At 38.3% G+C, this 288,358-nt stretch overlaps 1 protein-coding gene across 2 annotated transcripts; it reads left to right on the top strand.

The window, feature by feature from the left end:
* Positions 1–100,896: 100,896 nt before the first annotated feature.
* On the top strand, positions 100,897–264,537 carry ANKRD44 (ankyrin repeat domain 44; the record flags this gene model as incomplete). Of its 2 annotated transcripts, none has more annotated exons than XM_084251977.1 (27): positions 100,897–100,947; positions 136,632–136,710; positions 145,267–145,337; positions 155,831–156,031; positions 156,628–156,715; positions 158,189–158,331; positions 159,412–159,624; positions 167,594–167,672; positions 174,202–174,316; positions 182,421–182,503; positions 183,684–183,747; positions 185,635–185,703; positions 188,243–188,383; positions 190,007–190,087; positions 195,394–195,505; positions 233,372–233,443; positions 241,501–241,702; positions 246,095–246,182; positions 247,463–247,580; positions 248,873–249,089; positions 253,135–253,222; positions 254,863–254,946; positions 256,250–256,395; positions 256,881–256,963; positions 259,737–259,819; positions 260,810–260,901; positions 264,479–264,537. In XM_084251977.1, the coding sequence occupies exons 1-27, from the start codon at positions 100,912–100,914 to the stop codon at positions 264,535–264,537; spliced, it is 2,907 nt and encodes a 968-aa protein (XP_084108103.1). In that variant the 5' UTR covers positions 100,897–100,911. The 2 variants fall into 2 exon arrangements, with proteins under 2 accessions (XP_084108103.1, XP_084108102.1); XM_084251976.1 differs by lacking the exon at positions 264,479–264,537 and adding an exon at positions 263,191–263,438.
* Between the last annotated feature and the right edge of the window lie 23,821 nt (positions 264,538–288,358).

Here is a 288,358-nt window from a genome sequence, read left to right as displayed (position 1 = left end):
CCTGCTGCGCCACCGGGGAGGCCCCTTCTGACATCTTTTAAGCTCTAATATTCTAAGAGAGTACCTTAGTACCTTAGTACCAATGTTAACCTCTTCTCAAATCTGCTTTTAAAAAATATCTGCCTTCCATGACTTTCTGATTTTCTCTCAGTGTGGTGGTAGCTGCTTTAGGACTGACTGGGTCTGAGTCTTTACGCTGAATTCTGTGTAAGGGTCAGTCTTTCCCCAAGAATGTCATCTTCTTCATCTCCAGGAACACAGAGCCCTTGGAGCTGTTCTCAATGTGGCCCTTTGAGACTCTCCTAGAGCCTTTTGCAGGGCAAGGGGAGCAAACCTTGCTGACCGTGCGGATGTCTGTTGTAAGCTGTGGTGAGCTTAGCCTTCCTCACTGGTGCTGCTTTAGCAAATGCTCTGTCTTCTCGCAGGCAGAGTCCTGTGTTATTGAACTCCATGATAATGTCAAGGTTGAACAAATCTATTTCCCAACTATTGCCCACAGAGTGTGGATGCAGTTGGTACAGTGACCACAAACTTTCTCAAGGTGAGATTTAATTCCTACATGTATTCACCAGCCTCTGTATACGCAGCTATGCTTAGTTTGTGGAGGAAACATGTCCTGGTCTTTCATACTAGCAAGATGAAAGATAGGAAGTGATACAGGAGAAGTGTCAAGACAGAAAGCTGGGCAGAAATTCAGGTCAGCAGGACAAATTAACCAATCAATTATTGTAAAACATTGACCACCGAAAGTGGAACAGGGTGTGTGTCTCTACTCCAGTGGGGAGCAATGGACTTCTTAAGTTTGGGAAAGTAAATATTTCTTTTTACAAACTTAAAAAAAAACTTTTAAGAACTTTTTTTTTATAACTTAATAGGTAGTATATACTTGTGTATCTATCTATCTATCTATCTATCTGTCTATCTATCTATCTCTGTCATCTTTCTATCTAGTCCTCTTAGCTCCACTTTGCTACTTTTTTACCAACTAACCAGATGCCTTGGATTAGGGCAGCAGGCTTCTGATCTTCATGCAGCTGAGGCCCCAACACACCACTCTTAGCAGAGAAACCAGAGTGCTGGTGCTCAGCTCACAGGGCACCCTCTCCTCTCACACAGAGGAACAGCTACAGCTAAAGAGTAGCCCACCATGCGCGCTCACCTGTCTAACCAGGTGTCCCTCCATCTCTCCCTGCTCCTCGGCTCAGGGTGCGGCCCCCTCACCATTGCGCGAACACGCCAGGTGCCCACCCACCTCAGGTCCCTTGTTCCTGCTACTTGTGATGCTCTTCCTCAGATATTCACATGGTCCATCCTCAGATCTCACAATATATATTTTTTAACAATTTATTTTATTTATTTATGCATATAAGAGCTGGGGCACTGGCCAGAGGTGTGGGGGTGAGAGGATTCTCCAGAGACAGAGTGGGGAACAGAACAGGCAGACTGACTGAAACACACTGGTGAGAAGCGGGTGAGACAGGAGAGGTCTGCTGTGCCATGTGGGTAGCTCCCTGGCTGGGGATCAACTCATGCTGCAGAGGCTGTGGATAGTTTCGTAGTGCGGTGCTTAACCCCTTGCGCCACCAGGGAGGCCTCTCTCACAGATCGTTACACAGATCTTTACAGATCACTGAGTCCTCTTCTGACTACTCGATTTTAAATGCCCTCTCCATATTTCCTGTGGTCTTTTCTTCACTCTATCTCCACAATATATATCCCTTATAACATATTTTATCTTAAAAAAAAAACACAAAACTTATGTGTAGAAGAGATGCAAAGATTTTTGTTGTTATTAACTTGGTTTCTTCAGCACTTAAACAGTATAAGTCACATAATATATACTCTATATAAGTATTTGCTAATTGAATAAAATCAATATGGATGCATCTTTGTGTACATGTACACATTCAAATGACTCATGAGGCACCCAGACAAAAAATTGGAACTATTTCTGTAAACAGAATTTCCACCTATACATTGGGAATTGGATTTTCCTTCAAACAAAATTCAGAGTTTTTGTGAATTGGGAATCAGGACACAAGACAATATTCATGCTTTATATGATTTAATCCAAACAATGTCCCTGTGAGAAAGTGACTCTCATCAATTCACTTTACAGCCAAGGAAAGTGAGAACATGAGAGATTAGATGGTTTAGTCAGGGTCACTTGGCTCTGGGATTCACATCTGGGCACAGCTTGACAGAAAGGTGTGCATTCGTAGCTATTGTGCTTCTGTCTCCCAAGATAGGTGTAGTATCACAAGAGGCCCTTTCCCCATGGAGCCTCTGGTTCTGTTAGAGATGATATTAAATGCCTTGTGCGTGGAAGGCCCTCCTTAAATGTTTATTGAATACACATGGCATAACAAACCAGTTATAGCACAGCTGGAGATTGTATTTTGGGGTACAGACTAGGAGCTAAAGAGTCCAGAGATGGGACAAGTTATTAAGAAAGGCTGCAGGGAGCTGGAGGGATTCCAACTGATACTTGAGGAAGGGAATGATTTAGACAGCAGGGGTAACAAGGCATCCCAAATAGTGACCTGCCATGTACTTGTCAGGTAACCTGAGAATTGTGAATTTCCTAAAGCACATGGATCACGTTAGGAAGTCAGGAGAGGACAAGAAATACTCAACATGCAAACTTGGTAAGAGAGATAATATTTAACAAGTCTTTCTCACTTGAGTTCTCCTGACAGATACTGCTTGTCCTCTTTGGGAGACATGCATTAATGAGTTGGTGTCTCATTGTTTCCGTTTGTTGCAAATGATCTTTTACAAATTTATTGGCACCCCACCTTGTTTTAAAGATGTATGGAAGCATAACATAAGGTATTACCGTATGGGTTTTTCTGTTTCCCGATACCTTCTACCTGAATAGAACATTGTATAATTACTTGTCATGGCAACATTTTGTAGACAAACAAGTATCCTGTATATTTAGCATGGGATTCTTTGAAAGAGGCTAAGTGCCTTCATGGTACAGGATATTGATGGAATAATGTAATAGGCTTGGAAATGACCTATTTTTAGACTTCTAAATGTTCTTAAAACAAAAAAAATTACTTAAAAATGCAGACTGTGGAAGTTCTACAGAGAAACATGATCCAATTTCTTTTTTTTTTAATTCATATTTTATTTTTTTTTAAGTTTTGCGTAGAGACTGGGGTGCAGGCCAGAGGTGTGGGGTGGGGGTGAGAGGATTCACCAGAGATAGAGTGGGGAGCAGAACAGGAGGATTTACTGAAATACACTGCTAAGGGGAATAGTGAGAGAGACAAGAGAGGTCTGCTGCGCCATATGTGGGTTTGTTCCTTGGCCAGGGATTGACCTCAGGCCGTAGTGGTGATAGCTCTGAGACTTAACTTCTAGGCCACCAAGATGGCCCCTGATCCAATTTCTTTAAATGAATCACTTGCAAGAAAAAAAAAAAAAAAAAACTTGGAGGGAAAAATATGTAGGTTGAAAATTAAAAGACATATAAGCTCAATGCAGTGATTGGATTTAGATTCTAATTCAAACACACTTAAAAAAAACCTTCCACACGATGCTTTGGGAGAATTTGAATACTGACTGGATAGTTGACAGAAGTCTGAACACAGTTTGTGGTTATGTTTAATAAGGCAGCCCTTATCTGTAAAAGGCAAGAAAACAAAACCACAAAACTAGCATATACCCAGAGCATCTAAATATTTTAGTGACTCAGTCTTTTTGGAAACCATTTCTCTTTCTTTTTAGTTCTTCCTGTCTGCTTTGTGTCCCACCTAAGTCCTCGACTGTCACTTGATAGAATGTCTTCAGTAGAGTTAAAGTTCTTTGTGATTGTTTGGCAGAAAAAGCACATGATTCTGCTAGTTTTGTTGCTTAAAGAAGCACATTCTTGAGTTAGTTGTGAGGTTCACCCATGTATTGATATAGTTTAAGTGGCCCTCATAAGTCAGTTATTAGAGCAACTGCCTTAAAATCACCCTTTGTGTGTCTTTAAGAAGATCTAGATTTGGCTTCTTCATTTAAAACATTTCAATGTAGGACCTCCCTGGTGGCACAAGGGAGGCTGATGAGTTCGATCCCCGGCCAGGGAGCAAACCCACATGGCACAGCAGACCTCTCCTGTCTCGCCCGCTGATCCCCTCAGCAGTGTATTTCAGTAAGTCTACCTGTTCTGCTCCCCACTCTTCTTGAGTGAATCCCCACACCCCTTACCTCTGGCCTACACCCTAGTTCTTATATGCATAAATAAATAAAGATAAATCTTTAAAAATAAAAAATAAATTATTTCTGTTTAACATATCTGCAGGGGAATTTCGGTATTAGAGTTACCCCAAATAATTTTCTTAATTTTACTTTTTAATTATGTTTCTATTTAAACAGTGCAGTTTTAAAGATAACCAGGAGTTCCAAGGACTCAGTTTTAATAATCCTTGCCACCAAGTCTTTCCTTACCTCAATAGGAAGTGGGTGTTGGTTGTTGCCTCAAGGATATCAGTGTTGATTTAGGCATGCTGAAATATCTTCTTAATACCCACAAGTGTGAAAATCCCTCTATATTCTTCTGAATGTAGTCCAGATCTAAGAATAGAGTATAAACTTGAGAAATGGCCATCTGCAACTTGAGTAAATGATATTGTCACAAGCAATTTAGAAGCCAAGTGACCAGGGTTTTAGGTACTTTCAAACCTCAGTGTAATTATGTCTGGGACCCATGAGGAAAGTCGAACATTTAGTTGCTAATACTCCTTTTCTTAGCAGCCAAGAAGAAACAATCTTCTTTTGTGTAGCTCTGCTCTCTAGCAAAGAGTCTTATATCAAGGTTGCAAGGTACTGTAGTTACAATATTTTAAAATGTTGTGGCATCACATTGAACATTTTCCAAAAATATTACATGGAGGTGGCATAGTTAAGAGAATGTTGAAGTTGATGCCTGGAAATCTGGGCTGTAGGCACATCTGTGCTGCTAGATAACTGTCAGTTTCCCTATGACACTTTTCCTGGATTATAAAATGGGTATGATGATACTTGGCTTATGGGAAACTTGTGGCAATTGAGTGGGACTGATCTTTGTACAGCAAGTGGCCCATAGTATTCTATAAATAGTCCTCGAATCTCAAGTTGTTACTCATTTGTCAAATTAAAGAGACCATTTCTCTAGGGTCGCTTTCAGTTCTATGAGTATATGCTCTTAATTATTTTTTGTTTAGAATTTATGACCATTTATCTGATCATCTCTTTCTAACTGGAAAACATTGGTAGAAAGTGTTTAATGTATTTTTGTGTGACCTCTCCACACTGAGGTTTGAATTGTAGCATTTTTGGTTCCTACAACTTTAGGAGGTGCATTTTTCATTTTGGTTTCAACATATCAATTGATGTAGTTTATTTGACTGAAGAATCTTAATGTTTACATTGATGTAGAATGATAAGTGTATGTTGAAACATTTTAAGAAGCTCCTAGTCATTCTTGATTTAAGTTGTCAAAAAGAACTGAACAGTACTTAATAAGAATGCCACTTCCTCTCCACAGAAGTGTAAAATAAAACCATGTCTTTTTGAGGAAGTGTGTAAAAACAAAATAGTTGATAGAGCAATCTTCACAATAAATCACCATGGAAGAATTTCTGAAAAACACTGGTATAAAGTTTCAATTGTTGAATGAATATATAACAGCATAGGAAACTGTACATTTTTGTGAAAAAATGTGATAACAAACTTAGATGAAACTATGTAAAATAATCATGTTAATTTGGAGGTTTTATTTTTAAAATACAGGATGCTGTTTTTTTTAAAGATTTATTTATTGTTTATACAAGAACTGGGGCACAGGCCAGAAGCACTGGAGGGTGAGAGAATTCACTAGAGACAGAGCAGAGAGCAGAACAGGCAGACTGACCAGAAACACTGCTGAGGGGAGCAGCAGGCAAGATAGGAGAGGTCTGCCGCGCCATGTGGGTATCTCCCTGGCTGGCCGGGAATAGAACCCATGCTATAGGGTTCACAGCACTGCGCTGCCCGCTGCACCACCAGGGAGGCCCAGGATACTATTTAAAGAGGAGATAAGTTATTCAACTTTGGATACATGTATATTTGGTTAAGAGGCAGGGCAAAAAAAAAGTGTCACAGGAAAACAAAAGTAAAAACTACCAAAAAAGTAGAATAAAGTAAGAAAAGTAGGACAAAAACATTTTTTATTTGCATTATTTTTATTTTATATATTTTTTACATCATCTTTCATTTTTGCACAATGTATACATTTTCATCCTGGTTATAATCCCCGTACAATTCCCACCACTCTTGTTTTGATCCTGCTTCCTTCTCCCCCCCGTAGTATGTCTCTGGTTTATAGTTGCTTGTTGCTTGTTGATTTTTACTTTATTATAATTAGTCTTTTTCCTGATCTCTTATTTAGGTTTTCTAAATTACTGCTATGAGTGAGACCATCCGGTATTTTTCTTTTTCTTTCTGGCTTATATCACTGAGCATGATCTCTTCTAGCTCCATGCATGTTGTTGCAAATGGCATGAGTTTATCTTTTTTGATAGCTGAGTAGTATTCCATTGCATATATACCACATCTTTTTGATCCAGTCATCTATTTTTGGGCATTTACATTGTTTCCATAGCTTACCTATTATGAATAGTGCTGCTATAAACATAGGGATGCAGGTGCCTTTTTGAATTAATGTTTCTGTGTCCTTTGGGTAAATACCTAGGAGTGGAATTGCTGGATCATATGGAAGCTCCATCTTTAGCAGATCAAGCAATTTCCACACAGCTCTCCATTGTGGTTGGACCAGTTAGCACTCCCACCAGCAGTGCAGGAGAGTTCCTTTTTCTCCACATCCTCGCCAACAGTTGTTGTTGCTAGTTTTTTTTTTTTTTAAAGATTTATTTATTTATTGTATTTATTTATACAAGCACTGGGCACAGTCAGAAGCGCGGGAGGGTGAGAGAATTCACCAGAGCCAGAGTGGGGAGCAGAGCAGGCGGAAGGACCGAAGTGGAGCAGAGGGCAGCAGGAGAGGTCTGCGCGCCATGTGGGACCCTCCTCTGGTGGCCGGGGAGCGGCCGGGGATCGAACCGGTGCTACGGAGGCTGCGGGCAGCTTCGCAACCCAGAGCTCAACCGCTGCGCCACCGGGGAGGCCCGCTAGTTTTTTTTTTAATATGTGCCATTCTCACTGGTGTAAGATGGTATCTCATTGAAGTTTTTGATTTGCATTTCCCTGATTACAAGTGATGTTGAACATTTTTTCATATGCCTGTTGGCCATTTACATTTCCTCTTTGGAGAAGTTTCTTTTTAGCTCTTCTGCCCATTTTTTGACTGGGTAATTTGTTTTTGTTGAGTCTTGTCAGCTCTTTGTAGATTTTTGTGATCAGTAGGACAAAAACATTTAAAAAGGAGGGAAAGAACTAGAAATGGGAAAGAGACTGTCTCCCTTTTAAGGAGAATGTTGGAGAAGCCCTGAAATTTCTAGTTGAATGGGTCATCACTTGCTTTCTCTATTGTTTAAAATAAATTTTAGGTACTCCTTGGTGGTGCAGGAGTTAAAGATAGCACTATCAAGCTATTGCCAGTCACTGTAGCATGAGTTCGATTCCCCAGACGGCGAGGGAGGTAACCCACATCGCACAGCAGACTTCTCTTGTCTCACTTGCTGCTCCCCTCAGCAGTGTATTTCAGTAGATCTCCCTGTTCTGCTTCCCATTGTGTTTCTGGTGAATCTTCTCATCCCCCGCACCTCTGGCCTACATCTCAACTCTTGTATGCATACATCAATAAAACTTTAAAAAATAAATTGTAATAATGATTACGGTCTTGGAGTTCTAGGATTGAAGGATTGAAATAACCAAAGTGATGTTGTTCCTTAAACTGCAAAAAACCCACCAAAGCTATGTACCCAGAGGCTGGAAAGAATCAGGCTGATGGATTATTTGACCTACTCTGAGGGTGATCTAGAACCTTCAGGGTCAGTGTAATGATCAGGAGATAGTAAATGATTTTCCCAGTGGGAGGACAGGCTCCTATGATTAGTAAGTATGTTCTTGTCATATTTCTTGCTTTAAAGCACCTGTTAACTATGTAAAATGTAATATTCCTGGCTCACAGAAATAAATATCAATAGTATCTTCTTATCTAATGTTTCTCATTATTCTAGAAAGTTCTCTCTGAAACTAAGATTTAAACTCAAAAAGAGTATTTCTTCATCATTTTAGCCAGGAACTGGCTGTGAGACCTTGATGAGACTCTGCCTCTCTGGGCCTCAGCTTCCTCTGAGAAATGAGGACTTTGGTTTAGCATATGTTGGTCAACCACTCATCATGCAGGGACCAAATCTCATGTGCCACCTGTTTTAAGAATAGTTTTTACATATTTAAATAGTTGAAAAGATCAAAAGAATAATATTTTGAGACAAATGAAAATTTTATAAAATTCAAATTTGTGTCATAAATAAAATTATTTTGGAACACAATCTCCCTCATTTGTTTATGTATAGTCTGTGGCTGCTTTCAGCCCTGAGGGCACACCTGAGGTGCTGCAACTGAGCCATATGGCCAGCAAAGCCAAAAATATTTACTGTCTGGCTCTTTCCAGAAAAAGTTGGCCAACCTTTACTCCAATCTGAACATAGACTTGGGGCCACACTCTTCAGAAATTGAGTGCTACACTCTCATAGCCTGAGTATTTGCAAAGATGCACTTTGATCTAGCTTTAATCAGGTTAAGAGGGGATTTTTTTTTTTTTTATTATTTTCTCAGGAGAAAGTAGAAGCTTAGTTAGCTTTCTTGGTATGCTTTTAATTAAAAAAAAATCCTTTAAAACAATAGTTAGTTTGTACTCAAATTTTTTTTTTCTTCCACTAGGAATCATTGTAGAGAGGAAGCCATATGTTTATATTTTATTTTATTTAATTTATTTTTTTATAATTTTTTAAAAGATTTATTTATTTATTTATACAAGCACTGGGTACAGTCAGAAGCACGGGAGGGTGAGAGAATTCAGCAGAGCCAGAGCGGGGAGCAGAGCAGGCAGAAGGACCAAGGTACACTGCTGAGGGGAGCAGCGGGCGGCAGGAGAGGTCTGCGCGCCATGTGGGACCCTCCTCCGGTGGCCAGGGAGCAGCCGGGGATCGAACCGGCGCTGCAGAGGCTGCAGAGGCTGTAACAGAAGCTTCACAACCCAGCGCTCAACCGCTGCGCCACAGGGAGGCCCTATATTTTAAATAATTTGCCTTTTGAAGTGGATTTTAACTCCAGATGTGGACACAGTTAAAATGTACTTTTTTTTTTTTTTTAAAGATTTATTTATTTATTTATACAGGCACTGGGTACAATCAGAAGTGTGGGAGGGTGAGAGGATTCACCAGAGCCAGAGTGGGGAGCAGAGCAGGCAGAAGGACCGAAGTACACTGCTGAGGGGAGCAGTGGGCGGCAGGAGAGGTCCGCTGCGCCATGTGGGACCCTTGCTGGCGGCCTATCAAACCTGTGCTGCAGAGGCTGCGGGCAGCTTCGCAGCCCAGCGCTCAACCGCTGCGCCACCAAGGAGGCCCTGTAGTTTTTAAGCTTGCTAGAATTTTATAAATAAATTCATATTCTTGGAATTCTGGTTCATGAGGCCTAGAGTGGATTCCAGGGGTCTTTACCTGTTTTATTTTTTTAAGGTCCCTTACATGATTCTGATGCAGTTGGTCTGTGGGGAGGCCCTAAAAGGTACTTTTGATGCTCTCAAAGAGCGAAGATGGGGGAGAGCTTTACCTTTTATATTTGAAAGTGAAATAGAAAATCATAGTATTTTCTGTTTTCCATTGTGTGCTAAAATACTATTTTTAGTTCTTTCTTTAATTAGAGTTTCTAGATTAATATGGGCTTGGAAATGGCTTTAATTTTATGGAAAGCCAATTTAAACCATTAAACATATTTTAAAGGCATTCCTAATTATTACAAATGGAAGTTATAAAGTTAAAAATAAATATAAATTGTGTCTACTATCTAATGTTTCTCATTATTTCTAGAAAATTCTCTCAAACTAAATCTGGCAAGTTCTGTGTGAGTTATTAGTTTGGGTGAGTATGTGTGTGTGTGCTTTCCAGTGTTCATGTCATTATAATTAAAAAGAGAATCTACCACCCACCCTTGTACTTCCAAACTGATTGGAGTTATTTTAAAACTCCTTCTAGGCCTGGAGTTCCTTTTCATGTTGGAAGAAAGTAGGCACCTTGAACTGGTCAGTGAGGGGCAGAAGGGAGGTCAGTCAACACATGTCATCCTTCATCTAAAAGTGATCTTCCTTTTTTTTTTTTTTCTTCTGATCTTCCAGAGGGAAAGAATTAAGACAAAATTCTTAAAGATAAAGAAATTTGTAAGGAAGTTCATGAAGTACATAACTTTAGAAGGCATTGACAGTGATTCAGTACCTAAGCTTTCTGAAGACCTCCACATTTTCTGAAAAATATTATAAATTATCTGGGGGAGATAGGAGACCCACTCTAGAATCCCCATTTTTTGGATAGAAAAACTAGTTGCTGCCTCTTAGGGGGGGTAGAGCTCTTGATTTTTCTCAGCTCAACTTGAGGTACATTTCATTCACCTGTTCTGTTCTTAAACAGCACTGATAAAATCACATGCCATTCCTATAGCTATATTTAGGATACAGACTGAAACACCATACAGACATCCTGGTTAGAATCCTGAAATGTGTGCCTGCGTAATTACTGTGGAGTTCTTGTATCATATCATCTGCTTGATCCATATTAGAATGTGTCACCCACTTCTAAGCTGGTTTAGAAGAGGGACCCCGTTGTATACAGGCCCAAAAGGATATTACTCATCATTCCCCTTTGGGTAAAGAGCTGTGATGTACAGAAGCCGTGGAACTTGTTTTTATTCGAAAACAGTTGTAACTGGTGATAGTGCTGAGATACTGAGGCTTTCCCAAGACCTCACCCCAGAGTAACTTCACACTGTTGTCTTTCTTTTTTTTTTTTAAAGATGTATTTATTTATGCATGTAAGAACTGGGTGCAGGCCAGAGAGGGGTGAGAGGATTCACCACAAACAGAACAGCAGACTGACTGAAATATAGTGCTGAGGGGCTCAGCGGGAGAGACAGGAGAGGTCTGCTGCGCCATGTGAGTAGCTCCCTGGCTGGGGATCAAACTCAGGTTGCAGTGGCTGGTGACAGCATTATCTTTACCCCTTACACCACCTGGGAGGCCCCTACTTTGTTTTCTTTTTTAGAATTTCCTGGGAAGTATCTGGAATTGCCATCTGAAGAGAGTGTTTGTCACAGAACTGCTTAGTCTTCCGATGTTCTAAATGCAGATGTATTTAATGAGCACTTTCATTTTCCTTCTTATGTGGAAGGGAGTGAGCTTCTTTGTTGAGCCTCTCACTTCTGGGTTTAATCCATTTTTAGCCCCTTGATTAGTGTGTGGATTGGGAAGGCTGGAGCTGAACTACTTATTTGCTCTTCACTTCTGGGGAAAACGTTTGTATCCCCACATTAATCTCAGCTCTGGTTAACCTGATAGTAGGTCAGCAGTAACTATTGAGTGAATGATCTAGTGCCAATTTCTGCTGTTGTGTTTTCTTCTTCCCCATCATCCTTCCCAATTCCTTACTGTTTACCTCTCTTCTTCCTCCTTGGAAGATTCCATTGTAATCTCTAAGATGAAGGGATTAATTTTCTGTTATATTAATAGCCCTGGTAAAAGGATCGATGGTAGACAATATTGCTAAGCTTTTTTTGTTTTTTGTTTGTTTTGGTTCCTTCTTAAATATGTATAATCAGGGTGTCATGAACAGTTCTGAAACAGCCCACCCTCCTTAGTCAAGGAAACAGTACAGAAGGAAATGTTTGTTTATCCTTTTTTTGGTTGTTGATGGTATTCTCAAGATTTCAGACAGGCTTTAACTGGGACAGTTCTTTTAAAGACTTACACAGGAACAGGAAGTCACTGTGAATGTGGCTTCTTGGTTTAGTCTCTAGCTCGATCAAGATTTTTGCAACTAATCTTGGGTGAATCTAAGGGAGGATCAAGCAGGACATCTAGTGATGCTCATGGGCAGCTCTGCGACATTTTCATCCCCAATTTCCACCTCTAAAAGATTTTCACAAAATGTCCCTTGTACATTTTTTAGATTACCACCTAGAGTTTCTTATCATAAAGTGAGCAAGGCACAGAGGATGTAATTCCGGGTATAATGTAAATGTTGACTTTAAAAATGGAAAAGTTCTATCACTGTTTAAAATATATTGAATGGAAGTTAAACACTATTGTGACTTGATGTTCACCACATCATTTAAGAAATACATTGGTAAGCACTTCTTTCAATCTTGGAAAGTTTACATTGTCCCTTTTTCTCTTTGAACTCATACGTGAATTTTACTTCCTTAGGCAGAATCTTATCCAAGTGTAATACATTAAAAAAACTTGTTTTTATCCTATGATACTTTGCAATAAAAATATGATTCCAAGGTGCTGAGAGTTAAGATTTAATATGAGTTAATATAAGAGTTTCTGTCATTATAATACTTAACAATTTATTAAAATACATCAATATATTAAATGTTGATAAATTATTAATAAAATATGCAAAGTAAACATTTTCTCATGAAATGAATTTCTTGTCCTTTTGATGAGGTGTTCTTTTTTTAGTCTTTTTTTCTTTATTTTTAATTTTTTAAAATTTTATGTATTTTTTCATCTTTTTCATTTTTGCACAATGTATGCATTTTCATCTTGGTTATAGTCCCCATAAAATTCTCATCCCCACTTGTTTTGATCCTACTCCCTCCTCCCTGATGAGGTGTTCTTTTAATTAGTTCATGTATTTGTGGATAGAACTTATTCCTGGGATGCTACAAGGGGTGTATTAATTAAAGGAAATCCTTCTGACCCAATTATATTTTGATGCCCTTTCTTGGCACCCAGATGTTTTCACACCTTGGGAGAAATTCTCTAGGTCAAAATGACCATTTTGTTGAATGGAAGAAGGACTCAGGGGCCTTGGTTTCATATATTGCTTTTAAATCAGACATCACTTCATAAGGTGTTGGCTCTTTATTGCTAAATGGCTTGATTAGAATGAACTTTTTGTTGTCAATTCCATGACAGGTTCAATTTTTAATGACTTTAACAAATATTTAAGATTTATTTATTTATTTACTTAATTACTTATTTTGGTTTGCTCTCCAGTTATACACCTTCCATTTTTAAGCCCAGTCTCAGGCACATCATTCCCTTCATGTGAAATTCCAGTTGACTGTGTCCTGCACAGGAATCAAGCCCAACTCTTTTCTTTACCTCATCCCCACATCCAAATACTGTTGATTCTGCTTTCAAAGTGTAATATATTCTGCATAAATAAATAAATCTTAAAAAATATTTTAATTAACTAAAATAACATTGTTATCTCTGTTTCTTTTAGACAAGTCTAGTAAGTAGATACTTGATAAAAAGTTGGTTTTGTGCATGAAAATTTGGGCAATTTGCCTCGCTAACATTTGTAACTATATTTGATGTCCTTTATCTGATATACTCCCAAATATGTTAAATTGGGTTTCTCTTTCCCCTTTTTGTTATACATGCCCACTCTGTGCAATTGATTGAAAAATAGGGTGTAAATATAAAATTGAATGTTTCTCATTCAATTTTAGAACTTAACTAAAATTTGATGTATTTGAAAGCTTATTTCTTATATTTAAAGATGGAGATTCTGCCTTTATTACTGATTTTTGAAAATGACTTGCTTGTGGGAGTTCCTCTGACAGCTACTTTGGTTTGTCTATCAGTTCCTGAATTAACAAACAATTTTCCTGTTTCATAAATTGAAAATAGGTATTATATCTGGGCAGTTATGTTACATTAAATGAGGTAAAATATGTGGATATGAAATTAAAAATGATACATGGTCATATGTGTATATTGAATGGAATAAAAATAAGCATCAAAGATGATTCTTCATGGGCCTCCCCGGTGGCGCAGTGGTTGAGCGCTGGGTTGCGAAGCTGCCCTCAGCCTCTGCAGTGCCGGTTCGATCCCCGGCTGCTCCCTGGCCACCGGAGGAGGGTCCCACATGGTGTGCAGACCTCTCCTGCCGCCCGCTGCTCCCCTCAGCAGTGTACTTCGGTCCTTCTGCCTGTTCTGCTCCCCGCTCTGGCTCTGGTGAATTCTCTCACCCTCCCGCGCATCTGACTGTACCCAGTGCTTGTATAAATAAATAAATAAATAAATAAATCTTTAAAAAAAAAGAAAAAGATGATTCTTCAAGGGAATGCTGATAATTGGAGACTAGTGTTGTTGGTTCCTTTTTCACTCCTCTCCAGACCAAACAGAAACAGATGTCCTCTCTGCCAGAGATTTTGTGATGTCACCAGGCAAGCCTGAAGCACAGGGACTTTTTCTTATACTTTTCCTTTCCTGGTTACAGGAGATTTAACCTCTTCCTCAATTACTTTACCTGTTTTCTTTGTTGTTGTAGTTGGAGGATATACACTACTATATTACCCAGGGCATCTAAATAGAATACATTTTATTTAAAAAAAATAAACTTTTTAAAAAAGAAATTTTTATTTATGCATATAAGAGCTAGGGTGTAGGCCACAGGTGTGGGGGCTGAGAAGATTCACCAGAGACAGAGTGGGGAGCAAAATAGGTGAGTCTACCGAAATACACTGCTGGGGGAGCAGCGGACAAGACAGGAGAGGTCTGCTGCCATGTGTATTAGCTCCCCGGCCTGAATCTAACTCAGGCCACAGTGGCTGGCAATAGCTTAATAGTGCTGAGACTTTAACCCCTGACTTTTATTTATTTATTTTAAAAAAGATTTATTTATTTATTTATTTTTTGGTGGGACCCTCGCTGGTAGCTGGGGATCGAACTGGCGCTGCAGAGGCTGTGGGCAGCCTCGCAACCCAGCGCTCAACCGCTGCGGCACCAGGGGAGGCCCTATTTATTTTTATACAAAAACTGTGGTACAGGCCAGTGGCACAGGAGGGTGAGAGGATTCACCGGAGGCAGAGTGGGGAGCAGAACCAGGCAGATGGACTGAAAGCATATCTGAGGGGAGCAGCGGGTGAGACAGGAGAGGTCTGCTGCACCATGTGGGTATCTCCTTGGCTGACCAGGAATCGAAACTGCGCTGCAGAAGCTGTGGACAGCGCCACAGCGAAGCGTTCAATCTGCTGCCCCACCGGGGAAGCCCCGTGACTTTTATTTTTCAAGAGTCATTTTAGATTCACAGCAAAGTTGAGTTTTTTCACATTCTCTACCTTCAGGGAGGTACAATCGCCATCCAGAACCACAGGTGCATTTGTTACAATCCATGACCCTGCACTGACATGTCATTATAATCCAAAGTCCATAGTTCACATTAGGGCTCACTGTTGGTGTGCTGTACTTTCTCTGGTTTTGACAAATATTTAATAATATGAATTCACCATTACAGTATCAAATAGTTGTTTTTCTGCCCTAAAAATTCTCTGTGACCTGCCTATTCATTCCTCCCTTCCCTAATTCCTGGAAACCACTGCTCTTTCCATTGTCTCCACAGTTTTAGTTTCCAGAATGTCGTGTAGTTAGATTATTTTTAAAAAGGGGTGTAATAAGATAAAAGAATTTTGGAAGTATAAGGGATTTTAGAGATTTTCCATTCTGTGGCTTTTTCAAGCTCACCAAAGTTACTTAGTTTTCAACAGTTTGAATAGAAACTAACTTGTTCAGCTTCACAAGCAAAAGAATACTATGTTTAAAATCAAGTTAAATATTTCTGGGAGGAAAAAAGAGCAGCATTTAAACAGGTGGAGGGGATAGAAAGAAATTATTTCTGCCCTTAGAACTCCTTAAAGAATTCTTTTTTTTCTTTTCCTTTTTTTCTTAAGATTTATTTATTTATGCATACAAGAACTGGGGTACAGGCCAGTGGTGTGGGGGGTGAGAAGATTCACCAGAGACAGAGTGGGGAACAGAACAGGCGGATTGAATGAAATATACTGCTGAGGGGAGCAGCGGGTGAGTCAGGAGAGGTTTGCTGTGCCATGTGGGTCACGTCCCTGGGATCAAACTCCTGCTGCAGTAGCTGCAGATTGCTTCATAGTGCTGACACTTAACTCCTTGAGCCACCAGGGAGGCCCTCCTTAAAGAATTCTTAAGCCAACTTTGGTTGCCATTTTGATAGAATTTAGGGAGATGTTTGGATTACATGAAAAAATATTGCTTTGAAATTGAAAGAACTAATATTAAATAGAAATATGCTCATTTTTATTATAAGATGGAGCTGGAATCTACTGAAGTGAAAAGACATTTGGAAGGGATTACATATTGTAATGCTGTCATGCAGAGCTCTTATAGAGCCACAAATTACTACATTGGCCAACCAGCTGCAACAGCCAAATGGAAGCGCTCTGTCTTCCTGGTGCCCAACTGGTCAGCTTGCCCCTTAGCTTAAAAAAAAAAATGAGATGGTAGTGTGATCAGACTCACCAGTGTTAGCTCAGAGGCTTAGGCATTTTGTGTGGGAGACAGAATGGTTGAATTACATTCAATGGTGATCAGTGATGAAACTGGAAGGCTTGCTTTTATGTGAGGGTTTCCCAAGGTAACCATATTAAAAATCCTTTTTTTCAGAATCTGACACTATGTATCATTTGATTGATTTCTTTAAATTCTGTACAGCTTCCATGTATGCCATGATGGAGTTTTGTGTTTTCTTTCCTCTTGGTTTTCCTGTAATCTGTTCAACCAGGGTTTATTTTGTAAGAATTTGTGATGGGGGGTCATGCCTGAGATGAATAAACAGGCCAAGTCTTTAGGGCTGTGACACGTGGCTGTTAATAGCTTAAGAGGACCTTGGTTATGGAAGTAAGTCATAAAACCACAGAGGATTTAGCTTTTTGAAAAAGTAAAAATCTATGTAGCATGTTTATGAGAAAGGAGTGAGAGTCATTACTCCATTAGAGCCAAGCATTAAGGCTCCAGCACTCAGCTGAAATATTTTCCATGCTCTGGCAAGTGACTTTAACCCACAACTTCCCACACTTCAAACCTGTTTCTTCTGGTTGCTCCATCACAGGCAGGCTGCTCTGTAATGGATTGGAACTGGGAAGAGGAGTAGGTGAGAGCTTGATGCCACTGGTAGCATTTTGGGGAATCTGATATGCTCCATTGACTAAAGCTTGGCAGTCATGGTCCAGACTCATCCTTACAGCAGGAGGTTTGTGCAACTTGATATTTTTCAAGGTGACTGACCAGGGGGCCACAGGCCTTGTGTAACTCACACTCTCTGAATTTTCATCACTTTCTACAGAACGTATTGTAGGTGGGTTGAGAGATGTGACTAGAGACTAGTGTCCGGTACTCAGACCTGCTTGGGAAGCAGAATTCCTGGTGGGCTTTGAGGTGCACACTGCCCAGAGTGCACACAACTGGAAAATCACTACTTCCATTATGTGAAAAGGTTCTGCTTAAGTAGCTGAAAATATATTTCTATTGTAAGTAGTGCAGGTCTTTAGAGCTTAAAATTATTTAGGGAATTATATTTCTAGAATTTTGCTTAAATACACACCCATGTTGGGTTTTTTGTGTGTGTGTGTGTGTGTGTGTGTGTGTGGCCCTTGCCGGTGGCCGGGGATCGAGCTGGCGCTGCAGAGGCTACGGGCAGCCCAGCAACCCAGTGCTCAACCGCTCCACCACCAGGGAAGGCCCCCTGTTGTTTTTGATTACATGTTTGCTTACTTTCCTGTTGGAGCAAGTGGTGGCAGGTGCTAAGAGTTTAGAAAAATTAATGATAAAGCTTACAAAAGAGTATGTATATCTTTTTAGGAAAAGTCTTTCATTATTTGATTTCCATGAAAAGGGTAAACTTGGGCTTGGTCATAATATGTGGATATCCAAGGCCAGATAGGTAGAAACCTCTGGACCAAAATGAAGGGAAAACTTAGAGAAATACTGGTAGCCTACCAGAGGCCTGAATAACGCTTACTCATTCTCCTTGTGCATTTCTTCACTGCTATTTGCAAATGGATTTCATAAAAGTGAGTTCCATCTCAAGTAATTAGCAGTACATACCAAGTGAGCGTATTATATACTTCTTATGCGACCCGATGCTTTATTTTCTCCAGGAAAAAAAATAGATATTTCAATATTATACATTCTATTAAATCATTTTAGCTATAGTTTCTCCATACTCCACAATCCAGCCAAGAAACAATGTCCTGGATTTTTTTTTTTTTTTGGAGATAATTGTCTAACTTTCTATCATCTTCCTCTTGATGAAATAGTAGTTACTTTGCTAAACTAAAACTGGAAAACCTCTTTCAGCCCTTGTATAAGGCAGCACCCCCTAAGTAATTTACAGCTAATTTCTTTTGGGGCTGGTAATTCCTAAAGCCAGCAATAGGGAGTGAGGTACTTCTTTTGATGACTGTAGCAGCAGATGTGTTTCGAAAAGGAGGAAATGACGATGCTGACTTGCTAACCGTATTTTAAGGGGTAAGGTAATGGGGTGTAGTTTGACTGGTATTTCCTCTAGTAAAGGAACGCAGGCAAACTTTTTCCCTTGGAATTTAAAATGTATATATTACCCTAAAAGCCTCCTGGGAATTGGAAACTGTTTGCTTATAACTTTCCTTCATTTTCTTGCTAACAGTGGCAAGAAACTTTAAATTTTGCTTAAATCCACAGTAAACTATATTATGAGACTTGTTGGTAGGTGCTAATTCTAAATCAATATTTGGTATAAAACCATGTGATAGACTCTGGTACAAATACAGAAACTACTGTGTCTACTCTGTTTCAGTGAAGTTTTGTGCTTGAAGATTGGAGACAGGACCTAAAGAGACTTGGGGAGAACGGTTGCTGTTGGGGCATGTGCACCTTGAAAGGCCAGCGTGGCGGCTTGGAGTGCTTGGCAGGGTGGGGTGCAGCACCCTGTGTTTAAGTCTTGGAGGATGAGTCTGGCATTGGGCAGAGGTAATTTAGTGCAGAGAGTTCCAGCTATAGAGTGATTTTGTTGTGGCAGGAAGGGAGTGGATGGCAGATCTAGGGTCACCTTGGGATGCTGATAGGTAAATCAGAAAGGAAGTATGATGTTTGGAATTTTAGAAGGTTGGGAGGAAAGGGGCCAGGTATATAGCTTTTTACCTTTTTAACATTTAGGGAGGGTGAAGATGAAATATTTGAAAGGGAATAAACACTAACTGGTATAGGTGATGGTTAAAATATGGAAGTAGGTTCTCCAAGTGAAAGGTTCTCCAGGTGGGTGATTAATGAATTTTAAAAATTGTATTATTTTAAAATAATACAAATTTTAGAAAGTTTTTTTTAAATAAAAGAATTCTTTTTTGTATCAGGTTTATTGAGTGCCTTAAAAATTGTATTATTTAATACATTTTATTAAATAATTTTTTATTAATAATTTTTATTAACAATTATTTATTAAATAATACAATTGTATTATTTAATACATTTAAAAAATGTATTATTTTCAAAAATTGTCTTGCTTTTTTTGTTAGAAAGTACTATTTATTGGAATGGCTGTAATTTTTTTTCTGTTTCTAGTTTTTTATGATCATTATTTTTTAATTTTATATATTTTTTATATCATTTTTCATTTTTTGCACAATATATGCATCTTCATCCTGGTCATAGTCCCCACACAATTCCCACCCCCCTTTGTTTTGATCCTACTCCCTCCTCCCTCATCCTGTAGTGTGTCTCTGGCCCATAGTTGCTTGTTCATTTTGATTTTTACATTATTGAGGTACTTTAAAAATTGTATTATTTTTTGAGGTTACAGTTTATTTTTTATTTTTTTTTAATTGAGGTAATGGTTTGCAGTGCTGCATATGATTTAGAGGTATGGGTTCACACCTCTTCAGATTTATGTTACCACACACATCCACCACCAAGGCACTACTCCCCAGTAGTGCATTAGGCACCCTGCTTTGCTTCTCACTCCCTCAACTTCTCCCTCAGGTAATATCAATTCTTTGGGTAGTTTTCAAGGGCTTGTTTTGGTTTAGTTTTGTCTGTTCTTTTGTTTCTTTATATTCCACATATGAGTAAAATCATCTGGGACTTGCCTTCCTTCTTCTGAATTATTTCTACTTAGCACAAACCCCTCTATTTCCATCCATGTTGAAGGACTACTTTTGTAGGTAGGGAATAACTATGAGACTGCTTTTGTAAGTTAAAAACATAGCAGTTTTTCGATTATTGGCAAATTAGTTGTGTTCTCTAAGTGTTCAGAAACTTTTATTAATTCTTTTAGAACAGACACTTGTAAATTTATTTTTGGAGAAGGAAACATCATAAGGAAGCTTTTATAGCAGTGTGTTTTTGTGTAAACTTTCAAACATCACTTAGATCCTCTCCTTCCCACCAGAGATGTTAATTTCTCTTACCAGTCGGTACATGGAGGCTGAGATAAATCGTTGACCTCTGAACTTGGTTGTCTTTCTCTGACAGCCTGAGTGACACCAAACTGTACTAGTTAAATTTTCTTACAGTGAGGTCCTTTAAATTAAAATGCCATTGTGGGGCCTCCCCGGTGGCGCAGCGGTTGAGCGCTGGGTTGCGAAGCTGCCTGCAGCCTCTGCAGCGCCGGTTCGAACCCCCGGCTGCTCCCCGGCCACCGGAGGAGGGTCCCACATGGTGCGCAGACCTCTCCTGCCGCCCGCTGCTCTCCTCAGCAGTGTACTTCGGTCCTTCTGCCTGTTCTGCTCCCCGCTCTGGCTCTGGTGAATTCTCTCACCCTCCCGCGCTTCTGACTGTACCCAGTGCTTGTATAAATAAATAAATAAATCTTTAAAAAAAAAAATGCCATTGTGATGAATTCCTCTAGGAACACACAAAATGAATACTAATTCATTTTTCACCAATAAATATTGAATCCTATAAAATTTCATGCCTGTCTCTGGTCAGGACCCCTGGATACATTTTTCAATGTCTGTTCTACTGAAATTTCAGAATTAATCTTCATGGTTCCATATGAAGCAATTCAAGTAAAAATTTATAGTGAAACAGTTGCTAGCTTGGTGTGTCTTTTTAATTATAGTAAATATTTAACACTTCCCTGCAAAATAATGGTATTCTTAATAGAAACCTACTTGTTGAAATTGCAACAGATTAAGTAACTGGATGACAATATTGATCTAATACACATATATTTTAATAATTGATGACAAAGGTTTCTCACCAAAGTTTAATGTGAGAACAAAGTCGCTGGAATCTCTCTTACTGAAGCAGATTCTTAAAATTATATTTCCCTCTTGTAGCCATGTTTACAGCAATAATGGAGCAGTAAAAGGGGAAAGGGAAAGCTTTGAGTGGGTAAGGGTAATGTCTGATAAGGAAGAGGTTCAGATTTTGGTATGGAGAGGTACCCAATATTGCACTATTTTAAATAATAGCTCACAGTAGCAGTAATCTATTACTTAACTCAGCACCAGATGTGGATGGGTTTTAAAGAAGGAGGAACATTGTTAATTACTGTCTCCTTTTTTGCAGTTTCTATTTATGGACAGTATGCTGTATCCAAAACTCACTGAAAGGAAGGGAATATTATTCTGGGAAGTATTTTTATAAACCTAGACAGACAATGTTGTTAACAGAACCAGGGCCCAAGAGTTTAATGTAAGGAACATTCTAGTAATCAGAGACTTTTTTTTTTTTAACTAAGAAAAGATCTTGGAGCAATTTAGGAAGATAGTAGCAAGATAGAGTAGTGATGAAAAAACCCTAAACATTTTGGGCCTTGATTGGTGAAATGTGAAACTATCCTGTTAATTAGTGATTGACTAACATGGGAGCTGTGTTTCTCAAATGATAATACCACTTAGCAGCTTTTTCTTTCTCAGCTATTGCGGCAATATTCCTAGCCCACCCAATGTTACCAGCAAGGCCTATCAAAACCATGAACTTGAGGGCCTCCCTGGTGGCACAAGGGGTTAAGCACAGCCCTGTGAAGCTATCCGCAAACCTCTGCAGCATGAGTTTGATCCCCGCCAGCCAGGGAGGTGACCCACAAGGCACAGCAGACCTCTCCTGTCTCGCCTGCTGCTCCCCTCAGTCAGTCTGCCTGCTCTGCTCCCCACTCTGTCTCTGGTGAATCCTCTCACCTCCCACACCTCTGGCCTGTACCCCAGTTCTTGTGTGCATAAATAAATAAATCTTTAAAAAAACCCACCAGACCCATGAACTTGAAGAGCAGTTGCTCTCAGCTTCCACACACCGCAGTCCCTCTCCACATAATCTGCCCTGACAGACTTTAAACTGTGGAGTCAGCTTGAAATCCCTCCATCTCTCTGCTAAGTTTGTGGTTCAGGCACAGGTAACTGAAAACAGATGTGCCGCATGAAAACAGCTAGTTTTCTTGTTGAGCTTTTGGTGATTTGGGGGTGGGGAGCGAAAGCTCCTTTTTACAAACCCTTTGTGCTTTTGTTACAAGCGGTTTTCCGACCTCAGCACAATTTGCCCACGTTCTGTCCAGATGCTTTCTTTTTTGTTTCTCAGTGGCACTGCTGAGTGTGGTGGAGAGGAGCCCTCGTCCCCTTTCCTTTATGCTAATCTTTCTCCCCTTCCCCTTCCCTGTTTCCTGTCTGAGGACTGCACAGAGCCCCATGGGAGCCAGGGTGATTTTCCAACCTAGCAATCACCTCTTATGATTCTTCTGTTAAACACTCATTAAGCTGTTCGACAGCCCTAGGGACAGAGTGAATTGGCAGTCCTGTCACATGCTTGGGCTGAAAGACAGGGTGATGATTGGACAGCCAGAGAGAGAAATAAGATGGATTAGAGACAGAAGGGCCTCATAAACCATAAGTACTGGGGAGGACCAAATTCTTAGAGCTGTGATGGCCTGAGAATGATCGCAAAACCTTTCAGGGGTATCCACTGTTTGAGGGAAACGGAGACGGTGGGGAAGCCAGTCTGAGGTGCTGTGTGCAGGGTCTTCACGTCCAGCTGGGGCATGGTGGGGGCACATGAAAGCCATCAGGTGGGGCAGTCCAGGGTGCCACTCACCTGGCTATCCTGGGACAAGACATCAGGGCAGGAAGTTTCCTGCAAAGCAGTTTTATGGAAGATAGGCCATTTGAGCTGGTTTTTAAATGCCTACTGGTGGAACTTCAACAAATGGGGAAGAAGAAGTAAGGGAGCGTTGGGGTGGAGATCAGCAAAGCCAGAGAGAAAAAGGAAGCTCTGTGGAGGGTTTCCAGGAGCAAAGACGCCAGCAGTCCACTGCGCTGACATTGGTGGGATCTGGATTTGGAGTGAATGGGGGTGACAGTGTGTGGTGGCCCCTGAAATACCACTCAGGTGTTGGGGAGCCATGGAGGATTTTTGGTCAGGGTAGTGATAAGTGAGAAAAAATGTTTTAGGACAAATAATCTAACCATGATGTAGAGGACCAATGACTTGTTTACTGCCTGGATTATGTGATACTGTTCCTTAAACCATCTTCCAGTTAGAAATGCATTTTATTATGTACCTACATGCCCTTGACTTGGCATTTTATTAGGAACTGAATCTCACAGTCTTGTTAGCTAGAAGAGGGAAAATTCTGTCTCCAGCTTCTTGTAAATCCACAGGGGCAATATTTTATCAGTCTTTGAAATGTGGGCTGAATGATGGATATGCAATCAACTCTTAAATACAGCACCGCTAAGCTTAGTCCTGCAATCATGCGGTTATGAAATATCACCCAGCCTAAAATCATTAGGAAAAAAACCCCTCTTAGTCTGACCTACTCACAACGCACAATATGAAAAACCTAACCTTTGAGGGGGCATGGAAAAACTGGAAATCTGCTGACTGCAGGAAATGCAAATGAGAATTCCATGTGGAGGGATTCTTCTCTTGGAGTTTTTGGTATTTTCTTCTCCAAATGTTTCCAAGACTAAAGGTCTCTGCCTTGGAGATTTGAGGCACTTGTTTGCTGCTGACCTCCATGTTGTGCCCAAGGGAAGGGAAAAGAGGGGATGGGCAGAGTGCCTTTTATTATTTTTTTTTTCAGTTAATAAAATGTGAGACTAGAAGGCAGTACTTTAATTGGAAATCTTCCTCCAGAATCATCTGGTCTCCTGCCAGTGCACCCTGGAAGCTGGGGGAGCCATAGGAATGGGGTGTAATAGGGCCTTCCTGGTGGCCTAAGGGTTGAGTCTCAGCACTATCATCGCATCAGCTTGAGTTCGCTCCCCGGCCAGGGAGATAACCCACATGGCACAGCAAGACCTCACCAGTCTCACCTGCTGCTCCCCTCAGCAATGCATCTCGTTACATCTGCCTGTTCTGCTCCCCAATCTGTCATTGGTGAATTCTCTCATCTCCCTCCCTGCACCTGCACCCCTGGTCTACACCCCAGTTCTTCTATGCAAAATAAAAAAAAAGAAGAATGTATTTAAAAAAAAAAAGAAATGGAGTGTAATGTATTGGTCCTCATCTTGCCCAGTTTAGTAGAAAAAAATTTTTGTTACCCACCAGGCATGAAAAGGCCTTACCTGAATTACTTTTGTCAGGTCAGTGTGAGGCTGGTTCAAAGGAAACCAAAAGTCTGGTGTTGACTAGCTACTAATGGGCGCTGAATGTCAGCGATCAAATCATGATGTCATTCGTTGCAGAAGTCTGGTGCTGTGGCAAGGCTGTGGGCCTGGGTTACCAGGCATAATGAGAAGTGAGGAAACAAGCAATGTATAACCAGTGCGTTTTCCTTCAGGTCCTGTGGATAGAGAAGTGAGCCACTCAGACATTTCTGATCTGGGACCTTTTGTCCCTTGTGACATAGTCTGACTTCCCCTTTGTTTAGCCAGTGTCATTTCACACCCATGAAAAGTGCAGGCCTCTTCTGTTTTCCTTGTCATTTGTTCTCATTCTCCCTGGACATGTGGTAACCACGACACAATTGCTTATGGTTATCAACTTTTTCTTCTGAAATGATATAACAAATCACTGGTATAAAAAGAAATGAAGGCATTTCAGTGACTCTTGAGACAGTCTGAACACTAGTTCTCAAAGTATGGTGCTCAAGTCAGCAGAATCAGCAAACTGTTAGAAATACAGCAGCAACATGTATGGAGATTCCTCAACCTACTAAAGATAGAGCTTCCATATGATCCAGCAATTCCACTCCTAGGTATTTACCCAAAGGACACAGAAACATGAATTCCAAAGAGCACCTGCACCCCTAAGTTTATAGCAGCACAATTTACAATAGCTAAGCTTTGGAAACAATCCAAATGCCCAAAAATAGATGACTGGATCAGAAGATGTGGAACATATACACCATGGAATATTACTCAGCATTCAAAAAAGATAAACACATGCAATTTGCAGCAACATGGATGGAGCTGGAAGGGATCATGCTCAGAGAAATAAGCCAGAAAGAAAAAGAAAAATACCGGATGGTCTCACTCATAACAGGAATCTAGAAAACCTAAATATGGACCAGGAAAAAGAATAACTGTAAGAAAGAAAAAAATCAAAATCAACAAACAACTATGAACCAGAGACACTCTTTGGGGGTGGGGGAAGAAGGGATTGAGGTCAAAATCAGGGTTGCAATTGTATGGGGAATATAAAAAAAAAGAAAGAAATACAGCAGCAACAGAAATGTCAATTTTAGGTCCCCATCCCAGACCTAGAGAGTTGGTAACTCTGGGGGTCAACTCAACTGTCAGTATTTTAACCAGCCTCCCAGGTGATTCTTAGATGCTAAATTCTGAGTGCGTTTCAGGAACACTTGTCACAGGATGGGTGAATTGTGGAGAACCTTGATTTTTCCTTGTTACAGTGGCAAGAATAAATTTTGTATTTACCTGGATGCATATACAGGGTGCAGAATAAAAACAGAATTTGATGTATTTCATCTTCATTTCTATTTGTTGTTGACAATTTCTGTATAAGGATGGAGAAACTTAGCACTTTGCAGTTTGATAGTTAAATACCACTTAACCCCTTAGCACTAGCCAATTGCTTTCCCTCCAAGCATGTTTATGTCTCCATCTTACCACCAATACCCTCTTGATTGCTGCAGTCACTTTCTATTAGGCTAATTTGCTGCTCTGGAAGACAGTGTTGGGAAGACTCTCTGCTTAGGTGGGAATTGATTAAGCAGAAGCTGGTTTATGCTATTGGTAGATCAGTGGAAGCAAGGGGAGAGCCCCTAAATCTGAGCCTTCTTCCATTTTGTTGTTGCCTCAATTAAGTATATTTCTGTGATTATGTCACCAGTATTAGTGGGTCCAGAATGCCTGTTCTCATCCTTAGAGTCTTTCTAGTTGTTTGTGAATAATATATGCTCAAAATGCTTCATAAAGGTGGTTTCCTGTTGTTACACTGCTGTTGAAAGGTGAATTGCAAGATGGAAATGCAGATTTAGGGTAGAAATCGTACTTGTTCAAACTCCCTGGTCCCTGACCCAGATCCACTGAATCCGAGTGGCCAGGCCCTGAGTAGTAATGGATAGTTAAATCCTGTCATCAGGGACTGCAAGGCCTAAGTTTGAAATCTTGAATTGTTACTTACTTCTCTGGGGCCTCAATATCTTCTTCTGAAAAACCTGGACGGGAATGATATTTCACCCTAGAGGGTTTGATGGAAATAATGTGTTTCATAAAGGGCTTCTCAAGTAATGGTCCTCCAGAGATGAGATTCCTACTCTGTTTTTCAGATCCCTACTTCAAAACACCTTCTGCAAGAAAAAGGAACCCGTGTAGACTGGTCCAGACGCTGTGGAAAACAGTTTGGATATGTCTCAAAATGTTAAAAAATTGATGTACCATATGATGCAGCAATTCCACTCCTAGGTATTAAATAAAAAAACACAAAAACACGAATTCAAAGGGATATATACACTCCTGTGTTCATCGCAGCACTATTTACAAAGGCCAAGCTATGAGTTGCAAGAGCCTGTTCCACTCATACCATTTCTTGTGTGGCTGGTGGAGTAACTTAGAGGTAGATTAGCACCTTGCTGTAGAAATCTCGGAGTTGTTTTAAATTCCTAGTCTTTATCACTTGATCAGCTTAAGGAATTAATTGAAAGAATCCTTGACATGTCTGAGAGATGCTTGTTTTGTGATAAGATTTTCCTTATAGGTATTTCTGGCATACACAAGGACATTTGATTTAAGGGCCTCTTGAAAAAAAGTGCCTTGGGCCTTCAAAATATCACTTCCCAGTGTCCAGCCAACTGGAGTTCTGGGAAAATGGGTGGTGGCAGGTGCATGGAGGATCTGACATGCACCCCAGGAAGCACATGCTTACTGGGCACTGGCCTGGCTCCCACCCTTGTGCCTTCTGCTTTTCTCTTCGCTGGGCAGCTTCAATTTGGGCTCTCAGTGGCTCGTTGAAAAGGTTTTCAGATCATTTCCAGGTTCCTCCAGGGGAACTACTGTCTTTAATCAAAGGCAAGACGGTTCTGCTACTTTGTGGTGAAATAGTTTGTCTTTTTTAGTAAATTGAATGGGAAATGACTATGAAACTGGCCATAGGTGAGTCCAGAGGAAATAAAAACAACATAAACACAGTACTTATATGATGGTCTAATACTTTTGAGGCTAGAATTCTTTAATTTAAAAAATTATGAAAGGCAGTCTCACCATAGCAATGAAATCAGTCCCTGCAATGCTGTCATACTCTGAAGGACATCAGTGTTAACTGTTGCTTGTTTCCTTCTCTTCCTAATTCTGTGCTTATTCAAACATGTATAAATGTATTCACCCACATAGTGTTTTTCCCTCCTTTTAAATAAAAATATGATTTAAAAATATTTTATAAATTGCTTCATTCATCAAACAATACCTTATGGACATTTCCCCCTCCCTCCAGGTCAGAATATTCTTCCTAATATATATATATATATATATATATATATATATTTATATTTATTTATATATATTTAGATTTAGATTTATTTATTTATGCATACAAGAACTGGGATGTAAACCAGAGGTGTGGGGGTGAGAGGATTCACCAGAGACAGAGTGGGGAGCAGAACAGGCAGATCTACTGAAATACACTGTTGAGGGGAGCAGCAGGGGAGGCAGGAGAGTCTGCTGCACCATGTAAGTCAGCTCCCTGGCTGGCTGGGCATGGAACTTGTGCTGCAGTGGCTGGCGATAGAATGATAGTGCTGTGTCTTTAAACCCTGTGCCATTAGGGAGGCCCTCTTCCTAATATTTTATAATGTGGATGCATCATGATTTATTCACCCATTTTCCCTATTGATGGACATTCAGCCTGTTGCCAGTTTTATTAAAATACTGCTGCAGTGAACATTGTTAGTCTTTTTAAAAAGATTTTTATTATTTTCATTTTTATTTATTCATATAAGAACTGGGATGTAGGCCACAGGTGCGGGGGTGAGAGGATTCACCAGAGAGATTGGGGAACAGAACAGGCAGATCTACTGAGATACACTGTTGAAAGGAGCAGCGTGGAGATAAGAGAGGTCTGCTGGGCCAGGTGGGTCACCTCCCTGGCCAGGGAGTGAACTCATGGCACAGTGGCTGGTAATAGCTGATAGTGCTGAGATTTTGACCCCTGTGCCACCAGGGAGGCCCAACATTGTTAGTCTTAACAGTGGTTCAGCAGGCTCCAAGGAGCTAGGAAGAGCTTGGTGAACAAGACCGACACGCTCCCTGCTTTCTAGAAGTTTCATTGTAGTGGGGGAAGCTGTGTATAAACAGGTAAGGCAAGGGCCTCCTGGTGGCGCAGCGGTTGAGTGCTGGGTTGCGAAGCTGCCTGCGGCCTCTGCGACGCTGGTTAGATCCCAGGCTGTTCCCCAGCCACTGGAGGAGGGTCCCACATGGTGCGCAGACCTCTCCTGCCGCCCACTGCTCCCCTCACCAGTGTACTTCGGTCCTTCTGCCTGCTCTGCTCCCCGCTCTGGCTCTGGTGAATTCTCTCACCTTCCCGCGCTTCTGACTGTACCCAGTGCTTGTATAAACAAAAAACAAACAAACAAATAAATAAATAAAACATGCCTCTATATTAAAAAAAAAAAAACAAAAAAACAGGTAAGGCAATACAGAAAATAGGAAGTAGCAATTAGAGATAAGGGGTCTGAGTAAAATAAGGCAAGATGCTGTATTAGAAGAAAGGCTTCTTTCTGGAGGCAAATTTAATCTGAGACCACAGGCCCAGGGTGAGAGTGATTTGATGAGGGAGGTTAGACACTTGTCCAGGGTCATTCATTAATGGAGTTTGCCAGATAACCTTCTGCAAAAGATTGAAAATCAGAAAAAAAAAGTTTTTATTGGTTTCTTGAATACTGAAAGAAAACTGCAAAATTGAAGGTAACGTCTATTTAATCAAACACCTATAAAACATAAGAAATATAATAAAAGTAATGTATATTCAGTGTGGAAGTTGGGCATGTTTTTAAATGTTTAATGTGGGGTAAGACTCCTAAATGAAAGAATAGTCGGTGGCCTGGGAAGATTCTTAAGCCGCTCCCAGATACCTCAGAATTAAAAATAAAATTTTATTGAAGTAACATTGGTTGATAATATTATACAGATTTCAGATGCCCAGGATTATAGTTGCACACCTATACATACTATATTAAGTCCACCACCAAAAGGCTAATTTCTGTGTTCCACCATACGCTTGATCCCTCCAGCTTGATTTACCCGGTATCTTTTCCCCCTCTGTTCTGGTTACAACTATTTTGTTCTTTTTCTTCAATTTAAAAAAGGTATTTATTTTTAACATTGAGGTAACACTCATTTACGTTGTTGTTTATATTTTGGAAGTATAGGGTCCCCCCAATCCCCTTCCAGTGATGTTACCACAGTGTTCTCACCATCAAAGCATGGTCCCCCACCATAGTCAATTTCGCTACCTCCCCACTTTGTGCTTGCCTCTCCCCTCTTCCCTTCTTCCCCGAATGTCTCAGTTCTATCGTCTGCTTTCAAGAGCTAGTTTTTGAGTTTGGCTTTATCTGATGACCTTTTGTCTGGTTTCTCTATATTCCACTCTCAGTATTTGTCTTCTTCCTTCTGACTTATTTCACTTAATACAATACCTTCTAGCTCCATTCATGTTGTCGCATAATAGCATGAATTTATGTTTTGATAGCTGAGTAGTAATCCATTGTGTATATAGATCACATTTTGATCTACTCATCTGTTTGGGGGCACTTAGGTTGTTTCAATAGTTTGGCTATTGTAAATAATGCTGCAATGAACATAGGAGCGCATATATTCCTTCAAATTTGTGTTCCTTGAGTAGATACCTGAGAGTGGAATCGCTGGTATGGTCGATCCATTTTTAATGTTTTGAGAGACCTCCGTAGTTCTTTCCATAGAGGCTGGACAGGTCTACATTCCCACCAACAGTGTGAAAGTGTTCCTTTTTCTCCATGTTCTCGCCAGCACTTTTTTTTTTTTTAGGTCTTTTGATATGGGCCATTCTGACAGGAGTGAGTTGGTTTCTGTGGTTTTGATTTGCATAATTCCTGATGACAAGTGATGATAAGCATTGCTTCAGCCTATTGGCCATCTGTATGTTTTCTTTTGATAACTGCCTACTTAGCACTTCTGCTCTTTTTTTGATTGGGTACATTTCTTTTTGTCAAATTGTATGAATTCTTGGTAGATCTTTGATATCAGCCCCTGGTCAGATGTCTGGTGTGTGAATATTTTCTCCCATTCAGTTGGGAGAAAATTTTTGTCTTCGTCATGGTGTCTTTCCCTGTGCAGAAGCTTCTTAGTTTGATGTAGTCCTAATTGCTTATATCCTTCTGTTTCCTTTGCTGTTGGAGATGTGTCTGTGCAGACCTCACTGAAGTGTGCAAGGCAGAAGCCAACCCCGGGCAGGATACCCTTCCATCACAGGGCACACCTACACTCAGATGGGAGCAATTTAGACACACCAGTGACCCTAAGTGTGACACCTTGGGGTGTCAGAAGAAGTCCAAGCAGAAATTATACTTGGATGTCCTTTAGGTGTTTCAGGTTCACTTTCCACCTCACCTTTCCATCCCCCCAGCCCCCGCGCCCCCACCTGCTCTTACTCCTATTTACCACTTTTTTTTTTTTTTTCCTATTTACCACTTTGTTTCATGCCACTACTGTTTACTCAGTTGTCCAAGCTTAAAACTGTGGGGGTTATTCTTTATTTTTCCACTCTTCCTTCTTCTCCACCTCCTCATATTCCATGCCAAGTCTTGTCAGACTGGCCTCCTACATAACTGCTTTGAGTCTGCAGTCTCTTCTCTGAGTCTAGAAGAGTGGCCGGCCCCTTGGCATGGTGTGCGAGATCCTTCACTCTGGTCCCATCTACGTTCTCTTACTCAACTCCACCCTGCCCCCCGCCCCTACTTCAGCTACACACACACACATGTTCCCCTAACTTCTTGGGCTTTCAACTTCAAGTAATAGCATTCTGACCCATCCCCCACACTTAGAAATGTAGGGGATATTACTCTAGTTGTTGTAATGATTGGGAGTTGCTGCCGGTGATTAGCAGGTGTGGTCAGAGGTGGCAACTATTGTGCAGTGTGTGGGACAGTGTCTCAAACACAGAATTGTCTCACCTACAATTGCAGGTAGTCACACTGTTGAGAAACAGGTGCTATTTCATGCCTCTGTCCTTTGTACCTGCCAATCCCTTGGCCTACAATGCCCCTCCTCACCTCTGCCTGGGTAACTCCTACATGTTCTTTGGGTACCAGTTTAAAATGCCACCATCTCTCTGCAGCCTCCTGCATCCCTTTCACATCAGGATTAATCAGTTCCCCCACTTTGTTCTGGGTGCTTACACCTCCGGTGGATTGCATTGAGTGTGTCTATTCCTGTAAAAGGACCATCTTATTCAGCTTTGTACTCTGTGCACCTAGCATAGTGCTGGCAGCCAGTGGGTGCCCAATAAAGAGGGTACAATGGATGAAATAAATAAAATTCCTAGTCTTTCAGCCATGCAGTTCTTAGATTGGACTTCTCTTGTTATGCTTGCGTTTTGTCTTTTTCTTTCTCCCTCTCACCGCTTCCCTCCAATCTCTTTTTATTTTCCTTCTCAGTAGCAGCCTTTCTAACTCTGGCATGTGCTTCTTCATTACTACAGATTGGCTATCTTCCATAGTTACAGTCATCTGCGGTTCCTCGAGGCATCTAAGAATTGAAATAGATCTTGGCCATCTTTGCTCCCGAGGTGTGATTGCAGTAGTTACAGCTCCTGTTTCCAAGGCAACAGCCTTCTGGTTCTCAGTAAAGTGCTTCTCTTAGTGATATCCATTAGGAGAGAGGAGTCTTAGAGCTTGTATCTCCATATTCAAACTTTTTTTGCTTTATTGCTTATAAAAGATCAGTTTACATTAGAATAGGGCAAGAATAAAATATTACTCTGCTTTGGCAATTTAACAGCTTTTTATTGAACCATATTATACATATAGAAGTGAATACATATAATAAGTATATATCTGCATTTGTATATCTACATAAGAAGTACCCAGATCAAGAAACAACACCCCAAAAGTTTAATGGCTTTTCATGGAAATGTTGGATTTTTTTCCTAATTTGAATTTTTTATTTTACCCAAGAATCACATTTCTTTCCCAAACTGACCTTTGTCTAAGAGCCCATGAAATGGGGCCTGATTCAAGAACCTTGAGCAAGCAGCACATAAGTTAGATACACAGGTTAGATAGGAGCCTTTAGAGCAGTTTTATGTAGAATATTATTTAAAAATGCTATTCCCCCAGGGCTAGGGAGGCTCCCTGTGGATCACCACTTCCAGTCTGATGTACTCACTGTTCTTTGAAAGCCACACACACCAGGAAGACCTCTCTGTTCAGGCTGATTCTTCAAGTCCCATGAAAAGATGCTTGCAGCTTTGTAGATCCCTTTTCTTTACCCAGCCCCCTTCTTTCTTTCTTTTTTAGTGATGGCTCCTTGTGTGTCAGTTGGTGCATGTAGGATTTTAGAATCAGATCACTCTGGAGTAAATTCCATCTGTCATCCACACTGTGTGACTATATATACAATTCTTTTCATCTCTTTGAAATAAATTTGCTCTCCTGTAAGACAGGAATGATATACTTACCTTTTGCAGGTTTAAAGTGAGGAATAAGAGTGAAATAACACATGTGAACAGTGCTAGCGTTGTACTTGGTTCACAGAAAGTCATAATAAATGATAGTTTCTTCTCTGTTTGTTACCCAAGTTGAAAATTGTCAGAGTCTTCATCAAGCTATTCCTGGATATCTTTTGTCACCTATGTCAGCTCTTTGCCTCCTGTTTCTCTGCTCCAATTCAGCTACAATGCTTGTCCTTCCAGATAGATCTTCCTGACCTACTACTTTCATCTTCGCTATCCCCCCTCAATAAGACCCATAGATTTCATGGTCCGTCTGCTGAAGTCTGGCTGCATGCTGAAGAAGTTCTGCCTTAGCTGGCTCCAGAGCTGGCTTATCACTTATATCTGCCACTTTGGAACTGTTATTTCAGGGAATAATATAATGTGTTGACCAGTGTAATGTATGTAAAGAAGTGTTTGAGATGTATATATAAAATGAGTGAAACAAATATGTTTTTTTTTATTTATTTTTTTAGAGGCATGTTTTATTTATTTGTTTGTTTATTTGTTTGTTTTGTTTTTATACATGCACTGGGTACAGTCAGAAGCGCGGGAGGGTGAGAGAACTCACCAGAGCCAGAGCGGGGAGCAGAGCAGGCAGAAGGACCGAAGTACACTGCTGAGGGGAGCAGCGGGCGGCAGGAGAGGTCTGCGCGCCATGTGGGACCCTCCTCTGGTGGCCGGGGAGCAGCCGGGGATCGAACCGGCGCTGCAGAGGCTGCGGGCAGCTTCGTAACCCAGCGCTCAACCGCTGCGCCACCAGGGAGGCCCGAAACAAATATGTTTTTGAGAGACATATGTTGCCTCTTCTAGGCTAGCCAGTTGTCTCCTTGGGTTTCCTTAAGGGTTTCCTACCTTTGCACTCACCAACGGCAATGCTTCTTAGTAGTCAACTGTTTAGGCATTTTATTCCCTTTGGCTGTGGTGATGCTCTAGTGCCTTGGAGAAGGGGTACTTGTAAGCCAAGTGACCTCTTTGTCCTGTTGTGATTTGCTGAATACCTTAGCTTTGCCACTATTTAAGACATTTCACCCCTACCTGGAGGATCTATTCTGACCTGCCTTGAGAATTTAAGGCCCTTCAACTTGAACTCTGGGACTCTGTTGAGTCAAGTCTAACACTGCCATTGTTTTCCATGGTGGAAAGTTGGGTTTTGATTTTGTCTGTAAGTTGTCATTTCTACTGTACCTCTTATTTTGATGACTTTCTCAGTTCCTTCCTTGGCTCTAGCTTCTCTGCAATGGCTTCAGTCCTGGTAACCTGAATACTGAGAATGGCATTTCCACTTGCTGCCGACCGACCTCCCTGTACTTCTGGTGTTTTGTTTTGGACATCCCTATACCAGCTGCTTACTCAGCTAACCACCCATTAGTCAGATCAATGCAACAATTGTCTCTTAGCCCCTGTAAGTGTCACACTGAAGTGTTTCCATGAATTCATTAAGTATATTCTATTTGGAACTTGGCTGTCTTACCCATCCAGAACAAGGTGAAGAATCAGAAAGTAGTCTGAAAAACAGAATTTGTGATGAATCATACTTAAGAAGTATAAAGATCACGTTCTTTACTCCTTGGAGAAGACCTCATGTCTTCACTTAGAGCCTTGTCCTCATACTTACACACTGCTAATTTGTAGCTGATTGATTTTTAAGCATACAATAATTTACTAAAGCCTATTTTTACAATAGGGAGAAATGACAACCTAACAGAAAGGGTAGGGAATAATAGGAGCATAAAAGAGCTGAAACATTAGATGAAAAATTCTGGGGAGATTTACTAGTTTAAGACATGCTGAAGCATCGCTAAAATTCAGGATATACACAGTAGTCACCTTTCACCATTGGTAAATATATGATTATGGCCCTTATAATCTTCCTAAGAAGTTAAGGAAGGGTGCTACTACACTTTTAAAGAAAATTTACACCTGAGGTGGCCAAGATCAAAAAGCATTCCTATATTTGTAAAGACTAACCTCTTATTCACTTATTCATCTAATATTTAATGAACACTTACTGTATACCAGGTACTGTTGTAAGTGAAGTTACATTGAAAAGCAAACACAAAATCCCTGCCCTCTTGGAGGTTAATTTAGACTAAACTGCCCAGAGCAGGTAACAGTCCATGAGCCGGTAGGGTCAAGCTTCTTTATTATTTTCAATATTATAGAGGAAGTCGTTCTATGTGGTAAATAAGTTATATAGAAGAAATTATTTCTAAGATGTTCAAAATCGACTCTATGATTATCATACACCATGTTAAAAGTCTCTTCAAATTTCACTTGCCATAGTTCTTTCTCTTTTCTTCACAACAGGAAGTAGAAGTGTGATTTGCTTCTTACAGGTGGGGAAATGGCAGAAGGGAGAGATGTGATGGCTTCCCTGAGGTTATACAGGGCTTAGTGACGTTCTTCAATGTTCACACTGGGAGATTTCCCACTTCTACGTTCAAGCCCCTAGATTTCAGATCATCATTCAGTTTATGTAAAGAAAAAGGGAGGAGAAAAATGTCTAAATATGAAAGATAAAAATTGGGTGATTTAATGTTTAATTTGTTTTAATGACAGTCCTAAAACAAATTCCTCACCCATGACTTTGTGTGTCAGCAGACTGGAAGCCTGTTTGTGTGTAAGTGACTTAACTGGCTCTCTTAAAGATATAATTTCAATTGTAATTTTTCTTTTTTTCCCTCTTTCCCTCTGGCATGCATATGGAAAACCCTTAGCTGTCATTTGAGGCTTTCTGAAAATTATCAGGATGAAATACTAACTGCAGTTTTTGTTTTGATCCTTAACCAAAAGGGACTGAAAATAGTGGTGTGTGTTCAGTGGAGAATTCTTTTGAAGGTCACCTCTGGTTGGTTCCTTGAAAGATAGTGGGTTCAGTCTGGCCAAGTGGCTACCACCCGTCATGTGGGATCCATTTGCTGAGCAGTCATTGTGTTACTAAAACACAAAGCCTTCAAGTATTGCTTTCGCTTGTCTGCTATCTGGTGTGTGACCTTTTGTTTGATTTATACTTTTTTTTTTTAACGGAAGACCTTTTTTTATATAGGCATTTTTCATATGCTCGCATTCTAGACTGATTTTTAATTACCTCCAACTAAATATGCTTTATATTTTAGCCCTTGGACGATGTGATAAAATATTTTTACTACTGAAGTCCACTTTCTATAAGCATGGGTAGTTCAGATTAGAGCTCTTGTGTTGTACTGCTAATAATGCCAAAGGTTTGAAATGTTAACAAAAATCTTTCTTTTTGTCTTTCTTTTTAATATCATGGCATTATGTGCTCTTTCAAGTGTTAAAGGAAAGTGATACCCATTGGCTTGTGGTATTCTTGTGGCGACATTTAATATGCTCTCTTCATAAATGTTCTCAATTATAATGCATTCTGCATATGAGGAATCCTACACTTAGGAGTTAAAAAATCACAAAGGAAAACACTCAGTCATTTTTATTAGACAAGGCAGAGGCAGTAAAAAGGGGAAAAAAAGAGTCAGCTGAAGCTTTCATTTTTAAAAGACTTTTACTTAAGGAAGTGCATTAGCGTTTCCATGACTAAAATAAGAAAAAATGACCTGGCATGTGTGGAGTGGGTTAATGATGTGTTTACTCTTATTTGGATTTTTGTCTAGAATGAGATTAGGGGTTGCTTTTGTACAGAATTCTGTGAGGACTCAGTTCTTCAGGAGGCTTATTGGGCTTTCTCAGTGTTTTTGGCTGCTGACTCTCTTCCCATTCTTGTCATAGAACCAACTGTCATTTTCATTCTCTAAGTGGTAATGATTATTAGAAAGCTGAGAAAGTTCACTGTCTTTTAAAGTTGATCATGTAATTCTTTTTTAAAAAAGATTTTTTTCAAGGAGTTTTAAGTGCATGGCAAAATTGGGTGGAAGGTATAGAAATTTCCCATATCACCCCGCCCTCCACCATCCCTCTATGCTCATAGCCTCCCCCCATGAGGGGTACATTTTCACAACTGATGAATCAACATTGACACATTACAAAAAATCTGGCCTGGTAACTTACAGCCTAAGTTTCTCCCCTAGTTTTCTGGAGTCATGGATTTTGATTTTCTGAACTATTAACTTGTGACTTTCTCTTTACTCTCAGGTTTCTGGAAGAGGTTAAGATAAGGTCCCTGTTTTATAAATGAGGTGAAGGATTCCAGTACCCAGGCATGTCCTACCTTTCTTGATGGAGGGATGACAAGGACAAGATGAGATCTTTGTTAAATGGATGAGATGAATACTGGAGAGATAATAGTCTTTCTCCTTCTGTAAGGATGCTGTGAGTGAAGAGCAGAACTTGTATAGATTATTTATTGTAGACCTTGATTTCAGAGTTGTGAAGACTGATGTTAGCATCAAACTAATACCAAGCACTGACAAAGGAAGCTGAAAACATGGTAGAAAATTCACTTTCAAAACCCAGGGTACTTTCTGTTTTAAGGGGAAAAAATCAAAATAAAAGCTAGTTGAGTTCTAAGCACTTTAAAAAAGATGTATTGATTAGGATATTGGTTTGGTCAAAATAACAACGCAGAAGTTTATTTTATCCTCACCTATAAGGGTCTGAGCGTAAGTAGACCAACACTGAGAAGAGGGCTCAGTGATTTTGGGGGTAAATCTTCCTCTATTGTTACTATGCAGTCTGTATTATGCACCTTCCTTCTTCCAGCCAACATGGTTGCGCCAGTTTCTATTACTATGGCAAAAGGGAGGAGAGTTTCTTTTCCCTTTTATTAACATGACATAAAACTGCAGACATCATATAGCTCATATCTATTTCCCAGAACCCGGCACATGGCTTCTTATCTGTAAGGGAGGATAGGAAATGTGATCTTTGTGCTGGTAGCCATGTGCTCAGTTAACACTTCAATTTCTTTTTTTTTTTTTTTATTATTTTTTTTTTTTTTATAGAGGCATGCTTTATTTATTTGTTTGCTGGTTTGTTTGTTTGTTTTGTTTATACATGCACTGGGTACAGTCAGAAGCGCGGGAGGGTGAGAGAATTCACCAGAGCCAGAGCGGGGAGCAGAGCAGGCAGAAGGACCGAAGTACACTGCTGAGGGGAGCAGCGGGCGGCAGGAGAGGTCTGCACGCCATGTGGGACCCTCCTCTGGTGGCCGGGGAGCAGCCGGGGATCGAACCGGCGCCGCAGAGGCCGCGCGCAGTTTCGCAACCCAGCGCTCAACCGCTGCGCCACCGGGGAGGCCCAACACTTCAATTTCTATAGAGGAAAGGGAGAATGAGTACTGGGGAGAGGATTACAATCCTTTGGCACCCTAGAATTACCTCATTTGCTATACTACTGTCACTTCTAGGCAAGTTCAAATTTAACACTATTTTTAAGAAGAGGCATACTTATTCATAAACACCACCAGAACATATCATGCAACTTTTATATCTTAATAGCATTGCTCAGATGAACATGTTATGAAAGTACATTTTGGAAATATTGTCATTATTAAGTTCAAAATGGGATTGTACTTTCTTTCGTGGGAGGATTCTTTTGTGGGAGGATTGGACTTCTTTTGGCAAGTTAGCATTTTCACACAGAATTTCTATTAGCACAAATCTATATGCATCAAAATGAGAAAAGGCTTCAGAAGGGTCTCTTTCCGGGGAATAGGTCAAAATATTTCATTCTGGATGGAAATTTGATTCTGGAGTTGTCAGTGGTTGGTAATTAGGGTTGACTTTATGATGTTGATTCTAGGAAGGGAGCCAAAACATTATAAAGTCATTTATAACTCATCCTACCCCCTGTGTGTCAGTAGCCATATTAATAGGTAACTTTAGGGTCTGGGTTCTAAAATAATTTCATTAAAGTAGGACAATGTCTCTTGTTTCTCTATGAGGAGATTGTGCCAGAAGGCGCTGCCATTTATTCTTTCTGGCTACTTCCTGTCTGGATGTTGTTTACTGCTCTCTGCCTAGAGTACTCTGTCAGAGGGAACTACTGTAAGGCCAGGAAGATTTGTTTGTATTAAAGTATGCGAATATTTTGTTCTGGTTGGTAGGAAGTGAGCTGTCTCTGACTCTCAGATTCTTGTAAAATCCTGGCCATGCTGCACACTATAGATTTTTAGTTGAGATTTCTGGTTGTGTTTGCACTTGGTTTTTCTCTTATCCCATAAAAAACAACAATGATGATTTTGACATCTGAGCCCTATTTTTGATCCTATTTTGCTGTTAAGGGAGAACTGGCTTGCAGGCTCTTTCTTCTGGCCATATCTGAAGAGTTAGCTGTCCTGCTCTTTTGTTTAATATGAGGCAAATATTCTTGTTGGCTCAGTAGTATGCATTGTGTTTCCAGCATTGCTTTGGTCTTTTGTTTAGCAGTAAAAAGTCTCAGATTCTCTAGGGTCTCTCCACCTTAAATGTTCTTCAGGGGACTTGGAAATAATGAGAGCTAATACCATAGGGACAGGGTGTCAACTGTCACCAAAACTTCATCTTTGACATAAAGACTTAGGGTGAAAGTCTTTAGAAAATATTGTCTATTTATTGGGTAGGAGGGTTAACGAGAAAGTTTTTGATGAATTTCCCTTTAAGAGATCAGGTCTCTGCTTCCAGGAAAGGTGTTATCACCATTTTTAGGTGGGTCCATGAGTTGACTGATTTCTCTCAAGGTCACATAAGGCTGTATGGCCTCTTCTATTTATTGCACTACATTGTTGTCAAGGAGTTATAACTAGTGACCCCCTGATTGTAGATGAGCAAAGGGTAGTTATCAGCCCCAGGGGATATGTCAGGATTTTAGATGAAGTCAGAACCGAGAGAAAGTGGATTCCATCCATGGTGACTTCTTCCTGCTGGCACTGTGGTCTCCAGTGCCACACTTCGGCCCTGGCACATGGGTCTACAGCTTATGCTTGTTGCCTATTGAATTGATGACTGTGAATTGAAGGACAGTTTAACAACAACAATGGAAGAGAAAAGATTTTCAGGAGTTTTCTCAGAAGCTCTCAGGAAGGTTGAATAGCTTAGACAGAAAAGGGAAACTATTTGCAGGAGTTTGGAAAATCATGGTGGGCTAGACAAGAGAAACTTAGAACTATCTCAAAACTGATTGTTGCCCAATTGAAGTGCTTATGCTTGTCTTTGCTTGTTTGTGTTTACAATGTTATTTTTATCATGAGGAGACTGAATGTGTTTCTGTGTTGTGTTCTCCGTGCTTAACTCAGGGAGAGTACCGGGAAGGCAATTGTGTACGCATGAGCAGGAGCTGAGCAAATAAGACCTCAGGTAGGGACACTGATGTCTGACTCAATGGGCCAGTCTCATGTTCCTGGAGCCCTGGGGCCATCCTGCTTTCTACTCAGCTAGTTAATTTCCTTGGGCAACAAAAGCTCGTTATTGACTTTATAGGTGGACTGAGTTTGTGGCTACTTCACCTGGTCTTTAAAGACCTAGAGGTCTCCCGTCTCGCCTGCTGCTCCCCTCAGCAGTGTATTTCAGTAGATCTACCTGTTCTGCTCCTCACTCTGTCTCTGGTGAATCCTCTCACTCCCTGTACCTCTGGCCTGTACCACAGTTCTTGTATGCATAAATAAATAAAAATATATAAAGAGGCATGCTTTATTTATTTATTTTATTTGTTTGTTTGTTTTGTTTATACAAGCACTGGGTACAGTCAGAAGCGCGGGAGGGTGAGAGAATTCACCAGAGCCAGAGCGGGGAGCAGAGCAGGCAGAGGGACCGAAGTGCACTGCTGAGGGGAGCAGCCGGCGACAGGAGAGGTCTGTGCGCCATGTGGGACCTTCCTCCGGTGGCCAGGGAGCAGCCGGGTATCGAACCGGCGCTGCAGAGGCCGCGGGCAGCTTCGCAACCCAGCGCTCAACCTCTGCGCCACCGGGGAGGCCCAAATAAATAAAAATAAATCTTAAAAAAAGGGAATTATTTTATGTGCTACAACCTGGATGAATCTTGATGAGATTATGAAATAATGTGGATGCTAAGAGAAGTAAACCAGACACAAAAGGACAAATATTATGTTTCCATGTAGATGAGGTAGGTACCTGGAGTAGCCAAATTCATAGCAAACAGAAAGCAGAACAGTGGTTATCAGGGATGAGGTCTTATTTGCTCAGCTCCTGCTCACGTGTACACAAGGGGCAAGGAGTAGTTGTTATTTAATTTCCATCCAGGGTAATGAAAAAGTTCCAGACACAGTGGCATGCAGTGAACAATGTGAATGCACTTAATGCCACTGAATTATGTATTTGAGAATGGTTAAAATGGTAAGTTATTGTGCATATTTTACCACAATAAAAAAGATTGGTGCAAAAACTTTGTTCTAAGATACTAAAGAAACAAAAATATAGAAATGAAGAGTGTCATGACCAGTTAGTAAAATGCTGAGTAGTACTGCCCTGATTTTCAGCTTTATCAATTAAAAAGACACCTCGATATGCTTGTTTTTAATTTAATTAATTATTTTTCTTACATCTTTGTTAATTTTTGGATAGTATTTGATTTTTCCCCTCACATGTAGTCCCCCATAGTTCTCCCATCACCAGAGCACCCGTGATCCTTCATCATAGTCCCTGGTGCTGTTCCCTTCCCACTTTTCACCCCTCTCACATGCCCTCCTTTGCTAGATGCCTCAGATCTCTGGTCAACTTGCAAGTTTTCTCTTCTTTTTTTTTTTTCTTGACACTTTGTTTGGGTTCTCCATATTCCACATGTAAGTGAAACCATCTGATAATTTTTCTTTTTTTCTTCTGACTTGTTTTGCTTAGCATAAAAGAATACTTCTTAAAACCATTGTCAAATCATATTGCTCTGGCAAATAACCAGCTTTGGGTGAGTGTACCTGGTACTACATTTGGCCAACTGACTTCCATTACAAAGTGAACTAGAAAAGAGCTTGACTATAAAGATACCCATACAATAATGGAGGCTGCCTCTAAGAGTGTGCTGGCAGTGGCTCAGGCATCTGCATTTCTAACCCCAATGGGTGCCTCCATTTTAGGGCCTGAATTCGTGTTTTCACCCATTCCTCTGATTTCATGAAGATGGGCTGCTTTTAGAGGTTTGGAGAGTGACTGACTTCTTTCTTTTCTGTACCTCCCAACATAATCCAGCCTCCCCCCCACCCCCTTGCTCCCTTTGTAAAGACTTTGTCTTTAATCTGTGATTTATGAAGCCCCTCACAGCATAGTTTACTATTTATTGGGAGTACATGGAAGATTTAGGCTGGGGACATGAGACTGACTCAGATTTCTTAGGAAGTAATTGGCTTTGAATATGAGCTTCTTGACTTACATTTAAGCACAGAGTCTTCCTTCCCCCACCCATACTTTGTTTATCCTATACTATTCTCTGAAATACCTAGACCTTTGTTTCAAGTCTATGAGATGAATGTATTTACATATACATGATGTCTTTTACATTTCTTAAAGTGTATTTATAAAGAAACAAATGAAACAATGTGAATCTGAAAGTAGACACATAGATGTTTAACTTCAGGGTCATATATATATATATATAATTCCCCTTCATCCTCCTCAGATACAGTTATTTCCCAAGGTAATAACTATAATACAGATAACATACTTGGTGGTATTACTTTAATCTAGATACTGATGGTCTAATTGTCTTATCTTTTGACTCTGCTGTGCCTACATATACCTTTCGTAAAGTTGTCAATATATAGAGGGTATCTAAATTTTGGAGGTTTAAAATTAAAAGATCTTTCAAAGATACATAATGGAAAGGCAGGGATATTTTCTACTGATGCTCTTGGCAGGGATCTAGTCCAACTGTTTTCAAGGCCACACACCTAGTGATGTAGAAACCAGCCTGGCCTGGTCTGGACATTGTTCTTTTCCTCACCTTAACCTATCCCTAGTCACCTTTGGCTCTCCTTTTAAAAATTCTTCCCCCATCCCCTGTCATCTAGAGCAGTTAGTAATGGTATGAATTCAATGGCACTCTATCTTTGCTTTGAAACTGGGTTCAAATAATAGATCATCCATCTATTGTCTTTCAAATCACATATACAGGGCCTCCCTGGTGGCACAAGGGGTTAAACACTGCACTATGAAGCAATCCACAGCCTCTACAGCGGGAGTCCAATCCCTGGCCAGCCAGGGAGCCACCCACATGGTGCAGCAGACCTTTCCTGACTTGCCTGCTGTTCCCCTTCGCAGTGTACTTCGGTCAGTCTGACTGTTCTGTTCCCCATTCTGTCTCTGGTGAATCCTGTTCCCCACCCCGCATCTCTGGCCTGTACCCCAGCTCTTGTATGCATAAATAAATCTTAAAAAAAAATCACATATACAAAAGATAGCCCTGATTAAAATAAATAAGTTCAGAATATTTTTTTTTTTTTTAGATTGATTTATTTATTTACTTATACAAGCACTGGGTACAGTCAGAAGCGCGGGAGGGTGAGAGAATTCACCAGAGCCAGAGTGGGGAGCAGAGCAGGCAGAAGGACCGAAGTACACTGCTGAGGGGAGCAGCGGGCTGCAGGAGAGTTCTGCGCACCATATGGGACCCTCCTCCGGTGGCCCGGGAGCAGCCGGGGATCGAACTGGCACCGCAGAGGCCTTGGCAGCTTCGCAACCCAGCGCTCAACCGCTGCGCCACCGGGGAGGCCCAAGTTCAGAATATTTTAAGAATTATTTCCAATAATTTTTGTTGAGTTAGAGCAGATAGATCAAGATTTATTATTTTTAAAGCTGACTTACCAATCACCCTTTGAAAAAATGCCCTGGAAGGTACAGCACAGATGCTTGATTAAACATTTCTTTATTTGCTGCCAAGTCATTATATTAAGCAGTGCCCTGCACTGGGCTTCACTGTCTGTTACTACATTTTGTCAGCTACTTTAGCTACTTTTTCTGGCTTTCTTGTCCTGGTCAATATGAGGCCATTGGTGGAGCAGCTTCATTCCACATTGTCAGCAGTGACAAAAGCAAAGATGTAACAACCTGGGGAAAGGGAAGTTCACAGTCTATGAAAGACAGGCCTTCAGATGGACCTTGATGGAGCGTTAGCTAATCTATAGTATTTTATTAAAATACCATTTGTTTATAAAAAAGATGTTTGAAAAAAATAAAATAAAGTATTGATAACTGTCAAAAAAAATTATCTCAGTTATTGGGGCAAGGTTGTAACCATAGTCTAAGTGATTGACCTTATGGTGAACAGGGCGCTGGGTTTCTGTATTGTGTCTTTTTTGTCTCTTAGCTCACATTCCTCAAAATGGAGTCCTTTCTGTTATGCTGGAGCTGAGCTTGCAAACTGATAGTACTTGTTTGTGGAGATGTTTTGCAGTTGGAAAGGGAGCATTTGAATAGAGTAGATGATCAATAACTGTACCTCCTGCTGGGTACATACAGCGCTATAATATACCTAGTACATCTTTGAGTATCCACTTTTTGTATAGTTTTAGAAGAAACTATTTTGATAACAAAACAAAGAGGGAATAATATATAGTTAACAACAACTAAGTTGAAACATATACACAAGAATTTTAAAGGAACGTAACTTAATTTTGTGTGGGGACATATTCCCCTGCCATTAGGATACTTTGATAGGGTAGTTCAGGAAGTTATGAAGTTTCTGGCCAGTTACAGGCTGGATAGGCTTGGAAGGTTAACATGAAACCATGTAGTAAATAACAGGCTTTTGCCCATTTTAGTTTAATGAGACCAGAAGAATTGCTGCCTATGTGTTATAGAATTGTGTACAAAATACTCATAGGGAGGTGCTGAGCTATGAAACTTTAATGTACTCTTTCAAGGAACTCTGGACTGATTATATTAATGTTATTTTTAGAATGAGCCTGAATCATAAGACTCGATCAGTCCCGGAGGCCCTAGAATTCTTGTGGACAGTTACCTTTTCCGCTTGCTGACTACAGGACCTAAGAGTGGCCCACATCGCCTCACAGTCTACTTCACATAGCACGACTTTCTTTTTCTGGATTATGGAAAGAAGTTAAAACTCTAACCACAAGGCTCTTGAGGTCACGGCTAAAGTGCTTTTCCATGATTTAAATACCTACATGAACACCTTGGAGACTTAGTAAAGAATTGACGTATGGAGGCTTCTAACTTAATATGCTTATGTAGAAAAAGGATAACTTTAAGAGATGAATGTAGATATCAACACAATTGAAAACTATTGTTTAACTACCCACTCTATTTACTGACATATTGGATATGTGTTTGTGTGTGCAGATAATATGTGGTCATAGACTAATGTGTATACTGACATTATTGGATGCATTAACAAATTATCCACTGTGCTTATTGATCTCTTAGAATATAATTCTATTAATGCCTGATGGTGATGAGAATTCAAACATAACTGGACACACTGGGAATGCCAAAATGTTTTTTTTTTTAATTTTTTTTTATGAATCTCCTTTCAATTTTTCCTGAAGCATGGAAATTACTTTCCTTGAAACATTAAGAAAAAGTTTGGAAAAATAAAATTACTAGTGGTTGCACCACCCTCATACAAGAAATTTTGGCTATTTTTAAGCAAATAACAGTGACAAAAAAAAAAAAACCTTTGTAACAGGATGAAGGAATCCTGAGGATTTCCCTTTGGGGAGAACTATGATTACGTATCTGAACTATGATTACGTATTATTCCTAGATGCAGCATGGTCTGTATTTTACTATTGGAAACAGCTAAAAGCCAAAATATCTTTACCTTTTTTAGGTAAAAGTTTAAGAGTGCAAATTGTCTTGAGAGTTCTTTTCAAAGTGCTTTGGAAGTAAATATAGGTCTTGGCAGAATTAAAAAAAAGTATCAGCCTTATGGTTCTTGTTAAGGTTTCACTTAAAATGAGAACTTTGCAGCTAAAATATTTGAAAATGGAATATTTTAAATGTGTAGATTATCAGACTGCAATCCCAAAGATTTCGATTTGTTAGACGTAGGGCTGGGGGCAGGAAGCAATATTTTAAAAAGACTCTCAGAGATTTTAGTTTGGGAATAAATATTTAGGTAATGCGGGAGATAAGATGCAGAGTGGTGGAGTCTAAAGAGTGCGTACATCAGTGTGCTTATGCTTTTTCATTTCTTTTTCCTTTTTAAAGATTTATTTACTTATGCATACAAGAGCTGGGGTACAGGCCAGAGGTGAGGGATGGTGAGAGGATTCACCAAGACAGAGTGGGGAACAGAATAGGCAGACTGACTGAAATATACTACTGAGGGGTGCAGCAGGTGAGACAGGAGAGGTCTGCTGTGCCATGTGGGTAGCTTCCTGCCTGGGGATTGAACTCGTGCTGCAGTGGCTGGGGATAGCTTCATAGGTTGCGTCTTAACCCCTTGTGCCACCAGGGAGGCCCCTGCTTTTTCTTTTTTTCTCGAAAGATTTGAAGAGTTTTATTGCTTATGTTTTATATATGTTGTTTTGAGGATTTTTTTTTCTGTAAGGAAGACAAAATCTGGAGATAATGTTTTCTGCTCTGATTTTACACCTACCTAGCAATTTCAGGATAAAAACACAAAAGCAATCTTATAATGGCTATTATTCCATAGTGAAAGAATAATCCTTTGTGGGCAAAGTATCACTGACTATGAAAACAAGGACTGATACATCTATGCAAGAGTATTTTTAGAATTATGCACATCATAATCTTAATATGTATTTTGGGGAAAGCACTAAGTAATGGAAGCATTCTTATTCATATTTCTATTGCTAAGTTTGGCATTTATGCCTCAGTTGTTGAAATCTACCAGGTTTGGGAAACGGGTTGGAATTTGGGTCCGCCCATGTGTAAGTCTAGACAACCCAGCATTAGACTGCATGCAGTTTGCAGAAATGAAATTAAGCCAACTTTGTTTTGAAAGATGTTGAATCACAACAGCACTAGGACCTAGAAAGATTAATGGGCAAAGAATAGGAGGACATTTTTCAAGGAGGAAAAATACTTGCAAACATGCCTGTGCTGCATGTTTGGAATGCTGCATTCCAAATAAAAGAAATGTCTGTAAAAAAAGAGAGAGAAACCCTTTCATGGCTACTTAATTAATACAAATATAAGTGATGTGTCATTAGAATTCATGTATATTCTTACATTTCTGGCAGTAAGGTTAATAGCTCAGTTCTTTTGGAAACCACTTTGGCAGTGGATATAAAAGTCATTCAGAAAAAAAAAAAAGTCATTCAGATGGTCAAACTCTTTGACCCAGTTATCCCACTCCTTTGAATTTATTCTAAAGATACACTTCTAAAAAACAAAAATGCTGAGGGAAAAAAAGATACTTATTATATTGTTATTTCTGGTGGTAAAAAATTAGGAAGAATGTAGATAGCCATCAATGGATAAATAAAACTGTAATATTTTTTAGCTATCCAAATGATATACAGGAAGACTAAGGAGGAAACAAGAAATAAGTTTGGAAGAAAGAATAGTAGAATGCATATACATATATTACAGGATATTATACACATGTTAAAAGGATCATCAAGAAAGAACAATTTTCTTATGGAGTAGCAATATAATATAACTTTTAAAGCATTTTTAAAAAATGTTTTTTCAATTAATAAAAGATGTTTTAAAAGGTGGATTATGACATTCGTTATACCTGAAATAATTGTCTTCCCTTTTTAACATTATGTAGTGAAGATGTGTGAAATAAAATGTTTTTCATTTAAAATTTGAAGGACCTTACAACTTTTTTCCTTTTACTGGCTTACCTCCAAAATGAATTTTCTAGTTACTTCAGTTGTCTTTTCTGCTTTTAAATTTTGTAATCATCCAAGCCAATGCTTTGCTGTCTCTGGGGTCATTTCTATCACATGCCAGGTATTGACACTGGAGAATCTATAATCATTATCTGCCTCGGTTTCCTTATCTGAAAAGTAAGAGATAATAATGGTCTCTAACTGATAAGAATTAAATGATACAATGCTTACGAAGTGCATCATAAGGTACTTACTGCTAAAAATGTTCAACAGTATAAACTATTACTCCTTTCATACTTGGGGGGGTGCTTTTGATTTCCCACCCCATTTTTTGCTTACAGAATCCCAATTTTATCGAGGCTTTTTGCTATAACATACCTAGTCCAGGATTGAATAAAGATTTTTCAGCAAATCATGGCAATCCTATTGCCATTTGGCACAAATTGGGCAAAATTAGATGTGAGCATGTGACTTTTTTTCTGAGAATTACTAAGAAGTTAACTCTTGGTGGGTTATAAGAAAAACCATCCTCCCTTATTAAAAAAAAGAGAGAGGAATAGGAAGATATTCCTCACTCCTTTCTGCTCCTACCTTTACTGCTTTGGACAATCTTCTGTGGTGAAACGTTGTTCGGAGCTGTGGCAGCCATTTTGTACCCACAAGGAGGTGGTCACTAGTAACCAAAGATGGCAGAGCAAAAGGAGGGAAGGAGCCTAGTTCTGTGATGACATAACGAATCACTGACTACTCAGCCTAGAACAACCTGCCTCAAGAGACTTTAAGGTAGATAAATATCCAGATTACTCAAGCAAATTTTAGTTGTCTATTCTGATATTGAGCTGAAAACATCCTCAGACATATTGTCTAGCAGTAATTTTAAAATTATGCTACCAAAAGAAATTGTTTTTTATGACTAAGTAAAAATTTCTGGAATAAGTTTGTACTCTGACTTAATAGTTGACCTTATTCTTTTACCTGACATGTAAGATTTTCCTTCTTGAATTAATACTTAAATTTGAACTTAATGTTTGTCTTGTACATTCTGGAGCTAGAAATTTTTGAAAACTATTTTGATAACGTAAGTGAAGTGTAAATGGAATTGTATGCTTTTAATTATCAACATGAAAATATTCTCAAAAATAAACACTAGTGACAAAGACATTTGGTGAGAGTAAAAGTAAATCTGTAACTGTAACTAAAAGTAACTGTAACTACAGTTTTGATAGGATTATGGCTTAAGTATTTTATCTGTTTATAGTGCAGCTGATGAAGAGATCATATGTTTAAATGAATGTGTTTGCTGAAATTACATATCTAAAACAAATAGGAAGTTGTATTTTTCCTTCGTGTTCTCACAAAAAACATTTTGCTCCCCACACTATTTGAATAAAAGTACACTGGTGGGTGCCAGATTGCCCTACACAGAAAGCAAAACTGGGAAGTTCTTCCTCTTCCAGAATGTGAGTCTTACCTTATTTTAAGAAGGTTAAATTCATAAAGACTACCTGTCAAATGTGTATTCTATTGGAATTTTCATAACCAAAGTGAGTTTTAATTTTTACATTTAAAAATACAGGTTTATTAGGAAAATGAGAAAGTAGAGAGGCACCTGCATAGACATAGGTGGGCAGAGAGCAGCCCAAGTGAGTTTTATACCACATTTTTCTTGTATACTATATATTACAGAATTTTCAATAATAAACTTTTTCTCTTCATAGCTAAAAATGTTAGTTCTCCTTAAGCAAAATTTTTACTCAGCTCCAGTCATCCCATCATTATCCCCATCATCCACCATCATTCCCCAGAGTCCCTCCACATGGACACCACATGGTGTGGTCCTGTTCCCAAGGTATTCTTTTTTTTTTTTTGAAGATTTATTTTTATTTATTTATGCATATAAGAACTGGGATATAGGCCAGAGGTGCAGGGGGTGAAAGGATTCACCAGAGACATAGTAGGGAGCAGAACAGGCGGATCTACTGAAGTACACTGCTGAGGGGAGCAGTGGGTGAGACAGGAGAGGTCTGCTGTGCCACATGGGTTAACGACCTGGCCGGGTTTCAAAGTCACGTCGCAGTGGCTGTCCATAGCTTGATTGCACTGGGACTTAACTCCTTGTGCCACCAGCGAGGCCCTCCCACAGGATTCTGATGCTGCATGTTGGTCCTGTGTTAGGGTTCTCCTGAGAAACAGAACCTCAGAATATATATATTATATTATTCTTTTATATAATATATATTATAATTAAAGTATGTAGTCTCAGGTTTACATAGTTATGGAAACTGGGAAGTAAAGAATCTGCAGTGTAGGCCTCAGACAGGAGACCCAGGGGACTGATGCAGCTCTCACTTACTGGTGGGAGGCTGGCTGTTTTGCTTTATTCAGGCCTTCAAATGACTTGCCCATTCACATTATGGAGGACAATTTGTTTTACCAAAATTTCCTCCATTTAGGTGTTAATCTTATTGAAAACCACCTTCCAAATTGTCACATAAAATTAACCATCACAGCCCACTTCAGGTTTAAGGCATTAGGACTCTCCCTTCTGTCCCTGCAGCAGCCTGGGGCAGGAGGACAGGAAGGACAAGTGTGAATAGAGCTACTTTTTTCTTTGCTTCTGGGTTGTTCAGGTATTTTGGAAAGAGGCAGAGAGAGAAGGGGAATGATGAGGAGGGAGAGGCCCTGTCTAGAACCTTTACCTCAGCTTGGACTCTTGCTCTGAGTTGGACAGAACCATTTTCTACTATATAAGTGGTTGTATGTATGGGGAAAAGCGTGTGAAAAGGAACTGCTCTTCACAGTTGCAATCTTTGGACCTGGAGAGAGGAGACCCAGGATCTTGTCTTCACTCTGACTTGTGGTTTGGGTACATTACCTGCCATTTTGCATATCAATTTCTTCATTGACCAAATGAGGCTAATAATAAGGCCTCAGGATATTGCTGAGGGGATTGTATCAGAAGTTATGTGTGATTTGTAGCATGTGAAACACTATATGAATTAAGCTTGGGCTTTTACTTATCCTACTTATTGCTACCGGATAAAAGCTAATTGATGTAAAACAATTAATTTTACTCTAGGTACCCAGGACTTCTGCCAATATGATTGTCTTGTGATAGTCTTGCCAAATTTTCTTTCAAAGAATAAAAGTGGCTATATTGTGAGGAATTTGTTTACTGGATTGGGGAGCTGTATTTCAAAAATTTATGCCCATTTTGTACCCTTCCCTCCCCCCAGCTCCCAAACTGTGTGACTTGTGACTTGAGGCAGAGATGTTGGAGCTGCCTTGCTTGAAGCCCTTGCTGACAGTGAGGAGATGAATAATTAACCTAACAAGTTCTGGTGTGATTTCTTTGTTGCCTGGTGTCATGTTCAGAGATTAGACTTTCTGGGCAGAAAATGAAACAATTTCCCCCCCTATGGCACTGAAAATAAGGGCAATGCTTGAATGAAATAAAAACTGACTGTTCATTCATTAGCTTGGACACTCATTCAATCAGCACAAATTCATCTGCATTGTAAATGGTGTTGTGCCAGCTTAAGCAAGGAACGAAAAGAATAGAAGACTCGAAAGATACAGACACTTGATTGGCAGGCTGTAAGGTTTGAATTTTATTCATTTGATGTTAAAATACGGAATTTCGAGCATTGGACATAGACCACTTGGCTTCCAGTTCTGGCTCTGTTACTTCCTAGCTGTGTAATCTTGGGTAAATTACTAAATTTCTCTGCGTCTCAGTTTCTTCAAATGTGAAATGGAAAGAATGACAATATTGTATATACAGATCGCACAGCACTGTAGTGAAGATGGAATGAGAAAATGTATGGAAGTCACTTAGAATAGTGCCTGACCCTGGGAACTGCTACAGGTATTCGAACTTTAGTAAATGTGCCGATGCATAAATCCAGCAACAATGTGAGGGTAAATTAACTGCAAAGGACAAAGTCTGAGAAAGGTGATTATTTTTGGATAAACAGGGGCCTGGGAATTTGACGCCCCTTTATAGGGATGCTTGGGCAGAGTGACTGAAGAATGTAAACATCACATGTGGCAGGACAAGGTTATTTATAGCTGGACTCTGACCTTTCTCTCCTCTCTTCCTTCTTTTTTCTTCACCAAAACCTTGCTGTCATCAATCAGTCAATCAATATGTGGCTTTTTTGCTGTGTTCCTGATGCCATTTTCTGGTTTGGGGATACAGCAGAACATAAAGAGTAGAGCATTGGGGGACAATGTAAAATACTCAGTCCTCCATTTTCCCATTTTTCTTCCTGTTTTCTACTTTCAATCAGATAAAGGAAATTTCATGGTACCTGAGCACTATATTAGGGAATATGTTTTATTTCTCTTGCCTTCTTAGTTTTTAAAATGTTTCTGGAAGAATTTAGGTACAACTTTGATTTGATTAGCTTCCATTCCCTTACCTGTCCTTTGAGTTGTCCCCGAATGTGAAGACTTTCCAGTGCTGTTAGGGTTCACAGTCAGTTGTGATGACTCCAGCTGCCTCCTGACAGGTAAGGAGTTGTAGTCCCCTCGTGATTCTCAGGTGATTGTCTGGCAGTTTCTACCACTGTTAGGAAAAATAACCTCACAGTTTTGCTCTCAAATCTCCCTGTTCCCCTTTGAGAAAACTATTGAAAATTGCCTTTTTGTTTTCTAAGGTAAATGAGCATCTTAGCGTTAATCTGCTTTGTAAATTGAAAGTTTCATCTATTTTCTTAAAACAAGCAGCGTATGTGTACTTTCGAGATTGCCTACCCACAGAGCCACCTACTTACCTATGTGTTTTTACTATAGAAAATGATAGATCATCTTGATAGAGCAAGGGGCTAACTAAAGTGAAAACAGGTAGAGTTGGTTTTCTTTCCTCTGTTTAAGATTTATTTATTTATGCTTACAAGAACTGGGGTACAGTCTGGATATGTAGGGGGTAAGAGGATTCACCAGAGACAGTGTGGGGAACAGAACAGGCAGATTGACTGAAATACACTGATAAGGGGAGCAGTGGGCGAGTCAGGAGAGGTTGCTCCATGTGGGTTGCTCCATGGCTGGGGGGTGGCGAGGGGGGGGGATCAAACTCATGCTGCAGTGGCTGCGGAGAGCTTCATAGGTTGCGTCTTAACCCTTTGCGCCACCAGGGATGCCTGAGTTGGTTTTCTTTTTAAAAATTGCCATACCAAAGGTTGGTTTTAGTTAGCTCTGTTGATGGTAGAAAGTGAATTGCTTTTGTAAAAGTAGTTTTCTGTGTCTTTCATTTTGCTTTCACCCCAGACTTTTGACTGACATCTGAGACACACATGGTACTCTCTCCCAGCTCTGCCCAATACTTCCTTGGTGACAATGAACAGAAGTGGTTATTAGCAAGTAATATTAGAAGTAAGTGGATGGTCCTAAAGAAAGACAGGGGAGTAAATAAAAATTACTGCCTGCATATATACTCAACAATCCAGAGGCTGCTACGTTTTTCTTGCCAACTATTAAGAGAGTGGTAAGTGGTTTTCCTCTAATGTCGTTGTATTCTGGGATGTAAAAATTTATCTCAATTTTTCCATTACACCATGAGTAGTTGCTTAAGAGAGTTTTGTCCACACGTTTAAAAATTTACTCAACTTTTTGCATTGCTGGTGACATGCAAAATTAAGGAACTTGAAATTCAACAACAGCTGTTCCCTCTGTCATTTGTGGCCACCTCAGTTGCTTTGAATTTCTTTGAGTTTTTGGGTATTCTCATGGTCAAGGAGTATTTGGTTATTTTGATATTTTTTTGAAACAAGATGGCAATGACAGTTTGTTAACTTTTATACATAGATCATCTCATGTCTGTGCACATGAGAACATAGCAATAGTCCTCTATTTGTAATGCAATTTGATTTCTTAAATCCCTTATTTTGGGTCTACAAATTTTTCCTATGACCTTTTGTATCTTTTCTTGGCATTCACTTATGTTTTAATATGTTAATTTTAGGAAGGTCCAATTATTAGAACTTATTAACACTAATTCAATTGACACAAAATTTAGAGTTCAGGTCCAAGTTGCTCTTACTTATAAAACAATTTTTTTTTTTGTCTTCAAATAAAGCTTTACTTCTGTGGCACTGGGATCCATGTTTCTTAGGCTCTCTAAGAGTTCTTTTGAGTTACTCTAAAGTCTTCCTTGCTGCTCTTGGCTGGAATACTGACATCTTGAGACAAATTCAGCAGTATGAACTAGAAACATATTGCATATTTGGTGAACATATGTCTATAGTAAATACTAAAACCAGTAGATTTAGTTTATTTTTGTTTTGGTTTTGTTTGATTTGTGGAAATTTATTCCTCTAAATGTAGACCTTTTCTAATATAGTTTTTTGGGTCCTCTTTTAGTTATTAGAACTTTTGCTCAGAGAGACTGAAGGAAATCTTGACATGTTCTAGAAGCTCAGTTCCAGCAAAGCCTTAATATGCAGGGCAAGATAGTTTCCCTAAGTAATTAAGTTTGCTACTTATTTGGCAAGTCACAACATTTAGGCCTCTTTACTCTGGCCTGGAAGTAAAGGAACTTGTACCTATTTGTGGCCTTGTATCTTGTTGTGGCTATATCTCTTAGCCTATTGGCTTGAGAGTCCAATTCTGGAACTTTCAACTGAAGCAATTACCCTGCTTTCCTCCCCTTTAAATTGTAAATTGTAGAGTGACTGCTCTGAGATTTTCTGTTCTGATCTGGGTATTTGGGTAATAGAAAAAAAAGATGTCTTCTACTTCTCTTGACAGGTGAATCAAGTTCTAAACTCTGCCTAAATTGGAGTGTCTTGTTGACTACTCTTGTTTTTCCCCCCACATGAAAGGAAAGAGGCATTCCCAGAACTGTCTGAAAATATTCTGTGGGGAGCACAGTCTGTCAGGGGTAGAAGAAGAGTTCTTTTGTTTACGGTGAACCTGGAGTGGTGGCCTTGCTGGTTTGGTCTGGTTGCTGTAGTTGGGGGTTGAAATGCCTTAGCAAGAAAGTGGTTTGTGGACTTGTTAAAGATGGATTTTAGTATAACTGGACATGCAGGAAGCTTTAGAATCAGGTATATTGAAATTTTTTTTTTCTTTTGGCCAGAATTAAAATTTGATTTTACTTTTCTGCATGGTCAAAGTTATTATGATTATAAACTGAAATTAAGACAAAGCAGCACATACCATAAAATATTTGCTACAAAGATCTGTCATGACTTAAGTTTTTCTATGCTAATTATTTTATCATTTTATAAACAGTATTACATTTATTTAGATATATTAGCTACTAAAATAACCAGTCATGAAGAAAGATTTGTTTTATGGAATGCTCCAAGAATAGTCAGAACATTTGCTGGTATTAATCAGCATTAAACAAATTTATAAGAGGAGGAATGATAGTTTAAATAATGGTCTATTGATAAAGTTTTATTTGCAATATGCCCTAGCAAGTTTTTATATATAGGGTACTATTGAAAGATCAGTCAAGAAGTTAAATAAACCTTTAAATGCTTGGAGGAAAAAAAGCATAATAGTATAAATACATATTTTTGAGTTTAATATTGTACTAGTATTTTTATTATGTTTGTAGGCTTTATTTATTAGTACTGGGGAAAATCTTTAACGAGTTTCTTTCACTCTTTCAGGTCACTGGAACTATGTAGTAAATCATCAGAATGAATTCTTTCTTTTTATTACTCATATTAATACCATAACTAGGCATACTGGAGACATATAATAAATTTTAAAGAACAATAAGCACCTCTATTTCTTGTGAGAAAAAAATCTCATATTCAGTTACTTCTGATTTTTAAAAACATTAAAATAATATAGATTAAAATATAATTTTTCCTTTTATCATCTTTAACTTTCTTCAGATTATTAAAGCAATATACATTTATTATAAGGAATATGGAAATACACAGAATTAAAATTACTCATAAATTTCAGATTTCAGATGTAGCTCTGTTTTATTTTGATATATTTTCTTTTAGTTCAGCATTTTGTCATGTATATACTACAGAACATTTGCCATATAAGATCACTAGAGAACAAGAGTTCAAGTAGAAAATTTGTCCATTGTGACTCTCTTATAGACCCATAATGCACATCGGTAATATTAAAGGTTCTGAGAAGGTCTATAAACAAGAAATCCTTTTCATTTTTAAATCAGCTCACTTGACTACTAAGCCTTGTATGTGTGTGTTATTAGCATCCTCATACTTTGACACATTTAATTTCTTTTTTGCTTTTCTCATTTTAAGATGTTAGACCTTATTTCTTAAGAGTCTGCTCTAATTTGGGGATATTCCCCTTTTATTTTTCAGACTTGATGGCTTGGTAGACCTCAGAAAAAGGGCCACTGTTAAGAAAGGAAATTTGCCCCAGAAAGGAGGAATAATCTCGAAATGCACCATCATTGTGGGCTAATAATAAGATTTTCTATACTTTCAGCCCCCAAATCAAATTCACCCATGGTCAAATAGGATGCTTCTGAGTTTTTGTCAGCTGTGGATTATATATCTGGGGAAAGCTGATGGAGAGGCTTTTGATCGTAGACTGGCTTGTGGGAGAATTCCTGGCTGTAGAGAGTGGACTTAAGAGACGATGGATGGGGGCCTCCCCGGTGGCGCAGCGGTTGAGCGCTGGGTTGCGAAGCTGCCGGCGACCTCTGCGGTGCCGGTTCGATCCCCGGCTGCTCCCCGGCCACCGGAGGAGGGTCCCACATGGCGCGCAGACCTCTCCTGCCGCCCGCTGCTCCCCTCAGCAGTGTACTTCGGTCCTTCTGCCTGCTCTGCTCCCCACTCTGGCTCTGGTGAATTCTCTCACCCTCCCGTGCTTCTGACTGTACCCAGTGCATGTATAAACAAAGAAACAAACAAATAAATAAATAAAACATGCCTCTATAAAAAAAAAAATACTTTAAAAAAAAAGAGACGATGGATGTGTGTTGGGGGTCTGTGGTGGACAACAGGCCATAGGGTTGAGATTTGGTTATGAGGTAGCATATCATGTTTTTTTTTTTTTTTTTATAGAGGCATGCTTTATTTATTTGTTTGCTGGTTTGTTTTGTTTATACATGCACTCGGTACAGTCAGAAGTGCGGGAGGGTGAGAGAATTCACCAGAGCCAGAGCGGGGAGCAGAGCAGGCAGAAGGACTGAAGTACACTGCTGTGGGGAGCAGCGGGCGGCAGGAGAGGTCTGCGCGCCATGTGGGACCCTCCTCCCGTGGCCGGGGAGCAGCGGGGGATCGAACTGGCGCCGCAGAGGCCGCGGGCAGCTTCGCAACCCAGCGCTCAACCGCTGCGCCACCGGGGAGGCCCAGCATATCATGTTTTTGATATATCTTTTTGGGATGACTTATATCTACAGTAAAACATTACCACATGCTGCTATGGTTACATTAAAAAAAAAGTGCTTCAAGACTGCTGAATCTACACTAGATCTAAAGTGGGCACACAGCATCGTTACCCTCAGGGGAAGACTTGCTAGAAACAAGTGAGGTAGCATTTCTGGCAATTTGCTGGAGATTTCCTTCAGCTTCTAGCAACTGTCACTAGTGTCATTGGATTGCTGTTTTTAGAACAGTTTTAGGGATTCCCATCTTGCTTCTTACCCAGTTCTTTCTTTTAATTTCTGAAATGCCAGTGAAGTCTGAACAGCTCCTTTTCCTTCTATATCCAATAATTCAACTATTGGTATTTTAGGAAAGGTGGAGATTGTTTGACCCAAAATGCATATATTATGAGAGAGTGTGTTTCAGAGATTCACACAAAAAATGAAAAATCCTTCATCTGACTGAAGAACCCACATAGAAGCTGTTTGAGAAGAATTAGATTGATTGCATTTGCTTTTTACGTATGTGTTTACCTGGTCACATTTTCTTCACCTCTTGTTCAAGGTCTGAAATCCACCAAGATATTGGAACTCAAAGACTGGTGACTAAAACAAGGAAAGAATGCAATAGAGCTGGCAGCTGTATAAAATTTAAAATGAATCTGCTTCTAGGACAATTAAATGGTACAAAATTTTTATGATGATAGAATAAAATCAAAGCAAAACAAAGGTAAAAACACAGTCCAGAACTCATGTTGTTTGCCCCCATCAAATTACTTGTTATTTTTGAGGCTCCTCCCCTTTGGTCCACCTTGCTGACTTAGATGATGCCCATTTGAGGAGAGACCTGCTGTGACCAGGAACAGCAAACTAGATCCTCCCAAACAGTTTTGCACTTTGTGGCAGAAATTGCTAATTGTCTCTAATATCTAGGTTTCCTTTCTTTAAAAGAAAGCATTTCAGGGCCTCCCTGGTGGCACAAGGGGTTAAACACCGCACTATGAAGCAATCTGCAGCCTCTGTAATATGAGTTCGATCCCTGGCCGTCCAGGGAGCAACCCACATGGTGCAGCAGACCTCTCCTGTCTCGCCCACTGCTCCCCTCGGCAGTGTATTTCAGTCATTCTGCCTATTCTGTTCCCCACTCTGTCTCTGGTGAATCTGCTCACCCCCCACATCGCTGGCCTGTACACCCGCTCTTGTATGCATAAATAAATTTTTTTAAAAAATAAAAGAAAGCATTTCTTGGGATAAAGACTTTATTTTCTAGCTTTTCTTGCCATCAGGAATGGCTGTATGAACACATTCTGGCTAAGGGACTTGTGAAGTTTTCAGAAAGGGGAACATCACCCATTTTAACCCCCTCCTTTCTTCCCACCATTTCCTGGAATTGAGTAGGATGGCTGAACCCTAGCAGCCTTTGTGAATCATGACGTTGATGCTAGGAGTTTTGTAGCAAGATATATAGAAGCTGTATTCTTGTCACTGTGGACCACCATACCAGTCCTGGGTAATGTTTGATAGACCTTGCTTACTGGGGAGAAATATGCATCTATCGTGTATATGATTTCTATTTAGGGTTTTCTATACTTTGCTGATAAACATAATCCTTTTATCATATCATGCCATCATATAGGCTAAACCAGTAGTACTTTGTCAGGGTCATGAACATAGCACAGACTATAAATCAAATTCAATGAGAAAAATCTACTTACCCACTACATTGTGCCAGTTAACCAGGCAGATTTCAGAAGAGACTATCTTTTTCACTGTGTCCTTAACTGATCCAGCCATTTACTATGGCAGGCTATCAGGACATACAGAGTTTATTTGTGAATTCATTCACAAAATAATTGAATGCCTCCTATATGCCTGTCATTGTGTTAGTCTCTGGAAAACCAGTGAAAGCAAAATAGCCATTGTCTCTGTCCTGAAAGGGCTCACAGTTAATGTTGATGATGTATATTAATCAAAGAAGTACAATGTTAAATAATTAGTCTACAAACTGTGATAAATTCTCTGAGGGAAAAGCATGGGGAGTTTAAGAATCTACTTAACAGGATCTCATCTAAACTTGAGGGTGGGAAGGCTGTTCTGGACAATAAACTTTTTTTTTATTAAAGATTTACTTTATTTATTCATGCATACAAGAGCTGGGGTTTAGGCCAGAGGTGCGGGGTGGGGGGGATGGGGAAAGAGGAGTCACCAGAGACAGTGGGGAGCAGAACAAGTGGACTGACTGAAATTCACTGCTGAAGGGAGCAGTGGGCGAGACAGGAGAGGTCTCCTGAGACATGTGGGTCAGCTCCCTGGCCAGGGATCTAATTCATGCCACAGTGACTGGCAATAGCTTGATAGTGCTGAGACTTGACCCCTGTACCACCAGGGAGGCTCATGTCCTGGACAATAAACTTTTGAATTAAGGTCTGAAAGATACATTGCATTTATCTAGATGAAGAAAATGTAGGATGTTCTAGACAGGGAATTGGCAGCACCCAAGCTCTGAGGAGGGAGGGAGCTGGTTCATTTCAGGAGTGGAAAGGCAGCCATTGTGTCTAGTACACAGTCGACAAGGGAAAATAGTGGGAAAGCGCTGAGTTTGTTTGCGAAGGATGGCCCTTTTGTAGGGAATTAAACATTGTCTTTTATTGTAATTTTTTTAAGTAATCTGATTTTTTGACTAAATCTATCACAAAATAGATAAATCAGACATTTTGTACCTTTGGGAGTGATATTCTGGGGTGTGTGATTAAACTCCAGGTTTTTCTGTGTGCTTCTTTCAGAGTGATTTGCATATTGTGTATCAGGCAGACAGAGGGAACAAATGGAACCAGCATTAAAGACATCCCACAAATCGAAGCTTCTAGTGAGAACATAAATGCTACGAAATGTTTTTAATGAACACATTTTCCCTTAAGTAGAGGTCCACTGTTTCAAAAAGGAGGTTAGCAGAGTAGCATTGAATGCACATTGAGTTAGTCTCATTTTTTGAGAGAAGTATTACTGAACTGGTACCTTTTAAATTAATGCTTCCAAAAGTAAAAACATTTGCTTTCCAAAAATGTTTTATTTATAGATTGGTAGTTCTTAGAAAAGATGATTTAATAATTGATTTCTTCTTTGTTTTGAACAAATATAGTATTTGTGCCCTTTTTGCAAGTATAGTAACTCGTTCTGAAACATTCAAGGGTACACTACTATAGAACAAAGGTCTATTATTGGGTAAAAAAATAAAACTGTCAGCTATTATACAAGACCCACAATTGATGGCAAATGACTTAAAGAAGTTGAGTTTGCGCTAAAAATGAGTCTCTGCAGAATCTCATCAGCTCCTTTCTACCCAGTTGCCATCCTTGCCATGGCCAGGGCATCAAAGAACACTTTGTTTCATCTATTTCTTGACTTGTGCTAAGAGACAGACGGCAGTGTCTTACTTCTTCCACTCGCCCCCAATACTTCTGAATGCAGACATGCCTTTGCTACATTTGCAGAGTCAGAAGACAGGATAGTGTGAGACATCCCCCCTCACTATGTGCTCTACCCAAACTTTAAACTTAACATGATACAGTGATTTTCTTTCTCAGTAGCTACTATAAAATTTCCTTCCATTCTTTTTTCTTTCCTATTTCCTCCCTGTCTTCTTCTTCTTCTTTTTTTTTTTAAGTACGTTGTTGGGGTTAACGGGCAGTTTGGGGCTTGGATTGAGATTATCCTAGGGATTAATAGAGAAAGAAAATGGAAATTTACTTAAAAGCTCTATGAAATGTATATATAGACAGTACTTTTAGTCACTGAGTTAAAAGAAACTTATTAGGTCCATAGGCCAAACCAAACTATAACATTATAGGAATAAGTTAAAATAAGAAATCTTTATAATACCCTTTTTTATATTGATTTGATCTTTTTTCTTTTATATATTTTTTACATCATTTTTCATTTTTGCACAGTGTATGCATTTTCATCTTGGTTATAGTCCCCATACAATTCCCGCCCCCCTTGTTTTGATCCTACTCCCTCCTCTCTCCCCCACTCAGTGTGTCTCTGGTTCATAGTTGCTTGTTGATTTTGATTTTGACTTTATTATAATTAGTCTTTTTCTTGGTCCCTTATTTCAGTTTTCTAGATTCCTCCTATGAGTGAGACCATCCGGTATTTTTCTTTTTCTTTCTGGCTTATTTTGCTGAGCATGATCCCTTCCAGCTCCATCCTTGTTGCTGCAAATTGCATGGGTTTATCTTCTTTGATTGCTGTGTAATATTCCATTGTGTATATGTGCCACATCTACTTGATCCAGTCATCTGTTTTTGGGCATATAATACCCTTTTCTTTATTGACACACAGAACTGTACTTTCATATTCCTTCTGTTGCTCCTTTTTTTTTTTTTTTCCTTAATGGCTCCAGTATCTACCCATTGACTAGATTGGGATGTAAGTTCAGGATCCCCTTGCCTTGGAGTGGGAGTTCAGACATTTGTAAACATTTTTAAGGTAAGCTGATGTGCCTTCTTAACCTGGTCTTAGCCAACTGACACATAAAGAATGCTTAGTGATAGTTTGTAATGTATATAGATCCAGTCGGGAGAGCAAAAAGTACTTAAACTTAAATTCTGATTCCACCGAGAAAATTTTGCAGAGAAGTGCTTTGAAGCCTGCTTGGTTTGTAGAAGGTGTGGGAGTTGGGGGTATTCTGGATGTATTTTTGGTTAAGCTTCTGTGTGGTATCTATGAGGTTTTTATCACTTGGAGAATTGTTTCCTTTGGTCCTATTCCCACCAAATGTGCATTTGAACTTAGATTGATTTGTCCAGGTGTGGCTTGCAATCAGAACTTACTCTTCTATGGCCATTTAACAAATAGCTCTCATTAATTGACTCCTTGTGTTAAGACCTCACTGGAGTGCTGAGGATTGTATTCAGATTTACTTCTTGATAGACTTGTTGCTTCCCTTAATTTACTACACTTGAGAACTCCTTCTAGACCACTTATTGCCTGTGCTGTTTATTTGCTTGCCTAATTATGTATTACTTTGCATTGTTAGTTAATTGTTTTATTCATACAAACCTCATCTCTCCAACAATTTCAGAAATTCTGGGAGGCAGAAGTTCTATCTTATATTACTTTTTTAAAAAAGATTTATTTATTTATGCATACAAGAGCTGGGGTACAGGCCAGAGATGTGGGGGGTGAGAGGATTCACCAGAGACAGAGTGGGGAGCAGAACAGGCAGATTGTCCTAAGTACACTGCTGAGGGGAGTAGCGGGCGGGTCAGGAGAGGTCTGCTGCGCCTATCTTATACCACTTATGAGACCCTCTCAGTACTAGTAGGAAATCAATAATTATTTAAAATTCGAAATTCCAAGTGAACATAGTTTTTTTTTTAATAAATTTTATTTTTATACTCCCCATACAATTGCAACCCCCTTATTTTGACCCCAATCCCTCCCCCCACCCCCCATAGAGTGTCTCTGGTTCATAGTTTTTTGTTGACTTTGATTTTCACCAAGTGAACATAGTTTTACTCTTGCAGAAGCTTCTAGTAATATCATTTTATTTAGGTCTTTTACGAAATCCAACACCTAGCTTTACTGGATGGACAGTTCCTTGTGGCATACTAAGATTTTTACATGTATCCCTCTTTCTTTGGACTTAGCCTTGTCTGAGTGTGTGTGTGTGTGAAAGAGAGGCTGAAGTTTGTAATGCTTAATAAGAAACCCCAGAAGTAGTGGCTCATTCTCTCTGCAGACATAATATAGAACGTGAACAAGTGCTATTAAGTGTGAATGGGAATGTAGTTGAAAGATTTAACACTGTGTCTAGACTAATCCACTCTTTAGCCTCTTCTTTAAAAAGCTATGCAGAATTTACACTGTTTTTAAAAAAGAGCCCTCTTATCACTGAGAGAAGGAGATATTAGAAAGAATTTGCAGGAAGTGGGTTTTAGGTGAAATTTGGAGAGAGATAATCAAATGGAGTCCATTAGCAATTTAATTTTAAAAGTTTAGCAAGGCTTTGTAATTTTCAAAATTGGGAACCAACATATTTCCATCCACAGGGCTAAGTCAAGTTCGTGGTATTTACCTAACAGCCAGATGTTATTAAAAAGAAAGAGGTGGATAGGTATGCATGACATGGGAAGATCTACAGAAAGTCAAGAAAGTCTGCAGAAAAAAGCAAGCTGTGGAACAATTCAAAAAGTATGGTTCCAGCTATATAACAAAACCAGAAAGTTCTGTATGTATCCACATACAGTCAATTTGCAGAAAGAAGTCTGGCAGGATACACACCAGACAGAGTGATGGTTTGTTACCTGTGGGAAGCAAGGTGGAGTTTTCTGCTTTACTCTATATATTTTTGTATTGTTTGAAACTTCTATTTTATTTATTTTTTAATTTTTTTTAAAGATTTATTTATTTATTTATACAAACGCAGGTACAGTCAGAAGCTCGGGAGGGTGAGAGGATTCACCAGAGACAGAGCAGGGAACAGAACAGGCAGAATGATCGAAATATACTGCTGAGGGAGCAGCAGGCGAGACAGGAGAGGTCTGCCCAGCCATGTTGGTTGCTCCACGGCTGGCGGGGATCGAACCGGCACCGCAGAGGCTGCGGACAGCTTCACAGTGCTGCTGCGCTCAACCGCATGTGCCACTAGGGAGGCCCTATTGTTTGAAACTTTTAAATTGTTTGTATATTATTTGATTATGGAAAAAACTAAAAATACAGTCAGTGGTCTATAAACAGTTCCCTGTCATTCCAGCTTTGTGGTGTCTTGTGAGAGAAAACTGAAAGAACAATTGGATAGTGTGTATTGTTTGATTGCATTATTTTTCTTGGCCGAAGGTAATTGTGGTTAAACTTGACTTATTGCTAAAGAAAGAGAAACCACAGTATGAGATGGAACATAAGCAGTTTCTGCTTATTCCTTAACAGTTATTTTAATAGTCACCAGATATTGGTTGAAGAAAAAAAGGCAGTACTTAATTTATTTAATAATATCATTTATATAATCAAATTTATATTTCTCAGCAGTTCCACCTTGGCTAGAGACATTTAGTGTCTGAGAGGCATATTGATCATTTCTAGGAGGATGGTTACAGGATGGTTGGTGTAACAGTCAGCTTTTGTGATTAATATATTATCTCCTGCTCCCTCTCCTTTATTGGGTACTATATATCACATATCATAAAAATACTCCTTAATATTACCTCCCTTTGGTCACTGTGATGACCTGCTTATGGCATACCCTAGGATATACTCTTGTTTTAGCAGATAGAATTCTCATGATAGAATTAATTATGTACCTTTGAGCTCAAGTGATTTTCCTTTTCAAATCTTCCTTGAAGGAAAAAGTGTTTAGAGTTAGCTGTCCTTTGAGATTCCTAGGACCCAGTTACGGAATAAGGAGCTTTAGTTGCAATCCAAGCAGAAAATTCTTCCTGAATGCTGAGTTCATAGTAGCTTTACTCCCTATACGGTTAAAACGGTGACTTTCCTAAGGCAGAGGAAGAAAGAGGACAGTCAATCCTTTTATTTAATTTTGGCAAGACTGTGGGTTATGGTGCTGTGGGGAAATGCAGCCACAGATGTATCAACCTTTTAAAAAATTCTTGGCAGTCTAACCTTTAAGTCATAAACCTAAACACAGCGCATCCTTGAAGAAAGCTTGTGTTGGCTGCAATTGACACCACTATGCACCTTCCAAGATCATCCTTTTGTTTTTGCATGTGAAATGCAAATTCTGTTCAGTTTATTTTAATCAGTATTTGTTTCCTAGGTTACTTGGGTGTGTTGTGATTTTCAGCGTGTTAGACAGTTTTATGATTAGCAGCCAAGTTATGATAAGCACAAGGGAGTATCTCTTTTATTCTACAGTGATAATGTTAAACCTTTATTTGAGGGACAGTCTAACAATTTGGTTGAAAATATAGAAATTCTAGACCTTACTACTGTTTGGGTTCTAGGCTACCCAATATAGCATTTTACTACCATGTGGACTTGGGGCAAGTTACTTAAACTCTCTGTGTCTTGCTTTAAGCAATAATAATAAAACATAATAATAATATCCACTTCATAGAGCTGTTGTGAGAACCAAAGGGATTGTCTGTGGACTTCAGGTACATGCCTGGCACAATATAAGTACTTTATAAATAATATCTATCAGTATTGATACATGCCACATTCTATGTTTTTTGTATTATTTTTAATATTTATTTCCTTACATCATTGTTAATTTTTGAATATATTTTATTTAATTGCATGGTAATCAAAAGGAAATACTAGTTTTCATTATTTCATTCATTAGGTTTTTAAACCTTCTCTGCACTCTTTAAGGACTTAATTAGCTAGAATTATTATGACTCATTTTGGGGAATTTTTCTATTTTTATATATACAAAGACAGAACAAATATGAAAGAATATATACCAAAATGTTAATAGCATCTTTGCCGGGAGGTATGATTATGGAGATCTTAATTCATTTTAATTTTTCTTAATTTGCATTTTAAAGGTCTGTATGCATGAGCCTATATTACTGGTAGAATTTTGTCTTAACAAAACAGGGAATTTAGCTAATGATTTTGACATTTCCTGAGAGAATTTTATTGGTATGGAATTTATATGTGATTTGTATGAAATTTTACATTAAGTGAATATTTTGTGCCTTAAGTTTTTGTGGGTTTCCCCCATGTCTTCTCCACTTGAAAGAAGGCAAGTTGTCATGTGTGGAGATTTCTAGAACATAGCTGCACATTTTGTGTAATTTATCTTCAAGTATCTTTTGTTCCTTTGTTTATTTGCTTTGCCCATTATGTCTAATAGTTCTGGTGATTGGCTGGATTCCTGCTAGCCACCCTGATTAGCTATAAAATCAAATAGCTATAGGGCATGAAGCTAATACCAAGGGGACTGCTTCCTGCTTTTACCTTGAAAAACACTTAATATCCAAGGTCCCTGGAGATGGATGATTCACCTGTGACTAAAGTGTTAGCATGGTTAACTAGAATCCTCACAGTCTACCCGATACTACTCAAAGCCTACAAAGTATTAGACCAGATCATAAGGAAATCTTTTGAAAATTGGCCTTCAGCAGTATTTCTGGTTCTGTCAAGAGGAAGAGCTGGTGATTCAAGTAGAGTAATGAGTGCTGTCTATGAAATGTTTCCTCTGTGTCACCACTTTGTACATCCAATCCCTAATATTTACCACAACATTGTGAAGTAGAGGAGATAATGACAGGGATTACTTTTAAGATAGTGACCAACAAATAACATTTATTGAACACTTACCATATGCCATCATGGGGCTAAACTCTGTATATGGTTTTCACATGTCAGCCTCACCAGATCTCCAAGAGGTACTTTCTATCCAAATCCCCACTGTATACATGAGAACACTGACACTCAGAGAGGTACCAGACAGAACTAAGATTTGACTTCAAGTCTATCTTACTCCATGGTCAGGAGGCCTGCTGATACTATTCTTAATCAACTCTGCTTTTGTTCTGATTCTTCTTCCTCACAAGTGAGCCATCTTTTTCTTTTACTCCCAAAGGATTACCTTTTATAAAACAAAAAACAGTATTTGGTTAGCAGGATTTTAGTTTAGCAGGTTTTTAGCAGGATTGGGACATAAACATGGCATCGATTAGGCAGGACAAGCAATGGATATGGCCTTCCAAGTGTTTCACTAAGCCTCCGATGGGTTAATTGTGCTTATCCCTTTACAGAATCTGGAAGGGGGCCAGCTGTGCAACGTGACACCCAGTACTGGAGGAGCCTGGCCCATTTCCAGCTCCCTACACTGTTTCTGCAGTCCCACGTTCAGCTCTCCCTGAAAGCAAAGCTTCAGACCACCCGTCAGTAAATTATTTCTTTTTCAAGATGTTGCCCTGAAGCTATTTCTTTCTATGAAAGCTTTTAGTTCATCCCTACGCTAGAAATTCAATTTACCACTGAATGAAGTTTTTTAGAAGAGGTGGTTATTATTTCTTTTAAAGAGAAGTATCAGAGAACAGGGGTTGGTGGAAGCAATAAAGAAAACCATTAATATAGATTGAGAATTAGGCTGCTGTTTTCTGGTAAGGATGGCAGGAGGAGGTGTTTTCCATCTCACAGGGTGATGTAGTTGTCATAACAGCAGCAAACTACTGGGCATAAAGGCAGCAGTTAGATGGACAATTGTATAGCCAGTCTCTGATACCTCTCAGGGAATTGGGTCCAAATTGGGGTCCCTGTTTGAAATCAGATCCTGATATCTAATTTCATAAGGATAACTAGAGTTAAGAAAGAATGTAATGGAATGGAGAAGAAAGAATCTGAAGGCAGGTTCTCACCCCAGTTATGTGATAAATTACCTGTGTGACTTTTGGAATGTCACTTAATAGCTCTGGGCCTCAGCTTCTTAGCTGCAGAATGAGGTGGTTAGACCAGATCTGTGGTTTCTGACCCTCAGTATGCACCAGAATCACCAGGGGACCTTCTAAAATATATAGGTGCCTGGACTCCAGCCATAGAGATTTGGATTTAATTGGTATATGCCCAGTATCAGTATTTTTAAAGGGCCTCTAGGGGATTCAATACACAGCCTTGTTAGATAGACTCAAATTCACTCTAGCTCTAACAGTCTGTTTTACGATACATACAGTGATCTCCTACCAAGGGATTTATAAACTACACAACAGTTTATAAATGGGTTTACTGTAATGAAGAACACTGATCATTTTTGTTTTGGAAAACAGAAAAGTTATTGAAGCTTTGTCATTGATATTTAAGACAATCTCCAGGGGAAGTTGTGCAAGTTTTCCTTTATGAGACATTGACGATGGGAGAAAGAGTTTTGCATATAGCTAGAAAGGAGAAATTGTTTTTAGGTAACAGAAAGTATTTATCCTCAAAAGTTTATGCTAAGAAAAATTGTTACAGGCCTAGAGGAGAATGCAGATTATTTTTATTTTTTTTTATTTATTTTTTTTTTTAGAGGCATGTTTTATTTATTTATTTGTTTGTTTGTTCTGTTTATACATGCACTGGGTACAGTCAGAAGTGCAGGAGGGTGAGAGAATTCACCAGAGCCAGATCAGGGAGCAGAGCAGGCAGAAGGACTGAAGTACACTGCTGAGGGGAGCAGCGGGCGGCAGGAGAGGTCTGCGCGCCATGTGGGACCCTCCTCCGGTGGCCGGGGAGCAGCCAGGGATCGAACCGGCGCTGCAGAGGCCGCGGTCAGCATCGCAACCCAGCGCTCAACCGCTGCGCCACCGGGGAGGCCCTGCAGATTATTTTTAATGTAAACACAGTAGTTTCTAACCCATACCACCTGTTAAGTCCAAAGGGAGAAATTATATTTTTTAAAATGCCAAATTACTAAGTCTGATTTTGGATAAAAATTCCAATCCTGGTTAAAGCAAATTACCATTTCTTGGCAATCAAATTCCCCAAACCATATTTATTTTTACGTGGAATGTACTGAAAAACATAGTACTAATTAAATATTCTTTTTTTATTATATATTTTCAAATTATTAACCATATAGGAATTGAGCTGAATTATTTTATAGTCTGTACTTGGGTAACAAAAAAAAAAATTAATGTGTGTGGCATAAAATTTGACCCCAAATGTTTCCTCACAAGTACTTTCTGTTCAAATCTTGGGTCCCTCAGATCCCCAAAGGCATTATCACCCACCATATAAGCAGGTCATAGGAAATCCAAAGGCAAGGTCAACTCCTTCCCTCCCTCCCCTCCACACACAAAAAGCTTTGGCTCTATAATCCTCTTTTGTGTCAGAAGGATCTCATCAAGATTCTGAACTGTTTCTTCAAAACAGGAAGCCACCATCTCTTGTCACGAAAAACTTCACATTGGTTTTGAATTTAGAACCTATGATCTATTATAATTCTCTGTGAGGAAAGTGGGGAGTAAATGACGTCATTTCGATTCAGGTAGGAGCAGATAAAATTAGATAAGAGGGGTTTTTAAAACAGTCAATGTTTCTGCTCATTATTAGCCTTTGACTCTTTTTCCTGAAAAGGGAAAGAAAATTGAGCTTGTATTTAACAATTATGTGAGACTTTATAAAAGGTATTGGGTGTTTTTTATTTTTATTTTTATTTTTATTTTTATTTTTATTTTTTTTTTATAGAGGCATGCTTTATTTATTTGTTTGCTGGTTTGTTTGTTTTGTTTATACATGCACTGGGTACAGTCAGAAGTGCGGGAGGGAGGGTGAGAGAATTCACCAGAGCCAGAGCGGGGAGCAGAGCAGGCAGAAGGACCGAAGTACACTGCTGAGGGGAGCAGCGGGCGGCAGGAGAGGTCTGCGCGCCAGGTGTTTTTTATTTTTAAATACAGAAAAGCATAATGGGGAGAACAGAAATGTTCCCAAAGTCATCACCCAGGTCATCCTGTAAGCATTAGAAACTCAAATGTCCCAAGAGAGCACAAAAGACTGCTCCTTAGATGTCTACCTTTATTATTAAAGTAAAATTTTATTGATTTGCAATTCAGAAATATAACTATGTAAACCTTTATACTTGTGCACACACTTCACTCCCCACCCCCCAAAGCTATCGAGCTCATACACTATGACCTTACATCTCGATCCCTTCCTTCTTCTTCACCTCCCCTCTGGTAATCACTATATTTTCATGTCCCAGAGCTTTTACTTCCTGAATTATTTCACTTAACATTGTCACCTCACCATCCATCCTTTTTGTTCTAAAAGTCACTATTTCATCTTTTTTAAACACCTGAGTAATGTCCATTGAGTATAAATACCATATGAACAGCAATAGCACTTCTAGTTATTTCATTAAATATTAAGAAACACTAACACAAAAAGATTTAAGTACCATGTTCATAGCAGCATTATTCACAACACCCAAGAGAAAGAATCAACTGAAATGTCCATCAATTGATATCAACTTTGAATAGAAATATTTATTTAAAAAATGAGACCAGAATAAAATAACTAATACTTATGATTACCTATTATGTGTCAGTTGCTGTTCTAATTGTCTAAAAAATATTATAAGATAGCTGTCATTTTTCTACTCATTTTATAGATGAGAAATTGATCTGAGCTTTTAACCCAGGGAGTCCAGCTTCTGAGGTTCAGTTATTAAGCCATTTCTCTATGCTTCCTATCACTTTCTAAGTAACTAGACTGCTTTAAAATAAGAAACTGTCGGGCCTCCCCAGTGGTGCAGAGAGTTGAGTACAGTGCTGTGAAGCTGTCCACAGCCTCTGCAGCATGATTCCTGGCCTGCCAGGGAGATTCCCACATGGCGCAGCAGACTTCTCCTGCGGCACCTGCTGCTCCCCTGAGCAGTGGTTTCGGTCAGTCTGCCTGTTCTGCTCCCTGCTTTGTCTCTGGTGAATCTTCTCGCCCTCCCACACCTCTGGCCTGTACCCCAGCTATTGTATAAATAAAGACAAACAAACAAACAAAAAAACCTCTACAAATAAAATAAAATAAGAAACTGTCATCTTAGTTTATTGAAGAGCACGTTTTAAGACTGTCTCCTTCTACACCTTTAGAATCAGCTCCAAAAGGCAGAATTTGGTTTTACCAATGATACTGAAAGGTGACACAATTTTATAAGCTATATCAGCATACACTAAAATTATTATGTCTACAAAGAGGAAAATGCAGTTGTGTATATAGTTTATTAAAACTGGTTTCCCTGTTTGCTCTCCTGTGTTTTTCATTTGTTAATTTTTTTCTTTCTAACTATATTCAAACTGTGGTCAAGATTTAAGCCATGGAGAGTTATTTTCAACAGAGCAGTGATAATGGTAGTGGTATTTCTGTTACCTGATGAGCCTATGGCTTGGTTTGCTTTCTAGAGTGTAGAAAGTTCTTAGGGAACAGTTTAAAGGACTATGGTTATTTCTTTAGTTGTAGTCAACACCTCAGAAATCAACATTTGTAAATACAGATAGGTAAATATTTCTCTAAAATACGCTCTATTACACATATGGATGTGCATCTAATACTTTTTGGGGGACTTGCTCAGACATTGTGAAATCATGTGTTCATTCATAAATCATTTTTCTTTAGTTGTCATTAAATAATTTATTGTATAAATAGTATGCAAAAGCAAATTTCCAAAGGATATATATATATACTATGATTCCAACTGCACATTTAAAATGCTACATTGTTTATGATTATGTATTATGGTATATAGTATTATGGCCAATATATATTGTAACTGAAATTGGTAACTATTACTATCAGGATAGTGGTTTACTATGGAGCGGAAGGATGGGTAGTGGGTCTGAGGTTTTACATATGTATGCAATATGTCATTTCTTAAATTGGGTAGTAGGAACATAGGTGTATATAATGTTACCAAAACTGCTTTGCATACAAAGCAGTGGTTTACATCTGGCAAAAGTGAGTTTCTGATATATAAGTGATTGGATCCTGAGGTGTTGGAGTGAGACTAGAACCCAGCACTTCCCCTTTCACACTGAGTGCTTTTCTGCAATCCCAGACTGACTCTCAGGCCCATTTACTTTGTAATCCTTACCTTTGGCTAAACTAACATAACTTTTCCCCTTGTTCCACCTCTAACTCTAGGACCTTTTCGAGTTATCGCTGGTGAAAAGAGTCATATTATAACATACTATGTTATCCTGTTGCTCTTGACTTTCAAAATGAGTGAAAGGTGACACTGAGGTGGTGAAGCTCAGTCCATTTCCCGAGCCCCTAGTTGGCTGCTTCATGTCCTCAGGGAATTTTTCCCTGAAAGAGCTGATGTGTTGAAGCAATCTGAGTTATGCTTTCCCCATTAGGAAAGACTTTCCTCTGCGTTAGAGGCTAATGCAGGAGTTTGAGGTCAGGCCTGCTAGTCAAAGAATAACGAGCCTATTATGTTAAGAAAGGTTTCCTTGTCTAGCAGTTATGATTTGCAATAATTCAAATTATGTAAATTCAGGAGAATGTGGTCTCCTCATTGTTTCTGTAAAAATAACTTTCAATCACATAATCTATCTCAAAAGCAATGATCACTTCTAAGCCTACCTGTGAGTCAAAATAAAGTGGACTCCTAATGTCCATTTTCGCAAGGTTGTTAAATGTCTCAGAGGTTTTAATGCTGCTTGTGTTAAAAGACACATTTCTAAGGCAAAATTCTTCTGAGACTGAATGCTGTGAGCATAGTAAATGCTTTAACTGGGAGTTGTGCTTACAATCCTCCTTTTCCTCTCCCAAACATAAACGGCCCAACAGAACACCCTTCTGGCTATGGAGCCTTCCAGGTGAAAGTATTGGTGATTGACTCCCGCCGCTGGTGGACACCAGTGTCCACCTATGATAATTTTATATCAGTTTCATTCTTTCTTAGGATATATTCACAATACACAGACAATATTTTGGTAAGTGGGCAAAATGGCAGAAAAATAAGAAAATGCATTGTATAGGGAACCTATTTTGAGGTTAACAATAATGTAACCCTGGTTAATCAAATTCTTTGCTAAACCATAACACTGCAGGATTTATGATAAAATGTTAAGCTCTATTAATGGTAGAAACTTTTGCTCCTGGAGAAATGGTTATGTAGTGTTATTCAAGTTTATATAGTAAGGGAGAAGAAATAAGAGTTGGGAGGAAATTAAGGTCTACTATGAAAATAGATTATGTTGTGACTCCTTTTTTGTACATTAACATTTTCTATATTGATTTCAAAGTAATTTGTATTACACAGATTTTTCTGCTGACACGAGAAAAAGTGAGCCTAGACTATTCATGTTATACTTTTATACCTTATTTGTATTTGTAAGGATAATACAGAACAGTTTTCTAAAAACTGTTAAAATAAAGGACATTTTTTTCAGCTTTCACTGTTTCGTTACTTCCTTCCATATTCTCTAAGTCTTATTGCCTTGGGAGATTTGTCTGTTTGGCCTGATTCTAATTTCCTCTGTAGAATATCTCCTTCCCTTGGGAGATGAGATGTGAGCTTCCTCTTAGTCTTAGTGCGTTCTCCTATTACAAATAAAAAAATAAAGAATCCTTTTTCAGTCATTTCCACTACATGAACCATTTGGTTAATTATCTTGAGGTCTTCCTTGACTCTGATTATTCTCAAGAATCTTAAATCAGGGTTCCACTGGCTTTCACAGCACCAGAAAATTTTGTTTTAGTCACTGTTTTTAGGTGTCCTTTGAATGAATTTCTTATATGCATCAATCTATACATTTAAAAATTTATTATAAACACATTTATATTGTTAGTCAAGATTTCATTGGATGTGACCGAAACACCATTCAAAATCATTTGAGCCAAAGTGATGCTGCGTTTTGGAGATGGATGAGAATGATAGTTATACAACAGTGTGTGCACTTAATGCCACAAAACTGGACACTTCAAAATGGTTTTTAAACAGTGAGTGTATGCTCCTCCCCTGCCCCCAGAAGTCTAAAAGGGCTTTGGGAAACTGCTTTTTTTCTATCCCCTGGGACAGCTAGTGTTTAACTTCTCAGTGTTCATTTCTTAAGCTCCAGATGTGCAAGTTTCCTTCAGTATGTGACAGACTGTCAGCGGAGAGTGAACTGTGGGGTGGGGCACAGGTGTCTTATTGGAGAAGCTGGTTTTTGAACTGTGGTCATTGGCTTGGGGGCAATAAGCGATGGGCTTGAATGAAGATGTGAAGATGGGAAAATGTGTGAAAGTAGTTCAGATGGACTCTAGAATGCTTGTATCGAGTGAGCAAAGTGAAGGGAGTGATACAGTCAAGTTCAAGAAAGGTGGCTGGGGATAGTAGCAAGTCCCCCTGGAGAATGGAGGGGCGACCCTGAGGGTCAGGGGGCCATCTGGCCATAGAAAGGCAGAGAGTCCTGCTCTGCAGAATGTGTAATGGGGGGAGGATGTTGAAGAAGGATCATCTCAGTAAACACTTTTCATTCCTGTTATTTGAATGTCTTTTTTCCTCTTTTCATTTGCATGTTTGTCTTACCAATGCTGCCATTTTTATAGGAACTCTCCTGAAGGGGCCCAAGCAAATTAGAAACCATCCTCTTCTCATGTCTAGTGTCAGGGATTATTCCTTCATTCTTTCTCATTCTATTTTTTAAAAAAGATTTATTTATTTATGCGTACAAGAGCTGGGTACAGGAGAGGTGCAGGGAATGGGGGAGAAGGGTGAGAGGATTCACCAGAGACAGAGTGGGGAGCTGAACAGGCAGATCCACTGAAATACACTGCTGAGGGGAGCAGTGGGCAAGACAGAAGAGGTCTGCGGTGCCATGTGGGTTGTCCCAGGCCAGCCTGGGATCTAACTCATGCTGCAGAGGCTGTGGATTTCTTCATAGTGCCCTGCTTAACCCCTTGTGCCACCAGGGAGGCCCTCTTTCTCATTCTAATGTTTTGACTCTGCCTCTAAACTTTCTTACTTATAACCAGAACCTTCATGCTATTACCACTCTCATTCTATCCACCAATAGGAAGCCAAGCAAAAGTTTCAATCCGAGAGTGAAAGGCTTGTTGCTAAATATCCTTTCCTCTGGGGCCAATTACGCAAATGTTTTTCTGGAAACTCTGTGGGAGTTGTGTATTGTGAGCTGAACTGTCAACTTTCAAGATCAGGAAAGGACCTAAAAAAAAAACCCCAAACAAACCAAAAACATGACATCCAGCCCACTCATTTAACAGATGAGAAAACTGAATCTGCACTTATAACCTATCATACAGGATAGACTACAGATCTCAAGGATGTACCTCAAGGGAGAGCAGATAATTCAGAACATTCCTGCTCTGCACAAAGGTAGAAAATAACCTCTTTTGGACTTTTGCTGAATTTCTCAACTCTTTTCATACAGCGATTTCAAGGGTCTTTCAGGTGCTGAGTAGAGTCTGCTATTTTTGCTGCTCCCCCACTCTCCCCACCCCCCACAGGAGAGTATCATGTCATCCCAGCAAACATTAGTCTTTTTCTAGCTAAACCATTTCAGTGCTGGTGGCCTATGAGAGCACCAACATTTTCTCTATTAAAGAATGCCAATATGTTCCTCCATTGAAATCCATGTTGGGAGCCATCCAACCTAAGTGAGTGTAGGTGTTAGAGCCTTTGAATGAAGACCTGGTGATGTTTACATCATCTCTGACATCCTGGGTCTTTCTTTGCATCTTTCTGGGGGTATTGACTGACTGAAAATTAGTCAGAAAATGAGAGGTAATTGTGATTGTTTAGATAACCCAGTAATGGGGAAGATAATTGGGTCATAAAAAAAGTGGGAAATAAGTGAGATGATCTCTATTCATCAGTGAATCCAGGTTGACTTGACACAGTGATGAGAAAATAGTCAAAATCTTTCATCTTCACATTCCTTTTATGGAGATTTTAACACATCAGCCAGCTCTGCTTTTTTATTGGTAATGGTGATGGAGTCTTTTTTTTTTTTTTTTGGTAAACTGATGTTATTGAGATAGAATCACAGCTCCTAGATGAATGTTGCCACATCATAGTCCTTTACTCTAGACCATGAGGCCCCCTCCCCACTTTGTTTCTACCTCTACCCTCTCTCCCCATCTAGTAGCCTTAGGTCTGCAGTCTTATTTTGGGGTTTGTTTGGTTCAGTTTTGTCAGTTAATATTCTTCCTTATAAGCCAACCACTGGCTGCCTTAGGTCCCATGCTATTTCAGGGAAGTGAGGTAGTGTTTCCTAGAAGTTGAGGCTTGTGAAGGTAGCAACATTTTTCTGTTTGGAAAAGGTCACAAGAGGTAGCTATGAGTGGGATGATGCCATGGCAGAATGGAAAGTCTACTCTCTCCCTTCCTCAGTATCTTGGAGATACTGGTCACCCTTGTTTCCCTTCCAAGATCCAAGTCAAATCCTGAAAAGAACTCTGATGGGTCAGCTGGGGTCCTCTGTCTGCCTTGGTGGTGAAGATGCTGAAGGGAGTGTTTTAAGGAACAGTTTCATTCAAATCATAAGCGTTTAGGAGGGACATTTCCAAACATGAAGGAAGGTATGATGGACTAAAATGTCAAAATTTCCCTGCAGAACATTGATCCTATGCAGTGCATCGATTAATTTATGTGATTTCTCCAAAGATCACTGCTAGGATGAACCATGGAGGAAATACTGAGCTTCTCTTAAAGTGAGGGACTTTTGAAGGTGAGATAGCTATCATTTCCTCTGCTGACTAGTGGTATCATTTTTGTATATTCCTTCCAGGTTAGAACAATAATTTTTGAAAATCATATCAGACACACTATCTTTTGAATGATGATTTTGTATTCTGTTCCTCCACATGAAAGGCTGTCTTGATCTTTCCAGCAAGTAGATGAGGGTTTTAAGGACCTCCAATATGTCATGGCTCTTAAGATATCTCTTGCCATATAACTAGGTCCAATGTTTTAATTGTAGGTTGATTTCTAAAAGTGCATGTCTCTGTTGCCTCATAATTTACATTGAGACGTTTATTTTCATTAAATGACTTCTCAGTGACAGGGCTTAATATATACATTCTAAAATAACATATTTTAAATACTTGATCCACCAATAATGTATGTTTTCCTCATTTATCATACATGAAAATATTTATATCAGTCAACTGAATCATTGGAGGGCGTAAACAATTGGGGAGACTTTCTCCAATCCATGGTTTTAGGAATGAGTTAAGTTGGAAACTATGGATTCCCTGACTCACACTAAATAGAGGTGATGGTGCTACCATTATCCCCCTCCCCTACCCCACCCTCCAAATCATGGGGCCCAAACCTTGGATTTCTGAAGTCCAGCTAATGCCACACAAAATAGCTTTTTCTCTACCCAAAGTAAGAAAAAGCTTCATTTGAAAAGGAAAGCTGACAATTTACTTCTTAATATTTTTCAGTAAACAAACTAAAAATAAATGAACACATTTTTGCTTAGATTTAATATATCATCCGAACAGAGAAAATCTTGATGCAAAACTAAAGATGTAGCATAAACTTGTGTTTTTAAATATAGCTGCTGGTTCTTCTAGTCCCTGAATTCCATTTTGGATATCCTGGAAGAAGCACCAGTGACCTTCTGGTCCAAGGCTTTGCTTCTATTGTAGCTATTAATATAATCGGGCTCCTGTTTTCTAGTTATTCTTTTAAAATTCCATTTAAAATGCAATTTCATTTGGGGTCTATTTTTGCATTTATATTTTATAATGTTTCTTTTCCTTCCAACTGCATCAGTGACAGATTTTAGCTGTAAAATATGGATTGTGCACATGAGAAAAAGAAAAAAAAAAAACCTCAACTGTCATGGCATCACTAAGAAATAAATACTATTGACTTAGGGATATTTTTCCCTCTTACTCCATTTGTATTTATTTATGTATGTGTGTATGTACTTAAAATATAGACTTGCTATCTCCTTGTACATTTTACTTAACGCAGCAAAATTCTGTTTGAATGTCTGCTGTGTGCCATGCCTTTTATAGGGCTGTATTTACTTTTCCCCGCTCATTCAATATTATATAGCAAATATTTTTCCAAATCTTTAAAAATTCTTTAAAATGTCATTTTTTTTTTTTTTACTAGCCTGGTGGTCTACCATTTGGATGTGCCATGTTGTACTTAATTATATCCCTAAGGTTAGATAATTAAGAAGTTTCCAATGGTTATTTTATAATAAACAATACCCAATAAACACCTTGAACATAAATCTTTGTGTTCATCTCCACTTGTTTCCTTATGATAATTTCCCACAAGAATCATGGGGATGAAGAAAGTAAAGATAGGTACAGTCAATTTGAGTGCATACTTATGCTGTAACTACCACCTTATTCTTTGCTTGTTTCCCCTCTAAAGTGACTTGATTTCTTTAAAGTGATCCTAAAACTCACATAGTATTATAGAAACCTAAAGTACATTATAGAGATGATTCTATATCTCCAAGATACAAACATATAAATCTTTGAAGTGGCTGTGGTTGAGATATGTATCTTTTTAATAAGGAACAAAAGAATTCTAAGATTAATTACTCTGAAATTCTAATAAACCAGATCATTAACAGTGTTAGAATTTTCTGTTTATGAAAGTGTGCAGTTGGCTTAAATTGGTCATTTAAAGGTTGCATGAACCAGTTGTCAAGACCTTAGCAAGTATAGGTCCAGTTACATTATTTGCTCAGCAACAGTCTTTACTCTAAGGCTTAGCAGAAAGGCTGATAATTGTGTCATGATAAGGCTGCACAGTGCTCAACTGTATAAAAGGTCTTGCTTAACTGGAATAGAGAAATATTTACCAGCGCTCTACTAATGAGCTGTTCTTTATATCACTTAATTAGCTGGATTTATTTTAGCTAAGGTTAAATGTGTTTAATATACTTAATAGAGGTCTTAAAATAACATGTGCTGAAATCAATTAAAAGAAATGCAGAAAAATTCCAAGTAGGCTTTCTGTGGTATAATCATCCTACAGATATTATTTTGGTTCATTTTAGAAAAACCAGAAAGCTGATTGGAAGAAGATATACTGAATACTAATCTATGCCAAAAAATACTATAGTCTATGTTATAGACCACTAGGGTAAGCAGATGCACAATTCTTGTCTTTGAAAGGTACTCCTGTTCAACCTAATTTTATGTTTGGGGGTGATGTACCACACTGTGTTGGAGAGAGGAGTGCAGTTTGCTGAGTGACTAGATTTTTAAAGCTGTATATGAGGCGGAAGCCATCTAGAGTCACAATCGCCCTGAAAAGACCCTTTGGAAAGCTCCACCTTGGAGGCTTACACTCTGTCTCTCAGTGAGGCCCACACAGCCAGGTTTGCCTGCAGAGTTGGAACAGATTGCTCTTTCACTGAGCACTAGATAAGCAGTTGGTTTGTGTTTAGGGACCAACTTGTATGAAAAATATGTTTCTTTAAACACTGGAATCCCACTCAGCTCTGAGAGGTTCACACACTGTGAGACGCTTGCTAGAATGGGAATGACAGGGGAGGGTGGGCGGGCGGTGGGGAGGGGGAACTGTGGCATCGTGTTTCCCTTTCTTCTCACTCTCCCTCTGGGTTATGAGGTCATTGAGTGGGCTGGGTGGTGTGCTCGTGCAAGCTTGTCCCTGCCTTCCTCCCTCGCTGTGTCTGTTACTGAATTCTTTTCAGTGAAAGCATGTGTGACATGACACCATGGCAATTGCTGTGATGCAGAATTTTTTACCCCTGTAGAAGTTCTTCTGTGAGACCCTACAGTGACTTAATTGGTTAATACACACCGTAAAAGCTGAGTGGAAGAGGCAAGCAAATGGATATATTACTTTGAAACTATCTAATAGTAATACTATAACTTTCCTTTCCCTACATTTGATGAACAGATTTATTGAGGACTGCTATGTGCTAGGAGTTAGGGACATAATAGTGACTGTAGTAGACCCAATCCCTGCTCTGTCCTTCTGGAACTTAGGGTCTTAGGGTCTCAGTAGGTCCTTGAGAATTTGCCTTTCCCTATGCAACAATGTACTGTTTAGATAGTCATTAAACCTTCAGGAATATATAAATCTATAGTTATTCAATCTATAGGAATCTATTAAATCTATAGATGTGCAAGAAGTATTTGGTCCAGGAAATACTTATTTTGGGTTCTTGATTTGGGTCTGTATGATACAGATGGTTTCTTTGAGAACTATCCATTATCTCAGCTCATACATTCTCAGGCTTATAATAACCAGCCTTGGAGGTCAGTTGATCTTCCTACCTGATGATAGTGTGCTCTCACCAGGTCACAGTCTACCTGCTTTCATACTCTTGACTCTAGTATTGCCTGATCAGTGGCATCTCTGTGTCCACCAGCATGAGTATTTCTTTGCTCCAGTCTTCATTCTCAGCATATGTTTGCCTGTAATATCTACTCCTGCAGTGGTGGTGTATGTGTGTGTAAGTGGGGGGCGAGGAGAGACTCAATAAAACAAAGTAAATCCCTGTGCATGAGACTCTACTTTTGATTACTAACCCTTCATCACTAGAGTGTTGGCCACACACCTGCAGAAGAGGGCCAAGTGCCTGTGTCTTCTGTTGTGTCTTCCTTTGGCTCTCTTGGTCTTGACCTATTGACCTATCATGAGGCTTCTTGTGCTGTCATCACCTACTTGCTATAACTCACTCCGCCTTTTATCTTAGCTATAGCTTATAACCTATTGCCTTTCTTTTCTTTTCTTTTTTTTTCTTTTCTTTTCTTTTCTTTTTTTTAAAGATTTATTTATTTACACAAGAGCTGGGGTACAGGCCAGAGGTGCAGAAGTGTGAGAGGATTCACTGCAGATTGGGGAGCAGAACAGGTGGACGACCAAAAGCACTGCTGAGGGTAGCAGTGGGTGAGGCTGGAGAGGTCTGCCACACCATATGGGTCTCTCCCTGGCCAGCCGGGAATCAAACCCACACTGCAGAGGCTGCGGACAACTTCACAGTGCTGTGCGCAACCAGCTGCACCACCTGGGAGGCCCAACCTGTTGCCTTTCTTAACGAACACATGGAAGCTCCTGGTGTCCCAGCACCGTGGAAAGGGCACAACTTTGGGACTAGATCTGATTTGGACCCAGCCTGGGTCCCTCACTAACTTCATAGCCTTGGTTGGGTTACTTAAAAATGAGCCTCATTTTTCTCATCTGTAAAAGAATGATGTTAATAGTAACTCACTGTTAGTGGAAGCAAGTACTGGGCATGTCAGAGTAACTCAACAGATGCTATTCACGACTGTCCCATATCCCCATGTCCAGGGCTGGATCCAGGGCTAAAAATCACATTTATTTTCTTTCCACTGAAAATACCTATCCTCTTGCTGCTCATCTTTATTTAGTAGTGGAAAAAAAAAAAAACAAAACCTAAATAAATATTCTCTGTAAGGTCAGACTGACTGGTACCCTCACTCAGAGGTAATTTTAGTTAAAATGGAAACTAATTCAAAGGGATTTCTGTTACGAAGAACGGAGTCTTTTAGGTAGTAGGTGTGGTTCCCATGGGGTCTGAGCAGTTTTGTGCTTTGCCTCTGTTCCCCCAAGTGACTGTCACCTTCTAGCTTTGGTCATGTTTTCATTCCCTGTTAGTCTAAACTCGCCAATTCTTTGTTCCCCTGATTTATAAGGAAACCTTGTGCTGTGTGCTGAGGTGACATGCTTATCTGTCCATTTTACAGAAATCAGAAGCAGCTGTTTAGTGCTTACCCCTTTCTAGCTTGTCATGGTGATTTCCATAAATGATTTCAGTTTTTAGAAGAAGAAAATAAAATAGTTATAGAAAATATTTTTTTAAAGATTTATTTATTTATTTATACAAGCACTGGGTACAGTCAGAAGCATGGGAGGGTGAGAGAATTCGCCAGAGCCAGAACAGGGAGCAGAACAGGCAGACTGACGAAAATACACTGCTGAAGGGAGCAGCGGGCGACAGGGGAGGTCTGTGCATCGTGTGGGACCCTCACCCAGTGGCTGGGGATCGAACCAGTGCTGCAGAGGCTGTGGGCAGCTTCGCCACCCAGCGCTCAACCGCTGCACCACTGGGAAGGCCTGTTAAAGAAAAGATTTAACTCTGTATAGATAGATAAAATCTTCCATCTCTGATGGATCATCCAGGTTTCTCTTGACCTAGAATTGCAAATAGGCCATCTGTTATTGAGGGGTGACTATTGCCTGAAGTACTTGAGTGTTGAGAAAGCTTTTGAGGTTACATCTATGTGAAATGGGACAGAGCCCCATGCTTGATTAGTGATGTCTGCTAGAGACACAGGAAAGGAAGCGATGGCTTTGACTATGTATTTGTCATGCCTTTGTCCAACTCTCAGGCTGCTGGTGATTCCATCACTTCTCTCTTCATTTGCTCTCCCACTTGAGAGCAGTCATAATCAAAGAAAGTGTTTTTTTTTTTTTTAAAGATTTATTTATTTATGCACACAAGAGCTGGGGTACAGGCCAGAGGTATGGTGGGCAGGGGGTGGGGGCAGGTGAGACGATTCACCAGAGACAGAGCAGGGAGTAGAACAGGCAGACTGAGTGAAATACACTGCTGAGGGGAGCAGTGGGTGAGTCAGGAGAGGTCTGCTGCGCCATATGGGTAGTTCCCTGGCTGGCCGGGGATTGAACTCGTGCTGCAGAGGCTTTGGATTGCTTCATAGTGTGATGCTTAACCCCATGCACCACCAGGGAGGCCCTCAAAGAAAGTGTTTTAAACCCAGGTTTAATCTTGTAAATGATTTAGCAGGGCAGAAGTGTGATGCCAACTAATACTTGTTTTCTTTGGTTATCTATAGATTTTATTTTTAACCCATTCTTAATGTCTATCCACATGAGTAATTAAGAGGTGATGAAGTCATGGTTTTTGTTCCCAGGGTCCATAGACAGCATCAGGATTTGGTCCATTTGAAGAAACTACTCAGAACATCTTGCCTTTTCATCTCTAAAGAACTGTGAGCAGGTGAACCTAGATGAGGAAACAAATCGCATTCATGAATCTGCACAAAGCAAAGAGCTGCTTCTAATAGTATTGGTTGTTGTGTGCACTTTGTCTTTATTTTAGATGCCTGTTTTTTGGAGAGCCTAAAGTATGAGTCACACTATGTTCCGAGAAAGGAAGACATGCAGTTTAGAGAAAACAGGTCATTTACATGGAGTTTCAGGTTCTCCTTCTTGGGGGTTACCTCTGAACCCATGTGAAGGTATTAAAATGAAAGCTATTCTTGAAAAATAGACAACCTGTGTGTAGCGTGAATTAGCTTTGCCCATTCACCTCATCCATGGGGAATTTGAACTAGCCTTTGGATCCTGAAAGTTGAAGGGCCAACAGCTCTTTCCTTAAGTTTTATTTATCCCATATTCTTCTTTGGTGGAGGGAGAGGTAATTGATGATCATTTCTGAGCACTGAGGAGGAACCAACCAGCACTCTCTATGCCCTCTTGTTTGGTTCTAGCACACCAGGATATGTGTGGGGTATGGCACTTTCTTCACTAGGGTAGCATTGGGCAGGTTGAAACAAAACCTTGGTTCTGAGGGTCTTTTGTGGAATTACTTAGAGGGAAATATCTAAAATACTTCATACATCTTGAGCTTCTCTGAGTATCCAGAGTGAAATATGTATATTTAGAAAATCTCAGGAAAGCAATGTTTTCAAGTTTGTCAATGCTGTCCAGGACTACTATAAAACCAAAAGCCAACAGTTGCAGCAAAGGACTTCATCATCCCTGGCATCTCCTCTTCTTTTCCTGATTTTCAATTTATAGAGGGGGGACACTTTGAAATTTTGCTTTTAGGATCTAATAAAAATTTTAAAGTTGATTATGTTTGGAGGCTTGTTCATAAGTACCAAGGGAATATATGCCTTATCCTCATTTTTGTTTTTCTCTGATTTGCCAAATGTAAAGGTTAGGATTATTCAACCATATAGGACATGATTTCTTTTTTCTATCACATTTTTGGAAAAGCAGATTTGGGCTCAGTACTTCTCCTCTTTGCTGGAGGACCAGAGAGAGGTATATAGCTCACTCTTGAAAGATCACTGTGGGGAAGGAAGAAACTAGAAGAGGGTCTTTCTCTGTGGCTTGAGATCAGCGGTGATTACCTGAGCTTCTGTTGTAAGAGTCGAGTTTCAGGTGAAAAACAGAAAGGGGAGGGATCATTTTTCAATGTCTCTTTTCCTGTTCTCCATTGAGGTCCTGGAATGATAGAAGACCAGAGGATCATCCGAGGGGGTTACAAAATAAAAATCACCTCTAAAAAAAAAGCAGCCCAATGTGTTATCCATAGGCACGGCTATTTAATCAAGGGTGATTCTTATGTTGGGATCAAGTAAAGGTATGAAAATGTTGTGGCCCTGAGTTAAACAACACTGGCTTCTGGCTTCTCAGGTGATCTGGGACAGAGATGTAAACATAGTTCTTTGGGAAACAGAGTAATGCAGACTTCTGGAGACAGAGTATCATCAGAGTGCAGGGAACCCAGATTTCCTGCAAGGCCCTGAGCAAGTGGTCCCTTCAGACACTTGCTTTCTGCCTTTGATGCCTGATTCTCTGCTTGCTTATTCTATAGTCAGTGTGAGAGAGAATCGAAACTTGGTCCCAGAGCACCTAGCAACTGATCTGAATTCTGCAGGAAGCATTTTCATTTAATTTAGTGAAAGGCCACATTTAGTAAGTTTCTTCTAACTTATTAATTTAATAACCTGTCCCCATTTTATAAGTCAATCATTTTGTTAAGAGAATGATGAATTAAAATGTAGGTAAATTCTTATTTCTCATGAATGAAATACCTGGAGAGCACACAGTCTGATTTACCTTCTCATATATGAATATTAGGAATATAATTCTCATATGTGAATATTAGGAATATAATTCTGAAGAGCACTTGGCTTTATTAGGATATAATTTTTCAGATTTTTCATGTGGGACTCTTATGTTTAATAACTTTTTCAGAATTGATGATGTAAGAGCCAGCCTCTCACATTCTTTAACTGCAACATCATTATTGATAAAATAACCAACTATATATATTATTTAATATATTTTTTAAAAGATTTATTTTATTTATGCATACAAGAATGGGGGCGGGGTAGGCCGGAAGTGCTGGGGTTGGGGAGAGGATTCACCAGAGACAGAGTAGGGAGCAGAGCAGGCAGATCTACTGAAATACACTGCTGAGGGGAGCAATGGCTGAGACTGGAGAGGTCTGCTGTGCCATGTGAGTTAGCTTCCTGGCCAGGATAGAAATCAGGCCTCAGTGGCTGGTGATAGCTTGATAGCGCTGAGACTTTAACCCTGGTGCCACCAGGGAGGCCCCCTATTTAATATTTTTGAAAGAACTTTCATAAATATTTATTGTGTAGCCGAGGGCAGACTCCATGATAGCCAGAACTGTCTACATTCTGCTCATCCACTATGTCTGGCCCCAACAGGGTGGCTTGCACATGGCCAGGGCTCTGTGATATTTACTGAATCAAGGAATGAAGGCACATATATCATCTCTGTGCTTCACCGCCCCTTTTGTATGGATGACAATTGCCGCTTAGCTAAAATTGCTGTCATGGTCCTCCATGTGGTCTCCTTATCTCAGTCACTCCAACCCTGCCAGGCCATCTCCACACCACAGCCGGTCTGATCTTCTTAACATGTGATCCTGAATATATCATTCCCTTGTGTTAAGTCTCAACTGCTGCCTGTTTCTCTGAGGATAAACCACACATTCTTAGTGTGGCACTTTTCCTTCCGTGCCATGTTCCAGCCACCCTGGAATGCTTACATGTCCGCACACAGACCAGGCTCCCTCTGGTCTCTGAGCCTCTGTAAACATTTCTCCCTCGACCTGGATCCCTTTTCTCTTGTCAGCTTAGGGCCCAGCATTGATGTTCTCACCTCCCATAAGCTTTTCTCCATTACACAGGGCTGGGTTGAGTGCCCCTTCTTGAAACCCTAGTTTTCACTGTGATGTAAGTGCTTACTTTCTCCACTCCGTCCATAGCTTCTGAGGCTGGGCACCATGTCTTCATCATGGCTGAATCACCTCCATCTCGAGCTTTGTTGGATTTGTCAGGGGCACTTGAGAAATGTTTTTAGACCAGGTGAGAAGAGGTCAACATGGTGTGATATAACTGATTTGGAGTCAGAAAAATCTACAGTGACTGACAGTAACCTTGGCCTATAACTCAAACTCCACAAACCTGTTTCTTGGAAATGGGGTAGAGGACGTGACTTCTGCCATTGTGAAAACTCATTGAGATGAGATGATAAGGAAAACATTTATCACAGAGTCTAATTCATAATGAGCTCCAGCAAATTGTCCTTCCTCTCCTTCATCTCTCCTCCCTTACTTACGGCCTAGGTAAAGACATGCATTAGAATGATAGAATTTCTACATTCAGAGTGAAAGATTCAGTGCAGTGATTCTCAACTACCTGCCAGGCAACTGAGACACTTTTAAAAAGTGTCTCACTCCTGGGCCTTACTGTGTGGTTCTGGGATGGGGCTCAGGAATCTGTATGTTTTTTCCTCCCTAGTTTCTGATATTCAGCCATGATTGGGAGTCCTTGACTTCTTCTAACTTCTGACCCAAAGCAGGAACCCTGCCTATGTGAAACCCTGCCTTTGCTGAAACACACCTTGGGGATGGGCAGCTTGCTACATTTTGAAGTTCCTGTTTGTTGTTGGCCAGCTGCTCTCATAGATACAGTTCTATCTCTTGGGCCCGAATCTGCTTCCTGCCCACATCAAGCCTTTGGGTCACGCAGCCTTCCAGGGACACATGGACTAAGTCCACGTCATCTTTCACATAGCCATTCTTCGGATACTTGAAGTTACTACTGTGTCCCTTCAAAAGCTTTTCTTTTCCAGGCCAGTCACCCCTGTTCCCATAATTGGAGTTTGCTAACTGGCGCCTGTGGGGTACATCCAGTCCACAGATGTGTTTTGTTTGGCCTGTGGTATTTGAAAATATTGAATAAATTGTCAACTTATCAGGGCATTTCATTGAGAAGTTTGGAGTTCTTGAAAACTCAAAAGGTCTGGAGCCACAATTCCAGCTTTGGATAGGACATAAATTCTCCTCATATCTTCTGTCTCCACCACCCCATAACATCATCAGGCTCCATCCATTTAAATCATCACATCTTGCTTAGAGGCCTTTCATTATTCATTTTATCTTTTCCTATCTGTGCTCCAAAGTGTCAAGTGGGCTTATTTTTAAAAAAAGTCATTTATTTTTATGACTATAAAATAATATTTTATGATAATTTAATAATATTTAGTAATAAAAACTATCTAATAGAACATTTGGAAAATCACAGAAAAATGTAAGATAGAAAATCTTATCGGCCAAATGTTATCTGTCATAATTCTTCTTTAAATTTCCTTCCAGTTCTGTTTTCCTCTGCATAATTATATACTATATTTTATGAAACTGAGATAATGATAGTTACATAGACTGCTTTTTTACATTTTCTACATCGTGTAAACTCTCTCAAAAGATCAATTTTAATAACCAAATTATTGTTTTATATATTGTAAAATTTTATTGTAGTCAAATATGCATAATATTTTACCATTTTAACCATTTTAAAGTATACAGTTCAGTGGTATTTAGTACATTTACAATGTTGTACAGCCATCACCACAGTCTTAGTTCCAGAACATTTTCATCACCCCAAAGGAAATCCCATTTCCATTCAGCAGTCACTTCCTACTCCCCCCTCCTCCCAATCCCTGGCAATCATTCATCTACTTATTGTCTTTATAAAATTGCTTAATCTGGGTATTTCACATAAACTGAATCATACAATGTATAGTCTGTGACTTTTGTCACTTCTTTCACTTAGCATAATCTTTGCAACTCATATCCTTATGATAGCATTTAGTATTATACCTCATCCCTTTTTATGGATAAATACTATTCCATTGTATGGTTATATCACATTTTGTTTATCTGTTCATCAGTTGATGGTACTTGGGTTGTTCCCACTTTTTGGCTGTTGGTATAGTGCTGCTATGTACATTTATGTACAAGTTTTGTTTTAACACCCATTTTCAACTCTTTTGATATATACCTGGGGATGAAACTTCTGGAGGAAGTTTGGAGGAACCACCAAACTCTTCTCCACAGAGGCTGTACTGTTTTATACATCCACCAGCAATGTCTCAGTTTCTCCATGTTCTCACCATCCCTTACTTTTTCATTTTGTTTTGCTGTAGTCATTCTAGTGTGTCTGCCATGGTAGCTCATTGTTTTGATGATTTGTTCTTCTCTGATGGCTAATGATGTTGAACCCCTTTTTATGCACCTGTTGGTTATTATTTCTTTATCTTTAATAATTTCCCTTCCTTTTGCATTGGTTTCTTTTCAAGAGTAAATATTGTTGCTATGAATATCTTTAAACAAAAATTGCCTGCTCATTTAGTTACTTCCCTAGGATAGGTTCTTTTAAGTGGGGTCATGGGGTCGAAGATGTAATACTTCTTAGGCATTGCTGTGAGGGTTCAAATTCAGCACTGCATGTTTGAAGAACACATACAAGTTGCCTAGAAAGACTTTTTAAGTGGCTGTGCAAGGATTTCCTTCTCTGCTGCATCTGGCTTAGTAGGGCGGGGCTCAGTTTCCCTGGAGACTGTTTTGCACCCACTGTGAACACTTCACCAAGCTGCTCCTGCGCCTGCGTAGGTGAGGCGCATTGGAGCTGCACACCCTCGGTTGCCCCAGTGCTCTGACCAGTTCTGAGCAGGTTGGCTCTGCGCCTTCCCTGCTGTGGGCAACCTGCTGGGTAGCCTGTTGTTCTCACAGAGAGAGCTTCTATCTCCTAGGCCCCTTTTTGCCTTGTTTACTCATAAAATTGAGTCTTGCTTTCTTGTTCTTGGGGAGTTGATTACTTTTCTGGTCTTTTCTGGACAGGAAATAGAGGTTTCTGTTAGCTTTGTGACTTGCCCTATTTCTTTTACACCTACTTACCAAGGCTAGAGCAACCCAGGTCTCCTGCTCCTCAGATTGTTTCTTTCCATTTTGCTCAATGGCCTTGTCAACATTTTTGGTTAGTTATAATCCAAGAGGTAAAATATAGTTGCATATGCCGAATGTACTCAGAGAGCCTATTAGAGGGGACAGAATTGGACATGTCTGGGCAGGCCATTTCCATCATGTGATACTGGTTGGCAAGCCCAGTTCTTTCCCTGGGGTTGAGGACAGGCAGTCAAAAGCCCGTTTGGCCAGGACAATGGGACTATGATCTTAAAAGAACCATGATCATATTGTGCATTTTAAACCACAGGAATGTTGTGTGTTGTCTGGGTAACAATTGCTAGTGGTTCTGATGTTAGGTATGAGGTGTGGCTGCCCAAAGCTAGGTTTAACTTGTAAAGACCCAACAGGATATTGACACCATTTTGAGCCATTAGGAGGCCCGTAGGTGAGGAGATGGGAGTGTGGTGTCACCAAGAAAGGAGCCACCTCTGTTACGGTTAGTGGGATCACAGTGTGGGACTCTAGCTGACTCCCTGAGAAACCAGCCTCCGACTTCAGTCTCCTGCTGGCTGGTCTGGTGCAGTGGAGGTCAAAGGCTTTTTTTCCTGCTGCTAAACAGAAATTGCAGCAAATTAGATCTTATTTAAAGTCAATAGCTTGCTCCTTATTAAAAGCCCTTGTTTTCCACAATATGATTCTCCAGATTATGTCTTTGAACTTGGCATTCAAGTTAACATCCTGGGAGTAAATCTTGTTTTCCTAATGTTTAAATGATATGTTGAAAGCCAATTTTAGACTGGGAAGGGTTATAAAAAAAAAAAGAGAATCATGGATGTGCCTTTGGTGTCACCATTGTTAAAAATGACATACAACTTACAAATCTCAAGTTTTTGAGATAAAAGACATGTTAATTTGCTTATGCCTAATTTATTTTCAGAACTGTCTTATAGAGATAGTTATATTCAGTACCCAGGCATAATATATATTTGCTATCTACATCAAACTCTCAAATATTATATACCAATATGATAAAGTTTAAAACATATCATCAAAATATATTTTTTAAAAATGGACTTGGTAAATTACAAACACAGCTTTGTAAGGGAGAGAAAGACCAGCACTGTAGAGGCATGTTTATCAATACTACCATTTTAACAAAGGTTTTAATTCTCAAAAGAACTTAGATGTTTAATCATTTAAATTTCATTTTGATTTTGTATCATCTTATTTCCCAGATGAACAGCAGCAGTTGGATGACTGCTATTGTTTAAAGGGCACAGAACAAGGTGTGTGTGTGTATGCGCGCGCATGTGTGTGTGCATGTGTGTGTGCATGTGTGTGTGTGTGTTGGCAGGGGTGAGGTGGGACATGGGAAGTATAGGGAGGGAAGAGACTTGGGAGTATGTCCAGCTTATGCTGGTGAAAGCAGTGCATCTTAAATCATTGTTAGTGTAATGTTCTGTGGCAGCTAAGCTTGGGGTTCTTTTTATGTCTTTAGGCAGAATCTGGATTGCAGAGAAAAGTATGAGAGGGGCTGTTTGGAAATGCAGTGACTTGGAGAAGGAACTGCTTATCGTCACTTTCCTGAGCATATACATGTCCAAAGTCAGTTCTGTGCCCTGGCTCATTTGTCACTCCAGAATATAGTGTTTTCCTCTATTGATCTAAATCATTTCCAGATCTTGTTCAAGTTGTACCTCTTCCACAGACACCGCTTTGGCTTCTTAGCACTTCCTGTTTCCCTCTTTTCTGAATTAGAGAAGGCTCCTAGATCATTAGGGCTAAAGGAACCTCAAGCCACCTCTCTGGTCTGTTATTGTGCAGAAGGACAAGCTGGCATTCATTTGCATGAAGTCTGTAGAAGGCATTTCAGTGCTTTCTCTCACAATTTGTTTTGTGTGCATTAGGCTAATTTGCCCAACTGTACTTGGCACTGTATGAAGAAGGGACTGTACCACATCTTCCTTTTGTATATTTCATAAAAATAGCTTATAGTAGGTACTCAGAAAATGCCTTCAACTCTGGTAATACTGTTCTATAAAAGTGCTGACTAAGATAGATTCTGATAGAGGCTTCTTTGTTGAGGCACAAACTAGAAACAATGTGAATAACCATCGAAGGGAGAATACTTAAATATTTTGCAATCTATCAATATTATGAAATATCATATAGCTGTTAAAAGAAATGAGTTAATCCTATAGCTAATGGGTTGGGGGATGTCTTCAATATGTTATTTTCTTGCAAATGGCAAGAAAGGAAAATAGGGCCTCCCCGGTGGCACAGCGGTTGAGCGCTGAGTTGCGAAGCTGCCCGCAGCCTCTGTAGCGCCGGTTCGATCCCCGGCTGCTCCCCAGCCACCGGAGGAGGGTCCCTCATGGCGTGGCACAGACCTCTCCTGCCGCCCGCTGCTCCCCTCAGCAGTGTACTTCGGTCCTTCTGCCTGCTCTGCTCCCCGCTCTGGCTCTGGTGAATCCTCTCACCCTCCCGCACTTCTGACTATACCCAGTGCTTGTATAAATGAATAACTGAATAGAGAAATAGATAGATAAATAAATGAATGAATAAAAAAAGATAACATTCCTTTAAAAAAAAAGAAAGGAAAATAGTAAATTTCCACTTTAATGATCTGAGAGAGTATCACCTTCTATATCTATTTTGCTATACCTCAGCAGGAATAGGGAATGTATGTGGAAGGATACACATTAGATAGATCCTTAACATGGGCGGTGGGGGAGGTTGCTAAATTTCTTCTTTACCTATCTTTGCATTGTTGCAACAGGAAAACTGCTAAGATTAAAACCTAGTAAATACAAGAGAAAGAGAAAATGCGTAGAGATTTTCATTCACTAGAAAGTCCTTTTCTATAATAGTTCTGTTTTTCAAACTTTGTGATGTAAAACATGAATTTTAGCTTTTGACTAAATTGTAGAACTAGGAAACAAAGATAGCATGATACCTAGGTTAGGGTATTTTTTTTTTTCAGCTCATGACATGAAGTTTTTTGACATGATATGAAGATAAGTTTTGACATGATATGAAGATAAGTTTTCTTCTACCAACACCTAAGCAATGAACATAGTGCCAAAACTGAAAGCTCTGGTTTCTGTGGCAGAGACAGGACAGAAAGTCAGGTTATACAGATACAGGATGCTAAGTGACTTCACAGCCTTAGGAACTTCCTGTCCCAGGGCCAAACAGAACAGAATAAGCAACTGGAGAAACTTGCATAAGTTGGAAAAGTAAAGAAAGCTAATGCTGCAGAACTTCCGGTGCTCCTTCACTGATGCTTGGGGTGACCCAGCTCCAGAGAGCCCTGCATACTGCAGAGGAAGTTGATGAGAATCTTTCTGAATGTAGGTAGCCATTCCAAAGTAGGCTAGCTCCTGCTCACTAATCTTCCCACAATCTCTCATCCAGACTATTGCAGTCTCCTGACTTGTACCACTTCTGTTCCTCAAACAGCCCATTTTCAGAGTGATTACACTAAAGCACAACTCATAGGTCACTTCCCTACTCAAAAACAGTGTTTGGCTTCTTGTTCTATAAAAGCAAATCTAAATTTCTTAGTCTAGCACCCAAACCCTTCAATAATATTATCTTTGTTTATTTCTCAGCTTACCTCTTTTCTTATGTTCCAGCCAAGGGAAACAGTCCACTGTGCCTGTTCAGTCTTCTCAGCATCTGTTCACATTTGTCATCTTTACCTGTTTTAATTCTCTCCAGTCTTCAATATTCATTTCAAAGGATGCATCGTCTAGGAAGCCAACTATGACTTTTCTTCCTGATTTGTGTATTTAGATAGTATTTACATTACACTCAAGGTGTGTATACTTATGGGTTACATCTTGCTAACTCTGTCAAGGGAGCAAATGACTGACATCTCAGTGTCTGAATTCCTTCAGCTGAGTAAATTCCTGTTTAATCAGTCTTTGTTGGATTGAAATGAAATACGGTTGTTTTCTGTAATATACCAGATTAATTTAAAAAAAATTTCTCTCATCTCTTGTTGAGGAGGTGCTTTGCAGAGAAAAAGAAATATGACCCAAGCTGGTGTTTCTACAAGCACATACGACGTGACTGTCCTTTGCAGATTTTCCCATTTCATGTTATCTACTGTTTTTCAGTCTCTTAGACTCCTCTTTTCCTGCCACTTTATCATTTCCTTTTGACATCTGTCACTGAATGCCCTTACTCTGACTTTGGGTGGGGAAATTGAGAAGTTGCTTCCTGGAAGACTAAACTGAAGGATCCCTAATAGATTTGCATTCCTTGTAACTTTCCTTGATTTGTGGACATCAGGGGACTTTCCAGTCATTTCAGGCAGAAACTAATTGAGGTCCTGGTGATCCACTGCCTTAGATTTGACAGTGTTTGAACAGCCAGAGCCAGTTTTGTATAGCTTTTAATCCCCCAACCTTGCTCAGTGGAGAAGCAATGGGCACTTAATTGCTTTATCCCTTTCCAAGGAATGCATATGAAACTATAGAAAAGAAGAAGGGTAGGTGCAAAACTTCTTTGGGTTTTGGAAAGACTTGATTGGTCCAAAATTGGCTTGTTGATACTTCAAAAGAATCCAGTTCTAATAAATTTCAGACAAATGTAGTTTACATGAATGACTTCATGCAGTTGAATTAGTCATATATCTCATCTGTGGTCATGCCACCCCTTCAAATCTAGCAAGAAACTACTACCTTCCTGATGAATAGCTTGTATTTCTACACATTGATTTTGTTGCTGTTGATTTTAAAGGAGAATTGCTTTATTTAGTTTCTAATTTCTGAGATTCTAAAAAATTATAATACTCTAGATTATAATAAAATAGTACTACATCTATAGATCATTTTCAATCACATTTTTTCTTTAGAAATACTATTTTTTGCTGTCCTTATGATAAGGGATGCACATACCAGATATTAAAAAAAAGACTGTGCCAGCACAATGCATCCTAAAACTGAGAACTACTTTTTGAATCTGAACAAGGAAATTACATTGAAGACACTATTATTCTGAACATCATCTTCTGATTGTATAACTTTCCCCCCACAAAGATCACTAAAGAGGTTAACTTTATTAAAATCTCCCCTTATACTTGAGGCCACATAAATTCCATGTACTGTAAGATATAGTTTTACAAGAATGTTACCAAAACTTAGTATATTGTTCTTTTTGTTTCACTAAACTTACACTGATTTAAATATTGTGTATGGACTAATCTCTTGCATCATCTACTATGATCTTGCTTAACTTAACTTTCTTTAAGAGTTAACCCCCAAACACTATTTTACATGGCTAATGTTTGGATTTGATCTCAAATCATTTGAAACTAGATGGAGTGAAAAAAGGATGTGGGTAGTTGGCAGCAGATTCCAGTAAAAATATGGCATTTGGCAAAGTATGTCTGCCTTGTTTTGCTTTGCTCTTCTCTTAATGGACATGGCCTATTTTTGAAATGCTGTGATTTAAATTCAGTTATCAAGTGACAAGTCTGATAAAACAGAACTTATTTCCATGAAGGTTCTCTGTGTGTAGGGTGTGTGTGTGTGTGTGTGTGTGTGTGTGTGTGTGTGTGTAGGAGGGAGATGGATGTATTCCAGGAACTAAAGGAAGTAGCCTGGATTTCACCTGGAAACATTAGTGTCTCTGGGGCAGGAGATTTGTGCTATATATAAAGAGTGAAGGAAAGTAGCCAAGATGCTGAGCCAAACTTGCATCCAGGAATAGAGCTACATCAAAGAACTGAAAACACTCGCTGTTGTTTTCACTATATCCCTGTAAGCAGCACTTGGAGAGCCTGAGATAAAGGCAGTTGGGAAAGTTCTTTCCTGTGATGCCTTGGATTGCGGCTGATACTTCTAAATGAGGTCTTGAACTCTACTCTCTTCCCTCCTCTGCTCAGCACATACTGTGGCCAGATTAAATGCCTGCAAAACTCTCCGCTGTTCTCTTTCTCAAGACCCAGTTCCTGTTTGTCCACAAAATTAGGTTAAAACTCCTTCTGCTGGCATGGTGCCCCCACCCTGTTATTTTCTCTTCTAGTCTCATTTTCTACTGTTCTCCAACATGAAAGATTCAGTCTACAGCCCCATTCTTCAAAATTCAGTTTGGCACCTACCTTCTCCTTTTTAACTTAAGCCCATATTAAGTGTCTCTTCTTGGAAAGATTGTAACTGTTTACTTTATATCTTTTACTAAGTTTGCTTTATTATTTATTTTGTTGAGAGTAACCTTGTCTAGAAATATCTATACATAGAGTGTAATATTTATACACATGTGGTATAAATATATACACATATGTATGTAGAGTGATTATACATGGTAATATATTTTTACTCAGTTATAAGGTATATAATAGTTCTCTATAGGAAGTGCATTGATATTGAGGCTGAATTTCTAATTATGAATATACATATGTATTTTGGTCTATTCAACTCTGTTCAATTCTATTTGATTCTATCCTACCCTATCCTATCTTGTCTAAGCATGACATGTGAGAGAAAGTACTAAGCTTGGAAAATCAGGAAAACTAAGTTCGAATTTTAACTTTCCCACTGATAGGCAAATCATTTGATGCTTCACAGTTACAAACAGAATTATGGTCATTGGGAAATATACAGGAAAAGTATAAATGTACACATTTATGATTCCCTTAAATAGTAAAATTACGATCTCAAGGCTATCCAGTGGGCATGAATATGGCTTTGATTAGTCAGAGGTGAGGTATTATTTAGACGAGTGGCTATTATTCTGGTTTTATAGATTAGATCCCTGAGTAAAAGAAGTTGTGACATTTTTGAGGTTGCCCAGTATAACAGAGGCTTAGTCCTGCTCAGCTTGATTTTTGCTCCTCTGCTTGTATGTTGGGTCCCTCTGCTTTAGAGGTGGAGTTGATTGGGTTATAATCTTAACTTGATTTACTTGCTCTATAATTTTTAAGGGATTCTCTCCTAGGCCCTTAGTTTTCCTTTGGTAGGATAGACATAAATATACTTTTCTATGAAAGTTTTTGAGCTTGTTAACTCAAAGTCAATGCTCATCAATATTTTTATCTTGAATGCAACTAGGTGTTTGGACTAGTATGGGGTACTATATATATTGGGCCATTTCTTAAGCACATCATATAAAATGGCTATCAAACCTCATTTTATAGATGAGGAAATGTTGGCTGGAATTTAGCCCAGGTTGGTGTGATATCCTGCATTAATCTCCCTACTATGAAAGAAAAAGAAAGATTGTACTCTATAGATGTCAATATTACCTCTGAATTTCAGTGTAAACAATGCAGTTGCTTCAGCATTTCCTTTCATCTATTTTTTTTTGTGTGTGTGTGTTTATGTGTGAATGATGTAGCAAAGTGATGTGTTATGTTTCATTTTTCCTGGGGTTGTTGAAGATACTAGTGAGTAGTATTAAAGAGCAGAGAAATAGCCAAGGAGGATGCAAGGAAAAAACGGGATGTGACTGTTCCCCAAACTGGATAATTGGTCCTTAAATAAGTAACTCACAGTCAATGCTTTTGTATTATTTTCATTTTGGAAAAGGTGAGATAATAAATTAATTTTTCCATTTTCTGATTACATGTAGTTCTTTTTAAATAATGTTTAAGAATAGTGTTAATAAATAGTTACCTATTGAGGGTATTACTAACACCTGAATTCTGTGCTTTCTCTGTTTTTTATTAATAATTGGCAATATTATAAACATGGAATCTACAACATATTATATAAGAAACATTTTAAGATTTGTGGTCTTTATGTTAAAAATGTTTATGAGGACTCAGTCAATTTTATACAGTTAAGGGAAGTAGATTTTGATTTTATTATTGCCGTTATCTTTCTGAAATGGAGTGAACTTCTCTCCAAGTAAAGAATGATCTCTATTCAGGAAACACTTAATGACATCTTTCAGCAGATCACACAGCAGGACCCACATGAGTAGAGCTAACAACTTTTGTCCATTAAATCTAGTGACTCGAATAAATTTTTATTATCCTTTTGTAAAAATGCAAGCACTGCCTCATAGAAAAAAACAATTGTTACCTAATGAAGTGTTTCAGCTTGTTCATATAAGTTGATGGTTTCTGATGGCCAGATTATTGCTGCATCAGCTATTAGCTACTAATAACATGCCCCCATCTTGCTTTAATGACATACTGTACTCAGAATATGCAAGTATGGACAGATGTTTAAGAATATCATCTTTTCCCCTCTTGACTTTTGATTGATTCCCAACACCCACTTCTGATTAGAATGCAAGATGTTTTCTTTTAAGTATGTAGTCTTTAATTACCCTGTCTGACCATAAAAAGACAAGCAACACACCAGGAATTTTAAATGAAATGGTGGAGCATCTTTTTGGACTTCTCACCACTGACTGCAGTCACAGATGCTCCATGACTGCCTCTCTGAGTCTGCATATCTTCCAAAGACAAATTATTAGCAAAGAATGTGAAGCTCTGACAAAGGAAAAGTGGAGTACTAGATACTAGTTTTAGCAAAAAATCAACTTGGTGAATTCATTAGGGGATTTTTGAGGTGGGAGGCAGCCTCATTGTAGGATAGAAAGGATATTAAAAAACTAGCTGCACTCTCTGTAGAAGCCATGGTAGCTTTATTCTTAAAATGAATGGCATCTCTGTTGCCACTAGTGCCATTTTTAAAAAATGGAATTGAGGGAATGCTTGGATTGGGTTTTTCAACTGATGAAAATGATACTTTAGCATCTAGGTTTTTTAGATAGTTTGATAGTTTCCACCAACTTGGACCCTCAGGGATCAGTTGGATTTTTTTCTGGTATGTACATAGTATGAGTGTGTTTTCTTATTACTAAGAATTCTCTCAGAAGCTTGAGTAGTTTTATGTCTTGAATAATGTGGATCCTCCAGCTACCTTGCTTCCTTTAATTACACAATCTGAACATTTACTCTTATCTCCCAGGTAACAAATTACCATCTTGCTCCCCCTAGTGGAATTGTAACTCTACTTCAAAGTTTGAGACTACCCTATCAGTACATACTGATTTATGTCTTAATTTTGGAAATTAGGTATTTTCCCAAGTCATTTACAAAGACAGAATAAAATTAAAATATATTGTACTGGATGGGATGATAGTGGTTTACATAGAGAAAGAGGCTTCTTGATGAAAATGTTTCAGTTTCCAGTATTAGCTAGTTTAGGCTACAAAATTGACAATGACTGCCAAGTTCAAGGGGCCCCTGGGCTCTGTACTTCTGTCTTAGAAGGATTAAATGTCATTAATCTGGCAGACCAATATTTCTGGCAACAATGGTGAGGTTCTGGTAGTGGGTAATGTTGAAAGACAAAGACAGTTACTATCTAAATATTGAATCCTGCTTATGCCATTGGTAAAGCAGGTCCAGGAAGTATCCTTCTGTATCTACATGAGGGACTAAACCAATATCCAGAGCACATGACAATCATTTCCAGTTTATAGCTGTTATGCATGCTAAGAAAATTCTAGTACTTAAAGCTGACATTACTGTATTCTTCTCTAAAGAATTTACATTTCTTTAGGAAATAATAATCAATGGCTTCATGGTATTGGAATCTCTTTTGTTTTAGCCACTATTTGTTTTCACAACTTTGACCCTTATTATGAATTTGTCAATTCAACTCTGTATCTTATTGCCCACAAATCACCCCTATTTTGCATATATTCATGTTTAAATATGTGAAACTTCCAAAAGAAATACCTATACATACCAGGAATACCTGTACATACTCAGGACTCTGCTCTTTTGCAGGTAAGCTTTTGCTTCTAAGCCTTAGTAAGGTCAAAGCAAAAGTTGCAAAAGTTATTGTGGTTGTCAAATCAATGGAAAACAGAGTATATGTACTTGAATCTTATGAGCAAGAATGTTATAGAGTATTTCCCCTTCCCTTAAAATCAAGTAATATAGACAGTATTAAGATACATTTGTTTTCCAAATATTTGTCCTCAGGGTAAGTGCTTACCTATTGAAAAATAAAACAGCAGGACTGGATTAAAATTCCAACAAAAGGGAATGCCAGAGTGCTCTCTGGGCATGTTTTTTTTTGGAAGTGTGAAGCAAAAAAAAAAAAAAAATACCCGTGAAGTTTGTTTTATTCTTAATATGCTACATGTTCAAGAGTCACAATAATTTAGCTTAAGAATTATATCCATGCAAACACACAGTTTCCATTCAAGGAGGGCATGTATCTGTGAAGTCAGGTGTGGGATCTTATGATGCTTGCATTCACAACTGTGAAGACAATGATGCTGCAGTGGCCACATGGCATAGCTGGGACTAAAGATATCCATTAAACAAGACTTTGGACTTGGGGGAACAGGCACTTTTCTATGCTGCTGGGAGTATAAGGGAATTGCATATGAATTGATCTGTCTCTCTTTGCATATACACAGGAGTGTAGATGCGTAAGTGTATGTATATGTGCAAATGTAGGCATGTGCATGTGAATGTGCATGTGATACATACATATATGCAACTGCAGCACTGGAAGAGTTGAAATAGTTCACCTTGCTCTCAATGTATGCTGGGAATTCTGTGCAATGACAATATTTTCTGAAGCTGCTATTAGCAGAGCAAGATGCCAAGGTGACTGGGCAAGGGTTGACTCTTTGCTGGGAATTCTGTGCATTAGTGATGCCCTTCAAACCAGTCTCAGGGGGTTGGGTTCAGAGGTTTTGGGAAGCTTTACAAACCCCTCCCTGCTGAAAGATTGTGCTGGCCTCCTTGTCTGGCAGCTTTATTTGGGTGTCTCTCTTTGGGAACATTCCAGCCATAACTTGGAATGCTTGTCTTTCTTGAGAAGTGTGAGGACTGAATGTAACAGAATGTCTGTGTGCATTCCTGACACTCATGAGTGATGAGAGTCTTTGCTTACGTACCTGTGAACCCTTCAAGTGACTAACTTGTGGTGCATGAAATACTGGGATGGGTTTGTTCCTCAGAATCTTAACTTTTCAACTGTTGATTGATCACTGTTGATATAACAATAAAATCTTGTCAGACTCTGCCTCTGCTTGTCATCCTATGGTTACTGGGTTTGTTATTTGTTTTTCTAAGTTTCAAAAAGGCAGAAAAACACACATAAGCCTTTGACCACGAGCATAGCAAGTAGAGAATTATGAAACACCAACAAGATTGAAGATTTTTGTTGAAATCCTGCGTTTGTGTCTCTGTGTTTTGTATGAAATATGATCCTTGCATCGGGGCTTATAACTTGAGGTTTGGTTAGTAGATAGTCAGCAAGCATGTGAAGAATCTCCTCTAACATATCAGTTTCTTGGAATGCCATGCCTTTGCACACCCTATTCCCTTTGCTTGAAATGTCTTTCCTTGTCTGCAAACTCATACTCATTAAAGTGCCTTCCATGAAGCTTCTCTGGATACACTTCCTCATACTTCCTACCATCCACACAGTTAGCTTCTCTCCCCATGTTGTTTCTACCACACTTCCTAAATCATTCTACTTTCTGTTGGGTTCTTGTTTAATGTAGATGGGTTCAATAGTAAGAGCTCAGTAATGCACCCCCTGCTTCTTGCTCCCCACTCTGCTATTATGCTACTTACTTTGATAAGCAATGGGATGTAATCTCATCTAAAAACAGCCAGTGTTTTTTGGCCAAAGCTTTGGGAGCATTTGGAAATGATTTCAAGGGTTTTCTAAACATTGACAAAGAAATGTTCAGGAATCCAGAAACATGGCAACATCCTGTAGGAATAGAATTGTTTGAGGCATTCATGGACATTGTCTGATGAGAGGTGAGATAGCAGTAAGGCATGATATGCGCAAAACCACAGATCTGGTAGTTTCCTTTTTTTAAAAAAAGATTTTTTAAAGATTTATTTATTTATGCATACAAGAACTGGGGTACAGGCCAGAGATGTGTGGGGGGCGGGGTGAGAGGATTCACCAGAGACAGAGTGGGGAGCAGAACAGGCAGATTGACTGAAATACACTGCTGAGGGGAGCAGCGGGCAAGTCAGGAGAGGTCTGCTGCGCCATGTGGGTATCTCCCTGCCCGGGGATTGAACTCATGCTGCAGTGGCTTCAGATATCTTCACCAGTTGCATCTTTAGCCCTTGCGCCACCAGGGAGGCTCTTGGTAGTTTCCTTGATGGGAAATTTAAGAGCTTTTCAAGGACAATTTCAATTATGGATGGTTTTCATGTTAGCCTCTTAGCTTCAGGTTAGATATAACTGTCAAGGCTTTGAAATCATATTATAGTTATTTCTTTCTGCAAATATCTCCTATACTAGATTTCTTCTTAGTGTGGGCCTGAGCCATATTCATCTTTGTTGGCCAATGGATAATGGTTGAATCAACTTTGGGGAACAAATCTTCTTACAGTCATCTGCATCTGAATGCAATCAAAGTACTTAATTCTAATTGAAATTCTCCTGTATTTACAGCCACCACTGGTCCAAGCAATCTTCAGTGGTGATCCAGAGGAGATACGGATGCTCATCCACAAAACTGAAGATGTGAATGCTCTGGTAAGAGATGCTGTTGTTTTGCCAGCTAAAGTCCCTAAATCTGGATTGTTAACCTTTTCTGTACCATGGACCTCTTTAGCATTTGGTGAAAGCTCTGGATTACTTCTCAAAACTATTTTTAAATCCATGAAATATAATAGTGTTATAAGGGAAATAAATTATACTGAAATATAGCTTCAAAATATAAAAAATCAAATTGTGTGATATAATAATATATGCTTCTTTATCAACAAATATAAATAGCCAGATTCAGAAGAATTCATAGTGACCATATTTTTTTTTTTTAAAAGATTTATTTTATTTATTTATACAAGCACTGGGTACAGTCAGAAGCGCGGGAGGGTGAGAGAATTCACCAGAGCCAGAGCGGGGAGCAGAGCAGGCAGAAGGACCGAAGTACACTGCTGAGGGGAGCAGCGGGCGGCAGGAGAGGTCTGCGCGCCATGTGGGACCCTCCTCTGGTGGCCGGGGAGCAGCCGGGGATGGAACCAGCGCTGCAGAGGCAGCGGGCAGCTTCGCAACCCAGCGTTCAACCGCTGCGCCACCGGGGAGGCCCATAGTGACCATATTTTTAAAACAGTGAACATAATCAATGTTTTTTATTACCTGTGGCCATTTTAACATGATATGAACGTATCTGTGATTTCTCTTGGTAACCAAGTTACTGCTGACGCTAGTGAGAATTGCGCCCTACATTCATCATAGAAGGGAATGTGAAATTTCCAGTAAAAATTAGTGAAAATAGAGATGTAATATTTTGATTTTCCAAGGTGATGAACCCATAGAACCAATGCACTCAGCAGGGGTTAGCAAATTATGGCATTTCACCTGTTTTTTACATAGGCTACCAGCTAAAAGTAATTTTTATTTTTTAAGTAACTGGAAAAAAATGAAAAGAAGAATAATATTTTGTGCTATAGAAAATATATGAAAAACAGACTTTGATGTCTATATTAAAGTTTTGTTGGGACAGGGCTATGGATCTTTCACATTGTGACAACAGAGCTGGGTAGTTATGACAGAGATTGCACGTGGACTTGAAAACCAAAAATATTGACTATCTAGCTCCTTAGAAGAAAAGTTTGCTCTTCTGTAGAAGCTCCATGTACTTTGGATCAGTGAGTGAACTAGGCAACCTGCGTGTCTTCTGTTATCATATGTAATATATGTATGCACTTGTAGAAATATTTATTTTCTGTGACAAGGTCACGGCATTTCATCAAAATCTTAAAAAGGGTCTATGACCCCCAAAGATTAAGCACCACCTGATCTGGAAGATCTTCAAGCCAACAAACTTGTAATGAAGAAAGGTGAAAAGAGTTAGGCAATTATTTACTCTTTTAATAGTTTCCTAGCCCTAGATTGAATAAGTAATTATATGCAGTACATGCTACTAATTCTCTTAATGTAATTCAATTACCTAAATGCTCCAGTCCATCAAGGAGAGGCATTCTCTTTGAAGTCTCTAGTGTTAAGTAGAAACAACAGAAAGAGTCAAATACACGTGCAGTGTATGAGGAGCTTTGTCAGGGGAAATGGATTCTGTCTAAGTTTATGTCTCTGTAAGAGCAGCTGGCATTTTATTGGAAAGGCAGGACATTTGATGCTCTGTGGCAGTGCCTGTTGTGGCTTCTTGAAAAAACTTTTGGTAGCATCTTTGTGATTGGCACTGGAAACAATAGTGTGATGTTTTGTGACATTTTTGCTGGTAAGCACACATGATACCAGGGATAGACTACTGAAGAAGGGAGTTGTGCATTTGTCTCGAGCCTGTGGGGCAAAACAAGTAAGCTGATGGCCCAGTGTCCTAACACCTTCAGAATTTGCCCAGGCTATTCTGTGGCTGTTGCTAAGCCCACACAAGCCCAAGGCAAGGTTGCTGTCTTTTCATGATGATCCTGAGCAAATAGAACTTTTATTCAGTCATATATACCAAAAAAAAAAAAAAAGTCTCTGAATGCCTTTATTTCTTCTTAGGCAAGTGACAAGAAGGTGCTGGCTGGTAAGGATTAGGATACTTTAACTTGAGTTGTAGCCTTAGTGTATTACTAGAGTAATTAATTACCGTAACGCACAGTCCTCCTAAATGTCTGATGGCTCAAATATAAGTTTAGTCTTCTTGCAAACAGATTAGAGGAATGGCTCTTTTTCATACAGGGAGTATTAATGTGTAGCCTTTGAAGTCACCTGAAGGGGGCATCTCCAGTCTAGCCAGAAGGAAAAAAGAGCATGGAAGGAAAAGCATAGGAGAATTTTTGTGTCAGCTTAGAAGTGGTATAATCACTTCTACTCACATACCACTGACCAGGTCTCATCAGATGCCCCACATAGCTGCAAGGGAGGCTGGGAAATTACAGTAGCTGTGCCCAAAGAATGACAGAACATGGGCTTTGGTGAATAGTTATCAATCTTGGCTTTGCCAATGTTTTTTTTTTTTTTGGTACAGAATTCTAGGGAATTCAAGAAAAATCACTTGTTTATGAAATCTTATTCATTCAGCAGTTATTCACTGAGGTCAGAACTTGTACTAGGTACTAGGGAGTCATCTCTTCCCTGCCTGGAGTTCACAGCATGGCAGAGAAGACAATGAATGAGAAATCACATGGCTATGCATTTTGAAAGGAAAAACCCAAGAAGCTATGTACAGACCTATGTCAACCATGTAGGACCAATCGAGTGATACATAAACTGAGGTGTAATGGTCTATCATGGAATTCCTTTATATTTGCGAGCTGTTGGCTATATGGAGGCAGAGAAAAGTGGGGTGAAGGGAAAGAGAGAAATAAGTGAATGAATGAATGAATGAACAAAGACTGGGAAGGTCTGAGAACCTTCAGTTGATAGAGTGGCTCTTCAGGGTCCAGAGTCTCTTTGTTCCACTCACACCTATTTAGATTGTCTCATCACCTCACTGTTTGCTTCCTTCGGGAGTATATCATGAAGAGCACTTGACCCCCCTCTCTATGGTCAGGTATACCTGAACAATGAATTGTCCTCTTAATGTCATGCTTTTCTTTTGCCAACACTCTTTGGGGATCAGTCATATTGACTATTTTGCTGGGGTAGATTAGATAGTTTAGGGGAAGTGGTGGTTAACAAAGAACAGAGGGAAATGAAGATAAATTATTAGAAATCTAAGCCTGGAGATTCATTTCAGGAGGGAAGAGAGTCTCCAAAGCAATACATTTAAATGCCAAGGAAAGGAAATAAAACTTGCAGAGTAATCACCTCTCACTTGGAAGACAATATTTGACTTTTTTCCTTCTCATCCTTTGCTTTTCTCTTTTCACACCTCCATTTATTCATTTAAATTTCCCTTTTTGAGCTAAGTGCTGATTTCTTGGCCTTTTTCTTCCCACTTTTCTGTGTCTTTTGATGGATTACCTGTTCTTTGGTGTAAATTTGCTTTGATTAGCTGGTCCTGATGGAAGATGCAATCTCATACAGATTTGCCTTTCTTTGTTTTCTCAAACCTTATTTCCCACTATTATGAGCCCTATTCTTCAGCCAAACCAGGTTGCTCAACCCATTGGTATTTATTATTTCCTCACATCCCCACTGTTTCAATCCCACCTGTCCTTCCAGACTGACTTCTTCCTCCATTTAGTCGTTCTAATCTGTATTTCCCGTCTCCTGACCAGACCAAAGAATATACTCCTTCTCTCAACTTTCCACAGTTCTTTCTACCTTACCAGGCATATTTCTTGACATAGAAATAACTATGTTCTACTTTTGAGAGACTATGTGCTTGGTGATGTGGTCACTATATCCTTCATTTTCATTCACACAATTGCCCAGACCAGTTCTTGCAACATATATTGTATGGATGATTAAACCCTATTTTATTATTTATGTTGAGCCAATTTGTAGTGGCCTATTTTTCATTTCTTTCTAGATGAGGACAAGTTGTCAAACAATGTCTGGCTGAATTAGTGTCCCCAGGTCTCAGTTGTAAGATTGAAAGTACTCATTGTAAGATTGAAAAGCTGTGGATGGATATGAGGTGGTACTGAAAGATCAGGAAAGATACTCTGAGTGTCTTTGTGGTTTCTCTGACTAGTGGCATACCAGAGCTGGAAATGTGAAAAGACAGTTGTACGATCTGAGAAATACATTTAAATTGATCCAGATGTGACTGATATCTAAAAAGATTTTAGAAGCCTTCATCAGACTATTGAAATTGAGCTGAAGTTTCATACAAAATGAGTTCAAAATGAATGCAGAGATTCTGAAAACCAAAACTTGAACTCTAGAAAGGCACTTTGGGTATTATACTATGACAACATGGTATGAGCAGTTAGTTTTGCGATACTACACTGGAACAGGGTCAGAGACAAATTGGTGCCTGGTGACAGCAATAGTGAAAACAGAGAGGAGGAAGTCAGCATGGGAGAAGTGGTTGGAGAAATGGTGATGTGTAGACTTTGGAAAGACAGAAGTCTCCCAAGTAGCTTGAATACTATCAAATTAAAATGGAACTAGGATTAACTTGGTGCCATGTGGGTTGTAAGCTACATAAAATAAGATTTCAGCTTAAAATATAAGAAATAACAGAGCTGTCTAAAGAAGTTATGAATTAACTTGACAAGTAATAAGCTTCCTGGAAGACCACTAGCCAGAAGGTTCTAAAGGGTGGCCAATAATAGCACATGTGACCCTTCCCCCAACCCCCATCTTGTGCCCTTAGCTAATGCTGCTTATTATACTTGACACTTTTTTCTTTCCGTCTTGGAGATCAAAACTTCTTCTCAGGACAGCTCAGAAATTCTCTTGGCTGGAGTAGGTGCTGTTTAGTCTCTTACAACTATGACAGACAACAATTGTAAGATTTATAAACACACCATGATAGCAAGCCCATGTATTTTATTTTCTTATTTTTAAATAATACTAACAGATATGAACACACACACAATCATTATTACACCAAATAAAATTAACATTAATTCTTCAGTATCATTAACTCTGCATTTTCAATTTCATTTGTTCCAGTAGTCTCAAAAGTATCTTATACAGTTGGGTTGTTCCCAAATTTATGGTTTTCATTCATCTATTTTATTTTATTTTATTTTATTTTTTAATTTAAATTTTATTTTTATATTCCCCATACAATTACAACCCCCCTATTTTGACCCCAAGCCCTCCTTTCCCCACCCCCCACCCCCCATAGAGTGTCTCTGGTTCATAGTTGTTTGTTGATTTTGATATTTTCTTTCTTATAGTTATTCTTTTTCCTGGTCCCTTTTTTAAGTTTTCTAGATTCCTGCTATGAGTTGAGACCATCCAGTATTTTTCTTTTTCTTTCCGGCTTATTTCTCTGAGCATGATCCCTTTCAGCGCCATCCATGTTGCTGCAAATTACATGTGTTTATCCTTTTTGAATGCTGAGTAATATTCCATGGTGTATATGTACCACATCTTCTTGATCCAGTCATCTATTTTTGGGCATTTGGGCTGTTTCCAAAGCTTAGCTATTGTAAATAGTGCTGCTATAAAAATAGGGGTACAGGTGCTCTTTGGAATTGATGTTTCTGTGTCCTTTGGGTAAATACTTAGGAGTGGAATTGCTGGATCATATGGAAGCTCTATGTTTAGTAGGTCAAGAAATCTCCACACAGCTCTCCATAGATTTATGGTCAACTAATCTTTGACAAAGGAGCAAAGAATATACATTGGAGAAAAGAAAGTTTGTTCAATAAATGGTGCTGGGAAAACTGGGTCGCTACATGCAAAAGAATGAAGTTTGACTACTACCTAACACCATGCACAAAAACCAACTCAAAATGGATTAAAGAACTAGACATAAGACCTGAAACCATAAAATACATAGAAGGAAATACAGGCGAAACACTACATGATATACACATCAAAGACATCATTCATCTATTTTATACAACAAGATGATTTTGTCAAGCTGTTAATGTTTATTGTTTGCCCTAGCAGGACTTGGCCCAAGTATCTTGGTGCATTTTATTTACTCTCTCCAATTCTAAATGAGAAGGGATATGTGAAGATAATAGAATAAGTCTTGAGGTGAAAGCTCAGCTTTTGTTGGTGAAACATTCATAATGAAAGGAGGGAGAAAAATCACTGAAGTTGTGGTTATGACTACTGACATAAAATCAGGTGATGGTGGCTGATGAGTCTCAAGATCCCAGTGTGAAAAAAGAAGCAGTATTAACAGTGTACAAGGAAGTGTTTTTAAAAAAATAATACAAATTATCAAAGGTAAACTTGTTATCTGCACTTATGTTTTTGAGTGTTGTATTGTTCTTTTAAACATAGAATTTAAAAAATCCATCCAGAAATAAATTTAATATCTTCCTTAAATTTTTTTCAGCTTGATTCTATCATGTCAAATTTCCTAGGATATTAGAAATACAAAGTATATAGTGCAGACTTTTAAGCTTTTAGATACTGGGGTATTTTCCCTTACCTCCATATATTTTATTTGATTTTTTCTTTGTAAACAAAGAATTTGATATGGAAATAAAGACCTGAGATATTTTGTTAGTTTAGAGACATGGACACCCTTGACTTAGACGCCAGTTAGAAACTGCAGGCAGGGGAGGCAAAGTCAGGCTTCATAAATGATGGACACGCACAGTTTGTGGGTATGTTGACCCATTTAGCACCTCCTGAGTGTTGCCCCACAGGGATGCTGGAGTATTGTGACCCAAACTTTCTGAATTTTTAAGAGAAAATACAGGAAATCTCTAAATTGTTAAATTTTGGCTCCCAAAAACTGGCCCAACATTGTTCAGTCCAAAGAAAACACATCTGTGGGCCAAATCCAGGCTGCAGGCCTCCGTTTTTGTTAATAACTGTGATGAGGTCAGCAAATCTTCAGCAGTTCTGTTTCTCTGGCTACTTGTACCTGAAAATCTAAAGCATGGTTCTGAAGCTGAAGACCCTATATTCTGGGAGAGGAGAGGTCTGTATTCCCTAAGACTTGACAGCACTTTGGCTCATTGGCTCACCCGTCCTGGGGTGAGTGTGTGTGTGTGATGGTAGTGATGGTGGGAGGCTAGTGGTCCCTTCACATTCTGGGAGAAGTGCTTGCTGTCCTGAGGGTAGGTGCCTACATCTCAGCACGTGCCTGGTAATACTGTCATATCCCTTGCTCCCTGTTGGACCACTGCCCATGATGTGCGGTTGTGGTTTGGAAGCCATGACCTGTGTCCTGTAGAGAATGATTCATGAACTCCAGACAGCACTGAGCAGTCTGCTGTGATGTGGCTTCATTATCATTTAAAATGTGTGAAGGCAGGTCTGGTTAGCAGCATTCCTAATTATCCTCCAGGGGTGCTCAACACCTCGAGGCCCCGTTTCTCCAGCATGGGAGGTTGAAGAGCCATCCTCGGTGAAGGAGATATCTTACAGTGGTATACAGATATCTTACAGTGGTATACAGTATACAGTTTGCACCCTCTATATACTAAGGCATTTTTGGAGCAGTGGATACGTTGCAAATGCAGAGATATTACTATTATTTTGCAATTGCTAGGTATTTTTATTGCACAAAGGAAAAAATCTGTTAATGAAAAGATGTACTTGTAAATAACTTGAGAATGTCAATGTCTGTAGGATAAAGGACAGTGACCTTTATTCATATAGATACTAAATGTTGGGGGGATGTAAATGTGAATAAATGAGCTACATTATTCTTAGATGGAAAAAAAATTCAGTTGTTTAAAATTAATGTATAAGTACATAGCAATTGAATTGAATGGTAAGAGTTGGGGAGGGGAAATTTGACAAGATCATTCCAAATTTTGTTTAGAGAAATAAACATGTGAGGAAACTCTAGAAAAAGAAAATCAGTGAGAGGAGTGTTTCACAAAATATATTATAACAAATTATAAAACTATAGGATTTAAAACAATGTGTTAGGGTCTCCCTGGTGGTGCAAGGGGTTAAGACGCAACCTATGAAGCTATCTGCAGCCACTGCAGCATGAGTTCCATTCCCCAGCAGGGAGCTACCCACATGGCACAGCAGACCTCTCCTGACGTGCCTGCTGCTCCCCTCAGCAGTGTATTTCAGTAGATCTGCCTTTTCTGTTCCTCACTCTGTCTCTGGTGAATCCTCTTGCCCCTCAAACCTCTGGCCTGTACCCCAGTTCTTGTATGCATAAATAAATAGTTCTTAAAAAATTGAACAATGTGTTATTGGCACAGGAGTAGTCAAATTAGTAGAACAGTTTAAAGGTCCAGAATCAGACTCAGGTATATATATGGACATTTGGCATAAAATAAAGGAAGTGTTTGAAGCTACTTGGATTGTGATGGGTTATTTAATGAATGGTGTTCAGAAAACTGGTCAAAAAATGTATAAAACTTTACTTAATTTCTTGTACCAAGATAAATCTTACAGTTAGAAAGTAGAAAGATAAAAATAGGGGAATTTAGCAAGAAATTAGAAATTACCAGTTTAACATCCATGTGTGGTAATGTTATGCTACCTTTAAAAAAGGTCATTTAGGGCCTCCCCAGTGGCGCAGCGGTTGAGCACTGGGTTGCGAAGCTGCCCGCGGCCTCTGCAGCACCGGTTCGATCCCCGGCTGCGCCCCAGCCACCAGAGGAGGGTCCCACATGGCGCGCAGACCTCTCCTGCCGCCCGCTGCTCCCCTCAGCAGTGTACTTTGGTCCTTCTGCCTGCTCTGCTCCCCGCTCTGGCTCTGGTGAATTCTCTCGCCCTCCCGCGCTTCTGACTGTACCCAGTGCATGTGTAAACAGAACAAACAAACAAGCAAATAAATAAACATGCCTCTATAAAAAAAAAATAAAAAAGGTCATTTATATTAGCTTCTTTCCTGTTACATTAATTGATCCTCAAGATATATTTTTGAGTGAAACAGCCAGATGTTAAATAAAGTAGCATATATCACGTGTACATGTAAGGAGAGAGACAAATGTTCTTCAAAAGGCTAATTACAGTTGAATCTGGAGAGTGGGATTTTTGCTTTATTCCTTTATGTATTACTACTGTTTTTATACGGATCATGTATCATGTTGATAAATGTTAAGTACATTTCTATAAAAAGCACACACATGTACTAACTCACAATCAAAAGCCAACTATTCAATTTCTAAAGTTGCTTGTTTTTAGCATTAGGATATCATTATTAAAATTCACTGGGTGTATTTGTCTGAGTTAGTGTGGTGCACACTTCAGTGGCATGGTACTTAGGATCCACAGTGATGGGTAGAAAGGTTCTCCCATCTTTTACTGCATTATACGGGCCTTTCTTGTGGTCCTGGCTAGAGCCTGAAGTGGTGGAAGGAGCTGTTTCATCTCAGTAGACTTCTTTTCTTCTCAAATCATGTGTCCCTCTTTTAGAGCAATTTCAGGAGGGACCCCTTCTTTTGATATTGAAGATGGAAAATTTGTGTGAATGAAATTCTAGACTGTATTATAACAAAATTTTTCCTTGTCTTAGCTATATGAACCACATTCTGTATCATAAATACTCGGAAAATAATTTTTGATTGTTAATTTTAATTAGGATGGAAGTCAAGTGAAAATTTCCAGACATTTTTAGGGGTACTTTATTTTCTAATTTGCTTTACAATGAGAATATACTAAAAATCTGAAAATTTTTGAGGTTTTATGGAAAAGTGTTAACTCATTTTCAAAATGAATTGGATGAAGATAACCATATTCTCAGATTATTCTTAAAAGACAAGTTGAAATTATAAGATTATAAGGTGAATTTTAGATCAATTAGTTGTTCCAGCCCTGATTTTACCAGGATATATTTTTTTTGGTTTCATATAAAAATAACTATATAATTATGATGACCAGAAGACATTCCAACTGTAGCTTTATAGGCACATTATTATTACAACCAATTTTAAAGAAAAGAAAGAAGTACAAAGAGCTTAAATGTAGGTTATTCAATTAGGGTAGAAGCCTGGGGTGTGGGTGGGATTTTTCCCCAGGAAGCTGCTGAGTTGGTTATAGGCAAACCACTTGCCAAGCACTTTTTGTTTTAATGGATATACCAGACAAACTGGGAGAGTTATGGGTTTCTGACTGTGTACTTTCTAGAATTATTCTGAATGTAACATAGACACCTTCTCCTTCTTAGTCTCACTTTCTGAACATCTTCCTGGCCTTCCATAACCCTGCACACACATATTCAGGGCTTGTGATATATTATTCCTTTACAACCAGATCTTACTTGTCCCTCCCTGCTTCATACATCCTTATCAGCCTCACCAAAATGCAAGTATGGTAGAGCTGGGAGGTGGCCTCAGCTGGGAGGTGGAAACCTGAGTCTGGGTTGCCTTGAGGAACCAGTTAATTCTGGCCTTTGTTCCCTGTCTATAATATGGGTAGGTTAATAAACTTTTAATGAGGTTGTGGTTAGGGAGATAAAACAATATACCTTTATCAGTTAAGATTGACTTTACCTGCATTAGACAGAAAAACAATCACAGTAAAATAGTAGCTTTTGGCAAAATAGAAGTTTGTTATTTCCCATGTGTGGCAAGTCCAGAGAGGCTGTGCAGGAGGAGCACGATGCTCTACGGAGGTAAGAGAGTCCTTGTTTCCCTTTTTACTGCTGTCCTTGACATGTGGCTTCTGTCTTCTTGTCCAAAATGACCACTTGGACATTACATATCATTCCTACTAGCAGGAAGGATGAAGGTGAAAAGTGGAAAAGGTCTTTCAGGACATTTCCATTGAGAACATGACCATTTGCATTTTGTCCAGCATCACATCAGATGGCTGTGTCCTCAGCTAACATTGAGTATCTATTATAAATAAAAGAGTGATTTTGGAATAAACCATAAGTCTCTGCCACATTGTGTGGAAGACTTGTGACCTAGGAAATGCTTAGTTAAAAAAGAAGTTTGTGCGATATTTCTAGGAGGCATCCTCATGTGCCTTCACCCATAAATATTTGTTAAATACCTGCTAGAGGTGTAGCTCTGGAGTTGACACTTAATATACTCCACATATTTTCTTGATCATTTTATGTTATTAAAAAAAAAACTGAGGGATTCATGCAGCTATGAACCCCCCTCCTCCCTTGCAGAGCACATGGGAATAGGATTTCTCTAAGATATCATATTCCTTCTTTGGGGGCAGGGAGAAGTGTGACCTTGGAGCCTGTAACAAATGGCAGCTCTTTAGCTCACTAGTAAACACACTGTGTGTGTTTTCCCTCCAGCTCACAGAGGTCCTGTCTTTTGTCATCAGTGCACCCTGTGTCCTCACCTTTTCCCCTATTTAATACACATGTGCTAGATTGACTTTTCATCTTCTCCCCTTTCTTTTTAAATAGAGAACACTCTGTGTTTGAATAGGCATGTTGTCTCTGGCAAAAGCAAAGATATGTAGATTGATGGATGGATGGATGAATGAATGGAGATAGGCAGATAAGCAAGCGTGTATAACCTAATGGTCATACAGCATTGTTCATGCTGGCTGTTTCTTAGGGGACCCCAAAATGTACATTCCTCCTCAGAAATAGGATCCGCAGTCACAGACTCCAGATATCCCATTTGGAATGGATCTGGAGATCCTGATGTCCTTTCTCCTAATCTTTCAAGAATTGATGGTAGTGGGCTTTCTTTTGTTAAAGTAACATTTTATTATGAGAATTTTCAAACATTCACAAAACAAACATGAGTCTATCACTGAGATGGAGCAAAAGTTAACACTTTGTCATATTTATTTTATTCATGTCTTTGCATAAATACCTTATCTGGGCCTCAGTCCCTGATCTTCATTTATAAAATAACCCCATCCATTGTCTCTAGCCTCTTCTTGCTAGTAATTTTCATGCCTGACATATACAGTGTATTCATTTGCTTGTCTTCTCTCTCTTCCCCCACTAGCAGAACAGCCTGGATGTGGCTTTGTTCTCATTGAATTACCCTCACCTGGCACAAACTAGGAACAGATGAACAGAGAGCCTTTTTTAAAACTTCCCAACCCATCAACTTCTTCCTTGCCTCTAGCCTTTAATTTTATTTATATCTTAAAGCCTCTTTGTGTGAGCATGTGTTTACATATTTGCCAAAACAATAGGTGGTGTGTTTTTTTTTTTTTAAAGATTCATTAGTTTATGCATACAAGAGCTGTGGTACAGGCCAGAGATGTGGGGGGTGAGAGAATCCACCAGAGACAGAGTGGGGAGCAGACCAGGTGGATCTACTGAAATTCACTGCTGAGGAGAGCAGCGGGCGAGCCAGGAGAGGTCCGCTTCGCCATGTGGGTTGTTCCCCAGACAGTCAGGGCTCGAACCCACGCTGCAGAGGGTGTGGACTGCCCCACAGTGCGGTGCTCAATCCCCTGCGCCACCAGGGAGGCCCGGTGTTGTGTATCTTTAAAAACATATGCAAACGGTTTATATTCTCTATAACTTGATTTTTCTCATGCTCAAACATTATATGTCGAGATTTATATAAGTGGATACATGGGCATTTACTCCGTATGTTTCATATTCCTACAATATTCTCATAGGATATCACAGTGGGACCATTCTTGACGAGAGCCTTTTAAGCTTCACTCTATATCATCTGTTAGGGACTATGCATCTGACTTGTGATAGCAATTGTACCAATCTTAGAAAATGGTTAGATAAAGGTCTAAATTGGTAAATTTTATATTATGCAAATTTTACCACAATTAAAAAATGTAAAAACAGTGTAAGGGCAGGAACTGGACCAGTGCAGGTTTTCTGATCCCATGCAGACCAGGTAAAGGAGGAATCAGAGTCCTTAGTGGGTTTTTGCAGGTCTTTTATTGGGGTTCACCAGGTATATGGCAGGCAGGGGTGCTGGGGGGCCAGGAGGCTGGCAGGTCTTCCAGCCCCAGCAAGTCTTCACTCTATCTGGGCTCTCCAGTGTTCTCTGCTTCTCTCTCTGCTTCTCTTTCGGCTTCTACTGCTTCGGCTTCTTTCTCAGCTTTTTCTGGCATCCCCGTGACGCCGCCCTTAAAAGCCCAGTCTCAGCCCAGGTGAATCCCATCTACCTATGCCCACACCCTACTCCAGGTGCCCGCCATCAGGCATGCATTCAGGACCGCAAGGATCCATCATCTATCCTGATGGCGGGAGGGCAGAAAAGCCTGACATTTTCTTTACCCTACACTTAGCCAAGTGTACAAATGGAAAAAATAAGTTAGAAGGAGGTGCAAGTAAGCATGGTTAATAAGTATTATATTCTTTGTGAAAATAAATTATTTTAGGTGGTATTTTTAAAGAGTGAATTTTACTCTGTACCATTGAGTATATTTAATTATAAAATTCTCCTTTTCAAGGAATTGTGATTTCTTAGTAATAGAATTCCCTCAAAGAGGACTTACAAATGGGCAACTGGTTTATGAAAAGTTGGTCAACATCACCAGTCATTATGGAAATGCAAATAAAAACCACAATGAGTTATAACCTCATACCTGTGAGGAGGGATATTATCAAAAAGATAAGAGATATGCTGGAGAGGATGTGAAGAAAAGGCAATCTTTATGTACTGTTGGCAAGAATATAAACTGGTATGGCCACTATGGAAAACAGTATATATAGGTTCTCAAAAAAAATTAAAAATAGAACTGCCATATGATCTAGCAGTCTCACTGCAGGGTATTTATCCAAAGGAAATCATTATCTCAGAGAGATAAATGCACTCCCATGTTTATAAACAGCATTATTCACAGTAGCCAAGGTATGGAAACAAAGTGTTTTTGGATGGATGAATGGATACAGCATGTGTGGTATATAGACAGGCATGGGTTGGTTAACAACAGGTGCATTCTGAGAAAAGCATTGTTAGACAGTTTCATCCTGTGAATATTGGGAGTGTAATTACACAAACCTACATGGTTTGCGTGAGGTTTGTCACACACCTAGGCTATAAGGAATAACCTGTTGAGATCACCACTGTATATGTAGCCTCTTACTGACTGAAGTGTCATCGAATGACAAATGATTGTCTATGCAATGGACTATTATTGCAATATTATTTGGTCTTAAAGGAGAAGGAAATCTGTCATTTGCGACAGCATAGATGAAAGTTAACTGAATTCAGACAGAGATGGACAAATTCTGCATGGTATCACTTATATGTAGAAACTTAAAAAGAAGTAAATATGTGAGGTGACAGATATGTCAATGAATTTGTTAGGAAAATTTTTTCACTATGTGAAAATACACATACACAGACATGTAAAAATCATATTGGACATGTTATTTGTCATCTGTACCTCAGTAAAGATGGGAAAGAAAATAAGATCTTTTAAGAGATAAATCATATTATCCTGTATGTATCAGAAATAAATTGTAAGTCACTATATAGTTCTCCATATCAGAAAACCTTTAGTGGATTTTCTCTCAAAGAGGAAGGACTAGAAAAGAAATATATTGAGTTGTTCTAAAGTAATATTCAAAATTCTTGGCTTTTGACATGGCTCTAAATATCAGGGAAGTATGTTTTTGCTATAACATGACAATTAGACTTCAGGCCTATACTTTGTAGATTTTGTAGATATAATTGTAGGTGTAATTGAAGAAGAAAAGAAGATTTTACCATTCATAATTCTGAATAATAACTCAGTAGTCCTTGGTTAAATGTGAAACTGTTTTAGAAGATCACATAATTGACCTTGTTTTGCATTTTGACCATAAAAGTCCTTCAGGGCTGTACTACGAATCTCTTTTTTCTAGAGATATAGTCAAGTTTTAATTAGCTATTAGCAATTTTGAAGCAAACCTTGTTAACTGCATTTCCTAAATTTGATTAGTATATTTCCTCAACCCTATTAAATGTGAATATTTAAAACACATGTGGCCACTAAATTAACTAACTCAGGCTGTTTCACTTCTATTCAATTGATAGACATTTATTGAGCATTTACTATGTTCCTAGCACTGTGCCAGGGTCTGGGACTATAAAATGAATAGGACAGGGTTCCTGTCCTCCTATATCACATAATCAGGTGACTGACACAGTTGTTTTACCATGTTTTTCAAGGAAATGGCCAGTGCTGTCACAGATGTAAAAGTGTTTTGTCCCTGGCCACTCCCTGTGTAGCTAGGATTCATAGAGCAGTGGATTACTAGCCTCGGTGACAGTGTCAGCAGTGCATGCGAAGGTATGAGGGTGGGCTGGTGGGAGAACTTTTAAGTCCATACAACATCTTTATCAACTTCCATCTCCAAGATGATGATGATGATCATAATAATAATAATAATAGAAATGATAATAATAGTAAGTTTTGATTTGGGCAAATGATGTTATCTCAATCTTATGTAAAGTATGACTAAAAACATTTTTAGAAAACACATGCTTTATTTTCAGAGTAATTTTAGGTTTACAGCAAAGTGGAGACAAGGTCCAGAGATTTCCATATGTCTTCTGCCCCCCTCCCCCCCCAATCTCCTCCACTATCAGAATCTTTCACCAGATGGGTCTTCTTGTTACAATCCTTGAACCTGCAATGACACATCATTTTCACCCAAAGTCTATAGTTTGAGTTCACTTTGGGTGTTGTACATGCCATGTATCCACCACTATAGTATCACACAGAATAGTTTCACTGCCTCAAAAATCTTTTATCCTCTACTTCTCTGCCTATTCATCCTTCCCTCCACCCATCGTATTGAATTTCACATATAAGCCTAAAATGCAAAAGTAACTTCATTGACCTGCCACACACAAGCTCTACCAAACACATTCTGGGATCACCACTGATATGTTTGTTTCCTTAGTCGTCTGTGCTCTATTTAAGAGTGCCTGTGTCTAGCACAAAGGCCCAAAATTTATGTCAAGCCCTACAGAATTAAATTCTGCACTTTCAGAACCAACACATATGGTGCAAATGCTCACAGTCAACTTGTTGGTCACCATTGTCCCTCTCCCATCATAATTTGACCACCTTCATATTTGTAGAAAGTTTGGAAGTTCCCAAACAGAACTGCCTCTGTACTCCTGAGCACTGGGGGTTTTGTGTTCTCCACAGATCTGATTACAATACAAACAGACCTATTTGCTTTTAAAAGAGCAAATGTTTTCTGTGTTCAACTGAGCTTGTAAAATATCATTAAGAAACTAATCATTAGCCCTGATTAAGTAAACAGTGGATGTTTGGCATGAATATTTTAACTTCCTATTTCCAAGCTGGCTCAGCTTTTTCAAGGTTACTGATTGTCAGCTGGGCCAATAATTTTTCTGTCACCTGTGCAGTTTTCAATTTCCTCATCAGAGAATTTCCTCCCTTGCTTGTGGAAGAAAACCAAGGCTCTCCCGGAGCCCAGCCTTGAAACTGTTTCTCCAATGCTCATTAGAGGACTTTTATCTTTCAGTTTTAATAGTGAAACTTATGTTGCCTGCTCTAGCACAGGACAAGAGCCTAAACTGCTTCTGTTACCAATTCAACTTGACATTGTCACCATTTTTTCTTCTTCCATATTTGCCTTTATAAGCATTTCAGACTTTAAAAAAGATCACATTTCTTTTTACTGACATTAAAAAAGATATTCATATATATGAAGATGTTCTTAATATTAAGAATTTATTTTTAAATCTTGGAAATAGCAAAAGAGATAAAGACACACAAAGCTTAAGGCAGCTGTTCCCAGTGATTCAGCTATTATTAATATCCCTGTAGGCAAAATAAACTAGAGTGGTGTTAGAATGATTCTGTCTGGGGAAGAATACATTTCCTAAAGTATGTTTCTTAGCATCCAGGAAAAAACCTGACAAGGTTTTTTAGAAGGGGAAAAAGGTGGTTTTGTGGCTAAAATAAAGTTGGGAAGTACTTCTGTATATATCCTTGAGTTTTAGTGATTTACAATGCATATTGCCATATCAAAGTCTCTGAGGATTCCTGCTATAAAGAAATACATTTAAGTTTTTTGAACACAATGTTTTTCAAACTCACTTGACTTTGAATGCCTTCCACCCTACTTCCCCACCCCTTAAAAATATATTTTGACCCATGGGCCTCCCTGGTGGTGCAAGGATTAAGATGCAACCTATGAAGCTGTCCTCAGCCACTGCAGCACGAGTTTGATTCCTGGCCTGCCCAGGAGCTGCCCATATGGCGCAGCAGACCTCTCCTAACTCGCCCGCTGCTCCCCTCAGCAGTGTACTTTGGTCAATCTGCCTATTCTGTTCCCCACTCTGTCTCTGGTCAGTCCATTCACCCCCACCCCCACCCCCTGTGCCTCTGGCCTGTACCCCAGCTCTTGAATATATAAATAAATAAATCTTTAAACTATATATATGTATATATATATATTGACCCTATATCTGGAATCATCTCTCAGAACCAGTGGAATATATTTATGTCTTCATTTACTTTTGAACTTACTTTTGTAGAATGAGAGTCTCTGTAATAGTCTATGCCAATGTTTCTTGAACTTGTGTGTGCATTAGAATCCTGGTGGACTTTTTAAAATATATATTGCTGGGCTTCATCCTGAGTTTCTGGTTTGGGAGGTCTGGGTGGGCCTCTGTCAAATCCATGAGAATCTGTATTTCTAATGAGTTCCTACACAATGCTGATACTATTGGTCGGGGAACACACTTGAGAACCTTGGTTGAGCTAGAAAGAAAACAGAAGTTCTTGAGGATAGGTGTGGTACCACAGGCACACTGCTATGCAGTATACAAGCTAACATACTCATTTAACATATATTCATTGAACCTGTTCTATGCCAGGGTTTGGGGATGCCTTGGTGGTAGACGTAGGCCTGGTCCTTGTATTCAGGAGTTTACAGTGTAGCAGAAAGACAGGCAGCAAACAGGTAAGGGAAATGAGTCAATAGGTATATAAATTGAGAAGACTACTTTGAAGGAAGACAACAGTGTGCTGTGATAGTGAATAAAAAATGACCAAGAAAGGTGGCTTTGAGGTGGCGTTGGCATTTAAGCCAAAACTGCTATGAGAAATGGGCATGGGGAGAGGGCATGAAAAGATGGGCTAATGCTTCAGTCTTGATACAGACATGAGCAAAGGCCCCGAGGAGTGAGGGGAGAGAGTGGACAGTTATGGGAATTGAAGAAAGGCAGTATGGCAGCAAGAAAGTGAAAAGCAAGGAAGTTGGGGAGGAGACAAGGGAGAGCCAAGTTAGCAGAGCTGAGTGAGGAATTTGGGTTTCATTCTAAATACAAAAGGTTCTGCTGAATATTTTTATTTTATTTTTTATTTTTTTAAAGATTTATTTTATTTCTACAAGAGCTGGGATACAGGCCAGATGTGCGGGAGAGTTAGAAGATTTACCAGAGACAGAGTGGGGAACAGAACAGGCAGACTGAGGAAACACACTGCTGAGGGGAGCAGCGGGTGAGACAGGAGAGGTCTGCCTCACCATGTGGGTTGCTCCAAGGCTGGCGGGGATCGAACTGCCACTGCAGAGGCTGTGGACAGCTTTACAGCATTGCACTTAACCGCTTGCACCACCGGGGAGGACCTGGTGAATATTTTTAAAAGTCACTCTGGGTGTTGTGTAAAAGGAGGATTGTGAGGGAAGAGTAGAAGCTGTGAGACTTGTAGGCAGCCCACGACTGGGGTCAGGGCAGAAACCATGTGCCTGGGGTAGGGCAGAAGCTGTAATGAGGCTGCTATATGCTTATCAGCTCTAGGGGCACCACTCACACTGTATCTACTGGAGGTGGAAGGCAATGGATTGCTTCCGGGTCATCATGGAGGTACTTCATGCAGGATTTGATGATGGATTAAGTGTTAGGGGTAAGGAAGATGGAGGTGCCAAGAGTGACTCCTGGGTTCCTGGCTTGAGTCAGGAGGAGAAGGGGGAAGACTGGAGGAAGAAGAGGAGTCAGTTCATTTCTCAGAGGAGACAGAACTAAATAATTACTTTTCAGAAACAGTGACTTGACCATGGTCATCATTATTCTACAAAGATAGCAAGTGCCTGTTAGCTGATACACAAAGGAAATGGCTTAGTAAATATGGGTTTAATGAATATTCATTTTAGAGAGATGCCCTTTATATTGTATAGCGATGGCTGCCTGCTTTGAATTAGAAAACAAATAAGGTCATTCAACAGTAAATATAATGTTGTCTTTCTCTAATAATTCAGAGAGCACTACATAACCTCCCAGAGACTGTTACTTTTGCTGTGTAAGAAACCACCCCACAGTTTAGTGGTGTAAACAGTCATTTTATTATGCTGCTGGATTTTGTGGCTAGGAATTCAGATCAGGCATCAGGAATATCTTTTCTCTTTTCCATGCTGTCTGGGCTCAGCTGGAAAGACTCATTGGCTGGGGGAACTTGACAGATGGGGGCTGGGATCATCTGGAGATGTCTTCACTCTTGTGTCTGGCAGTTGATGCTGGCTGTCAGCCCTAACACCTCCAATGTGGCCTCTCCACGTGGCCCAGTCTTCCTCACAGCAAGGTGCCTGGGGTAGTTGAACTTATGACATGGCGGCTCAGACTCCAAAGGCAAGTCATCATTGCAAAGATCTAAATTATATGGGACAGATTGCTGAATTTGTGTTCTGTTTAATAGAATGCCAGATAAGAGATTGCTGTGTTCAGCAGGCTACCTTGGGGATAATATAACTATTACAGAAGAATAGCCTGATAAAAGGGAAGAGCTGGATGTTTTACATTAAACCAGATGACAAAGATGTTCTCACTTTGGCTGCTAGCCCGTCATATGGTAAACAAGTTCTTTTCTAGTCTCTTCCACTTCCTCAGCCCTGAGAGATGAAGCAACCAAGTATAGTTCATGCTTATCAAACAACAAGAGGATGTGCATAAACTTGGACATGTAAAGGACAAGTCTGAATTATTTAAAAACATCACCTGGGCACAGATTTCTCTAGACCCATATTTGATCCATTCTGGTGAGCTTTGTTCATGAAGTAGCAATGCTTTTAAATATAGAAATTATTTTTGATATGTTTTTTGGGCAGTCTATGGTAACTGAAAGCAACTAGTCTGAGTTGGATGGTCCAACTCTGAGATAAGATACTTGCTATAAGGCACTAGATTTCAAAAAGAGGGTATAGGCATCCCAGGAAGTATGCAAGATAATCCATTGGGGGCATTGGAATTAATACTTCTATTAAAAAAAACTTTCAGTGTAGATTTTTGTGTGCATCTTATAGACTATCAAAAAATGATAATATAGTGGTATGAAAATGAAATTTATGAGTGCTTAGTTAAATAAATAAATGATTTTGTACATGCCCAAAAAGCTGTTTGCTGGTGCAGCACTTCCTGAAGATATGTCTTACAACATACCTTAATACTTTTCAAACTTTAATGTGAATACAAATCACCTAGAGAAACTTGATCATTCTCAACTCAGTGCAAGAGTGATTGGAGTTTGGGGAATTGAGTCACATTTTCTAAACTCACAAAAGGCTGATTTATAAACCCAAATTCCAAATTTATTAATTTCCATTAACTTAAAAACTAGACTTATAATTTTATACATGTTAAACTTTTATTCTTGGACAAAGTAATATCATTCAGGATACTAAATATCAGACAAGAATTGGTTCAATGAATCTTGAACAAGCATAAAAATTTGGGTTTGTAAAGGACATTTGGTTCTAAAAGAAACCAGTACAGCCTAGTGATAGATTATTCTTGGGATGCAGCAGAGAATTGTAGCCAAGAATGTGAGCTCTGGTTCTAGATGAAACTCCACTGCCTGCAAGCTGTAGTAATGTAAAGTTACTTCCCCATCTGTAAAATGGGCATACTCATAGTTTCTATCCCTCAGTGTAATCCACAGAAAATACTTAGATCAGGGCCTGGCATGTTTAAAGAATGCAATTAGTGCTGTTGATCCTTCTCCATCTTAAGGCTGTTTCTTTCTAAAGAATTTGTTTTGTCTTCAATAAGCAAATCCTAATTCTCTAGAAATATTCCAATTATGTAACATCCTCTTTTCAATATTCCTCACTTTCATCTTGTGCCTTTGCCATTTCAATACCGTAAGCCTTTGCAGAACAAGCATCCTTAGCCCTGAAATCTATCATGATGCCTGACTCTCAAAAATCTACAGACCTACAAAAGTCTGAGGGATTATATATGCCTCAAAGTATGTCTTTTTTTTTTTTTGGAGTGCAATTAATTTGGTCCAAATTGTATTACTTTTGACCAAAGACATGAGCAAACTTAAGAATGTACAGATCCCAGTTACTAACTTAAAAGCTTTCAGAGTCCAGCAGGAAAGGTGTAAAGACGGTGGTGGGGTGTTGGGTGTGTGTGGATGTGCTGTCAGCATATGTGTCTCAGAGTATTTGTGTCCCAATAAAAAATTTCCAATTCAGATTAAAAAGAAAAAACAAAACAAAACCTTTGTCTGGCCAAACAGATTTCTGGGCAGATTTTGGGTACAATTTTTGAATCTCATATAAAATATAAAACAGATGTAGATTAAAACTTATGAACATGTTTAGTGCTTCTACTAAAGTATGAAGGACAAGAACATGGTCATCTTTGTTTCAAACTCTTCTCCCCAAACCTATTGTAAAAATTCTTAGAAAACCCTTCTGTTCATAAAACCAGTCAAAACATTGATTTCATCACTATATCATTTAAAGTGTATTATCTAAAATAAGTCCTAGTTTAAAAATTGTCATATATAAATAGATACTCATACTTACTATTAAACATTTCTTTCATTAGTTAAGTTTTCTGGTGAATGGCTCCTAGTACTATATATTCTCAAGCACCGTCTCTGTCCAGTAATGCTTACATGCATTGTATTTTATGTTGGGTACTACTGGGGAAACTCGAGAAGTTGGCTATTTGGTTCATTGTCTTTGAACTGCATTTTCTGAGATTCTCTAGCATTCTATATTTGATTTCCTGTTCAGAGTCTTTATTCCTAGTTGCTCACAGGTGCTTACCCACAGGAAATGAGATGCACTGTGTAACCTCTCACTGTGGTCTGTGCTCACTCCACCTATCTGTTACCCCAGTAATTACAAGTGACTGTAGCAGAGATTAGATTCTGTTCACCAAAGATGAAAGGCTTGTCTGGGCAGCTTCTCTGTCAGGTGACACCTCCCACAATGCTGAGCAAATTTCGGCTTCATTCATTTGATACTGTGCATTACCAGTCACGGGACGTACTAGAGGGAGGTTCATCTGGCCCTGGGACATACTTCCCCTCCCCATGTTGGATGGTGCCATCTTGATTACTCTGGAATTTAGGTGAAACTGGGTGGGACACCTCTTTATCCTTCCCCACCTCTGTTCCCACTCCATCTTCTCCCTTCCCTTTTCCTGTCAGCCAGCCAGAATAGGCATGCTGGGGAAAGAGTAAAAACATACACTAAATAATATTGGCAATATTTGCTGAGTGCTAACTGTATACTAGGTACTATGCCTAGGGCTTTATTACAAAGTATCATTATTCCATTGCACAAATCCCCAGAAGGTAGACACTATTATTACCCCTACTTTACAGAGAAATTTTATTTTACAAAGAAATGGGGACTCAGAGGAAGGTCCACTAACTTGCTCAAAGTCACATGGCTCTTGGAGGAGAGTCAGAATTTGAACCTGGTCCTTTAGTCTCCAAACCCCACTAGGTCGTACTACCATCCTTGGAAATGGCCAAAATCCAAGGCAGAATCAACTAAATGCAAAGGCCAGGAGCCACAGAGGAAGAGAAAAGATATTGTTGGGAAGGTGTTGCTGGGAAGGCCTGGAGGAAGTTGAGGTTTGGGACTTCTAATATATATTAATAAGTCAGATATCTTAGGGTTGAAGAAAATGAGGAAGAGGAAGGCTATTCCGGTTAAGAGGTCTGGAGAGGTCCCTTGACAGGGGTTGGGGGTGAAATGTGTAGGAGTCAGGGGAGGGCTGCAGGTAATGAGCAGTGGCAGGTGTGAGAATGTAGTCACAGGTTGGGCATCACCCTCCCTCAGTAAATGGGTCGTATGCAGTCTCACAGCTGGAGGAGGTGGGGCTTCATCCCCACACATGCTCAGGGTGGCCTCAAAGCCTGCCCTTCTTTGTTGCATTTAAGAGCCTTGGGGAGGGAAGAGTTCTCCTGAGAGGTGCTCTGAGGCAGAGGTAAGTGCGTGACCTAGCACTGTGTTGTCACCCTCTCACCCCAACACACACCAAATGCTTCAGAGGGAAAGGACTTCCTGTATCAGGTCCCCTGGGAATTTCAGGATCACAACAGCTGCCTTTCCTACCAGTCCACTTCAGCAGCCTCTACCCACCCCCCTCCGCCCCCGTGGCCTTCTGCTGTCCAGAGGGGCCCTGCTGTGCAGCTGGTAGGTCATTGGAGGTCTAGACCAAATCACAGTAACCTGAGGAATGTAGAAAGTTCCCACCCAGCAAGACTGGAAATGAAATAGTTTTCCACTCTTGAATAGAATTTACACAAGAACTTTGGTCCTAACTAGATGACCTGAGTAGTCTGGGTCGTGGCTCCCCCAGTATACCTGTTTCTCCTCCCACCCCGAAAAACCATTCTTCTGGGAAATCTTTAAGGATTGATACAAGTTGGATGCCACTGTGACTCTGCTTTTTCTTGCCCTTTATAAGACGTTTTAATGGAACCACTCCCCTGCCATAATCTCTTCAACCTTTCCCTTTTAAAAAACAGCATTTGGGTTCTCCCTCACCAGCTCCCCTCCCTGCGCTGGGCCTGCTCTGGCCTGTTACTGAAGATTACCAACTTGCACCTTTTACTTTTTCTATGACGCTGTTCCAACATCTGGGTTTCCTATGTCTGGAAATATTCCACACCAGTAGTTTCATTTTAGAAATATTCCACACCAGTAGTTTCATTTTAATGGGAGACTAATAATTTTGTATACAGGCTTGGGCTAGCCAGAGAAAACTAAATAAATGTTCCACATTAAAAAAATATTTAGTGTTCGTTTCCCAGTTCCGCAAGCCACTAGGCTCAAAGGAACTGGCATTTGTGAATTGAATAGAGACATTAATGTCCCTCTCTAGGTCTTACTGAGGTCAAGTTTCCCAGAAACCAGAACTCCACAGCAGGCAGTAGGCATTGGAAGGGGCACAGATGAACCTTACTGATAAGGAATGCTAGTTGAGCCTCATAGTACCTCGTTAGAGCCTTCTTAGAAAGCCTGTTTTTCTCCTCCACTAGATAAATCAGATGCAAAACCAACCCCCTAATTGAGATCAACAAATTCTATAGGAATTCTTAAGGGTTAGGGGTTCTGAGATGGTCAGACAGCTTTGAAACAAGGTCAAGCTCTACCTGTGACAGACTGAGGGGAATGCTACTTTCAGTCAAGCTTAGAGGTAGGTGAAAGTCATAAACAATTATAGCGCCCACTCCAGGTAGACTCACTGGCATCCTTAACCCCACATAGATACCCAGTTTTCTGTCTTACCACAGAAACCCCCAGGCAACTCTCATACAGAGTCTTTCTTACTGGAGTTTAGGTTTCGATAAAGAGTTTAAGATAAATCAAGACATTATTCCTCCAAGATACATACCTATATTAAACACCTACTGTATGCAGATGTGGTGCTAGGTTGATACAGACTACTTTTACTCTCAGCCCATAGCCTGGTTAGTGAAAGGCAGGAAAATCAATGGTAGGCAGTCATGTATGATGATGGTGTCACAATAGAAGACTGTAAAATAGAGGGGACAAGGAGAACCACAAGAGGTTTCAGAGGAAAGTTAAGTGTGAAAAGACTCACCGAGGTGAGTAAAAAACCCCAAATAAGGGCCTCCCTTTGTGACATTAAAATGTCTTTATGTTTTGTAAAATGTCTCTATCTTTTCTCAAGAGGGAATTGTTTTGTGCTGAGTCATTAACACATCACACTTCTGCATTTCCAGACATCTGAAACTTGCCTTTTGAACATACCACCACCACCAGTGGTCTTTGCTTTGGTGAGGAAAAAAATAGAAGAAGCTGATCAGGTTGATTGCAGGAGGAAATACAGATTCTTAGGGAAAAAAATGGCAGTTAAGAAGTAGGCCAAGGTCATAGAACTCTTGTTTTATCTAGTGTCACATTTAGGATGGGAAGAGAAATCATGTTAGGACATTTATATTTAAAACCTAAGCATATCGTCTTTTTAGTGAAGCTGGGAAGTGATATAAGAGTATCACTGACTTAGGGATTATAGGTAAGACAGTATCTCATACCAGAACACACTGTGGGCTAATCCATCTAGTCAGGCAGATCACTAACAGTCATCACTAAGGGGTCTTCTGGGGGATTTCAAGACTGAGCAAGAAGTGCATCAATGACTATAGGGCGGGTGGGTAATGAAGGAGCAGCCCCTTCAAGCCATAAGATCATGCTAAATTTCCTCATGTGTAGGAAACAGAAGTTTTCTGTACTAGTGAGATAAGCCTGGATTTATGCCATCATAAAGTTAGATTGCCCATGACATGAAAACCTGAAGTCTAGGCTAGCCAAGAGCTAGTCCTCAGACCATCCTCTGATTGAACCTCCTGTTTTTTTTTTTGTTATCTTGTTATTTCTGTAGTTCAGTGGAAAAAAAATCAGTTTTACACTATTTTTTAAAAAAAAAGATTTATTTATGCATACAAGAACTGGGGTCTAGGCCAGAGGCATGAAGGGTGAGAGGATTCACCAGAGATAGAGTGGGGAGAAGAACAGGCAGACTGACAAAGTACACTGCTGAGGGGAGCAGCAGGCGCCAGGAAAGGTCTGTACGCCATGTGGGACCCTCACCCGGTGGCTGCGGATCCAACTGCACTGCACAGGCTGTGGGCAGCTTTACAACCCAGCGCTCAACCGCTGCGCCACCAGGGAGGCCCTAAACAAAAAAATCTTTAAAAAAAAATTACTGTTAAGAAAAGCTAGTTAACAAATGCATTAAATTAAATGCTTAGGTGGCTGCACAGAGCAACTGTGAAGTTAATTAGCTTTTAGGATGCAAGAAAAGGTGGGGCTATGAAGACCTGCTTTGGTTGTCATCAGAAATTCCTGATGATTGTTTTGCAGTGGGCAGGTAATAATTGCTATTTCAGTGGCAGCAAACACAGGCACCTTGACCAGTTTTCCATTCTGTAGCAGTGAAGGACTAGAACCCTTTTCATGTTCTGTTTCCACTGACTCTCAGGAATCGTTTCTGGCCAGATATCATCTCACAGATAGTTTTCCCAGGTAGAGACTACTCTATAGTGGCCTCTGTCATTTGGGTATCTGGGCATCGTAGTAGTGAGAGTCTAGTGGTATCTAGTGCTGACATGTTGTGGTGGTCCCACAGGTTAGACAGAAATATTCATCTTTCTATTTGTACTTAGTTGTCTAGGTTTATTTTTTATATCCTTACTCAGTATGCATTTGTTAAAGGTATTGTTTAGGAAACAAAAATGTCCTAAGAGATTCTGAAGATAAATCCTGTTTAGGCTTATTTTTTAAAAGATTTTTCATCCAACACTCCATGTATTAAAAATTGCATCATTTTTATGGAGCTATATTGGTTTATAATACTGTATGTGAATAGGGATAAGATTCACATCTGTTCAGATACATGTTTCCATACCGTACCAAGCCCACCACCAGCGCACCGGGTATCCTCCACTATAGTCCATTGGACCCCCTCCTCCTTTGCTACCTAACACCAAACCTCCCCTTCTGGTAGCCTCAGTACTGCAGTTTTGTTTCTTTATATTCCACACATGAGTGAAATCATCCAATATTTGTCTTTCTTCTCCTTCTGACTTATTTTGCTTAGCATAATCCCCTGCTGTTTCCATTCATATTGTTGCAAATGGTAAGATTTTACCCCCCCCTTTTTTTTAATAGCTGAGTAGTATTTCTTGTATGTGTAGACCACATCATCTATATCCACTCATCTGTCTTTGGGCAGTTAGGTTGTTTCCCTAAGTTGGTTATTGTAACTGGTGTTGCAATGAACACTGAAGTGCATCTGTTCCACCTAGGAATTGCTAGATCATAGGGCAAATCTATTTTTAATATTTTGAGAAACCTGTATACTGTTTTCCATGGAGGTTGCAGTAGTCTACATTCTCTTCAACAGTGTGCAAGGTTCCTTTTCCTCCACATCCTTGCCACCATTTGTTTTTGGTCTTTTTGATTTTGACCACTGTCATGGGTATTAGTTGGTATTTCATTGCAACATCTATTCTTTGGCAAAAACTTCGCTTTTGTGTCTTCACATGAGCAAGGCATGAATTCCTCCCAAAATGTACTCATTGTTTTATTAGATTTTGCCATTGCTTTTTTCCTGTCAGTTGAATTTATCTTGCTGCCAACAGTACTTTTTAACTCTTAAAAATGTCTGTTTATGCATTTTTAAAAAGTTGTTGAGTATAATCAACATGCAAGAAACAAGACATATTTAAACTGTACAATTTGCAGTTTTGACATATGTCTGCACCCATGAATTATGGCTACAATTGGGATAATGAGCAAATACATTGTCCTCAAATACACTCGCTTCCTATTGTCCCTTTGTAATTCTTTCCTCCTGTCTCTTCTGATCTCTCCCCCAGCCTGCTCAGGCAACCACAGTTCTGCTCTTTGTCACTGTACATTAGTTTAGATTTCCTAGAATTTTATGTAAATGCATTTATACAGTGTATACTTTTCTTTGCTTGGCTTCTTTCACTCAACATATGTGGTGACAATAGCAATAATTTATTCCTCTTATTTGCTTACTAGTTTTCTATTATATGGAAATACTGTAGTTTACCAATTTATCTCTTGCTGGAATAATTGAATTGTTTCCAATTTTTGGTTATTACAAATAAAGTGGTAATGAGCACTCATGCAAGTATTCAATTGTTCTACACCGTTTGTTGACAAGTGGTGAATTGCCTTTGTAGCTTTTTGGAAAATCATATATGTTGTCCACATATGTGTGTTGTTGCACCTTTGCCAAAATGGCCTTGATTACTGTATCATGTGTGGTGAATCTTTTAAAATAAGGTGGTGTTAGAGGCCTCTCCTGGCGGCGCAGTGGTTGAGCGCTGGGCTGCGAGGCTTCCTGCAGCCTCTGTAGCACTGGTTCGTTCCCTGGCCGCCGCCGAGGGTCCCACACACAAAAAATAAATAAATAAATAAGGTAGTGTTAGTTCTCCAACTTTATTCTTCTTGCCTACTTTACATTTACAAGAATTTTGTCCTTGCATCTTGAGTATTAGGTCATAAGTACTAAGTGTAACGAAGAATAGCTTTCATTTTGTTTACCAAGGATTGTAACTACTGAGAGAGCCAGCAAGTATATGGAAAATGGAATCTGAACTGTTTCTGAATCCTGATTCTATCACTTACTAGCTGTGTGACTTCAGTCAAGTTACATCTCAAAATCTCAGGCGTTTCAACTAGGAAATGAGGATGATGATATTTACCTAATAGTATTATTTTAAGGATTAAATCAGAAAATATAAAAATCGCTGATATAATGTTTTCCACATATACCTTATTTTAAAAATTAACTCAGTATCCAGTACTTAGTCATCTAATAACTAAAATAAAAACAGATAAAAACACCTTTGTTATTTTCATTTTTTTCTTTATCTTCATTTTAAAGACTTTGAAAGATCTTGCTTAATTTCAAGAATTAGAGTTTTGAGATTTGGACCTGTAAATTGAATACTTTGGGATATAGCACAACAAAGTGTACTAGTCTTTCTTATACATCCATGTTATATTTGGATGGACAGGTTAAATACTAACAGAATGATGGTTGAATACAGTTGTTTGATGGTAGGAGTTTATAAGGCCAAAGACCTAGAAAACTGAAGTAAAGAAAAATCCAGTTCTATAGGATAATTTATATGGGAAGGTTGCATAACAAGGGTAAACCTAAACTTACCTCCTATGGTGACTTGGGGTAGACATTGATTCATCTCTGCTGTTTTTAGGTGATGGTGTAACTTGACTTTTCCTTGAAAAGTTTAATTAAATAATATTTTATTTTTATTTATTTTTTTTTTCCAAATATTTATTTATTTATTTATACAAGCACTGGGTACAGTCAGAAGCGTGGGAGGATGAGAGAATTCACCAGAGCCAGAGCGGGGAGCAGAGCAGGCAGAAGGACCCTAGTACACTGCTGAGGGGAGCAGCGGGTGGCAGGAGAAGTACACTGCTGAGGGGAGCAGCGGGCGGCAGGAGAGGTCTGCGCGCCATGTGGGACCCTCCTCCTGTGGCCGAGGAGCGGCTGGGGATTGAACCGGCGCTGTCAGAGGCTGCGGGCAGCTTTGCAACCCAGCGCTCAACCGCTACGCCACCGGGGATGCCCTAAATAATATTTTAAAACTCAATTAAAATGAAATTTATTTATTTTTTAATTGAGGTAATAATGGAATAACCCACATCTGGTATCACCATCATCATGTACCCACCACCAACTCACCCATATTCCACCACCATTGTGCTTCTTTCCCTCTTTGTTCATACTCCTCCCCACCTATCCACTCCTTGGTGCATCAGTTCTATGGTCAGCTATCAAGGCTTAGTTTTCCAGCTTCTCTTTATATATTATTTTAGTTACTTTATGTTCCACATATTAATGACACCATCTGGTATTTATCTTTCTCCTTCCAACTCCTTTTAATTAGCATTTTTCCTTCAAATTCCATCCATGTTGCTGCAAATGGCATGAGTTTTCTTTTTTGATAGCTGTATAATATTCCATTGTTTATATACTACATCTTCTTGATTCCTTTAAATCATATATGATATTGTAAACTAATGCTACCCCATTAAAAAACAAAAAGAGAAGAAAAAGACTAAAAACTGATTTTAAAAATGAGTGAAGACATCTTTAAATTCACATATATGCAGACAGTTTTCAAATGAAGAAGCCAGACCTTTGATTTTATTTTTTTCATTGTTCATATTTATTTATTTTTTTATTTTTTACATCATTGTTCATTTTTAAACAATATCTGCTTCCCCCCACCCCCTCAGGTGTAGTCCCTGTAGAATCTCCTTCACTAATGCACCCGTGCACCATCACCTCAGTCCCCTGTGCTCGTCCCTCCCACTCTCTGATCCCTCTCCCTCCTCCCCTGCAGGATGTCTCTGGTTTATAATTGTCTGTTTTTGCTTTGTTGTGTTTTGTACTGTTATTATTTTTTTTTTACACTGAGTTCTTATTTGGTTCCCCTATATTCCTGCCATAAGTAAAACCATCTGATATTTTTCTTTTTCCTTCTGGCTTATTTCACTGAGCATAATTCCTTCTAGCTCCATCCACGTTGCTGCGAATGAAGCCAGACCTTTTAAATAAACATATAGAAAGGATTTTAACCTCACTGGTTTTTAGTGAAATGAAATTCTAAGCAACAATGAAATACCCTATCAGGCACATCATGTTGGTCAAGAGTAATAAAATTGATAATGTCAAATATTGGCAATGATGCTGAGAGAAGGACCTAATTTGTGGTTAGTGGGAGTGTAAATTGGTAAAACTACTTTCAAAAAATCTATTTGAAAACACCTAATAAAGTTGTGGATATATGTACCCTAAGAACCAGTTCTTCTTTTTTCTTGGTATCTGTTATAGAGAGATTCTCACACATTTGCACAGAGGGACATGCACAAAGCTATACCTTGCAGTGACCTTGCACTGTTCTTCCCCCCACTCAAGACACACACACCTGAAGTTATTATAAGTCACAACACTCATGGCACAAGCTATAAAAAAAAGTTATGAAGTGATACAGAAAAATGTCAATTTGTTTGATTTTGCAGGTGGGACCATACAATCTGTTGTTTTCTGTGCTTCTCTGTATTTGGGAGATGTTAAAACTTGAAAGTAAACATGAACAATTTAAAAAGAAACACAGTATTTGTGTCTTTATCCTCCTTTTCCTCTTTACACACTTCTTTTAATCCCCCATTTAAACCAAACATCTTTCCCATTTTGTGCCTTGTTTGATTTAAATCTATTAACAGTCTCTTCCTCAGGTGATTAAAGTATTTTAAAAATTTACCTATTTTTTGTTCAGAGTTTCTTTGGACATCTTGCTTCTAGTGATCTCTGCTCAATATCACATTAAGCTTGCTGGGCCTAATTGTCAGCTTTCCCCCTGCTTCTTTGTTTCTGGGTGGGGGGGGGTTGGATTGATGATTGGAACTGTCTATATTTCATGACAGGAAGGCTTTTCAGGGCTTGTTTTCTTAATATTGCTCCATCTGTCTGCGTCGGTATGTAAGATATTTATAAGTAGGGAGGGATGTTTGTTTTACTGTATGACAGATACTTATAATGAAGATTAGATCATGCACTTCTACTTGAGAATTTCCAAAGCATGTAATAAATCTCAGTCTTCAGACCAGAGCCTTGGGGTGCCCCCTGAGTCTATCCACCTACACAGTATTTTTAGCTGCCAGAACAGCCTCTCTGCCCATGTCAGACACACTTAATATGTGTACTTCAAGTTCCCTATTTGCTTTCATCTGCACTTTAGTAAACAGATGACAGAAACTTCCTCTGCCTGATCTCTCCATGACATAGTGCAAATTTAGTTCAGACAGCAGCTGACTGTGTGTGTCTTTGGCTATTCATGGAAAGAGAGGATTTACCTCTGCATCTTTTCACTGGTCCAAATTTGTTCACAAGGATTATTTGGAACTGGAACTATTGGGTAATGAAAAGAGATTTTTGTTTCTCCCTTTTGTGAAATTTAATTGTCTTTTAAAAACTACACTGATGAGCTGTTTCCAATGTGTGTTGCTCTTACTGTGCTTAATTTTGAATTCTTTTCTGCTCCTGGGCATTGTAAAGACTTACACTACCATTTATGAGCTGCTGGTTAATACAGAGAGTCCACCTGGGCAACAGGAAATGCAGAGGACATGTACTCTGAATGCTACTCTGGTCCTGAAATCTAATTTTGATCCAGAAACTACCCCTAATCCTGTAGGATATCAGGTGGGCTCTGCACTAACCTGGAGGTCTGGCTTAGGGCTTCCTAAGTTTTTCAGATAAGCTAGAGCCAATAGGGCCACTATGGAGTCCATGCCACAATGTATTTGTTTGGTTATTTTTCTTTTTATGATTTTTCGTTAAGGTAACATTGGTGTGGCGCGCAGACCTCTCCTGCCGCCCGCTGCTCCCCTCAGCAGTGTACTTCGGTCCTTCTGCCTGCTCTGCTCCCCGCTCTGGCTCTGGTGAATTCTCTCACCCTCCCGCGCTTCTGACTGTACCCAGTGCATGTATAAACAAACAAACAAATAAATAAATAAATAAATAAAACATGCCTCTTTAAAAAAAAAAAAAAAAAAAAAAAAAAGGTAACATTGGTGTAACATACTGTATATGATTCAGAAATTAGAAATATAGCCTGCCACCTCTTCAGGTTATTGTTACCATACCACACCCAAAACAAGGCCGTCATGTCCTCCATCACAGGCCATTCTTCCCCTCTCTTTCCTGTACCCTCCTCCTTCCCCTCTTGTGCTCGTGATCAGATTTCTGACTTTGATTTTGGTTTGATGTTGTCTGACCTTTGTTTTATTTCTCTATATTCCTGATATGCATGAAGCCATCCAGCTCCACAAATTTATTGCAAATGATAAGAGTACATTTTTTTGCTTTGTAGCTAAGTAGTATTCCCTTGTGTATACACACACACACACACACACACACACACACACGGCAATCCATTCATCTGTTCTTGGACACTTAGGTTGCTTCCATAAATTGGTTATTGTAAATAGTGCTGTTTCCCAATTCTTGCTTCCATTCTTATAAAGTAAGAAGCTCTAGGTTGATAGCCAGCATAATTCCTTTATATCAGTTTGCTGAACTGGGCAGTTTTTATAACCTACCCAAGGGCTCACATTCCCTATCTTTCAAATGGTGATGATAAGACTAACAACACAGTTCTGGAAGGTTTGTTTCCTCTGAGATTCAAGTGGTAGAATAGATGAGAAGTCATTTGGAAAAAAAAAATATAGCATTCTATAATTATCAGATTTGTGTCTGTTTCTCAATATTCTGAGTATCATTAACATAGAACCTATTTTTACTAGTTTTATTACTAATATTCTCTTTTACCCAGAGTCTTCCTTCTACCATTGCATCACTTACTCTGTTCTTTAGTTATGGCAAGTAGGGTGTCTTTCTTCTTAGGCATAGGATGAATTACAACCTTCTGTTGCATTTCATTTGATCAAGTATGGTGATTACTGTGGTTCTGTTGTTCACTTCTCAACTCATGTTCTTGTAAATCAGGTTTCTTGGTAGAGAGGAGGTGTTGACAAGTAATGCAAATACACTGTCATTTTGGTTGAGATCTTAATAGCACGAGTAATCGTGTGTTTCTGTTGCTTTGGAGTACCAAAGAACTGTTACTTGAATCTCCTCTACAGTTACTTATTTATAGCATGTCACTGAAGGAGAGCATTGATTGGCATAAATGTCCTGGAAGCTACTGGAAACATTTCAATGCATTTTAACAGGAACACTAATGTTCGTAAGGAAGAATTTTTACAATATGATTTCTCATAACACGTCTATTTTATACTATAGGAGTCAAAGTTTGAATAAACCATGTCATAAAAAGGGCTGTAGAATGAGCAAAATCAGTCATTTAATGATAGGCCAGCCAGATATGGATATTGGAGTTTTCTTAGCTTTTTATTTGATGCCAAGTTCTCAAACAGAGCACTGACTTTGCTTTAGGTCAAATGAAGTCATGATTTGGGTTGGGCTAGTCCTTGTTTAAATCATTTTTTTAATTTGTTGACCCCAAACTCTGGAACAAATTCAAATCACAGAATAACATAATTATATAACTTTTATCCCAAGACTTGAGAAATTTTTTAGTAGATATAATGGGGAGTTAAGGGAATATAAGGATAAAGTAAAAAGTAATGTAGAGCTATCAATTGAAGAAATAGAAAACATTTGTCAGTCTGGTCTTAGTTATTTGTATAGTTTATTGAACAAATTAATATGCTTTATTCTCACATAAACAAACATGTTTTCAAAAGCTGAATCTTTATGTCACAGAAAGGATGATGCAGTTATGGGAGGGTTAACTATGGTTGCATATTTTACTGAATTTTTCAAATTATACCATTATTTTATATGGAATAATTTACATGACTGCCCTATTTCCACTCATCTGTAGTAATTGCCTGCAGCACACATAGACAACATAAATTCCCAGCGGGTTTGGACTTCTGTTTTTATCCACTTAAAGCTAGTTCATCCCTTCATAAAACCTTTTTACTAGACCTCCTCACAAATGGATGGATTTGAAGATCACTTCTTGTCTTGTCCCCTGCCTGCCATCTGTTTTAGATTTTAGTGAATCATGAAATGCCCAAAAGCAATGGGCTTAAAGAGACTGAGAAAGAGCAGGGAGACTGAACTATCAGAAAACAGAATACTATCCCTGGGCTAATCAAGGTAAATTATATAATCAAGTGATAACAGGGATGTTGATTAAAATCAGCAGTGAATCTATGAATCTAAAAACTAAAGTGTGCTAGTTTTAGGAGAAATGTCAAAGATTTAGCATACAAGCTTTGGTTGCCATGGTTATGGAGCAGTTGATGGAAGTTTGTGGGGAGGCATGCATGTTGATCAATTCAGTGTAGCCAATTTATGCTGAACACCTAGTATTCTGGTACTATGGGGATAAAAGTGAGTGTGACCTCTTCTTTACCCTATGGGAGTTCTTAGTCTTGGAGGGAAAATTAATATACAGCTATCCATGCTGCTGACAATAATGGCAGTGCAGAAACATTTGCTGTGCATGGGCCAAGTCTCATGCCTGCATAGAGCTTTATTTACTTACATTATCTTGAATTCACTTATCACTTCTCTGAGATAGATATTATTATCTCCAACTTACAAATGGGCAGGCGATTTCCCCCCCTATGTGCCATTGTGCCACCTCTTAGCACAACACATTAAATGCCTCACCAAGGACTTAGACTGGAATCTGAGAGGTGAAAGCCCAATCTTGGCTTTGTTACATATCTGTGGGGTTTTGAGAAAATTTCTTAATTTGAGTCATAGTTTTCTCATCAACAGAGACAGTACTGTCTACCTCAGTTCTCAGCTTCATTGTCATCACTCTCAGGAAGCCTTAGTCTCCCACTCTGAAGAATTTTATTCCCATCTGCCAGCCACTTGATCCAATTGTCCTGTTTAAATTTTATTGCAGTCTCTATCACCAACTGAAACAAACTCACGTGCTGTTGGTGTATACATTTCATGGAGGCAGGGACAGGCCTGCGGTGGTCCCGTCTGTCCCCATGTTCCTGGCACAAAGTAGGCATTAAATAAGTATGGTATGAGTGGCAGTGGTCTAGGCCACAGTTAGTGGGATAGAAAGGAGAAAATGACTGTATTTGCATTTACTGTCCTTATGAACAGTCCCTGTGTGTTCCCTTAGAAAGAAATGAAAGCTTTGAACTTTATTTAAGGTACATAGAAAGGTTTGATTTTTTTTTCCCACATGGAAGATTGGAAAATAAATTTAATTTCATCATCCAGTGTATGATGGTCCATCTTTGACTTGAGCTGGGCATCAATAAAAGGAGCAGACACATGTACAATACACATGCCCAGAAGATGGCATGTGGTTTATCCTTGTGGTTATGGGGCATGCTGAGAGGAAATGTACAGCCAGGACTCAGTGAGAGGAGTTTGGGCTTCACTGTTTTCCATGATCATCAGACTGAGTGCCATGTCTTACAGTGTCCACAGTAGGCACGTCCAGTCAGCACTGACTTGTTTATCTTTGTCATTCTTCAGGATTCCGAGAAGAGAACCCCGCTTCATGTGGCTGCATTTCTGGGAGATGCAGAGATCATTGAACTGCTGATTTTGTCAGGTAAATAACACTCAAAAGTCAACTGAAGATAAAAATTGAAATGACCAATTTACTAGATGATCGATTGCCATGAATCCAAACAGAATTCTTTCATTGTGTTCATGGAATTTTATTTGATCAAATGAAAATATTTGGTATACAAATGACAATACAGGAAGTTATTTTATTGATAAATTATTTTTCCAATAAAACTTGTTTATATTGCTTTGAAAGCCTGATTCCTGACTGTCTATCAGATCCAGTATTTTAGATGGATTCAATACTTTTGGATTTTTTTTTATTGTAAAGAAGAGAAAGAATGAACAAGGAAACTGATTCCTTAAAATCTACATGCAAATGTAGATTTACATACATTTAAATTGTGCTGCAAAACTATACTATGTTTTATTTATGGATACATACAACTACATAATAAAATTATAAAAACATGGAAGGAAAGAAGACAGCATAGTGATTACGTTTGAGGAGGCAGGTTGAGTGAGAAGTGTCTTCAGTGAAGGATATAAAGGAGACTACAACTTTGTAAAATGTTTTATCTTAAAAAGTGAAAGGAAACATGGCCAGTGTGTGTTCCATCTGATTTGTATGTACACTGGTCTTTGTGATATTACTTTCCTGTGTATTTTAAATAGTTCATCAGCTTTAAAATTGCCAGTGCTTTCAGTTTTGGAAACCTGTATGCTTGCTGCATCTTTCCAAACAGGTTTCCAAAACTTAGCGTGTGCTTTCTCCCTTGAGTATTTGCTAGACAAGTTCCCAGAGCATATCTGAACATGTGCGTGTGTCTCAGTGTACATTGTATATAGACCAGCTGACTTTCTTCTTCCTCCTTTTTGTTTTGGGAGATTCAAATCTGGAGGAAATGCCTCTGACCACAGACTATGCAAAAGGTCTATAATAAGATTTGCCTTTGTTTGCAGTAGTTAAGGGAAATTGTAGAATTCCACAGTATACTGTGCAAAGGTAGGAGCTGATATGTATTTATAAGCAGATGTGGAAAGCATTGTGGAAAAGAAACAAGAATTGCATTGTGGTACACAAGGAAGATCAGATTGCCCTTGTTTTTATTGTGTCCATGTTCTTCAGGTGGGTTTTCCCAGGAAATCTGTGCCTTATTACATGTATGCCCTCCGCTCCTGACAATTGCATGGAGCTTAGGTTAGATTTCATGTATCATCTCTTGTGGTCTGGAGAACAGGGCTTCCTTTTGACAGTTCTAAAGATGTTCCAAGGTTATGTTCCAAACAAATGTGTATTGTTTGGTGTTGGCACAGACCGTGGCTAAGAGCCAGAGCTCACCTGGCTGGTTGCCCCAGCAGTAAAAATTTGGCCCATGGAAAATTGTGGCAGAATCAACGAGAGTGTAAAAGGAAAGGTTCTGTGGTGTGTGACACCTAATGGTCCTAACCAGCTGCACCCATCACCCAAATGTTGTATTAAAAGACCTCTCAGAATCTCAGAGGAATGATTGGTTCATGAATGTGCAGATTCAAAACTTTATTTTTTTGTTTGTTTCTTTCACACACAAAAGGGAAGGTTGTAATTCTGCAGGATGAAGTTGACACATTTATTTTCCTCAGGTTCCTGAGGTTCCTGTGGCCTGGTCATTGTTGGGGAAACTTGAATTCGTATCACCTTTACATGGTCACAGAGTCTACCACTCTTTCTTTAATATGCTTGTTCAGTAGAGTCAGGAGAAACTATTCTGTCTCTCTTGGTCTGTACACTGGCTTGATTCTAGAATTATTGAGCTGTTAACTACTGTAGTATAATTTGGTGCACATGCTATGGAATTTCCCCCCCTCCCCCTGTCTAATTAGGAAGTCTTAGGATTTGGAAGTGCATTGAGAAAGTTCTTTAGAAATTTTTCCTAACTGTGGAAGCTTAGGTAAACTCTTGGAATTCTCATGGCTTTAATTTCCCTGAGAAGTCCTTTATTCAATTTGTATATTCTATTCCTAAGGAAATATTGCAAGAGCATGATGATTTCATCTCTGAGCTTACATCTGGCAACTGACCCTATAGGGACTCCAACCAAACTCTTTTCCAGTTTAATAATAAATGAGGTGCTAATGGTTCCCATGTTGGATAAATAATTTGGCCTTGCCATAACAGCCCATTACAGCTGTGTTCTCTGCTGTATTAACTTACAGAGCATAGTGTAATCCAAGCCTGCTAAATTCCGACTGACATTATCTCTTATTAGTCAGGCGGATGGAAACCTGAATGTCTCTGAGCACAAAGGGAGGAACTAGGTCTAGCAATTTACCCTTCTTATAACTGCCAATCCAAATTCTGGCTTTATTTTATCCCCCCTCCTCCACTTTACCTCCCACCTCTCCTTTAGCTTCTGTTTGGGAACTGGCCAAAGTTAGCATTCAGGCAGAAGGTCATCAACAGCTTGTGAAATCATTTGTCCCTATACATATGAATGAAATCAATGTGAACCAATCAGTGGGAGTTCAGAGTTAGAGACTGGAGTTGAAATGGCCAGTGTAACAATACCCTGTAGAGAGTTTTGGGGATGCCCAAGAGTTAGAGTCCTGGGCTGAAGGGGCAAATTTGAAGTACTTACCCTATAACATGGGAGTGTTTGTGAGGTGTAATTACTAATTAAAAATAATAAATTTATTAGAGTTTATTAGAATATGGAACAAATGGTATTCCTGTAAAATTATTTCCTGTGATTTTTCAAAATATGATCAACTACTCTCAATGCAAATTGCTTCCAGAGTCAGTAACATGTCATTCTTTTGATTCTCTTATGCATAATGAAAATTTATCTTTTGAGGTTGGATTTGATGTTTTTTTGTCTGGTGAAAAAAAGGGTGGGCCTCCCCTGGTGGCACAGTGGTTGAGCGCTGGGCTGCAAAGCTGCCCACAGCCTCTGCAGTGAAGGTTTGATCCGTGGCTTCTGGTGAGGGTCCCACATGGTGCGCAGACCTCTCCTGACGACCGCTGCGCCCCTCAGCAGTGTATTTCGATCCATCTGCCTGTTCTGTTCCCCGCTCTGGCTCTGGTGAATCCTCTCACCCTCCCGGGCTTCTGACTGTACCTGCGCTTGTATAAATAAATAAATAAATCTTTTAAAAAAAGAAAAAAGAAAAAAGGTGTGACTAAACCAGGCAGTCCTGATTTTGACCCCCTAAATGTAGCATGATTATGAAGTAATGATCCATTTTCTGGTGGGTGTATAAACTGACTTTAAAAGCAACATCAAGGGGAGTTTTAAGAGTGTTCTTTGTGGGCCTCCCTGGTAGCGCAAGGGGTTAACCTATGAAGCCGTCCGCAGCCACTGCAGTATGAGTTCGATCTCCAGGCAGGTAGGTGATCCACATGGCATAGCAGACCTCTCCTGTCTTGTCCGCTGCTCCCCTCAGCAGTATATTTAAGTAGATCTGCCTGTTCTGTTTCCCACTCTGTCTCTGGTGAATCCTCTCACCTCCCACATCTCTGGCTTGTATCCCAGTTCTTGTATGCATAGACGGATAAATCTTTAAAAAAAAAAAAAAAAGGAATGTTCTTTGCAGTTGCCAGATGTGGAGTCATCATGCACTCTGCCAAGGTCATTGCTTTGAAGGACAATGCTCCTGGGATATAATGAGAGTTGGTCTGTTTGTTAAGAATAAATCAATAGCAAGCTGGCCTCATTATATTATAATCCTATTTCATATGATTTTTATAATATACCTGTTTATTTCTACAATTAAAAGTCAAAATTTAAATATGCCTATCTTAAGAATCAGTAATTCTCTTTGGCCTGTAAAATTTTTAAGCCACTTTATCTTATTCTTTTGTTTTATTTCTTCCTAGATGACAGGGCTAAGGGAACAAATATATAGCCTCTGGAAAAGATGCTCAGAACTCCCTTTACTCCTGATATTTATAAAAATAAAATCAAGTGGCAACAAGGATAAGACAAAAAATACCTCATTTGTAATTACAGCTTATGCCTGACTTTTGTTGGGTCTTTGTCTCTAATGAAACAGTATTGCCTGGCACTATTTTTTTTAGTGTTTAAGCTTCAAAGTGTCCCTGGGTAAAATGCATTTGCCTGTAAATCATTAGATATGCAGACTCTGTGTCCTTCAGTGCACAGTGGTGCCTGACAGGTAAATAACGTGAAGCTTCCTTTAGAAAAATGTTATAAATATTCAACTCGGAGCCAAAACCATCTGACATCTCCCTCTGACATGTAAACAAGACTCTTGGACGCGTTTGGAGGAAGAGGATGAGGAAGTCCATGGCAGGGGATGACACTGATGAAATATTGCTCAGTCCCCGTTAAGATAACTCTGCTTTTGTCATAATAATTTTCTCGTTTGGGGAGAGGATGTTTTCCTGCCAGTTGCCTGTTTACCTCTGGAAGAGAATGAATAGAGGGGTGAAGCACTTAAACCATGACTGAAGGAAGCCACTTCCTAGATTTCTAATTATCTTCCAATTCCTTCAGTAATTCTGGAGCTGCATGACAACAGTTCTGGTGTTGTGTGCTACCCTGTGCTGCCCTGTGCTGCTGAGCAAGCTTGGAGTAATTTTTCTCCATGAAAGAATTTCAATATTAAGAGCAACATCTGCATCTGTATAAAACTGGAATTTCTGGAATATGTAAATGATAATAAAAACAATATAATATACATGTATAAATACAAATTATAAGAAAAAGCTATAGTAGAAAAATAGGGGAAATAGGTAAAGCATATGAACAAGCTATCCTCATAGAATGAATTAAAAATGATCAGTAAACAGACATATTAGAAAATGCCCAACCTCACTCTTGAACGGGAAAACACAGAAATGTAATATGATTTTCTTCCATTCAGATTTGCAATATTAAAATAATCAAACCAGGTTTTGATGAGGATGTGGGAAAACTAAGCAATCTTATACACTCTTATTGTGTAAATTGGCACACTTCATAGGGCTCAGACCCAGAGTATTTATTAAAACCAAAAGTATGCATGATCTATAACAGAGAAAGTCCCTTTCTAATTGTCTAGAATCTATCCTGGACAAATACTTGCACATTTGCTTAAGAATCATTTTATGGAGGTTCATAATAGCATTGTCTGAAATAGTGAAAAGTTAGAAACACTTGAAATATCCATCAATAAGAGGAAAAGTCTAAAAGATGTGGAATATTTATATGTTGGAATACATGTGGCAATTAGAAAGGCTAGACTCATTCTGTTTTTATCAACATGGATAGCTATGAAAAATTAGTGAAACAAGCTCAAAGTGTTATTACAGTATGATGCAATTTATGTAGAATATATTTATGAAAGTATGTTATAGATTTTTAAAACTTATTGTGTTATATTTCAAATATACGAACAGTATTGTACTGATCACTCAGCTTAATTTTCTATGGATATGCATATTTGCATATGAAGACAGGAAAGAAATTGGAATGAAATCAAGGGAGCATATATACATATATGTGACCCACATTAATATATCCCTATATATTATACACATATTATATATACATACATCTATATAGTATCTACATACATGTGCATCCATATCTGTGTGCATCTGGTGGAGGTAGAGAAGTGACAATAAAGAACAGAGAGAATGACAGGGAAAAGTGGAAGGGAAAGTCAGTGTTTAGTTGAATGCTGGACAAATGTTGGCTAGTTATGAAGTAAGGAATAGTATCCAAGTGCTTGTGCTTTGAAGTTAGACTGGGTTCAAATCTTCCATTTCTTGGATCTATCACATGATCGAGAAATTCCACTCATAGGCATCTTCCCAAGGAATACAAAAACGCTAATTTAGAGGGATATATGCACTGGGATATATGCATTGTAGCACTATTTACTACACTTGATCTTAGGCCAAAAGGCCGAGAAGCGATGCATTGTAGCACTGCACTATTTACAGAAGCCAGGCTGTGGAAACAACCTCAGTGCCCAAAGAAAGAAAAATGGATTAGGAAGATGTGGTATATACACAATGGAGTAGCTCTTAGTTATTTTTTTTAATGTATAAATGTATGTATGTATGTATGTATGTATGTATGTATGTATGTATTTATGCATGTATACAAGAGCTAGGGTACAGGCCAAAGGTGTGGGGGGGTGAGAGGATTCACCAGAGACAGAGTGGGGAACAGAACAAGCAGATTGACTGAAGTACACTGCTGAGGGGAGCAGCAGGTGAGTTAGGAGAGGTTTGCCACACCATGTGGGTAGCTCCCTGGCCGGGGATTGAACTCATGCTGCAGAGGCTGTGGATAGCCTTATAGGTTGCGTCTTAATCCCTTGCGCTACTAGGGAGATCCAGTAGCTCTTATTTATTAAGAAAGATCATCTCTTGCCATTTGCAACAACATGAGTGGAACTGGAGGAGATTATGCTCAGTGAAATAAGTCACAAGGAAAAAGACAAATACTGGATGATGTCACTTATACATGGAGTATAGAGAAACAAAACATCAGATAAAGCCAAACCAAAATCAAATCAGTGGACTTGGTGAAGGACTATCGGTGTCTTTGTGGGGGGTGTGGTGTGCTAACACTTGAAGGGGTAGATCCTATACCTCTAAGTCATATACAGTGTTGTAAACCAGTGTTACTTCAATAAATAAATAAAAAAAATCTTCATTTCCTGGCTGGATATCTGGGGGATATTACTTTTCATGATCTTTGTTCCCTCCTCTATTAATATAAAATTGATGCAGTCAGAGTATCTCTCTATTAAATAGACTACACATACATTAATATACAGTCAGAATTCAGATTATGTTAACAATTTTTAATATGACTCTTAGCAATTGCACTGTCCAATATGTTATTCCAAACCAGTTGTGGTTATGAGGCACTTGAAGTGAAGCCAGTTTGAATGCAGATGTGCTGTAAGTATAAAATGCACAGTGGATTTTAAAGTTTTAGCATGCGAAAAGGAAAGTAAATTATCTTACTAATTTTGTGACTTTATTACATCATAACATTTTGTACATATTGAATTAAAATTATATACTAAAATTAACTTTGCATTCATCTTGTGTCCTGGAGAGCTTTTGCCAGGCCTCATCTCAAACCAGTGAAACCAGAATGGGGAGGAGGAGAGACATTCTATCTCTCTTTGTTTTAGGTTTATATTCTTGTCTCTATAATTAACATTGTTGGTGGTACTCATTCTTCTTCAGTTAAAGGTAAAAAACAGTGGTATTTCTATGTTTTGTTATTTCTTTGTAGCCAGTGCCTTAAATTAAATTTCTAGCTCACCTTTTACCCATGAAAGTTCCCTGCTGCCTTTTATTTTTTTTAAAAACAATATTTTTTTGGGTTTCTTTTCCCTTTAAAAAACTGTCAGCTGACCTGGGCCTCACAGAGATTAGTCAGTCTCTGCTTCCACTTGACTCACTTTCTCCACTCTTGTCCCAGATTCCCTCCTTCTCACTTCCCCCTCCTCTGTCTTACTTTCTAGTTTCTTTGATTCACCCCTCCTCTCTTCCTCACAAGTTCCTTCCTTGTCCCAAGGCTAAAATAGACTTCTCTTAATGGATATCTTACACATTTGGATATCATACATATTTTCCCTCCCTCTTCTTTTATAACCATTTTGTGAAACCTTTCATCTCTGACCAAAAGACTGATCAAAGCTCCAAATCCTCACACAGGAAGGTCATACTGAATTTTAGCAGAGCAGTTGTAGCTTGGTGAGCTTCCTGGAGAATTGTGGAGGTGTCATAAAGGAGGATGTGCTCTATTTTCTGTGAATCCATCACATTGAGCTTTTGTACGACAGTGGTGTGACTGCTAGAAAAATAAGCCTGAGGCCCATCTCTGAGTGTGAGCTGATTCTGGCTCATAAGTGAGCCTGTCTGCCCACCGCAAGGTGTGAGGGAGCTGTAAGCAGTCTACAGAGGCTTCACGTTTTATCATCCAAAAGCTCTGCAGAAGCTGGTTTCTTTCTACCAGAACATTGCGCTGATTCTAGAGAAACAATTTGGATTTGTGGATAAAGCAGATTTCTGCTAATCCCCTCAGCTCAGATCACATCTGAACAGAACTCAACTCTACAAGATTTGTTTGAAATATGACTGCTGGAATATGTTTTTTGGGAGGCACACATCCCTGACAGTTTGCCAATAAGTATTGTATGTCTTGTGAGATAAATAAGCTTACTGATTAAAAATAGAATAAAATTATGTGTGTAATTGTATGTTTTGTATTCAGAAATATATATTGTATTCCAGAACACACCTGAAAAGTTACTCATTCTTCAGAACTTATATTTCCGTGTCCCAGAGCATCTCAGCCTTCTTAACTGCTTTATAACTATCTCCTACCCAGTGAGACACCGCATCTCTCATTTAGTCTCATCCCAATTCTTGTGACAATCTCAGTTTCTGATTTTACTTTCTATCTTACTGAATATCTCCTACTGTCTGGTGGCTAGAAAGCACGTGCTGATACAGAGAGAGAAAAAAAAAAAAAAACCAAACTGGGTGACTGTATCAGGCAAATGAGAGCACACAATAAGCATTGGCAATAGCAGAACTACTCCTGACTGTGTTATGCCTCTAACCTGTGCTCTTTGGTTCCAGGAGCTCGTGTAAATGCCAAGGACAATATGTGGCTGACCCCACTGCACCGAGCTGTTGCTTCCAGAAGTGAAGTGAGTGATTATTTTACTTGATCTAGCACCTCTGGTCCCTAGAAAGAGGAAATGCCTTCCTCTGAATTAGGGATTCACACTAGTGGGCAGTGAGAATTTACTTCTAACACAAGAGGACTATCAAAATCAAATAGTTTTTGATTTGAGCACCTCCTGCATCCTGGTGCAGTGTTAGGGTCATCCAAGATGGACAGAGTGACCTTTAACTTCAGTGTGTTCTCAGTCTGGAAGGTGAGGTAAACAGGTAAGTAGATCAATATAGCATCAAAGCTGAATTGGAGGTGGAGCAAATAACTGCATGAGTAGAGGGAATGCCTTGGTGAGGCCTTGACTGAGAAGGCAGGTGGAGGAGCAAGGGTCAGGAAGCTAATCACTTCTCTAAGAACATGTTGAGTTGGGCAGCATGTCACTGGCATGTAAGCTCCATGAGAGCAGGGATCTGTGCTTTGTTCCCTGATGTAATCCAAGCCTCATACCTTATGGGAATTTAAGAGACAATTTATTTTGACTGTTGGAAATTCAGGTGAGGGTGACTAATAGATTACCTGTCTGAAACAGAATAGGAACTGTGGGAAATGGATCAGCTGGTTCAGGAAAGCATAAGGGCTGAGAAGGCAGGACCAGTGTGGGAGCAGGGTGGTCGGAGCCCTGGTGAATTTGAGCCTTGAAACCTGATCAGAGGAGATGCCCTGGTCAGAGGGATACAAGAGGCTCTAACCTTGGAGGCACTTGGCATTGCAATGACTCATCTTTGTAGCTGATTTTACCAAGTGAAGCTTTTTCCCTGCTTCTAGAGAGGGTGCTATGCGCCAGGATCACACAGGTGCAGGAGGCGTTGCTGGGCATGCATGCACGATGCCAAAGGTGTCCATGGCTGTCATCAGAGGCAACTTTTCCTCTTTGGCAACTGTGGAAATTTCAGTGCACGTGGTGGCTGGCAGCTTAGTGCTCATGATCTCTGCTATGCTGTGTGATTTGAGTAGTTTTTACATGGGGTTGTGTTCTCCCAAATAGCCCACATGGAATGAGGGAGGCAAATGATCCTAAGTTGCTTGGCCCAGACCCTGAGGACTGTGGAATCTTATGGTCTCACATTTCATTTATTTTACCTGCAAAGCAGCTGCAGTGGGCTGCTTGAGCTTATACAATCAGCATCAGGAGACCAGATCCTGCATAGACAAAGAGCAGGTCTTTTAAGACCATTTGATCTTTGGTAATTTTTTAAAAAGTGTCTTTTGAAGGATATGGATTTGCTTTACCTTTTAACAAGGATCATGTGTTTCTAGTTCAAGAAAACATTTACTGAGCACCTTTTAATGCCAGACCGTGCTTACTGATGGAGCTACAATGAGAAATAAGACACAGGTCTCCTGCCCTTAGGTAGTACGAGTGCAGGGGGACAGACATAAAACCAGATGATTTCAGGACTGCGTTACTTTTTCCAACTAACACTCTATCTTCATTTAACACTCAACAAACTGCAAAGGCTTCAGTTCTCAAAACATCTATTTTCCACCAACCATCAGCCCACTTTTTAACATATCTTTAGTGTGTTTGAATTCAGTCAACCCAGTGATGAATCAATCTTTACATGTGAGAAAGGCATTTCTTGCTTCTTTAAGGAATCAGCTCCCTCTGCAGGTTTGCTGGGAAAAAAGTGCCCTTACAGGGGTATCTTGTTTGGATGGAATTAAAAGGCAAATAACCCTGAGTTGTAAACAATCAGGGTTATATATAAGAGGATGCTGTCATATTAATATGTCACAAGTTGAAAAGTTTCTTAGAAAATTGGAGTCTCTGTAACCATTGTTATAACTGACTGTCGGCATCTTAACTTCAATCACATCGCTGCACTGTGGAAGTCCTAAATCCACGTTTGCTCCTTCTTTAGAAACTGATCTTATTGCCATTACTTTGTACTTCCCCTAATAATATCTAGGGATGGGAAGTAGGCTTAAGGGAGAAAGAACAGAGAAGATTTGGACTGGTATTGTTGAATTTGCTAAAGGGGATATGTGGCTTCAGAATGAGAACTGGCACATTTATTGCTTACATTGACAAGCACTGACATTACTTACATGAATATATATTGAAAATCATTTCTTCATTGAAAGACAGACATTCTATGCTGTTCTCTAAGTCCCTTTGCTTCTAAAACATAGGTAGTTGATCTCTCAGGGTTCAAGTTTCAACTAGGAATGCAGAACCCATGAGAGATGCAGAATAAGATATTTGGTACAAGGATTTGGTCATATGTGATTGTGTGAGCTGCTGGAGGAGTTCATGTGAGGCTATCCCTGGTTTCTGTGTAGTCTGAAGTCCTGTAGCTAGCAGGCTCTGTGTTTGATAAGGCAAGCTGGATGCGAAATGGGGAGAACAAGGACAGACTGGAACCCACCTGTCTCTCACTGCCTCAACATCATGGACATGGGTGACTTGCAGAAGGTACCTCTTCATCCCTGAGCTCTCATGCAACCTGGCCCAAGAATGGGAGAAAATGAAGAAGATATAGCAGGATCTGGAAAAGCATCAACCTGGGTACCACCCTGTGTCAACGTGAGGTTCTCACTGTTGGGTGATGTAGTGTACAAGCTGCGACAGTATCTGACACCCAACACGTCTGTCAGGTCTGGTTTTATTTTGCCTTCCAAAATTCATACAGATTTCTCTTGTGGCCAACCCTTAATGGACCAATGCAGAGGAGAGTGTACTGGGAAATGTAGTTCAGCTTGACTAATTGACACAGTAAAACTACCATTGAGGTTGTTATTCTATTTTGATATAAAAAAATCTTCTAGACAGTAAACTCCTTGGAATGAGTGCTTTACCTGTTGCTTATCTTTGTTTCTAGCATCTGGTCTGCTCCATAAATAGTTGTTTTTTGAGTGATTCATTAAAGACTTGTGTTTTTAACTTAAGCTATATGTAGGGTAAATGGAGTGCAGAACACTATGTTAATGTGATTCTCTGAAGAACTGTGCACATGTAACTTGTGTGCACCCCAGAGAATACTGGTGGTGATCATCTTCCATGCAGGGTAAACTGACTTGAAGTTTGTTTATGGGCGTGTGGCACTAGAAGCTAATTAAGCCCCTGGAGCCTGAAGAATCAGAATTAGTTTCAAAATTGCATGCAGGACAGATATCATTGTAAGTCAAATTTCTGAACCTTTCCATGCAGGCAAAATTTGTGCTCATATTTTTATGTCTACAAAAATAATTTTTATTGCAAAGATTATTGCCTGAGCCTGTTATAGTAATAGGAATACCGGATCATAATACCGATTAAATATCTACCTCAGCCTGATATAATACAAACTTCTCCACAGACAAGACTGGGTCATATCACCTGAAAACTGGCCAACATAGGTCAGGTTCTAGAGATAAATCATCAAACTTTTTGGTATTGATCAGGCTTTGTTGCTTACTCCCTTCTAGATTCAATCCTACAAGCTTCTCTCACCTTCCTCATGCCCCTCATCTGGATTTTCTAGGGACTCAATAGCCAGGCTAATAATTGATGATGAAAAGATGTTTATCATCACTTATTATTAGGGAAATCCAAACCACTGTGAGATATTACCTCACATGTGAAAATGGCTATTATCAAAAACACAAGGAACACAAGTGTTTACAAGTATGTGGGAAAAATTTCCTATTTTCCTATATGTTGGTGGGAATGTAAATTGATACAACCATTATGAAAAATCAGTTTGGAGATTCCTCAAAAAATTAAGAATAGAAATACCATATAAGTCAACTATTCTAATTTTGGGTATTTTTCTGAGGAATACAAAACACTAATTCAAAAAGATACAGGCTCCCCTATGTTCATAGCAGTATTATTAAGAATAATCAAGCCATGGAAACAACCTAAGTACACAACAGTAGATGACTGGATAAAGAAAATGTGGTATATACATCATGCAATACTGTTCAGCTATAAATATAAGGATGAAATCTTGTCATTTGTAACAACATGGATGGACTTAGAGGGGATTATGCTTAAGTGAAATAAGTCAAATGGAGAAAGGCAAATACCATAAGATTTCACTCACATGTGGAAGATAAAACAAATTAAAAAAACCAAAATCAAATTTAGATTCTGAGAACAGAATGGTTCTCTGAAGGAAAAGGGACTGGATATGAGCAAAAGGAATAAGGGGGGTCACTGGTCCGGTTGTGAATGGGAACTAGACTTTTGGTAGGAATAGTTAGTACACACAGATGTCAAAATATAATGCTGTTTATCTGACACATATAATGTTATAAACCAATGTTACTTCAATAGAAAGAAATAAAACTATATACATGGTACATGGTATAAAAAAAACTGGAGCCAAATGGCATCGACTCCTTTATGTACTCCCTCAGAGCTTCACTCATCCTCCAGTTTCTCCAACTGCTCCCACCACTGAAGAAATGAAGAGGACCTCACACAAAAATGTTGGGGAAACATACTTTAGATGCTCAATGGCATAAATGAGCAAGATTTGGGACCGCCAAGGAGACTCTCCTGAAGTGGTGTTGTGGATCATTTCATGTTGTGTCCCCTATTTAACTTCTCCTTATTGCTTTTTTTTTTCATTTTTCTTTCTTGGAACAGAGCAACAGTAGGGGAAAGAAATTAAATGTATACAAACCTGGAGAGTTTAACATATGTTTATTGAAGCTTAACACATGTTTATGGAAGCCCGCTAGGTAGAAGGCATTGTTAAATACGCTGGGGTGGGAGTATGTGGGTGATGGGCAGGAGGTTGGGAAGGGATTAACAAGTATGCCTTTTAGGACCAAGTGCCCTGGACAGACAGGGCACACAGCCACAACCTGTTGTGTCTGCATCCCAGTGCAGGTGGCTTTTACACATGCCTCTCTTCTGTAATGAGCTGATAGTAACACCAAAGGGGAATTGCTGAAGTTTTCACTGCCCTGTTCTAGAGACTGTCTTTTAGTTAGGAAAGATAAAAATGGCTTTATGATGTCTTTGGGGTAAAGAATTGAAGATATTGTGTCCATACATGTTGTGTCATTAGGAACATTCGTTGAGCACCTACTGTGTGCTAGGCAGTATGATATACACTTTTTGTGTATTATTCCATTTTAATCTCTGAGTCACCCTTTGAGATTGATATTATTATTTTTCTTTTTAACTTTATTTTTTGAATTTTATATATTTTTTACATTTCATATATTTTTTACATCATTTTTCATTTTTGCACAATGGATGCATTTTCATCTTAATTATAGTCCCCACACAATTCCCCACCCCCTTATTTTGACCCTAATCCCTCCTCCCCTCTACCCTATAGTGTGTCTCTGGTTTATAGTTGCTTGTTGATTTTGATTTTTATTTTATTGTAATTAGTCTTTTTCCTGGTCCCTTATTTAGGTCTTCTAAAGATTGATATTGTTATTAATCTAAATTCAGGAAACAATCTCAAAGAAGCGTAACAAGTCAAAGGCTCCACAACCAGTTGGTGAAGGAAAGAATGACTAGGAAACTCTTGCTTAACCACCCTGCTCCACAGCTTCCCTCAAATTACAAAAGCACCCTTTGGATACTCTTCCAACCAATAAAATAGGTCTATTTTTGGTGTCTGTGCAGACAGAAATCACCAGGTATTAAGATGTTTTCCAGAGCTTGTCTGGATAAGCATTTCAAAGCTTAAATTTTAAAATCTTGTATTTCTCCTTTCCTATAGAAAATATCATCATCATTGTGAGCTAACTGCTTAGACAGGAACAATGGAAAAAGTATATGGAAAGAAAGTAATGCTATATTATGTATTATATTAAAGTATTATAGTATATACTTTTATATTAAAGTATTATATTAAGTAATGCTATATTAATATATAATTAAAAGAATGTTTACACTTGAAACATAGATCAGACCTGGACTGAGAAGAAAGCAAGAATTTCATAATTTCTGTTCATTAGAATGTAGATGTGTAGTAATGAGATCTGGTGTGCATTCAAATCATCTGGGTGTTGATTATGATGAAACCTATGGTTAGGTCCATAAATACACATTTTAAAAGAAGATTCTGAAGCATGTGGTCCACATAACATACTTTATGACCCAGGATTGAAGATTGGAAATACTTTAACAATCTTCCTAATGCTTAAAGGCAGTGCTTCTTGAATAAGTTTCCTTAGAATTCTTTCATATTCCTAAGTCTCCAGTGAACTATTAGTTCTTAGAATAATTGTAGTCCCATAATAATTAGTGAGTTTAGTTTAATGAGGGGTAGTTTAAAAGGAACCATCTGATAAATTGAACGAATTGATTGGACACCAATTTATAAGTTCTTACAGAATAAGGTAGGACAATAATCAACATAGGGCAAAAAACCCAAGTGATTACAGTAACAATGTAAATGCCTTAGGACTTGAATGCACCCTCAGGGACATCAATAAATATCTTACTAATAAATGCAGGGAATCCACAATAAATGTCTTAACACTTGGTATTATTATTTAGACAGTTTGCTAATGATTATATCAACCTCTCCTACTCAATGCTGTTGAATATACATAAAGTAAAAGTCACCTGCTACTCTTTGTGAAGAGCACAGAAAGTTGTATAAGACTCAGATCCTGGTCCCAAGCAACTCACAGTTTATAAAATTTGACATTGCTGGGCCTGCAAGAACTATATATTGTCATCAGTGATGACTTTTCTATGAGTAATTTATGACCATTTAATGCCACACACATTAGAACGTGAAAAAATCAAATACTAGGGGTGACAGTTTTTAAAATACATGCTTCCTATTTCTCCTCATCTTTCCCATGTGCCACAGTGATGTTTCTACTCTTACTGCAGAGTTGGGATGGCCTTTTGTAAAAAGAGAAAGTCATAAAAAGTAGAAATAAAATGACTACAGATGTCATCTCCAATTCTCTCCCACATGACATACATCCGGTGACAGTTCTTCCCTCTATTATTTCTCTCTTGCGTAGTGCTGCCTCCTGTGGAGTGTAATCCAACAAGGCCTCCAGTCTTAAGATTGAATGTTAACTGTCCTAATACCTCCATTCAGGAGAAATGCCAGTATCCTCTTCTGTGTTTATTTATAAAAAGGGAACAGAGGCTCTGAAGGAGCACTGCTTACCGCATGGTCTGTGTGCTGGCGTGGGCCTGTGAGCTGCTTTCTTGCTCTTGTCATAATAAGACTCAGCATTCAGTGTCTTTTAGAGCAATATGATAAAATAATTTCATGCCTGATAAATTCAATAAAATAATTTGTCTTTTGGATATTATTATTCTACAAATTTGTATTATCTTTACACAAGTATTGGGTCATGATGGATTTGTATTACTTTTTTTAAAAACTGGCCCTTTATCACAGATAGTTTGAAAAACACTGTTCAGGTACCTTTGCTTGATTTAGAAAGGGTTCTGCTTTCCTTCTCTTACTTTAGTTTCTTTGCCTTGTAAATTCCTGTCAGAGAAAAATGCCTAGATGTTGGATTTAAGCCAGTGCATGATACAGGGAAAAAGAAACTTCTTTGATTTAAAAGATAATTAGTTCTCTTAATAGCCATACATTTACTTTCTCTGAAAACCAAATTAAATCCTTACAAGATTAAAATTTTAGAAAGAGAAAACAGTTTTAGAAAGGAAATTGTATTTTTTAATCAAAGGTTTGTTTTTGCCAAAATATTGTACTAATTTCCTATTAAGTGTATTAAGGTGATTTGGCAGTTTAAAAGTATAAATACGTAAAGTAACTAAAACTAGAGTCAGATAAAGACAAGCTTAAAAACTAACTGAGCCTGATCCAGTCTAGACTTACTACACCTCTGCCCTGTGATGAGGCTCATGTCCTCTCTTCTTTCGGTGTCCTCACACCTTCCTCCTGCTGAGCTCCAAATGCACCTCACTCTTGCGAGGAACAGTTCAGCTCTGCACACCCCACTCCCAGTTTCACTGCAGAACCACCACTCCATCACAGAGGCCTTGCCCAACACACAGGGGTCTGACTCTTAATAGGACCTAGCCTCTTCAGAAGGAATTTGGTTTTAAAACAGTGTTTTTTAATCCTAGTAAATGGTAAAATTTTATTTTAACCAGATTTGACACTTGAAATTTTGTGGTGATTCAAACAAGGAGCGGGACAGGGGGTCTGAAAACTTTTTCCATAAAGTATAAGATAGTAAATATTTTAAACTTTGATGGCTGCTAAATGTCCCTGTTACAAACACTCAACTTGAATATGTATTCAACACAAATATGTAACTTGAAAGCAACCATAGGCGATGAATAAACAAACGAATGAGACTATGTTCTAATAAAACTTTATTTACAAAAAGAGGCCAAAATACAGCTGTTATTAAAATATTTGAAAGATATTTCCTATTTAAAAGTACAGAACTCCACCATACTCTATGTGCACTTATTTATATAAAACAATGATTGGCATGTAAATGTATTTTTTTTCTTTGCTTAATATGTTGCTTTGTGTGGAATGCAAATCATTCCTACTTACTCATTTAAAAGTAAGGCCTCTTCTAGGTAAGATCTCAATCACCTAGTCTGAGTTACTCTAAAGGTTATCACACTTTGTTACTTTAAAGAAACCAAGTTTCTTATGAATTCATTTCATTGTTCTTATCTCCAAATAGTATAAATTTGTGAAATATTCCTGTATATTTTCTGTTTTGTTGGTCTAGCCTGAATTTACATAATATTCAATTCAAAGCAAAAATAAATACAGTAAGATAACACACAAGGTGAAGGTATTAAAATGATACTACGTATTATTATTTTGCTGTAGATCTGTGAAGAGGCTACTATACTGCTTTTTATAGTATTGTGTTGAAATGGTTATTGCTGACCTTTTGGTCATAGGTCTGAGAAATTTTTCAGCATGCATCTTCAAAATATGCATCTCATTTGTTTAAAATTTTATATATATATATATGAATTAATATCTTTGGTTTTTATTTCAAGACACAATATACTTAACGTGAAACTTTTCATTTATCATGGTCTTATATAACCATGTAGATAATAGCCTTCCTATGATTTCTCTCTGTTTTGGGCCAAGTTCTTGTAAAATCTGATTAAATTTGTCATTACTTTTACCTTGTAAAGTAGGTGATACCAAGCTTGTCCTAGGAATAGAAGTGTCAGCTTGGTGACTTGATATTATTTATACTTGCATTGGTATTATCATTTTTAATCAGTGTGCTCCTTGCATGAATCTTATTCACTTTAAGGTATTTTTAGTAAGGGGAAATACTATCATCTATAAATTGACTTGGCAAGCCGAGAAGTACACATTTCAGTGTGCCCAAAGCAAACGAAGAGAGGGCAGTGCCCACCCCCTTAGTGTGGAAACCTATTCTTCCCTGAGGGCATCTTGAATATTATTAAGTGAGGCAGGATTCTCTGTAGAGCTGACTGAGGGCACAGTGCAATTCAGACATTAAATAGCAGCTAAAATGCTTTCCTTTTTAAAGAAAATAAATATAAATGTAGGTTCCAATTTTTTTCCTGCATCACAATAAATTGTGTATCTACATAAACCTCACAGTCTATGAGATCAGAGCCCATAAAAGTGTGATTTTTAAAATTTTAATTTTAATGCTTATATTGTGATTTAAGTTTTCTTTGTGTTAACCCATCTAATTTTGGGGCTAGAGACACTAATGTCTCTCTCAATCTTCCATAGTTCCAGTGGTGTTTTGTACACAATAGGTGAGCATTAATAAAACATGTACAAATGTTTCACTACACAATAGGCTCATGGAATACTTTACAGTAATTACTTTATTGCTGAGGATGGGTGGGCCTGTGTCTTTTTTTTTTTAACAAAATTGTTTACCTGGGCCCTATCAGTTAATTGTCCTTTATTGATATCATCTTGTTTATTTAAATTGTTACTTGTTTATTTAAATTGCATTCTCTAATTTGAAAAGTGAATTTCTTTTTGCCATGCACCCTTAAACTTACTGTCCATTATTAACAATATATTGCTACTACTGATTCATGAGACACTTTTTATTTTGTTACTTGTGTCCCTGATAAAATTGCTAATTTTACTGAAGTTAAGTCACCCACTATCTGGGGTACTTTTATAGCTGCATGATAATGTGGACTGAACAGTTTAAGCCTGTAAGGGTTGAGATGGGTAAGAGTCCATGAAAGGTGGCCAGTGTGCAACTGACAGTACACGTCAATCTTAGATGGTCTTTCAGGAGACTTTTAGCCTATGAATATCTCAGTAATTCACCTTGGTGTCATGCTTACACACAGCTACTCTTATTTGTGTGAAGGATACACCTTATTATAAGATGTATAAGGTGTACCTTATAAGGAAACCTTAAACTTAGACCTTTGCTTGGTTTTCAGTCTGTGTCCACCTGTGAGGACAGGAGCATTCCCTTTCTCTTTGTAGTTCCCAGGTCTGGTGAGCATCTTACACCCAATAATTATTGATTGAGCATTTGTCAGTGACCCTGCAAACTCTGTTTTTGTTGTAGGAAGCAGTGCAAGTATTGATTAAGCACTCTGCTGATGTCAATGCGAGGGACAAGAACTGGCAGACACCCCTGCACGTGGCAGCAGCCAATAAGGCTGTCAAGTGTGCTGAAGTGATCATTCCCCTGCTGAGCAGTGTCAACGTCTCCGACCGAGGGGGCCGCACAGCCTTGCACCATGCTGCTCTGAATGGTCACTTGGAGGTAGGTGTTGTCATCGCTAGGAACCAAAACATTCCTTTCCTGAACACCCTCTCAGCCCAAACAGAACCTAATGTTCTTGCTAAGACTTTCAGAGAATGTTACAGTAATATTTGCGCACCAGATCTTAGGCAGCTATATCTGTTTTTCAAATTTAAAGCCACAATGGATTGGAAAAGTGGCCGTCACTTCAGTCTTTTCCTCTGGCACATATTCCACAGCATCAGCTGTGACATTAGATTTCTGACCCACCTTTTGGTGTGATGCTAATTTGGCTCAGATCACCTGCAGGTGGAGAAGAGCCCGCAGCTTTACACATACTCAATTTCATGTGTGTATGTGTGTATTTGTGTGTAGAAGAACTGGAGTGGAGGTGCGGGGATGGTGGTAAGAGGATTCAGCAGAGACAGAGTGGGGAGCAGAACAGGCAGATTGGCTGAAATACATTGCTGAGCAACAGGTGAGACAGGAGAGGTCTGCTGTGCCATGTGGGTTAGTTCCCTGGCTGGGGATTGAACTCAGGCTGTAGTTGTGATAGTGCTGAGACTTAACCCCTAGGCCACCAGGGAAGCCCAATTTCATTGTTGGTTATATTTCAGATGGTCAATTTACTCTTGGCCAAAGGAGCAAACATCAATGCATTTGACAAGAAGGACCGGCGTGCTCTTCACTGGGCAGCATATATGGGTAAGGATTCTGTGAATGGACAATAAAGTGCAGATAATTTAACTAAATCAGCCATGGATCTCTCATCGACCATGCAGGTTTTCTCTTGGGCACACCAGATTTGTTTTCAAGTGTGTGTTTCCATTAAATTAAGATTCAACTCCTTTTACTGGCATACATCGAACATTCTACTTGGGCAGTTGCTTGGTCAGAGATTTATTTATCTTATAAAAAGGAGGGCTAAATCATGGCCCACACCTTGGTGAATGTGTTTCGATCTGGATTGGAAAGCTACACATATGGGGCTTATTTTAACTTGCTATGGAAGCCAAAACGGGTGTTTAAAACGAAAAAGAACTGGTTGGCAAAGTAAGGATGCAAATTCCATTTGTCTTTCTCTTTATAAATATTTATGAAAGAAATAAAATGGAAGGAAGCAGAGACAGCCCTCTGGCTGGCGTGGAGGTTGAGAGGGGCCAGAGTGGCTGTGGGTCTCTGGTGATTCCACTGTCTACAGTGTGTTGGGGCACGAGACCTCCCTTCTGCCTGCCGGGATCGGAGACACGAAGAAAGGACATTTCTGTGTTTTTCCTTTTCACTTTGTGGGCACAAATAAATACCACTGACAAATGATAGATCTCACGGAGTTTATTCTCAGCGTAGACTTGTGGGAAAAGAAGAACTAAGATCCTTCCTTTGTGTTTCTAATTGGAGAACATCCTGCAGTTAGTTAGAAAAGCAGACAGGATTCTGTCAGCACTAAGTTATAAACAACTGAATACCCATTCACAGGAGGTTGTGTTGATGAATTATGGAAGATCTACAGAATGGGACACTGTACAGTAACCGCCATGATGACATCAATGATATTTATTAACACAGTTTCTGTTATACATTAAGTGAAAACAGATCACAAAACAGTATGAATAATATGATTCTCATTTTTGTAAAAATAAACTATACAATAAAAACAATCTGGGAAATATACACTGAAATCTTAACTCATTATCCGTAGGGATTGACAGTTGTGGGTAATTTTGGTTTCCCTTTAACACCTCTTGCCCTTTCTGAATATATTTAAACAAGCATGTAAGTCTTTTATCTTCATAAAAATGACATTAATTGTGGGGAAAAAAGAATGAGTGATTTAGATGGGTTCAGTGAATCCTTGGGCTTATCACATCAACAATGCTTGCTTAAATGATGATACTTGCAAACAAATCTAAGTGAACAGGCATCACTTCTGCTAGATCTCCTTAAAGAGAAGGCTCACATAGGACTTGTCTTATTTTCCCTTGCAGCATTCTCATAGTGCCTGACATGTAGTCAGCACTCACTAAATATTTGTTGAATATTTGCCACAAACCAGCTTTTTATAAAGAGCTCAGCAAAATACTGGTGGCAATTAAAACTAATGGTGATCATTTATGTGGACTGAATCGGCAAATTGTTCTGGAAAGGTTAGTAATGTTTTCTGTGGCTTTGTTTGTAAAGGCCACCTGGACGTCGTGGCGCTGCTCATTAACCATGGCGCAGAAGTGACATGTAAGGATAAGAAGGGTTACACCCCCCTGCACGCCGCAGCCTCCAACGGACAGATCAATGTTGTTAAGCATCTCCTGAATTTGGGGGTGGAGGTGAGCTATGATGAATGCAGCACCTGTGGTGTGTTTGTGGGTTTTTGTTCTGAAATTAAATCCTGTTTGCATTTTAATCCAAGAGGAAACTCCCCTCCCTCGTTTTCTGGTGTCCTATCTTTTTGCATTTACATGGGCAACTAATGAAGGTTGATGTGGGGCATGTACTAAGTTAGAACATCAGAAGCAAGACTAACTTTCTGTATGGACTTAGAGAAATATGTAAACATATATATGATACATAATAAACTCTCACTTTTAAAAGATTGGCTAGAGCTCTCCTCCCACCTTCAGAATCTTCTAAATCGTGGCTCCCAGGCAGAAACGAATGAATGAATAAATGGCAGGGACAAACAGCAGAATGGCCCAGTGCTGCGCTGGAGCGTTCAGTCCAACCCCATTCTCCTTCAGTTAGCAGCACAGGAGTGGTGGTGAGGCTCTAGAACACCCCTGTGCCCGAGGAAAGGGAATCTAAGGCACAGCACTGAAACCAGGATGGTGAAACCCAGCAGCCAGGGCAGGTCTGGGAAAGCAGAAGGCAGCCGTGGCAAAACATGCAGGACAGTTCCCAGGCCTGGTGTAGAATGTGCCTTGTGAGGTGCAGACATCAGAGCCAAACACTAAGTGGCTTCTGAGCCCCATTTCTGAGTTAGGCTCCACAGCATGTCCCTACACACCTCCCACCCCTTTCTCTTCATGTTCATGGTTGAGTTTGGGACTCATTTCTGACTACCCTGATTCACTACTCCTCTGACGTTTTGAGGCAGCTTTGCCTTTTACTTTTTACCCCTGTCCTAACTGAAAAATATCTTTCCACAAGTGGAAACCTCTAACTCTGCTTCCTGGTAGCTTACTGTCACCTTCGCCTTTTGCTGGTCTTTATCTCAAAGTGACAAGCTTTGCCAGGATCACTGTGCTAGGCCAAGGGTGAACTCTCAATAACACATTGATGGATGGAATTTCCTTTCTCTAGTGCAGCCATTGGGTTTTGGTGGGTTTTTTGGTTTTCTTTTGTGTGTGTGGAAAATGGGGTAAATTTGCTCCACTGATCTTAATCGCCCCTGTTGGACTCTTCCACAGATCGATGAAATCAACATCTATGGGAACACAGCACTTCACCTCGCCTGCTACAATGGGCAGGATGCTGTAGTTAATGAGCTGACTGACTATGGTGCTAATGTGAACCAGCCCAACAACAGCGGGTTCACCCCTTTACATTTTGCTGCGGCCTCCACACATGGTGCTCTGTGTCTTGAATTGTTAGTCAACAATGGAGCAGATGTTAACATCCAGGTATGGCACTCTTGGTCTCTATGTTAAATGCCTTTGCTCTGAGCCTGTGTTTGAGCAAAATCAACTGCTGTACGTTCAGTTTTAATGACGCATAGCTCTTGAATACCTTGACTGCCACAGCCCTATCCTGCATTGTGCTGCTATGGAAACGCAACTCAACTCTGTTGTTTTTTGCAGGAGTTCTGATACCAATAGAAGGCTCTGAGCTTATAGTCACATGCTCTTCATAGCTCAGTGAGTGTTCTACAGCAAATACTGCATTTCAGGGATATTGACACAGCCCAGACTCTAAGACTAAATAAATGTTGAGCTGATAAAGCAAAGGTGCTAAGAATCAAAAGGAAAACCTAATCTAGTGATTTCGGGTCAATTCCCAAACCTGGCATGGCCCTCCAAGGAATTTCTCAATATTCTCCCTATAGTAGCCCTACTTAGTGGCTTCATGATGGACACAGATCTCTTCCTAACGATGATTCCTTTATTCAGCAAACTAAGCAAGGTTTTCCTAGTGCCTTCTGTTTATTACTGGGGGAGTTCCAATATGAGATAAGATCTTTGCTCCCAAAGAAGTTACAGTATGGTCAGGGGATAATGTAATTAGATAATCATGAGGCAAAAGAAAATGTGATGAGTGGCATGAGAGAGTAATAAAGTGTTGCATACAATAAAAGGCAAGGATTGACTTGTTTCTTACTTGGGATCAAAAATGGCAGCAGCTTTTGAGCTGAGACTTGAAAGATGGATATCAGTTGAAATGAGGAGCAAGAGAATTTGAAAGAGAATATTCCAGATAGAGAGAGGATATTCCAGAGAGGTGGTAGTGAAGTATTCTTTCTTACACTAAGAGACAGTAAATTTATCCTCAGCTTCCTGGCTTCTCAGGACACAAGAATCCGGAAACAAAGTCCCAATATCCTGTGTCTGCTTTTGAAAAATTATTTCCAAGATTTAAATTCAAGAATTTTGATCAACTGTTTTGATGCCTTCTCTTTTTACATTTTTTCCTTATGATTTCTAATAGTGGGGAAATATGGGACAAGTTTTCTGAACAGCAATTTGTTGTGATTGGATGGGTATAATCATATGAAAGAAAGGAGCCAGGAACAAGCTGAAATGTGATTTGACCATGAAAGAGGCTTACCTACTGGTTCAGGAGTTTGTCATGTGATTAAAACTGACTACTAGAAACCATAATCTACTCATAGAACACCAGACAAAAACACAAAGGAAAAATTTCTATATATAACTACATAAAAACCAGGTCCTCCCCAGTGGTGCAGCAGGTTGAATGCAGTGCTGTGAAGCTGCCCACAGCCTGTGCAGTGTGAGTTTAATTCCCGGCTGGCCAGGGAGATTCCCACATGGCATGGCAGACCTCTCCTGTCTTACCCGCTGTTCCCCTCAGCAGTGTATTTTGGTTGTCTGCCTGTTCTATTCCCCACTCTATCTGGTGAATCCTCACACTCCTGCACCTCTGGCCTGTACCCCAGCTCTTATATAAAAAAAATAAATCTTTAAAATAAAATATAACTACATAAAAACTTTAAACTTTTATTGACAAACAAAACAATAAAAGGGGGAAAAACAAAAATCCTATCATAAAGTCAAAAGAGGAACAATTCAAGGAAATTTTTTGTGCAATATTCATGATAAACAGAGAGCAATATGCTCAATGTATAAAGAGCTCATAAAAATCAGTAAGTCTGATGATAACCTACTAGAAAATATGGGAAAAGGCAGATCAGGAGGGGTTACAGTATCCATTAAATCTCTGAAAAAAAATCAGTACAAAGTAATTAGATAAATATAAGCTAATGCATAATGTTAATACATTGATATTTGCTTATAAGACACTGGGTATACTAGCAAAAAGGCTGCTCATCAGTGAGAAAATTAAAATTCAATTAGTAAATATGATACAGTTTTTTAATTAAAAATGTTATGTGTTTCTGTGTATGCACAGAAAGGGGAAAAAAGAACTATTTTCATTTTTATAAAAAGAAAATTCAGGAATAGTTGGACCTAGAAGGAGGTCTAGTAGGGAATGACTGGAAGTCAGTAAAATTAGTCTAGATAAGAGGTCATAAGGACAGAGGACAGCCAAGAGAATGGAGAGGCTTTGCAGAAGGGAGAGACTTGGAATAGAAAATCAAGCGATATATGGTTGGACTAGAGATAGAGGAGCTGAAAGCAAGTATAAGAATGGAAGCCTGGCTGAGAGAGGGAGTACAGAACAGTGGTTACATGTTTGTTTCTGGCACTGCCATGGCTAGAATTCCAATCCTAGCTTTGACTTACAGGAATTGTATAATCTTAATCAACTTCTCTTTGTGTCTTAGTTTGCTTACTTGTAAAATCAGGCAAACAGTTGTATCTTCTTTATGGAAATGTCATGAGGAGTAAACAAGTTATATCACATAAATTGCTTAAAACAGTGTCTGCCAGACGATAAGCACTTGATAAACGATTATTGTTAGTAAGAGAGATGTCAGGAGAAAGAAAAAGACTTAGGAGGTAAAATTGATGAGCTTAGTTTTTGAGAAGCAAATATTGTGCCTTTTGTATAACTAGTGTAGGAGAACCAGTCATGGAAAATGTGAAATTCTGGCATGGAGAATGATAGAGAATAGAAGAAAAAAATTAGGCTGCCTCATTCATATGATTGATAGTTGAATTTGGGAGGAAGAGATGAGATCACCCAGAAGAACAGGACATGAAAGCATGAATAGAGAATGCCAGCAACCCATTGCACTTAGGATCAGGAGGAAGAACCAGAGAAAGTGATAATATGGAAGAGTTAGGATAGGAAGGAAACTGGGGAGAATAGTGTCTTCATGAAGATAGAAAACAGGCAGAGGTGAAAAAAAAAAACAGAATAGAGATTTTCAGAGTTCCAGATCTTGTAAGTCAAGCCTATCCAAGGTCTTGGCGGAGGTTAGATGAAGGTGTTTGGGAGCACTACAGAGGCCAGGAACTGTGTCCCAAGGTGGGGAAAGAGTCATCTGTTGGGGTTGACATCACAGAGATAGTGGTGAGAGGACAGGAGGCTAGTAGGTGGTGAAATCATCAATGCCCCAAGATGGCTGGGCCACTCTCTAATCTAGCCACCCTGGTGTCTGTGGGGCATCTTGTGAATATCCAAAGAACAGAAAAATTTTGAAGTTAAATAAAGTAGCTTTCTTCACCAACCTCCACTTAATTAATTCACAGGGTTGTTTAATACTCTCCACTATCCCTGTAAAATATTGAAGTGATGCTCTCAGTGTGTCTGATACCAAGACTAGATGTCTGCTTTCTGGTCCACCTACCTGCTTCTCCCACTTGCCTGACTAGTGGTCAGCTCAGATTGGAGAAGAGGCTTCCCCTATATATGACACACTGGTTTGTAGAAACCTTCTTTTCTCCTCCACAAAATGGACCTGAAAAGCATATTTACCAAATTTTTAGTTATTGATTTCCCCAATAGACTGCTAATCATAAATAGAATATGAAAAATACCTTTACAGAAATATGAGACTGGGATTTATTTTTCATCTGTGTACATGAATTTGAATCAAATCTAGCCTTCTCCCTCAGTCTCCCTTTATCTGCTCTGTCTACACTCTCCTATTTGTCAGTTCTTTTTTAAAAATCTTTTTTAGTTTATCATGTTTTATTTATTATTAAATTTGACAGTTGTTTTCATGTCTGTATAACTTTGGGGTTACATTATTGCTCTTCCATGTTTGCAGGTTCATTCACCCTCTCCCAAACCTCCCTTGCTGATGCCCTATTCCCACGCTCCCCATCCACTCTGCCACCCCTCCCCCACTTTCTCTAATAACCAGTATGTTTTCAACTAAGTCTTAGATTTTTTTGGCTGTATATGTTTTTTTTGTTGTTGTTATCTATATTCCAAAGATAAGTAAAACCATCCAATAGCTGTCTTTCACTTTCTGACTTATTTCACTTAGCTTAATTACCTCAACATCCACCCATTTTGTCCCAAAGGCACTATTTCTTTTTTCTTCTTCTTGAATCCCCCTTCGTTATTCCCAGGGCACTGTGGATACACGGATCATCTAACATTTCCGTAGTCATTCTGTCTGACCCTGGAGGTAGTTTTCTAATTGAAGTTGTTATCTCTCTGTACCACATTGCTCTGTGGATTTTGAAAGTGTTTGTAGATTGCAAGACAGTTTCTGTTTGTTTAGATTTTTCAAAGTTTGAGGGAAATAGCATATTGAAATGTAGCCAATACCTGCCCACATATTCCCTTTTTTTTTCTCTATCCTTACAATAAGTGATATCTTCATGAGCAATTACAAAGAGATAAAGAAAGGAGAAAGGATATGTGTTGATACATTATACAATCCCTCATTTTGCCTACATTGACCTAGGCCCTGTCTTTAACTATTAATATTAGTTTAATTGTGATAAAATAATGAAGGTTCACTTGTGTTTTGCAAATAAGAAGAAAAGGATGTAAATACAAATTTTATTTTCCATTACAGATCACATTGTAATTATTGTAGCATCTCAAAAGTCTTTTTGAAGCATTCTAAGTAAATGCTTAAGAGGGCCCTGAACATGTAGCCGTGCTGGATACAACTTCGAAAACGATTCAGAAATTGTCACTGCTAGGTTGCCTACTTCCTGGCCACTAACATTCAGCCTGCCCATGGTCTCAATTCTTTTTCATCTGTGCACTCTTAATTCCTTTAGCCCTAAGAGAGCAGAGCTGAAGCTCATGTCATGTCTACTGAAGTGGTCCAGCTCCCTTCTTTATATATACCGTGATCAAATTATAAAAAGGGCCGTATTGCAGAGGTTGAAGGCAAAACTGGAATAGCTCACAGTAAGCACTAAAAGGGATATAGCACTTGGAATTTGGGAGAGGAAGTGAGGAAAGGAGGGAATGAATGTTTGAGCCAACTATGGACCCACTCTGGCCTTAGAACTATTTTTTAAAAATGGACTGTGTATAGTTTTTTCAAGCCAGGGTTTTAGACTATTCTTCCATTGAATTAGGAAACCCTTTTGGCTTTGACTGTATGTGACCCTCCCCATGTCTAGCCCCACATCTGGCCCTACGCTGACCTTAGTATTATCCTTATGGCCTCCAGTGGGACCTCTGAGCTGTACGACTTCACAAGGTACTGTGCTATAGAGCACACAGGCTTCACATTTCTGAGGAGTAACAATATCTGTTTAGGGATATTGGAGGATAAGAAAAATTGAATGGAAGGGGAAAAAATGCATTTCTGAGGAGAATAGTGGTCAAAATATTGATATGCTCCATTAGCTCAAGGACTAATCTTCTTTAGATGTTGTTAAATTCTGCTTTAAAAGAGTACTAATATGGAAACTTTCTAGGTAGAAAATGAATCACAGGATCTTTAGTCTCAACGTTAACATTCTTATTCTTGTAAAAGACTAAATAAAAAGTATTGTCCTTTTTATCTCCATTAATTTTCAGTGACTTTTTGAAATAATTCACTTTACACCCATACCATATAAACAAAGCTGATCCAAAGTGGCCTCATTGATACTCTTAATGCTTTTTGTCCCTCTGTCCCCCACCTCCTACTGCCCATATCCCTATGAGGAAAAAATAAAAAAATAAAAAAGCTAAGACCTGGACACAATAGTAGGTGAACCCAGGCAAAGATCCACAAGATAAATCTGAATGCAAGCATTACCCCCGATCACATAGCCATCTTTTGCATTTTACCATCTTTATTTGTCTCTTTACTAAAGGTACAACATTCAAAGGAAGGAAAAGGTGTGGTGCTTGCCATCCCTGAAATGGGACAAACTTTGTAAATTATACTCCACAGAAACCAGTTACTTATCCCTAACTCTGCCTGCAATTTAGGTAGCGACCACCAGGTTGGTGGTTACTCCTTGGTGAAGCCTTTAAGCTCTTCTCTAGACATAGGAAAATGAGTAAATATTTATAAAGATATTTCCTAAACACTGAAATAGTTGAAGCTTTATATCTATTGAACTGAATGCTAATTTGTTATATTTTCATATTAAATCTAAGAGAAAATATATTGGAGCAAAATTTAAAGAAATAGCACCACCTAGGGACAAGTAACAGTCAACTGCAATTTCTTTTTTTCTAAGAGTCCAGGACTTCCCATTATTTTTTTATTGGAGGGAGTAAGTTTTAAATCATGATTGCTATGTAGTTCTCAGGCCATTCAGTTCTGTGAACAGTCTATAGTTCTGAAAATCAAGACCCAGATTCTGGCACCAGCTTTTGGAAGCTCTCCTCCACCATTTGTCTGTGGTCAGCGATGGCATCTTAGCTACATTCTCTTGATTGCTGTTCCCTTTTCTTTAAAAAATATCATTTTAGTAAAACTTCAAGCTTAATTCTGTCTTCCTTTCTCAACATTTTCTGATTCAGATTATAACCATATAAAATGAAGAAAAGGATCCTCTCCCTGCCCCCAACCCCCATCTACCTAAAAACCTTTCACTATGAGAATTATATTTTCAATCAAGATACATCTACCACTCTGATGAACTCTTCCCTTGGCACAGACTAGACACAACTACCTTTTCTAAAGAATGGACTTAAATGACATAAAAAATTTTCCTGTTAAAATCTTGTGGCTTTATAAGCTACTTGAGCTCACAGTCTGAAATTTACTGTGCCGTGCAAGTCTGAAATGAGGCTTCCTTTAGCATAATTCTGATTCTAGGTTGGGGCACAGAATTCATATTTATAATAAGAATCTCTGGGTGATTTTGATGCAGGTAGTACTTGCTTCACTCTGAGAAATACTTATTTAAAAGAATATTTGTTGGGCCTCCCCTGGTGGCGCAGCGGTTGAGTGCTGGGCTGTGAGGCTGCCCGCAGCCTCTGCAGCACCGGTTCATTCCCCAGCCGCCAACGAGGGTCCCACAAAAAAAAAAAAAAAAAAAAAAAAGAATATTTGTTTCCTGCTGCAGAGCTTCTAAAACAGAGTCATTTTAAAGCATAAGTATATAGATTGCATCACAAAAATGAGCTTGCATTTTTGAAACTTCATGTTTTAACCTTAGACTTAAAATAATGTTTCTACTGAGACTTAGAAAAATAACAGTAATGTAAGTGGTTTGTTTTCTTACAACACTTAAATAATACGTTCTCTCTTTTGAGTATGCTTTTGCTCTAAAATAACAGTAGTATCTTTGGGTATTACTATTTTTAGATAAAATTCTGTAAATAACTGTGTCTTAATTAAATCTGTAGGACTTTAGTATTTTGTATATTGATCTCCCGCACACATATAAATATGTTGTATACATGTTTCATGTTTTGGCTTAATATGTGCCAGGAAGTTCAATTATTTGCATCTTAGATAATAAAGGGGGTACTAGAAATTCAATATACATTTCTAGGTGATCATTAAAATGTCAGCTTGCTGAGCAGTTTTATACTATAATCCTGTGATTTCTAATTAGTTAAATGAAGCAAACAGTTCTTTTTTGGAGCAATTGAAAGTGTTATTTTTCTGTGAATTAGAGTGTAGGGGATGGGAGAGTGTTCCTTGTCAGTTTTGAGAGTTATGGTAATTTATGGCACTTTAGTCAAAAAGGACCAAACAATTTAACATATCATTTGTCCCTTTTCAATGTACTGTAGACAAAAATAAAAACAAATATCTCCTTCAGTAGATCACCAGAGAGGAAAAAATATTTTGAGTGATTTCTTCAGATTGAAACAGGATGGTTTAAAATTTGTCAGTGTAACTGGAAGTGTTGCGTGTCTTCTCTGAAATAATTTTCACTTCTCTAAGTTTTTTAAAATGTGATATTAGACAATAATTTAAGATTTCATGTATGCTTTATCTGTTGCTTTAAAAATTATCTTTTTGCTTTTCTAATGTTTTATTATACTTCTAGAAAAAATTTAAATTGATGTTTTCAAGGCTTTGCTAGAGGTATCATAGGGTGATTTCACTGATCCATTGCATCTCTGTCCCCCTTTTAGAGTAAAGATGGCAAAAGTCCACTGCACATGACAGCCGTCCATGGGCGTTTCACACGGTCACAAACCCTCATTCAGAACGGTAAGAGGTTTTCCCACAGCATCATTATTTGAACAGTTTCCTGATCTGACTGAATGTGACTGTCAGTCATCTGAATGTGAAAGATGGTCTACTCTTTTGGAGTTTATAAAGCTTGAACTTACATAGTCCTTTGCTGTATTTGACTAAAAGCTCTTTATCAGACATATCATTACCCAGCCTAGGAGTGAGAACATAATGCCACTAAGTTTTTCAGTCAATTCCCAGTCAGTCAAAGACTATGTGAATTTTGAAACTGGAAATGATATACTTATCCAGGCTCAAGATCCTGCACTTTTCACTGTGAAATTAATAAAAAGAAGTTTTATCAGCAAATCTGTGCTTTTTTTAAGTCTAGAATTCGCCATAGTTTCTTAAACTAAAACCATTAAGCTACTTGGGCAAAGGTAGGAAGAATGAGTTGACTCAGAGGGAAAGCAGGTAAGTAAATGATAAAAGGACTATAAAATCACAGGCTTGATAAAGAGCTTGGAAAATTACATCATCCAGTAATTTTCCAGTCTTACAACAGAGGTCTACGTGGATCATGGAGCAATTCTGTAGCCAGGGGCTATCATTCATGTCACGGTTCACCTTACTCTTTGCAGGTCATGACCAGGATGTGTGAGTGGATTGACCTTGATCACGTAACTTCTGTTATCTTAGCAAAGCTTAAAGACAATCCAAAACACAGGTTTAGTCCAAATTTTGTTTCAGTTCAGCAGTTCTGAAACTATCTTTAGTTGACCCACATTTCTACTTTTCAAAATTCTATTAGTCAGTTTAGCCCTCTTCTCTCCCCTCATCTCAAGAATTTTGGACTACATACATTTCAGTTGTTAGTGGTACTATTAATGTCTTAGGCACTTAAATTATAAAACCAAAAAGTTATTTGACATTTGAAGACCAGCCAGTACAGTTAATATCTGAGGCAAAATATCTGAGGCAAAATATCTGAAGCAAAACAAGGAAATTTAGAAGCATTTCAGTAAAGCTGTAGAGGAGAGAAATCCTCACAAGTCTCCAATAAGCCATGGGAGGCAAAATGGAAATTAACTCTATAGCACCCATTAATTCTAATTTAAAATATATGGTATGCCTTTGACATTCACTTTATTGAAAGGGCCATTTTGTTTTATTTTGCTTGAAGTAAAGAAGGTGGGGGTGGGTAGAGAGTGACACTAATGACTTTCTTTTGTCTACTTTCCTCATCTCATTATATTTCCTAACTGGCTTTCTGAAGCAAATCTGCCATCTTAACAAATAAACAAAAATAGATATTTGGTATCTATTATTTTTAATTTAATGTGAAGTTAATCAATGGGCCTTAGCTCTGTGGCATAAAAATCTTCATTCCCGGTTAAAGCAATTTCAAGCACCAGTGATCAGATCAAAGAAAGAGCAATTTTTCACCTTGTAAGCACTGCCTTCCTACAGGTCCATCCCGCTGGGCCAGAACTTACTGGCCATTGCCTTTGAATCAGGTCACGACACATCTCCCCTGCATTATGCCAGTGTGGTTACATAAGTCCTGGGGGCTGCTGGCTGCTTTGAACTCTCCAAAAGTTATCCCTGAGGGCTCAAAGACTTCCATACCTCCTCCATATACTTTCGTTAGACTTTGATTTGAGACAAGACCTGAAAGAGACCCCATACCTTGTCCTTTGTGATCAAAGAACTTGTTTCAGAGTCAGTCTCCTTCTTGGCTGGACTGGCATTTTGCTTGTGGTATTTGATGGGGTTTAAGATACAAAGTTATGAGGATGTTGTGGCTATAGTATATAGTCCATTATCTGTAATATCAAAGCTAGCATTGGTTGAATGTTTACACTGTGCCAGGCACCTGGCTAAGCACGCAACATAAATCCTTTCAGCCGCCTCATGAGAAAGAAGTACTGTGATTGCCTCCATTTTAAAGATGGGGAAACTGAGGCAGTGAGCTTGTCACTTCTATTAGGATACATGGCAGGCATGAGGAGGAACAGGGATTGAATTCCAAGCTATCTAACATCAAAGGCTGAACTCTCAACAAATACACTTAGAAACTTGTTTAACCTTTTTTGAAACTTGAGTTCTGTTTACTCCAAGAGTCACTAATATTTGGAATAGGGGTGTCCCTGTAAAAGGATGATTTAGCATTTTCTTCTTTTAGCTGACAGTTCTGTGCATTCACTGTACATATAAGAACTTCAAGTTTTTACCTTTGATATTAAAAAAAAAAAACAAAACAAAAAAACTGCCCTCGGAGTTTTCCTCTTGTTTTTTGGCTTCCTTCTGGGAAAAAATCCAGAGATATACTACCCCCAGGCCTGGTGTCTATCCTTCAGAGTGGGTCAGTGCCCAATAGGACCTGGATTGTTGGTTTCACATGGGGGTCATGGATTGGTTCCCTAAAACAACTGAATGTGCTACTGAAGAACATTCTCTTTATTTGTTTTGTTAAATAAGTATGGTGTCTGGCCTTCGTAGCATTTCTTTGCTTCTCTTACTGTTCTCACATGAGGGTTATTTGTTCTTCATAACTGCATTTTCTTAAGTTAGTCATCCTTGGTAAGATAATCATTTTAAAAAGCAACTCTTTATTTTAGTTATTAAGTATAGACTGCCTCTGCTGCTCAAATATTTTGTTTGTTGTCACAACCAGAAAGGGAAATAACTGGATGGACACAGGACAGTATAAGGTTCATTGATCCGGCCATTGGCAGGGGGCAACTGTCTCAGATGCAGTCCAGCAGGTTACAAAAGTTCAGAAATGATGTTTTCTTCACAGGAATTTTAAAAATAGAGTTTGAAAAAGAGTCAAGTGATAATTTAGGATGAGTTATGGTGAGATTTTTGAACTTTTAGCTCATAATTCTTCTACAAAACTTAATAAGCTGACCATTTTTGTTTGTGCAATGAAAACGTATCAGATGAATGCTTAGGTAATATTGTGTAAGTTAGCGCTTTTGACATGCTCTTCATACTTCTAAACTCAGAAATGTTTATTTTCCTCACTAATTATCAGTGATTGATTACCAACATTACCAACCCGAAGAATAGTAAAGATATTTAATTTGTTTTTCCAAGCAAATCTTAAAAATTTTTCAAGAGAAAGTGGAATAGTTTCAGTACTATAGAGATTCATTTATCTGAAGATCCTACTTCAATATAAAACTAATTTTTGAATAACAAATATAGTCTAGTAAGTTACATTTATCTGAAATTAAATTTAAATGACAAGGGCATACACAGAAGATATTTATAATTACACTTCTAAATTGACTTATAAAATGATGCTAACAACAACAAAAAAATTTGTAAGATCAGCCATTCTGCTTTACCCTTTCCAATATTTTTTATTTTTTTCTTTCCTTACCCAATTTTTGGTATGTTTGAAGCTGGTAAACACAAAGGCCCTTAACACTTTTTAAGAAATGTTTAGAGGCTTTTGACTGGGAAAGACATGGAGTGATGTAGTGTTTGTCCAAGGCAAAGGATTCTCTGAAGTCTGGGATTTTTGCCTCTCATATCTCTCCAATCAGCTCTATGAGTGAACATTTCAGAGCAACTACATAGGGACAGTTCTTAGACATAAATATGTACCCTGGACTCCTTTGAGGTATCCATACAGAACTGACCCAAGTATACTACCCAGTCATAAAAATAATTGATCTAAGTTGATGCTTCTAAATTCAGACCAGAGTAAACTAATATCAAATCCCTAGATCTTAATAACTAATTTTATTACTCTTTATTATAAAGTTATTACCTGCTCATTGTAAAATAAAATTAAATCATTGAAGAGATTCTCCATTACCCACACCAGAGTGTCTTCCAACCCTATCCCAAGAATTTCTATTGACAATTTGATAAAACTTCAGATCTTTCTATGTATTTGGAAGATAGGTAGGTAGGCAGGCAGGTAGGTAGGTAGATGTGTAATTATTATGATGATGATGTCCACAGAAATAGTTATAATATTTTTATTTTAGCACTGATTTTTAAAATAACTGCCATATCATAGAAATAAAGATTTGAGAAAAGATTGACATTTGTATTCAAGTTGCATTTTATATTTCTCTGTCACAAAGTGAAAAAGGGATTACCTTTACAAACATTTGCAAACTCCAAATGTGCAAACTTATTGGCAGATTGATTTTTCAAGTTAAATTCTACAAGTTAGAAGTCTTGGCTGTAGAATAAAGCCTCTTAAATCCTGAGTAAATATATGTGTTAATCATAGTTTTTGAAGCATTTGTCCCTTTATACATATTTGGTAATTATCTCTTTATTCTGTGCAGAGATACTTATTTACTAATTCTATATTTTACCTTAAACCTAGCTAGAAAAATAATATTGTTTGTTGAAAATTAATCTTAAGGAGCCAGAAGTCATAATGACCAGAAGTAGAATTCACTAGAATGAAGGGTCATAAAGATATTATTATGAAGATGTTATATTGATACTATTAAAAGAAACTGTATTCTGGCCTGGAAGTTAATGCTCTTAAATGGCTTCTTTTTGGGTAGTGCTCAAATATACTGCTAATGGCAAGTAAATGGGCACACACTTTCTCAGAAGCAATTTGCTATGGCTTATCAAGGATCTTGAAAACATTCATTCTTTTGATCTAGTATATCTATTTCTAAAAATGTTGCTGAAGGAAATCATCTGAAATGTAGAAAGATATTTATAAATATTCTTGTTTTCCTTAGTGGTAAAATTTGGGCTTAGTTTAATGCCTAGTAATTGGAGCCTTGTTATCAAACTCTCTATATTCCAAAAATATATAGCCATTTACAGTTACATTAATGACATTGCAAGTATTTGTAATGTAATCATATGAGGAAAGCAGGATATAAAACTCTTTCTACACCATGATCTCAACCATGGGAAATTTACACACACACACACTCACACACACACACACACACACACACACACCCCTGGAAGAAAATATTCTAGAGTATTATATGACTGTGAATTTTTACGTGTCTTCTATTTTCTTCCTTGTTTTTCACTGAATCTCTACATTTTCTACAGTGAGAAAATTATTTTCTGAATCTGAAATGTTGTTTAAAACAAATGTATAATATCTTTCTTGATTCATCTAAATTTCATATAATATTTACATTTCTCAAGATTTTACTTTTTTTTCTGGCATATATAGATGTCTGTATATAGTTTAGATACATAAACTAAGCAGGATAGTATTAGTATATCTTATAATGGTATATTTTAGTTTTTAAATATCAGTTTACTTTTAGTTTACTATGTTGATAATGAGAATAAATCTCAAGAGTTGGAGCAAATATACAGAATATTTGTGTAACAAAATTTTCTAATGTGACCTACTTTAAAAAAAACCTTAGGTCTAAGAGCATGATCTGACAATTCAATACCTTACTGTTTCCCATAATGATGGAGAGATGTGTTTTTTAATAGTATAGCCTTGAACTAGAACCTCAAACTAACTTATATTCTGTGCCCCCAATATACTGGGTGATTTCTTTTATTTGAGTAGAAGTGGATATTAGCTTATACAAAGATATGAATGTTCTATGTATTTTTCTCCTTAGTGTGCTTCCCTTTCCTTTACTTCCTCACCCTTTTCTACAGTTTGCTTCAGACACTTCCTTTTTAATTGAGACATAATTCATATCACAAAAGTCACCAGTTAAAGTGTACAATTCAGTGGATTTTAGAATTTTCACAAGGCTTGACAATCATCACTGTTCTCTAATTGCAGAACATTTTCATTACCCCCTAAAAAACCTTATACCTGTTCACAGTCACTTCCCCTTCCTTGATTCCTTCTTATTCCTTGATTTTCAAGGCTCTTAATATATTTGGGAGATTCTATTATAGTAATACATGTTGCAAATATTTTCAAAATGTGTCGATTACTTTTTTTTCAGGATGTGGGGAAAGCCTTTCTAACTATAGCTAAAAATCTAAATACTATAAAAGAATGATAAATGAAATAAATTTTTTTCCAAGGTACAAACACCAACAATAAGTGAAAATCTGGGGGAGGGGAGTGATAATTGCATTATGCATTACTGACAAATGGGTAATCTCCTAAATAATTAAGTATTTTAAGAGTCCTTGAAAATCAAGGAATAAAAGAACACATCCGCCTTAGAAAAATTGACAAAATCCATGAACAAATAGTTCATAAGAAAAAATAAACAATTGTTCCATCAATATATGAAAAGATGCTTAACTTCTTAATAAGATAAATGCAAATGAAAACTACACTAAGACACCAATTCTCGCCCGTCAGATGGCAGATATTCAAAAGCTTGACAATGTTGTGAGGAAAAGGCACTCTCCTACATAGCTCATAATAGTGCAAAATTGTGCAGCACCTAGAGAGAGGAATCTGGCAAAGCTGCTTATTCATTTACCCTTTGGTCTAGAAATCCCCTTTCTAGGAATTTACCCTGAAAAAACCTATGTGTGAGACTGTTAACTATAGCATTCCTGATGATAGCAAAATGTTTATACCTTATCCTTATGTTATCCTGAATTAAAATATCTTTTTCAGGAGGTGAAATTGACTGTGTGGATAAAGATGGCAACACCCCTCTCCATGTGGCTGCAAGATACGGTCATGAGCTTTTGATTAACACCTTAATAACCAGTGGAGCTGACACAGCCAAGTAGGTTACTGCAAAAATATAGTGGAATAATTGCCACATATGGGAATACTGCCAAAAGAATTCTGCCCTGCAGTAGATAGTTCCCATTTATCCAGGTTAAGGTGGATTTGTACCATTATGCTAACCACAAATTAAACTTGAAATAAATTAAGTGACTTTTGGTGACAGATATAAGGAAGAACCAATTTTATTTTTCAGCTACATCAGAAAGAGGGCTATTTTAGTGGTCTTGATGAAGAACACTTTAATTTTGCTGTTAACTCTGCTTTCTAAAATCTGTTTTTCCAATGTTCAATGTTAGTTAAGTAGGATAAAGAAAGATAATTGGGTAAATTCAGAATTTATTCAGGATGATTGCTTAGTTTTAAAGATGGGGTTATGGGGTACAATTGAGTCAATCTGCTACATAGTAAAGAGGGTCCTGACTTCACACTTCAACAAAAAGCAAGAAGGCATCTGTACAAGTCTGTCACAATGCTGTGTGCTATGGAAATTTCACAAGTAAGTCATCTGGTTGGTACCTTCAAGGACCTCATGATTTTTTGGCAGCCTAGAGGCCACCGATGACAAAGAACCATACAGTATAGTATATAATAAAGTTCTAAATGATACAGGACTTTTGTGGCAAAATGTTTGGTGTAGACAATATATGCCATAGAGTACAGACAGGAAGAGTGAGCTCAGAGGTGACCAGAGGTTTTAGAAAAGATTTCGAAGAAAAGATAGTTTTAGGTAGACTTTGAAGGATGAGATTTATTTGAGTAGAGGAGAGGGTGGCAGACGTTCCATGAAGGAAGGAAAGCAGGGACATGAGAAAAGAGGGCCCAACTCTGGCACGAGCTTGGTCTGACAGAGTAGAATGTTTGTGAAGAAGTTAGAGGCAGTTGGGAGCCCAGGCTTTCAGGGGCATCTACTTTGGATGTAACCCAAGTTACCACACTAGTGAACTGTACGACTTTGAACCTGTTGCTCAATCTCTCTGTGCTTTGATTTCCTTTGAAATATGGGAGTAATAATAGTAACTATCCATAAATTTGTTCTGAGGATTAAATGACTTAATTACTGGTAAAGCTCTCTGGAATATAAAGATTGGTATGAGTTGTGTAAATATATCAGCTAAGGCTATTAAGATAATCCATGTTAAAATCTCTTTGAACAGTGCCTGGCACCTGGTAAGTTATCAATAAAGGTTAACTATTATTTTATTATTTAATATGTGTAGAACTAAATTAAAGAGGACCTTAAGTGCGTTAAACCTTGATCATAGAGACTGGGGTCAACAGTAACTGAAATTTCAGAAGGAAAGTGTGAAGACACTGTTATATTAGGATTCTATTTTATTTGCCAGGTGTGCAACAGAATCGAAAACCTTGCTTGAGAGTAAGCCAATGTTTAAATGGTTGAGGGAATCAGTGGTGGAATCATGTTTTAAATCAAGTTCATAGTGATTGGAATTCTGGACTTGAAGTGCATTTTATGGAGCACTCTTGTGGATTTTGTAGTACATGGTGATTTCATTAATTCAACATTAAGTTCCATTTGGGTACAGTGACCTTGTGAGCTGTGGTCTGGTCTTGGAAATAAGGTTAAGAGCAAATGACTGCATTATCATGAAGTTTGTTTATAATTGGGGTTTGGATCAGGCTTTGGGAACGGTAAGGGAAACACTGACTCTCTGGGTTCCCCAGAAGTGGTAACATTTCAGAAAAAGGAAGAATAGATAGGAGTTTACTAGATGGACAGAATTGTATGAGGTGAAAAGATAGAGGGGAAAGTAAGGCAGTACATTCCAGGAAGAGAACAACAATAATTACAAAGGCACAAACATATGAACATGTTAAGCGCAGATTTTCTAAGACTGGATTTTCTGATGTGTGTGGTGGGTGGGATGGGGGAAGGGAGCAGGAGCGATGAATGGACTACAAAGAACTGAGGTGGAAAGGCAGGAAGCACCACATCTCAAGGTCCTTGCATGCCTGCTAAGGAGCTGGATTTCATTCCGAGACATTCAGAAACTATTAAAGAATTATAAGTGGGTGTAGGGTAGGTTGTGTCTAATGATCCCATTTGTGTGTAAGAAAGATTCCTCTGATAGCAATCCAGACATGTTGGAGGTGGTCCAGACTAGAAACACTTGGCAGCCTCTTGAAAATATCCAGGGAAGAAAAGATGAGGGCTTGGAATAAGGACAAGGAGGAGGGCAATGCTGACAAATAGTAGGAGCTGTGGGGTATCTCCTTTCAGAAGAATTCCTTTCACACCAGAGGACCTTTTAGGATGTTGCAAGTTAAAAGAATGGATACACTTTGTGAAACAAAAACTATGCTAAAATTCACTGCTAGATTCTAACATTTCCAACCAGATCATCACCCTCCAAATAGAGAGGTCATTAATGCTCAATGTTAATTAAGCAGAAGTAAAATAGCTAGGCACAAATCTGCTTCATCTATGACATGTTACTATATTCAGAGGTATTTTTCTTTCAGTTCTGGGTTACTAGGGGAGCTTTAATCAATCAACCACAAATTTCTGATTTTCTTTCAGATTTTAATCCATTTGAAGGATAAAGATAAACTGAACCCAATACTTACTAAAAACTTCCAAACACATGTAACTCGATAAACACACTTTATTTCCTCAAAATTATTTTACTTTCACTTATGTAAACACAAATCATGGAGCAAAAGTGCCCTAGAAATGGCATTGTCTTTCAAGTAGTCTTTCCTTCCATTGACTGTGCTGTGTCCTGGGGATACCAAGAAGGGGACATTGTCCCAGCCTCAAAGAACCACATCTGCTTTCTTTTGTCACAAGATATCTGGGAATTGGACATATTCCCTTTAGAAACTGTGGGCTATTAGATTGTGTGTGTGTGTGTGTGTGTGAAGGGAAGTCACCTAAGGGGAAAATATCAAAATGAGAGGGAGGTGGGACCTCCCTGGTAGCCTAGGGGTTAAGTTTCACTGCTATCACTGCTGTGGCCTGAGTTCTATCCCCACCCAGGCAGCTGACCCACATGGCACAGCAGACCTCTCCTGTCTCGCCCGCTGCTCCCCTCAGCAGTATATTTCAGTGGATATGCTTGCTCTGCTCCCCTGATTGTTCTGCTTGTCCTGCTTCCTCTGGCGAATCCTCTTACTGCTTGCATCCCAGTTCGTCTATGCAAAATAAATTTAAAATACTAAAAAAAATGAGGGGGAGGAGAGTTAAGGAAGATTAAATTTGTTAACCCTTGCCCTCCTACCCCTCCCCCATCACTGTTCTCTGTACTCATTATAGTTTTGTGCAGCGTTGCTTATTAAAGAGGAGAAAAACAGACTTTTCTTTCTATAAATAAATGAATAAGCAAAGAACATTTATTAAAATGATGTGTTTTTATTAATGAAGTCTATGGCCAAAAGTATTTTGCCAGCTCTTTGTATGAAGAGTTTTCTGGCCATTGCTTTCTTATGAATTTTTTTGAATCTTATTCTCTCAGGCCTTTGATATTCTTTTTGCTCCTCTGACCTTTAAGTCAGAGCAGTTTCTGCATCTCCACTCATTGCTTATACAATTTCATGTGGCTTTAAAGTCCTTTGATTTTTTCTTCTTTAACTTGAGTTAAAGAATTTGCCTTTCGCCTTCCCAAGTTCTGTTCTCACTTCATTTTCTGCCTTCACTGCAGGAAGAATAGGGATATTATGGTTATTTAGGTGACTAGTTCAGGCATCCATTCATTCACTAAATGTGAAGGCCTGTTAAGTAACCCCCAAGTTCTGGGGTTACAGAGGTTCCTGCCATAAAGGAGTTTATCATCCATTGGGAGCAAGAGTTAAACAAAAGATTATCATGCATGCTAAGTGTGATGGTGGAACAATTGCTGGGTGCCTCTGGGATACAGGAGAATATATCTGGAACAGGGGTCAAGCAAAGCCAGGTCCTGAAGGGACCTTGTAAGTCGCTTTAGTGTTTGGACTTGTTTTAAAAGGAACTACTGAAATGTCTGTATATTGCAAAAAGTGAGGGCTAGGCCTCATTGTTGTCAGTTTTACCTAATCACTTGTAACTTCAAGTGCATGATAAGTACTTGGAGTGACATGAAATTGTTTTTGTGATTTGGGTTGATCAGTCAAATAAGAGTCATAAAACTTCGATCATCATATGTTTTTGTCTTGCCCACTTAGTGAGCAAAACTAAACCCAATTCCACCTTCCTCAGGAGAGTTGTGAGATTTATAGAGGATTTTGAAACATAGAAAGAAAACAGAAATGCTGCCTGATCCCAATTCACTTTTGACTTTTAAGGAGTTCAACAGCTGATTTTAAGGAAGCACAACCTTAAAATTACAACTTCGGAACTCACAGAGTGCTGATGATCCCATGAAATTAATAACAGCAAGGGCAATACTATTACCCACTTGTGCGGTGACATGGCCCAGCTGCTTTCTTTGGCACTTTGTGTACATTATCTCAATTAGTCCTTACAGTTGCTCTGTAAAATTGATACTCTTGTTATCTCTGTTTTCTGGATGAGGGAACCATTATCTACTTGATGAGGAAGAAAGAGCTAGGATAGGGCAAAACTGGACTCAAACCTAAAGTTTCTGACCCCATTACCTTAGCCTTAGCATTTTTTACCATACAGCCTGAGAAAAGCTCTGGAGAAGACTGGATGTGGGAAGGGACAGTCATGTCTCCCTGGTGCCAAAGGGAAAGCTTAAAAGAACTGATATTCTAATGTTATGAAAACCCTTTCCTCACCTCTCATAGCCTCTGCAATTTATTCTGGCCTCATTTATTCTGAAATAACGGTAGGAGATGCCAGCTAATAGCTAAATTAGAAATACCTAATACAAATGTGTTCCATTAATTTTATGACTGGTCAAATAAATGTAGCAATTTAACTGGAATTGGTCTCTTCTTCCCTATAATTTATGCATTGTTAAGTTTAGTGTTATCTGACATCTTTATTTCTTGGTCTTTGATGTATACCTGATGAGTTAAGAGTGATGCTTTTTATTTGACCAGGACAGTCAAATCCTAATTTTCCTGCTAAAAGTTTTATGATCCTTCCTTTATGAACAGTCTTATTTTTATAACAATAAGGGAGTGATTTTATTTTGAAAATGCAACTCATTTCTGAAGTGATTCAGATTCTGAACTCTACTTTTATTTTCTTTCCAATCTTGGCCTATTTGAACCATAACTTCATATTCAAGTTCACATGCCAGTAATATTTGAGTTCAGATAACCTACACTGAGGTGACAAATTTTTATTAGCTATGGAATAAAAATGTGTATCAAAAGTTTTTGCTAGATATTTTAAATTAGAGTAGTGCCATCTGCTCACATTTGTAAACAGCAGTGGGCAAAAAAGGAAAGATTCAGCTAATGTAGAGTATGATAAATTATCTAAAGACAGTGGTATTAAGTTACAAGGTTAATTAGAAGTATTGATGATGAAGTTTATGGACTATATTACAATACTATTATTATTATACTATCACTTATCCTTGTTATGTTTTTTCCAACTGATTTCTTCTAGAGTTTGGTTCTGTTTTCTCTAGTTAATATGCTTGTATTGATAAAAGATAAATATTTTGTGTATCTTTAGAAAATATATATTCATATGTATATATACATCACATACATGTAAATAAATGTGTACATATGTATCTATTTCTGTGTACCTATATGTATGTATTTACACATATATTTAAAGAATGAGGATGTGGTCAAGAAATTTTGAGAAATTCTGTACTTGATTTCAGGCATTCTTTCATGAACTGAAAAAACCCTAGAAAATATTTAATCCATTTTCCTCTTCTAAATGTCCAGAGATATTTAATCATATATTTTGCATTAGATCCCCCAAACAAATTAAATGGTCAGATGAAGTAACATTAACTTAAAATTCCATTTAGTAAGGAATGTTGAAAACATTAAACAAAAATTAGTAAAAATATAAATAGCAGCATAAATAGGAATGTTTCCTTCTCATCCCCCAACTTTCTCTTCCTTTCCATGAGCATCGAGGTTGTCACTGATACAATTGCTTTCCATGCTTTTTTTTTTCTGTAAATGATGAGAGAGGCAATTAGAAGCAGTTCTCCTCCACATGACACTGCCCCGAAGATGGGCAAATTGCATCTCTTGATGGATGCCGGCTATTATATACACTGGGCTGGGAATCTCCATATAGGGAAAGGAAAGTGAACAGAGCAAAGATGGAACAAAAACACCAATAAATACAAGTTTTCATGGAAAAGATGTGGTTAATTGCTGGCAATTCGGATTTTGAAGAACACTGAATATCATGAAATATCTGTGAATAAGCGTATACTTTCACACACATTGTAATAATTTTTGAGACAGACAATAAAATTCTTGTGTCTAAAGCTTAACAAATTCAAATCATATATGTGTATTTTATGAGGCATAGAATCTGTAACCAAGTCACTTTATGCTAAAGAAACAAGTAATTAATGCTGGTATAAATAGATGTAGTTCTCTACATGCTGTATGCAGAGGATTTACAAAATTTGAAATACATTATTTGAATAAAGTGAGATGTTATGAGAAGTGATCACTAACATAAATGCTTATAAATACACAAGAACCAGTGATGATGCTGTTTGTTATGAACTACAATTCAGCACATGGCTTTGGGTCCTTGTTGCAGAAGAGGTGATTGGCAAGAGGAGGATTAGATTGCCTGGAGTCCTATAAGGGATTATTTAGGAGAGTGTTTTATGGTGGGGCATCTGCTTGGAAAGTCCTTTGCTAGATTTTTTTCTGTAATATAGTTGAGGAAAATATGATAGATTTATGAAAATATACAAAATATTTATTACTCCTATGTTTTTGAGGCTCATATCTGCATGTGGGTTAATGTACAATGCAAAAATTTATTAGGGAGATGAATTTTCACCTGCAAAGGTAAACGTTAGTTTCTAGTCTCCAAAATTTTATTTTTGGTAATATAGCTATCATTACTTTCAGCAAAGTACTTGGCACATGATAGGTCAATAATAATTACCTGTCAAATTAAAATAATACAAATTGACTTTTCTAAGTTTGTGTTTTATTATTATTATTATTTTTAATAGAGGCATGTTATTTATTTGTTTGTTTGTTTTGTTTATACATGCACTGGGTACAGTCAGAAGCACGGGAGGGTGAGAGAATTCACCAGAGCCAGAGCGGGGAGCAGAGCAGGCAGAAGGACCGAAGTACACTGCTGAGGGGCGCAGCGGGCGGCAGGAGAGGTCCGCGCGTCATGTGGGACCCTCCTCTGGTGGCCGGGGAGCAGCCAGGGATCGAACCGGCGCCGCAGAGGCCGCGGGCAGCTTCGCAACCCAGCGCTCAACCCCTGCGCCACCGGGGAGGCCCTCTAAGTTTGTGTTTTTATCTTCAACACATAGTATAGCATCTGATCTTTATACCATGTTGAATAGATGAATGAATGAATGAATGAGGCATAAAATCAATAAGTTGTAAGAAAGATTAATTTTAAATGTCATGGGTCACTTTATGTGAAACATTCTTCTAATTAATGTACATTCCTATTGTTATGGATTTTCATTTATTTATTTATTTATTTATTTTTACAAGATTTTTTTTTTTTGGAGATTTATTTATTTATTTAAAAAAGCACTTATTTATTTATTATTTAAACAGTCAGAAGCGTGGGAGGGTGAGAGAATTCACCAGAGCCAGAGCCAGAGCGGGGAGCAGAGCAGGCAGAAGGACCGAAGTACACTGCTGAGGGAAGCAGCGGGCGGCAGGAGAGGTCTGCGCGCCATGTGGGACCCTCCTCTGGTGGCCAGGGAGCAGCCGGGGATCGAACTGGCGCTGCAGAGGCTGCGGGCAGCCTCGCAACCCAGTGCTCAACCGCTGCGCCACCGGGGAGGCCCTGTTATGGATTTTTAATTCTGGTTGTATTCAGGATTATATTATTTTAAGGTAGACAATGATTATGTAATTATTGAGTGGAAGGGTCACAAAATTATTTTAGCTAGTGTCATGAATTTAATTTCCATCAGGAACTTCAGAAAGATAATTATCCTTCTACATGTGTCTTGAAATCTGTTACCATGAGCTGCTCTGTTTTTTTTCCTCCTCAGGTGTGGAATCCATAGCATGTTCCCCTTACATTTAGCTGCCCTAAATGCTCACTCTGACTGCTGCAGAAAATTGTTATCATCGGGTAAGTAACTCCATTACCCAAGAAGAGGTTTAATGTGTCCTGTGAGTAAGTCACATGGCTTCAGGTGTCTGGCCAGAGTGAGTGGCTGCCAGTGCCTTGTGTCGTTCATTACCTGACTTGGCTGGAAGAGCTCTGTCCACAGCTAACTTTGTGTGACAGTTCCTAGCAGCCCTCGGTGTTAGAGCTGTTTCCATATCAGTAGTCCTGCCCCAGAATGAGTCTTATCTGTTTCTAAAGTTAAATGTTTAGTGACCCGGGGTTAAGAGACAGGTAGAGATGGCAATAGCTTACAGGAAATTCATCATAGAAGGAGAAATATCCTTGAGTCTCAAAATATCTTAAAATGGTGGCCTAATATTTAATATTTTTCTCCAAAGGAAAAAGGCCCTACCCCCCACAATTTGATAGTCATTACCTTCCCACTCTATGGATTTTGAAAAATTACTACAGTTAAACGGATCCATTCCAACTAGGCTTAATTTTTATTTTTTTTAAACATGGGTCCATTTGGAACCAAGAAATTCTTTCTGGTTTGGAGCTTTGCTAATCTTTCTTATCACTGTTTCTGCCAACCCCGGTGTATAAAAAAGCTCCTGAGCTTTCAAAGGTGATAGAGGTCTGCAAGGCAAAGATTGTTTATGAATTAATTCAAAAGATATCCCAGAGGCATTTTTCCCATATACGTACTTTACCTGTGGTTGATTCTTCTTCCACTACGTTTGGCATGTTTAAAAATAATTCTTGCATGAAAGCATGTTTCCCAAATCCTAAACCAACTGAAAGCTAATAATATACTTAAGAAAATACCTATTCCAGCATGTTAAGACTACTCCTTTGCCTTCCATGTTTTCTCCATGTGTTCTGTCTGCCTGTCTATTGCCCTACTTATCTCAAATTGGTTTCATAAATTTCTACCCTGGGATTGAAATATGGGACTGTGGTTCACCCAGGGCTGAATGTGAAAATAAATTCTTTTTGACTTCACGGTTCTTCCTATAAATTTGCCAAGCTTGAGCAGTTACCATTCGTTTCCATGACAACCTCTTTCTGACTACAATTGCTTGTGTTCTGGTTTTTCTACTAACTGATTTTTCTGTCTCTGCAATGTTTCTTGTGGTTTAACTAGGACAAAAGTATAGCATAGTATCCTTGTTTAGTAATGAGCACGTGCTGTCTGCAGGCTTTGAAATAGACACCCCAGATAAGTTTGGAAGAACGTGCCTTCATGCTGCTGCTGCAGGAGGGTGAGTAGCTAGCAATTTTAGTTGTTAATTCATGATTTAATTACTAATTCATCTTAATTTACTTAAGTTGTCTGTGAATCAGTTTCCTTAGTAAAATGGACAAGAATCATTTCTACTAATACCAAATATCAGTATGTTTGCATATCCATATTTCTTGATGTTTTATTCTTCCAAGGAAAAACTGTCAGCCTATCTTATATAGTAGAGGTTTTCTTTTCTCCCTGTCTTTTTTGTTTTCTTTTTAAATTGTAGTTATTTAACTTACAGAATGTGTATCTACTTGGTACCCCTGCCACCAAAAGAAAATAATTTGAAATTTGTTTCTAAGTTTTTTCTCTTTTGTTGCTGGTGGAGGGGGGGGTAATGATCACAGGTGTTTAGGATTGAGTTAACTCAATTTCATTTATAGACATTTTGATCCTAATTCTAAAACTGATTTTTAAATCTATATAATTATTTAATGTGAATAAAAAATTCCTTGCCTTTGTTTTTTAAGTTGTAAAGAGAACTTTTATCAGATACTCTTTTTCATATCAGTGGTTAGATTAAGACTCTGATCAATTTGTTGTTGATACACGATCACACATTGACCAAACTTGTCCTCTCTCAGATGACCTTATTTGGGTAACGTGTTGGTTTGCAGTTGATTTCCTAGTCCTTAAGGAATAGCAACGCTTCCCTGTTTGTGTTCTGCACATCACCTAAGCATTACCGATTTGTCAGAGGTGAAGTGAGCATGGCACTTTGGAACCTCTTACTTGAAGTTTTACTTCTAGTTTTGAAGTCATAATTTTGTATTATTTTTTGAAAGAATCTCCTCCTCCCATCTTCTCTAATTTTATGAGCTTCACAAGGCACACAACTTGAATCTGTCTCTGCCTTTGATTCTTTGACTTTTTCCAGGGAGAGACAGGTGCTTTACATCAGCTGGCAGGCTACACCCACACATAATAGTCTCAGAAAATTCTTATATTTTATGGCAAACAGTTCTCTGAGAAAGGGGGATAAAAAGGGTGGATGTGAGGTGGGGAGAGCTCTGCTCAGGTTTATCATTAATGAGATCATTTTTCTTATTTAAATGATAATAAAATGGTAAATCCTAAGCCACTTCTTAGCATCCCAAGTTTAGAAGAATAATGGATAATTGTCTCTTTTTATGGCCACATTAAAAAAATATATCAGACCTGTGCAAAAGTGAAAACACACCATTCTGGATTCATGCCTGAAACTTATGTTGGAATTAATATTTAGCTATATGTCCTTCAATAGGAAAATTCACTTCAGTGGGTTCTTTTCTCCCTACTAAACATGATTTATTGCTTCTGAGAATGACAAAGAAGCATTGGAAGATCACTGTGCTCCATTATATCATTTTCAGCCTTGGTTCTGCACATTTATTTACCTAGATTATAAGGACAGGGAAATGCAGCTGTTTTATTTTCCATTTAGGACAGTCTTGGTCAGAAATGGTTATGGTGAATTCATTCTGCTGTGATAAAAGGTAATGCTTATCCACTCTGGTTCATTGTTTATAGGTGACATTAAATTATTTCATAAACTCTTTGTGGTTTTGAAAGAGAACATTAAGCTAAACAATGAAACCATCACTAAAAGGTTTAATCATATAATAATCATTAAGTTCTGTAGTCATAGAATTGAAAATGTTTCCGCAAGATCTTTAATGTATTGATATATTAAAACTTTCAGAAACTTTAGTCCCTTACTATATCACATTCCTCTAATATTTTCAGGTTATTCTTGTGTTAGCAGAATTTAAAACTAGAGCTATCATTTCCTCTTGGTCTGCACTCTAGAAAACAGTGCCTTGTGATGGTAGCCTAGCAATTGACCTCTTCCATCTGAATAATATTTTCTCTGTCTTTCTAGTAACGTGGAATGTATAAAACTCTTGCAGAGCAGTGGAGCAGATTTCCATAAAAAGGACAAATGTGGCAGGTATGTAAAAGGGAACTCTGCTTCAAGTACCTAAATAAAAGGAGCAGGGAGGAGTCCATCTGGAAATCACATTATGTTCAAGCAATAAATAGGGAAACTAGCTGGAGGGATTCCATTCTCAGAAGGAAATCCCTCTTGTCACAAAATGCCAACAAATCACAAGCTACAAGAAAAACATCTCACAGCTTGTTTAGTGGTGCCAATTGTCTCTCTTTCTCTTCCAATTTTTAAAAATGTCCTACATGGATATAATTGAGAAAATTCTGTTTATAGCAAATAGTACACTTTAGCACCCTGAACCCAAAATTTGGTCATAAGAGCAAAATTACTTTGTTATATTTATCAGACATTTAATCTTAGGAAAAAATATTTAGACAATGTTTAAACATTAAGCACACATACCACCACCACCACCACCTTCACCACCACTGTCACCAACTGTGCCTTTGGCTGATGGAATGAGTCATAGACCATTTCTCACCTTAATGAATCTTTGCTAAATCCTTCTGTAATACTGGCTGGTGTGTGGCTATGCATTACACTCACACACACCAGTGTCTCTCTGCTCCTCTCTCCATGCATCCTGGCTCTTGGAGTTGCCACAAATTTCTTCTCTTACCAACTTACCTAGGGCAGGCCCCTACTCATCTCCTCATTCTTCCAGATTTACATCAAGTGACACCACCCCTCCACTCTCACAGGTGTTCCCCTCCTCTACTCCCCTAACAAGCTCTGTACTCCACCACTGCAGGACCCTCACACTCTTCTTTTTTTAAAAAAGATTTATTTATTTATTTATACAAGCACTGGGGTACAGGCAGAAGCGCGGGAGGGTAAGAGAATTCACCAGAGCCAGAGAGGGGAACAGAACAGGTAGACCAACGAAATACAATGCTGAGGGAAGCAGCGGGCGGCAGGAGAGGTCTGCACGCCATGTGGGACCCTCCCCTGGAGGCCTGGTAGCAGCCAGGGATCGAACCAGCGCTGCAGAGGATGCGGGCAGTTTCGCAACCCAGCGCTCAACTTCTGCGCCACCAGGGAGGCCCACCCTCACACTCTTCTAATGGACTCTGTTTCCTTGTCTCTCTCCTCACCTGACTATGGGTCTCCTAAGATCAAGGACTGGGTCTCTTTATCTCTGGGATCTGTCATTGATTGATACCTGATACTTTTCAGTCTAATTAGTTAAAACACAAGCAATCCACTATGCCAAATACTTAATTTCCTTGTTTTAACTAAAGAGGGAAAAATCAACTAATAAAAAGTCCGTAATTATAAACATAAAATACTTAAGCATACATAAAATAAATAGTTTTTGAAATAAAGTTACTTTGTTTCTAGTATTTTTTATTATTGCAAATTGGCTAGATACACAGGTAAACTGAAATAATCAAGGACCAAAAATAAGTAATGAATAACAATATACTTTTTTCTGTAATATCTTAACTCTCTACAAGGTGCTCGTTTTTTTCTAGTTATTACTCAGTTGGTTTTTCATAGAACTCTATGAAGTATATGGGAATGCTTATGACAATTTTTTTAAAAAAGATTATTTATGCATACAAGACCTGGGGTGTAGGCCAGAGGTACAGGAGGTGAGAGGATTCAACATAGAGAGTGGGGAGCAGAACAGACAGATCTACTGAAACACACTGCTGAGAGGAGCAGCAGGTGAGACAGGAGAGGTCTGCTGCGCCATGTAGGTTGCTCCCTGGTTGGCCAGGGATCAAACTCGTGCTGCAGTGGCTGGTGATAGCTTGATAGTGCTGTCTTTAACCCCTGTGCCACAAGGGAGGCCCCTTATTACCCTTTTTGATTGAGGAGAAAGCTGAGGCCAGAAAAACTAAATGATTTAAACATTTACACAGAATTTTAGACCTAGAACAGACCTTAGGGGACAGCTGCTCAGAATACCTTACTCGAATATGGATGAGGAAGCCCAGGCTCAGAAATGGTTTGGCTCAGCTTTCAAATCTGCTCAGACTAGAACTCAGGGATTCTGATTCCTCCTTCTTTGCATTGTTCTTTCCTTTGGTTAACCCACATCCCTACCCTCAAGGAGCTTTTAGTTTAGTGGAGAGGATGAGACAATACTAGTAGTTAACATCGGGGTGATTGTGATGTGATCTCAAGAGACCAGGACAGGGAATGCATAGGTTTTGAAGGCTTTAGAACAGGATAGTCATATGTTGGTATTGCGCCTTAGAAAACCCACTTCTTCATTCATACCAATTGGAAAGTTTGATTGATGGAAGTTTGATTAGCATAAAGGAGATCAATAAGGATGGTATTGATATAGTCCAGATGAACAGGAATGTAGACCCAAACAAGTACAGGCACTGGGAAGGGGAATAAAAGATAGATCCACAGTGGATAGCCTTGTCTGAGGCCTGGTCTTTGTGGTTTCAGTTCTAAGTTATAAAGTCAAAGGAAGATCCCTTGACCTCCAACCCCCAGGAATACTGCTGTCAGTGCTAGTACAGATGATGGGTCTGTTTTTCAGACCAGATGAAGTAATAAACTTCTGTTTGTTTTTCAGGACCCCTTTGCACTATGCAGCTGCAAATTGTCACTTCCACTGTATTGAGACATTAGTAACCACAGGGGCCAATGTTAATGAAACAGATGACTGGGGACGGACAGCCTTGCACTATGCTGCTGCATCAGACATGGATAGAAAGTAAAAACAGCCTTGCTCATGCTTCTCTGGGGTTAGGGCAGGGGTGGGGGTGGAAGAATTTACCATTTCCTTCATACTGCCTCACAGAAACCGTGAATGAAGAATTTCTTTTATTCAGACCCAAAGCATTTAGAATTACTTCATCCCTAACCCTGCTTTTCCCATTCCACTCTCTTTATGTTTGATTATTACATGTCACTGCACAATTACTTTTCTGTTCTTTGGGTGGAATGCCAAATGGAGCTGTCAAACCCAGGTTTTCAGTTTATTCAAAATATGTTGTAATTTATTTTGTCATATACTGTAGTTTTCATTATCACCACTTGGATGCTTCACTTGCTGTAAAACTTACATTTGCTAATAAATATGTCATATGTTGAAAATATCCATCTATGCATAATCCCAGTAGCCTCTAAAAGTAGCATATATATGTATAAAATAGGCACTATTGTTCCAAATCTGGGCACAAATGCTTTTTTAGTAGGAAAACTAGAGAAAAAGAAGTTGTTGCTTTGGGCATGTTTGGATTTTAGGAGGCTAGAGATGAAAAGAAAAAATAAGTGAACTAGTTCTGGGGAAAAGGTAGAAACGCCCATGGCTTATGAGATTCTTTTCAAAGACTGAAGGACCAGGGCCTCCTTCATAGAAATACTTTTTGGTGATCCTGTTTGGAGAACTGTTCAATTATTTGCTGTTGTGTGCTATGGGATTGATTCTGGGTCAGTGCTAACTGTTTTTCTCATAGAGCACTTTCAGACATTTTAGATGATAACCCACAGTATGAAACACATTTTACATCATTACCCAGAACACACACTTACATAATATGTTCTGTATGTACATATATACTTACATACATGCATGTATATATATGTAAAACAAACAAAAATTTCATGAAACCATTTTATTTGGACTATGTATGATGCATTCAGATATAATCTTTTATATCATTAAAAATGTTACTGGATGCAACCCACTGAGTTCAGTTTGAAAATTTTACAGTTCAGTTTGGAAAACACTGTCTTCATATCATATAATGTTGGATTGTCAGATGTAGCACTCAGGATCCCATAGCCATGAAGGTTATTGATTCAGCAAACATTTGTTGAACATCTACTATGTGCCAGGCTCTATGATATTCATTTGGGATAGAGTGGGGAAAGCCAAACTTCATTAATTAAGTAGAAAAGTAATCCTAGACAATGAAGAACTTCTCTTGTAGATGAGGGATGACCAAGATCCATTCCTGAATAGGTGAGATACTAAACTGGCAAAAAGACATCAAGGAATGTGGTGATAAAAAAGGTGACGCTAAATTGCTTCCTTTTACTTGGGGTGTTTAGGATATTTACTAAAGTGTGAACAACTTGATTGCTGTTTTATTCACTGATATTTGGGCAAAAGTCTTAAGAAAGACATTTTCTCAGTTGGATTCCTTGGGAGATGATAAGTTTACTGACTGGCCTTGGAGAGAACCATGTATATCCTTAATGAAAAATGAGTAGTGCCCCTTAACTTTGGGGTTGTGTTTTTAATCATTGAAATATAAATTACACCAAGTCATTAGCAACTTTGCCATTAAAAAAATTAATTGTATTTATTTTTTTCCCTTATGCCGAGCAGTAAGACTATCTTAGGAAATGCCCATGAAAATTCAGAAGAACTTGAAAGAGTCAGAGAGATGAAGGAAAAGGAAGCTGCACTGTAAGTTTCTTCTCAGCTTAAGTTCATGACACCATTACTGATGCTTTTTCTGCTTTTCTAAGTTGCCATATGGGCCAGCTCTACTATTTGGGAGTCTCACTTCTTATCTTGAGGTTATGTGGTGTTTCCTTTAATAAAGAAGAAATTATTTTAATACATCCTTCACTTATTTTCACACTGGGAGCTCTTTCTAAAATCCCAAGCTTTCCTGGGACCGTCATGGTAATTGATCAGCATTTTCTAGGCTTAAGTATCTTAAATATTACTTCTGATTTATCCAGGTGTCATGTGCCTCTTCTCTGAGCTGTAAGATCCCCCTTTCTGATATGGTGATAACAACTATTTAGCAGATTCTATAAATAAATGTTTTGGTGTGAAGTATACACTGGTTATACACTCTCCTCCCTCACCAACACACATACCAACTTACAGAGAGCCCGCTTCTCCCTGCAAACAGTTGCCCCTGTCCCTCTTCAACCCTCCTGTTTCTCTCTGACTTCTAAGAGACTTAGCTGTTACTGTGATAGGGGCCAGAGTGATCGCCATGTCCCAGGAGTGTGCTACATGGGAAGCTCAAATGCTTTGTCCTTTGAGAGTCCTTCCTGCATTACAAGTCATGGTGATCAGGCTGTGTTCTGCCTAGTGCAGGGCCTGGCACATAGTTGGTGTTCAATAGCTGTGGAGTAGACCAACCAATTCATAAATTGTGCCCACATTTTCTGTCTGCTCCCATGGGACCTGGTGGATATAGTGCTCTAGTCCTTCACTTGTCTGTTCTCTTCTCCAGTTGTCAAATAAACAAGTTTCTCTGCAGCCTGAATGCCTGTGTCTACTCTAGGGTCTTCTTACTGCCCACTGGGCTCTCCCCCCCAGGTCCAGATGATTGTTAAAGAGTACAGTAGAGAGTATGGCCCTGGTGACAATTGTGGGACATAACTTTGTTACTGGGGTAGGAACAGGAAAGTAAAGCACAATGACCAAGGTTTTACCCTAATGCTACAAAATTAAAATAATGATATTAAAAGAATATAGAATTTTGACTGACCTCAGCAAATTCCCCCTTCTCCGTTGAAATGTAAGCTTATCCTGGCCCCTTTTAGAGCTGATGGAGAGAGAAGAAACAGAAGGCGAGGGAACAGGCAGCCTGAGAGCTCTCTTGTGCAGAGAGTCTTTTCTCCTTGCTTTAAGTGCACTCCTTACCTGATGTGAATCTTTTGATTTTGTAACTTAATTGTGAAAATTGGTAGTCAGGGTCTTGTAAGGGCAGGACAGGGCACAGTGCAGGTTTTCTGATCCCATGCCGACCGGGTAAAGGAGGAGTCAGAGTCCTCAGTAGTTTTGCAGGTTTTTTATTTGGGGTTCACCAGGCATATGGCAGGCAGGGGTGCTGGCTGGGGGGCTGGGAGGCCTGCCAGCAAGTCTTCACTCTATCTGGACTCTCTGGCGTTCGTTCTGCTGCTTCTCGGCTTCTGCTTCGGCTGCTTCGGCTGCTACTGCTGCTACTGCTACTGCTACTGCTGCTCCTGCTCCTGGCGTCCCCCCGTGACGCCGCCCTTAAAAAGCACAGTCTTAGCTCAGCTGAATCCCATCTACCTATGCCCACACCCTATTCCAGGTGCCCGCCATCAGGCATGCATTCAGGACAAGGATCCATCATCTATCCTGATGGCGGAAGGGCAGAAAAGCCTGATATTTTCTTTACCCTACAGTCTTAAGACACAACTTGGAGAATATTCAAATTCTATAGTACTGTTGCTATTTCTAACAATACTCTTGGTAGTATAGTTCAGTTGTATTCTGGGTTAAATAAGTTTTGGGGAGCAATTCTAAATTTTCCAAATTACATGTTAAGTGTGTCAACTGTGTGTTAGAATGTAGTCCTTTCAGAAGCTGGGAATTGTGTGTCCACTAGAATGCTATTCCTTGTGAGTGATTTTATTTAATGAGCCAAATCCAGTTTTAAATGAGTTACACCTAGGATCCAGTCCACAGGCATTTAAATTACCAAAATAAAAAAATAGATTCCTTATAAGGTGCAAATCACCAAAGACAGCATGATATCTGGAGTCTGAATAGTTTGATTTAAATAAGGAGTATTTTGTGGATAAATCATAGTATGAAGGTTTTTGGTTTAAAAATTTATGTCTTTCATTTTTTTCCCCAGAGGCTAAAATATTTAATTGTCTGTGTGTTTGCTTTGTTTATTCTTTTTGCTTCATGCCAAAAGTTAGGTAAATGTTTCTGAGCGGAAATTTTCTATTTGAAAGGTCTTTGTTAAATGTACGGGCTCATGTTTAGAATCTTAACATTTTTATTTGCATGTGAAATTGAATCAGCTTGGCCTTGTAAAGGACATATTTGTCCCACTGTCGCATAAATAATACTGAAAAGGTGGAGCTGTGCTCCCTGCATGTTATTCTTGCTGCATCAGCAGAGATATGCCACTTGCACAAGCCCTGAGCAGAACGTGTGGCACCCTGAGCACTCATGTCCTGGAGTCTGTGTCTCTAGACCAAAGTGGAGCCAAGCTGTTTTCTCTAACCTATTGCAGATTGTAGCTTTTTCAGAAAAAGTACAACTCTGTTAGAAAAGACTTTTAAAATTTATTGTTTATTATTTCAGCTTAGCCTATATTTCTTTTTTTTTTAAATAATAAATTTTATTTTTATATTCCCCATACAATTGCAATCCCCCCATTCTGACCCCAATCCCTCCCCTCCCGCCCCCGCCCCCCTAAAAGTGTCTCTGGTTCATAGTTTTTTGTTGATTTTGATTTTCACTTTCTTATAGTTATTCATTTTCCTGGTCCCTTATTTAAGTTTTCTAGATTCCTGCTATGAGTGAGACCATCCGGTATTTTTCTTTTTCTTTTTGGCTTATTTCGCTGAGCATGATCCCTTCCAGCGCCATCCATGTTGCTGCAAATTGCATGTGTTTATCTTTTTTGAATGCTGAGTAATATTCCATGGTATATATGTACCACATCTTCTTGATCCAGTCATCTATTTTTGGGCATTTGGGTTGTTTCCAAAGCTTAGCTATTGTAAACAGTGCTGCTATAAACATAGGGGTGCAGGTGTTCTTTGGAATTGATGTTTCTGTGTCCTCTGGGTAAATACCTAGGAGTGGAATTGCTGGATCATATGGAAGCTCTATGTTTAGTAGGTCCAGAAATCTCCACACAGCTTTCCACAGTGGTTGGACCAGTTTGCACTCCCACCAACAGTGCAGAAGAGTTCCTTTTTCTCCACACCCTTGCCAACATTTGTTGTTGCCAGTTTTTTTAATATGTGCCATTCTCACTGGTGTAAGATGGTATCTCATGGTAGTTTTGATTTGCATTTCCCTGATGACAAGTGATGTTGAACATTTTTTCATATGCCTGTTGGCCATTTGCATTTCCTCTTCAGAGAAGTTTCTTTTTAGCTCTTCTGCCCATTTTTTGACTGGATTATTTTCTTTGTTGTTGTTGAGTCTCATCAGCTCTTTGCAGATTTTTGTGATCAGTCCTTTATCATTAGTGTTGGGTGCAAAAATGTTCTCCCAGTTGGTGGGGTTTCTCTTTGTTTTTGTTATTGTCTCTTTTGCTGTGCAGAAGCTCTTTAATTTGATGTAGTCCCAGCTGTTTATCTTTGTCTTCACTATCAGTGCTTTGGGTGATGTGTCTGTAAAGATGTCTTTGATGTGCAAATCACGTAGTGTTTCGCCTATATTTCCTTCTATATATTTTATGGTTTCAGGTCTTATGTCTAGTTCTTTAATCCATTTTGAGTTGATTTTTGTGTATGGTGTGAGGTAGTGGTCAAGCTTCATTCTTTTGCATGTAGCGACCCAGTTTTCCCAGCACCATTTATTGAACAAACTTTCTTTGCTCCAATGCATAGTCTTTGCTCCTTTGTCAAAGATTAGTTGACCATAAATCTGTGGGTTTATTTCTGGATTTTCTATTCGATTCCATTGGTCTGTATGTCTGTTCTTGTTCCAATACCATGCAGTTTTCTTGATTATGGCTTTGTAGTATAGTTTGAAGTCTGGGAGTGTGATGCCTCCATTCCCTTCTTTTTTTTTCAGGAGAGCTTTGGCTATTCGGGGTTTTTTGTGATTCCATATGAATTTCATCAATAATTGTTCTATTTCTTTGAAGAATGACATTGAAATTTTGATTGGAATAGCATTGAATCTGTATATTGCTTTTGGAAGGATGGCCATTTTAATAATGTTTATTCTTCCAATCCATGAGCAGGGGATGTCTTTCCATTTCTTTGTGTCTTCTTCTATTTCTTTTAACAGTGTTTTATAGTTTTCTTTGTATAGGTCCTTTACCTCTTTTGTTAGATTTATTCCCAAATATTTGATTTTTTTTGTTTCAATAAAAAAAGGGATTTTTTTTTGATTTCTTCTTCTTCAGATTTATTGTTTGTGTATAGGAAGGCTACTGACTTTTGCGTGTTGATTTTGTATCCTGCCACTTTACTGAACTGATTGATGAGTTGAATTAGTTTTTCTGTGGAGTTTTTGGGGTTCTCTATGTATATTATCATATCATCTGCAAATAGTGATAGTTTGACTTCTTCTTTTCCTATTTGGATTCCTTGGATGTCTTTCTCTTGTCTTATTGCTCTGGCTAGGACTTCCAGTATTATATTGAAAAGCAGTGGTGAGAGTGGACATCCTTGTCTTGTTCCAGCTTAGCCTATATTTCTAATGGTACAACTGAAATGTCTTTTTTCCATATGGGTCTACTGACTTAATCCCTTTTATTTTTAAAATGTTTACTCATGACTTTATTCTTTTTATTGTTTAGCCTATTCTTAGGTTTTTATTAATTTTTTTATTTGGTTTCTTACTCTTTTTAACTTCCATTTTTCAACCTTTTGATCTTAGAGTCTCAAGATTTAAAATAAGCTGCTCTCCCTTAAGGTTGTTACATTGCTGTGAACTGCTCACCTCTTTTCACATGTGAGACCTCATCTTTTGAACATTGAGCTCTAAAACTCATAGCCCACATTAAGGCAGATGGGTTCTGTACCTTAATATGAGAAGGAAAAAAACTTTAATTACCCTCTTGTTTTTAAAGTCTTTCCTAAATTCTAGAATGGCTATTTTAGGCTGAAATAAAGATAGTAACAGAAAACACACATACATTTAGAGCTTCCAGGATAAAACCTAATTGTTTTAGGATTCTTAAAGGAACACTTAATTTCACAAAGTGGTTTGTGCTACATTCAAAGTAAGCAAATATTTGTATTATCTTTTTTGGTCCATAGATATTTTCCAAAATAACCCTTCATCTTTATACCTAACAGATGTCTAGAGTTTCTGCTTCAGAATGATGCAAATCCGTCTATCCGGGACAAGGAAGGTTACAATAGCATACATTATGCTGCTGCCTATGGCCACAGACAGTGTCTGGAATTGGTAAGTTGGTTTGTATTGTTCTGTTTCTGGAATACACATGTATGCACACACATGTACCTAAGTCTGAAATTGTTGGTCTTCTCAGCAAATGCTCTCACTGCCTAATTAACTCCCCACTAGCAACCACCTTGTAGATTTTCTGTGGTGAATGATTAAATTATTTCACTTTATGGTCTGTAGATCTGTGTTCTATTTCTGTCCATCCTCATGTCAGAGCTGTCTGATAATTCTTTTTCATGGTAATTTGGGCTGGGAATGTTAGACCCATGTGTGGGCATATTTTATATTTTAAAGATCCTTTGGTTGTAGCAGATAAAAGTGTGTACTGCTGAAGACATATTTTAGCAACCCCCCAATTTTAAATAAATGTGTTGAAAGATACCTAACCATTAATCATAAGCATTTAACAGTTGTAGTTTAGGGGAGAAATTTGGCAGTAGTCCAGCAATGAGATGTACCGAATTATCCAAACCAGTAGAAATTTCAAACCTGAAATGATCAAGAAATTCTTGGAGGCTTGGAGTCTGAAATTCCTCTGTTCATGCAGGCCACAGGGCACAAACTCAAATACCCCCATGGAATAGAAATATAAAGTAAATGAGTGAAGTGAACCCAGGAGTAGATCCTAGGGAATGGTGAAGATTGTGGTCAATAGAGAGGACATGTTCTATCTAAAGGGAAAAACAGCTTGTCAGCTTCAGCTGATTGAGACCAAATGGGAATGCTACTATGGTTGCTACATCTCCAGTGTTTTAAGAGAGACTAGAAATTTAGACTTTTTATGTGAATTTCCTGTTTTCAAAACACTGGGTGGTCTATGAAGAAAATATGTGGATTTGTGGTAGAATCTTGCCTGTAGGCCATTATTTACCATCTCCTGATTACTGTCCTTGGTTACTTCACTGAGGTATATGGAGTATCTCAAACTCACTATCTCTGGTCCAATGACAGACAGCAACTTTCCTGACTCTCCAACTCTCAAGTGTCATTTTACAAGCAGAAGTCCTACTTTCAGAGTTATTTGGAGGTGTGTTTGGGGAACACATGCTTTTTTTTTTTTTTTTTTTTTTTTGGTTAACTGCACAATCTACTGAGAGAGGCAAAAAGCCAGCATCGATGGTGTCATCTCCTGCCCGAATGATGCCCCAGCTAGTTCCTTCACCTTAGGCTATTCTACTGGTTTTATATTTCTTTTAACTAAATATGCGAGGAAATGTTCATAAAGTTCACCCTTGTAAGAAATAAAAAGATAGTTTATTTTAGTGTCTTTTTTGTGGTTTTGTGGATGAATTTTACCTGCCTTCATCACTCTTGAAGACTTGTGAGTCTTCTTTCCCGCAGTTCTTATGGATATTATAGATTTCCTTGTTTGACCTTGGGAGTGGAATTTTTCCCTCTAGTTTTGATTCAGTGATAATCTTCTTCCAGTTCCTGTGACTACATAAGAAATAACCCAAAAGTTACTTATTTAGAATAATAATTTATTATTTCTCACTGTTTCTGTAGATCAAGAATTCAGGAGTCCCTTAGTTGAATAGTAATAGTTAAAGGTCTCCTGTGAATTACAGACTGTGATTGGGCTGGCATGATTTCAAAAGCTTCTTCATTCATATGTCAATCAACTGAGTTCGAAGATTCAAAGAGCTGACAGTCCTTGGGCTGCTCTGTGTCTCTGTGTGGTTTCTTTATGTGGTTTTCTGTAGTGCAGCAGTTCAGAGTAGTTGGAGATGTTACATGGTGATTCAGATATCCAAAGGTATCTGCCCTGGGAGAGAATGAGAGTAAGGTCAAGAGCAAGAGCACAAGCAAGAGCAAGTAAGAGAAAGGCATAACCCTTTTTTTTGGGGGGGGGAATCGTCTTTTTTTTTATTTTATATAATTCTTACATCATTTTTCATTTTTGCACAATGTATACATTTTCATTTTGGTTATATATCCCATACAATTCCCACCCCCCTCATTTTGACCCTAATCCCTTCTCTCCCTGTCCCCCTCCCCATAGTGTGTCTCTAGTTTATAGTTGCTTGTTGATTTTGATTTTTTTCTTTATTATAATTAGTCTTTTTCCTGGTCCCTTATTTAGGTTTTCTAAATTCCTGCTATGAGTGAGACCATCCGGTATTTTTCTTATTTCGCTGAGCATGTGATCCCTTCCAGCTCTATCCATGTTGCTGCAAATTGCATGAGTTTATCTTTTTTGATTGCTGAGCAATATTCCATTGTGTATATGTACCACATTTGCTTGATCCAGTTATCTATTTTTGGGCATTTGGGCTATTGTAAATAGTGCTGCTATAAACATAGGGGTACAGGTGCCCTTTTGAATTAATGTTTCTGTGTCCTTTGAGTAAATACCTAGGAGTGGAATTGCTGGATCATATGGAAGCTCTATCTTTAGTAGGCTGAGGAATCTCCATACAGCTCTCCATAGTGGTTGGACCAGTTTGCACTCCCACCAGCAGCGCAGGAGAGTTCCTTTTTTTCCACATCCTCGCCAACATTTGTTGTTGCCAGTTTTTTTTCATATGTGCCATTCTCACTGGTGTAAGATGGTATCTCATTGTAGTTTTGATTTGCATTTCCCTGATTTCTTCTTCTCCAGATTTATTGTTTTAATTTCTTCTTTGAGCTCATTAGTCCAGTGGTCTTCCAGTAGTGTGGGTTTCAATCTCCATGAGGTAGGAAAGTTCCTTGCCTTCTTTTTATGGTTTATTTCTATTTTGAGGCCTTCATGGTCAGAGAAGATGGTTGGTATGATTTCAATCTTGGTACATCTGTTGATGTTTGTCTTGTGTCCCAGTATGTGATCGGTCTTGGAGAATGAGGAGAATGATCCATGTACACTTAAATGTGTACTCAGATTTTTAGGGGTTTAGTGTTCTAGATATGTCTGTTAAGCCCATGAGCTCTATATCCTTATTTAGAGCTTTAGTGTCCTTACCTATTTTTTGTCTCGTTGATTTATCCATTGTTGATAGTTTTGTGATGAAGTCTCCTACTACATATATGTTTTCTCTGATGTCTGTTTTCAGAGATGATAATAGTTGTCTGATATATTTTGGTGCTCCTTCATTTGGTGAGTATATGTTAATGAGTGTTATTTCTTCCTGAAGCATTGTCCCCTTGATCATAATGTAGTGACTGTCGGGGTCTCTTTTTACCTTTTTGAGTTTAAAATCTGTTTTATCTGATATAAGTATAGCTGTTCCTGCTTTCTATTTTGGTCCATTAGCTTGCAGGATTGTTTTCCATCCTTTTACTGCCAGTCTATTTTTATCTTTTGTAGTTAAATGTGTTTCTTGGAGAAAGTAAAAGGTTGGGTTTAGTTTCTTTTTCTTTTTTTTTTTTAAAGATTTATTTATTTGTTTGTTTGTTTATTTATTTATTTATTTATTCATACAAGCACTGGGTACAGTCAGAAGCGCGGGAGGGTGAGAGAATTCACCAGAGCCAGAGCAGGGAGCAGAGCAGGCAGAAGGACCAAAGTACACTGCTGAGGGGAGCAGCGGGTGGCAGGAGAGTTCTGGCGCCATGTGGGACCCTCCTCTGGTGGCCGGGGAGCAGCTGGGGATCGAACTGGCACTGCAGAGGCTGCGGGCAGCTTCGCAACCCAGCACTCAACCGCTGCGCCACCGGGGAGGCCCTGGGTTTAGTTTCTTAATCTAGCCTGCAACTCTGTCTTTTTATTGAAGAGTTTAGTCCATTTACATTTAGAGTTAATATTGATATGTTAGTGTCTGTAATTGCCATTTTGTTTGTCTTTTCTCTGGTTTTATTTATTTATTTAAAAAAATTTTTTTTTGTCTTGTTTCGTTCTTATTCATCCCGCTGTTGGTTCTGGCTTTATGACTCCTTATAGTATTTTTGGGAGTGGGGGTTTAGTTGTAATGAAATTCCGGAGTTTCTGTTTGTCTGGGAAGATCCTTATTCTTTCTTCATAGAGGAAGGAAAGCTTTCTGGGATAGAGTATTCTTGGTTGGCATTTGTTGTCTTGGAGTTTGTTGACTATGTCACTCCACTCTCTCCTTGCCTATAGTGTTTCTTCAGAGAAGTCTGATGTCAGCCTGATTGGTTTCCCTTTGAATGTTATCTGTTTCTTTGCTCTTGTCAGCTTCAATATTTTTTCCTTGTCTTGGATTCTTGGGAGTTTTACTATTATGTGTCTTGCTGTATTTTTCCTTTCATCATGGAAGTTTGGTGTTCTTCTTACTTCTTGTATGTCTATTTTCAGCTCCTTCTTCATGTTTGGGAAGTTCTCTTTAATTATTTCCTTGAATATTTTCTCTGTTCCTATGTCTCTCTCCTCTCCTTCTGGGATTCCTATAAATCTTATATTTCCTTTCCTCATGGAGTCAGATAGTTCCTGAAGTCTTTCTTCATTCTTTTTCCTTCGTACTTCACTTTCCTTTACTGTTTTAGTTATTTTTATTTCTGTGTCTTCGAGAGTAATTATTTGTTCTTCCATTTCATCTATTCTGCTTTCACTGCTTTTCCCGGAGTTCTTTAGCTCCTCTATAAATCCTTTGATCGCTTGCATTTCTTTCACTTCCCTCTTTAGGAACTCAATTTCATTCTTCTGATCATTGATTATCTTTCCCTTATCATTGTTTTCCTTTATGACTTCTTTCAGTTTTTTAATCATGGCAATCTTCAATTCTCTATCTGGAAGGCTCAGAAGTTCTTCCAAGTCACTATTGTTGCATTCTGGTGGGTGATTTTCTTTTTGTGGTCACCATAACACTTTTTAGTGATTAAGTCTTGAACCCATACAGATCACTTCTGCTGCACCTGTTCTTGGAGGCAGTCACAAAATCCAAAGGGGTGAAGCAGACACCACCTTTTCTTCTCCACTCTTCAGGGAGAAGAGTCAAAGAATTTGTGGACATGTTTTATAATCACCCAGTTTCACATAAGTTAATTTCATAGTCTCCTATAAGATGGGTTTTGATATAGAATTGCAAGTGACCAAGGAGTAGTTCTTGGCCTCTAGATGAGCAAACCAAGCCATAGAGGTATTAACTGCTTTGTCCAAAGTCAAAGAGCTGATCAGTGGAAGAAGTGAGAGCATAAATCAAGATTGCTTATTGAAAAAAAATGCTGTCTTCCATTGCAAAGCACCACCCATGGTGTATTTAGAGCCCACATAAGGAAGGTTCCTCACAAAGAGTATGTGTGTGTGTGTGTGTGTGTGTGTGTGTGTGTGTGAGTGAGAGAGAGAGATATCGATCAGTGACAGTGAAGACTTACTACTATATACCTTTTTGTGGTCCTGCCCACCAAAAATGTACTTAAGACAGGTAGCTGCCTTTAGTTGGTTTTCTCTAGGAAAGTCACATATCATAATTGGACATATGAACTTTCATTACAAAGTTTGTTGTTATAGTCTTAATAACATTCTGTTTCAGTACTTAAGCGAGTTATCTTTAATCCTGTAGTGTAGTAGCTCAAAATGATTAGCCTATAATACCTTGTTTCCATGTAAATAATGTATTGCACATTATTTTCATTTTGCAGAAAAGTCACTCAGGGCCATTATTTCTGTAATCCACAAAGAGATTTTCTGTCTACAAGGAAATTTTACAAATCCTGCCCGATAAAAATAATTTCTTTGATTAGATTAACACTTGCCCTGTGTGGTTTACAAAGAGATGATTATTGTTGGCAATTATAAGACTTTCACACATAGGTAGGGGGAGGTATTAATTGATCTTAATTAACACTGGCATCTGAAAAGGAGCTGATTATCCCTATAAATTGGTAAATGTGTCACCATTGTTTGCTTTTAGCAAAGTACCTCAGTGAGTCACTTATAACACAGTTGGAATGAAATTCTCCTGTCTTTTTTTAAATGATTATTGTTGGATGGAAAGTTCTTTGTATTTCCATTTTTGGAATGCATCCTAAGTTTCTCTTGGATGTAGTTCACACTAAGAAAATTTCCTAAGCAGGCTATCAACATTCTTGTGCCCTGCCCCCTCCTAGTCAAAAGAAGACACATTCCTGAGTTTTCCTTTAGGACTGACATCATGAACCAGAGGTGCAGGTGTCTTATCTCCACAGCTGGCTCACCCAACTGTGAATGGATTTGAGAATGGAGGAGAGAGGATGAAAGGGTTCTAGAAGGAAGGGAGAGGGAAAAACAGATTTTATTTAAGAAGTGGATTTTTTGAGGGACACCTTTTCTATTTTATATTCTTTATATAAGAACATAATACCCTCCTATTCCATAGAACTCCCATTTCTTTGGGTATTCGGTGTTAGGAAAACAAAGCAATTAACAGTGTGCACTGCAGGTTGTCTTTTAAGACTCAGCATTGCCATCCAATCTTGTTCCTCATCTCACAGTACAAACATCCCATTCCTCCTGGGGATTTTTTTTTTTTTTTTAATTTTAAACAAATTGGTCCTGACTCTGTGCTGGGTACAGAGTTATACCAATGAAACATGTTTTTGTAGTCTGCATAGCTTACTTGACCCTCTAAGCAGGAATTATTCAGGAGCGCTTTCTTTATGTTTCCTTCCCTAGCCTTTCTGTCCTGTAGAAGGAATGTAGGGAATAAATGGACCTTTCCTACCAGACCAGAAGCTCTGTGAATTGGAGTAGGGTTAAAGAGGATGAGCGGCCATTAGAGCCAGCTGTTTTGTGAAGTTTGTAAAATTTGTTTTTGCATCTCTTTCCAGCTAGTTGAGCAATTTCTATGATTATGTGTATCATTAAATATGTATCATTAACTTTGATGCATATTTTATTTGACTCTCACATTTAACTCAGTGTATATTTGCTTGGCATTCATGACTTGTGGATCCTGTCTGTAATTATAAGCTTAAAAATTATCAACCATACTTTGTGTTTAGTCTATTTCACTATAATCAAAAAGGAACAAGAATTATTTTAGTTGTTTTCATTTTACTTCCCTTATATAAATTTACTCCATGAACAGAAACCTTCTAGAAGGTAGTATGCATCACTTAGCCTTGATAGAAAAGCCAAGTTTCAAAATTCTTGGCAAAGTCTGCCCACTTATGCCAGTGTTCTCAGCTGATCTCGGTCAAAGATGTATGTAGTGTGTATGCAAGCAAAAGTCTGCCCACAAATGTATGCTAACTGTGATCACTCATATTCATTTGGGTTCAGTGTATCAAAGCAGAATGGAGGAGCCTTGGCTAATAAAACATCTTGTGTCTGAATAAGACATGTTTGAGTGGAGGAAGGAGCTGGCAAAGAAGAGTTTTATGCCTTTCTTTTATCTGGAATGAATTTTTACTGAGGGAAAATCGGAGAATTATGCCCCTATTTGGAATTTTTGAGTTTATATTGACTCACTGTTCTTTTACAATATTAAAGGTTTGTCTGTAAACATAAAGATTTTTGTGACTTTGTTATTGAAGTGAAAAAATCTGTGTGCCAATGTAATTACACAAATTGCCTGCAAAAATTTAGAGAGATTGTTTGAAAACTCTAGGCCTCCTATTAAATTCAGTCCAAGATTCTCCCATGCCAAAGCACTCAGAATTTGGCTGCATCCCTGGGAGCTTCTCCCCTTTTTGCTGTTGTAGGCGAACTTGAACTTCAACTGTGAAAGTAAGTGGGAGTGACAAATACCTCTGCACATATATTTTGGGAGTTTCTGATTCTCTGAGGAAGGACTGAGGACTACTGCATCAAGGGCAACTGAACAGTGAAATTATGTTGCTTTCAAATAAACTCCTTCATGTTTTGGGTGGTTTCTTGTGTTTATCATAGGATTTAGAGGAAACTATTGTCACCTAGCTTTCTATAAGATATGCTTACATTGGCAGTGTCCAATCAGGTTTCTCAAGACTAGTAAAGCAAGATATTGAAAAGGAGTTAAAAAGAGGGAAACTAGTCAAACTTGAATCCTAGCTTGAAATAGTATTCAATGGGGCCTCCCCGGTGGCGCAGCGGTTGAGCGCTGGGTTGCGAAGCTGACCGCAGCCTCTGCAGCACCGGTTCGATCCCCAGCTGCTCCCCGGCCACCGGAGGAGGGTCCCACATGGCGCGCAGACCTCTCCTGCCGCCCGCTGCTCCCCTCAGCAGTGTACTTCGGTCCTTCTGCCTGCTCTGCTCCCCGCTCTGGCTCTGGTGAATTCTCTCACCCTCCCGCGCTTCTGACTGTACCCAGTGCATGTATAAACAAAACAAATAAATAAATAAATAAATAAAAGCATGCCTCTATTAAAAAAAAAAAAAGACATAGTATTCAATGAATTTTTTTCTGTCCCAGAAGTGCTACTAAGAGATGGACTTGGGGAAGTATGTGGCTTTCCACGAGGCCAACTTCCAAGGGACACCCAGCACTGCTGATCCTGCTACTTAATTCATTTGAAAAGAAATGTAAAATCTCATGGCAACTCTCATTAAGGGAGGGAGTGGAGGGATGGCCCCAAATATTTTGACACCACTGGCCGTGTACTCATTGCTAGGAATGTAAAATAAGTCCATGATTTTTTTAACCAGAATGTAGGTGAGTCTTTGTTCAGAACAATAGAATAGGTAACATGTTATGGCAAAATATTCCATTTCTTCCTTTGTAATAGAGCAGAGAAAATTTTGGCTTTACCATGAGTAAATTTCAATGCTGGATTGAAATAAACAAGTTCAATTTCACCTTTAGTTAAGGACCTAGGCCATTTCCCTCCCTCATTTCAAAATGAAATACTAGTGTTTCAATGCATGGTCCAGTACCATTTAAGAATTTGCAGATTAGAAGGCAGATTTCTTTGAACATAACTCTGGGGTGAATCCCACCACACTTCTCTTTCGCCATAGCAGGGGAGAAAGGATTCTTTCTCCTGATCCCAAGACCAATGAGAGAAACTTCAAGGAGATTGCTTGGATATGTGATATGTGTTCCACTCAATTTAGGGGGCCAAGTAGACTGGCATGTGATGGATCTAAAGACTAAATGACTCTAATCAGAGTTTGCTTGCCAGGACGTTAAATAAAAAGGGGCTGTGTTTGAGAAATACTCCACCCCACCAATTAGGGGTCAAATGTATGTTTCCCATTGCCTAGATATGAATGTAGGGCCAGAGCTGGCCTAGAGATTACCTTGGTCCTGCTTCAAAGGGCTGCCTATAAAAGTGGGGAGACCAAGATGTCTAGGGGAAAGCAAGGAATGGGGAATATAAGCTACAAGCAGGAAAGTACATTCACTTTGATCAACAATGTAAGATCATTTCTCCCTCATCCCTTTAAAAAATCAACCCCTTACCTAAAACAAAACCCTAGTTCTCTTTCAGACTCTTTTCTCATGCCTATTTTTAATAAAGTCATAAGAATGAACATTTATTGCGGCATGTTGTACTAGATCCTATACCTACATCATTTCTCATGATTCTCATAACACTGTTAAATAGCTCCTGTTTTCAATCCATATTTCACATATTAGTATCCTAAAGAACAATGAAAGTGAATAACTTGCCTTGTATTGTACAATTGGTGTAATGTGGAGCCAGGCTTCAAACCCATGTAAGCTAACTCTAAAGTCCAGGCTTTTAACCATATACTCTACTGTCTGGGCTGGCGAATTCCAGACTTTGAAAGTTAAAGCAGTCTCAGGGCATCTGAATTCATATCCACCAAGACAGTGACATCCAAACAAGGTACCACTGAGATGAATGGTCATCTGGCTTTGTCAAAGAAAAGGAGGGTACCTTGACAATACCAGTAACAGTATGTATGTTTGTGTCACCTGTGTCTTTACTAGAAGTTTTCTTTTTTGGAGGGTGGGATGGGGTGGTCAGGAGAGTACCGTACAAGTCAGACTCACTGTATAGCATTGCCCAATAAGTGAGTAATAAAATAACCCCAGTTACAGCTTTCAAGTACCTCCCACTGCTTGAAATCTGCAGAGCTAATCCCTGGACTTCATTTATTTTTATAAAAGCACTCTTATTCGGACCTAGCCTTCCTTCTGGAATTTCTAGTCAGTATCTTTGTGACAGCTGTTGTAAGCTTGGTTCACTTTCCTTATGATAACAGCTGCCAGGGATGACCCCTTCCAGCTGGAGGTAGGAGGTAGTGGCTTCCCAGCAAGATTGTTTCTCCAAATATGCCTTATCCTTTGCAGCTGCCACGGACTCCTCACTTGTGGAACCTAGATCAGGTTGCTGTGATAATCATTTCCTTTCCTGACCCTTATTCAACAACAGAAAAAAGTAGAGGTCTGAGCATTATTATTATTTTTAATTTATTTTTGTTTACAATGAGAGTCCACATACACAGCCATGCCTTCAGATTATGGGGTTATGATATTCACAAAGAACAAAGAGCTTTTTTAAGATTCCAAAGGAGGGTAGAGGCCTGGCCATCTGCAACAGCTGAGAGGGCTATTTGGAAAATCCAAATCACTCAGCAATAGCTGAGATTTATGTTCTTGTATGAACAGATCCCTACAACCTAAGTGGTAACATCCTTGCTTCCTTGCTTTAAATTCTGTGAGTCATTCAGCACTTGCAAAAGTAGTATTGTTCATGTTAAACAATAACATTCACTTTATTGCTAGGAAGGCAATTTAATATAGAGTCACAAGTTCTTAACATTTTTTTCTAAGAAAAATGTAGTTTTTCAAATAATGACTTATTTCACATAAAAATTCTTTCAGAATTTCATAAAGATATTTTAGCTTATAGCAATCATCTTTGAATAAAAAATTTCTCAACACTGATATGCAACAAACTATTATGAGAAATAAACCCAAACTATCATTCAGACAAGCTGTTTTTCCATGTCATTCTCTCAATATATATTTCTGTTGTAAGTGCTTCATTAGTGCTTCCTGTGTTACCTTTGACGGCTCTACTAGTACCAGTAGCTGGTGATATTGGAGATCAGGGACAGCACATACACTTTCATAGATGCAGATACTTTTTTAGTCCTATCAGTCATAGGAGTCTGATTAGCAGAAATTCATGTTTTATGAACTGACAATGAAAAGTCCAACCGCTGAGAGGACCAAGGAAGTCATGTCATTTGCTGTAGTTATCTTCCCTTCCAAGTTGGAGACCCAACTTTATAAACTGAATAAAGATCAGAGTACTCTTGGCAACCTGTCCAGGAATTCTCTCCCCTGTACAAGGCTAGAGAATCACTTATCACTAGTGCTGTTTTTCTTTGATGATTTGGAAAAAGACCTGATAGTTCATTGGGGCAGTTTCCAAATATGACTTTCTTGAATTAGCTGCTTTTTGGATATTTACTTTCTGGAGATAGAGTAAATTACAAGGCAAAGCGCTAGGAGCCATGGTTGACATAGAAATGTATTAGACATGGATATTACTTTTAAGGATATTACAGTCTTATATGAGAGGTGAAACATACTCTGTAGATAGTGGCTCAGTGTCATTCATGTTTCCTAGTTTTTCCGTAATAGGATTATAATAACCACAACCCCCATATTACTTCTTTGGCCCTTTCCCCTCCCATTCCACAAAAGCTGTAGCTTCAATTCCTTCTGAAGAGGTTTTGGTGTATTTCCCATATGCTTTATGCATTAGTCTTAAACACCACAGTAGGTATACCAGCTGTTTGCCTCCTCTTCTGTTCATGCTGCTGAGGTGGTATCTCCCATTAATGTTAGTATCCAAAAAGCCCGTTAGTCACAAATGTCCAGGAACCACTCCATCACTGCCCACCAGTGCCCAGTATGTGCAGTCTGCACTCAGCTACCTTCTCTGGTTTCCATAGAGCAACATAGACCTCCATGCCATGTGGTATGATGGAAGGTTCAAGGACTTCTAGCCTGGATTGGAATGCCAGTTCTGCCATTACAGTCTACCTGCAAGATCTTCTAGCACTTTGCATCTATCATTAGCTTGACGGTGTCAAGAGGGAATTAGGTTGTTCTGAGGATTAAATGGAATAATGAAAGTTAAGTATCTAGTACAGTATTTGCCATATGATAGGTACAAGTAGCCGCTATTATTATGTATGTGGGAGTCAACATGTAAATAAATAGCCATGATAAAGGAATGTAGTTGTTTTGTTTGAATTCTGTATATTGGTTATTGTCATCATTGTCCAAATAGAGCATGATGTCCTGGAGAGGTACAGTGACATGCTGTGACAATTCAGGGCAGGGTACCTCCTATTCTGGGTTCTGCTGTTAATGAGAGATTCGCTGACACATCATCAGCATAATGAGTTTGCTGTTTTGTCTCTTTAGATTTCTTGTTTCATCACCCCACCATTTGTGCGAAGGTGGTATAGTTGCAGCAAACCTGCAATTAATTGAATGATGGATTATGTGGTTGGATGCTTGCACTTGGTTTATTAAATTGGCCAATATTTCATTTTCAGAATATTAAAAAAACCTGTTTTTATGATGGTTTCTCTCCTTTTGTTGACATTTGCAGCAACTACCAAATAGAAAAGTTGTTACTCATATAGTACATTGGAGTAAAAGCAAGATGGGTGCTATGTCTCAAACTGAGCTCCTGAATCCCATCACCATCTGGGATCAGCCATTCATAAAAGATTAAATGTGAGGCGGGCACATATTTTGAATACATGTGTGTCAGTTTCTCCCATCTGTTTTAATTTTGTTTAAAATAACAGCTTTCTCTACCAACTTATTTGAGTCTCTGCTTATTCTTTTAATATTCGTTAGCCAGAAGCAGTCTTTGTGGGTTTTAGTGTTACACAATCCCACCAAAATTAGCTGAATTGAATCAATAGAAATTTTCTTTAAAACTGTATATTTATTTATTTGGTTAGAATCACTAAAATGTTAATTGATTCTTAGAGGAGAAAATTTGTACTCTAATTGGACATTAGAAATGGTTGCCCAGAGGGACATTTATGTTGGTTTGCACAGCTTTTGTAGGAATTGAGATCAGATAAGTAAATGCCTCTCTGAAGAAGGGTGTTTTTTTCTGTTCCATAGTTACTTTGAATTATTAAAAATTAACAATTTTCATATTCAAATCTATGATCTCCTTTGTTCTCTTTTCCTACAATTTTTAATATTACCATGTCACTCAACTTCCCCCTCAAACCTGCCTATATCCCCCAATAAAACCTCACTTAACCCTAGGCAAATAAATTTCACCATCCAATGAGGTAGGAAATAAATAAACACAATAATATAATTCAGGGTGACCTAATGTATCATCTAGATGAACATTATAGTTTGACTTAAAGAGATATCTCTTAAACTTAATAATTGCTCTTAGAAGTCACGATGGAAACATGAGGCTAGTATAGTTTGGTCTGGTGATATACAAAGAACTGTATATACTCAGCAAGTGGGAGTGGATGTAACACCCATGGCCCTGAATATTTTACAGGGTTGACTACTTGTCACCATTTCAATATGTCTGTCTCTTAATGCAATCAAGTGTTTTACAGTGCAGAACTTCAGCTGAATTAGCTCTCAGTCCAGTACTTTGGTTGATATGTGGATAATAACAGGGGACTGAATAAGTTTTAAATAGCATGAAATCCAGGAGACCTGCTACCTTTTTTGTCTTAGATGCCAACTTATAATGGTCATTAACCCCCAAATTTATATGAAGATTCTAACAATCAGAGCATTTGTTGATACCATCCACATTTTATCAATGAACTAAAATATCCTAGGAGATGAAAAATTAAACCAAGTGACATCAATTCTAGATTTCTGATACTCTGAATTAAATGAATTTTCTCTCATGTGTGGTATTTCTCCATTAATAAAAACTAATTTGCAGAACACAGGGCACTAAAACTGAAAAGATTCACAGTCTAACTGTAGAGATAGCACTCAGTTCAACTGTAGTATTTATCTCTGACAACTTGGAGACACAAAAGTTTAAATGTGAAGCACTTTCATTTAAATATCTGGTGACACTGGGGACCTGCAGTGTCAGAGGTGGGATGAATGAGTAGATAATTGTTAGTATGTGCAGTAACTGCAATCTCAAGAGGTTTTACCAGATACTACTTAGAGAGCATTCTTTACTATAAGAATGAAAAAGTAGACTACAACTTACAGTGGCACCATCTGTGAATTCATTTTAAATGTCACTGCATATTTTTTAAGAACATCCAATGTTCCAGGTATTGCTTACTATAAAGTGGTTCAGCTCCATTCTGATGGACTTACATATATTGTTAACTGGCAAAAATTCAGGAAATAAATGAATGGGCTGCTCTGTTGGGAATATGTGGTTTCCTTGAAGATTCTTTATCTTACCCCAGCTTCCAACTACATTTAATTTCATTTTATTTAGATAAATAACAAAAAATATTTTAATATATTTAAATTATTCAAAATTTCCAAGTGATTTATTTTTTTAATTGTGGTAACATTAGCTTATAATATTGTATGTGGTTCAGAGGTATAGGATCACACCTCTTCAGATTTTTGTTATCACACCATATCTACCAGCAAGGCATCCATAGTACTCCACCATATTCCATTGGACCCCATTTACACTTCTCTCTCCTGGTTCTTCTACCTCCTCTGGTAGCCCCAATTCTATGGACATATTTGTAGGGTTTGTTAATTCATTGAATGAATACATTGCATGTAACTTTATTATTTTTTCTTTTTTATCCTAATTCTGTTTATATCTGTATCTATATCTATATTACATCATTGCTCACTTTTGTACAATATATGCTTGTATGCTTTCTCCTTTTCAGTGTATTCCCCATAAAATTCCCACCACCAATTCACCTGTGAACCATCACCATAGGCCCTTGTGCTCTTCTCTCCCCTGTTTTGATCCCTTCTTCTCCCCCTCCCTTGCAGAATGTCTTTGAGTGATGGTTGCCTGCCAATTTTGGTTTTTTATTATTATTATTGTTATATATTTTTCTTGATCCCTTATTGGTGGATTTTTAATTGTATTAACATGAGTTTATATTATTTTATTTTAATATAATATATTAATATATTAACTCTATAGGAATATAGGGCTTCCTTATATTCTTCCTGTAAGTGAAACCATCTGGTATTTTTCTTTCTCCTTCTGGCTTATTTCACTGAGCATAATCCCTTCTAGCTCCATTCATGTTGCTGTGAATGGCATGAGTTTATCTTTTTTGATTGCTGAATAGTATTCCATTGCGTATATAAACCACATTATGCTTGAGTTTAATGTTTAAAGTTATATTCAAGAAGAAGTTTAGACATTAAACTTAAGCATAATTATATTTTACATCCTTTTCAAGGTTTGAAATATAGTTTTAATATGTTCTGTAACTGTTCTAGTTATGACTGAATATCTATTCTTCTCCTCTGTCCTTTCCTTCTAATTGCACATTGCTAAAATCTGTGTAGTGTGGAAGACAGAAATTAAAATGTTCTTTGATTAACTTGTTTTTAAGTAGTGAATATGTTCACATGTTACCCGGTAGCAATATGTTATACAGTAGCTATGTAAGTAAGTAACACTGGGTGAGATTTTGATTTGATTAGTACCTCTAGCTTTTTTTTTAATTGTGGTAACATTGTTTTACAACACTGTATATCATTCAGAGACATAGAATCACACCTCTTCAGTGGTATGTTACCACCTCACACCCACCACCAAAGCACCCATAATTCTCCAGTATAGTCTAGTGAGCCCCTCCCCATTTTGCCCTCCACATCCTCCCTCCCTCTGGTAGCCTCAGTTCTGCAGTCTGACTGGTTAATGGCTCTTTTTTGCATCAGTAGTCACATTACTATTTAAAGGACAGCAGTATAGGTAGATTTGGATTATAGTTAAGTCATGGAATAGAAATACCAGAGGGATGTAATAATCCTAATTCAATTTTTTTCCTGATTATAAAAATATGTGCTTAATTATAGGAATTTTGGATATAATACAGAAATATGAAAAAAAATCAAAATCCCTTATGATCCTGCCATCCAGAGATAACCACTATTTAAAGTTTGGCCTGTTTTCTTCCAGTCTTTTTTCCCATGTGTATGTAAATATGTGTGGGTATGTGTTTGTGTGTCAGAGTATGTTTTAACTATCTCAAGGTCTTCAAAACATGTAACAGGAAATCATTAAAAAAGAAGGAATTAATTTAGATTATTACTCAGAAGTTGGACAGTCAGGTATCCATTTAATTTAAAACAGCACAAGGAATATTTTATTTGGAAATCGGGTAAAAGGAGCAAATTGAGGCCATCTGGTTTTAATCTCCCCTTTTAAGCTGAGCTGAGCAACTTACCTTTTCCTTACTCTCTACTTCCCATGCTGTTTGGCAAAGCTGTGCACACCCTGGCATGATCACCAAAACAAATTAATGCTTCTTAAGTCTGCTTGTAATTAATAACTCCCGACAGAACATGAGTCTTCTGTAGACTTGGAATCATGCCTAATTTTGTCTAAGATAAGTAATTAGATGCTGAGGACTGATAAAGCTCTTTCCTCTGAGCATCTGCCAAACAGCCTGCATCTGTAATGTGGGTAAGATGATTAAAATCTGAAAATGACTGGAGGTTCGTTCATGTGTCACAACAGTGAAGATATTTACTGTACCCCATCCCCAGAGCTCAACACTTTCTAAAACAAGAAAAAATTTAAAATCAATCAAAAAGGGCTATACCTAAAATCATTTAAGTGGTTTGGTCAATACCTGTTTTCTATTTTATTCCTCATTCAGGTCATAAATTTTTTGTGTAGTCAAATTAAATGTAAAGGATGGTTTTCTCACTAACTGTGAACATAGTCAAGTTGGTGATTACACATATTTCTGGGACTTGGTCTATTTGCCAATGGATTCATGTTTACTAAACTTCTTCATCAGAATATACTGGGGCACTCCCATCATAGGGCTTATGTTTGGTAACTTGTCTTCCTATCATAAAGTTCTGAATCAGAACTTTATACTGCCTGGGTGGTAACCCTTCCCAAAAAGGGAATCATTTAATTCGTATTTTTTTTTCCTTAAAATGGATTTTTCAACCTTAATACTATTGACATTTTGAACAGGAATATTTTGCTGTGGGCAGTTCTGTGCATTGTAGTATGCCTTGTAGCATTCTTAGCCTCTACCTGGTAGGCTCTAGTAGCACTCAACACCTCTAAATTTTAACAATCATAAATGTCACTAGACATTCACATATCTCCTGGAGGTTACAGTCACCTTGTGAGAACTTTAGGCCTACCGAATTAGTATTCACTTCTCAGTGGTGACAGTAATATAAAGTAGAGCTTTATTTATTGGTGAGATGTAGTTGAAATTCCAAGCTAATACTGTCCATTCATTTCCTCGACAACGTTACTACTAAATAATTCAGAAGGCACATGTTGAGAGCATTTGATTGAACACACATTTTGATTTGACCAAGTTGTTGCCTCCCAGTAGCTGTATTTGGTAGAAGCTTATAGTTTTGAAGAGGTTGGATCCTACTGTTTGTGAATCTTCAGCACTTTAAAATTAGAAAGGAAAACATGTAAATAATTTCACACATAGAGATGTTCATTCCAGGGCCTCATCTCTGCTTCTGAGAGTGCTGGGAGTAACCAGAATTTATTTATACAATTTCTTGTAGGCAAGAATTAAAAAAACAAAAAACTTTCTGACTTGCCAACAGAGGAAGCTTAAATTAATTGACCCAAAGAACGATATTTGAGGAGAAAGGTTTTTATTGCAACAAAGGATATTGTGAATTTGGAATATGGGAGAAGGAGAATGAATTGTTGTTGTTGTTAAGTGGTGTTCTCGCCAAGATAAAGAGAGAAGCTACTGGATTAGTTTAGAGGGAAGAGTAGTATCTGTTAAAATAGAAAAAGAATTTGGGAATTTTCTTTCTCTCTCATGAAAATCATTACTAAGTTCAAATAGTAAAAGTAGAAATTCAGAAAAGCATTGGTTACCCTAGAGCATATACAAGGAGTACAATTTTGAGGTATATTTGATATGAAAATATGAAGGTTAAATAAACAATGAGAAAATTCCCCGACAGCACAGAAATTAAATACTAGCATCTGGTTTTGTGCACCTTAAGGGAGAATAAAACGAAGATTTCTTGCTCCCATGTCCTTATTTAGAAGTCCCCAGTAACCCTCCATAGCGGTGTCCCATGAACTTGTAAAGGCTATGGATAAATCCTTTGCACATCAGTTATTAAAAATAGATCTTTAATGATTGGATATGTGAAAATAGGTCTATTTAAAAAAGCACAGTGTAAAATAAATTATTTTACAATTGGCAGGAAATCCATATACAATATTTAGCCATATAGCTTAAAGTAGGGTTTAAGATATATTTTCCTTTAGTAAAAGCTATTTCAACAAAGAAATTAGGGTTTGGAGTGTGTTTTGGAGTGTGTTTGGAGTTTTTTTTTTTTCTCTTATAGCTGGATAATTTTACTTCCAGGGGGCATATTTTATTGGCATTCAAAAGTTCACTGAAGTCACTCTTAAATCCTTATCTCTTAGCCCACCCTCAGGAGCTTATTTTGAAAGGCTACAAGTCTTTCCCTACTGAGTTACTATAAACCATACTGAGTTTCTCTGTTATTACTTGAAGCATCATGGCCCTAGTCCTACAAGATGAACATTTCTTTCTTCATTAACATGTTGTGGTTGTTATAAATAAAATGAACAAGCCATTTAATTACTCGAGTGAGCACTCTGAACCCAATCTGCATATTTTCCAGAAGTAATTAAGGCTAAATTTTCAAATCCAAGTAGATAGATGTCATATTATCTTATGTCCACTAACATTTGTAAGCAATTGTTGCATCTTAAAGTAGTAACTTTAGTTACTTTATTTACCAAATAAAGACAAATATTTAGAGAAAATCTTAATAGTCTTCTAGAGACAGTTATTCATATATAGCTATACTTTCCCAAAAAAGGGGCTAACTTTTTATTCCTTTTTTGCAACTAAAAGTCCATTTTTATTAAACCAGTGGGAAAGACCAGATTTTGTTTGTTTTAGTTTAAACATCAATCAATTTATATTTTATTTTACTGATTAGGAATGGTACAGTAAAAATTTGAGAAGTTATAAGAGAACAAGATTCACTTTAGAAAACGTGCTTGCTAGCAGGAAAAGATTGGAAAGACATGTGCTCTATTCCTGCTGGGCATGAAAGAACAGCTGGAAATACCCATGGAGCTATTTTTAATGAAGGAGAGAAAAGTTTTCTGCTCTCTTTAAGGGTTCAGTAACCTGCTCCTTGGAGAATGACTGCTTTGATGAGCCTTGAAAATATAAAATCAGAGATGGGGTGAATATGTTTAAAATGATGAACTAAGGCCCAGCAAAGCGTATCTGCAGGCACCATGCTTCAAACTGCCTGAAAAGTTCATTTCAATTGAAAAAAAAAGTTGCCAGTATCAAGTCAAAAGCTTTACTATGCTGTTTCTTGCAAATTATTGGTAAATCATCATGACTATTCATAAAAATTCAACCATACAACTGTTTATAGCTGTTAATATCAATAATAATAATACCAAGAAAAGAGGGGGAAAAGTCAAATTATTGACACATTATTGCATCTGCTGTTGGGTTGGAGTGTAGTCATTAAAATGATATTGCATAAGAACATTTAATATATGCAACAATATTCACTACATATTAAGCACAAAAGGAAAGTTATGAAATAATGCATACGTGACTTGTATGTATGTCTATATGATTAGAAGGGCATATACTAAAATGTTAAGTCACTGTCACCATTATGGATTATTATGTGCTACCTTATTTCCTTTTTTTTTGGCCTTTATTTTAAAGATTACCGTTTAAGATTAATTTTTTTTAAGTTCATGCATTGAAACAAACGTATTGAGTACCCTCTCTGGGTCAGAAACTGTTCTAGACTCAGATGTCATGTTAAGTAATATATACCTTCCTGAATAATCATGTTCAGAAGTTATATTTCTAAAGTAAATGGGAAGAATTGTAAAGACATAGAAAACTGTTATTTTAATGGAAAATTAAGCATAATAGAGTGACCAATAGTATTTCGAAGAGTAAGCTTCCCAGCCTGTCTTAGACAGAGGAGGCAAAACAGGGATCTGAATTTCCAAATCTTTCTCCCTTCCACCTACTGACAGTGCTTTCAGGCAGCCTGCCAGAAAATGAACAAGGGGTGACAATAAATATGACACAACAGGTGGGATTATCCCTGAGCTGTAAAGGAGAATTTTAAGTCTCTTTTCTTAATCATTGTGTTCTGTTAAAAATAATATGCCTTCAGAGCAGTTCAGTGGTGGCGATCTGACTTGGAGATTGTAAGGGGGAGAAAATACAACAGTTTAATTTCTTTACTGCTCTTGAGGAAGGAAAGAAAAAGGAAGACAGAATCACCTGCTCATGTAGGAAGAAGAGCTCCTGTCTATTAAGCAGAGTAGAGAGAAGATTATCAAAAAAGAGTTTGTAGAGCAAAACAAAGTTTGACAAAGTTGCCTCTGCCTTTTATTGCCAAAGTGGAAAAGCAGAAAAGAAAAAGGAAAGAGAAAAAAAAAAAACACAAGTTATGGTTCACACTGTATGAAATTATGAGAACCTTTGATCATTTTCTTTTTGCATTTTAATAAAATCCACCATTAACATTAAATTTTAATAATTTTGAGTTAGTCTTTCCAATCCAACACTCCACCCCTGAGCAGAAACTTGCAAACTTTTTCTAAATCTGTTTCAGCATGTAAATGCTGGAATTAAGCTATATTTTAATTTAGTTTTTGTTTTTTTTTTTACTTAGACATACTACTTTCCTTTAATACCTCTTTCATGGCATAGCCAGGGATTTGTATAAACTATTTTATGAATTGATGGCTTACTTTAGTATTTTAGGACCAGATGAAATCTCACTCTGTGCTTTGGTTTGGCCACTTATCAGAGTCATGTCACTTTTCAGGCATATATTTAAAAATTGATTATCATAAATGCAAAACAACCTCCTGAGAAAACATTTTTTTTTTATGAGCCAGACTTTAAAACTGGAATATGTAATTGGAGCCTGCAAGAGTTGGTGTGCAATTCAACACTTAATGCATTGATCAGCAATTCAGGCAATTTCAGAATAATTTAGATATTTAAGAGAAATTCTAAAAGCACATCTTTCTACTCTGATAACATATAGAGAAACCTCCCAACCTTTTTAAAATGTGATTATGTTTATTGCCAGTTTCACTAGTTATTAGGTAAAATTCCAAGGGATATCTTGAGTAAACAAATAGAGAATATCCTGTGAGTTATGATTATTTTCCTTTTAGGGTATGCTTTCTTGATTTTAACCTTTTGATTGATTTTAACCTTTTGATTGAAATTTTATATTTCTATTATAATTACTTTTATTTTTGACAGATCATTCTTATGTAACTGTCAGTGAACTAATGTATGAACATGGAAATCAGAAGTGAAATTAGTTCTTTTAGTCAAATGTATTCCTAACCAATCTATGCACTAAAAAAGCAGTGATACAGTGTATGTCCTCAAAGAGAAAAAAAAAGTCCAAATTTGACAATTGCACTATTATTCAGCAAATGAAAGCAATTCAATTTCAACTTTGTCAAGTAACAACATTAATAACTTATTTTCTAAGTGCAAGTCTGAATTTTTCTCTAGCTGTACAATGACATTCAAGGTCTAAATTTTTGAAAAATGAGAGCATAATTGCATCCAACTTAGATTCTCCATAGTTTTTAGAGAGTACACATAAAGTATTTTTTTTTATGTGACCCTTTGAATAAAATCTTGTTAAAAATTGAACACAATCATTCTGGTAGGTAGCTGGAAATAACAAGGGAAAAACATACTTAACAAGAATATAGATTTTTGTTAACTACTCTTCGGAGGGACATAGAGCTACACAACATTTTTTAGCTTTTCTTCAGTAAGGGATGAGGTAGTAAGATCAACCCATGGGTATTACAAAAACATAATTTCACCTGCTTTCTTAAACCCTTTATTGAAGCTATCAGCAAGCAATGAGACCAGTCACTGCGAGGACTGTGGGAACCTTTGAGATATATTTTATTAAATTAAATACCCCCACCTCTTGCACCTTCTGTTCAAAGAGCTAATTAACAGCTAAAGAGAAAAGACAAACAACAGATGGGAAAGGAGGTACAGACACTCCCAAATTTGTGAAGAAGCCTTTGAATACCTTCAGTGAAATGGCTCCATTTGGAACCTGGTGGCCGAATTCATAAATTGTGTATTTTAGATGTTGGACACTGTTTCCTGAGGATGCTGCGTTCTTGCCATAGCGGAACATGACTCACTTTTAGAATTGCCATGTTTATAAAACTGAAAAGCAAATAAAATAGTTTTGGATCTGGTTTTTAAACTCATTAAAATTCACTTGTCCATGGACTCTCTGGGTTTGGGTTTGTGATGGCAAATATTTTGTGTGATGGTGGGGGACAGGAAGCAGTGGGGAGTGTTTCCCTAAGAGACAGGTATTTATTTATATATGTGCCCTGGAGGCTGGAAAAGGTTTTTTGTCCTTGTCTTGGTTTGGTAATGGAAAGGGAAGGTGTGGAATGGGAGGATGACATTGGAAGGAGTAGGAATTGAGTAAGTCTTATGTAGATAGTCTTTCTTCTGTTTTAAGAATACAGGTTGTCCTGGAAGGAAGAGGTCGATGTTTCCTACTCAATAATGGCCAAAATACAAGATAACAGGAGTCAGTCTGGGGTAGGTAGATGGCCTAATGCCTCATAAAAAGTGAATCCCAGAGGGCTAGGTTTGTTGAGATGCTGGCCTGCACGCTGGCTCCCAGCAGCCTCTTTAATTAAGGAGAAGCATAATTATAGGAGGTAGAATGTACAAGAGGTGGGTCCACAATTGAAAGACACATAGAAGTCATTTTTTTTAAATTAACACACAGAATATCAGATTTTTGGAGCACTATAGTTTCACTACATTAAAGAGAATAGAACTATATTATAATTTTTTGTGTATGTTTTAGTTTTTTAAACTTAACGTTATTTTCTTATATTGTCTTAATTTCTGTTCTAATAAAATAACTGGCATAACAATTACTGTACATAAATGGAAACATGATTTAATGAAAGGAGATTTTATGAGCTTTGAGGAAAAACAATCCTTTAACTTATTTAGCTTTAGTTAAATTTGTGTGCTCTTGCTTTCAATTATAGATGATCTGTGCTTGTGTGTTTTGTTTTCTTCTACAGTGAGATTTATTTTTGAAGAGCAGTGGGGTGGAGGATGGGAGAGGGGTTTCTGCTTCTTGGGCTGCAGGTGATCTGAGATTTTAGTTCCTTAGGCTTCTGGCTGGGGCCAGGTTCCCTTCCATTCTGCTAAGGATTTTAAGTAGGGAAGGAGGCTAGAGAGAAGGGATGATGAATTGTGAGTTCCCTCTTGAAGGTGCTGAATGACCTCCTCTCTTGAAAGAGGTGGGGGAAAGTGGGCAGTGTTAGTATAGGGCAACTCTTGTTGTTTCCTGTGAGAAAAGTGAGCAAGTATAGTCCAGGAGGGCTTCAGTCCATATCTTGGTCATTCTCCTGATCCTCTGTATAAAGTAGACCCTTGAAGAGAGTAAGGAGCTCATGATTCCTCTGTCTCAGAGCCTAAGAAGAGCTCATTGAAAATCCATGGGATTGGTTTTCTCATCTTGGGATAGCCTAGCTCTGTCTGTTCTGTATCTGTACAAGTTCCTTTGGAAGGAGAGGAAGGCACCTTCTGTCAAGTTCTCTCACTGTTCCCATGAAAAGAATCAATCGTGAAACAATATAATGATGAGGAGACCTTTGCAGATATTTCCAAAGGATATTAAGACTTTTGAGGGCTTATAAAGTATAGGAGCTGATAGATGGTGTCAAAATATACTTCCCCAAAAATTTACAATGAGACTCTCATAAAAAAGAGTGGAGGAACATGTGCTTTTAAATCTCATTAAGTAATGAAGGAACAGGTAATGTGCTAAAGCTTATTCAAGGAACAATTGAGGAACCTACCACAGACATTTTATTTTAAAGATTTATTTATGCATACAAGAACTGGGGTGTAAGCCAGAGGTATGGGGCGGTGAGAGAGAGTGGGGAGCAGAACAGGCAGATCTACTGAAATACACTGTTGAGAGGAGCAGTGGGTGAGGCAGGAGAGGTCTGCTGCGCCATGTGGGTTTCTCCCTGTCCAGCCAGGGATCGAACTCATGCTGCAGTGGCTGGCCATAGCTTTAGGGTGCTGTCTTTAACTCCTGTGCCACAAGGAAGGCCCCTATCACAGACATTTTAGTAAAATAATATTAGAATGAAATTGTTCATTTAGATACAAAACTAGCTAATGTCCTAAATTGCAATAAATTATAATTTCTGGAGTTATTTTGCTATCACACAGAATAATGTGTATCTCTGCTGGAACACAAATTCACAAGTTAACATACAACTTCATTGAGACTGAGCTCTTAATTTACATTATACTGAAAAATTAATCTGTGACTGTACCTGTTAAAACAGTGCTTCAGGGGGCCTCCCCTGGTTGAGCACTGGGCTGCAGGGCTGCCCGCAGCCTCTGCAGCGCTGGTTCATTCCCCTGCCGCCGGCAAGGGTCCCACAAAAACAAAACAAAACAAAACAAAACAAAACAAAACAAAAAACCAATGCTTCAGTGATTTTGAAAGAACATGCATTTCCAAGTTTTGGATTATTTTTCTTCATAATAGGGACTCTGTCAAATGTCTGTTATGCAGATATAGCGCAAACAGATCTCTTATACTTTTTTTCCTCGGCTTATGTATGAAAATGGTCAATTAACACAGACTTTTGCTTTGTCTTCCTCTTCCTTGCTCCTTCTACACACACACACACACACACACACACACACACACACACCACTGCATATGTATCCAGGAATCAAAAAAAAATAATAAAAGAGTCAAAGAGAATCAGGTGGCTCTTCCGCTGAGCGAATGCACCATTATGTGTACTTACAGTTGATATGAAAAGAAGGCTTAACCTGAGAATTACTCTGCAAAATCCAGGAAGTAAGTGTGTATAGTCTAGGCTAATCCCTTACTATGAAAATTAAGGAAATAACCAAAGTTTTTTTGTGCAGAAATTTCCTTGCCACAGTTATTGCCAGATTCAGGAGGATTTGTAGCACTCATAATTACATCCCCAGTGGAGCTATCAAGGGTGCCCCTAAGGCATATTTTGCTTACATGAGGTTGCTGCTTCTGGAATTTGCTGGTGGCTGGCTCCTGGCTGCAGCCTGTAGCCTGTTTGTGTTCCCGCAGAGATTTTCTCAGGGATCTCTTTTCTATCCTGTCTCTAAGACATAAATATTTCTTCCCTCTTTTGGCTCATAACCCATACCAAAGAATGAAACCAAATTCAGTAATAGGAAACTATCACACCAAAAAGAATACCTTCTTTACTAGGCTGAATTTTACCTTTTGATTTTGTTTTAACCCAGACATAGTGCTTTTATGTGTTTATTCTGTTTAGGGAAAATTAATTTAAGAATTCTGGCATTAGTTAAACCACTTCAATCCAAAGCTGATGTGAAAGCTCCAAGATAATAAGGGGACACTTTGATGATTTTTTCACATTTGGAATGAATTATGCAGTGATTCTTTGCAGCTCCTTCAGTTAAAATTCTTGTCTTCATAATCAGTTTTGGTTTCTGCCAGCCTTGGATCAGTCCTTCTGTCTTCAGTAATTGTGATGCCTTATCCCTGAATCTGTAATTTTTATGACTTAATCTTAATGTTCTTCCTCATCTGGAACTCCTTTGACAAGGTGAAAAGAATCATACTGTTTTGTTATTTCAAAAACATATTGTCTGGCTTTTTCCAGACTAATTTAAGCACTTATAACCAGAAAATATTAGGAACTGTTTCACTTTCTACATAGTGTTGGTCCCTTCATCATATCAACATTTAATTTGATGTTAATTCTCTTAAATCCTTATGACAAAACACAAGGTCACCTCATAATGAGTTATAATCAACTTGGTAATAATAAATGGTTATAGTAGCTTAGAAAGACACACCTATCTGAGAGTATTTTTCATTTGTAAGACCATGTTCTGTGAAAGATCAGTTTTTTTTTGTTTTGCTGGCTGGTTGTTGCTTTTTAAAAAATATAGCAATGAATATGTTAAATGGTTTTTAATGAAGAGAAAATCTGTCCAATATATAACATACTAGCAATGTTTATGGTAGCTCTATGGTGTCAAAGCAGGCAAGCAAATGTGTTATCACCCTATAATTAATCCCATGAATGCTCTCTCATTTACTTATCAGATTGAAATTAGATTCAGTGAACATCTATAGAATACCTACCACATGGTATGAAGAATTTGCAATTTAATGACCATAAAGGACCATAGGTTTCAATCAACACTAGTACTGTCCAGAATGATTTTATTGCATTAATAAATATATAATGGTTACAATCGTGAAGACATTGGTCTTTTAAATTTTGGCTGGATAAGATGCAGACTATAACTAGCGCTAAAGGGACTCTGGAAATCATCTGCTCAACCATCTCACTTTAAAATAGAACTTTATTCTTTATTCAACTAATCTGTATTTGTTAAGGCAAGTTTATAATATGTAGAAAAATGGAAACAGGAAATCAGAACACCTGATGTCCCACTACCCCACCACAATCATTATCAACCTTTGGCATATTTCCTTCCAGTCTCCTTCTCACATATTGTTTTTCATATATGAGATAATATTAAATTTGCCATGTTATACACTGATATTTACCACAAAGTATTATGACATAATCCTTTCCCAATGCTATTAAAAACTTGGTAAACATTTTTAAATCTAAATAATGTTCAATTATTGTCACAGCCATAACTTAGCCTTTCTTCTACTATTTAGGTAATTCACATGATTTCACTTTTAAATGGCTTTGGGCTTAAAACTTTCTCAAAAATGGGGCCTTTGAAGTAGGTTTATAGGTCAAAGTATATGAACATTTTTAAGGTTCTTGCAAAATAGTTTTGAACACCAGGCGTTTTACATCTTACATTGGGCTTTATCTTCACAGCAGGTTTTATTAGCCTCCGTTACACATACCACAGGCTCTTCTGCCTTTTAATTGGCAAGGAAATCACCAGGAACTGAATACACACTGGAGGGAGGAGATAAGCAGAGTAATCAAAATCAGCTCCCAAGAAGAAATGGAAACAATCTAGCTAAGCTTCTAGTAGCACTCTCCTTAATTTGTGTTATCTCCTTTTAAAGTTGCATAGACCTTGACTTTCACAAGTGTAGAAAGTTAATGGTTCTTTACCTATGGAATTGAGGGGTGGGAGGCAGAAATTAGATTAGATTCATACATTTCTAGGGATCACTGGGTTTCCAGTGATTGTTAATAACAATTTCAAGCAACACAGCTTTTTCTAATAGCTGTGAAGGGGTGTGAACAGAATCATGAGGAAAAAAAATGGTCACTGCTTTTATTTTTTATTTTTTTAAAAAAAGATTTATTTATACAAGCACTGGGTACAGTCAGAAGCGCGGGAGGGTGAGAGAATTCACCAGAGCCAGAGCAGGCAACAGGACAGGCAGATTGACGAAATACACTGCTGAGGGAAGCTGCGGACGCGGCAGGAGAGGTCTGTCATACCATGTGGGACCCTCACCGGTGGCCAGGGATCGAACTGGTGCTGTAGAGGCTGCGGGCAGCTTCGCATCCTAGCGCTCAACTGCTGCGCCACCAGGGGAGGCCCACACTGCTTTTAACTGACATGTCATCACAGGGAAGCTAGTTTATTTTGGGCTAAACTCAAAGGCCTGAGGTCCAATGGGTTCCAGCATGGCTTGGAAGAGCATATCAGTTCTAGGACAGAAAGGCCTGTGGGGCCTCTGAGCCCTAACCTGGGTCCCTGGTCCTCTGAATGGAAGGTTTTGACACAGGCTAGGGATTGTGGAATTTCTCTACTGAGCCCTTCTGGATGAGCCCATCTGGGTGTCAGCCTGACTCTGCCATTGCAGTTATTGAGGAAAGACTATGAGGTGGACCTACTGGCATTTCATTCGCAAGCACAAACAAGTGGAATATAAAATAGAATATCTGACAGAGGTGCTTGTTTTCCTGGGTCCTAGGCCTGCTTCCAGCTCCTTACAAGCTTGAAGACTCATAAATGTCCTCTTAGTCTTCATTGCTCTAAAATAAATCAATCCATTTTTAAACCTTCCCTCAGAGCACCTCATTTACATGGTTGCCATGAACATTTTCTCATTGGTTTTCTAGCTCTTCCTGTCCCTCCTAATTTATGGAAATGAGTTGTATAGTCAGGCTCTAACCAGAACCAGCAAGGGAGAGAGTTAGCTCACAGACTCTCTGGCTACACTTTTCTGTTTATAGTCTGAGCTATACTTGCTTTCTTAAATAACACATTTAAACGCTGATCTAGATCAACTTGAGGTCTCTTGGGGTCTGTGAATTTTCTCCTGCCATGTTTTTAAATATTTAGTCATAATCTATAGTATTTATAAAGCTTGGATTTCCAGCTCAAGTTTAATATTTATGTGTTTTCTCTCAATTTTGGGCAATAAGATTTCTGTTTTGTTAACCCAGTGGCCAGTTGCTTTACCATTGAACTGTTTATTCTTGATTTTTCTTAAAATTATAGATTCACTTTGTAGAGAAAGAGGCTTAAACTTAGCCCTTCCTGCTTTAAACCCAGATATTGAGATGCTCTTTGTGTGAACCTACCAATTCTGCGGAAAAACCCTCCAGATTAAAAAAAAATGTCCTGTGAATTGTAGTCTCATTTCAACAGGCGTGGTATCACTGTCAGCTAACACTCCTCATCAGGCAGGTTACACAGTTATGCTAGATTGAGATTGGTCTGGAGAGGGTTTTTTTGTTTATTTATTTATTTATTTTTATTGTGAACCTTTTTTTTTACATCATTGTTCATTTTTAAACAATATTTGCTTCCCCCCCACCCCCTCAGGTGTAGTCCCCATAGAGTTTCCTTCACCAATGCACCCGTGCACCATCACCTCAGTCCCCTGTGCTCCTCCCTCCCTCCCTCTGATCCCTCTCTCTCCTCCTCCCCTGCAGGATGTCTCTGATTTATAATTGTCCATTTTTTGCTTTGTGTGTTTTGTACTGTTATTATTTTTTTACACTGATGTCTATATATAACTAGAAGGAATTATGCTCAGCAAAATAAGTCAGAAGGAAAAAGAAAAATATCAGGTGATTTCACTTATTGCAGGAATATATGGTCTGGAGTTTTTTGTTTGTTTTCTTGGATTTTTTTTTTTTTGTTGTTATTGTTCCATCACTTGTGCTTTTTTCCTCTGTCTTTCATTTTGTTTTTATGGGTTGAGATAAGAAGTTTCCTTTTCTTTTCTTGATGAATTGACCTTGTAGTACCTTTATAGGCTGCAGGATATAAGCCTGGGTTATATACTTGGGATCTTTCAGTGCCTGTTGCTTCATAGACCAACACTTATGCACCTGTTTGGGTGACTGGGATGCTGGTAGGAGGTAGGAAATAGAAGCCAGTGTGACAGGGTACAGGAAGGTTGCTACTAGTGAGTACTAAGAGTTCAAACTTCAGGTACTGCAGGCTCCTCAGTTGAATACAGTGACCCCTTCCCTTAGGACAATTCCTTAAAGTGTCCCAAGTAATCTTGTGCTAGCTTCAACCTCTTAGTTCTGGTATATGGCTCTGCTACCAGTTAATAGTTGTAGCATCCTGTTTAGTGGTACAGAGTGTTCACACTCTGACACTGAGCACTTAGTTGCTATCTGGCAATATAACATCTGTGTTTGCAGAAGGTCTCTGCACTCCTTCTCATTTACATCTTGGGAAGTAGACCCTCCATTCTGAATACATTCTGTGTGCCCCTCTCTCTAGCACTGTCCTCAGGTTCTAAAGACCCCAGTGCAAGTATGAGCCAATAGCAGAGAGGCTTCCTCTCTTCGGGTTCACTAACCCATAAGCCTCCAAACACAATTAAATTCCAGTTGGTCCTACACCCTCTGCCATGTTGTCCTCTTGGTATACTTATCTCTTCATTGTTTACAGATAATTCGGTTGTAAATATGTGGAGGAGGTGAATAAATATGTGTCTTCATTCTTCTACCATCTTCTTGGACTCCTCAAAATGTAATCTCAAATGTAATAATATTCTCAGGGAAAAAAAAGAATAGAGTACTCCAGCTACCCCAAGTTGAACCAGAGTTCATAGTACACAGATAAAATGTTTGAAAATTCTGCTTGCTTTCATCCTGTCTTTCTTTCTGTTGCCACTTCAGGCCTCCATCTACTTGTTAGTGGGGGTTGGAAGTAGCTTTAATCCCAGACTTTCTGGTTTTCTCACCCAGAGTCTTGGCAGATGAAAGGTGGCTTAGAGAAGGCTACTGAGGAAGAAGTGGGGTCAGGCATTGCTAGACTTTACATACAAGCTTCATTAATGATTCAATTGTGGGCCTCCCTGGTGGCGCAAGGGGTTAAGCCACAGCACTATGAAGCTATCCGAGGCCACTGCAACATGAGTTTGATCCCCGGCTAGTCAGGGAGATACCCACATGGCACAGCAGACCTCTCCTGTTTCACCTGCTGCTCCCCTCAGCAGTGTATTTCAGTCAGTCTGCCTGTTCTGTTCCCCACTCTGTCTCTGGTGAATCCTCCCCCCCCCAATCCCGCACCTCTGACCTGTACCCCAGTTCTTGTTTGCATAAATAAATAAATCTTTTAAAAAATGATTCAATTGAGAAAAGCAACTCTGGGATTTTTGAGATGACAAGGAATAAGGTCAAGTAATTCAGATAAAGACTTTATTATAGTACCATTTTAATAGATTATTTAGGCAAAAGACCAAATCCCTGGAATAAATGCAAATTTTTAATTACACCAGTAGAAGCCTCTGGCAACACATTTTTGAATATGTAGATTGGATTTATGAGCATAATTTGATGAAAAACCAACATGTGAATGCATGGATTATGTAAATGTTGATGGTCAGCATGAGGGTTTAAGTTGGAAGTAGTCTTAAGGGAAAGTTATCACTAGTTTGCTTTATACTGGAAATGTAAAATTGTGTTCTTTGATTTACAACTAAAAACTTTATGTGCAGAATTCATTGCTTTTTACGATATTCCTTCTTGGTTTATATTGCTAGCTATAACTGTGTTTCAAAAGAGTCATTCCATTTCTGATTTTGACAAGGTAGGTTGAGGTTGAGCTCTGTAGAGCAATACTATTTTCCAGTAATCTTGCAGACTATAGGCTGAATTATGAGTTTGTATAATAACCATGGCATGAGTTCTCTGACTCTTTAAGTCTGCATCTGCCTCTGCCTCATCCTTGGACTGGATATGTTTAGAATGAAATTTTAAATTATAAAGAAAAATCTAAAAGTAAATGCCAGTTTTGAATGGCTTGCAAATTGCCCACTCTTTCACACTGTCTTCTTAACTAGCAAAGAAGAATCACTACAGGGAAAGGAGTACTTAGAGGAGCTTGATTCCAATTAACATCCCCTGTGATTGCTATGATGATGAATACTTATCACTCCTCAGGAAATGGAGAGGAAACTATCAAAGATTAAAGAAAATTGTTGAAGTTAGAGACATAAAAAGACCCATACAATTTTAAAATACTCTCCTTGTTTCCTATCCTTATCACTGCTGTTTTATGTGAAATGACCGGGAAAAGTTTCAGCTTAGGAGTTGATTGGAAGACATTTCTCTGTGTGATAATATTATGGTTTTTCAGTGAGACCAGGGGTCAATACCTTGGTCTGCCCTTACGAGCTTTGTGAACCTGAGTGAGTCACTTAATGGATTATTTGAGAACTGATTGAGGTGACCCATAAAGTGATTGGTTCACAAAGTGCTTCATAACTTTTGGCTATAATCGGTGAGATCATCATCATCAACATCATCACCACCATCACCATCTATTACCAACACTTCATTCATATCGTGTAATCACTACCACCATCATCTCACTCTCCTGTTTTTCCTTTTATATTTCTATTCACTAACCAGCCCCATTTGCAGGCTCTCTCTCGCTTCCAAACCCTAAATACTGGGATTCCTGAGGCTTCTATACTATAAGAAGGGAAAACCCTTCTTTTTTTTTTTAAAAAGAGGCATGGGAGGGTGAGAGGATTTACCAGAGACAGAGAGGGGAACAGAACAGGGAGACTGGGGAAATACACTGCTGAGGGAAGCAGTGGGCGAGACAGGAGAGGTTTGCTGCACCATGTGGGATTCTCACTGGCTGGCCGGGAATCGAACCCACACTGCAGAGGCTGCGGACAGCTTCACAGTGCTGCACTCAACAGCCTGTGCCACTGGGCAGTCTCATCCACAGTGGGTGCTTCATTGCTGTTGAGTACCAAAAATATCACTTTAAACTTTTAAACTTCAAACTTTACATCCATCTCTTCGCTAGATACCTCTCCACTAAATTTTCTAGTAACACTTCAAACCAAAATTCAATATCTCTCTCCCCCACCCCAATTTTGCTTCTTCTGTCTTTATTTAAAGACAGCACACTCTTCATCCTGCTTTAAAAAACTGGAAAACTGGGTGCTATACTTGATTCTACTATCTTTTCTCCTTCCTTATTATCCAATCAATGACCTGTGTTCACTGCATCTTCTAGACTATATGTTTCATGTGGGTATGGACCATATTAGAACTGAAATTTTAGTGTACAGTGCTCAATAAATGACTGAATTAATGGAATGAATGAAAGACTTGAATATAACCATTTCCTTCCATTTTCACTCTCTTCTATAGTTGAGGTTCCCATCAGTTCTCACTAACTTACTAATTTACAATTTAGAAATCCCATAGTGAATTAGCTGAAGTTCTAGGGTTGCAGTTCCACCAACAACTCCACTAGAGTTCATTTTCCACACTGCAGCCAAAGCAATTTTTATTAAACTGAAGAATTGATCACAATCATGCCGCTTTCCTGTTTTTAACCCTGCAGTGACTCAGAATAATTATCCTAATTTGATGTCCTGGTTTACTACTGTTATCCCAGCATAGTTTTCATCCTTAAAAATATCCTGATTGGTCAACAATGGTATGATCACCCTATCTCTAATATCTCTCCTGCTTCCATTCCTGTCTTCATTGTTCTTCATTTCTTCCTCATCCTTACATGCTACTCTAGTGTTACTGAATTTAAAGATTTCAAATTTGTTGTACTCATTGCTCTCACATGCTCTTGCTCTGCCTGGAAATTCCCTCTTCTCTTTTCCTGGTTTACCCCTATAGACCAGATCTCAGGCTAACCCTTTTTCTTTTTCTTCTTTTTCTAATTTTTTTTTTAATTTTTTACATCATTGTTCAGTTTTAAACAATATTTGCTTCCCCCCACCTCCTTAGGTGTAGTCCCATAGAGTTTCCTTCACCAGTGCACCCATGTACCATCACCTCAGCCCCCTGTGCTCCTCCCTCCCTCCCTCTGATCCCTCTCACTCCTGCTGCCCTGCAGGATGTCTCTGATTTATAACTGTCTGTTTTTGTTTTGCTGTATTTTGTATTGTTATTTTTTTACACTGATGTCTTATTTGGTTTCCCTGCTGTAAGTGAAACCATCCAATATTTTTCTTTTTCCTTCTGGGTTATTTCACTGAGCATAATTCCTTCTAGTTCCATCCACATTGCTGTGAATGGATGAGTTTATCTTTTTTGTTGCTGAGTAATATTCCATTGTGTATATATGCCACATCTTCTTGATCCAGTCATCTATTTTTGGGCATTTGGGTTGTTTCCAGGTTTTACCTTTTGTAAACAGTGCTGCAATGAACATAGGTGTACAGATATTCTTTCGAATCAATGTTTTTGTGTTCTTTGTAGCCCTTTTTCTTAAAAAGGCATCTTCTCTTACCTCCAAAGCTCATGTCAGGTGCTTCTTCATGTTCCTGTAGCATCTTGCACTTCTCCATCCTAGCTCTCACCTCACTGCACATTCCCCATCAGCCTCTAAGCTCTTTCAGGTCAATAACTACATATGCTCCCTGCACCCTTGAATCCTAATGCCTAATCCAGGGTCCTGCACAGAGATGAACTCAGCACATATTTGGTGAATGCTTGAAGTAAAACATTACATGCTATTTGAATGATCAAAGTACATGTGCGGAAAATTTTTACTCCCTAATAAATGTGGTAACATGCCTAACTTGTGGCTATGAACAGCATATTGTTTTCTTGCCTGTATTATTGTGTGTGTGTGATAATGGTGGAAATGATTGTGTTCTTTTCATTAAAAGTTTATTCTAGGACAGGATTTGGAGTTGGTACACATTGTCAATTCCAGGAAGTCTTGCAGGTGATAATGTTGCAAAACAAAGCAAAGAACAGCTGTTTTCTAGCCATTTCAAGCAGCTATGGCTACTTTTATTTTAATAATGTAAGGAAGATTGAGCTTAAAGTATTTGCTTTGAAGCTAAAATTAAATTTATTCTCATTATTCTAACATTTTCTGGATTGTTAAATTCCAAATTTTATTCTCACAATAATGAAAAACAAACATAAGGTATCTCATACTTCCAATGTAATTATTTGTGTTGTATTATCTGGAAACTTGAAATTATGTGCCTTTTAAGATAAATTTTATACTGTTACTTGATCTGCCTAGGAATCTTAACACTATTGTAATTGTTCCACTTGCATGGACTAGAAAGGAGTTCTGGATCTAACTGCAATCTGTGGACATCTTTCTGTTAAATGAAAAGGAAGGTTAATCATTTCTCCAAATGGAAATAGGTTTAGTGTTTTTTTTTAATATGTATTCACTGCAAAAATATCAGTAAAAATAAGAAAATAAAAATCATCTATAATCCCACATTTAGATTTCTTTGTTGAACAATTATTTTCTACATAGTCGTGTAAGTACAGGTTTTTAAAAATAAAAAATGATATCATTCCACACAAATGACTTTTAAATGTGTTTTTCTATTTGATAAATTTGGGACCTTCAGAAAGATGAATGGGCAAAGTTGTTTTTTGAAAGTTTTGTTTTCTCCTGTGTTGAGTGGTATAATTTCTCCTTTGCCATACCCATTAAGACTTCTGTGATAATCTGTATTATTCTTTGAATCAATCAGCGTTCATTTGGAGAAAACAGAAACAATGCTAGCCATTTCAGCAGAATGAGATTTGATTTTTAAAATAGGTGTTTATAAGGATTTGTGAATGGATTGGGGTGGGTTCGAGGCTGGTCCTCCAGAAATAATCCTGAATTAATAAACTGCACTGCCAGGGCAGCTGCCTTTTCCCTATGATCAAAAAGAAAAGGAATCAGAAAGCAGCCACCAGAATGGCTATTCCATAGGCACTTAATCCTATGGAACATATAGGGACAGACTTGGCATGCAGCATCTGCTTGATACACATTGAAGAAATTAATGTATTCCTATCCTGTATTCCTGTCTTGCTTCTCTGCCCCCACTAAGCTAGTGGCCTATTCATTGCAAACTAAAAGCAAACAAAATCTCTAAGGCTATACTCACTGTTAGAAATCACATATGTCTGGCTGCCTTATTTCTGCCTTCAAAATTTTGCTTTAGTGCATTTAATTGGTAAAAATCTAAATTATATCTGTAACCCTAGCTCAAGCAAGTTTAGGAAATGTAGTTTTTAGCTGTCCAGCCTTTGCAGGACAGGGCAAGCCAAACCCACAGTCACCCAAGCTGGAGCAGCAATATTCACCATACAAGGTTCTGGGTGTTAGATTTTCATTCCTTTTGAATTCATCATTGTACAAAAAATTTGACAGCAACATAAAGATAATTTATCTAAAGGGGTGGATATATACCACTATATTTAACCCATCCCAATATTGCTAGCGATTTACTTTTCTATTTTTTTATACAAATAGTGTTTTTGTAACTGCTCTTACCAGAGCCATAAATCGCCTACATGTCATTCCACCCAATGGTCAGTTATCAAGCCTCATTTACTTGACCTCTCTGGACATTTGACATGGTTAAATGTCATTCTCTTCCTTGGAACTTTCTTCACTTGGTTTCCAGATCTTCATGCTTTCCTGGTGCTTTTTCTAGCTTATGCTCAGTCTAAGTCTTTCTTCTCTATTCACTCCCTTGCTCATCTCATCCAATCTATGACTTTAAATACCCTGAACTCCAAATTATGTCTCCACCATGCCCTAGTTAATACTTACCTTTGGATGCTTGAAAAGACATCTCACACTTAGTATTTCTGTTCTTTTTTCCCCCCACACTTAGTATTTCTAAAACTGAACTTCTACTCTTTCCCACTACATCTATTCCACTGGCTGCCTCCTCCATCACAGTTCATGGACCATCCAGCCTTCCATCTGCTCAGGATAAAAACTTGGGAGTCATCCTTGACTGTTCTGCTTCTCTCACATTCACATTTAATCCATTCACAAATCCTTTGATTCTACCTCCAGAAATATTCAAAGCCTACTACTACTCTCCATCCCCACTGTTCCTTGCTGGTCTACGCCACTGTCATTTCTCTCTTGCACTATTGTCCCATTTCTTCAGTGGTCTCTGTGCTTCCACTCCAGCCCTCCCAGAGTCTGCAAGTTACAACATATCACCCCCTTCTCAAAACTCTCCATTAAATTTCCATCTCACTCAGAATAAAAGTCAAAATCCTTACAACAACCCTGACGGCTTTTTGACACCACCACTCTCTCTGCCACCATCTTTCTGATTTCTTTTCCTGTCATCCTTTCCTTTCATTTTTTCCAGTGTCTCCTTGATATTTGTAAGCACAACTGTCCCTAAGAGGCTTGGATTGCCTGCCCCTCTGCTTGGAATGTTCTCCCCACAGAGATCCACAGGCTTTCTTATTGCCCTATAAACTTTGCTTGACCATAAACTTTGCTTGACCATAACCTGATCATCCTATTTAAAATTGCAAACTGACCTCCCTTGCAGCCCTCCCTTCTAGCCCTCCAAATCCTCTTTCTCTGTTTTATTTTTCTCCACAGCACCTAGCACTTTCTAATTAACTGCACAACCTTTCTTTTATTGTCTCTTCACCCCCATGAGAAAATGGATTTTTTTAATCTATTGCTTATTGTTGTATTCTCAGTGCATGAAACAATGAGCACCTTAGTTATCATCTGTCAACTATTTGTCGAATGCATACATTTGTTTATATATGCATCAATGTGTCCTTGTCTTTTTATTGAGATTTAGTTCCTAGGGTTAGAGATATGTACCGATTGCCCAAAATGTTTGTTCTCCATCAAAAATCCATTAGAATATCTATTTCCTAAAACTCTCTCAATCTCATGCCCTGGTGACATCATCCCTTCTGTTTCTTGAACTCATCCTCCCCACTTGATGTTTTTGCCCTGACTATTCCTTCCTCCCTCTGTACTCCCCTGTCACACAGTTGCCTGACTTAATTCTTATTCAGATCTCACTTTAAATATCACCTCTTGGGAGAGGCCTTCCCTGACCATCAGGAGCAAAGTCACTTCCCAATCACTCTGTATTACCTCATTTTATTTTCATCATAGATATCGCTTTACCAGATATTTTCTGTTATGTGTGTTTATTCACTTGTCTGTGCTTTCCCTCTCTAGAATGTAAGCTCCGTAGGAATGGAAGCATTGTATGTCTTTCTCGACACTGCCTCCAGTAAATACATGTTTCACGATGGAATAAATACTGAGTATTGCCATTTTTTTCATTATTAACCATCTAGTGGGTGAAAAGTGGATTTAACATTTTTTCTGTAGCTAAGCATCTTTTCAAGTTCAAAATCTTTTGCGACTAGCAATTGCTGAGCTGATTTAGCAGCTGAAATATAGTTAGTAGTATTTGTTTTTGATATATGCTATCAAATTTCTTACATTGCGATAAGTTACATAATTTCTTAAATTTTTGAAGACTCTTTTCTTACTTATGTCAACATCATTATCCATCAAGTAGGATTCCTTTTGCAAATTGCACTTACATACTATTTTCTTTTTGTCCCCAGCTTTTGGAAAGAACCAGCAGTGGTTTTGAAGAATCAGATTCCGGTGCTACCAAGAGTCCCCTCCACTTAGCTGTAAGTGAGATGCTACAGCAAATTCACCTGTTACAAAAAGAAACTATGTGATCTTAAAATGAGGCTGCTCTTAAAATGGAAACATAGTCACAGTAATAACTAAAAATGAAAACAGTACCTGGGCCCAGGCTGCCAAGAGACTGCTTTCTGTTCCAACCCCAGCACCAACCACTGGTGGCCACAGACATGTTAATTACAATGTCTGAGCCTTGGTTTCCTCCTTTTTAGAAAGGGCAGAGGAAAAGATATGATGTGCATAAAGCCCTTACCACAGTGTACTTAATGATTGCTAGAAATTTTTACCATCTTAAAATTGTTATTATCTAGTAGTTAAATTTACAAAACAAGAAAATTTGAAGAACATTTTGGTTTTAGAAATTTGATTGTAGACAACATACAAGTATTCAACCTACAGACAATCAGATACTATGTGACCAAAAGCTTGTGAGATATTTAAGCACAATACATGCTTCACTGCAACTCTGCCCTTTCTGCCTGTCTTAGGAGATCTCAGACTTTGACACTTGCACTGGGGGAGGTCTGGGAAGGAAGGGAGGAAAACTTCAATGTGTCACTAGTAAAACTTCCTGTCCACAGCCCAGTTATTGAGGGGAAATGCAACATCTCAGAGTGGTGATTTCTAGACTCTCCATAGTGCTGACACCCGGGAATGCACCAACCACTCTACCTTAGCTACCTTAGGTAGTGCCCTGCTACTAGCTGGCAGTCCGCAGCTGGTTCCTGGTATCATTTGAGATTTGCAGCCACACCAGCAACAGCCAGCTCAGCTGCTCAAGGTGCTGCTGAATTGTGAGCCCTTGGTCTATGGCCACACAACATGTGTTTAGATGTGGGAATAGGGTGGATCTCTGTCTTGAACTGTCATGACATTTCACTTAAAACCATGCATACATAAGCACTTCTTCAATGTCATTCTAATGAAAGATTGGGATGAAGATTATGGAGAACAGAAAAGAGTTTTTTTAAACAGGTATATGTAAGTGTTCAGACATGGTGCACAGCCATCACACTACATGGAATCCTCCTTTCATTGCCTGTGACCCCACATACTTGCCAGCACAACTGCTGACACCCCACTTGCATACCCTTTGTCTTAGCCACCAATACATCCACACTACAACATACACACATTTTGCATCCAGTGAACAGCCTAAAGCATGCATCAATCTTGTTCCTGGGGATGGGCTTACGAATAGCACTAGCTGCTCTAGAGAAGCATGTTTGAAAGGTTGTCTTAGACAGAATTCTAATGTCCTTTGACAGTAGGATTGATTTACTGCCAAGTCCACTAGTAATCTGAAATGAGACTTGGCTTCCAAAAATTCTGTCCTATGTTCTTTTTCAAAAATTATTGTTGAGTGCTTACTGAGTGCCAGGTGCTCTGCTCGGTTCTGTGGGTTTTCTGTTAGGTAAAGACAGAGCAGTATGACATCACTGGAAAGAGTTGGGCTTTGGTGTTCCTGCCGCTGGCAGGGCCTAGGAAGTGCACACAGAGAGGAGTTTCTGGTCAGTCTTCTCTTCTGCAGCTCACCTGAACATGATTTTCCCACCTGTAAGTAAAAGGGAGTGAGCTTGTTGAGGGTCCCGACAACTTCTCAGTTTATTAATTTACTTGTTTATTGTATGATCTTGGCAAATACTTAACTTGTTATTGTATGATCTTGGCAAATACTTAACCTCTCATATCTCAGTTTCCCCATACATAACATGAAGAGTATTGCAGTGCTATTAGCATAGGGCTGTTGGGGAGAGGATATGAGACATACATGTAATGCAGTTTGCACCATATCGGGCACATAAATGCAATTAGCTGACTTCAGCTTTGCTATTATTAACACTAATACCATTCTGTCATTTGACATTTACTGATTCTGTGTGCACTGAGCACTATTCCAGTATCTGGAGATGTAGTAAACAAAACCCAATTTCTGTCTTTGTAAATTTTCTCTAGGAGAGAAAATAGGCAAGTAAAGATATAGCAAGACAGATGGTAATAAGTGCTGCAAACAGGATCAGTGAGCCAGGGACCACCGAGGTGGCAGACAGGGCGCTACCGGTGTTGCTAACTGGCAGAAAAGTGTTCTGAGTAGAAGTGCTAAGTTTCTGCTTTCTGCATTCCCAGAACCACAAAGTGGCACAATGGTGGGGGCAGAGTGATGAGGGGAACATGATAATGGATGAGGTCTCATGGCTTCTGGAGGGGCAGGGAGTCAGAAGAGGGCTGTCACAAGTCATGGGTGACCTTATACTCCACTATAAAGACTTTGATTTTTGCTAGGGCAAATCAGGAAATTGTTTGGAAGGTTTTGAGGAAACAAATATGATATAAGTTTAGTTTTAAAAGGGTAACTTTAGTTTCTGTGTTGAGTTTAAATTGTCAGAAAGCAAAAGCAGAAGCAAGACAACCAGGAAGGCAGTAATAATGATGAGTTTGATTGGGGTGATAGCAGTGGGTTAATTCTAAAACTATTTTATTCTTGCCCTCTAAATGTTAACATTTTTTAAAATTATTATTTGCTTCAAGAATCCTCACAAGTGTGCCCAATATCCTCTCCAGGGACCTCTGGAGCAATTAACTTGATAAAAAACCCAAGGCACATTCTTTCTTGGGTAGAAGCATTCTAACAATGAAATAGAACCAGATGCCCCCCAAACCTTGGCTGCCACAAGAAGCCTGACCTGCCTTGAGTTACTATTTCCTGGCTGAATGATTCAAGTCTCTAGGGTTATCAGGCCAGTGAATTTCATAAGCATTTCATCTACTTGAAAAAATTAAATCAAGAACAGGGCTATGCAAATGAAAGACTCCAGCTGTTGAGAGTTCCAGAAGGACCCATTGTTTATGGATTCTGATACAATCCCAGATTCTTTCTTCTCATTGCCCTGTTTCTATCAAAAAAGTTCAAAGAAATTAATTGTGTTTAAAAACTATTTAACTTATCTAATGAGATTTTTCTCTTAAAGAAACTTTGTAAAACAAATTTAGTTTGATTGCAACCTCCAGTGAAGGCTTAAATTGGCTTGTCTATAGAAAACCAAAATATGATATGCTTTTGGAACCAGTGTATTTGTTCTTTTGGGTGATTACTTTCTCTTTAGTTATTTCAGAAATTATTTGTGGAATTGCCTACTAAAGACCTAGTTTAGCATGATTGTAGAGAAATAAAACAATTGGCATCATGTACTGCTGACACAAGAAAGGTCTCCTTTCTCTGACTACTTGAATTTCTTCCAGGAGTTTATGGTATACTTTTTATATATACGTTCATTCCAAGAACCATACAACTGCCTATAAACAGACTCATGCAATTAACCACAGAATAGAATTCCATATTATGAAGTAAAAAAACCAAGAGTCAGATCAAGACAAGCTTTAAAACTAACCTTCATAGCTGACCATAGAACTGAAGCACCAGGGGGGAAAAGCCAGGGGAGACGTAAGAACAAAGAGGGAAGGAAGCACAGTGGTTTATGGTGGTGGAAAATGAATAGTGGTGAATGCACGATGGTGGTAATACCTGATGGGGTATCCCAATGTGACCACCATTAAAAACAAGTAACTAAAATAAATTATAAAAAAATAGAATTTCATATTATGTGATAGAAACAATTATAGGTTCAACTCTAAAATGTGAAGGTAATTGAAGACTTTTGTATAATTAAAGATACCTTTATTATTCCCTGTGAATTGCCTTGGAAGTTTAGTATACATGCCTGTATGTCTTTTATTCTGTATATTATTGCCTGCACTATGAAAATTCAAGAGCTACAAGCTGGACTAAAGGAATAAATGAGGGGAATCCTATAGTAAGCCTAATCTTTCAACCATTCTCTCATTAAGAGAATTTTCAAGTACCTGATACAAAAGAAAATATGGATTGGAATTTTGAAGCTTTCCTAATTACCAGCAGGGTTCACTCCATTTTATTTTAATATTAAGCCTCTTTAACTTCAGTACATGATAATGGATTTGTATTTTTTGCTGTGAGGATTAAAGAAGAAAGGGCAGGGATCTTTTATACTGGATGAATTCTTGAGTTAACACCTATCTTAAGACCCCTTAATGTGGGTCTTAATGTGATTGCTGTTCTGAACAGTGCTGGTTCCTTCTTACCAGCTTCCGTCCTGTTTATGTTTTTCTTTCCCTTGTGCCTTCTCTTCATTAAAACTAAATATATTAGCCATCGTGCTTTGCAGATAGGCATGCAATTTATAAATTGCTGATTCTGTTTTCCATGGCTAAATCATAGTGACAGAATTTTAATGTTTACTTTGTCATAATAGTAACTGGTGCTGAAAGAATTAGCATTTTCGTATCTATAGTTATATACATAGACTCATTTCCCTTGAATGTGAAGTAAGCTGAATTAGTTACTACTATTGCAATTTAAACTGGGAGGTAGTGTTATGCAAAGTCAATTTTCAGCTAATCCACAAATTCCAGTAAAATGAGCTAGACTGATTTACACCCTAATGTAGATTCCCTGTTATCACAACTCCATTTACAGGAGGCGGCTCCTCTCAAGGTTGCATGGCTTAAATTGATAATGGCTGAAACTAGGTGATGGGCATTTGGGAATTCTTTACACTATCCTCTCTCCTTTATACATGTTTGATGTTTCCTTATAACCATGTTGCTCCCTTTCCATTGGAACTCATGTAAAGCCCACAGTTCAGGCTCTAGGACCTGACTGGTCTGTTTTTGGATCCCAGCTCCCCCTCATCAGGCTGGGTGACATTGGGAGACCTGGGCCCACATCTCTACCAGTCTATGTCCTCATTGGTAAAATTGCGATAACAACAGGATGCAAACCATGGGTTGTTGTGACAGTTAAGTGAGGTGCAAATGTGCAGTAATGCCTGACACATAGCAAGTGCTCAGTCATTGCTGCAGAGTTTAGGTTAGACCAGAGATGTACAATCCTCTGACCTTTAACATTTCTTTTCCATTGAGCATTTTCATACCCTTTGCACATTTTCCTAATTTTAAAAATGCCCATAAGAGCTCTTTGTATGCTAAGAAAATTAGTCTTTTTGTATGTGCTAAGCCTTTTTTTTCCCAAAGAAATTGTGCCTTGAGTAATAGCTGCAGTAGAAAAAAAAATAGTTCAGGGGACTTAAGAGGGAACTTTGACTTCTAGGAGATTGGGGAGTGGCCTCTCCCTGATGTCCTTGTTTACTTCCCCTGCACCCCAATACCTTTATTGCTTTTCTGTCTTTCATTGCAATGTCTTTAGCCTTGTGTATGCATATTCTTTTTTTCTTACATTATCTATATACATTTTTTAAATAGAGGTAATATTGGTTTGCAATATTGTATGTGATTCAAGTGTATAGATTCACACAACTCTTCGGATATATTACCACACCGCACCCACCATTAAGGGACCTGTGGTCCTCCACCGTGTTCCATTGCACTCCTTCCCACTTTGCTCTTTATCATCGTCTTCTCCCTCTAGTATGCTAAACTCTACAGTCAAATTTCTAGGATTTGTTTTTGGCTTGCTGTTTTCTGACCCTTTGTTTTATTTCTCTGTATTCCACATGAGTGAAACCATTCTGGACTTGTCTTTCTCCTTCTATCTAATATTGCTCTGCACAATCTCCTCCACGTCTATCTATGTTATTACAAATGGCAAGAGATTTTTTTTTTTATAGCAGAGTAGTAGTCCATTGTTTATATATGTCATATCTTCTTAATCCATGCCTCTGACCTTGAGCACTTAGGTTGTTTCCATAACTGGGTGGGCTACTGTAAATAGTGTTGGCAATGAACATAGAAGTACATAAATGCCTTCTAATTAGAGTTTTTGCATTCTTCATGTAGATACCTAGGAATGGAATTCTGTATCATTTGGTAAATCTAATTAGTGTTTTAAAAAACCTCCATACTGTTTTCCATAGGGGCTGGACCAGTACATTATCACCAGCTTTGTACAGGATTTCCTTTTTGTCCACGTCTTTGCCAACACTGTTGTTTCTGGTCTTCTTGATATGAGCTATTCTCATAGATGTGAGGTGGTTATCTCGTTGTGATTTTGATTTGCATTTCCGTGATGATAAGTGATGATGAAAATTATTCCATGTGCCTGTTGGCCATCTGTTAAGTGTCTTTGGAGAAGTTTTTATTTCAATCTTCCCAGTTTTGATTGATATATTTATTTTCTTTTTGATGAGTTATATGAGTTCTCTGTAGATCTTGGATATTAGCCTCCTTTCAGTTGGATGTAAAGTATGCAAATAGCTTCTCACAGTTAACAGGATGTCTTTTAATTTTAATGATGGTTTCTTTTTAGTCTGATGTAGTCCATTTGTTTATTTTTGCTTTTGTTGAGACCACAAAGGTATTACCAAAGCCAATGTTGTTGAATGTTTTGCTGTTTTTCTTCTATGTATTTTATGGTTTCAGGTGTTACATACAAGTCTTTAATCCATTTTGAGTTAATTTTTGTGCCCAATATAAGATAGGTCTACTTTCATTCTTTTGCATGTGACTGTCCATTTTCCCTGTACCACCTGTGGACAAGACTATCTTCTCTCCATTGTGTTCTCTTAGGCTACTTTGTTGTATACTGTCTTTATAAGTGTGGGTTTATTTCTGTGCTTTCTGTTACATTTATGCTGTGTGTCTATTTTTATACCAATGTAGTACTGTTTTTTTTTTTTTTTTTATAGAGGCATGCTTTATTTATTTGTTTGCTGGTTTGTTTGTTTGTTTTTGTTTATACATGCACTGGGTACAGTCAGAAGCACGGGAGGGTAAGAGAATTCACCAGAGCCAGAGCGGGGAGCAGAACAGGCAGAAGGACCGAAGTACACTGCTGAGGGGAGCAGCGGGCGGCAGGAGAGGTCTGCGCGCCATGCGGGACCCTCCTCTGGTGGCCGGGGAGCAGCCGGGAATCGAACCGGCGCCGCAGAGGCCGCGGGCAGCTTCGCAACCCAGCGCTCAACCGCTGCGCCACCGGGGAGGCCCTGTAGTCCTGTTTTGATTACTGTAACTGTGTAGTATAATTAAATGTCTGGATGTGTGATACCTTCATTCTTCCTCTTTTTTGTCAGGAATGCTCTGGCAATTCAAGGTCTTTCGTGTTTCCACAAAATTTTCTGTATGTTTGCTCAATTTCTTTGACTGGGCCTGGTGGGTCCAGTCACTAATGGGAATGGAGGGGAGACACTGGTTCTGTTTGTGGAGCTGTCAATATATCTCTTCTCTTGGGCTTCACACCAGAATCTCTCCCATCTGTCAGCTGTCATTGTGCTTTAAAGGTGAACATCAGTCCTGTGGGATTGGGGAGTTGGAGTGCAGCCCAGGCACTGTCCTTATTTTTACTGAGGGGCAGGCCCCTGAAACACATCAACTCCTCTGCATGTTTCCCATCGTTTAGGGAGATGTGCCTGGACACCATTTCACTTTCCCCTCCCCAGGGCTTTTGGCCAAATAGTAGTGCTTCAGTATGTACAGCAGCCTCCCATCCTCTACCACAGCCTCCACCCACCTCTGTCTAGTGAAGCATGAATCTCCTGGGTGTCTCTGCTGGTGCAGTCTGTGTTGGTCTCCTTTGTCCAACAGGTGCTCCAGTTTCACCCAAAATTAAAATGTTGGACTACAACAGAAGGTCTGTTTACTAAATTTTTTTCCTCCCAGTTTAACAAACAAATCTCCTAAAAAAATTATTCTAATTGTGTCTGTATGTTTCAAACTGAACAGACATATGGAATACTATATAAATAAATTCATTCAACTGTTTATCTGTATTAGATTATTAGATTGGTAAGTTAAAATATAAGAGTATATTAAATAACACATTGGTCCTTTGACAAAAGAGAAAGAACATGAAGAAACACATGTAACTGTGAGGCTGGTGCATTAGAATTTTTCAGTTTAACTTTCTGGTTTGCCTGTTTCAATAAATTACTCCAAGTGTCTGACATACTCTTGGCGTGGTCTTTGTGACATTGGAGGTTTAGCTTCTCCTATGGAGGTTTGTGGGATTTGAGGTGAGCAAGCCTTTGAGTCTCTGGTTTCTTCTTTGCAGGCCTACAATGGGCACCACCAAGCCTTGGAAGTTCTACTGCAGTCTCTGGTGGACCTTGATATCAGGGATGAGAAAGGCCGCACTCCTCTGGACCTGGCTGCCTTTAAGGGACACACAGAGTGTGTGGAAGCACTTGTCAATCAGGGTGCATCCATCTTTGTGAAAGACAACGTAACCAAAAGAACCCCACTTCATGCCTCAGGTAGATCTTATCAAACATATGGCTTCCCCAGTTTTTGGATCTACTTAAAAGTTTGAGTAAATGATAACAGCCTCTTCTTTCACCAAGGCTTTTAAAATAATCGTTTTCTTTTCATCTTAGATATACCTGTAACTCTTCCAAAATGCTTTTGGCCTACTGTCTACTTGGAGATGATTATTTTTCTCTAATCAGACAGGCTCTGATTTTCTTCTTTAAAGACATCACTTTATAGAGCAGTTTTAGGTTCACAGCCAAATTGAGAAGGAGGTACAAAGATTTCCTAAATATTCCCTGCCCCCCAAACTTGTCTAGCCTCCATATTATTAATATCCTTCCCCAGAGTGATACATTTTTTACAGCTGATGAACCTATGTTGATACATCCTACTCATCCAAAGTCCATAGTTTACATTCGGGTTGACTCTTGGTGTTATACATTCTATAATTTTGGACAAATGTATAATGGCATGTATCACCATTTTAATATCAAATAATATGATACTAAAAATACTACCTAAAAATCTTGCGGACTTCATCTGGCTTTCTTAATTTTAAAGAGAGTTCAGATCCTTTGGCCAAGCTCTATCACAAAACTATCTGGAGAAAGGATAAGGTTTAATGTGATCTTCAGATGAGTTAGATAGAACAAAATCACAGAGCATTTTGAAGCATTAAAAGTAATGATAATTCAAGTCTGTTGTGTAAATGGAGTAGCCAGACAACAATATAGTAAGTATATCATTCTGCCAGCCTAGATGATGCTTCTTAGCTTTTGCCCTGATTCTTGAGACATCAAGTGTAAAAATAGAGAGTCTGAAAGAGTGCATGTATATATCAGAAAATTTGGTAATTTTCTTTTTCTGGGATTTTTCTCTAATGTACCTGAAATAAAATTGTGTGAAGACTCTTCTAGACATATACACAGATATAATGATAATGTGGAAGACGCTCTAGCTCAGCTGAGTTATAAATACCTTTGAGGTCAAGAAATTCAGACAACCCAAATGCCCAAAAATAGATGACTGGATCAAGAAGATGTGGTACATATATACCATGGAATATTACTCAGCATTCAAAAAAGATAAACACATGCAATTTGCAGCAACATGGATGGCGCTGGAAGGGATCATGCTCAGCGAAATAAGCCAAAAAGAAAAAGAAAAATACCGGATGGTCTCACTCATAGCAGGAATCTAGAAAACTTAAATAAGGGACCAGGGAAATGAATAACTATAAGAAAGTGAAAATCAAAATCAACAGAAAACTATGAACCAGAGACACTTTTAGGGGGGCGGGGGCGGGAGGGGAGGGATTGGGGTCAGAATGGGGGGGCTGCAATTGTATGGGGAATATAACAATAAAATTTATTAAAAAAAAAAAAAGAAATTCAGACAATACAGGTGTTTGATCAGAATAAAAGAATCCATCTTATAAAGAGAAATAACTGTCTTATCCTATGAAATAATGGGTGTACTGAGGATACAAAGGAATGAAGACAGTTTTTCAAAGTACTTGATTCCTGTTGCTTGGGAAAATTTTCTAAGAATGTTTGACCTTGTGGATCAAACATTTCTGGATATTCACATTTCTGAATATCCAAACCACAGAAGAAAAACAACATGCAGATAGAAAAAAACATGGCAGTTGCTTAATTTTTGGAAAAGATAGTTCCTGGAAAGAAAACTTAGCCATTGAGGTCAGCAATGGTTGGTATGGTTAAATTATAAATTCTTTTATCCCTTCACTGTTAGTTTTGTATTTTGTTTTTTGTTGGGTTTTTTTTTTTTTTTTTTTTTTTTTTTTTTTTTTTTTTTTGCTCCCTATGCATTCTTGGTATCATTACAAAGTTCAAATGTAGTTCTCCTTCTGAAAGATTAGTCGCTTATTATTAAAGCAAGCATCCTGCTTTAGTTACCATGTACTTCCTGACAATTACAAAGGGCCTGTTTTGATTGTGGAAAATCGCCCCTGTGAACAGGTAAACAATGAAAAATAATCATTGTCACTCATTTGCCTCTGTGACATAGGCTGCAGTCCAATGGAGCCCCCTAGTGGTCAAGATGACTCGCTTCTTTTGGACTTCCCTCATGTCATTCATTAAAAGAGGCAGGCTGTCATTCGACTTTGTCCTTCACAAAATGTCTGCTGTATGGAAGCTTTAGCCTGTGCTTTGAGGATCTGCTTATCCAGACTCATTTTCAACTCACTTCAGAGGCCAATTTTTCCCCCCTCAAATCTTGGGAGTACTGTAAAGAACAGGAGCCAGGATGAATATTAAAGGTTTTGGCATAGAGTTGCAATGGCATTCGTGTTCTCTGAGCAGCATGAAAAATGGCTGTCACTCATAACCAGGGAAAGGCTGAGCTAGTCTGAGACAAAGCTAGACTTGGCAGGACACAGCTAAAGGAGATTGTTAGCACCTTTTTGCTGGAAGGTAATTGGGGTGGGGGTGGGAAAGTAATGTGTGAGAGGCCAATAGGAATTCTAATTTGGCTATACTTTTACAATAAGAAGTGCTTATATTTACCCAAAGGTGTTATCTAAATTCAAAAAGCTAATATACCATCCCACATACAACCCTCCCAAAAAGCATTATTGAAGAAATTGGTTTGCTGTCCAACATACTGGGTGAATGATATGAACTTAGATTTTTCCCCCCTTTTCTGTTTAACCAAAATTCAAACATCCTTGAAACTGTCATGATTATGATTAGCTAAAGAATGTCAAATTGATACATAAAGAGGAACCAATCAAAATAAACTGTTTCTCCAATTTATGCACCTATTACTTGTAGCACTTAACATCAGTCCTTTAACTGAATCATTTCCTTTTAAGCATACATTAAACGCCTTCCCTATTTTACCAGTGGTAACATGATTTAGTGTAATTTTTAAAACAACAACAACAAAAAAAACCCAAAACAACAGCAACAATAATATATGGCCTGTACTACAGTCCACAAAATTTCCTCCTGAGAGACGTAAATGGAGTGTCTCTGAGAACAAGCTGAATGCAGTATTCTACAAAATGTGGGCATTATTCCTGTAGTTAATTTGAGTGGTGTCGATGAATGTGAGTTGGTTCTGATATGTATTATCCCTGAAAAATGTGTCCTTGCTAAATTAGCTTTCTCTCATGACTGGCATGTAATAAAAAGGACTGTAAAACACAGCTCTTAGAAGAGCCTTTATCAACCTAACATAGCTGCATCATTCCCCTCTCCATATCCATAATGAAGTAAACGCCATGTATTATGTGGTGTTCTCATTGTTCAGAGAGGAGAGGTCATGTTTGGAATTTTAAACATATTTATTCTCATCGTATTCCCTGAGTGGAAAGTCGTGTCTATTCTAAAGATCTGGTTCCATTAACAAGCTGGAGGAAAGTATCTTATCCAAAGGGATTATCATCCTTGCCAGCCCCCATGGCACCAACATCTAAAAGAAGCATCTTGCCAGGTGCATATGTAGGGGCTAATCTATGTATTTCTGCCCCAAATGCCCATTGCTGGCCCCCACTGTGTTTGCAGCAGGGCAGTGCCTGGGAAGGAATGAGGAGGTGCTGCAGTCAAGCTTACCAGGGAAAGAGAGGCATAAGATGAGAGGGTGGGAGCATGCTTGAGTCCCTGGGGGACAGAAAAACTGAAGGATTGTGGTTTAGGAAACAGGATGGAAGAGTCCTCCTGTCCTCCTGTCACAGGAGGCACTTCTGTATGTCAGTCAGTGAACAGTGAGCCAGTGGCTCCTGTGCCTCTTTCTGGCTTGAGGGTTTGCTTTCTATCAGCCACTACAAATCAATCAAAACTATAGCTCAAAAGTCTGCCTCAGAATGTAAAATGGGGAAGGGGGTGCAGGATCTGTTTCTTTTGGGTCTCCCTCTCTCCTTTCACTTCTCCCTTCTCCCCTTTTCTTTGCTGCTGTTCTGCTGCTTCTTTGCTTCAGTTCCTCCCTCTCTGCTCCTCTCAGCCTATTTCTGTTCACTCTTCCCACTTCTTTCCCTTCCTTCTTTTAAAAATGGATTGGAGGCAGCCTGGATATGGGATGATTATCTAGAACAGGGTGACTCTCTATTAGAGGAACAAAAAGGATAACTGGAAAATGTGGAGAGATTATCAGCCTAATACAGGAGATAAGAAAAAAATTAAGAAAAGACGCTCTTAATACAGGAATGAGGAAAAAGAAAGATGAGGGTCAAGGTGCCCTGATAGAAGGAAGGGGAAAATGGGTTAGGAACATAAATACTGGGTCACAATGAGGTAGTGTGGACTGAAAACCTGGGGATATCAGTCAGCAGTGATTGAAAACCACTGATTTGAAGTCCATATAAATTTCATCTTGGAGGGAGAAATGTAGTGTTGGTCTGTTAAAAGAATGTCCATTGTTTTCTTTTCCAGTAATTAATGGTCACACACTGTGTTTGCGGCTGTTACTAGAAATTGCAGACAACCCAGAAGCAGTTGATGTGAAAGATGCCAAAGGACAGTAAGTGATCCCACACTTGGCCTGGGCTTGACGTTTCTGTCACTACCTATCATTGGTGAATTTGTTAAACAGCTAGGGGAGCTGACTGCTGAATTCTCAGTTGGGTATATATTTAAGGGAAATTCACAAATGAGGGCCCTATAGTCATGCAGTGGCTTTGTGCTCCAGGACATAGCCAAGAAAAGCATGTGGGTGTGAGTGTACCTTGATGGAAAAGAGCCCATTTTTATGTCATGATCATGTATCCTGATACCTTTAAAAAATATTCCCTCCTTTGTTACTTCTTCCTATCCACTTTTGTCCCCCCTCTGAAGCTCTCCATTCCCATTTTAAAAGTTAATAATGGCAATAGGACAGACCTCAAGTAGTTTTCTCCATCATAAACGTCCTCTGGTTTTTGTATTATTCCTTGAGTTTGTTTTTCCAAAATATTTTCCATCTGTTAGTCTTCCCCACTCAGTCATCTCTTATACATGGGAATATAGAGCAGAAAAGCACTGGTGGCTCACCCAGGCAGATGAGTGAGTACCTCACTGTTTGGACCCCAGTTCTCTGTCCTTTCTCTAGACTTGGCAGACTTTTCTCAAAGACAATGAAGCTTTGTTCAAATGAAATCTTGAGCAGAAGTCCAAGCTATAAAATTCTGAAGGTAGAGCTGTTCTGATAGAACCAAGAGGGTCTCTACATACACACACCCAATTGATATTTCCTAGATGCTGCCCAGTTCTGAAAGTGATGGAATTAGTTTGAATGTTTTGAAACAGAACTGTGGCCTTCCCTCCAATACTGATCACCCCAATAACTCCATCCGACATGGCCATGAGGGACCAAAGGCAGACAGTTGGTTTCATGTACCATACAGCAAAATGGAAACACAGAAAACATTAAGCAGTTATTAAGAGGAGAGAGAGACAAAGAGAAGAAGGTCCTTCTGCTGGAAGTAATGAGCTTTTTAAAAAATCTTCTTTTAAAAGTCTAATTTGGGGCCTCCCCGGTGGCACAGCAGTTGAGCGCTGGGTTGTGAAGTTTTCCACAGCCTCTGCAGTGCCGGTTCGATCCCTGGCCACCCGGTGAGTGTCCCACATGGCGAGCAGACCTTTCCTGCCACCTGCTGCTCCCCTCAGCAGTGTATTTCTTCAGTCTGCCTGCTCTGCTCCCCGCGCTGGCTCTGGTGAATTCTCTCACCTTCCTGCGCTTCTGACTGTACCCAGTGCTTGTATAAATAAATAAATAAATCTTTTAAAAAATAAAATAAAAGTCTAATTTATCTCTCTTCCTAGAACCCCACTGATGCTTGCAGTAGCATATGGACACATTGATGCTGTCTCGTTGTTACTTGAAAAGGAAGCCAATGTCGATGCTGTTGACATTATGGGATGCACGGCTTTACACAGAGGGGTAAGTCCATCTTCCTCAGTTTTTGTCAAGCAATTTGGCAATGAGCTTGTTTCCTCCTTTTTACCCCATTTGAATTTTTAATAAAAAGATTGTTTCCTGTTTAATCAATTAACCAGAGTATCACAAAGAAATTATGAAATATTTTCCAAAGGTAAAATATTGGCAAGCACTCTTAAAGTCATGCTCTTGGGATTTCGTGTTCATGGTAACCATAGGCCCATGACCCCAATTTCACTGCTGGTGAAATTGGTTCTGCTTTCTGATTACAAAATATATGCGCATTATAGAAAATTTACAAAATATTTTGTAAAGCACAGAGAATAAATTCACAGTCACCAGTAATCCTGTCTCTTGAAGATAACCACTTTTTTGGTATATTCATGACTTTTTTCTCTGTATATAAATTTGTTTTAAAATTTTAAGAGAGAATACTGAAGATGCTATTATTTGGAAACTGCATTTTTTTCTCTCAGTGTATCACATACTGTTTTCCATGTCATTAATATTTTTCCGCCCTATCATTTTTAACACTCCATTGTGTGCAGGTATCATAATTTATTCCAATGATTACCTGGCTTTGGGTAGTTGCTATCTTTAGTTCTCTTTATTGCAAATATTGCCCTCCACCTCAGAAATAGGTATGCTGAAATATGTATCCTCTGGGCAATTCTTTGTGCATGTATGCTGAACTGTTTATTAAAGTCTGTCAAATAAGCTAAATGAAACTAAAGCAGAATCATAAAATTGCTGTTTAGGGGATGGTGTTGAATACCATGATAAATTAAAAAAAAAAGGAATTCTAAGTGATAATGTCCAACCATAGTTCTTATTTCCATGTTTTATGGGCCATGCAGCAAGCTGGGAGCCTCTGCGTATGTCAGTAGTCTTCCTAACAACCCATGAGGTTATTATAACCATTCCCATTTATAGATGGATAAAGTAAGGCACAGATAGGTGAATTGACTTTTCCAGATTTCACAAGGGGGAGTCGGGGCTTAACTTACATCTTCTTGGTTCTAAGGCTGATATTTTCCACTTTATCATGATACCTATCATGGTTATGTTTGGAGAGTCAGAGATGTTTTCAAAGTGCTGGTGTTCACACAGAGTTTTGTGTCATAACTCCTCCTGGAGTGTCCTGCCTGTCTCCTCTGAAAGAGGGCCAAGTCTGTTTCCCTTCAGTCCCAGACAGATATGAACTTACTCTGAACTCAGTCTCACTTAGCCTACTGGTTTCCTGAGTCTTCTGCCCTACTGAGGTTTGTTTTGTGACTTTAATTGTGATACATCAGATTATAACAGGACACGAGGAATGTGTGCAAATGCTGCTGGAACAAGAAGTGTCGATTCTCTGTAAAGATGCCAGAGGGAGGACACCCTTGCACTATGCAGCTGCTCGTGGCCATGCCACCTGGCTGAGCGAGCTACTCCAGATGGCACTTTCTGAGGAGGACTGTTCTTTCAAGGATAATCAAGGCTACACGCCATTGCACTGGGCTTGTTACAATGGTGAGTTGATTGTCATTAACCAATTCCAGTAGACTTCCTAACCCATCACCACTATGATCTCAGTGGAGGCGAGAACATGGGAGAACTCTATAAACCATGGCCTCCAATCTGTCTGCATCCACAATGCCTGTTGTTGTTTTAGTATTTTTCCCTCCCTGGCTGCCATGATGACTTAATATAGTAAAAATTTATTTCTCCCTTGTTTTGTTTCAGTAACACATAATTCCTAATCAAAATTCTGATGAACTGAAACAACAGTTTTAATCAGGGCTTCTGCTCTCCATGAGGTGACCAGGGATCCTTCAATGAGTTAAACTAATAAAGCTAAAAACACAACAAAAAGATGAAATGATCTTTCACAATGGCTACAAGTTGACAAGTGATTTCATCAGTTGTCTTTGGGCATTTCTTTTCCACGTTTTACATCTCCCATTCATTTTGTTGCACTTGGGACTTTAATTTTTTTTATTTTACTTTGTAGAGTAAAAAGAAATGCATGCTAATTGTAACATTTCACAAATAATGAAGTGTCTAAAGTGAAAATAAGTCTCTATTTCCAAACTCACTTTCTGATATAAATTGGTACTTACATTTCATGATTTTTCCCTTGAGATTATAAATAAATGTAAATCTATGTGCATCTATCTTTTAAGCTATAATCATATAATAAATATCATTTTACAATTTTCTTTTTCATTATTTTTGCTTACCATTCTATTGCAGATTGCCTTACTTAATATGTATAGTATAGATCAATCTTTTAAAGAGGTATATATTATTCTGTAGCAGATACATGTAAATGTACATGTGTATAGATGTAGATGTACATGTGTATATATCAGAATTTATTATTTATTCAACCAGATCTCTATTGATAGAACTTCAGATCATTTTTAGGCTTTTTTTCCCATTACAAACAATTCTGCTGTGTTGTATGTGTGTGTGTGTGTGTGTACCTTAAATTTACCTTAAATTTAAGGTACCTTAAATTTAAGGTACACACGTACCTTAAATTTATCAGATAGATTTCCAGAATAAAATTATTGATCAAAGGACATGCATATTTTCAATTTTAATAAATTATGCCAAATTACTTTGCAAAAAAGATGTCATGATTTTTTATTTCACCAAACATATATAATATATAGATATATATATTATATATAATGCACTATTTTCTCAAGTCTTTGCCATCCCAATATACCTTTTTTATTTCTGTCAATTTGAAGGGCAAGAAAGGGGTATCTCATTATTTGAACCTGTGATTCCTGTCTAATAGTGCCTTTATGTATTTATATCTCCCTTTCTATCTTTTTACTATCACTTTTTACTATTACTTTTTCTATCACTCATTTTTTCTGTTGAGTTGTCTTTTTTCCCCATACATTTGTTGGAGCACCTTATCTTAGAGATAGGAATCCCCTGTGTGTTTGAATGTTTTTTCTCAGTCTACCATTTGTCTTGGCTCCTTGTTCATTTTTTCTCAAGCAGAGATTATGAACTTTCATGTTGTTGAATCTGTAATATTTTTCTTTTATGGTGTCTAGGTTTCCATCCTTGCTTACAAAGTTCTCCCATCCCCTTGTTCATATGGATATTTCCCCTTGTAGTCTTACTTTGATTCTATAATTTTATTTTTCTATTTTCAACTCTTCTATTAAAACTTTCACTCAGAAACTCAGATTATTAGGCCCAGAAGGTTTTTTTTTTAATTAATAAATTTTATTTTTATATTCCCCATACAATTGCAATCCCCCCATTCTGACCCCAATCCCTCCCCTCCCGCCCACCACCCCCCAAAAAGTGTCTCTGGTTCATAGTTTTTGTTGATTCTGATTTTCACTTTCTTATAGTTATTCATTTTCCTGGTCCCTTATTTAAGTTTTCTAGATCCCTGCTATGAGTGAGACTATCCGGTATTTTTCTTTTTCTTTTTGGCTTATTTCATTGAGCATGATCCCTTCCAGCGTCATCCATGTTGCTGCAAATTGCATGTGTTTATCTTTTTTGAATGCTGAGTAATATTCCATGGTATAACAAAGAGAAACCTTACCAACTGGGAGAAAATTTTTGCATACAACACTAATGATAAAGGACTGATCACAAAAATCTGCAAAGAGCTGATGAGACTCAACAACAACAAAGAAAATAATCCAGTCAAAAAATGGGCAGAAGAGCTAAAAAGAAACTTCTCTGAAGAGGAAATGCGAATGGCCAACAGGCATATGAAAAAATGTTCAACATCACTAGCAATCAGGGAAATGCAAATCAAAACTACCATGAGATACCATCTTACACCAGTGAGAATGGCACATATTAAAAAAACTAGCAACAACAAATGTTGGCGAGGTTGTGGAGAAAAAGGTGTTTTTTTTTTAATGTTGCTAAACAATGAGGGTTTCTCTAACCTTCCCACAGTCTTCATCACTTTGTAGGTTAAAAAAAAAATTTTCAGCAAGAATGGAGTGAAATCAAGATAACCAAGTAGAAAATTTAGTTTTTATTGAAGTCAGAACCAATAGAAAGAAGAGGATATAATGTAATGACAATAAAATAAAAGTTCTTAAATTGTTATCATTAGCGTCCCCAAGCTGTGACATCTCTCTGGAAACCCTATAGAAAGGAGAAGATGTAGTAGAATTACTGATTAGAATGGCAGGTGGCGAACCAGCCAGAGACCATCTCTGGGTGGTTGGGGTAGGAATGGGGTGGGATGGGGTAGGAATGATCGGCCTCTTTGTTCATAAGGCTTCTCCTGATACAAGCCAGGAGGAGGAGCGGTTCTCTCCTAAGCGATTCACCCAGCCAGTGCAGTCTTCTTCCACTTCTGAGGTTCAGGGTCGAGTCTTCCCAGAATCCTCTACCCTGGCACCTTGAAATATTGAAAGTATTTCAAGGTCTCTAGCACCTTGAAATATTGAAAGCAGCTCGAGAATCTCCAGCCCTATCTACACAGACCCTTAGAATGGGATTCATATAGTCTCTGAAGTTATGTATAGATGCTGCCCTAAGCTAGGTCCTATGGGGGATTCATACTGAGGATTTGGTATAGTTGGGAAATTAAACTGTCTAATTTGCTTAAAGTTAATGGATTTTTAATGTTTATTTACTTAATATGCCTCTTAATCCCCCTAAAATAGGTTTACCTTTTCTCTCTGTAGGCAAAAAAAAAGGTTTGACTTGTATTTTAATACTGAAAATTTTCCAATCTTTATCATTCTGAGGTAGATCATAGGGGAACTCTAATTCAGCACTTAGTTTAGTCAAAAAGAGGTTCTGTGTACCACAGCCAAATGTCATCTAGCCTTAGCAATTGCATGTTGTTCACAAATCACATTTAGGTACTTTATCAAGTAAAGCTATGACAGGTAATCCCAGTCTAATTATTTTATATATGGAAAACTGAAGTGTACAGATTCCCTACCCCCCAAGTCAGTTGCTTAAGATCATATAACAAGTAAACTAATAAAGTGATTTGGTCATTACTTGTCATTTTGTTGAAATAATATTTCACTACTTATTTTTTAAAAATACTTGTTGGACACATGCTGTTTGCCAAAATATTCTTGGTGTCATTTTAAATAATCAATTACAGCAAAGCCCTTTTATTTGCATTATCTCAAATACTGTTTTCTATCAATCACTGCTTTCCTTCACTAGGGGGAATAATTGTGAGAGAACATATTTATATGGGTGAAAGGCAGTTTCCTATTGTAAATATAGCCAAACTGAGACATAACCTCTCTAAGCATCTATTTGTCAAGAGCTGAGAGTAACTTAGAATCTGTTCTGTTTGCAAATGAGGTCTCTTCTCTATCACTTTCTTCTCACCAAGCCATATCATTGTTTTATGTGTTCATTATGTCTCAGAACACCTGTGAGAATAGTAAATGACGTTTTATGAATTTCATTCCAAGGAGAATGAAGAATCAGCCCATTGAGGAAAATTCATAACCATAATTTAATACTTAATGAAAAAACGTAGATTGTGTTAAGTAAAGTTTTCTTTCTTGGAAACTTCTTAAATTCTTTTGATTCCTTGCAGGTAATGAAAACTGTATAGAGGTACTTTTGGAGCAAAAATGTTTTCGCAAATTTGTCGGTAATCCTTTTACTCCACTGCACTGTGCAATGTAAGTAGAAATGCTGAAAGTTAATGGTATTACTTTCTTTTAACTACACATAATAAAATTGCTCTTAGGGAAAGGAAATGCTTTTAGATTACAAGTAGGACTGATATATTCCGTTTTTCTTTTAAAGGCAATAGGTCTGATAGCAAAGCACTAATGCTAATATTAATGATTTTCTAGGAGCTTATTGTGGAGTGCTGTGGTTCCAAGGTGGCTCACATCCCACATTAGGGAAATTACATGAAGGGGCTGAGGGGCACTTTACATACCATATGAAGAGTCTTCAGCTGGACCTCCATTTGTCTGCCAAATTCTAAAAATGGGTTGGGGTTAGCGACAATGTGCCTATGGTTAATTAGAAGACATTTATATCAGTAGGATTTTGAGTCTTTCAGAGCCATGTTAGTACCTGAGAGGGATTTGCTGCTGCTTGAGGATTTTGTGGTGTATGACAATGTCCTTTGTTGCATGGAAAATTTCTTTTTCTTTTTTATTGAGGGATTATTGATGTATAACATTAAATTAGTTTCAAGTATATGATATACTGATTTGACATATTACAAAATGATCACCACAATTAATCTAGGTAACATTTGTTACAATTCATAATTACAGATTTTTTTTTTTTGTGAATAGAGCTTTTACGATTTACTTAGTAACTTTTGAATATGCAATGTAGTATTATTAACTGTAGTCGCCATGCTAACATTATATTCGCATGACTTGCTTATTTTATAAATGGATGTTTGTACCTTTTGGCCTCCTTCACACATCTTAGATTTGGATGATAAATATTCCACTTGCATCTACCAATTTTGTAACTTTGGCTTCTGAAATTCCCATTAACAATGTATCTATTCCTTTTTTGGCAAAGTGGTGAATAGCTTAATGATTCTCAGTGGTCTGACTTGTGCTCACTTAGATTTTGATGTACCATTGGGCATAAAAGTCCAGATTTCTTGTTTTAATTTGTTTCCCCAAATCCCCTAGTGATTTATGTTTTAGACTTAACTCAAGGTCCTAATTAGTCCTTTATCTGCTACTACCTGCTATGGATGCCCAATATATAACTGTTCCAGAACCTTTCTGGAAACTTTAATAACTACCTTTCTTTAAAATATTTTTGATATTTTTGATAAAGTTTGTTTGGATCAGGGAACAGCATACAAGGAAGTGGAGCTCGAATCTGAGTGAGACTTAGCCACAACCCTTGTAATGTTGAGAGGAGCAGTGAAGGCAAAGTCTTCAGCAGGTACCTCACCTGTGATCTCATCCTGTAGATCACTAGTAGTCATTTTCAGATCCCATCCTCTTCACCAAAAAATACTGTTAAAATGATTAAAGGACACAAGTTAGTTGATACAAGCAAAATTTAAGATTTCATGAGACAAGATGTGGAAAGTAGAAACTGCCTGCTTCATAGAAGTGTTCAATAAAGTTTATTTGTATCACCTACTTTGTCTTATTAAATCATTTTAACAGACTATAACTACATATATTTTTATCAAGTTTTTTTTAATGCCTCAGATTGTTAAATAAACAGCGTATAGGAATTTGAAGCATAAGGGGATACATCATTTAAAATTTTTATTTCACTTTTTAAAGAGAGAGCGCTCAAAATTTTAAATCCATTTTCATTTTAGAATAAATGATCATGAGAATTGTGCATCATTGCTACTTGGGGCTATTGATTCCAGTATTGTCAATTGTAGAGATGACAAAGGCAGGTAAGTAATCCTAATGTCTTCTTGTCTTGATGCATGTTAGTCTCTGCTTTGTGATTACAAAACATAATATATAAACATGGTTTCTAAAATTAAATTTAAATATAATTAAGGGTATAATTAAAAGAAAATTTCCTCTTAGCTCAAAAACTCTAGTCTCTTCCATGAAGAAAGCCACCTTCAAATGTGCATTCCAAATTTTTGTAATCTCTCAAATATTTCTATACATAGCTATAAACATTTAAATATATATGTTATATTCTTTTGTACAAATGGGAGCATTCTATAATAACGCTTTGCTTTTAGTATATCTTGTACATCTTTCTGTGCCAGAATATGTAGATTTACCATGTCCCTTTTAAAGCCACACATTATTCTACTGAAGAGACACACTATCATCCTGCCCTCTGTGGAAGACCATTTAGATTTACAATATGCTATTTCAAAGAGCAGTGCAGTGAATAGTCTAGTATATGGCTCTGTTCACATGGCCTGGTTTATCTGGGAGATAAAATCATAGAATTACTTGGTTAACAGATCAATAGTTATAAATTTTGATAAATAATGCCAAATTGTTCTGCCAAAGAAACTGACTGTCCACATTAGATGGTGTGTGATTTTTAAATTTTTAAATAATCTATTATCTGCAAATTTAAGACTTAATTTTGAATGTATCTTTATCAAATATAAGAGAGATGTCACAGGAACTCAAGATTAAAGGGTCAGTAAAGATGTTCATTTCATTATCCTGAACACCACCTGTACCCCCTCAATCTAGGGGTGCCACTGACGTAGATGACACTTCAGTATCTGCCTAAATGACCTTTAGAGGGAGTCTGATCATTATCTCTGTAAGCTGAGACATGTACTTGACAGTTATGTATTAGTTCTCTTAAGTATACACACATTTGAAAAAAATGCTTTATTATTCCACATATTATTTCTCATGTTATACTTTCATTTATATATATAATTAAATGCAAAAATAGAGAAATCAGATTTTCTTGGAGACTGATTTCTTTTTTAGTCAAATTTTATAATTTCTATTTCTTGTTTACTATCAACTTCCCTTAGATTTCTCATTTCTCACTGAATTGGTCCTTCGTATTTTTTTTATTGTGATAACTGATTTACAACACTGTATATGATTCAAAGGCACAAGATCACACCTCTTCAGATGCATGTCACCACATGAGAACTTTCAAATGCCTAAAACAACGCCATGCATATATTTCTTGGGTATTTACAGAAAGAGAATGTGTTACATTTAAAGGAAACTAAAGTCACTTTTGTTTTAAATGGTTAGGACACCGCTCCACGCAGCAGCATTTGCTGATCACGTGGAGTGCTTGCAGCTTCTCCTGAGACACAGTGCTGAAGTGAACGCAGTGGATAATTCAGGGAAAACGCCACTGATGATGGCTGCTGAGAACGGTCAGGCAGGCGCTGTGGGTATGTGCTTGTTGTGAGGACTTAAGCTGTTATGTCTATTCTGTGCAAGACCAAACTAACATTAAATTGAGAAATAAGGTGCTCTCGGTATACATATGTGAAAAAGAACCACTTTTTATTTAAACCTCCTGACTCTACTTACTAATAGTCTTCAGTCCCCTGTTACTTGATCTTTAGTGGATGTTGTTAAAGTGAGCCATCCGTTCTGCTGTGAAATCTCTCAACATTCAAAAACCTGATATAGATAGAATCATTTTACCTGGGAATAATGAAATGGTTAAGATAATTTAAATTAATGCTTATTGCTCTTGGATTTGGATAGAACGAATATAGCAATAAATTATTTTTTTCTTTGAAAACATTAAGTATGATTATGTGGGCTGTACTAATTTCAATGTTACTGTCTCTTTAGTATATTTTTCAAAACATACCTAATTAACAGCTAGCCCGAGTAACTCTCTTTTGGCTTTTTTTTTTTTTAATAGATATTTTGGTGAACAGTGCCCAGGCTGATCTGTCTGTAAAGGACAAGGACTTGAACACACCCTTACATTTGGCTAGTAGGAAAGTATGTAAATGATTTGAAAATGTTGCTGAGTGGTGTAGCTACAGTAATAACAAGAATAATAGCACTTAAATTCAGTCTCAGAAATGTATATCATAGCTCTACTTAAGAGGTGTATTTTCTCAAAATGTTTGATTTTTGACAGTAGAAGGGAAGGATTGGAAACAAAGGGCAAACCCATGGAGGAGCTGGTGATAGTTTGCTCTCCACGCATTTTACCCCATGTATTCTTGCTAAAGTCTGTCTTGATGCTGCCACTGTATTTGTCTCCATGGTTGTGGAATCACATTTTTGTTTTAAATACAGGTTGCAACTTAATTACATGACTTCTAAAATACAAGCAGTTTCATTTGTTTACATTTTATTGCATTTGGACACATAATAACAACACAGCCAAAAGATACTCTCCTGTGAGGCAAATAGATGTGTTCATGTGGGTGTCTACCCCGCTTCTTTGTTTATTTTTTGTTTTCATAGAAAATCTTAGAGGCAATGTATTTGGGGAAACTGTATAAAATAGTTCAGTACAAAAAAATATATTTGGTGGTGGTAGTTTTTTGGTTTTTTTTTTTAATAGCATCATTTTCATATGTAGTTTCCATAAAAGAGAAATGATATATATAAATGATTCTACAAAAGTGGGATTATACTGTCTTATAACCTGCTTTTGTTACTGAAACATATATAATGAATATATTTTAGATATCATATTTTATAGCATGCGTTATATTCTACCATGGGAATGTGCCATTCAATCTCTCCCCTATTATTAAATAATAGCTTATTTTCAAATGTGTTCTAATATAGATAATAGTAATGTAAAATAATATTTTTGCTTCAATCTTTACGCATTTAGACTAAATTCCTAAAAGTAACTTACTAAATCTAAGACTCTGAACATTTTTAAGACCAAATCTCCCTGTAATAAAATCACAACAGTTTACGTTTCCACCAGGAGCATCAGAATGAACCCCTATAAACATTCATAAAATTATATTTGAGTCTCCTTTTTGTAACATTAGAGTATGATAGCAGTTGATACCAGAGACGGTTGTTATTTCAATATAGTTATGAAATGTGCTGTCTATACCCAGTGACAGCAAAAACAGCTATTCCTTTCATCAGTTGTGTTATTCTCACTTCATGCTCTGGAGAACCCATGAGGCCACAAAAGTGATCAATTTCATGAAGTTCATTTTAAGGTGTGGTGTATTAGTGAATAGAAGTGCAGTACTTTTCAAACTATTGTGCCGGTGACCCAAGGATTTTCATGAACTTCAGGTTTTGGTTTAGTAGGTCTGGAGGGTGGCCTGAGATCCAACATTTCTAAGCTGCAGGTGATGCTTTTCCTACAGATCTGCAGACGATACTTTGAGCAGTGAGGGCTTAGGAAGGATATCATCTTAACAACACATTGGCCTGAAATCATGAAAGAGTCCCTGACTTATCAGTTGATTTTTTTTTAATTACCAATGATCTATTTGATCTGTTGTTATAAGATACAGTGCTTCCTGTTTGAGGAAGAAAAGAATGAGCTTTCCTGAACCAGTCTCTTTTCAATATAAGGCAGTCAATATGGTGATGAGTGATACAGATAACAGGTGTAATGGGAATTCCCAGGTCAGAAGGATCACTGAAGTGGTCACTGAAAAGTTGAGGAAGATTGAACTTGCCTTATGTTGAAAAATAATATTGATCAGATTTAAAATATTAGATATTTAGAGTCTTCGAGAATCTAAAGCCCTTTCACCATTTATGAAATCAAGGGTAAGGGTTACATTGTTCTCAGACAAAAGAAAAAAGGAACTTATTTCAGTTCTTCTTTTAGACTTGCTTTCCTAAACAGCAGAGCCTGAAAATTTATCAGCAAATGACTCAACCTGAGCCTGGGCAGACTTCGCTAACCCTGAGCTCAGCCCTATGCCAGCTGACATGGAGGAAGGGAGGGAGGAGATACCCAGAGGTGAGGGGCCCACAAACAGAAATGTAAACCTCCAGTTAACTGAAAAAGTAAAGCTCCTTCGTATTTTTGCATGTGTGAATTTCCACGCAATTAGCCAGTGAACTTCAGCCAAGAATACATTTCTTTGCCAATAACCCACTCCTTAGCCAATAATAAATTTAACTCCTTTGTCACCAACCCCGCTCCTCAAAGTCAATATAAATTCTTTCCCCTACTTAGAAGGGAGTAGGGTAGGTGTGAGAAATTTCCCTTATCTTCTTGCTTATGGACATCTTTCATTTTTCTTTCAATATCTCAAATGAAATTATGGTTTCATAATCAGCTTATGCACATTGAGCAACTAGCCCATTGCTTGGTAATGTTACATTTTAAAAGAAAAAAGAAATTCTCAGAAAACAGCCTCATAAAATGTTTTTAGGAACAGGATATTCATTTTAAATTTAAAAGAAATTGAGGGGATTTTTTTTTTTTAAGATTTATTTGTTTATTTATTTATACAAGCACTGAGTACAGTCAGAAGCGCGGGAGGGTGAGAGGATTCACCAGAGCCAGAGCGGGGAGCAGAGCAGGCAGAAGGACCGAAATACATGCTGAGGGGAGCAGCGGGCGGCAGGAGAGGTCTGCGCGCCATGTGGGACCCTCCTCCGGTGGCCGGGGAGCAGCCGGGGATCAAACCTGTAGTGCATAGGCTACGGGCAGCTTCACAACCCAGTGCTCAACCGCTGTGCCACCGGGGAGGCCCTATTGAGGGGATTTTGGGGGAACATTTCTGTGTCTCTGTCTTTTGTTTCTTATCATTGTTTTCTTTATCAGGGTCATGAAAAATGTGCCTTGTTAATACTTGACAAGATACAAGATGAGAGCCTTATTAATGCAAAAAATAGTGCACTGCAGACGTAAGTGTGACTGTTAAAATTTGACTTGGAAAGATTCTTATTCATTTCTACAACAAATATTGAGAGCTTGCTCTATGCTGGGTTAGTCTGGGGAACACAGTGGTGAAAGAAATAGACCTGGCTAACTTCATGAAGTTTACACTCACATCATTAGCTAAAACATTTATTTTAATATGCTTTTGCAGAATTTTGTGAGGTTTGTGTTTTTCTTTGCTGATATTTTTATGGTAATATTATAAATTTAGTGGAGTATTAGAAGTCTTATAAGCAACACATTTGGAGAAACTATTTGTACAAATGTATTAGCATTATATGTTCTTAGTGGAAAATGACAGTTTTATAAATCAAGTTTCCAGAATATATTTGAAGAGTGTCTAAGCTGTTTTGTCTTAATTATATTTTAATATAAATCAGTGTAAGTTCAACATGAAAGTGTAAGCGCTGCCTCATTTTCCATCTTAGGAAATTACACATTTGTTTTAAGGAAGATGAACATTAAGATTTTTTTATGAAAGTCTTCAGTATATAGCAAGATACACTAGGCTTGACATTATTCTTTAAGATATTCTAATTCAATAAAATACCATTTAGTTAATTTAGTAATCACAGGAAGGTTTGAGATTATGTATATATCAGTGTTATTAATACTAGTAATATTGTGAAATGCTTGAGTAGAAACAAGGTATAAAGAACCTTCTACAAAATATACCACAATTTGAGTTTTTCCTCTGGCTTCTTATTTGCTGTCATTGAGGTCATTTGAGATACAATGTAATATCTGCAGAGAAATCTGGGCCAACAGGGAAGAACTGTTAGTTCATTAGCACCTGGAAAAGGGCTGGTAAACAAATATCTTTCTCAAGTAAATATTCGCCTGTCATTTATAGATTCTTAAGTACCTGCTTCCTTTAGGAACAAGTGCAGCCCAAAATAAGATGTTCTCACATACATAGGGATCCCAGTTGATGCCCGGCGTTATCTTTTTTTCAGGCCTCTCCACATTGCTGCACGCAACGGCTTAAAGGTTGTAGTTGAGGAGTTGCTGGCCAAAGGGGCCTGTGTCCTCGCTGTTGATGAGAATGGTAAGTGGAAAAAGTAAGCAATTTTGGCAGGTTCCCTCCATGTGCTATTTGAAGCCAAAGGCAAATGAGAAAGATAGAATCTAGTTTAAAAGGTAGTAAGAATTCTCTCCCCTGTGTGTGAGAAATCAAAGATAATTTGTCCTGTTTGTCTTTGTAAAGCACATAGTCTCTCTGTAGCCAGTGCCTTCCATTTTGCATGTAATGTCAGCAGATGGTCAGCTGGTCTCTAACCCCTCAGCGTAGTGGTTAAAATATTTTAGGCACACTAAAAAGCTTTCAATTTGGCATTCAAAAGTCTAATTGCATACGCTGAAGTGTTAGGGGCTGCTCATGTTGTTAGTGCATGCTCAAGGGCTCGAATAAAAGCCTAGGTCTTAGTAGTTCAGTTCATTCTGAGAGCAAACTTTTTTTCTTAAAAGAACAAACGAGAACTCATATTTCCAGCATGGGTATTTAGGGAACATGAATAAAAATTTTTAATTAATGTCTCTACTTGAAAGTTTATATAGCATTTCTTTTCCTAAATGCACTGACTTGTAACAGAAGCTTTCTACTCTGCTTCCTAAGAAATTTTGAAAGCAAATGAGTACTAGAATTATGTTAAACTACCATTTTAAGCACACTATCTGTTAACCTTGGGGAGCAAAAGAGGAACTTCTGGATATTTACGATTTAAGTTCTTTATTAAAAGTAGTTAGCTTAATTATGGCACGAAATTAAAGCATTATAATAAAATGTATTAACATAACTTAACTGCTTATTACAGGTATTGGAATTAGCAGCTCATACCTATTTCTCAGAAGTAAGCAGCCATATGACATCATTAGCTAACTCCTATTAGTTTCGGTTTTGCAGCCCCATTTATCCTAGCATGTACCCTGCTCTGTCCCACACCTGATTCATCTTGGAGGCACAGAAAGTTCTTTAGTACTTCATCTCTTTGGTTTTCTTGCTCACCTTTCCTCACCCTATTACCACATTCAATACATTCGAGTTGGTGTGTAGGGGTCTGTAGTTTCTGTCCACAATGACTAAAGAGACTAGAATAAGCTCATTTTATCTTTCATGGGTGTAAGTCTGCTCCCACTCAGCTTTGTCCAGTCCAGTCAGTAGTGATCTTAGGAATAAAAAACCAGCGTGAGGGAACTGTGGCTTGTCTCAGAGCTTAGCTTCATCCAAAGGCCTGGGAATCATTGGGGATAATTTTAATTTTGTACAGAGTTTAAATCAATTATTCATTAAGCTTTTATGGAAGAAATGAACATTCCTATCTACTCTGGTTTGTTTTTGAACCAGAGAGAAGAACAACCTTTTGATGTATGGTGAGGGGTGCAAATCAGGTCAACAAAGTCATAAGTTTTTTCAGCCAGTTCCTCTGATAAATGAATGAGTGGTAGTGAATAAACTTCGGCTGGCATAGAGGGTAGGCTAACTCTTTCAAGCCAGTAGAATAAATGTTAGCGTGGTAATAAAACCAAGAATCTACCTTCCCATGGCACCTATTTCATTCACTGAGATGGTTTTGTCTGCTCCACTGTATCCATCAGATCTGAATGGTAGAGAGTGGCATGACCCCAGGGCAACCATGTCAATTTTCCCACATCTGTTATATTTAGGATTTGGGATATATTTGGTGGTGCTGCTATTTTAAAAAATATATATTTTTAACTTGCTAAATTTTTAATCATAGCCAACCAGTGCTTTCTTATGTGTGATATATTCAAATGATTTCATTTCTTAGACCCAGCTAATTGGTATATATTTTGTTTAAAGTATCTGTGAAGTGACAAAACAGTACTGCTCTCTTTTACTGGCATCTGATTTCCAATGTCTTCTAATCTGACACACAATTACCCACAATTGAAGCCACTGTTCTCAGAATGAGAGTCTCTGGCCCAAGCCTGAGGCGCATGGCGTGCTCTTAGCTGGAAACGTCTTTCTGGTTGTCCTACTGTTGTTTTCTTGTGAAATTGTGTCCTACCCCCTCCCCGTTGTGTTTCTGTCCATTAGATGAAGACTGGAATTCTGCCTAATTTTGAATAATATCGTGCTGCATGTTGTCTTGTAAGCTGGAAAAAAAAAAAACTTCATAAAATGTCTCCCCCTCCCAGTCTCCTCTGGCCTCATCCCTGGCATGACTTATGGAAAGTAACTCCTCCTTTTGTCTGGCATGATTTCTAACTCAACATACATCTCCACGTGTGATGTTGTAGGAGATGTACTGTCAGATGCTCACACCACCTCTGGAGTCCCCAGACTAACCACTGCCTTGTCTGCATTTACGCCCAGGTCATACCCCGGCCCTGGCTTGTGCTCCTAACAAAGACGTGGCTGACTGCCTGGCCCTCATTTTGGCTACCATGATGCCTTTTTCTCCTTCCAATACAATGACGGCTATCAACTGCATTTATTTAAAAAAAGACAATTTGAACAGAACGACCCTCTCCAATCAGGGTAGCATGGTTAGCCTGTGTGGTAACAACGCAGGCTCGGAGGACGGGTACAATGAAAATGATTCTGATTCGGAAACCTTTTGACTTTGGACTATAGAAGCTTTTCCTTGATCACCCATGTTGGAGGAAGGAAAGAAGCTTGAATTTCAGGTTTATGTTGTATTCAAGTATTATTATGAGCCTAAGCTTCCAGAAGCCAGTAGAAAAGAAATTCATCAAACAGGGTGGGCAGCTAGGTGAAAGCATTTACACAGATGGGCCCCGATTATGATTTGTTTCATGTTTTCCTTAGATATAAATTACCGCTCCAAAAGTCTACCTCTCATTTAAGTAAGGAATAATAAAAATTCTTATTCTTTGGGGGATAAGTGAAACTGAGAGGGAGCTGTTCTTTATAAAGATACTTTTTCATGTACTCACTCAACACTGAGTTCTCAGAAGTCTATCGATGTGACATTCATATCCCCAGAAGAGGAGGGAAAGGGTGAATAGGAAATGCTTCAGACCTCTTCTCACTTTGATGTTTACTTCCTTAATAGAAGCCAAAGGTAAAAGTGTTCATCTTCAGAAATAATGCCTGTAATAATCATTTTAAGGGAGTCCAATCATTTGTAACCTCTCCATAGCAAGCACTTAAATATCCAGAAATTCTTCCGGAGGACTTTTGTTAAATTGCCAGATGAAGGGGATAAGTCATTGAAAATAGAAAGTTAAACTTGCTTTTTTTAATTTAATGCAAATATGGCACCCAATGCTCCCCCAGACGAGCCTGTGACTCATTTCAGCTGATTGATTGAACCCAAATTTATCTAATAACATTTCAGGTAAAAGTTATACTGTAACAAACTTGGAGACATGTACCAATTTGTTACAAAACTACCCTTTATTGATTCATCCTTAAGTAAAATATTTTTTTTTAAAAGTCAGGACCTTCACCATTGTTCATCAATAGTCAAATGAACTTCTCAGTCGCGGTCATGCCAAATGACAAAGTGTGACTGCAAAAGGGAATAAAGAAAGAATGCAGGAAGTAGAAACTGGTGAGGTAGAAATTAAAGTCGATTGATAACTGCTTGATGATGAAATCAACATAGTGAATACTATGTCTGCTCCCTCTGCCAAAGCTTATAGGTCAAATGGACCCTGTTCCGCACCTGGAATAGCTGTACAAAAAGAAGAATGAGACTCTTTAAAAGTCATGCACACACATACACACTTATATGTGGATATCTATGTCTGTAGTTCATCAACCAGCTACACACGAGGACCAAAATTCTTCAGTCTAAAATGGACAATTTAAATTGTTTTCCTTCAAAATGAAAGTAACTGAGGTAAATTTTCTGTGGCGTTAAAATGTAATTCTCTGTGGAACATTCTTTGTTGTATTTTGTATTTCTTATGACACAGATTTCTAGTTGATGGCTTAACATTTATAGTTCATGGTGAGTTGCACAGGGTTTTTTTTTCCCGAGCAAGAGAAAAATGTTTGTATAATTTTGATGTGTAAATGTGTTTATATTTATTTGAGATAAAAAAAAAAAAGGCTAAGGAAACACCCATCTTTTGTTCTCTGTTTTAATTGCTATGTGTCTTATTTGGAATAACAAAAAATACACAGCACCCTCCCTGGGGTAGCCAGCAGTTCTGGGACCAAGCCCAGCATTTCCAATGCTAAGGTTTCCAGCCGACCCTCAGGTTCTTCCATGTGTCCATTGGAGAGGGCGGCAATGCATCTCTCAGTCCCCGTCTAGTGAGTTAAAGGTGAGTTGAAGATACTGCAGTCCTTACGTGCTGCGCCATAAAAGCTGAAACAGAAATTATCTAAAATACACTGAAAATCTCACATGGTCTCAATAATCTAGTAGGAAACTATGTCAATGTGTGGGCACATATGCCAAAAAGAGAAATAAAAATCACCAGCTCAAGTCTGTTTTCCACTTAAGAGACAGGAAAGAAACATGTTGTGTTGGGGAGGTACTCTCTGATATTTTATAATTGGTTCCATTTTCAACCGTGGAAATTTCTATTTTATAGTGTATGTGAGCTATTTTTAAAACAGTGTTCTATCATATCTGAATCAAATACAGATATTGTATTATATTTTTAACTGTAAAAGAGTAATCTTACTCAATATCCTAGATTTAATTAAAAACTCACGTCAAGTTCTTCATAAATGAGAACTTACTCAAAGGACTTACAGAGTTGGTATTAATTTCATTGAAGATTTTTCAACACCACCAACATTGTTTTTTTAATTCTTAGTGTTTTGGTCTCCTTCTTCCCCTGCCCTTTTCATTTGTTTAGAGGTTTTGTTTTATTTTTTAAAGTAGATAAATTGCTAATAAGCAATAATGTCCTTATCTTTACCAAAACACTGAAAATAAGGGAGATTCATTGCTGAAGAAGCACAATATACTGCAGTGTCTTTTTCCTAGAAGTGAATGGAAATCTTGCTCAGTTGGTGGTTAAAGCAGGAAATGAAATGCCTGCTTTGATGGTGAAGTAGCAATAATGGTTCTCCTGTAGAGTAACACAGAAAACAAGGAACAGCACTGCAAAGCACAGACAACCATGTGATGTTTTCTTCATGGAGCTTCACTTTGACATCCCCCTTACCCCCCCACTTTCTTACTGATAGAAAGGGGACAAACAAAATGAAATTCTATTCACTATGAACTGTTCTCTCCCCACCTCTTTTTCTCCCTCCCACTTACCAAAACCAAATTTTTCCTTTAAAAGATGACTTAAAACTAAGAGTTCTGTACATCTCAGAAACGAAATTAGACTTGCAGCATAATTTTTCAAGGAAAAAAAACAGAAAGCATTGTTTTTAATTGAGAATTAACTGTTTTGTGCTTTCAACTAATTGTGTTATTTTTAGACTGTATTTTCATCACAGCCACAGGGATCATTTTTCATTGCACTTACCTATTTGCCAGTGTCTGCCTATCCTTGGTAAATACATTACTATCTCCAAATTGCCTAAAATCTGCTATGATTCTACAGTAAATAGCTCAGGGGATTTCTATTTATCACTACTAAAAGGGCACCATAGTATGTTTTGGTACTTTAGGCAGTAAGCAGCTGCTTGATTTATTGTTTTATTATTAAATTAGAAAAAGAACATCAAATGGATTTGCTGCACTAGTTAACTCTGTACTGTTGAGCAACTTCGTTTGCTTATCTGTTGCATTGGTTAAAGAATTCATCCCTTTTTGTCTTGTAATATGAAGTTAGAGTGCCTTTTTATATTTGTATATTCTGAAAATGTTCTGTGAAATGTTTTGTATTTTTTTCATTTGAGTGTTATCAGAGCAATATACCAGTGAGTTTTCGTTTCAACTTTCCTTTGAATGTATAAAGGTTTGTTTCTTTTTCCTAATTCCCCTTGACCTGCTTTGAGATGGAAATGCTAAAGTTTTTATTGGAATTATGTTCAATTTTGCAGTGCTAAAATGCTTTCTTCTTACAAAACTGTAAACCATAGATCAGTGTTATAGAGGAAAGTCGTTTTAAGATAGTGACAATCTGAGTGTGTGTATAAAATGTAATTCTATGTGTTTCTTATGCAGTGATCTAAAAATTCAATGCAAATATCTTTTGTTTGGTAGTTTTGTCTACATATTTTATGCTTTAGCATGTGCAATATATCTTTGCAATGCACGATGACACAAATCTGGTGCCAGTGTTATATTTTGCATAACATATTTGTAACAGCATAAAATATTGTTTGATGATTTCGGTGGGATTTTGTCTGTGATGTTTTCTTATGTAAATTGGAGTTCAATGACTCTGGTAAATGTCATGACTGTAAAAATGAGGTAAATGACTTTTAGTTCAATGAATGACTTTGAACCAATTGAATCTTCTCAAGCACAGTTTAATACTTTTTCAACTACTGAATGCTAATAATATAATGAAGTACTTAACTGTAATATAAAATGGAAATGCATTCAGATGGTTATTTTTACAAATAAAAACGGTACAAATATGCTTTCAATTTCTGATGTCTTTATTTTTTCCAATTTATGCTAATTTTTCCAAATTACATTTATTTAAATCTTTGTCACCCACCAAAGCTAAATTAACCTTAAAATTTCAAAATAGCTATTTATGTTTGTATCTTCAAAGTTGGAGAAATAACTTTCAAACATTTATGCTGGCTTTAAATTTCAGCTGGCTTTAAATAAAAGATATAGGGTAAAGTAGAAGTGGAAAAATTAGGACATGTAAAAGAATACAAATGAGTGTGAGAACCATAAAATTTAGCACCATGGCTATGAGTGAACTTGAGTTTGCTCTAAGCCTTCTTACACTCAACATAAGAGGAGAAATGTGGCTATTTATATAGATCAAATATATCAGAAAGGAAGATGCCTACTAGTTTCTCAGAACTGTGAAATGAAGCCTGCTTATTTTTATTGCTACTGACGCCATGGGTCAACTTTCATAGCAACACAAGATCCTACCTCTCTGGATCATCCTTAAAGGCATTCTTCTCACCATTTAAAATTTTTCCCCTTGAGTAACAGCTTCAGAGATGGTTTCTAGGAGCACTAAAGAATGAATTCCTAATAATGGAGTTTCCGGATGATGAGAAAGAGATTTCCACAAGTCAGTGTCAGATTTCTTACAGTTCTTAGTTTAATTCAGTCCTATCATCATATTTTTAATCAAGTCACTGAACATCAGAAAAACTGTATGATTTGCTCAAATTTGTGTAGTTAGTTGTCTAAATACACAACTTGTGCCTGTAGTTAGATGCTCTTCTTTGCCATCTTGGCACATAATGTATTATGGTGGCTTTTTGCCTATTAGAGATTTCAGGGAGGTTTTACACTCTGCTTTGCTTCACTACTTATTCAAATATACACAAATCTGAGTTTTGCTATCTTGAAGACTATAAAGCATGGATGATACCACAGTTGAGTACTTCCTGTAGTATAGAGCAGTTTGGGTATCTAATGCTGTGTGACAAAATACCTAAAATGTAGTGACTTAAAACAACAAATGTTTATTATCTCACAGTTTCTGTGAGTCAGATGCCCAGGTGTGGTTGAGTTGGGTCTTTTGTATAGGGTCTCTCATAGGCTCTAATCAGTTATTGGCCATGAAAAGATCCATTTTTAAGATCACTGAATATATAGGTACTATCAGCTCAATTGTTGGACTGAGTACCTCTAGCTGGCTGTTGGCTTGCCCTCTGTTCCTTGCCAAATGGATTTTTCCATAGGGCAGCTCACAGCATGAGGCAGCTTGCCTCTTGAAAGCCAGCAAGTTAAGAAAAGCCAGAGAGAGAGAGAGAGAGAGAACAGAACAGAATCACAGCTTTGTATCTGAATCTTGAAATGATACTCCATCATTTATCCCACACTTCATTCATAAACAATTTGCTAGGACTACCCCACACAAAAGGGAAGGGGATTACCAAAGTTTATAAACACCAGGAAGCAAGAGTCACTGGGAGTCATTTTGGAGGCTATTTACTCTATATATCTGTCCCCATGTCCTTTAAGAATATCATATCATATGAGGAAAACTCTTCTCCAGACATTGCTGAAGAGGCTGTTTACTTGATTTCCTAAATTTGCTCTTTCAAGAAAAATGTAGGATCTCAGAATTTCACTCCTGCTCTCCACAGCATTCATCACAGCTAGCTGCCTCCACAGCATTCATTCTATTTTTGAGCTTTGATGTGGTACTTTGTTTCTAAACTACTTGTCAAAGAATCCCTCTCTAATTCCATTCAGTAGGTTTTGTTCCCCACACATTTATCCCTCACTTAACACACTTAATGTGTTCCAGAATTAGCTTGCACAGCACAAAGGCATTAAGCTAAAAGGCCATTAACATAACATAAAAATATTGTGGGTAAAAGGGCTGTAAGAATTGTCTCTAACAAATTTCATACTGAAGGTACATTTGTTGTAAAATATAAAGCCCCAAAGATAATGACTATGGCATTCATTAATTTTGAAGCACTCCAGGGGATAATTGGAAATTTGTGGCTGATACCATGACTGGAGGGTGGGGGGTAGGGGAGGAAGGTTTCCTACTAGCATTTACTGTACTAGAATTTACTAGGCCAGGAATACCAAATGTCCTACCCAGCCCAGTGTACAACTACAGTACCCTTGATGCTTCCCCACCACACTGCTATTCTACTCGCTCTCCTTTTGTTTGTCAATCAACCCACCATTACTGGTAACATCAGCCATTCAAACTCTATTTTCATAAGGGAGTGCTTAAGCATGCTCTAATATATCCCCCATGAAGAGAATTCAGTAGGCAATGTTGAGAACCCGTTTCCTGGTTGTGTCTTTTTTTTTTTTTAGGAGAGAGTCCAACTGAATGGAGAAGAGAAGGGCAGAATTTAAGGTAAAATATTTAATCCTTTGATATTAACACATACACGTGCCTTATCTTAAGCAAGGGATGATTGCATCTGTTAGGGGGAAAAGGATGTCCTAAAGCTAATTCCATACAGGCTTTGTGGACTCCACCCCCACCCCCCGGCCAAAGCCAAAAGACACTGGGAACTCCAAATCCCATCACCACCAAAGGGAAGGTGGCTGGGACCTAAGGGTGGGGTTAAGCAACCAAGTTGGTATAAAGGCAGACACATGGGCTTTGGGGGGTCTCCCATTTTGGCTCTCCACCAGCTAGCAGCGTCCGGCCAGCACTGAGAGTGACTTTGGGTTTCCAGGACAGCGGATCGGGTAGGACGCATTAAAGACTTTATTTCCCTATTTTCTCCCTGAGTTGTACATTTTCCTTATTTCCTTTTCCCTTGTAAATAAACCTTTTATTAACCTTTTGTGTGTGCCTATAGTGGAGTATTAGTAAGTCCCTTTTAAACGCGCGGGTGAGGACCTGTTGTAGAGCAACCCCGATACAAAACAGGGTGCCTGACTGTGGGTCCTCACCCACGCCCTTAAAAGGACTTATCAATGCTCTACTGCAGGCACACGCGAAAGGTTAATAAAAGGTTTATTTACAAGGGAAGGGGAAATGAGGAAATGTACAGCTCAGGGAGAAAAGCGGGGGACAAAGTTTTAAATGAGTCCTACCCGATCCGCCGATCAGGAATCCCAAAATGGCGCTCTGAGAGCTGGCCGAGAGCCTGGAGCCGTGAAGCCAGGAGGCGAGCAATAGCCAGCCCCCAAAGGCCCACGTGTTTGGTTTTTATATACAACCTGGCTGCCCAACTCCACCCTCAGGTCCCAGCCACCCTCCCTTTGGTGGTGATGGGATTTGTCTTTCCCAATGTCTTGATGGCTTTAGTCTGGAGTTGGGGTGGGGTCCACAAAGCCTGAATGGGATTAGCTTAGGACATCATTTCCCCCTAACAAGACCCACAGCCAGGAACCCATTCAATATCGGGGCTGTCCTATAACAGCTTGGCGCCCAACGTGATTTCCAAGCTTCACCCGTGGTTGACCAGCCCAAAGGGCTGTCCTATAACATATCTACTTCACAGGTGGGGCAACCCTGCTCACAAAGACAAGCTCGTGGCCCACAGTCACATAGCCAAACCTGACAATACCTCACTATTATACACATTGGTACTCTAGGCACTACAGACAATTAGCATGCCATTTTCTACCTTTAAGTGACAATTACTTGAATTCTATTTAAAATCTAGAAAATTTTATAGTTTTCCAAAGTAAAAATGTCAAAATAATCCTTAGAGCATAAAAAGCTTACCTGTATTTACATTAAGTGCTAAAGGACCCAGCAAATCTCAATATTTCTTATAGTTGAGTTTCCTAAAATGTATATACATTTAGGTTCAGACATTAATGATAAAATCTGTGGGCCATATAAAGAGCAAAGGAAAGAACATTCTTGAGAGAGGTAACAGCCAGCACCAACACCTAAAGGTACTACTAAGGGCATGTTTTAAGAACAGAAATGAGGCCAGTATTGCTGAGATATATGGGGCGGGGAGGATGGTATGAGGTAATATCATGAGCTGTTTGAGGGCCAGATCTTATGAAATTTCATGTGTCAGAAAATAAAACTTTTATTCTGAATATGATAAAAATCTCCTGGAGAAATTTAAGCAGATATATGGCTGTGGTCCATTTCATTTTTAAAAGATTATTTTGGAGGACTTCAAGTAAGATAGCATCAGAGGCGGTCCCTTGCTTCATACCTGAGAGGATCTTCTAATACTAATCAGAGGGACCCTATACTCAGAGAGTCCTCTGGCTTGGGGGCAAAACTGGAACCCCTTGTGGATATCAGAGACCTCTGGCTTGGGGGCAAAACTGGAACCCCTTGTGGATATCAGAGACCAGCACAGGAAAGGACAGTGAAGACATTCATGCTTTATTGAATAAAATGTGAGTGGAGAGAAATGCCTGGAGCTAAATGTCTGGAGGTTGGACCTCCCTGGTGCCTCAGGGATTAGGTTCAGCACTATCACTACCACAGCCTGAGTTTGATCCTGGCCAGGGAGCTGACCCACATGGCACAGCAGACCTCTACTGTCTCGCCCACTGCTCCCCTCAGCAGTGTATTACAGTAGATCTGCCTGTTCTGCTCCCCACTCTGTCTCTGGTGAAACCTCTTATCCCTGCACCTCTGGCCTACACCCTAGTTCTTGTATGCATAAATAAATAAAAATAAATCTTTTAAAAAAATGTCTGGAGGCAAATACTCTTGAAATATGTGTTGCAGAGTTGAGAAGCTCCCAACAGGTTTGGCCACTACCTAGTATAAAGAACAAAGACAATGCCCTGATTGCATGCCCCCAGGACACCCCACCCCTTAGGACCTACCTCTCCAAGCTCACTGACAGCACACAAACTACATCGTTTAGGCTCCAAAAGCCCAGAGTGGCAGGATATTGATGAAAAGAAAAACTAATTAAAGAGATACAACAAATTTAGGGCGCAAAAATGAATGACCTGAGAAATATATTTTAAAATAAAAAATAGAAACTTTAAATAAGAAAGTAACGGAGATCAGCCTGTAAAAAAAAAAAAAAAACTCAGATAATATAAAAAAAGGAACAGTATTGACCAATATCCCTAAAGATGTAGATACAAATATCCTCATTAAAATCTTTGCATACCGGGCCTCCCTGGTGGCGCAGCGGTTGAGCGCTGGGTTGCAAAGCTGCCCGCGACCTCTGCAGTGCTGGTTCGATCCCCGGCTGCTCCCCGGCCACCAGAGGAGGGTCCCACATGGCACGCAGACCTCTCCTGCCGCCCGCTGCTCCCCTCAGCAGTGTACTTCGGTCCTTATGCCTGCTCTGCTCCCTGCTCTGGCTCTGGTGAATTCTCTCACCCTCCCGCGCTTCTGACTGTACCCAGTGCTTGTATAAACAAACAAACAAACAAAAAATAAAAACTTTGCATACCAAGTTTAATAATGCATAAAAGGATCATATATCTCCTGACCAAGTGGGATTTATTTGAAGGATGCAAGGAGGGTTCAACACCTATAAATCAATCAATGTAATTCACCACATCAACAAAAGGAAAGATAAAAATAATATGGTCACATCAATAGATGCAGAAATAGCATTTGATAAGATTCAATATCCATTTATGATAAAAAACTCTTAAAAATGGGCATAGAAAGAATATACCTCAACATAATAAAGATATATTACAAACCCATGGTAACATCGTTCTCAATGGTGAAAAACTGAAGTTTTTTTCCTCTAAGATCAGGTATGAGAAAAATATGTCCATTTTCACCACTGCTATTCAACATGGTATTGGAAGTCCTACCTAGAGCAATTAGATAAAAGAAAGATATAAAATGAATCCAAACTGGAAAAGAAGATATATATTATCATGATATAGACTGTGCTAGTACATAGACAATATGCATAGAAATGTGTATAACATACATAGAAAATATATGCTATGTATTAAATTTGTATATATAAATATAGGAAACCCTAAAGACTCTACTAAATACTACTAAAATACTATTAGAATACTAAAATACTATTAGAAACAATAAATCAGTACAGTAAAGAGACAGGCTACAAAATCAATTTGCAAAAATGTTGTGTTCCTATTGGCAATGAATTAGAAGAGAAAGAAATCAAGAAAACAATTCCATTTATAATCACATCAAAAAGAATTTAATACTGAGGATAAAACAACATAGGAGGTGAAAGTCCTGTTCAACAAAAACTACATGACAGTGTTAAAGAACTAAAAGAAGACACAAAGAAATGGAAAGATTCCCTGCTCATGGATTAGGAGAATTAACATTGCTAAAATGGCCATGCTACCAAAGAGATATACTGACTCAATGCAATCACTATCAAAGTTTCAATAGTAGTCTTTGAAGAAATCGAACAAACATTACTGAAATTTATATGGAAACACAAAAGATCCCGAATAGCCAAAACAGTCCTGACCAAAAGAGAAAGAAGGCAGGAATCACACTCTTAAACTTCAAACTATACTACGCAGCTATAATAATAAAAATAGTATAGTATTGGAATAAAAATAGACACACAGAACCAATGGAATAGAACTGAAGTCCAGAAATAAACCCACATTTATGTGGACAGTTAATATGGAACAAAGGAGCCAAGATATACATTAGAGAAAGGAAATTCTCTTCAACAAATGGTATTGGGAATCTAGACCACTATGTCACATGCACAAAACAACTCAAAATGGATTAAAGACTTGGATGTAAAACCTGAAACCATAAAATACATAGACAAAATATAGACAAAATACTCAATAATATTGGCTTTGGTGATATCTTTATGGCCTCAACTCCAAAGACAAGGGAAACAAAAGCAAAATCAAATACATAAACTAAAGCTTCTGATCAGCAAAAGAGACTATCATTAAAATCAAAGACACCCTATTGGATGGGAGATGATATTTGCACAACATATATTCATGTGACAAGGGACTAATATCCAAAATCTACAAAAACGTCCTACAGGTCAACAAAAAGGAGACTTTTTTTCACTGAACATAGTTTTATATTGTTTGAAGATATTTTTATAGCCACAATCAAATTTAACTGCAAAGTGGGGAAGATACTATGTTAAGCAAAAATGGCAAATGAAAATACTCATATAGTTGATTACATAAAATCACAGTTAAATAGAAAATTATACTTAGCATAATGTTAAGTGAAAATATAAAATGTAGAATATAAAATTGTTTTCTATCACCAAAATAGGTCAAAATTGAATACATTTATGAGCAAGAACTAGAATGTAACAGATAAAACATTGATTAAATAACTGAAAGAATTGTGTATTTTTCTCTGAATTTATTTATTGTTTTTGCAATAAAGTGGTTTTTTTTCAAGAAAAGAGACTCAAATGCATAAAAAAGACTTGGGAATAAATCAATCATCCTATTTAGCGCTAGGTAATAGTATTCTTTAGAAGCAACTTCAGGCTTGACAGTTAAAGGGAAATGAAGAAAACTTGGGAGATGCTCCACAGATTAAAAAACACAGATAAATTAAGAATTGAAGAACTCATCCTTTTTGAAAGAGTAGAAGCAACTGAAATTAAACACTACTGCCACATTTGCCTCACTTTGATTCTTATTCTGAGTTTTCACAATTTCTCTTATCGTTAGATTATTCTCCTATCATCAATAACTCTCCAAGCAAAACCTTTTCTATTAAAAATCTCAATGCTCTAAATCACTAAGTGGCAGAGGGTTTTGCATGTAATGAGAGAGGAGCTAGAGACTTAGAAAACCTGTCTCTGGTAGGAAGAGGGGCATTTCCAAACACATATTTCACAAATTTGGTGTACTATATGCTGAACAAAAGTGAGAGGGGAGGGAATATGAGTGGAAAGGGAAGAGAAATAATTTAAAGTGTGAGCCCTGAAGCTCACATTGAAAGGGAGAGGAGATAGATAATAAGGGTGGTATGGAGACAAGTCCACTTACTGGTGTTACAGGTCAGGGAGAGGGGGGACCCCAGACCCCACAAATAGGGTCTGCTCTAAATAGGTTTTACCCTTCGCCGCATGAGACTTTAATGAAAAGGAACTTTAATATTAGGAAACATTACAGGAAAGGCAAAGAATATAGTTTCTAAATCAAGCACCCAAAGTCACCCGTCCCCTCGTGGGCAAAAGTCCACCCAAGCAGGATTGGCCCAGAGCAAGGCCCCAAAGCTGCCACAAGTCTAAAGCCTCTTCCAGTGGGGACCCACAGAAAAGGATCAGAAACAACCAGACAAGTCTGGAAGGAAAAGAGCAAAATCAAAATCAAGACAAAAACTGCCATTGTCACCTCCCCACGGGTCTCTCACCCACATCTGTGTCACCCACTCCATGACCAAAAGGCAAGAGCAGTTTCTTCACATGTCTCTCTGCTGCATGTGCCTCCTCCAGGTCTCCTCTCTGGCTCTCCATCCTGCTTCCTTCCTTCCTAAGTCCCTTCTGCAGTTTCTTCTCCCTGCTCAGCTCCATCCTCCCTTGGGTGGGGCAGGAAATCTGGAACCTCCCCAGTTACACTGGGAGTGGAAAGCAAGTATTAATGTTTGGGATCAGGTTATGTATTTGGGTTTGCGACAGAGTCTCTGAGACTGTATCACGGATATATGGAAGAAGAAATTATGATACAGTCCCATAATTTCTGAGTATCCTTAGCACTCAATAAAACTTGGTGAACTTTAAGGTTTTTTTTCAATAAATGATTAGCTTTAGAACATGGGAGACTTTAGAAAAATTGCAAGTTACAGAGTTCATGAACACTTCATACTTAACTTCCCCTATTGTTAACATTACTAGGTATTCATGTCTACAAGTTTTAAAGCTTTTTTTTTTTAAAGATTTTATTTATTTTTGAATAGAAGAACTGGGGTGAAGGCCCGAGGTTGGGGGGGTGGTGAGAAGATTCACCAGAGACAGAGTGGGGAGCAGAACAGGCAGATTGACTGAAATACACTGCTGAGGGGAGCAACAGGTGAGGCAGGGAGAGACAGGAGAGGTCTGTTGCACCATATGTGGATCAGCTGCCTAGGCACAGAACACAGGCTGTGGCAGTGATAGAGCTGAGAATTAACCCCTAGGCCATCCGGGAGGCTCCAAGGTAGTGGTTTTGAATAGATTTTCCTAAAGGCGATAGGATCTGTAACTCCCAGCTGAGATGATTCTGCTTTCAAAAAAAAAAAAAAAAAGTGATAAATATGTTTAAGGGGAAAAAAGTTCCATGGACACAGTATCTCTTACTAATTATTTTTGTCCTGTCTGTATTAGTTGAAACTAAAATCAAATGTAGGGCCAACCCCTCTAACTGTGAGTGTTTAGATAGAAAGACTTTGAATAGCAATAAAATTCTGTTAAACTCAAGCAACTTCCCTTCAGCTCTTAGACCTGATCTATCACACAATTTTGTGTTTGTATTTTAGAATTTATTTCTAGACCAGGTCTTGGTAAGGAGAAGGAAGGAAAGTAGATTCTGTTTGGCTTTTAAGGTCAGGCAGTCAATTTTGGCTGCTGGGCTTATATAACCTTTAACTTTTCCTGATTAGAAATTTTTAAAGTACCTAGCTCTCCCCAGGATGCCAATTTGCAAGAGAATCTGCTTGCAATCTCCTTGTGAGAAGTCAATTTAAAGTCTTACCCGGAAAAAAAATAAAGGCTTCTGTTCCATGAAACAAGTTATCCTCCATTGTTTGCTGGACTCATTGTGAGGTTAGGGTTTTAACCTGACTTCATTTTAAATTCATTCATCCAATTAACATACACCCTATTCAATCACATCTTTTCTCTTACAAATAGGTCATAAACCTTCCGAGGAAAAACAGTCATACAGGAGATTTTTTTCCCCTCTCAAAGGTATCAAAAAGGGTATTTCCAGGTAAAGGTTTTAAAAACAGTTAAGCTTTGTTATTCTCTTAGTGTCTGGTAATGGCCGTTGTATTGAGTTCAAATTACCATTCCATAGAGTATTGGTTGTGATAAACTAATCGTGTATGTTTTTAACAATAAAATGGAAAGCAAGGGAAATTTCAGTTTGTGTTTTAAAAACCTGTAAGCTCAATTTATTTCCATATATAATTTCATGGTACTATTCTGGAGATTGAATATGCCCTTGATTCTACATCTTTATGTGGTTATCTCCATCTTATGTGACTTTAGCTCTTCCAGAGCTTCAGTTACTATTTACAGTCTGTCTGAAGATGAATTCAGGAGCTTTCCTTTCAAACTCATTCATCTTTCTTTACTTCCAGTACTGAAGCCTGGCACCACATCCTTTCAGTCCCCTAAGTGAGATATTTAAGAATCATGCTATAATAATCTTTTTTGAAAGAAAGCTTTATTGAGATATAATTCACATAGCACAAAATTCACCTACTTAATGTGCACAACTCAATGGTTTTTAGTATATTCACCGAATAAGTGAGATTGGTCTATAATTTTCTTTTTATGTGAGCTTTGTCAGGTTTGGTATTAATATTATATTTATTTCTTGAAAGATTTAGCATCACCTATCTTATGGTGGTTACAAAATGCAAAATCTATAGATGAGTAGAGTGGGCGTGGAGGTGGGAGGAGAGGACTCTATTTTTTTTCTGGGTCCCACATTCTGTAGAGCTGGCATAGAGCTAAGGAATCTGCATTAAAAAAATAGATTCACAGGGGAAGTCTATCAAATCATAGAATATGAAATTATGTCAAAACTATTTAATACAGTCAGAGCACAGAGAACCAACAGTATATTTAAAATAATATACATCTCTGAAGTGTATTATAAGTTTACTATGTTTTTTCATTGTAGGACATCAATTAGTATGATTCATCATATTAATAAAGTTAAGGGAAAATATCAGATTATTATCATCATAAATGCCAAAAAAGCATTTGATAAAATTCAGCTTCCTTTCATGATAAAGAATTGGAGACAAAGGAATGGGTGTAGGTGCCTGCCTGGTCAGGAACATGGGCTTCTCAGCCTCTTCTGAGGGCTCCTGCTGCTTTTGACAGCTGCACTGGATTTCAGCTACCATCACCAGGAACAGATGGAAGTATTTTTGAAGAATGTTGCCCAAAACTACACTTCTGTCACTCATTTATATTGTATCAGGAAATCATGAAAGACTATAGGGTGAAACTATAACCAATGATGAAAAAAACCCTGAAATCACAAAGCTAATCAAGAGCACTAGATATGCATCGTGCCTTCAATGTACCCAGTTGAATTAGAAGCTCTAAAAACAAACAAACAAAAACCCAACCCCTAATTCTACAATAGTGGAAAGGAAAATAGAAACTGCTATGACCTGGATGGAAACTTCCCTGAAGCTTCTAAATTTAATAATGTATTAACTCAGCCTCTGTCTGTGGCAGTCATGGATTTGCTGAAAACCCTCAAAGTGGTGCCCTGGTGGTTACCCCATTGATAATGTTGTTTCAGTAGTTGGAAGATTATCCTTCCAGAGCTTAGCACCCTTTTTTCCATCTATGATAGTGCTTTTCAAAATCTTGCATATACCTGTGCTTCAAGAAATCCCAACATGAAGAAAGGAGATCCAGTGTAAAAATAAAATGAACCCTCCAAATGGAATTATAAATGGGTACTCTCAGATGACTATATCTGGGCCCAGTGTTTTAAAATTATGCCAGAGCTGTCATGCTATCCATATCCTTGTGAAGAGAAGCTTCCACTCTTCTGAAATGATAACAAAGCTTTGTAAATCGAACATATGAAACAGATGCATGTAAGTGTAAAGAGTCAAGTTTTTGATCAGAATAAAAACCTATTACCCAATGTAATTGTAGGATTCCCAAACCCAAAAATCATTTGTGTCCCTATAGAATCAGCAAATTTGAAGAGTATTATCTCCTCTTACCTATATAATAAAGGTTACAATTGTCCATACAATCCACATCTGTTAACAACCCACATCTCACAAAGATGATTATTTCAGAAAAATCCCAGAACTTCAGTCCTCTTAGAAAGGATATTTTACTTCCATTCAAAGGGCAATTGGATTCTATCCCAGTATCAAATGCGTCATGTCTTAACATTCCTCTGTACAGTGATTTGCCAAATCACTCAGCTACAACAAAGTTTAGTCTATACTTATTTTCAGTAAATCTTTTTCATATATTTCTCTAAGCAAAATGTGAACTCAAGCTCCCATAACTACCTATAATCAGGATTACTCACACCAGGTTATTGAAACTAACTCCTTTTCAACTGAATAAAGTACATGGCCCTTCCCTAAAAAAGAGAAATGGGTGTTTCCAAATCCTGCAGAAAGTGACATATGGTGGTAACAAAAGGAATTATTTGGCCTTGATGCATGGAGGACAACTATACTTAATCTTGAAGTAGTCTTAGAAATCTGCAAGAAGTTAAACTTGTGAAGCAAAAAAAGAAGTTTCTACAAGAAAAGGAGCTCCTAAGTTTGTATGCAGTGTGCCAGATGAATATAAGTAATGAAGATGAACATTTATTAATCACTTTGCCAATGGTGCTATATGTGAAGAAATAGCAAGTGCCATATATTAGTTCTCAATGCATGCAGAAATGATAGGACTGGGAATATTTAATTTTACAAAATGTTTTAAGGAAAGATGAGAAAATAAGCAACCATGCCTCTGTGGTCCATTGAAATAGAGGCTCATGGGATAACAAGGTTGTGTCTACAGAGCCCCAAAACTACTGGTAAATTAAGTATCCTCACCTTTCTGCACCCAGATGCCACTGTCCACTGTTATGAGGATGACCCCCAAATGTGTAACACTATCCTCTCTACTGACATTCAGACTCACGTCCAGCTGCCTCCTGGGCATATCCACCTGATGTGACCCACAGTTATCTTAAATCATCATGTAAAAATTGAACATGCTTTTCTCTAGGGTTGCTCTTCTTCCCATGTTCCCCTACTAAATTACCTGTACCACCAACTGGAAACCTGAGTCATCTTTGATACCTCTTCCTCCTTCTTCAGTAAAGTCTGCAAAGTCAGGAAAGTCTGACTTTACAGGTATGACCTAGGTCTAGGTCAAGTGCTTCTTAGTTCCCACATACATAACATGCTGTTTGTGTCTCCTCTCTCTGGAAAGCTATTTTGACCTCCTATATTGTTTTGCTCAATCCTTTAAAGTTCAAGTGTCAGCTCTTCTAGGAAGCTTTTGCTGACCATATTCCCATTGCATGCCATTCTACCCACTCCCAGTTAATCTGGGCTTAGAGGGAAATTTTGCTCCCAAAATTAAATGGCTTATCTGTGTTTTGGGATTTACAGCACTGTATTAAGATCTTCTGCTTCCATGTGAGATTTTTTTCTAGTAGAGTGTGAGCTCTTTGAGGCTAGGTTATTTGTTCAAAAAATTCATTTTTATGTATTTTTAAATTTATTTTATATATTTTATATATTTCATATATTTTTTAATTTTGGAGGACAAATACTTTCCTTTCACAGAGTAGGAAATGAATGAGTATACAATGTGTTCCGCAACCTGTTACTCCCAGTCTTCAAGTCATTATATGAAGTTAGATATGCTTTGGCAACCTCTGGGTCACTAGTAACACTGTCAGAAGAGGGTTTTGATAGGTTTCATGTATGAAGAAGTAGATTTAAATTTGATGCTTTTAAAAATAAATAAATAAGAATTGAGGGGTGCTTTAGTACCTAAGGCTAGCAGGCAGGCCCACAGAAGCATGCCGAGGACCTTCAAGACATATTGGCTTCTGACTTGTAGTGGGATATTCTGTACCCCACATAACTGCAAGTAATTTTTCATTTTCATTATCCTTTCATTGTTCAGCAATCATCTTCATTTTGTTGCTTAGATTCTTCTTTTCTTCAGTTCAGAACTAGGAGTCTCTGGTTGTTGTCTTGGTTCCTAACTTTGTTCAGTTCCTTACTCTGCTTTTGTACACTACATTTTGGCAATTTGTCATCTCCTCAGTCTCAACTTCAGTCTGGCCCCTACTTTTTGGATTATTTTCACTGACTGTTCAAAGGGAACCACCTCCACACACAGTTATGAGAAAGAAGGAGGAGCCATAATCTTCCATCTGGCGAGACATCTGGGTAACTTAGGAGCACTGGGCCAGGAGCCATTGGGCTGAACTGAGTAGACATGAGTGCCAGCAATAAAGCCCTTGGCATGTGGCCAAACCATAAAATACAAACAGAAAAGTTGAAAATGAGACTGTTGGTTCAATCTCTGCTCAAAGAACCAAATGGATATCAATCATGTGGAACCTGTCAGAAGAGTAGACTTTATAATATACTCACTAAATTGAGGGTTTTAAGACTAGAGAGACAGGGAACTTTCTCTGGACTCATCTCAGCATTGGCTTCTGCTACATACAGCAAGCAAGCCTGCAATATTGCCATGTGTTTCTTTACTCGGGGGACTTGAAACAGAATTCTGGCAGCAGCATCCACCCAGCTGAGAGGACTTATAAAGCACCAGCAGTATCTGTGGGGTTGTGGTAGGCCTTACAGTAGCAGAGGGGAGAAATATATGCAGTTTTAGGAAGAGCCACTACACAGAAAAACAGAAATGTGCTGGATAGCTACCTTATATCATAGGTGTGACAGATACAAAAATCAGCTGTCCATAGAAACTCAGCACCTTTACTGAAATGTGCTCCTTATGGGGAGATTCCCTAGCCCTTAAAAAGAAACTTTTACTGTTTTTCTGCAACCTGTCAGAAAAATGTACTCATCACTCCCTGAAGGACCTCCCCCCTTTCATTAAGTCTTTATTTTTGAATGTTGGTTTTGTTCCACGTACCATGGTCCCCTCTTTGACAGATACAAGGATCATTGTCTTTATGTTCAATGAACTGTTAGTCTTTCCTTTTTCTTCCCTGTTTGATACCAGGAAAATCTTTTACATTTTATTGGGAAGGTAATAGTTTTCTAAATACCCAAGTGCTAAGAAGCTCATAGTAATAATAGCAGCTTTTTAAGTGCCTATTACATATCCCACAGTTTACACACAAATATCTGTGTTTTTTAAAAAGATTTATTTATTTATGCATATAAGCACTGGGGTACAGGCCAGAGATACGGGAGGTGAGAGAATTCACCAGAGACAGAGCGGAGAACAGAACAGGCAGACTGAAATACACTGCTGAGGGGAGCAGTGAGCGAGACAGGAGAGGTCTGCTGCACCATGTGGGTTTCTCCCTTGCCGGCTAGCCTGGGATGAACTTGTGCTGCAGAGGCTGCGAACTGCTTCATAGTGTGGTGCTTAACCCCTTGTGCCACCAGGGAGGCCCAGATATCTGTGATTTTTGTGGAAACTGCCAGGATGGAATTTTTTCCCCAGTTTTACAGATGAGGAAACTAAGGCTCAAATTAAATAATTTCCCAAATCAGAGAAACAATGAATCAGAGGTAAAAACAGAATCAGGCCTATTTACATAATGCTATTAGTTGAGAACAGTTTATTTTGGAGGACAAATCCTTGGAAACTCCTCTGCTTCTTACCAAGTCATAAGTAATTCAGCATTAAGAAAAGTACATATATGTATCACATGATGTTGGTATTCTCTTTTAACATAAAATACTTTATTTTAGCTAAGTTAATTTTCTGAATTAATATTTTACTCCCCAAGTCTTTCCAAAAATATTTTAAATATTAAGATTTGTTTCACAATAAGTAGTCTACTCTGGCCATTAGTGTTTACAATTAAAATGTTTTTGACTATGAGAAATTTTATATTTCATAGTGAAAGGCTTACATCTAACTAAAACTTTTATTAAATTTTACTGAAGTAAAGAAAAATACATTTATTCAAAAACACTTTTGTAATGCCTCCAATTACAAGGTCCTATAATGTGCTTAGATATTAAAAATGACCAAGATCCTCTTACATCCCAGTGCCTTTGAAAACCTATAATACTTTGGGGGAAGTAGACATCTAAGCAGTAAACTGATACAAGGCACCCACAAATGATGACTACATTATTCATTATTATCTGAAAATATCAATTTGCCACCTAGAGCCTCTTGAACTGTACTTACATTAAAACAAATTTCTGTTGTGCACTTCACCCCCCAAATTGGTTTTAACTAGATTTTTAAAATAGAGGAATACAGGTTTTTCAAGATATAATTGACATGTAACAGTATAAAGTTTAAGGTATAAAATGTGTTGATTTGAAAGGAATACTGCTTTTATAAGATACATTATCACCATTAGGTAATATAGTAATGCTAAACCAAGCTTTAGTTATTTATAGCTACTATTTTTTAGGATCCTGATTTTATTCCATGATAGACACAAATCTGTGGAACAAAGAACAAAGTTATAGTGGTAGTGTGCTCTATTGAATGGAAATCCAATTATTTCTCCCTTGACATCTACTATTTTTTTATTCCCTCTCCTTATTTCTTTAAATAAAACATTTCATTCTAGAAGACTTTGTCCTTTTCTTATAAATTTCCATTACTTTCTTATATTATTCCCAAGAAATGTTAAATCTATGATTCAATAATTTTTTTTAAATGTTTTTTTTTTAATAGAGGCATGTTTTATTTATTTATTTATTTGTTTTGTTTGTTTGTTTGTTTTGTTTATACATGTACTGGGTACAGTCAGAAGCACGGGAGGGCGAGAGAATTCACCAGAGCCAGATCGGGGAGCAGAGCAGGCAGAAGGACCGAAGTACACTGCTGAGGGGAGCAGCGGGCGGCAGGAGAGGTCTGCGCGCCATGTGGGACCCTCCTCCGGTGGCCGGGGAGCAGCCAGGGATCGAACCGGCGCCGCAGAGGCCGCGGGCAGCTTTGCAACCCAGTGCTCAACCACTGCGCCACCGGGGAGGTCCTGATTCAATAATTTAAACATTTGACAGTTTTGAGGTTAAAACATATTAGGTTATTTAGCAAATACATGTAGTGCTTTATATTCAAAAGGTATTCTTCATCCTTAGAAACAAGTTTTATTCTCTACTACAAGAAAACAGCATACAGTCCAAGTGATTACATTTTTTCCCCTCCTGGTTTTAATAGTGAGAGATAGCACAAACAATTAACAATGTAGATTGCAAAGCTGAGGTTGTGTTGCTTTTCATTTTGCAGCAATGAAGACTGAACTGGTAAAAAAAGGGTAATAGGTTGAAAATCCTTATTTTGGTTTTGATGATCTACTACTCTGTTTCCTTGGAAACAGAATTGGCAGCCACAGAGTTGTTGGCATTGTGTATTTTTTTTTTCTTTTTAAGCTTTGAAGCTTCAAAGAAAAGGTAAGATTTTATGATAATAATCTGTAGAATTGGATATTTTCAAATTAAAAGATAGTGCCTATTGAATTTCTATTACATCTAAGGTACTAGGAGATAAAATGAACAAGTATGAGAAAAGACTTTAAACCAATTGAGTGGGATAAATTTTTGTGTCTAATAGTCAATCTAATATATATTTGGGATTTTTTTTATTAAAGAAAAAGGGGAAATAAATCTTATTTTAAAACCTATAGTGAGAGGGCAATGCATTGAGGCCATTATGATTTGGTGAAGTTTATTTTAGAAAACAACTAGATTCCCAAGCCAGACATCACTATTTCTTCTTCCTGTGTATAAAAAATAGCCAATATGAGGGTAGATGCTATGTGTTAAGAAGACATTCTTTGCCTCCTATAAATAAAACAAACACACACTAAAGGAAACTTAAGAAAATCTAAAAGATTTTCTGGAAAACTTACGAATTAATGAATTTACTAAATATTTCAATTGAGGGGTGATTGTCAAATGACAATAATATGGCCTTTTCTTTTATGACAGGTTGCATTAAGTTTTCAAAACCTCAATTTAATTAAAATGTGAGTGATAAACTTTGAGAAATCAAATAACTTCAAGTCTAAAGATATCAAGATATTTGTCCTAAATCAAAATCACTGTGTCAGAATTTGGAAGTTCTACAACACATATCTCTTGAACACCAGTGTTCCTTGGGTCTCTATTAATAACAAGTGTTCACTGATTTAATTTTGCAAATATTTGACTTTCACACAATTTGTAGGAACTTATCTAGTGTTCAAAAAACTAGATATACACTGTAAGAAACTAAACACTATGTGAACATGCAGCTAAATGAAATAACTGACAAATGTGGTCTTAATAGCCACATTTAAGTTTTGTGTTTTTTTGTGTGAACTGGAAAGTTGCCTGCTTCTTAGAATGTGTTGGAAAGCATTTTATACTTGGGACTGTGGGAAGCTCACCTTCTCAGTTCTTCCAACCGTAGCCATTTATTCATCTATTGATTCATTCAGTCAATAATTCAATACACACTCCCTGAACTCCTATTATATAATGTATATAAATCATTCTCTGGAATCCCTTTACCCCTAACAGTTACTATTAACATTTTTGTGCACCAGTACCCTTTGTTCATATCTCTAACACCATATTGTGGGGAAGTTTGTTTTGTACCCACCTATAAACTATTAGCTCTTTGAAACGGGTGTTTCTCACTCATCTTTTTTATCCCAAGCCCTGTTAGGAGCTTGGCACATTATAGTCAATCAAATGCCTTGTGATTACATAATATCTAATTTTGGTTTTGCCTTGTGAGAAAGATACATAAAAGCAACAGATATATGTTAACTAATGAGACCACAAAAATTGGGGAGCCAGAGTGAAGATCACTGTTGAATACCACTGATTCCCTCTTATTAACTGACCATTTACTTCTTAAAACAGTAATTTGCAAATGTGTTTACTCTTTGCAGCATTGACTTGCACTCTGAGCCCTATTCTCACACATTGGATGTTTATTACTACACAAAGATATTAAGATCATCTAATAAGAGCGTCTCCATCTCAGTATTTTCTTTCTTATATTTCTGAAAAAAATGTGTTTCTCTTTCTTCTCTTTATTTAAAGTCATTTTTTACTAGCTCATATTCTTTCACTTGCAAATATGCTTTAGTGTTGTTGTTCTGGCCTGAAGAAAACTTTAGGAAACATACTACTACACTACATATAATGTGTATAAATACATAGCCTATATTTATAGCTGGTCTGGAGTGGAGGAGCAGCTGGACATTATTGATCAATGGGTTTTCCTGAACAATTAGGAAACTTCCCATTCCATAAGTGTTTAGTACCTTCTACTTGTCATATAAAACTTAAATTCCTTTGTCAACTTTTGTTATGGCTCCAGTTTACTTTTCTAGTCCTATTTACTCTAAACCTTTATTAATAGTCTGTGTTATGAGATCAATTCAAAGAGGATCCAACCCAATGAGACATCCCCACTGAAAACAGGGTTCAGAACCAAACTGAGAAGAAAAGGGAAGACAGTGTTTTAAGGAAGAAGTGACTATTGTAGGAGAAAGATCAAGTAAGACTGAAGAGTGTCATTTGGATTTGATAACTAGGTCAATGGTTACCTCTGCAAGAGCAGTTTCATTGGAGTGAGGTGGAGGAGACAAAAATTATAGTGCCAGGGTGTGGGTGAGAGGTGAGGAACTGGAGATAAGTAGAGGCCACACCTGTAGGATCACTGACTGAGATGAGAAGGCAAGAGCTACCAGTGACAGATGCAGACAGGAATTTTCTTTTTAAAGTTAAATAAGACCTTAGCATATCTTTATGCTTCTGGGAGGGAGGGTAAGACAGGAGAGAATGACAGACTTTAACTTGATAGAATTAATTTCTTAAAGAGAATGGAAGGGGTGGGAGCTAAAACACAACAATAGGAATTTACTTTTGATGTCCTCTAAGGACAGTGAAGTGGAATAATAATGACGCCAGTATGACTTGCCAGGCATTGTTCCAAGCACTTTAGATGTATTAACTGAATTAGGACACTGGATGGAGATGATAAACTTGGGAATGATGTTGAAGGAATGTGCACCTGTAAATAAAAATTATTTCTATGAATATGAGCGAAAACTATGTACTAATACTGTAGTAAAAGAGGAGGAAGAAAAGATGGTGTAAGAAGCTTAAAAAGTAGTGGTTTGGAAGATAGGAGTGGAAGTTTACCAGAAACACACAAAGTATTTCGGAACAGAAATTTAAAGGATTGTGTTGCTTTATTTCAGCAGTGCCTAGATACACTTCATTGGAGCTCAGAGCCAGATAGATTAAACCAAGTTTGGAGGTTTGTAAACCATGGGATCCAAAGACTAGAATTCAAGAAGCTGACAGCCATTTGCAGAGGTGGTTAAGTAATACTTATAGGATTAGGTTAAATATGAAAAGAAATGAAACCCGGAGGATAATGGATAGGAAAAAGGAAAGTAAACAAGTAGGAAAAAAAAAGATTTTAAAGAATCCACTATTACACTCATATATAAATGGACAGTCAAGGCAGCAGGTTACCACAACCCATGAAAGTCACCAAAAGAATAAGCTTTGTGGGACCTCCCTGGTGGCTCACTGGATTAAGTCTCAGCACTATGAAGCTATCACCAGTCACTGTGGCATGAGTTTGATCCCGGATACAGCAGACCAGACCTCTCCTGCCTCCCAGGCTGCTCCTCTCAGGAGTGTATTTCAGTCAATCCACCTGTTGTGCTCCCCACTCTGTCTCTGATGCATCCTCTCACCCCCTTCTCCCCACCTCCAGCACCTCTGGCCTATACCCCAGCTCTTCTATGTATAAATAAATAAAATAAATCTTAAAAAAAGAATAAGCTTTGTTATCTTTATGTTCAGGCTTCCCCCAAAAGCAGTTTTTAGGCAAGATAAATCTTGGTTCCTCAAAGTGTAGTCCCTCACTAGCACCACTGGCATCACCAAGGAGCTTGCTAGAAGTGCAAAATTTTGACCTTATCTGGAGCTGCTGCTTAGAATCTGCTTTTTAAATAAAATCTCCAAGTGATTTATGTGTGCATTAAGAAGCACTGGGATGGATGAGACTGTAGATTCACCTTTGGTTTATTTGTGCTGGTCTTGCTATGCTAGGAGAAATAAGGGGCAGACATTTCTCTCTGATAATATCCAGCTACCAGAAAAAATGTTTTCTATTTTTATGTATAACATAATTCCTCCAAGAGAACTAAATTTCAGTCAGTGCCAAAAATAATTCTAAAGGGGATTTGCAGTTA

Source organism: Talpa europaea (genome assembly GCF_964194135.1).
Source record: "Talpa europaea genome assembly, chromosome: 1".
NCBI classification, from domain to species: Eukaryota; Metazoa; Chordata; class Mammalia; order Eulipotyphla; family Talpidae; genus Talpa; species Talpa europaea.
The sequence above is the reverse complement of the archived record's forward strand: the minus strand, read 5'-3'. Positions and strand labels throughout refer to the sequence as shown.